General features: G+C 38.5%; 3 protein-coding genes and 4 long non-coding RNA genes across 21 annotated transcripts; 3 read left to right on the top strand and 4 right to left on the bottom strand.

Moving 5' to 3' along the window:
• Window positions 1-42,500: 42,500 nt before the first annotated feature.
• LOC104141564 (uncharacterized) lies at window positions 42,501-51,387 on the bottom strand. Its single transcript, XR_693567.2, has 3 exons — window positions 51,187-51,387; window positions 48,874-48,963; window positions 42,501-42,596 (listed from the first exon to the last, which is right to left on the bottom strand). It is a non-coding gene; the product is annotated as an uncharacterized lncRNA (long non-coding RNA).
• Window positions 51,388-72,283: 20,896 nt separating this feature from the next.
• On the bottom strand, window positions 72,284-97,169 carry BRMS1L (BRMS1 like transcriptional repressor). Of its 2 annotated transcripts, none has more exons than XM_068946471.1 (10): window positions 96,650-96,861; window positions 88,289-88,379; window positions 85,431-85,558; window positions 83,801-83,880; window positions 82,153-82,249; window positions 81,694-81,777; window positions 78,915-78,979; window positions 77,566-77,605; window positions 76,540-76,666; window positions 72,284-72,459 (listed from the first exon to the last, which is right to left on the bottom strand). In XM_068946471.1, exons 1-10 carry the CDS (start codon window positions 96,783-96,785, stop codon window positions 72,384-72,386), a joined length of 924 nt encoding a protein of 307 aa, XP_068802572.1. In that variant the 5' UTR covers window positions 96,786-96,861; the 3' UTR covers window positions 72,284-72,383. The 2 variants fall into 2 exon arrangements, with proteins under 2 accessions (XP_068802572.1, XP_068802571.1); XM_068946470.1 differs by lacking the exon at window positions 72,284-72,459 and adding an exon at window positions 72,672-74,273 and having other exon boundaries at window positions 96,650-97,169.
• LOC104141566 (uncharacterized) lies at window positions 96,990-105,587 on the top strand. The gene is made up of 4 exons (XR_011141581.1): window positions 96,990-97,042; window positions 97,437-97,504; window positions 97,590-97,729; window positions 105,146-105,587. It is a non-coding gene; the product is annotated as an uncharacterized lncRNA (long non-coding RNA).
• A 285-nt stretch (window positions 105,588-105,872) lies between these two features.
• On the top strand, window positions 105,873-239,295 carry RALGAPA1 (Ral GTPase activating protein catalytic subunit alpha 1). Of its 13 annotated transcripts, none has more exons than XM_068946460.1 (42): window positions 105,873-106,202; window positions 116,934-117,044; window positions 117,528-117,577; window positions 119,221-119,278; window positions 119,796-119,839; window positions 120,803-120,980; window positions 121,772-121,887; window positions 124,392-124,530; window positions 129,940-130,148; window positions 130,472-130,711; window positions 132,930-133,121; window positions 134,223-134,360; window positions 136,868-137,016; window positions 138,236-138,365; window positions 139,138-139,375; window positions 141,745-141,906; window positions 146,465-146,605; window positions 152,450-152,617; window positions 155,944-156,068; window positions 158,274-158,490; window positions 159,629-159,805; window positions 163,183-163,335; window positions 164,854-165,047; window positions 165,165-165,263; window positions 165,363-165,518; window positions 169,118-169,246; window positions 170,255-170,380; window positions 171,635-171,693; window positions 176,042-176,150; window positions 182,192-182,302; window positions 183,303-183,371; window positions 185,127-185,261; window positions 185,929-186,112; window positions 192,700-193,564; window positions 194,400-194,471; window positions 195,366-195,489; window positions 197,167-197,322; window positions 205,547-205,705; window positions 207,858-207,985; window positions 229,084-229,208; window positions 236,216-236,330; window positions 237,947-239,295. In XM_068946460.1, the coding sequence occupies exons 1-42, from the start codon at window positions 106,097-106,099 to the stop codon at window positions 238,041-238,043; spliced, it is 6,453 nt and encodes a 2,150-aa protein (XP_068802561.1). In that variant the 5' UTR covers window positions 105,873-106,096; the 3' UTR covers window positions 238,044-239,295. The 13 variants fall into 13 exon arrangements, with proteins under 13 accessions (XP_068802561.1, XP_068802555.1, XP_068802559.1 ...); XM_068946454.1 differs by having other exon boundaries at window positions 152,450-154,018; XM_068946458.1 differs by lacking the exon at window positions 236,216-236,330 and adding an exon at window positions 229,849-229,879 and having other exon boundaries at window positions 152,450-154,018.
• On the bottom strand, window positions 238,432-242,862 carry INSM2 (INSM transcriptional repressor 2). Its single transcript, XM_068946468.1, has one exon. The coding sequence runs from the start codon at window positions 242,860-242,862 to the stop codon at window positions 241,468-241,470; it is 1,395 nt and encodes a 464-aa protein (XP_068802569.1). The 3' UTR covers window positions 238,432-241,467.
• LOC138067501 (uncharacterized) lies at window positions 238,432-251,621 on the bottom strand. Of its 2 annotated transcripts, none has more exons than XR_011141578.1 (3): window positions 251,446-251,621; window positions 243,294-246,456; window positions 238,432-239,560 (listed from the first exon to the last, which is right to left on the bottom strand). It is a non-coding gene; the product is annotated as an uncharacterized lncRNA (long non-coding RNA). The 2 variants fall into 2 exon arrangements; XR_011141579.1 differs by lacking the exon at window positions 238,432-239,560 and having other exon boundaries at window positions 243,233-243,364; window positions 243,543-246,456.
• LOC138067502 (uncharacterized) lies at window positions 243,889-250,254 on the top strand. The gene is made up of 3 exons (XR_011141580.1): window positions 243,889-243,971; window positions 247,227-247,416; window positions 247,663-250,254. It is a non-coding gene; the product is annotated as an uncharacterized lncRNA (long non-coding RNA).
• Window positions 251,622-274,111: the final 22,490 nt, after the last annotated feature.

Below are 274,111 nucleotides of genomic sequence, written 5' to 3'. Positions count from 1 at the left end.
CTGAGTATAGAAAAGCACATTTGAGGCTACGCTTCAGACAGAACTTTGAGCAAACTGCGCCCAAAGTCAGGAGGATCTCTCACTAGTCAGCACAACGTGGGGGTCGAAGCCAATGGGTATCCTTGATCTTTAGCATACCATTTATTTCATTACATCTAATTTGGCTGATATTATCAACATTATTACACTGATAGTTGTTTCAACTCAGACTAATTTAATTGATAGAATTCTGTGTCCTTGCTATTATATGAGACAATTAGCTCTCATTAGTTCACATTTCACTCATTTTCCACTGACTGATTGCACTACATACTGATACTTGCTAATATCAATATGTAATGCAATCAGTCAGAGGAAATGTTGGTACAGTACCTCTAAAAAACTACCACACTTATCATTCTGATTGTCTTCAAAGTACCAATATTTTCCTATAAGTTAATGGTTTCATAATGTAATATTTTGTATTAATAACAATCTTTTAAGGTCACACAGTTAATCACATGGATTAAACAGCATTTAACTAATGAGGATGGCAACTTATTAATAAATTGCAGATGATACATTTCCGTTATTCAGTGTAACCTTTAAAGAGCAGAAATAAGACTGAGGGTTGACTTAAAGACTTTTTGCCTCCCTTTTCTTATTCCTTCAGTTTTTTTCCTGAATTCTAAGCTTTTTTGTATGCTATTGTCACAGTCCTTCTGTAACCATATGGAGAGCTTTAGCAAAGCAAGAACATGCAGCTGATGCTTTGATAGAAAAGGTGAAGAGGTTACTCGAATTGTACTACTGTTAATTTGTCCTTTAAGCACCTACAGCAGGGAGTCTATAATGGCAAGAACTGAAGCACACAGATTTGTCTATCAGATTATTACGTCAGAAATGCTAAAGATTCAAAGGAAAGAAAAGGGCTTTTTGTAACCAATTTAATTTATCCACTGAGCTTTCACTGAGGCCCATCTGTAAATGCACTCGCAGTTTACTCAGAAAATTGCATACCTAAATTTCTCCTCTTAAACATCGGTATATCACTACTTGCTGGATTTATAGCAGTGTTTATAAACAATATCCTTGCAATCCTTACATTTTTATGAAGTATGAAATCCCTCAACATGCCAATACAGTGCAGATCATTCTGAGGAAAATAATAGGCCAACACGCCCCAGCGTGTCATTCTTTAAATCTCAGCTATTCAATGGCAAACACATTTAATCGCCTCTACAGTTACTCTCAAACAGGCTCGTGATACTTAAAAGAAAACAATTGGTGGGGGAAATATAAAAAGGCATAAAATAAATGGTTTGGGATTTTAAAAATTCCCAACAATCATATTTTAAAGAGTAGATCCAAATTAGTCTTGCTATGCTAAATTTGATGCTGAATAATGACAGAGGACATTTAAATGCCATAGTTACTATAATAATCCCTGTTTGAATCATGGCTTCCATGAACTGGGCTAAGCCTTTAGACAGAAACTAATTGCTACAAACACTAATTTTCAAGTCCCTTTTGTTTCCTATTGCAGGCACCTCTGGATGCAGAAGGTACCCAATTAGCAGAATTCATGGTCCTGATTGTGCATTGTGGGGCTAATATAAACACTGCTGATTACTATTCCACTGTAATGGTTGATTTTTATTTATTTATTTTTTTCTGATTGCTTAATAAGGCCATCTATTCTGCATCAGCCACTGGCAAGGCTGCTGGTGAAATCAGTTAGGTCACTTTTTCTGGTCATAGTAGCAGGAGGAGCCTTGTGATGGTAACAGATGACTAAAGGCATAATTATAGGCTATTTAACCACATCTGTTTCCCCACTTAACATTGTTTGCTCAAGTTAGATGTAGTTAAATAAATCAAAAGGAAAATAATGGTGAAGACACTAAAAAATTACTATTACATGGGTAAAACTCTAGGGTTTGTTATAATTACAGAAAACAGAGTTTACAGTGATTTTTAAAAGGCACTAATTTATATTAGAGAGTTTCTATACACATACACTCTGGCTGGTTGCTGCTGATTTTATAGCCTATGTTATTTAAATACTTATTTGTACAGAAGAATTAGCTGAAATTAAAAAAAAATGAAGATGACTTATTTACTGAACTTAGCTTTATGTACTTATCCAGTGTAATAATTATACGTCAAATTTAGTAACTCTTCCTATGGTTTTGCGATTAAGAATGAATCCCATACATTTCATTATATTCCATTTAAATATCACCACCTTCTGTCAATGCCAATGGGAAGAGCAGAGATCTCCAAGTATTTCTATATGCTTCTCTAGTCATTCGGGGATACGGTTTTCTTCCTTTCATTTCCACAGCTATATGCCTTATTATCATTCCTTAATATATCACTACTTCATAATCAAATATAGCATACCAATGTACAAGCGCTATCACAGCCCACATTGCATACAGACATATAGACAAACCGTCTACATCAGCAGGTACAGACATATAGACCTGTATATTTAGTTAACGTTAGCACATGTGTTCTAAAAGTCCCCCACAATCATTTTTTCTGTGCAGGAAAATGACCAAAATGTAATCAAAATGTATACTAAAAAAATGACAGATCAAGGGAGATAGTGTTATTTTTTCTTTTGTTTCAAATTTAAGACCTGAAGAACCAGACAAAATATTGACCTGCTTTATATTGACTGCTACCGACAGTCTTTTGCTTGTTGGAGAGGCTTGTCAGAGATATTCCTGAGCAACCTATGATGTGCGTCTGTGTGAGCCCTCCCCCAGTGCAAAATCCACCAAAAAATCTGAAGTCTGTCTAACGAAGACAGGTATCTTTCCATGCTGAGGTTGTAAGTCCCAGCATCAGATGCTTTAAAAAAATCACTGCTTGACTTAGGCCAGTGGAGATACAGTCTTATGTCAGCTACATCTATGGCTCTATTTATTTTTTACAATTAATTTAAATAAACATTTCAATTTATGATGTACTGTTTCATGTGAAATGTACCCGCAGTTAAAGCTGTCGCTTTGTGAGCTAGCATACCACAGGAGCTTGAGGAAAATTAACCTGGACAGCCATTTTACGTGGCAAGCGCAAAAGCCCCTCTGTAGGCTTCTCCCATCCTGCTGTTCCCAACATATCCCTCAGCCCGTGCCAAAGCTCCAAGCAATGTGAGATTCAGCTGATCAGATGTGTTGCTACCTTGCTTACATGAACAAATAGACAACTCCAAAAACATTCAGGTGGGACACAGGGAAATGGAAGAGTGCAGGATTTACAAATACACAGGGTATGAGGAGCTGGATGCCCTTGCTTTGCTCAGCATCTCAGCCACAGTGAAAAATAACAGGTACCTCCTTTCAGCTTTTTTTTTAGCTCGAACTTGATTTCAGTGTTGGATTTAACCTATAAATTGTGCAATAATTTGGGATGTGCCTACCGTCTCCCCTCCCAGGTTGCTATGTGTGCATTTAACAGAAATGCTCTAACTGAACAAATCTTCATTTATAAGGAGAGGAAAAGAGGACCATTCACAATTTTGTCACCCTGACAGCTCTTCATCCATGTACTTCATTTTTCTCTTTAATTTGGAATGCTGAAGCTTACATCCTTTGCCCTCCAGGGCAAGAAAAAAAGGTTTTTTTTGTTTTGTTTTTGACAGACTGTTGGAAACAGCCAGGGTATGGTAAAGAGAGTAGTTTAGTTTTTCAGGTTTCCAAATGCTCAACTGTATTGGGGTTTGTTTTGGCTGAATACAGTGGACTGTCATCCACTCATGTAGCTCTGCATCCTATATTAGACACTAGCACCACACTTGTAACCATCTGAGAAAGAAAAGAGTATAGAAAAAGCTATTTTAAAAGCAAAAATGGATTTATAGAAAAGATGGGTTAAGTGATACAATCCTAATTTCAGAAGTGCAACACAAAACACTGTTTTCAACACTGAACGTTCCAGGGACAAATACAACAGAGGGTGGAAGAATCAATGAGATTCAGGTGCTCTGTTGACATGTGCTTTGATCGTATGTGTTAGTCTCAGTACAGCCAGAAGCTGCTGACTAAATCAAATCTGCAGGAGCTATTGTTGACACAGGAGGTTCCGATTGTGTGAAATGATCAGGTGACAATTTTTGCTTGGTAACAAGTAGCTATGACAATGCACACCCCCACTGTGCGCGTGCATTTGTACACACATCCTCACCTATGCATATACATCCCTTAAGGTCAGAAGTATGATTACAGAAGACTGAGAGATTCAGCATTCTACACACTGTAAAAGCATCTGTACTTCAATTACACTGGAACACTACTTGTTCCTGGGATTAGACTCCTCATTTTCATGAAAATCTCCCTCAAGGCAATACATTCAAAACTGACCTTATTCATACCTCATCCATTTTCACACTCTGCACAAACAAAATGAAACTACTGTTCATATTGTCACTACAACCCCATTGCATGATTTTGTTTTCCTCTAAACTAACACAGCATCTTCTTTCATAGCAGATCTTACTCTTAGCTCTGCCCTCTACATGCTGCCCAACTTCAAAACAGCTAAAACAACATTCCTCCTCTGCCATTCACTTCCTGCATATGACCCTTCATTCAAATTCCAACTCCTGCTCTCAATTTGAAGGTCATGTAACAACTCTTCTCCAACTTCTTCTGTAACTGTTTTGTCCTGTCTATTTTAATACAGCTCTTGCAAAAGAGCTGATTTATTCTGCAACTGTTTCTAATTAGCTGTGACTAAACAGAGTTCCATAGCACCATTTCCTGCTGATAATTGCGGCCATTAAAGTCAAGTTCCCAAGGGTCATGTCTTCCCTTCCCAGTAGAAACAAAATGTTTAAGAGAAAAAATATGAATAACTAATCTATTAATTAATCTAGAATTAAAATCATTTACAAATAACTAAAAGCAACCTAAACTATCAACAGAATTTCTTAACAACTTTCATTTCAGTCTTTGAGGTGTCTTATGTGGACATATGGTGCTCCAGCCCTCCCCACCACGTCAGTGTTATTAAGAGATAGTCAATCCATTTGCTCTGGCTCCTATGTTTCAAGCAGCTGTCATCATCACTTGCATGAGGAGTCCTCTGCAAAAAAGTTGGTACTTGCTATTCCTCATTAATAGTGGTTGTGGGGACAGTGCCGCTTGCCCCTCTGGAGTATGGCAGCTCTAAAGCAACCTTCAAGTTACGGACTCTGCCTAACACAGAGACTTGCAGCGTTGCATTCATGCATGGGTGGTGGCTCAGGGAATTCCCAGAGGAGCATATACATTCGCTGGGAAGAGGGAAAAGAGGACTAGAGCCATAAACATGAGCTGGCACAGTTTATGTTCAAACTCCATGGAAAAGTCAAAGTTAAACGGTTCTGCAGTTCCTGTCTCCCAATACCACCATATTCGGGCTGAATCCACTTGCGCTGTATTGGTAATGTGTCATAATTTAATCAGAGATAAACACTGTTGACAATCTATGGCTGTCCCTTTTTTAAAATATAATTTTGTGCACCATTTTCCCTGGCTAATTAGGCTGAGAACTGACAGGAGCACCACATACATATCTGAGACTGCACAGCTCTGCCAACTGTTTGACTTCCTGCCCATAATACTGTGGCTTATCGCCAAGCAATAGACTTATAGACGACAAGTGACAATAGATGTGATATACATAATCACTTACTTGGCTGCAGTATTTTCTAATACAGCTATTTCAGGGAAATTAGGCCTAGCACATTTCTTTTTTCAAACTTACATTAAAAAAATGTATAATCACCTTGATCCAGGGTCCAATTTTCTGTTGCCATGATCGGGATCCCTTCTGTGAGTTGACCTGTATCTTTGGCAGACAACAGCTCAACAGCTTTGTAAACGTCAGTGTTTATTCGTTGTCCATGTAAAATATTTTACATCTATTCTCTCAGACTTGCTAAACCTTCACTGATATTCACACACAACTTTCTCTTCGTTTAATTTATTTTTGGAACTATTGTGACAAGTTATCATCCTAACGCTCTTAAATAAACATTCACATAGTTTGCCAAAACGGCAGAGAGACCAGCAAAATGTGACCTCAGCTATCTTGCACTAACGAACTTGTAGACAATATCCTGCAGAAAGCAATCAGAAGTTTTTCTGGCTACCATAGGCCGAGTTTTATCTGAGACAAGACAGTCTCAGATTGGGTTTTTGGGAGGGAGAAAAGGAACTCTCAGGGTTTTTTTTTAACTACACTGACAAGTAACAAATTTTTCTCTGGCCTTTACTGCCTTCAGTTGTTAAAAAGCACACTTAGTTTGCAAATAATGTGTTCATAGCCGAGTTTAAAAAAAAAAAAAACTCTTAATTCTCTGGAGATGTGTTTGTAATATCAGTTACTGGTTTTTGGAAAAGGATTTGGCCCTTTAGAAGGTTTGGAACATTTGAGCCTGAATCACCCATTAGCCAGCAAGCAGCACAGCAAGAAACACAAGTGACCAAATCCTCACATGGATCTTTGCATCTATATCCTAAGGTAAACTAATATATTCTGGCTTAAGCCTCTACCTAACAACATCCAAGAACACCACAATTATCAGTTTCGTCTCTCATTTAAAAAATTATTTTTTCTATACTGTAGACGAACTCCACAGCACGTCTCCATTGTGACTCTTGACATTTATCTTTCTTAAGCATTTTTGACAAAAAAATAAAATAATCTCCTGTTTTGACAATACTCGTGCACCAGGGATGTGCCAAGGCCGCCTTGGGATTTCATATGTACCATATTCTGGTTCCATGGTTTCTGAATAAAGAGTCCGCATGGAATTAATCCTAAAGGTGTCAGATAGGCCAGATAGGCTGCTTAGTCACCCAGTGCCTGCAGGCGCTTAGGTAGTGCCTAAAGTTCTGCTTCAGTGCATGCCCAGGTGGGAGGCCTTCATAGCAGGACTGCACGCATTCAGAGTTACCTTATGCCAAAGTACCACTATTTCACAAATCATCCCTCCCCATTTCCAGATCCAGGCTCAGACCCTAGACTTGAGTACACCTAACACAGACCAAAAGCATAGAGCTAATCAGATCAGAGATTCCTGCTTTCATTCAAAAAGAGGGTGTTTCAATGAGAGCAGGGATCAGCTTTTCTATAAACATATACCGGAGGCTTGTGATTGCCTTTAGGTAGGAAATTTTTGCTCTCATACCAGAGATAGTAGATGTATGTGTTCATACATCAGCTAGAGCAGCTGAGGTTTAGAGCATGATTATTCTCAGCTGCAAGGGTGGCAAGCTCTGACAAAGCAGAAAGACAGACAACACGGTAAACAAATACCAGAGCCATTTGTTACAAGGGAGAAAATGTTTTACCTGCTCAGGGAGTGAAAAGCAGTCCGTCAGATTTATTGCCACTGTTATGAGCCAAGGCTGGACTTATGCAAGATGCTGTCAATGTCACATAGCCAGTTAACCAGTCTTTTGCAATTCACATAATTATTCCATTCATTTTCCTTTAACGCTATGGATAAATACACTGTGAAGCAGATATTTTTTCTTTGGGAAAGTGCTAGGTGTAACGTTCCCTGAAGACATTTCTATGTCTCAACTACATCTTGTCAATTGTGTAGTAGTTATTGGAGAAGAGTCACAGTACTCATCAATTTTGAGTATGGCTTTGTTTTGTGAATATGTTTGCTATACAGAATCATTTGAATAAAATCCTGAATTCTCCTGAGTTCTGATACTTACCTGATTATTTCAGCCTGACAATTTTCTCTAGTATTCTGAATATAACTGACATTTCTCTTGGTAATATTTGATCACTCCACTGTACAGTTTCAGTACAATTGTTTTTGCTTGCTTCTCTTCCAATGATGACATCATTGTAGTCTTGAATATTTACAGATGTGCAGTTTATCTACTGGCCTTCATTCTCCTGTTCTGCACTCCACGAACAATTTGGTTTTGTAGTTTTGCATGGAACTAATATGTGCAAAATAGCTTCTAAATCCCTACAACATTCCTCAATACAATATTTGCCCCCCCTTGCCTCTTCACAATGATTTAACTTGTCATGAAAATGCAAAGTTTTTCCATAGTATCCAAACACCTCCTGCATTATTTGGGGCCGGGGAGGGGGGGGAGGAAGGAATGGGGGTAGGGGAGATGGGAGGGAATGCCCTCTAAAGCTATTGGTTCTTTTCCCTTGTATCAGTATGCTTCCCTTATACTACTGGTGATTTGTTTTCTGCTTCTCTACTATGGTTGTACTAATAAGGCACATATCTACAACACTTGGCAGAGTTTGTGTTTGATCTTGGAGCATTCTCATTAATTTACGGCATCTTTTGTTCTCATTACAAAAGTCCACCCTTCAAAATGTGCTAATCACAAGTCAATCATTTGTGCAAACTGGTAATATACCCATCTATTTTTTTCTCCAGATTCTTGATTAAACATAAATCTTGTCACTGAACCCAGTATCCTGATGGTATATGTAGATGTTCTCAAGTCATATTGCAGCCTTAACTTGCAACTGTTAATAGCATAGTTCTTACAGAAGAACATAAAAATGGCCACACAGTATCAGTCCAAGGATTGATCTAATGCAGCTTCTTGTGGCAAAAAGCAAATGCCTATGAAAAAGCAGAAGGATTGGAAAAAATATATGATACATTTCCTTAATACTCACCTAGTCTTACTGCAGTCTCCTTCCTTCCAGCTCTATGGAAAGTCTGTCATTTTCCTATGAAGATTTAAGGACTGTGCATTTGCTAAACACATTTCCTTTCAAATCCATCTGCTCAGCAGAAGCAACATAGGATGCTACCGTTGCTGCTGTTTAATATTTTGTTTAGATTTTTGTGCTGAGTTCAGGTATCTTTAGGAGGTGAGTCACTTTTGCCATCACGCTCAGTCTTCAAGCTCAAGGCTCCATTCCTCTCCCAAACAGTCTGCTCTCATAAGCATTTTCTGGAAGTACTACTCCTATAAACACAGAATAATACAGCACCCTTATTTAGAGACGCTCAAACACTGAGTAACTAGCATTCAACCATAATGTGCAAGCAAAGGTTTTTATACAAAATTGATAAAGGCACAAAACTAACTGATGTGGTTCCTACTGATAATAAACCCTTATTTTTTCATGCATTTTAGATCTGAATACTCATAAAGTTATTTAAAATATATAAACAAAATATATCAAATAATATATAAAAATACATAAAATATAGGCCTTCATACCTTGGCTAAATTAATTTTAGGAAACATTATTAGATATACTAAAAATTACCAGATATTAGACAGAGACAAGGGTGATGATATTTTTAAAATCAAAGGGTGCAATATTATTCACCTAGATTGTAATTTCAAACTTCAGATTTTAAGAGACAAGAGTCTAAATGTTATTCTTCTTTTTTATTTAATAAGTTATTTTAATCAATTGAAATAGATACCTTATTATGCCAAGCAGTGTTACCAAGCAATCAAAATCTGGAAGCACACAAGTGTCATTGAGGACAAAACATATAGATCACGTATTCTGAAAAGTATGTTACCCTTTTGTGTCAAAAATATTATCCGGCAACTTTGTTCCAACTGGATGTCTACCAAAAAACAAGACAAGTTGAAAATCAGTAGAGTTAAACCCCTTGGAGAGATGTAATACTGTGAATATAATTGAAATGTTAATAATTATGCTCATACTGATAATTACCAAGAATAGTTTGGTACAGTAGTTACAGAGCTCACCTTTCACCCCTGGGTCTTGGATTTGATTTCTACCTGGGACTGTATGAAAAGAGTTCAATTAACTCCATCTCCCTTTTAGTGGATGGATTTTCCACCCCATTCACACTTCAGAAATAAACAAGAATAAAAATGGAGAGGGACAGAAAGACCATTTTACTGTCCCTAATTAACTAATTAATGTGAAGTTGGGGTTTTTTTTAATTAAATTTGTCAGGAAATGCAATACAGTTTAGATCATTTGGGAAAGATATGAAATGACTGAAAAAATGCAAGCTGAGAACAAAGCTCTGTTGAAGACCTTGCACTACAGTTTATTTTCATATTTTGAGTATAACATACAAAAATTACAGTGGTCTCGTAATGTAAAGATAATACACTGTTGCTGTGCAATAGCCTCGTAGCTGTGTATCCAACGTTATCAACGTGACACAAACACTTTAGCACAACGCTTATTTCTGTTCAGTCTAATGCATAATAAGAAAAGGAAATAAATTATAGCTTATGTGCACAACAGAAGTTCAAACAACTACAAACCTACTCAATGCTTCGATGCTGGATTCTGACTAGCCCAGTTGCACCCATCTACATACAGCAGAAAAAAGTAACGGTTTGTAGACTCTCCAGGCATCTATGCTTGATGCACTTGTCGTCCTCTAACCTGAAGGCCTCAAAAACGTTATAAAGTTCTGCTTGCTTTTCAATACCTCTCTCAGATAGAATTGACAACCCCATAATAATAAACAGGCCAATATCTGAAGCCTAATGCAGGGCTACGATGCAGTACACGGTCAGGAATTTAGGAAACAAAATGAAGCTTCTCCTATAATGCAAAATGAAAACTAGAAGACTTCTGCAGACTTGTAAAATATTAACCAATAAAAGCCATCTTTCACCAAACATCATTGTTCATCAGATACTGCAGTTTGTCTCCACGCTGTGGTAAATGCTGATCTAATTTGTGAATTGTACGAGCCTAAAAAAGTTTCCATTGTGGGCATAAGCTGCATTCCTTTACTGTATTAAAAACATCGAACGAAATGGGATAACACTCCATTCCTATCTAGAAGCAGCATCATCATTATCTATACCCTTCTTAAGTCCTCTGGCTACTTAAATAACACAGGAAATGAAACAAGATCCAGATGTCATGGAGAAGAGCATATTTTAGAAAGTTTAGGCTCTTCAGTACTTTAGTACCACAACAGAGGAGACTAAGCACAACCAAAGCCTGGAAATGAATGTGAATCTTCCCATGAATTTCAGCAAGCTGTTCCAAAACAGTCCCTGTGTGACTCGACAAGAGTTAAAAAAACCATATGTAAAAATAACATTCAAGAGGAATTTGAGAAGAACAGGAGGCTAGAGACAGGAATGTGAGAGGATTCAGCTTAGCTTAGAATCGGCATATATGCATCTTTGTATCATACTGGGCTTTGAATTATTCAGTGCCACAGGCTAATTGTGTTAGGTACCTACCAAAAGGCAGACAATTTGCTACAGCAATTGCTTTTCCCTATGCTGTATTTGTAAAATTCACAAACCCTGCCGTATTAGTACACAGTTTTTAGGAAAGTTGCAGCGGTCCACTTCTGGCACAAAAGCAGTTTGACAGTGGAGATGATCTTGAGCAGTCTGGAGCCTAATCTGAGGGGTGGCTTGTTCATTACCCCATTGTTCTATTTCTTATAAAATACATAAGTGGGCACTGAGAAACAGAAGAGTGAGCGAGTCATTCTCACTCACAGTGTTAAATGCTAGATCTACAGCAAGTGAAAACAGAGTGCTTTACTGAAGATAGGAGAATATCAGATTATCCTAGCTTTACTTCCTCAAGTAACAGGATTGTTCATTTATTGAGTGACTCATAAAGGGCTTTCCTGAAGAGAAAACTGTCCAATGAGACAATTTTATTTCCTTCTGTAAAGTAAGCACAGCAGTCCCTACACAAACAACTTAATAATACTCACAGTAAAATCATTGATCACATGAACATAACAACCCATTTGGTAGTAAAAACATGTAAAAATAAGGAGAAGGGGAAGAAAATACAGTGGCATGGGGGCAGGGGGAGTTATAAGATGCAAGGAATGAAGGGGTCTGGACATCAAACAGCTGAGCGCACTCCGGCTGCAGGATCACACCACAGAAAAAACACACTCTGAATCTCTCAGTTACACCCCTGCTCACATGAAAACTGAGGTCCCTTAGGGAAATTGCAATTGCCAACACTGCCTTGGCCTTGTAACACAGTCTAGGCATCACACAAGTCTCAGTAGGGATTTCAGAGTGACTGACCCGTGCAGCACCATCCAACATATGCCCCTCTGTCAGTGTGGATGACTCTACACCCAGGCCCATCCTCACTTAGACTGCCTCAAGCCATAAATACATCTAGAACAAGACCTCACAGAGTCTGCTGTGTCCTGAAGCTGCATATGGTGCACATCTTCACAGACTCTGCAAGAGCCAGCATGGTCAGTCATCTTCTCACACAGGCACCCAGACTGTCCTATCAGCAAAAAGGTCACTGTCAGTGGGGACGGCCTGAGCTCCAGGGAGGAATCCATCATTAAGTCTCACTACAAAAGGACTATGCACACCACCAGAGCAGGGGGGGGTTGAAGGGCCCTGCCACACATGCTCCAATTACCTGTGAGATAAACATCATACTGAAGGCACAAACTTTCTATATCACACAGTACATGACAATTTGCCTATGTACGGTTTATTCTCTGGCTGTATATCCACCTGTGGCATTGCCAGTCACAATAAAAATCCTGCAGCAACCGGAATCTTACAAAGTTAAATAGCAATTAAAATGCACTTTGAAATTCTGGGAGTGGTTAAAAATGCACAAATTTACAGGGAATGCAGGAGTTACTGGGAGGAACAGGGCAGGTAAGAAGCCAGCTGAACATAATCAAAGGCTGTGATATTACATGCACAGGTGCTTTATTGCACCCACAGAGTTTCAAAACACTGAATATAGGGTTCTCCCTCCCTGGGTTTTAAAACAGAAAAAATACTAAACCCCAAGTGAAACTGGGAAAATAGAGAATCCATTAAAGATATTCTCGCAGTAGGCCTTCTCTTTAGCAGCTCACTGCTAAAGGGTTTGCAGACTGTATAGTTATTAAGTAAATGATAGATGAAGGAACTTAAAATAGTAATGGAAAAATATATATTTTTTGACCTTACTCTATTGTATTTCACAGGAGAAGTTTTCCTACAAAATGGTTAGACGTCAAAGGATTCTGGCCTTGAATTTCCTCTCACACATTCATGTTTCTTGTGTGTGTGATTTCTTTAAAAATGTCAGATGTCAATATTCCACTTCTTCCTGTATAGCTTTACTTATCCATGTCCCCAAATCCTCTGATTTCTAAAGAACAGAGATATGGTGCTATCAGTCATTCTGCCTCTACTCTGTTACTTCCTCCGCTGCCCTCCTCCATCCACCAACACACACACACATTAAATGTCCTTCTTTTTGTCTCCGTTAGCATTTCAGTACTTTGTAAATGTGAGGATCTAAAGTAAACACAGTATTTCAAGTGCAGGTGCATTAATGCTGTGTGCCTTGAGAATATTGTTGCTTTCATTTTGTGCACTCGCTCACAGTACATTCCACCAAAACCAGCCTGGGCTTCACTCTCATTTCAAATTCGTTTCTGTAACCACTAAAACTCTACCCCTTTCTCAAACTCACCATCTTCTAAAGAGCTGGTCCTCAGTTTTTATCCATCCTTCTATTTCCTTTCCAGTGCCATGTAGATGACCTTGCCCTTGTTCATATTAAATATTATGTCAGATGCAATTTCTCACAGTCGCGTATCTTCTAAGCCTTAACTTTTTTAACGCATCATGAATGTGTTAACCTCTTGCTCACACCTCTATTTTCTTTGCACTTAGTTCACTGTTTTTAAACTAGCATATTAGCTTATATGTGGCACAAACTCCATTCAGAAATCTGTTGTCTTTGCACGCATGTGCAGGGCTGCAAAAGGTCTCGGACAGGTCACTTTCTGTGGGACCTAGTGTTACAAGGGGTGGTCGCCTGGGGCATAGCGATGCTTCACGCCTTTCCTCCCACTTCTCCCAGCATATTCTAACACTTTCCAGGCTCTGTCAGCTAACTTCCTTATTGGTAAATGAAACACACAAGGTGAAGAGGCAGTAGCAGGGCAAATACTTTGACGGAAGCAAAGCAGCTCTATAGTCCTCCATATATGGATATCCTTCATGCATATCACACGTCTGCAAAAACATCTGCACATATGTATATATACTATAGATGTGATTTATGCAAGTTATTGCTCTCTGTCTTCCCTCTCCTTTTTCCTTTAAACTGCAAATTATATACCGTAACTTCTATAGGCAAGCATTCATAATTAAATACCAACTAAGCGGCTGCTAGTCACCACAGCTGTCCGTGCCCCCCTTCGCCTCCCCTCAGCCAGCGTCCCAGCGCCGCAGCCCACACAGCAGGTTGCTCCGCTCCGCTCCGCTCCCAGCTCTAGGATGCCAACCTCCAGAATGCGCATTCCCAAGCACCACGCAGGCTTCGTACGCGGCGGGGAGGCACAACAGACTTATTCCGCTTAGCGCCAAACTAGCTAGATCAGTACCAGTAATTGGGTTGTTGCAGACACAGTCTTATTTGAAGTACAGATTCCCTCAGTTTTTACAATAACTTGTTTTTTTTTCTTACCACTGTTGGCATTTATGCTCTCTACGAAATGACAAACTTCCAAGAAACATCTTTTCCAATCAAATGCAAATTTCTTCCACCTTAATCAACATTTTCCTTACGTTCAGATTACAATTCACATTAAAATAGAGTATAAATATCTTACAGCACTCACAGCGTTGTGAATGTGAAAACAAAAATAGACTTTTAGCTTAGCCCACCCCTTATCATTCTTTGCAGACATACATGCGAGTCCATTAGGTGCTTTCGATTCTCTGACTGATTTCCTTTGGAAATCACTAACTGATTTTTAGACACCTGTTTTTTTCACCATTTCTTTGTAAATAAGTATGCCTTTTTTACACTAAAACATGTTAGCTTGGTTAAAGAGCTTTTTTTTTTCTATTTTTGCACAAATACAGTTCTGTGGAAAATGGAGTCCTAGGGCACTGCTTCTGTGCTTGTCTTTGTAAATTGACTACGCTTTTTGTTGTTGATGTTGTTGTACGCCCTCCCTCTTCCCTCTGTCTTCTTCATATTTCTATGGCTAGAAGACAAAACTGAGCTGGTTATTGAGACAGTATCATTTATTTGTGTTCTTCAAGCAGGCTGCAGCAGAGCCAGAAGATAATGGGCACCTCATTTATTCAGGCTTTGAATGATCATATTTAATTCCCAGTGACAGCTGTCTTCACCACATTAGCATTGCAAATCAGCGCTGTTTTGTAATGGCCTTCTATTGAACATGATTCAATTATGTGTGGTCCGTAGCGAGGCAGGATACGGTCTTAGTATCTATAGCAATATTTCTGCAAGCTGCTGCTCTTTACACTGCTCACATTTAAGCTGTCTGTTTACCACAATGCTTTCCTTGAACTACACTGAACTCTCTTCATTTTGCAGCTAAATAAGGAAGAATGAATATAATTTGTAAAAGCAGTTATCTGGTCAGACATATTACATACCCCATCTTCTTTACACATGCCTGGAATCAGGAAACACTTGTTAAAGTAATTGCTATTATACTTAAAACATTTATATTACAAAAGTCATCAAAGCGGATTTAAATGATTATACAGTGTTAAATGGTACTAAGTACTAAAGCCCAATGCTGGTTTGAAGATGGATTGTAATAACACACCAAACAAGTAAATTTTCTTTTAATGTTATAGTTTTCCTGGAAAAGGGCAACAAGAGGCTTAACATTTATAAAGAAAGCTAGAAATCACAAAATTTGGAAAATACAGTTTCAAAAGGTTTCAGATGTCCTATTTAATTTGCTGTGAAATGCCTAAATCCTGTGCACAGTATATTCTAGTCTTTCTGAATCTTGGACTGACATGCAAATTACATTTCAGACTCTGCTGCCGAAGGCCTGCAGCACATCACTGTAGCTTAATAAGTTCATATATTTGTTATAATACAAAAACCTTCCTAAATTCTGATTCCACATGTAAGGCAAGCCCTATTATGTCAGGCATCCTCCAAAAGCAAAGCTTCCTCTATACAGATAGCAAAAACGTGTTTTGCTCTATGCAAGGCAAAACACAAACCTTACTCTTTTCTCCAGGCTTTCCACCCATGCAATCTCTAAAACACCCAGCTCTTGCAGAAATCCTGTAACACACAATACAACTCTCCCCAGACTCAGGACTGTTTTAGCACCTTTTAGCCTGACAATGATGTCTACACATAGCTGAAATATAATGTTATTTGTTCCACAATCTAGAGTGACAGACTTATCATTCTAAATATTTTATCAAACAGTAAGAGGGAAGGCTTTTTAATTATACCCTAACCTTGAGTTGTTTGAAGATCCTCTCTAGAGAATGACGAGCACTTACAGTGTCTCTTCTGTGGGTCCCTGTGCTCAAGATTTGTCCTGGGCTGAAGCCAAAAGCCACCACAAACTGGCCCAGGTAGGCTGGAAGGTCACAAACACTGAGTGGTAACGCTAACCACATCACTTCCTCAAATTCTGCTGCATTGGGTATCGCTGTGCCTTTGCCACGGTAGTCCAATCTGACCTCCAGATAAAGAGGAACTCTTCTGTCGTAAGAGTACTACTTTAGCTCCTCAGTTTATACACTGCCTCTCTCAGAAAAATGATGTAAAATTGTAGGAAGAGAATCAAGTGTGATGCATTTTGACTGTTGAGAACTGAGATGGAAAAAGCTACCTATGGAGACTGCTCAGTTTTGGTGTACTCTGTGTTTTGGTTTTAATTTTTGTTCTCTTCCCTCCTTGTCCTCCCAACAGCTCATCATAAATCTCTGCTAATCTCTAAATCTGGATCTAAAAAAAAGGGCAAGCTCAGTATGAAACAAACTTTTATTGGTATTTCTAATCTTTCCTTTCCCTATTGAAAAATCTAACCAATGGTTTGGTGCCCAAATGAAACATGAACCCTTCTGAAAATCTAACTACAAATGAAGACGTTGCACTGCACCCAGTATCTGACCCATAGCGATAGCCTGCAGTGTTTTTACTAAAGAGAATGATGGATACAGAGAACCCAGTCTTGAACTGATCTCGCTGTCCTTCTTGACCTTTTTTTTTTTTAATTAGGTTTAAAATTAGGTTTTTTCTTTATAAGCCTTCATTTGCAGCTTTCCCTCTCCACTGCTTCCTGTGCCAGATTCCATTTTCATTTTCTGCTTAGGTTTTTTCCCCCTCCCAGGAAGATTTTAGACATGGTGATTTCTTGATTATGTTCTGAAGTTTATGACGTTTTATTGCATTTTTACATCCACAGAGCTTATGTGAAAATAATGGCCATTGTATCACTTAAATAGAGGATTCATTGCATTTTTCAGCTAAGCCCCATCTATATTTTCAATGGCTGGTTGTTTTACATGCATCAAGTTATACATTCACCCATCTGGGAAACAAACTGAAATTTGCAGCAATTTGATTCATGCCTATTGCATGAAAAAAGTATGTATTGTGCAAGCAAATGCTGTATCTGCACATGATCCTGAAGCTGTTTCATGAGACTGTATCTTCATCCAATAGAGAGCTGCAGAGAGTTGGTTGTCTGAGTAGAGGCTCAGGCCCAAGTCCTCAGAGGTATTTAAGGACCCAGTGCCTATCAGTTCAAGCACTAGATAAAAAAATCTGGCTACACATTTTAAAGAGAAGCTGTACCCATATTTTAAAAGTTTATATATTCACTGTATTGGAAGGGAAAGTCTGCTCTGCTCAGACACCCAGAAAAGGGAGATGTCTCAATTTTTTTCTAAGCTGCTTGAACCTTTCCACTGATTAAAAATGGTCTACAAAGAAAATGGAATACTTGATAATGGAATAAACTAGTCTCCAGAATATATTATCCAGCACTTTAGAGTCACATTCTCTAAACTCTTCACAGACAATCAGAGATTTTTTAAAAAATTTTGTTAAAAGGGAGTTGTTCAGTTCTTTTTCATATCATTTCCCTCACTTTTTGTAATAATACCTTGAAAGGTTAAAATTAAAACTGGTTTTCTTAACATCAGGAATAAAACTTTTCTTAAGGATGAATAATGGAGCTAGGAAAAGGATGAAAGAAAGCATGCACCACTAGCTCTACAGGGAAAAACAGAGCGAAAGGGTTTAGCAAACAGCTTGAAGGAGAAACAAGATGGATGTTCCAACTTTTTCTGTGTCTATCAGTCCCTTTCTTCTGTTGAAAAAAATGCAAAAGAGTCTGAACAGTATTAGAAGTCCAACAGACAATTACACTCCTACAGGTTTCAAGGAGATCCACAGCTAGGGAGAGTGAGGTAAAGACAGACACAAACTCCTGCCCAGCCAAGGGAACGGCAGACAGATAGACCTCTGCGGCTGGCCAGGCAGTGGGTGCAAATGCACTGGTAGGACAATCAGTGTATGTCTCTCCAGACGGCCCACACTACCAATGGAGGATGCCACAAGGGACACGGAGGGAGGCATTATTGTAATGGTGGGCACATGGGACTCCAGTCTATAGGAATTCAGGCTTCATTGATTTTGGGAACACCCTCTTTATTTTGATATAAACAAACTCTTCTCACACAAAAATAGCATGAGCAAGACTACTACCTACTGAGTATGAATTATTGTTATGTAAGACTGGTCATGTTTACAATCAATTACAGCAGAAAACCAGGAAATTTCTTTCCACATGGCTTTATGTAATGGATACTAATGAAAATTTCCTCCACTTGTCATGTGATTTGGTGTAATTAGAGTCATTTGTTCTGGTAATTGTAAAAAGGTCAGGACTGGAGTTCATGAAATATGAATCACTTCCACATCCCATTTCAATATTTATCATCCCATGCTATTCATAGATACTATTAATAAACAAATCAATCAATTGAGAAACAATTAAGGTTTCTACAAATAAAATAAACCTGCACAAATAAAATAAACTTGTCAAAAAAAGTAAGAAAATGGAAAGTAAATCCCATAACACCTTCTTATTCTTCCAGAGGCACACATTCTTTACCACTCTCACATCATACACCACGTCAGATCTCCTAGGGGCACCAGCCTTACCAAATCATTACTTATCACTGTATTGCTGTAGTACTCTGGAGTTCTTTATGTTACTGTCTCTGCTCCAGGTGATACATGTTCCAAGTTCAGAGGCAATTAATGCAGACAGATCAATGGAGGAAATAGAGCAAACAGTATTACTCAGCATGATCTCAGATGACTATACTGTTGTTTGTCTCATGTATCAGTCATTGTTAAGAAGAACCTTCAGGAATTTGGAGGAGAATGAAATACTTTGGGGCTGCTTATAGGGACATTCTGCTTGCCTAGCTTAAGAAGAGATTACAGGAATACTGCAGGAAAAATCAAAAGTGTTTGCCTGGAACTCTAACAGGTAGACGTGGAAGGCTGGGCTTGGGGGCTAACTGGAGATAGGTGTTAACCCTCAGTCCTGAAGATAAGGTGACAGGCAGCATGCAGTAGGTTATGAAAGACCTTCAGAGTGAATCAGCTGCTTAGATTTGGTGAGGTAGGAAAAGAGGAGTGGATTTTGCAAAGCAAGGGAACTAACGGTAAGAGGAACATGGAAAGAAAAAGATCTTTGCAGCAATATTATGAATTGTTAGAGGAACCAAATTACAACATTACAAATTACAACAGAAGACAAGAAGTATGTCATAGTAATCAAGGCACAAGATAATGGCAACTCTTGCTACACGGTGGGAAAGACAAACGACATTTGCAATATTGCACAGAAAGAATCATCAAGACAGTCTGAATGGGAGGAAGAGTTTTCAGAGGACACCCATACTATGTGCCTCACTGGCAAGCCTCGCAGTGTTCATAGTCACAAAATGAAACTGTAGGCTGGAATTAAGATCAAAGATTAGCAGTTTTCTCTGCATTGGATTTGAGTGCACAGGCCTCTTTGAGGATATACAAGAGAGTTAATCTAAGATTTTAGTTTGAACAAATTAAGCCAAGACTGGAGTAGAGAGATAGGCTTGAGAGGCATCCACCTAGAAAGGGGTGTCAAATTCATGTTTCCACAGACAGATGCTCAGAGTTACAGTTAATAAACAGGAATAGTCCACGTAGAACTACTATAAAAATTATAAGGGAGGTGAATTGGGTGATTACTCCACAGGAAACCTTCCCAAAGCAATCAGAAGTAGGAAAGAGTCAGAAAAGGACAGAATCTGAGCAAAAAAAAAAAAAGGTTCAGAGGGAACAACAAGGTCATCAGGGTCACACTTGGCCAACAGGTCAAAAAGGATAAGGATGCAATACTTATTCACTAAATTTGGCTACAGAGAAGTTGTAGAGACAGAAAGAAATGTCAGTGAAATGCAGATCCTAAAACCAGGTGGAAGGGATCAAGAGTGGAATTGGAAGACCAGAAATGGAAGCAGAGTTTTGTTAACAAGGCTTCTATGAGTTCAGATATGAAAAGGAGGGGAGAGGCAAGTAGAAAGAAAGGTCTCATCATTTTAAAATAGGAATCTAAAATATGCTCTCGCTGCAAGAGAAGAGTGTGAAGTTATAGTTAATGTTAAAGGAGGGGACAAATATGGTGGTCACCAGGTAAAGCACAGAATAGCATAGAACGCTCAAGAGCCTATGAGAACAGCAGGAAATGCAAGGAGGAGGAGGAGGACGACGACGACGACGATAAGGTCACATCATGTTTTGTCTGCTCTCTGCAGCAAGAAATAGGTGAAATCCTGTGTGAAAGGGATGGGGAAGCAGAGGGTGGGAAGAATTAGTGAGCCGAGTCCACTATGCTGAAATAGCTGAGTCTGTCAGTGGCAGATTCAAGCAGGAGTCAGGGTAGGGACTGCAGAGCTGCATAGCCACAGCTATGTCACCTGCTGAGGAAATGTATGCCCTCAACTCCTGCTTTTCTTTCCAGAGCTACCACCAGATGGAAATATTAGTGGGTACACAGTGAATCTGACATGTCAGGCATACAATTATACCTACTGCACATGTGACACACAGCCAGTATGTGCCCAGTTCAACTACAGATGTGCTACACAGTCAAATCACATTTGCTCTGTGGCCATCCATCTGGTGAGCAGCTGCCAGGCAGATGGTGAAAGTAGGGTATAACAAGGTTGTGAAAGCTATGTTCATAGTATAAATGAAGCTGGTGTCCCAAAAATAGAAGAGGATGTACTTGGGGCTAGGTGTAAAGGGAGCATGGTCTTTTTCAAACCATCCATTCCCAACTCCCTAAAATATTGCTCCATCTTTCCCCTGCCTCACCATACTGTTCTTTTGCAGCTCTATCAGGTCTACATATTAAAACTGCTATACTAAATACCTATTTCCCCCTCTAATCTGTTCACCTCTCTGTCACTATACCAGGACTTACATTAAATTAATGGGACTGATTTGCTGCTGTTTCACACACTTCTTTCCTTAACGTGGGTATGGCCTTCCCTGTTCTTCCATTTTTATATTCTCTACGCATAAAACTTTTAGTAGGGGATCATCTGGTAATGATCTTGCTGGGAATATTATCTATGCTGTAATGATCCAGTGAGGCAGGCTGCTTCTTAGTTCTCATGCATAGCTGGGACATTGCATAGGCACTTTTGAAAGGGTAAAAGGTTGTGAGCCCTAAGACATTTACCCAAAAGGTCTCTGATTTCACAGTGCTGCTTTGAAATAGGTTTAGTCTTATTAATACCAACCTCCAGAAAGTAGAGTACAGTCAGCACAGAATCAACTCAAATCTGGGAATGACTGGGGAAAGTACAGTGTATGCTGCTTTATTTCAATGCCATTAGACTCCAAATATATTTCTGTCGTAATTTTGAAAAGTTAACTCTTTCCTGCAGTCTTTTATGCAAATCATTTCCTCAGCTGACTGTTCTCTTGAAATGAGTTGATATCTATCCATATCTTGGCTCTGGAGGTTTTCAGGACTAGACTGCTTGGAGATCTAAGAAGTGATCACTTCTCAGCATTTTGTTAATATGCTCCACTGAAGTATATTACAACGAAACATCAGCACTTAAAAATACACAACTTATTTATTATCAATGCTAGCTGCTGAGAGCAATGAAGTAGCTATAGGGAATTTTATTTGAAAGCTGGAAATATATGGCTAGTTTTAAAAAAAAAAAAGTGCTTGATTTCTTAGATATACAACTCACAGAACTTGCCTTTAGTAAAAGACACTACTGTTAAGTCCTAAACTGTAATGAAGTGTATTTTATAAAAGTGTTTCTGGTGACAAAATGCCAGTAAACACTACAAGTTCATGAGTTAGAAAAACAACAATTCACAATTTCTGATGCAAGAAAAGGTAAGCTGTTAATTTTATTGTGTCCCACATTCTCCATTTATTAAATAATTAAATACCAATATTGGGAAGTGTTGGCCAATAAACCCGAAGCATATTACAGTAATCTGCCAAATGTGTCACGTTAACCTGTTACCACAGGTATTTATATGCCCTCTATATGAATAAATATGTATTTAATGGGAATTTGAATTTTCTTAATCCAAACTTTAAATATTCACTCTCTGGATAATAATGGGGAGCAAAAGCATGTAAAAGATTATAAAATTCTGTTTTAGAAAATTAAAAAGAATCCAGTTTTTCCAGGTTTCCTGTTCTGTTCTAATAACATTTTTGTGGAACGCAATGTTATTTTCTCTTACATTCCTTTCTTCAATATAGATTCTCTGCACTTGATATATGGTAATTCACAATCACCAGTTTTAAAAGGCCTTTAAGGGTACTATAGATAGAACAAAGAGAAGCTATTCTAAGAGCCAATTCCCTGAGTTCTCTGTGGACAAAGAAGTCAGATTAGCAAGCTTCCATTACAAAAGCAGCTCTCCAGCATTTTCAAACGTTTTCTCAGTTTGGTTCAAATTAACAGTTGCCAACTAAAGGAAGAAGATGGAAGCTGAGAAGTTAAACGAGACAAAACACACGAGAAATGGTTCATGAAAAGCAAATGCCAATCAAATAGCCATCTTACCAAATTCTAATACAGCTAAATAAACAAAGTATGGTACTTTTAATAAATTGAAACAATTCTCTAGCTTTCTTTGACATCCTGGGTTGTCAGCCTAATGAATACCACAGCCATTCAGAGCTTAGTAGCCATGCCAAAGATACAACTCAGAGATTAATGCTCCAAAAGCAAGAGCAAAAAGCAAAGCCTGTAGCTCCTCGGCCAAAGGAAAAGCTATCAACTCTGAGCCCTATAGAATATATGACACAAAAAGGGTTGATTATTTTGTACATTTAGAAAGATATCCTGTTTTGATTTCAAAACGTCAGGCAATATAGATTCCACCACATCTTCTTCACTGTTAAAAATGATCACTTTAAATTTGCTGGCACTGAATCAATGCCTTTTTCTGCAAAACTCAGTAACCCTCTATCAGATATCACAACTCCAAGTGAACACAATGACGACGTCTCTTAATCTGCTGTCTATAGGGAAAAATCTATTCCCAAAAACACTTGTAATAGACAACTGCATTTGTAATTGGCAACTGCACTGGTCGCATGCCCATACATGCACACAAGCAAACACAACTTAATGACTAGAGTTTATTCTTTTTTTTAATTGAGAATGAAAGATATTTTGATAATGCCATACACTAAACCACTCTGAAATAAGCATCTCAGCTTTGGATTTTTAAAGGGAGAAAATACCATAGGGTGGAGTACAACTAAGTTATTTTTAAGTTAATGACAGTCTGCAAGTGTCATGTTTGGTGCAGTTCTGTGCATAACAACAGCGCACGGCCACATGAAATCAACAGGTGACTAAGGAACGCTCATGATTTTAGTTTCAGGGAAAATTCCTCCTTCCCATATACCAGCACCTTAATATTGTGGGTGGATGGATGGGAAGGGTTGCAAAATACAGGAAATATATTGGTATTGCAGTGTCCAGGACATTCATACTTTAAATATATCGAGACATACAAGATTTGGTTTATAAACAGTGTATATTATAACTGATACAACATGTGTCACAGTACCTCGGAATTCTTAAAATCAGATATACATCCTTAAACTTCCATCCATACACCAATCTTTTTGCTTCTCTTTATTAAGAACAAGTCAATGTTATTTCTGAGCTTAAAGAACAAACAAATTAAACATCAGTGATGTCTTCATCACGAATATTTGTCCCCATCAGAATGAAGGCTCCTGGAACAATTACTATGTATCTAGGCAGCAGCGCTACAAGTGAATGTGAATTAGCATCACTACAGATTATTCCAATAGTTCCTATTCACCAAAAACACAACAGCTTCAGGAAAACATAAAGCTACCACATGCGACCAGACAGGAGATATATCTGAAAACACATTTTCAAATCAAGAGACAAATCTAAAACACTAATATAGAAGGAAACCCACAAGACCTGCATTCAAAATCAGAATGTTTAACTGAACCTTTAAATAATTTCTAAGAACTACATCAGAAAAGCTCTTATTCGTGAAATACAAAAGATTATAAGCAGACAACCCATTCAGACAGTGACCTTGCCAGTACTAGGGGGGATGATAATAATAGTAATAAATAAATAAAGTAAAACACTCACATTCTCCAACACCCCTATTGCTCTACTTCCCCACAGAAATGCCATGCAATTAGTAGAGGATAATGTATGTTAAAATGCAGTCCATACATGAAAAAGTTTGGGAAAATGAAATCAGTACCAACATGAAGAATGTTTTGCACTTTATCACCACGTACTTGTTCTAGCAAATGAGAGAAACGTGCTTGCTCTCCTCCATCCTCCCTCCAGTTAGCAGTTATAACTTATATAATTGCATGCAGGCAGTGCAACAGCACCAGATCCTCTATTTATACTAAATACCTAAATATTTATACTAAAAAAACCAAACCAAGTTTTATGAATAAACACAGGGAACAAATGCGCTGTGTGAAATACTAGATTTGCATGAATACCACAAAAAAGTCTATCAACTCTAGGTTTTTTCTGACAACATTAATTCTTACAGTAGAACCTATATAGCTAAGAGAAAGTGAACAAGTATTTTCAAGGATTAGAATCTGCATTCTGTTAGGAGAGTTGTTAACAACTGTCAGTATAATATATTTGGGCGAGAGAAGAAAGCATTATTCAAACCTTACTTAATATTGGACTTGCCTCACTGGGCCAGCTTTTGTGCAACTGTGCATAACCCAAAAAAGCAGCTTCATTTCTGAAGTTCAAAATAAACTTGTAGAGATAGCGGTCAGTAAGAAAATGGATTTCTTTCATAAACTGAAAAAAACACCAATCTCAAGTTTTTTGAGAAAATCTTTTTCTCCACCACACCATATTTGTATTCTGTTTTCTGATTAAAATACTTCACAATAGTATTATCAACCTTACATACAAAATTACTTACAAATACAGCCAAGCTTTACCATCTGCATTTCAGCAGCATGAAGAAGCAAAGCCTGTGGTGCTTAGGATATTTATTCAAAATTACATAACAATGGCAAGAACTGAATCCTGCTCTTTTCACCCAACAATTTATTAGCCCATATGAAGTTAGCAAATTTATCCCGGAAATCAATCCTATACTGAAATTGTGTTATCCAGACCACACTCTATGAATTTTCCATTCTGAGCATTCCTACTTTGGCATAAATGCAGATTCTATTTCTATTCTGACTTCATTGAACTGTCATTTCAGAAGTTCAAGAAATGAGTTCAGAACGTTTCTACAAATAATGGTTTGGTTCAACCAGTTGCATACATATATTAAACGTGATCAGAAAGCAACTGGCAGTCCATGATACACGAAGGGTGCCAGAGTGGCCAAGAACTTAAATGCACAAGTTCAAGAGAGTAATTTAGAAACCTGTTCTTCACTGATACTTGCAGCATTCAATCTGCATCTCAGTTTTGGACATGAATTGCTCAAAGCCCCTAAACATGGGCACTGAAGCATGTGCCTCAAAACCTGAGCCCTGCAGGGAAGCAAAGTATAAAGGCTCTTACAGCCTGTCTACGTCCCAGGGGAAGAGATGTTGATATGGTGCTCAAGACCGAGCTGTCTTAGGCCATGTTCTTACAGCCTGAAAGGACCATTCAGCCAGTTGCCACTGTGCAATATATCCCACATTGGATACACCTCTACACAGCATTTGCAGGCAGTTCGACTTGACACATCAGATATACTACTCACACAGCTGGAGCCCCCCCGGACACCTCTCGGAGCCTTCCACAGCCCATGCGTGTCACACAAAGCTACTGCTGAGTTTGAACACAGACAGACCTTTTGCGCTGGAACAAAACAGTTAACGCAAGTTCCAGTTCCAGTAGGAAACAGCATGAATAGCAGGGTGTCAATTTAAACAGGCACTTCTGTTCTTCAACTTTCAGATGTGAATATCCCAAGCAATACAATACCTGTCTACAAGTTTTAAATATATAGCAGAACACTTGATTTTCAACTGTCCATCTAAACATTGCAGTTGCCAATGACAGTATTAAATTCAGTTAATCTTCTGTCGTTATTCCCATCTCACAAATGCTAAGGGTTTGACTGTGCCTCAGATATTTAGGGGATTTCTTTGCACAATACTCTTAACTTTCAGAAAAAAATCTGAAATATAACTTGCCCAGTTTTACAGTCAGAAGAATCTAATTTTCTCTCTTCCGGAAGGGGGGAGGGAAGCCCCTCGCACATTTTGCGCACCTTCCATGCGCTGATTCCAGAGTTACATTTTTGTTCATATTGGGTATTGACAGAGAAATGATTATTGCCGCTTCAGCTTTACAGACCTGTGAAGACGACACCCGCACTCTCTGACCATGCAGCTCTCTGTTCCCACAGAAACCACATATTTAGTGGGGGCAGCCCTTGAAATGAATGGAAGTCTTAGCATTCATACAGTAATAAAGGACCACAACCGCCTGGACTACTGTTCTTCTGATACTCTTTTATAAATACAAAGATACTAAAAATACTGAACCATTCCTCCCCTTCTCTATTTTTGCTTTACTAAAGCAAGGCTGTAGAGAAATTGATTTGACATCCTTTGCCAGGTTGTGCAGATATCTCTCTCATTTATCCTTAACCCACGCTATACTTACTATTTTGAGTCTCAAGCTGTATGTTCTATTTTATCCCTTATTCTTAGCAGCACTGACAATATTTGTATACTATCAGATATATGATAAAGGTATAAGCAGAAAGATTTGATATAAGGTTTTGATTGGGTTATTTTGAAAAGATTAGCAATTCTTAAGTGCCCAGTTACACCAAATTTAATCATGCAACCCCAATGAATACTTGCTTAGCTTTTATAGTAAGAATAGGCAAGAAGGAGGGATAACAGAATCGGAGCTTACATATTTAGTATTGAATAAACCATATTTTCTATGCTGTTTTCCATAAAAACAGACATGCTAGATCAAACTAAAAGATTTGTCTCAGCCAGTGGCCAGGAGCCAGTGCTTAGAAAAAAAGAACATAAGAAAGAGAGAAAGTAGAGTGGTGCTTGCTAGCTATTCCTGTTTAAAATCATCTGTCTCATATTCAATAGCTCTTCATGGTATTCCCTTTACAAAATTTTTTAATGACTTTCAAACTTTTTTCATACTTTTGGCATCCTATGACAATGAATTTCAAATGTAATATTGTTATGCAGGAAAGGGCTTTCTTTTGTTTGTTTTAAACCTGCTGCCTAATAGTTTCCTTGGGTATCCCGTGGTGAGTAATCATTCCCTATTCAGTTTCTTCAAGTCATTCATAATCTTATATTCCTCTATCATATCCACCTTGCATTGTCTCTTTTCCAAGCTGAAGAGTACTAGAAGAGTTATATCTCTTATACAGAGGCTGTTCCTTACCTCTAACCTTCCCCACTGCTATTCTCTCTGCCCTTTCTAGGTCTATATCCTTCTGTAGCTCCAGAAACCGTTCATTATGCAGCCATTTCATCAATACATGCAGTGACATTATCAGGCTTTCTGTTTTTTTTCTTAATACTTCCTAATATTCTGTTTGTCTTTTCATGTCTGCTGAGAAATGATTTGATGGTTTTAAGGAATTAATCAGACTAGCTCCAAGCTCATCTTTGCCAATTTAGAGTCCACCACCATGAGCTTCAAAATAACAATTGTTTTTTCCTCAGGAGTGTTTTGCCTTAATTTGCTCTTTTACCACCCAGTCACTCAGCATAGGAATATCCTTCCATGATTGTTTGCTGTAAGCTTTTACTATCTTGAGTAATTTTATACTAATCAAAAAAAGGTCTCTTTATTTAGTCTTTTTTCCAGATTAGTTAAAAATATGTTGAATAGTAAAGATCTTCATGTGAATACTAAACCTTTTGAAAAATTATCACCTGTCCTATTCTTCCCCCCCGCCCGGCCTTTTTTTTTTTAAAATGGTTACTAATTCAGGAAGGAAACTTATTTCTTATCCTGTAGCAGTTAACTTCTGTTAGCCTTTGGTGAGATGCCCTTTAAATATCTGATTTTACGGGCCAAGCGTATCTTCCTTGAATGTTTCCTGAACACTCTGCCTGTTGGAACTACAGGGTCAGGCTTTCTGCTTTAGTATTTTAAATGCTGTTATTAGTTGTTTTAATGCTTTTAGCAAGTCAGTGCTCAAAATCTTTTTTGGCCTGCTTCATAACGGTTTTACATTGAACTTGCCAGGGTTTTCTATTTTCTCATTTGGATGGAAGTTCCACTGCAGAAGATGTCTCCGGTGCCTTTAATCAGTCTCCTGCAAGCATTTCACCCTTGTGACTGCCTCTTTTAATTTATTTTTTGATAAGATTCTTCATTTTTATGAACTTTCCTGTGTTTGCAATTATAGTATGGGTGGGAGGGTGTCAGGCAGAGGAGGAGTTAGTTTTTTTTGTACCTTCAGCGATACTGAATTTGAGAAGACTGTGGCCAGTGTTACAGGGTAGATCTTTATTATGATTTCACAAATGAATTTCAAGAATAAAATGAATTTTCTTTTCATTATGATTTTCTAATGATTACTGTTGGTGGATTAAAACAACTGTCTTAGGGGTTTTAACTGCTTATGGGTAAATACACAGTACAGCATGTTGGTAACATCAAAATCAAATCTAGACTACTGCCATTAAATAAGTAGAATAAGATATACGCTTTCTTGGATTACTTGTGGAATACTGTATTATTATGATTAGTTTAATTGACTACTGCAGGAATTTTGATTTTTTTTTTTAAGAGGTAATTCAGTTCATGTGCCTAACTAAGCCTTTAAATGAAACTGTAGAAAAGTTTCACTTAGGATAAACATTAGGGATTGCATTTTGTCATTCAGCATGAATATACAAAATCCAGCTATATTGTAAAGAAAAGAAATCTTTGTTATCATTTTAGCAATCTCTATTTTGATTGTTGAAAAGAAAGAAAGAGCAAAGATTATTATTTGCATCAGTAAAAATAAAAAACAAAAAAGATAACTGCAGGTTTCTAGTTAAGTAAATAGCTTAAAAGAAATTCTTATTAAAACAACAAAAATTTCTATGTTGCTACTGACATGAGTGACCTCACAGAAATTATTTCAATTTACCAGCAATTTGTTTTCTTTCTTTGTGCCTAACATGAACAATTCAGTACATTTTGTCATAAATATCTTTCTCTTACATTTTTATTTTTAAGTGTATCAGAAGACAAAATAACCCAAAATGAACTAATAAACTAATTTTTCACCTATGTGACAGTAATTGCCACACTGTGCTCGCCACAATGATATTAAATGAAAGTCTATTTTCTGCTCATCATAGCAATTTTTTATTTACATAAAACACTAAACAACGTCAGTCATCCCTGTCTGTGTTTTACCAACAATCGTGGCTGACAGCAAGTTGTTTGAAAACACCAAACCACGTACAAGCACGACAAAAGTAAATTTTAGTAGATTTGGAGCAAAACAAAGGCTACAGATGAAAACCAATTCTAAACTCGGTGTTTCATCAGGGTATGTTTCAATATAGCATTCACTTTATTTTTTAAAAGGTGAAAGAGATTCAAAGATTAATAAATCTCAGTTTTATATAAATATTGAATAGCATTTGTTGATGTTTTAAATTGAAAGTTGCAACAATAGTCAAGGTCAGCAAATAACTTTCAGCACGCACAGAAACAATCAGCTGCCTTTGGGTCACTGTGAAATCAATTCAGCAATACAAATATAGTTCTTCATAATTCCTGCTTTATCTCTTTTGTTACCCACAACTTCTTTTCCCCAACTCAGTGAGCTTCCCACAGAATAAGAACAGAATGAAGACAAGGCTTGTTCCTTTTACCCAGAGATAAAGTCACCAAGGCCACCCCTACACACAGAGGAACAGTTAGTGGGTTCATATTGGTAAGAATATGCTGAGTGTTTGAAAAAACTGCAGTGAGGCAAATTTTGAACACAATTCAAGGATGAATAAAGGTGACTAAAGACTACGTTAGGGGCTCTTACTTTCTTAAGTGGGCGTGAATCTAGCAACAATTTTCAGGATCGCCCAAAATCTAAACGATAGGAACTAGATAATAGCAGCACCATTGCCAAGAGGAATTTTCCATCCTATAATTACTAGGATTGCAAACAAACACCCTGTTCCATGCACTTTAAACAGGAAAAGCAATATTTTTCTTTCAAATATGCTCACAACATAATAAAATTTTGCACACGCCTACCTCATTGCAAGAACTCTAAAGAAATCAAGTTTAGACAATCTAAGGTAGAAGAAAGCATACACAAATCTACGTACATACAGCATTCAAAATCATTTATCTTTAAACACAATCTGGCACCAGACTTTCAATACAAGGAAGTAAAATCTTTTCTCTTTCTTTCTCCTTGTTCTTTTCAAAATTTATATATTTTCTCTCCTTTCCTCTATACCTTGCCTTGCTTCTTTTTCCTGTCAATTTTAGATTTTGTCCTCTCTTCCTCCATTTCCATGTCTATTATTTTAAACATCTATTTCACTTCCCTCTGCCTTTAATCGCCTCTTGATTTATTTCTTTGCATCCAAATAGCTGTGCTGCCTGGGACACAGCCGCTGTCCAAGCCAACCACAGGTAGTTTACACCCACTGCTTATAGGAGGTACTCAGGGTATAAACGACTTTTTCCCTGTTACCTCTGCGTCCATTATATCCAAGCACAGTTTTCTCTTTTTGCATTTGTTTAGTTCAATAGCATGGCTTAATAAATAAAAATAAGCATCTTTTTTCTCTAGTTGATGCTTCCTGTCACATCTCATCTCTCCTACACATAACGTAGCTACTTGTCAAAGCATAGCAACCAAAGTAAGAGAAGTGGGGCCATGAAGGATGAGTGGAAATCTTGCATACCCTATTTTACAATTTAACCACTGAACTTTGTGGTATCAGGAAATTCAAGGACTGATTTATAAAAAGATGTGTTCTGATAAATATTAAGCCTTATTAATACCAGGGAAATGCTTGAAAACACAGTCCTCAGAGTACTTGGTATAAATATTTATTCATGTTCCAGTTGAGATGGAATAAGTTAAGATAAGTTCTCCAAGTTTCAGACAATCGTTATTGGCATGTCTTCTCTTGCCAACATCATGACATTTTTGAGAACAACATTCTGCCCCTCATTCTCACATGTAAATAATTCTCAGTGGAAACAATGGGATGTGAATCTGAGGAGTTCCAGAGACATTTTGCCTGGCTAGAGAACACTAGAATAAATGGTTTTGTTGCTCAGTATACAACTATTCACAGAAGCTAACAGCTATTTGCAACATTTCTGTCAACTTAAATATCTTTCATTTTCAATTTTATTAAAGTCTATTGATGAGGAGAGGAGGTTCTTTTAACAGAGCACGGGCAAGGCACCCATAAAGCCTTCTCAGTCATACTCTGCCAATTCTTTCAGCAAGAGATTCTGCATAAAGTTGCTCTGTTAGCTTGTGAGAAATCATGTATCCCAGAAGTATATCTTCAGATACTCTGGATTCTTTGTATTTATTAACATTTAAACAAAAACGTTTCCCTTAACCAAGGAGGAGAAATAAATCTGTGGACAAATAAATTCATTAATATATTGCTTTTTTTTTTTGCTAAAATTAATATAGTACAGTTGTCCACATACATAATTCCAAATAAGAGGAAAAAAAGAATGAACGAAATTTCTTTAAGCAAGAGATTTCCTCCTCAGAAATATTTTAATGAATAATAAGAATAACAATCAATTCTGCTGGGAATCACTTCATTACTAAGTTGTCATTTATTGTTAAATTAAGCCACCCAGGACATCCAGAAGAACAGAATAAATAGCTCATGAATTTGCTCATAGAATTGCAACCTTCATAACTCTCAAAGCTGTAACTGATCTTAGATAGCAAATGCCTTAACAACACTGGTTGTTAGACCCTTGAGAGGTAAGTGTGGCTATCCTCCTTGAACAGATTTCCTCCTCTTTTAGGCCTATTTGCTTAGTTAAAATATTAGATTGCCACTGACTCCCTTTTCTATGGCTCATGGGTTTTTGTGACTGGGAAACTTACAACCTCTTCATTCCTCTCTGCACATCTGTACAGTCTGTTTAGATTGCAATCTTTTTGTCATTAGGAGTTACAGCACTGCAAAGCACTAAATGGCCCTTATTCGCTGCTCTGATACAAACAAAATGTTTTACTAGTTGGACACATAATCAAAGTTAAGTTTCTTTTTAGAACTCTTGTTCTGTTGTTGAAACAGATTTTACTTTTATTTTTAACATGTTGATATAATAGCTTATTTGCAGTAATACTGCAGTGGTTTTGCTAAAGAATCATTTTCCTGACACTTTAGGATACAAAAGTCAATGACATTTCAGAAAAGATGCCTGTTCTAGAAAAGAAGGTTATTTAAAGACTGTTGACTAATGTATTTACCACTCATTGCTCTGATGACAGTATTGCTAATGTAACAGGTTCTTTCAGTCAGTAAGCAGAATACTGCTTTTGAAAACCTCACCCAAAAACTTAAGGCCATCGCTCATCACCATGAAGTTATGAGTCTTCAACAATAAGTTCAGTGCTCCTGTGTCCAGGGCTAGGTAAGAGCCATGAGTCTTTCCAAGAGAAAGTCTTTCTGTTTTGATGTGTGTGGCAAATATTGTAAAACTATCAGACAGTATAAAGATCAGAGGTTTTTGAGCAATGACAGTGACCAGCAGTTATGCAGCAGAACAGACACAACAGTGGACTTACGCGGCCATAATGAGTGCCCCAAATAGGCCTTATTTTGACAAGCGCAAGGACAGTTCACAACATATTTAAAGACTAAAGCAGCAAGCTACAAAATTGATCAAAGTATTTCTCAGGATTCGCTGGGATGAATCATCTGATGATTCATCTGCTTCATACACCTCAAAATGCAGGACACAGATTGGATTGGATTGGAATGGGGAAAGAAAGAAAAAAAGAAATAACAACAATTAGCTTGGGTTTTTTTAACGCTGAAGAGCAATCTTTTACATTTTCTTTATGACACTTGTGCAGTTCAATGGAGACAAACAGAACAAGGATGTAATTGTAGGAAAAGCATATCCCTAAGGGAAATAAAATTTATGAACTGAAGGAAGTGAGGATTCCTTTTCTGAATGTTGGAGTTTCACAGTTTTCAAGCCAAGTTATAGGACTGACGGAGGAACTTTTTTTTTTTTTTTTTAAACACCACTGTTGAATCACTTTGCTTCCTGCATAACATTTACTATCACTGAGTGACAATTTGTCAGCTCACACAGGGAGAGAGGGAGAGAGGGAGAGAGGGAGAAAAAAAGTTTATGATTCCAAATAAAATAAATCCACATGGAGATATAAACACTAAATTACTCCAAACAGTAAATGAAAGAAGATTATCATTGATATATTCCTCCAATTTTCATTTATAGTGCTTTATGAGGAATATACTTTTTTTTTTAAAGCAATAGGATTTTTAAAACAATTTTTAAAAAAATAAACAGGATCACAGACAGGAGATGGTCTTGTAGCCTTCTTTGGCTTTTAATCTGAATTCAAATGCAATAACAAAACATTCACTTTTAAAAGCACCCTTTCAAACTATATTGCTATTCTGATGCCTCACAGTTAATTAATTAATTGAAATACTTTTATTAAAAGTATTAAGGGCCAGAAAGGGGAGTAGGGTACAGGAAAATGGAGACTGATCTTCACCTTTGTTATAATCTCTACAAAGCTAAAGGAAAATACAAATTTATTGAAGGTGAAAAATCTTTCCTTCTTTGAAGGAAAATTTACATTTCAATTTTTTGAAACTCAAGTATAAACCAGAAAAAGGTGGTGTTTTTTCAACATTATATTTTCATTATGCAAATTCAGATAGCATACCTCCCCTACTTTTCAAACCAGACAGATATTTAAGCTAATTATTTCTTTTTTATATATATATATACACACACACTTTAAGAAATTGAATGCTGTCTGCTTCTGCTATGGATTTTTATTCCCCTTTTCTAAGCTGATAAACGCAAAAAGTGTGTATTTGCTTGGTGACATTCCCAGTATATAAATGCATACTTTCAGCAAAGGCATGCCCTTTCCCAACATTTTTTTTAGTTTGCATTTAACAAAATAACTGAAAATGTCAGGTATTAGAAGGGTTGAAACAACCTTTTCTATTTTGTTGTCTTTAGAACCCCATCTTTTATTCATGACTTCTCTGGTGGTGCTGGAAGGGAGGCTGTGTTGCTATAGCAATGCCCTGCATATCCTTGCGGATAGCTTACAGTTTCACTTTTTTTAAACAACAAAGAGCCATTGATACTACATGTTGCCAAAGGTTACAAAAGTTGAATTCTAAAATGGAAATATTTCTTCTATAAGGCTGCATAGTATATATGCCATGCAAATTCAAAGATTCAAGTAAACATACAGCCGTTTTGTGAATACTAATGAAGTTAATATAATACTGTTTGGCTTCAATACATTATTCGGACGAAAAGTATTTAACATATACTCATTATCTACCATTTTCAAGATATAAATGTTCAGATATGTACAACACACTCTTACATCTCTCTGACCTACGGTAGGAATGAAACCTTTTCTCCATTTTAACAATTCTGGATAATAAAATGCAATCTCGTATTCCAATTATGATTTAATGGTAAATACGTTCCCAATGTCAGGGAGCAGTCACCTTAGAGAAGCTTCCCTGCCCACAATGGATATTAAATATAGTTGAGTGTCCTTCAAGACTTCTCAAGTATGGTTTTTGTTCCTACCCTAATTGATTTCTCTTCTGTCAGATTTGAGTCCCACAGATAGATACATACATACAAATTCAATAACAGTTCAACAAGTTAAATCAAATAAAGAGTTAGATGTAAAAATTCAGGGTTATAGTCATAAAAAAGAAAATTACACTAGTGATTCAGCAGGCAGCATCAAGTGACTCAGAAGGGATCAAAAAGGTAATATGGCAAAACATCTCCTGTCACTATTACAGATAGTAAATTAGAGAGGAGATCCAGACTGTTCCACCCTTAAAGTGCAACACAGACGGAACAAACACCTCCCTTACTGAGCCGCTTGAAGATATCCACTCCCTCTTTTTCTACTATACTTGCAGGTGAACCAAAGCAATTTCAGAAGCTGCTTCAATGTAATTATTCGGTTTCCTGTGCAATCCTGTCACTGCTGACTGGCAGCAACAAGGGCCAGGTTCAACCCCTAAGCCACTGCAACGCTTAAACAAGCCTGTCTCACCCTGCCTTCCCGCAGCAACCCGGCACACGAAGGCCCGCTCAACAGGCGGCGGCCGTGCCCGGTCGAGCTCCTCCTGTGCCTTGCGCGCTCGCTCCAGCCCACACCTCCCTCACGGCTGCGCTAGCGCAACAGTCGATGGCACCATGCAGGAGATTAACTCAAGAAAATAACTACCACTTCCCTCTAAAACAGAAGTCGTCTTTAGTCTAGCTTAGTTTCTGAATCTCACTACTTTTAGAAACCCACAAACAGTCGCCAACACAATCGAGGGCAGAGCGCAACTGAGGAAAAGCGGAAATATTCAAATATCACCCTGATCTAAGCTGTCTGCATTTTTGACAAATAACACTTTTCCACAAGCAAGCAAAGAGTGGAACAGGTGGGTTTAAATATTGCTTTACTGGAAGAGAAGGGAAAAAAATATAATCATATACCAACAATTCCCAGTAAGCAAAACCACCACCCTGCACAGTACATCAGCAACTGTCCCGACGTCTCCTCCAGCTGCAGTCGCTGCTGAGGCTACCAAGTGTCACCCTCCTCTCACTGTCTCCCACTCGTACCCTGAAAGGGGTCCAGCTTCAGCAGTTTTTCCAATGAAGGTGCTGACCAGACTTTCCTGCCAGCCAGTCCAGATAACTATTCTCCTTAAGTCCCTGCTGCTGCTCCTCTGATTTTGCCACCATTACTTTCTATTAGCCAGGCTCACCAGGAGCCACTCTCCCGGCGGCCACTTCCACGACTTGCAGAGGGCTCAGTGCTGTCCTGCTGGTCTGCCGTCGCTGCTCTGTCCTGCCACCCCACCTTTCATGGCAGCCCTGCACGGTGCAGGTGGGCAGTGACATACTGAACCCACCCAGAGTCCCTGCCCCAAAGGGAATGCTTCAGAAGAGGACTGTTGGCCTTGCAAAAAGCTCCCTATAGCTTTTGCATCTAACCTTTTTTTTTTTTTAACCCCAAAACTTCAAATGGAAGAATTTGGTAAGGGTGGCTCCCTTATCCCAGGGGAACCACTAAGCTGCTTGAGCTTTCCACAGCTTCATTATAACCAGCCTATTCTCCCCAGCCTTACAACTTCATTTCACAACTTGGAAACATCCTTTGGAAATTTAAGAAACTACGCAGAGAGGTGCAGCTTGCTTTGGCCTGGACTATCAGCCCATTTCAGTCCACATCATCACTTTCCAGGAGAGACTTTCAAAGGGACAGGAAAGTTTTGAAATTTTGCAGAGAAGCACTAATCTTTGTCCTCCTTTACACCTTAATAACCCAGTCATCAGCAAGAGGAAACACCATCATGAATGCAAGAACAGAGTGAAGATAGCGTGCCGCAACATCCACTGACATTCTCTAAGCTACCACAAAACATTTAAAAAAAAAATATATATATATATAAAAACATAGAAATATAAAAAATATATATTTATACACAAACACACACCTTAGCTTTCTTTTCTTAGGTGATGACAGTGCCACAAAGATTGCTACAAATTCCTCACTAGACACCTACAAGGCTGCTGTGTTTCAAGCATGTCCTGCCACCTCAAAACGGTCCACATAAAGAATCTTTAGGCTATGTCTTCATTGCCTTTAAGAACCCAGGAGAGACAACAGGCTAAACCCTGTTGCACTTCCCAAGCTAACTCCATGCCGCTGCACTCACACCAGTGAAGTGCCTATGAGTTAAGTATGGATTGCCAGCATGCCCCTTGTATTGGCAGAGTTCAGGACATCTTTAAATCCCACTTGCCTTTATGGCATTTGATATCACGGCCATTGTCTAAATGATTTTATTTTGCTGCAGCGGGAAATGAAATGTGTGACACTGCCATGTCAGGCATGCTGTGCTCAGCTTATCCATCCTGCACATAGGCAGGTCCTGCTGAACTAGGACCAAAGGACACTGAATAAAATTTTTCTTATATTGCCCCTTGGAAGCCTATCTCAAGCTCATGTATGAACCCAGATTTTCACCTGTATATTGTGACTGGCAACTTTGAATTCAGGCATGGTCTTGGGTTCATATCTGATGCAGAAGAAAGACGTACCCTTAACCTGATGCCAAATAGAATGCATTTCATTTTGTTACTTGGTCTGTCCAGCTCACTTGGTGCAAACTGATCGCTGTCTCTTACCTCTGCACTGAAACGTGAAGCACCAGTTCCCTCTAGGCCCCTCTAAATGGTTAGAGGCACCTTTCCCAGAGTTCAAACTTGTGGACATGGGCACCCTGGGCTTATGTTTTACCTGTGAGGGGCATCTGATAAAGGAAGCTGTAGAAGTCTTGTCAGACAATGAGCCTTCCATCAGGCAGTCTGCTGCTTTGGGTTCTAATTAGGAGAAAAATTTCTTCTGCCATGCTGTATCAATACAGTACGGAAGGCAACCAATCCCCCTGTTTAAAATAAAGTTTTTAGTCTGACACAGTGCATGCAATATTAAACAGGACTAATAAATTCTACAGAGCTGCCCCTGACTGTTATACTCATCTCTTAATGACTAGCACTTCCAAACGTGGACCTAGAAGCCAAGCTTTCATTCTAAGCTGAAATCAAACTAGCTAGGGGTTAACCAAGTTGTTTTTTGGTTTTCTGGAATTTTTACTTGCTTGCTCTGTTTTCAGCACTGTGGTCATTGGCCACTCCCACAACTGACCCTCACATGACACACTTTTTTCCAAGATACCTCCCTCCCTCTGAATTACCTGCAATACTGACTACAATCTGTTGATCTATTGCTCCCCAAGTAGTCAGCCACCTGTCTCTCCTCCTTAACCCTCTCTAGACATAGTGTGTCCCCACACAGCAGTAGTGTAGCTTTTCCACCTTATTCATCCTTCTTCCCTCGCCTATACTCTACAAATATCTTCTTTCCCATATGTCTCCTCTCTCAATACTAAGTCCTCTCTCACCATGCCTTCAAAGATGAAGTCTTGGTTTATAACCATATACCAGATGTGTAAAAATTACTCCTGGATAAAAACAGTTTTATACTCAAAAAGACCTGTGCAGAACAACATACAGATGTCATGTTCTATATTTTTAAAAGTCTCGTTTCTACTGTGTTAGTCCTCACTTGCTTGTTATGTTTAAATGTAGGACTTAACATTGAAAATTCTCTAATAAGTAAATCTACATGCATTAGATCTTCCTCTGAAACCCAACAACAAAGTCCAGCTTTTCTTGCCAGATAAAAATTACATGAAGACGGAGTTGAAGTTAACAGTATGCAGTAATGACTTGTGGTAAAACCGTTAAAGGGCTGTTGCAATCATTTCAGAAAAAAGAAAAAAAATCAGGCTTTATAAACCCTTGGAAAGATAGAATATAAGTCACACTTCACATAAATCCAAATATATGAAGATATTTAAGATATCTTTGAATGCTTTCTTCCCCATATTTAAGGGCCTTACATACTGGCCTGGAGTTACACCAGGTCATAATAACCATGTAGGGAAACATGGTTGTCAAGGCCAAGTTAAGAGGCCTGCAGCTGTTCCATGGAGCTATACTGAAGCTTATATTTTTAGTGTAGCCTTCAGAGAATTTATTCTTAAAAGTCTGACAGTAGACATTAGAGTAAACAATGAGAAACTGAAAACTGACACAACTAGAAATGTTTTAATGATTCTAAGGTTAGAAATTTTAGTGTTTGTGCTCCTATATAAAAATCCACTTTTAAAAGCACATTTCATTTTCCTATGCTTTCTTGCCCTCATAACAGGAGGGCTGTTCCTACAGTCATTCAAAGCAAAGATGCAAAACTCTTTAGAAGACCCAGTTTTTTATTTTTAGAAAATAATACTTCTCTGGATCCGTCCTATTTTCTCTGCAGTTTCCATATATCAAAGAGGGACTTTTCTTCTTGAACAAAACGGAAGTCAATGTAGCATATTAAATGGTTATGCTGCAGACATTTTCTACACAACTTCTTCTGTATTTCATACACAAATGGCAGGATATGCATAATTCTAGCCAACAGCTGAGTCGTATTTTCACATAAATTATTACATTAGTGTATCAGGCGCTTCCAAGCGTCCAAGACACGATAAACCCTGTAAAGAACTCAGAGGGCATAGTGACATATTAAACTGATGCAAAGATGACTTCAGAGAACTTTGTATAGACTACAGGGACACAGTTATGTATCCAGGAAGCGAGGGAGGAGGAGGATGCAGTTGTTTAAAGAGAAAGAGGTCTCTATTGAAAATGACAGATTTGAAGATACTGAAGAAAAACTATCAGGATTTGGACATCTGTGAGACATGCGCTGTATTAGTACTAGGGCTGAGTATTGTACAGAGGAATATATCTTAGCTAGTGGCACTAACAGTCTCTCTATCTTAGCTGTTAGTTAAGAAGATTCACTGTCTGTTTTCCTGGATTATGCATTATAAATTAACCCTTTTAATGTGATTTCAGCTTGCAGAACTTAAAGTTACTGATGGACATAAAATTAAGGTCTTACTCAACCATGTCATACTGTTTGCCTAAATTACATGCTATTCTACTGATTTCCAAAGCTTTAATAAAATGCTATGCAAATAACTGTTCTTTTGCATGTTCAAAATGAGTGTCTTCTGCCTCTTTCTCATCTTTCCCACATTCTGATAATGAGCAGTGTCCTTCACAAACTTATGCAAGTAATCTAACATTCCAAGGAAGCATCCCTCTGGGTCTAGAAATGTTGAATCAAGTGTCAGCATTTTCTCATCCATTTCCTTTTGTTTTCAATAGTTTAGACAACATCATAGTTGCCAGTAAGACTAATAGCTCATTCAGCATCAATTTGAAAAATTAAGCATGTATTTGTATATCTATCACCCTGTACTCAAATACACTTTTTAATTTGTATGCATGTTTTGGATTACAGCCAATGTTTTTAAGTGTTCCAGAACCCTGAAAAGAGGATCATGGTAGTGCTTCTTGTTTTATCAGTGATTAGGATAGTCACACTAAAGCTCAGGATTCAGCTTCTCTACATGATTCAATGCACAGCTTTAAAACTAAGGTTTATCCATCTCAAAAAAGGAGCCCCTTAAAGAAGTCCCCAAACAACCTATTGGGTGCTCTGGTCATTCCAGCTGGAGCCACTTTGCTTCAGATTAAAAAACTTACATATCCAGGAATAGGGACTGAAAGACAGGTCTCCCAGAACTGTGATTTAACTGCCAATCTTTCTTTTATGCTCAATATGTATTTGAAATACTTTATAACATGCATAAAAATCAAGCTTAAGCAAGACATGGATTTGTATTCTAAAAAGCACATTTTCAACCTGCTTGTATTCTACTAGGAGGCAGGAGACTTGGGCTCCAACCGCCTTCCCAACAAACAGCAAGGAGATCTGAATGTAGATTTATACATTCTTGGCAGCAGTCTTGGTTACCAATCACAAATAGATTAGGATGTTTCCTCCTTGCTGTTTTTGTGAATGGTACCTATCACCTTGAAATTTGCATTCAGCCAAAACCAATTCATCAAATTCCACTGGAAATTTTTACAGCTTTTCCTTGGATCCAATCCAAGGAAGGATCCAATCCTTCGATTGGATATATAAACTATCAATCCATTTAAAGAGGGCACACACATATGCTAATTATCACCTTTGAGAACCAAAATTAACATTTGAGAAATGTACAAACACTTTCTAGCTAGGAAGAAAGTGCTGTTTGCTACTTTTTAGCAGGCATTTTTACCTTAGAATTTACTGAAGGTTAAAAAGGAATTATGTTCTTTACTCTCCTGTTCTCATTTTCAGCTATAGCACACATTTTTAAAGCCTGTTGATGACATAAGAAAATTATGACTTAAATTAACCTCTGGATTATCCCTTATTCGTTGCGCAATATTTGATTACTGATATCACCACTGAATCAAATATGCTGGGAACTCCATAGATCCATTTGATTCTAATTGGTTTTGTGGGTGATTATCATCTTGGGATGTCAAGCAGATAAGCTGCCTCTCTGAGATTCTAATAATGGGTGCACAAAAGATCCCATAACATCCAATACAGAAGCCACTTGGCAAGTAGAAGAGGGAAAGAAAGAAAGAAAGGAGGAAAAAAAAAAAGCATCCTTTCTAAAGGACTGCTTTTCCACATGTCAGGACCCTTTACAGTATTGGAAACAATCTGGAAGGAAGTAGAGGAAAAATGACCAGAACCATTTTTGATCAAGGTAATTTTATCAAATTTTATACTAGAGGGTAACCACAGGAGGCAAGAGTATTTGAACAAGCATAAAAGAAAAATTAGACTGATATTGCTGAACATGCATAGAACTGGTAACGGTTGCAGAGTCGTGTCATTTTAAGTAACATAGTCCTATAATCAGTGTATAAAAATAAATACAAGGTATTTATTGAAGGAAAACGGTGAAATCAAAAGCAAGTTATCTGAAGACTTAGCTGTACAAGCAATTATTCTTCTAAGGTGATGTGCAAAGTTACAGTGGCCGCTGTATTCAGACACGGGAGGTGGTAGCGTGCTGCCCCCCAGAGACTGGATTGATTGTTTCTGTTAACAATGTTCTCATTTTTAATATTAGCAGCAAAATCGTGCAACCTTGCTTTGCCCTAGGCCCAGATAGCTCTGATCTGGTTAGTTCTGATCTATCATAGGCTTCAACAGCCACATTAGGGAAACTGATCATTTTCTTTACTGCTACAGCTGAAATTTATATCTGCATGCAATAGCTAGGTGCAGTGTTTTATGCTTTCTGCTATTGTATATCTGAAGTTTCCAATATATTTACAGTCATAAAAATAAATTTGGATATTTATTATATGCTCATACAGAATCACATATCTTTATGTACTGGTTTTTGTCCTTACTTTAAAGTAAATAACACGAGAGAACTAATTGTATGTAGTAGCTTGGTGGCTGCCAAAAACGTACCAAGGTAAATAAGTCTTCCAACTCATTCTTCCAAATCCTCTCTAGCTGCCTCAGCTCTTGCTTAGTTTTGAAGATGCTGCAGATTGTCACAACTGCAATGAAACCAAGAGATATACAAAGTCACAGAAGATTGTGTAACAGTGAAAATAGTGTTATCACTAAAAAAAAAAAAACAAAAAGAAAAGGAAAAAAAGGGCCTAAGAAGCAGTAACTCTGGGTTCAAACACTCACAGCCGACTCCCTGGATCCATCTTGCCTGCCACTGTAAATCTATTTGGTTTTTTAAACCCTTCTAACCTTATTTGACTAAGCAAACCAATCTCAAGCATCCCCCTCCTTTCCGGGGCACCGTCTTACCTAGCTCCCCCCCTTTCTTTATTCTGGTCCCCTTTTCTCCTCCTCATCTTTTTAACCCAACTGACCATTCCCCAGGACTTTTTCCTGCTGCTTCCTTCATGTTCTTTCTTTGTGAAATGCACTCCACATGTCTCTTTCAACTGGATGTCTTACAGTCTTGAAGCCTCAGTCTGTATTTAAAAGTGTGGAATTAAAATGCAAACGTTATTTTTCAAATAACTGATGCTGCTTTGTTTAGTCTCCCCATCTCTACATCCACATGCTACCTGTTTCCACTCTGAGAAATAGGCTAGATAGAGGCTAGATCCACTTTGTTTTAATTTTGGTAAAACACACAAAAAAACCTGATACAGAATAATACAGAATATTTCCTGTACTGTATCATAATATCAAGGAAAAAATGACTCATTTCTATTCTGTCCTTCATTTCGGTCACAACAGAAATTTATTTATAACAAGCTGAAAGCTTGTGAGGTTTCAGCAACAGAAGGAAATACACATGCAGTTTGAAGACAGGCAAAGCGATCTAGAAGAAGCATGGTTAGACCTATGGGAGACTGATTACAGAGCAAGTATACATCTTCTAGGTACCAGATAACTCGGTCCTCAGGGTTCTTCCTGAAGCAAGTGGAGAATGAAGTGCAGGGAATATAAGGTAAAGTCTCACATGCATGGCTGCAGGGATATTAATACTACTACAATTTTTGGAGTGATATTTTCACAAGGTTGAAAGCAAGGACCCATGCAGATAAAAAAAATAGAGGCATAACCCCATCAGTTCATCAAATGAGCTACGAGTTATCAATTTGATAACTGAGCTCACAGCAGGTACTTGGGGTTAAGAATGTTTCTGACAGCTCTACTGTTAATCTTCAAGGAAAAACCTAATCTCTTGGCTAAAGAACTCCAGGGAGAGCACACAAAGATGCAGGGAGAGGGGTAGTCTTGCATAGTGTCCCTATTCAAAGTCAACCAAGGGCTTTTAAGCCACTGCTCCAAATCAGCCCGCCTTAGCTGTAGCCTAGTAAAGAGCTCATGTAGAGCCAGCAGAATGTTCTTCCTCCCACCCCGCCTCCCTTTTTCCTTAACTTTGAGAACAAAAGTTCTTGCTACCTGGTGACCGCCTCCGACTTTGAACAGAGCAGTTTTAATGATTGTAAACAAGGTTAGTTCCAGCAGGAACTAACCAAACACAAAGCAAAATCAAACACAGGAGAGAGATTTTGCAACCACTGGTAAAATACAATCAAAATCCTCCTTCAACCAAATGTGATTTTACTGCAGAATGTATTTGTTATTTCAGATAGTGATGCAACATAGAATGTCTGCCACTTCTACCTTAAATTCACCAGTTTTTTTCAATGCTTGAAAAAGATTGTTACCTGTATCAAAAATAGGCATAACAGTCAGATGACAGTTTAATTCTGCACTTAATTCAAGAGTAGCTGCCACTTATTTTTCATGTATATGTCTACATATATACCTTATTCACTTAGATATAGATGATATAGATATAGATATATGCCTATAATAGGATTCTATTGACGTTTTCAAGATTGTTATATCAATTGTAAGCTTAAACAGAATGTAAATCCAGTCATTGTTAGAACAAAGGATCAGCAAAGTCTTCAGGGCTACACAGTAGATGTACTTCAGAACATACAGGTAAATGCCACAGCATGCACATTTCAGTACAGAACTAGGCAGGAACAGCATTCCCATTGTAATAGGTATCCCCCTTTTCAGTTCAGTAATCAAATAGGTTTGCCTGGTCAATGTCTGCCTTTGTCTGGGTCTGACCTACATGTTCCGATGAGGGACATCTTTGTCTCACTTTTCTTTGGTCACTGAGTTCATGGACCTCAATAGGCGGCGACTTGCAGTCCATTAACAAGAGTTCTCAGCTCAGCCCCAGGCCACCCAGAAGCCCTGGTGCATGTTCTCACTGAATGGCTTCACTGGTGGCCCATTCAAATGTGCTAATGTCAGAAAAAAGAGTTGAATGGAAGAGCCAATGTACACCATTGCTCAGGCAAAGTGACTGCAGCCTCCAACAAAGCCTCCCCTGTGGTGATGTTAAGCAGAGTTATCAATAGTGCTAAGGCAGAGCAAGAACTAATGCTCCAATCATGTCATCAACAGGTGGCACAGATGCAGCCACTTCAATACAGAAATCACAGGGCAACATTTCCTGGTAATTCTATCCTCTTTCCAGTGCTAACGTACAGAAAAATGTGCAGATGTCATGTGGCTCTCTTGTAGTGTGTCAGACCCCCTTGAACTGAGCTCCAAAGGCCTTTTTTGTTTTCCATTTCTTTTACTATTCACAGCAACTGTAGACAGTGTTAAAGTCTCATTTTTTGTAAAGCAGAAATCTTAGTTTTTAAAGTACACATAAATAGTTTTCTTTAGTTTTTTCCTGAGCTGTGTGAATGGACTTTTCAACCAAGAAAGGGAACAGTTTCGGTATTCAGAACAATACTGGACACATTATTATACCCTTTCATTAATTCTTAGAGTACCTATTAAGTTATTTTGACTTATTTTAAATGAAAATATACTTGATCTCACTACACAACATCTTTTCTTCTCACTCGACTACAACGTTCACTTCTAATGCTTTGGGAAAAAATACGGCATCAAAAAAACAGGGCTCATAATTTTGAATGCAATGCCTATATAAAGTAAACTTGCAAAGCACATCTCAGGCAAAAAAGTGCCACAGGTTCTTGCTCTAATCATAATTTTTGCAATAGGTTTCCACTGCTGTTCCACTGCAATAGAGTTACTGCTGTAGGTGGTAAATGTGTGGCACAAGGGAAGTCATCTCCACAAAATGTTACTGCTGATCAAGATGGAGACCTTCCTCTCTGTCAGGCCTGAAAATCTGAATTCCTTTTCAAATCATTCATGTGAGACAGAAGGGGAGAAAATAGAAAACAATAAAAAAAATCCATTGTCAGGAGAAATCCCAACACTTAAACAGGCTAAGATAGGACTCTTCCTACAAGTGGTTACAACAGTCACAGGCAATCAATCATTCAGGGCTGTCCACAGACCACGGCCACAGACCTCTCATCAGAATGCTTTCCTGCACTCTGTAACTAACCTGAAACCAAAAACCACAGCTATAACAAGTCACGGAAAGAGGCAGAAGAAACAACACCAGTATTCTAGGCCTTTATGCCGCAGGGAACTGGATGAATACAATTCCCAGATGATTTCAGGAAGATAGTTGAGCCTCATGTTATAAAGGCAAGAGGAAAAAATGCCAGTAGTCCCTGGCAGTCCAGCCAGGGGGAAAAAAGCCCTCTTATCCTGACTTTGTCAATTAGCTGAATCCACTGCTTCCCAGCAGGGGACACCTTTACTTTGAATATAGACGGAGCAAAATCACGTGCCAGAAACATGAAGTAGGCAACTGTCAGTCCTGCACAAACAACAGACTTAACATTCCTTCTCTTCAATGCAAAGAAAATCCACTTTAATGACAAATATAATTGATGGAGAGAGCTAAGATTTATGAGTTACAGTTTTTTTTTTCTAGTGGTATCATGGGGTCTGGCACATAGATTTACTGTCAGAGGATTCCTCCCCACCAAGCTGCTCTTCTTTCTTATCCATTACCATATATACACGATGTCAATATAAACATTGACTTAAGAATTTAATAATAACTCTATGGATATGATTTGCATTATTTACTATTTCTCTAATCTACCTCTGCATAATTCAGATATTCCAAATTCAGCCTGGTAGTATATTTAAAAAAAGCAAAAAAACTTTGTAATGTACAGTGATAATGTATCATTAAATCAGCCTAGATCAGGGATCTAGGACTATTCATTTAAAACAATAGGACAGCTCCACCGAAAAAAGATCTTTTTCCTTAGATTCTGCAAAAATACAGAAGAACAACCCTAAGACACAAATGAGCTCTACATAGACATCTACCCATTCAATTCATTATTGCATCAGGTACACATAAGGGTTTCCATGACCCTTTTCACAAAGCTTTATGGAGTAGTGTATCTTTATGCATATTGACTATCTTTCTCTGAGCTTTCGAAAAAGGAAGACAAAGCAAAAGAATCTTCTGATAAAATAAACGTTTTCACTGGTACCTAATTGTGTACTAATTGTTACTAAGTGTATGCCACTGAGTATAGCATACAAAACTTTGTCTAAGCAAAGTTCTAATGTGCAGACTTCAGGAACCCTTGAAAGCGTGTTTATCTTCATTTTGCATTTTGTAAAAAAAACTTTCATTGCAATTAGAACTGCTTAGAGATTTGCATTTCAGGAGAACAAAACTTTTTTCATATTTTCATTTTAAATGTTGCTGCACAATTTCAGAAGGATATTCCAAAAGATTCTACTAGAATAACACAGGGGGAAAAATAATTTCTCCATTAAAACCTTTTTCAAACTAATTTGCCTCAAGCAAAAGCTGTTTTCAGTTAGCACAGAATCATCTGCTTTTCATTATTTTCCTCTTCTTTTATTTGGTATGCATATGACCTTAAAGGTTCAGCAGATCTCTGTGGAACTTTAAATTGTGAAATTTGGGAAAGAAACTCCTGCGGGTTTGCATGACTAAATCTTTGCTGCCTTTATAAACATACACAAAAATGAAGGCCCAAAACCCAAGCCACAATAATTTCACAGCTAGCTTTCTCCCTCCACATCTCAAGTTCTCTACATCTGAAAGTAACACCTCCACTTTGCTGCCTGCACTGCAGACAGGAATTTGGTGCCTCCTCCCAGAGGACTGATAGGTAGGCTATGGTACCCAGGTGGCACAGTAACTCTTATTACAAAACTCCTGTTCTCAAAGAAAATGCCAAACTATCATAGAATAAAGATAATATCTTAGAATAAAAAAAACCAAACCTTCCTAAAAATCACAATTAATAACTGGCCTTTTTTTTTCTTCCTTTTTAATAATGTCAGGACTTAAAATGCTGATCATTCCTTCTAATTTACCCAGGAGTTCTCACTGTTTTCTGGTACCAGAACATATAATAAGGACTGCAAGTTTGTACATTTAAGGTCTCATGCCTACAAACACACTTACATACCTGCCTATATATACTCAGAGGAATAATCCCTTTGATTAAAGCAAAGTCTTTAACTAAAAAAAAAAAAAAATTCCTTTCAATGCTTTTTCATGCTATATGTGTATGTACAGATCCAAATACAGAACAGGAACATCTTCTAAAATACAAGTTGGTACCATGAAAAGAAGGGAGGAAAAGATCAATATTTATTTCTCTAATCCAATGAAAAAGCAAACAATATCTAGATGTCTAATATTAAGGTTGGCTTAACACATGGCTCCATTTTAAATGGGAAGTAGCAGCTTCAGTTCTTCACGGTGTGATATTTATCACTGTCTAATAAAAATTCTGTGCCTTACAAATTCTATAATCAGTACGTCAACCACCTAGTATCATGGTGATAATCATACACAATATTTCAGCTTTATATAGATCTCAGACATTGTCGCTTCAAAGAAGAGAACAAGAGTAGAGAAGAAAGAGTTCTCCTTCTTTAATGAGAAAACAGCATAAGGGTTTCTTTTCAAAGATGTTTTTAAGGCCTTCACAGCATGCTAAGAAAATTGCATTACAGCTATCTGAATTAAGTGTCTTTACAATTGTCTCGTAATTTAAAACTTAAAATCAAATAGGTTGCTCCTATGTTCAAAATGACAACTGCTATCCCCACTAAAGCAGTGTAAATTACAACATTTGTGACGACACGCATTTCCATTGGCTGTGTTTGCAGGCAATAGGCATTCCATAAGAATCCACAATTAGCTTGTCTACATTGTGTGCTAAATGAGGCAATAATCACTATCCTAATATTTGATTGCTCAAGAATCCTATTTTACTACAATGTGTGTATCTGATGCAAAATATATAAATATAAGGCAAATGCCCAAACTCTGCTTAAGCTTTGCAGTGTTCGCAGCACACAACATTTTAGCGTTACGGGACAGACACTTACTGCAGATTGTAAGATAGATACAGTTGTCCCATCAGCACAGGCCAGTGCAGCTTTCCAGTCTGATCAGGGCTGTGCACATTCTTGACTATTCTGTAATGCAAATAAATGAACAAAAATTGTTACAAGAGAGTGCCTACAGGTAACTTATAGAAAAAAAATGTATCTGGATTTATATCATAGATGAAAAATAGTTAAGAAAATGTGTGTACTCTTAAACAATCACAAATCTCTGTGGGGAAGATGTGATGACAAGAGGGGGTCATCCACATTTTTAGGTAACTATGAGAACTGTTAGTACTTTCAGCATACAGAACTAGTGTGAACTGTTACAGATGGAAGTATTTGACTCCAGTTATTCAGTGCCGCAAGAGTTAAAATTGGGAGTGAATATTAGTTCTTCCACTGGTGCTAGGAGAAAGCAAGCACTGCCTCTTTTCCTTAATTTAGTAAACCTTCTACCCAATTCTCAGCCAGGCGAAGACAGACAGCCCTTTACTTCTGCTATAATCTACCAGATGTTCACATAAAACCAAAGAGTGGGACGACTCTACAGGGGTCATAATTCAGAACAGCATCTGATAGTGGAGATCCTTGCCTAAAGCTGTAGAGAAGCCTGCCCCCACCTCCCTTCTCCCGCCTCCATAGAGGTGACTATAAAAATACTCTTCACCAGGCTGGCAGGCACAGAACCATTAAAAAGAAAGAAATGCTATCATACAGCTATCATATGCTATTCACAGGTCATGATGTCAGTATGACTCTCTCTTTCTTCTTATTCCCCTTAATCCTAATCTTTTCTGGAGCTTCTCTGCTATCTTTCACCCCAGTGTGTAAACTTGCTTTAGCCATTCCCTCCTGTGGTTCTTGGAGGGGAGTAGGCTTACCTTTTTTCCTCCTGCTCTGTGAGGATTTCCTTTTCTGCCATCTCACACTCCATCTACCTCATACTGAAACACAAACATGCTCCCAACCTTTTCCCTTCTTACAGGATGCAGTAGTAGCCTGAGCTTTTAAGAGCAAGGAACCTGAATCAAACCTCTTTCTTGTCCTAGCCACTTGAGAAAACAGGGCAGAGAAAGGAGAGAGAACAGAACCTTGAATACTAGCCAAAACAGTGAGCTATTGCCATGAAATCATAAAAATGTAAGGCTGAAATAGATTTCAAGAGATCATCTAGTACAGCAGGGTGCATTAAGGAAGAAATCTCTCTGCTGACAGCACTAATGAGGGGCTATAAATACTACCATTGCACCTCAGCAACTTTTTGCCAGAGTATTTGGCTGTAGGTTTTTTTTTTTTTAATCACACAATTTCTGTCACTCAGCGCAAAAAAACCAAAAAACACACCAACTCACATCTCAGTATGTGGTACTAACTTTATATAACACTTCTTTCTATAATGTAGTCTAAAATTCTTTTGCTCAAAGAACTGGTGCACAAAGAATTTCTTCCTCTTGTAAGCCATTTTCAGAAAAGAAGGGTTAAATAAAAAGTAGTTATTATTGCTAAACTCATTGAAATTGTATTTGTGGCAACAAAATGGATTTTTTTTTTAGTAGTGCACTGGATTGACAGGAAAGCAGCTGCTCTGCAACAAATAACAGTGAAAATTTATAAGAAACCAGGGCAAAAGAAAGACTGTTGGTTTTGCTCATCCACATCGAAAAGAGCATGCTTTGATCTTTCCCAGACTAATTACTGCTCTGTGTTTGACTATTTTGTACATTAGTTGCTTCATAGAAAATCGTAACTATTGTAATACACCGCTATAACAAAAATGTAAATGAAAATATGGCATCCAATAAATGAATCTTGGCAAAAGTCATAGAACAGAATACCTGTATAACACAAATGTTTTCTAAGTGTTTTGTAGCTGAGCAACATCATGTGCACTGGATGTAAACGTGAAACAGATATAAAAGAACAGGTATGTGTTTAAGAAAGAGAAGAGAGATCAACACACAGCACTTCATGATGCATATTTCTTAAATATTACCAGAGTTCTAAGATTAGATGATTTATATAGGTATCTTAAATGCTACTATCCTACAGTAAGCATAGCATAGTACAAGAGCTCCTCTTATATAAGAATTGTATTATTTTTAAGTTCCTATGAGCTTGTGAAATTAAGTTGAAAGAAATGTTAACTGTGAACAAGTAGGTGATATAACCATCAAAGATCATTTTTTGTAAATAAATAATCCTCCTCAAAGCTTTAGTGCACATAGTCACAAAGAGAAAAACAAAATGTCTTTTCATAAAGGGAAGGAAATTGAAAACTTTCCCCAAAAGCAATGGGCTGCAAAACCATACCTTCAAGGAAAAGGTCTCACTTCCAGCTCTGGCAGTTTTATGGTTTCCTATGTTTCCTCTGAGTGCCTGATCAGGCGTTCAGTCTCCACACCCTTCTTGTTCCTCAACCCTGAGCAGACAGGCAATGGCTAAACCCAGAGTTCATTCCTCGCTTTTTGGAAAGCAAGCAGAATTTCCAGACACTGTTACCCTCAGAGTCCATCTTCCTGCAAATGCAACAGATAAATAGCTTCCAAATGTGATGTTACAGAGGATCACACAGATGGGACATTTTGTTGCTAAGTCTAGCTTTATACAGTTTTTAAAAGAGATATACATAGGCACATTTGCAACATTTGACTCCTTTTAGTAAGAATAACTCTTATATAACAAAAAGGAAATATTGCTACTACTTATTAGCTCCTTAAATTTGTCCTTATCCTGTCTCTTGGCAGGTCTTATATGCTGAAAGCATGCTCTTTTCTAAAAAAGCACAGCAGTATCTGGTAATATTACCACAGTGTCTACAAATCTAATGGATTTCTAAGAATGTGCATTGCAACTACTATTACATAAGGATAATGTGGCATTTTCTTTTCCTATGAATATTTAAAATTGCCAGCAACTACTATTCTAAGCCATGAACAAAAAAAGATAAGTCTTACTTATGTGGATTTGTTCCATGATAGGTTTGTCTACCATGGCCAGGATTCAGATAGAAAGTTCACAGAACACATGGCCTTTGCTGCAAATGTGAACAAATTTTAGATATGGCATAATAAGTTAAAGCAGCACAGAGAAAAAAAGAAAAGAGATGAGAATAGCAACAATAAGGGATAAAGCTGTGAATTCAGGCAGTTAAATTAACCTGAAAGGATGATCTCGTTCTCAAAGACTGCATGGACTCCATTTCTAATTCACTCTGACTCTCCTTAGAGTCTCCAATTAAAATACTTCCATGCAGCTGCTTCTATGTAAAGTTGGGGGAGCTGGGGGAAGAGGAACATGCATCTTAACTTTCTTCCCCTGCAATCTCAGGCTCTAACCTGTCTAAAACTGAACCTTTAATATTTCTGTGCTTCATCTCCCTAGGATATAGGGATACTAATACTTCTTTTTCACCATCTTTCCTTCCTTTCATCTGAGAAAATATTTGCAATTTCAGCTTCCAGTAAAAAGTAATTCACATGGATTGCACAGTGATTGTATACTGAATTCTTACTGCCTCATACTCTGGTAGCCCAACAGAATATCATCATTTGTTGGGAAAAGGTGGCCTGCAACCCAGTCACCCACAGCACATTGTGGTATGACATTCCTCCTGGAATGTGACAGAGTGCTGAAGATTGGTGAGAGGGTTAAAATAAAATTTCCATCAGTCTCCTTTACCATTCCACAGTCTCATTTCTTTCTGAAGTCAAATACTGTCACTCAGCATGGATAAACAGTGATCTCTGCATCAAAGAATAAAATAGATTGGTAATAAGCCATTTGAAATTGTGCACTGACTTCACCATCAAGACAATAAGCACCCTGAGATGGGAGAGGAGAACAAAATTAAGCAGAAGCCTTTCCTGTACCTTTCTTTGGGTAGACCTTCACACTGTGGAACGCTGCTTTGCACAATAGCCTGGAGTAGTAGAAAGGACTGTGCTGTAAGGCTCTGATTGCAACAGGACATCAGGGTATCCTCAGCCTCCGTGCAAAACTCACCTCATTTTTAACACTGCTCCTCTTAGCATGGAGAAGTGCATCAACATCCACTGTTTAGAAGCTCATCATCCTTCATCACTGTCAGCCAATAGCTGAGCAATTTGATATTCATAAATCAGCTCTTGGGTTGTAGGAATAGGCATGTGCTCTTACTGAGAAAGTCCCTTCTTGCTTGTGTCATAGGGTTGGAAATGTGCAGGAATTCATTCACGGCTTTCTAATGTTGAGGTTCCCCAGTTATACAATGGCCAACAACTGCCTATTCTTTGCTCCACCTTTTAAACCTTGGTGTGCACTGACATAACAACAAGTTCAAGTTATTATTTTAAACAATAAAAATGCACAAAGAGAAATTAAAATAGCAATTAAAAAAATGTATTGTTCAATCTTAAATACTGTGCAGGAATTTTGCATCTCCCAAAGTGATTTCTTTCCTCTCTTTGTCTCCATTCTGCGAATACACAAAAACAACCCCAGTTTATTATTTGCAGAATACATTTTTTTCTTTAATACAAGCTCTTTTTTTTTTTTTTTTAATTAAGATGGATTCATGTTTTTGTGGAGGAAGAGACCAATGAGAGAGAAAAAGAAAGCCAAGCAAACAAAGTTGAATATTATACAGCTAGCATTCTTGCATTTTTATAGCCCTATAAAAAGGAATACCAATTTTTTACAGCATAGGCTACACATTGAACTTGTATAGGCAAAGCAAAGAAGGGAGTAAGGGCTATTTTAATACAGCCTTGAGGTAGAAAAAAAGGCAAGTTCAATATGACATGCGCTCATTAAGTTGAATTGCAAGGTATCTTTTAATATGCCTTGAAAATGTAGCCTGAATTTTTGCCTGTGATTCTGCAGCTAGTGAAGGACCACTATATCTGTATTTGGCTTCGGGTTACTTGTTTCACCCAGATCTGTGACTTACGACCAGTGTATTTACCATATCACAAGCAACCTGGTACAACGGTGGCACAATTAGCAGAGGTTTAACTGAGAACGTTATGCGAGCAGCAGACTCCTACGCTTTCCCATCATTCGCGCTTATCAGGACAGAACTCCACTGCCTCATTGAAACTGAGCACCATATTATTCCACATCTGTCATGACATCCACTAGGATACCTGTGCCAAATTCAGATGATAAAGTAAAGCTCACCTTTCCAATTGGGCCTGTATTTCAACGTGGGTCATGTTTCAGAGCAAAGGCCTGTCTGGAAAGTGATAAGCAGACCAGTGTACATGTGAGATAGACTTGCAGAGGTGAACAGAAACAGCCAGTTGCCAGGATGAGATATACTCAGGATACACACAGATACTCAGCCACGTGGCAATGCAACCAGTAAGGCAGTATGAAATACCAGTGGGCAGACATGTCAGCTTTTACTATGGGGTCACTAAGAAGCATTTAGGCTTCCCGTGCTGCATATAAGCAGGGATACTTGGAGCAGAATGTGTTTATAAAATTGTTTTGATACTAATATATTAAAGTATCAGGCAATTTGTGACAAAATACTTGTCTTCTTGACATAAGGCACTATACACTCCTGAGCTGTGATAAATCTCAGCCATCAGCAAGTAGTTTAGGGGATTGCCTATCCCTTATTAGTTACATGCAGAGCATCTAGCACAGCAGGTTTGCAGTCTCCCTTTGGAGAGACTTGTATATTTATATACAAATATACATTTACATAAATGCTTCCATACATATGAATAACCAAATGTGTGTGTGTTCTAATCTTAATGTAAATTATGCTGGAATGTTAGACTGATGTTTCCCTTAATATAGTTTTGCTATCATATTTTTGGCCAATCTTCAGCTAGGAAGCCCTGACCAGAGTTTATGAAGTACTTTGAAGCAGAAAATGCATATTTGCCTTGAGATTTTTATTTCTATGTTAGCTGTATGTGCCTATCTCACAGGCTATACATGGTCCACATTAGGTCGACAGCTTTCCTAACAAATACAAAGTATCCTCTCTGTCCTGCAAAGATTAGTATTTCGGCAATTTTTCTTTTCATCAGCATGGAGCAAACCTCAAACTTTCTGCACTGAAGTCTTGGGAAGGGGTGTGGGTGTGTGCAAGTCCTTAGAAACAGAAACTGAATTTTCATTTAATGATTGAAACTGTTTCTCATAAAGCTATCTTAACCCTATAAAATAATGAAAAATTCTTTCATGTGGTATATAATCAGTAATGTAGGCTAGAAGATTTTGGTTAATACCTGTGTTTTAACTTTTTAGTCTTTACTATATCAGTGAGACCTATTTTACGTTACATATCTAATTAGAGGGAAGCCATTTATAAATAACAATGTATATAATGGGATAATAAGAATGCTCAACATTTGTGCACCTTTTTGCCTACAAGGTATCTGAAATCCTTTCTCAGAATTACAGAAAATTTTCCATTTAATAGTTAACATATACAATTAGCATATATTCATTTTCTGTGCAAAGTGGATGAGAAAATTAGAGCCTGACCTGACCCTGAAAACTTTATTAATGAACTTAAGCAATAACGATGTTTCATTTTACTTTACTTGTAAGCAGCTTTACTGCTAAATCCAACTTATCAAAGTTTTTTGTTTTTTGTTTTGTTAACCTTCTGGTAAGATACCATGTTCCATTCTCAGAAGAAAAAGATAGACAGAAAGAGAATGAAAACCACTGTAGGATGAAGATTTAGGTCTTTCAGGAGATCTCAAAAATGTAATACAGATCTAACTTTAAAAATACTGCATTTTTTATCCTGTGAAGGCTTGGTTTTTAAAAATATTTTTAATTGGTTTAACACTACAAGCCCATTGCATGACTATTAATGGCACACACAAAAAAAGATCATTGGATGAGCTATTTGCACACGTGGATAATTAATCCCATCTGACTATCATCACAAACTTGTAAGTAGCCCATTCGTTTTCATACTTTGGTATGCTTAGAAGATTTCAACAGAGAATAAGAGATGACATGTTACTAAACGTACAAAGGAATACCGACAGAAAATAGAACAAGATGCACGTTTCAAATGGAAGCGTTTGCAACATTCTCCCCAAGAAGTTAATGAATCACAGAGCAAGCATGTTAGCATGAGTAGGACCAATATTTTAATGAAAACAAGAGAATCTCTTTTCTGCTGTCCTGTGAGGTAAACAGTGCATTAAGCAATTTAGTTCTTTACCAGCCAACCCTTACTGTCTTCATTACAAAGAAAGCTGCTGAAAGTGCAGTGGTAATTAAAAAACAAAATAAGGCAAAAATCCCACTGCCACACAGCGAACAATCCAGTCATTCTACCCTTGGGACTTCTGGCATCACTGTGCTGAAAGTCAGAAAACGGCAAAGCTGTTAACTGTTAGTTGCAACCACAGTAGATCCGAGTTCTGATCTCACAGTTAAGAGGTACAGGAATAACTGAATTCAGCATGCACAACTCTGAAAAACAGGTAGAATATTATATCCAAACCACTCTCAGATTACAGGCAAGGTACTCCGTATTTCTACCAAAGTACACTCGAAACAGACTTAAATTTACATTCCTGAGATGGATTTAAGTTGTGTACACTTGTGTACTCTACAAATCAAGTAAGAATTTTGCTGCATTGAACTGCACATTCAATTCAGTTAATACAGTTTTAACCTCCCAGTAACTGTGCTTACATTTCCACTCTTTGATTGTTTAAGACCTACTCATATGAAGGGTGCAAAACAGATCACTCTTGGAAGCAACAAGTTTATGTTATTTAGCAACTACCACCCATTAAAAACCCTACATTTCACAAGGTGACTTCAGTGGTAGTGTTAAAATGATATTTCATTCAATACATCAACCACTGAATTTTACAAATTGATTCAGAAGGAAGCTGGGCAGGGTGTGTTTTTTATTTTTATTTTTTTTTAATCTTTTAACTAAGCAAATATAAACTCAGAAGTATTATACCAGAAAAAAAATTACTATCTCAATAAATATATATAATAAGCATGTGACTTTAACTTTTTCATACCTTAGTGTTTCCAACCAGAATTTCAAGCCCCACAGTAACATTGAAACAACAGCTAAATTCTTAAAATGTCTGTGCTTTGCTTATGACTACTAAAATATTTTCAGACTACTCTTCTAAGGAATGCAAAACACTGTCCACTTCAGTGCAAAGTTAATTTCTCACTCACAAAGGAATGAAAAAAAAGGTATATTCTATTTCTTCATGCACGTCTCCTGAGAAGCTTCACCAAATCTCTCTCTCACTCACTCTTCAGTTTTCTTTTAAATCATTATTTTTAAGCTAATTCTTACCAATCTCCCTGGGAATGCCATTCTTGTTTTTCAATTCTGAACATGTTTTCTTGGGTACTCATCTGAAATAATGCATTCATTTACAAAATTTAAAATATTTATATATATATACGCGCACACACACATACATTTTATTAAAGAATTGCACATACATATATATATATATTTACACACACATACTACTATTACTTTTATTAATAACTGATAAAAGGTCTGAGCCACCCGGCCAAGAAGAAAAACAAAAAAGAAAGAGATTAATAATTATATATAGGATAATGCAAGCTGGCATATGACTACAAACATTTTTAGTTTATTGAAAATTTTTTCCTCATAAGTATCCACTAATCAGGGCATAAGACTTTCAATGAGAACTTGGTGCCCAGGTCATTTTTCCAAACTTAAGGCACTTAGGGCTAAATCTCACGAAAAACCTACTTATTACAATTTCAGCTACAAGCAAGGTGCCAGGTTCCCATGCAATAAATGCAAAGAAGCAAGAAGACCAAATGAAAAGGCCCTCAGAAATCAGCTTGCAAGGAAGCCAAAAAACAAGGGAAAGCAATAATGGGCCAGGTTTGTTGCATATGCCCACATATATATTTGTCTCAGGTTGTGCAGACGCCTCTCGGGATCTCCAGCTGTGGACTCAACCTGGATTTAGTTGCCCAGCTATGTCACTTTCTTGACTACTCAAGAAACTATTGTTAGTTAACAAACTAACTATTTTTAGTTTCCCATCCAAAAAGAAAAGGGGTCCAGAATAGTTAATTATAGCTGGTAAGGCACTCAGCTGCTTCATAAAACTGAAGTTCAGAATGTTCTACTCAATTCAAAGTGGAGACCTTAAGTGCCTAGCTTCTGCCCCCTCTAACCCTAGCACCATGGGAAACAGATAAGACCCTTAACCACTGTGCTGTTGAAATAGTTTATTTCTCTTTCTGGTCTGCTGAGGGAGTAGAATCTGTACTTAGCTATAGTATAAGCTCTTTCCTCAAGGAACAGTACATGCTCCTGTACCCAATTCTCCTTCTTGCGGTTGGCAGTGGTAAATTTATTTCACAAGAAATTGTCTAGGTTTTAGCAGTGGATAACTGCTGCATGTTAAACAGAAGTACAGTCTGCAAGGCACAAGAACTTTCTTGCTCTACTCAGTTCTGGTAAGGCTACAGTCTGGTGTCTTGGTTTAAGAAAGATATGGATCACTACTAAGAGTTCAGAGGAAGGTGATGAGAATGACCAGATACCTAGGAAAGAATCAAGATTAAACAAATTGGATTTCTTAGCCTAAAGAGAGGATGGGAGGACAATATGGTTAACTATCTTTCATTACATGAAAAGCTGCTTTGGAAAGGGAACAGTCTTTTCTCCATGTTCACACTGTAATGGGATTAAATTCCAGCAAAAACTATTAAATTCAGATTTTAGGATCATTTTCTAGTAGCAAGGACAGTGAAATGTGGAATAGACTTCCCAGAGGGCTTGTCGCGTCTCCATCACTGGAGATTCCTCAGGCCAGATCAAGAAAGCATCCATGAGGAATGGATAATGATAAATGATAAATTACTCCTAGAATAAGGCCAGCTGAGGAACAGACAAGACGACCACTTGAAATCCTTTCTATAGCTCTGAGTTCCTACTACTACCCTAACAAAAGTTACAAAACACCATTTGAACTGGCTTTAACTAGCTACATCAAGATCTTTTGTTAAGACATACATAATTCAAGGCAGAGAAGTAGCAGAGAGAGATGGAGATATATATCAAAGAACACTACCTTTACCTATTTCTCTGCTTTACCTTTGTGGACCACACTAATATACATATTCTTTAAGTGCACTTGAGGTGACACATACAACCACACAGGATATCAGATCCCAGGTAGTTAGCCTGAAACTGGCAACTGGCAATCATGTGGGGCCAAGGCTGAAAGATAAAAAAGCTTGAAAATCACTCTGAAAGGGGTGGCTTTTTTTTATTTATTACTGAAAAACATTTTTTGAGAATAGACAAGTACATTTATCCATTGTTAAAAAAATGCTATGTAACAAAACAATCTGCATAGACAAGAATCATTACACATCAAAAGTAATCTCTTCAGTATTTACTAAAACCCAAAGACGACTTTTTTTTGTTTGTTTTTTTTAAGCTTTTGTTCTGGAAATACATTGTGCTTTTTATACCAGAGAGAAATACAGAGAGAAATACTTTCACTGATTAAGCATTTTATGTATGTTGTGCAGATGCAGGGAAATTGCACAGAGTACTACACTTCCTTGTACTAACCAATTAACAAAGTACCTGCACACCCTCAACGTACCACAAGTTCACACACATATTTATTCCAAAAATCATAAATTTGTGCTCCTGGATTACAGGAACATTAATGTCAACGTTAATGGTAGATAAAAGCTGCTAGAGGTGAGCATTCATTGCACACAAATTAAGACTGTGAGATAAACTAAGCTCATTTAAAAGGAAAACATGTAAATTTTAGTGTACCAATGCATTAATATTTTCACTTTTAAATTAACAAATAGTTATTGAATTAAGAGAAGGTGCTGTGAAATTCCCAACATTCTACAAAAATCAAGAACCTTGCAGTGGAAATCAACTCAGTTTACTGCATGACTCTTAAAAGTAAACACTCCTTACTACCTTTGAAATCCTTATCCAACAAGCGCAAAACTCAGATGTCTCAGCCTATCCTTTGAGGTACAGTTAAGCAGGCACTAAACACTGAAAAATTTATTTCCCATTTCTCCCAGCTGTACTGCACCAACCCAAACGTTCATAAGACCCAGTGCCAAACTGTGAAGAGGATTTGATTTAAGTGAAAAATAAATCAGAGAAGGAAATATGGTACTTCAGCCCCTGCAGTCAGAAGGACTCCACATTCCTCTAGGTCTACAATGCATAACCCTGAATTCATAAGTAAGTTAAACCTGCACATACTTAACTACTAGTCACTTGACTCCACATTTTCTGTGTACAGGTTAGCATATGGAAGAGTGGCAAATATTTTTGCTTTGTTTTAAATCACAGACAATCCAAAGAAAAAAAAAATTCCATAGCCTTCTAAAAGCTTTCTAGGTATTCCAGAATATTATTTAAAAATAATAGTGATCTTATGCAAATCTTTTTAAAAGCCAAAATACATATTATGCAGAGATAACAGCAATTTGAAGTGATGCTATAATTCACATTTGTACCTACCAACTTGGAGCAAGTATTATTAATGGCAGAAAAAGAGGCAAAGTAGCTTTAACACTAAAGCATTACAAAAACTTCAAATATAAAGTCTGAGAGATAGTAATTCCTTAATCTCTTCTCTAAAAGCCAAAAGCCTGATCTTCTCTTCTATTACAACCTCTTCTGCATGACGGTTGCATTAAGACCTTCCAGGAATGCAAAAGTTTGTCTACAGATTTCTCAGGTACAGGACCAAGCCTCCTATTTTGATAGTGTTTGAAATGTACAGAGCTAAAACGACATCAATAGGTTTATCTACAGCATATAAAACAAAAGTTAAACGTCTGGAATCTAGTGACAGGCATCTAGAGCAATTACAGTATTACTACTCTTTTCTCCTTATATCCACCCTCCAAAGCAGTACCAGCAACACAGACCAGTATCATTTGGTTTTACCTTCCTCCCTCAAAATTAGTGTGCCAGGGGAATTTTTGATGCATCTGGCAATCCCCTGTTGGTTGGCCAAGTCACAAATCCCTAAATCTTGCTTATTCTTCTGCTTTCCTGAAGAATTCTACACTGTATCAAAAGCAGTTTAAAAAATTCCTGAAGAAAATTAATGCCTATTACATATATTTAAAATTGTTGCATGAATTATAAAAGTTAAGTTCATAAATGTACTGATGCAGACACGATTCTAAAATATGTCCACAATGCTCTTTATGCTATTATATTGGATTGCTTCCACACATCTTAGAAAATAAATTATTTATTCTGAGATAACTTTCAGCCTACAGAATATCAAGAAAATAAATAAGGATACTAAGTAGCAGTTTTAGTATTGGAGATTAAATTTACAACAAACACATGAATCATATGCTTTACATAGTATATGCTTATAACATAGATATGAACAAAGATGCAAAAGAAACAAAACCTAATAATATCTAACATTTCTGCAAGTCTTCTAAACACAACGATAAAAGAGAATCCCATATACAGGCTAGGGTCCTGAACTACAAAAGTGCTCCTCAAAAACGTAGCTTAAAATATTGGCTTTGTCTCATTACAAGCAATATAGTAAACCTTACAAAATGTGACACAGTCAGTGCTAGCAGAACTGTCCAGGGCAACAATTTTAATAAATCTGTCCGCTTGGGATGAAAGAATCCTTATGCGTGTTACAACTCTTCTAAAGCAACAGCTGAACAGGCTAACTTTACATCCACATGAGAAGCATGGCATGCTCACTGAACTGAAAACAAAACAAGCTGCTGGTAATTGTGGACATCGCTTTTATCACACAAACTCATCACCAATGATTTAAAAAAAAAATCTTTTTTTTTTTCTCTTTCAGTTTACAAATACAACTTTTAATGAGAAGCTCCGAGCCATTATACTTGCAGAGCAGACTTCATATCTTAGGCACTGGACCCAGTTTAGAGCTAAAGTGTCTGTCAACATGAGTTAACGTCCTCAGGTTTCTGAAGGCCATCCATATGAAGTTTACATACAGCACTACAAACACACAGATACTGCTGTAAATTTATGGGGAATACAAAACTATTCTTCCCAAGTGAGGGAGGCCAAATTCACAAAAGCTGGCAATGCTGAAAATTTTTCCAAAAGAAGTTGACCAATTGCAGTTGCTACCTACAGTGTGATTAGGTACCTTTCCAAAGTTAAATTCAGAGATAATGAAATTAGCTTGGTATCAGGTATCAGGAGATAACCCCTGCTTGGATGGTTTCCTTCACAAAATAAAATATGAGCGCAACCTGGTTAGTAGTCTGTAACAGAATCTTTCTTGTATTATAAAATACAACAATAAAGCAACCCATATCCTGAATCTAACATGACTAGGGAAACGTTTTTATTCTAAGCCATTCCAAGCAACACTGGGCTATTTATACCCTGTGAAGGCAAAAATACAAAACAAAACAAACACAAAGAAGATTATGTAAAATGAGAAACAGCTTTCTCTGAGCTGCATCTGAGATTTTTATGATACAGCCCAATTCTGATGGAACCTGATTAAAAATGGTTCATTTGTAGGCATGTTGGATTTGGCTGATTACTGTCTAATCATTAGGAATATTTATATGCGTTTCAAATTATTTAAAAGAGAAATACTGGATGAAATAATTAAAAAAAAACAATAAAAATATATTTCAGTCCAGAAAGCTTTCCCTTGCTTTCTATTTAGAGATTTTGATGAATACACCAGTCGTACGAGTAGCAAGACCACGCAATAAGAAAATGAAAGAAAGTGGGTAACTATGAGAATTTAGTAACAGTTTTGCAATTAATAGTACCTCTTATTACAATATCTCCTAACTTGTGCACAGGTGCTGAATTTTAGGCTGCATGGGATAATTGAGCAAAAATGAATTTTTGAAACAGAGATAATACATTTACAAACTGATTCGTGTTTTGACTCCTGCTATTAAAATGGTTAAAAATAATACAGTCAGCTACGAGTTACATACCATGCAGAGGTTTCTCAGGTTACTCGTGTACTTCACCTTCATACTCTTTCCAACGAAAAGTGCTTGTATGATAAAAATTAGATCCTGTTCCTCTAATTCATATCTTAAATGCAGAACAATGTTTGTTGTATTGGGCTCATAATATATTCCATGTAACTTAACAAGCTATACTTATCCCAGCTACTTCTAGGGTTCCCACAACCAAGTCATCCAAGTAAATCGCATATTAAAAATATCAACATATTACACCTCACAACTTCCCACTGAGGAAGTGCTATTTTACAAACGGGTAGAGCCAAATTCCCAGTAACATTTGGAAACTGAGAGGCTGAGCCTCAAAGAACCTTTTAGCTAGAGCAAGCACGCGCATGGAAGAGTCATCCGCAGGTAGTCAGAACATCCTTGGTTCAGACGCGAAGGAGCATCTTGCCAGACTCTGAAGAAATTAAGTAACATATCCCACATCTTGGAGAGTGCTGCAAGCACCAAATTTCAGGTACTGTGGCCTGGGGCATTCACAACTTTTTGGAAATGTTGCATAATAAACAGAGAAACTTAAGTTATTATTAATACTTTGTAGATATGTATTAGTATGCAATTACTGCTACCAAACAGGTCTTTTGCATGCTAAACAATTGCTCTCACAACTAGACAACATCCTATGTTTTCAATGGGCTGCCTCCAGCTTACAGAACTGGGCCCTGCTAGCAATATAGTTAGAGATAAAATTAGTAAGGTGGGTGCGGGGGGGAAGGTGGTGAAACTGTTTCAGAGGTATGACTCTCGCTAAATTTCTTATTTCTATGGCAGCATCAGCATTCAGGCAACTATGTGAGGCAGCAGCTGACCTGCTGTTCTGTAATTATCAGGAGTGCTTAAGAACAGATTCAGCCGCATAACCGCTTTTCTGGGTCTTGCCCACAATAGGCTCATAATAATCTGTGACAGAACAGGACGCTGCACTCCGATCCCCAGAGGTTGTGGGCATGTGTCCCAGGCACTTTGCTATCTCTCCTATCTACCATAAGCTCACTTCAATTAATACTTTACATCATATTTCCTGATATAAAGCCCTCTTTGTCTCATGACTGAGTCAGTGTGAGCTTCCCAGCTGATTTCAGTTAGAGAAATATGATATCCTATAACAATGGTCTTCCTTGATACTTAAGAAAATATATTTAAAAATGTGTATTTCCTTCTAAAATCTTAAATTGGTTTGATACTCTTATAATTTTTGTCATGTCTTTTAACCTTTGACGAAATCTGAAAATACATACTTTTTCAGCCCCTACTCCTCTTAAAGACTGCTCCTTACTTTTTCCCCAAATACTGACTATGAAAAGATTTTCTTCTCTTGAATATACTTGAAGGTGGTAGACTTCACATTTAGAATTAAAATATTCACTAGGCATCTAAACTTCTCTGGAGGCTCAGTAAGGTAAGAAATAAATGCATGTTGACATGTTATCTCGTTATTTACTCTAATTAACCTTGGGAAAGAGGAACACGAGCAAAGTTAGGTCATGCATATTCTCCATGCTTCATCTTACAGGAAGGTAGGTTCAAATAACAAAGCACAAGTAGTTTACTGTAACTTTAGCTGTCACTGTCCAGAGTCTAACAGAAAAGGAAAGGTTCTGTAGATATATCTGCACATTTTATTATCTGAAATACAGACTAATACTGTATTTTAACAGTGTTAATTAAGGTTTAGCTATTTTTGAGAAAGCATATCAGATAATTATTACATATTAGAAGGAAATCTGTAATTTACTAGCAAAAGGTAAACTATTCTCATCTTTTATACTTTTATAATTTTCTCCACAATATATTCATCTCTCTTGTCACAAAGATGTGATAGTTTGCATTTTTGCCATTTGTGAGTTGCAAAGGCTGAAACAACAGCCCTGAAGATTGTTGTTTACTAAGTTGTTTACTAATTACATCACACTCAAGGCATCCGCCTCAGGAGATATGCATCCGTCCAGGCCTGGCATACTCATCTTTTTCTCCACAAGACATACACAGCTGAAGCCAGACAGTGAAAGGGAAGGAGAGCTTCTGCGGAGCTCTGTGCAGTACTACTGCTCCACTGCAGGGCAGAGCAAGGCTGGCCGGAGCACGCAGCTGGATCCTGAACTTACATGGCTACGCGGGGCAGCCTTTCCCAGCTCCCTTTTCCCCCCTCTCAGTCAAAATGGCACGGTTCTACTGCTCGCCACACAGCTTTATTCCTGACACAGCAGGTATGCTAACTGCTTTGGACTCAGATGTTGGCCACCCTTCTTCTATCACATCTGCCCCTTTCTGGGCATTCCCCAGATACAGATTCTTAAACTTCTGTAAAATTTTTGGTTTTCTGTTACATTACAGGTTGCCGTTAAGGGGAAATTTGGGGCCCTGTTTTTAATTTTTAATTTATTATCTGAAATCTCTGAAAATTTTATTTTAAAAAAGCGGTTTATTTCTCTCCACAACCCTTCAGTATCTGCAATAGTCTGTCTTTGTAGCTAAATAAAGTCCAGGCAGCTTGGCAAGTTTTTGTTTCAGAATCTTATCAGTAGCAGACAACAAATTATGGAGGACTTGAATGGGTTTAAATGTACAAAAAAAGTGGAAATCAGTGTATTTTTCAAGTTAATTTTTGTTTAAAGATATTTGTACTGATAGGCCTGGGCACTTTCACTAACGCATAAGATTCTTCAGAAATCATAATCAAACACAACAGGACACACACCTGAGAATGAAGCAACTGGTTGACGGAGGGACGACTTGTAGGCAAGGCAGGTCTGAAATTACTTCCTATCCCAGGTAGTTCCAAGAATTCAAGATTTTTCTCTCTCCTTTTTTCCTTTATTTCTTTTTTAGGCTTGAGCAGGCAGGAGGGGACTTGTAAAACTTTGTGCCACAGAGTTTGCTCTCTGTGACCCTCCTGAGGCTTCCTACTGTTTGTTTTTAACTGGAGGTGCAGAGCACTGGGAACACTAGCTCTAAAATAAAGGAAGGCAATGAGCTCATCAGGATGATACGATGGGATAAAACAGATTTATTTCACAGAGAAGCCTGGCAAACAGGTGAAGGCATACTACATAAAGTGCTTGCCTTTTCATTCCAAGGAAAACACTGGATGGAGTAGATTCCTTTATTTTAGCCATGTTTCAGAATCAAAAGTACCTGAACATGAAACCATACATTGAACCAGATATAGGATTTATTTCTTTTTCCTTCTATTCCCTCACTCCGACCAATGAAGAAGAAGGATCACATGCCATCATTCTATATAGGTTTTTTTCCACAAAATAAAAAGCCAGCAAATCTCAGCCTGCCCCATGGCCATACATTGAGACACATGGTGAATAAAAGATCCTTCCATGGAAACGTGCCTCATAGATTTATAAATCACAGATGTGGTCACCTTCAGAATTAAGCTAACAGAGACCAGTAAGAACTGCTACTACCCTTCTAAACTTTAAACAATGGAATTTTATGATACAAGAAAAGAAAAAGAAAATTTTGAGAACACAAGTTAAACCTTGAAAGTAAACAGCATTTCATAAGAAACCTCAAAGCGCCCTCTTCTGCCAGCTGATACTAAATGATGGCTCATTTGAAATGCGTACTATTCCTACAGTACTTTCCAATTTGATGGTATTCTCCTGACACAGCTTTTTATATGAAATTGTCTCATACTACTTTGACTTGCTGATGCACTAATCCACCAGAAAAATTGATTTACAATTCAAAAGCATTAAATGAATTTGTTATGTGTCTTCATTCTATTAGTTCTATAAAAATCACCTTTTGAATGAGATATACATAAAATTATGCTTTAAATAGCAGGTGTAAGCCCTATAGCAAGGATTTGAAACTCTAAATATGCTTCTATAGAGTTAGATAAATTGACATAATCTGTTTACGCTATTTAAAAGCGCATCTAATTAAACAGCTCCCGTTCACAGAGTAAAATGTTTGGGTTTTTCCCTCCAAAACTTTTGCTTGAGATTTGTATTCATCTCAGGGTAAGAGTAGCATATTAAATATGTTACTAATTTGCAACAGTACTGAAGTGAGTCTTCATGGCATTACTTACTCCTCCTGCTTATTACTGATGCTCCTTTTTATAGATCCACCTTAGGAAACAAAACATTTTGGTTTTAGCCATTGGAGCTCAAAAAACTTCAGTAGGTAAACATCATATTAGAAAAATGTTTAAATTCAATCCTGTTTCTTGGTTGTAATATAAAATGTCCATTCATTCATTATGTAAGTACTTAGAATTCTAAGTACTTTCATCAGTGTAACAGTTGTAATATATTTCATTTTGTTTAATTAAATATTTTGTTTCTATAGCAACTAGAAAGCATATAATCCATTTCTCTTCCCTCCTAAGCCTTTGCATAGTGATTTTCTTTCAGGATACAGTAGTAAGAGATAATCTTTCTTTTGAACTCCAGGCACTCGTCGTTCTTTCCAAACATCCATGAATTAGTGTGAGATAGGATTAAAACCAGTTGTAGTACTGCTACAACTACAAGAAACTGAGAAATAAAACTAATAGTACCTTGAAATGGAAAAGTTTAAAGTAACTTTGGTATAAATTGACTGCCACCTGCAGGCTTCCATCAAAACACATCTCCAGAATAAGATAAGAACAAGGGTTGGGTTTTAGTACCCCCTACTTCCTGTCATCTATATGGGAGGGCAGCTTTAATATTCCCATTTATTTCAACTGTTTCAGACTGAGTTTGCTTATAGGAATCAAGAGGTCCGCTAGTTTTCCCCTAGTCAAGGAAATAATGCAGCTAATTTTCATTTACAGAGGAAAAAAATCTTGCCTTTTTCCAGCTTGCTGCTGCTCACAGAAGCAGTGATGTCTGAAGATTTTCCTGTTGAACTGGCATGCTAAAGGAGGATTCAACTTCCACTCATGCTAGTCAGCTGTTAAATATGGGGTGCTTTCTGTATTTTTTTTTACTTAAATAAATTACTTCTTTCAAAAACATAGCCCAGACTTACAGTCTAGCAAGTCAGATTTCATAACGCAAGTAATGTCTGTAGTTTAAAAATCTGAAAGCACTGTTTTAGCAGAATTTGCACATTACTGTCTTACTAAACAGCCTGAGTCCATCACATTTATATTCTTTCATACATGCAAGCCATACTGAAAGAATAATGTTGACACTTCTAAAGCTTGGAAATTACCAGCACAGGTTGCCTAAAGTCTGCCTGCAAAGTCTTTTTAGAATCCATATGAAACAATCCTTAACTACAAAATCGGATAGTATTTTTAATCAGACAGTGCCCAAAGAAACCAGGCCAAGTTCCTTTTTTTTTTTTTTCCCTCCAAACAAACAAACAAAAAAGGTGTTTGACACACAATTTATTCCCTTTACCCCGTCAATCTTTATCCTGAAGTTGGAATTTCTTCCTTTCAACATGTTCAACATGTCATTCAGCACCACAACACCTAACTTTGGGCCCTCTGTCAGCTAGTGAATCTCTCAGGCTTTAGTTTCACACCTCAAATTCTTCACATAATGTCTGGGAAAGTTAGATGTCTAAAAACAAGGTCTACCAGGAGCCAGTAGACTGAAACAGGAGTCAGCCCAGCACATCACTTTCTGGACTACCTTATCAGAAAGTCAAGCCCAGGAAGAATCTGAAAATGTCAAAAATCACCTCGGTTTCATCAGTACAGGATTTTCCATACAGAGAAATAAGAGTATATACAATGAAATGCAAGTATAGTTATGCTGCCATTTCCAGGAAATATCTGGCTTACTGAATACATGCTGTGCTTTTGATTAAATCATAGGCAGCAAATCTCATGCTGATTTACTGCAGATGTATCACACAGTTGACCTGCAGATTTGCTGCAGAAACACTGAAATATTTCCAGAGTTGCTCTGCTAGGACTATCTGAAGGTACACATGCCCTTGAGCATCCCGACTGTACGGCCCTTGAGATACCTTAGGTATCCGAAGTAAAACATTGGCTACTTAGTCTTAATTCCAATGGTAACTGTGCCCCTAACCTAGAAGGGCCTTATAAAAAACTTCCTTAAGAACTAATCAAGTGCTTTTAAAAACAGAGCTTACTTGGCCAATGTGTGAAAGTGCGTTTGGATGCAGCTGTCATATGCATAGGCTGTGCAGAAAGTATGTTCCATCTAGTTAACGCTAGGAACAGTGAAAGGCTCAGGCAAACTTGATGAGGACAAAAACACTGATGAATTTAGTCTACTTAAATGCAAAGCCTATTGAACATGTGTCTTCTCCCCACCACTCTTCCCACAGCAATACTTGAAAATTTTCTCCAGGAGATTGGGAAAAGTATTAGTACATCTATCCCTTGTTTACCAAAACCAAAATCTATTTTTTCCTGCTCCTCATTCTAAAAAAGAAAAAATAGTAACACCCCCCCACACAAACTGAACACAGATACAGAGCTGATGTGTTTGTTCTGACTTACATATTACGTCAACCCAAACCACATGACTGTCCTGACAACTCCTAGTCAAGTAACACTTCCCATAGTGAAGAACAACGAAAAAGGGAAATACAAGCTGTGTTATACTCAAAACATTAATGTATGTTTCTAGTATATGTCCTGTCACTTAATAAAACAGCCTAACATAGATTTAGGAAACTAGCAAGTACATTGCTAATCAAAATCAGACTCCATCAATAAATGAACAATGACATATAAACAGCAACAGGAGGTTCCATTGAATAAATTTCACAGGACAGCACTATCATCACCTGCTTCATCTCATCCTCTTTATACTGGGGTGATTGAAAATAGGATTAAAATTATTTTAAAAGTAGAAGACTTTATAGCAAGCAGTAACACTGTCAACAATGAAAATCAAAATAATAGCTTACCGACTACAGCCCTTTTGTTTCCTGAAGAAAACAAAATCCCTGACACACATTTCTGTTTACACCTGAACTTACCTCCATGCAGACCCATCTTCAGTTTGCTCTGACACCAGAGTCTGCATGAAAACTTCTTCTTAAATCCTGTCAAAACGTTCTTAAGTATTTTTACGAATAGCAATGAAATATTAAATGTGATGTAAAAAGTTTTAAACACTCTTTGTGCTAATACCATGAAAACTATAGTTATTTGAATCAGTGTCTTGGTATCTAATAATTTTCAAAGTGTACACTTCAATCATTTGATGGAAACATTTTATACACTTAGTTTTCCCCACAGCATAAAGATTTTCTCCTTTCTAAAATTATGTTACCTCAAATTGAATCAAGTAAAATCTGTTAAATATTGAAGTCTGATGAATAAACAGTCATAATAGAAAGATATGAAAAATTGATCAGACTACTTAAAAATACTTTCAGAGCACGTCTGTTCTGTGGCTAGCACTGAATTCTGCGCAAAGCTTCTACATTTCAACTGTTCTTCAAAGTACCTTTTCCATATAGAGAGGAGTTATGTAAATAGATAAAAACCTGTTGGCAAAAGACAGCATTGATTTTGACATTGAATGAAAATTTTAGCACTTAATCATCACTTGCCACTTGATGGGGGTGGTGAGCTAGTTATGCAGGCCTTGCTTTACAAATTTAAAACAAAATATTCCATGGACTATAAACAGGTTATTTTTATAGTTTTTTAAAACAAATCAGTGACACAAAGTGCCAACATCCAAACATTTTAGACGTTTAAGGGCTTGTTGTTACAAGATACATAAGCTAAATTTCACATTATACTTATTCATTAAGTGCTGTCAGGTTAAATCAATTGCATTTCAACTACAAATACTACATATTTCCATTATGGAAAAGATGGACAGACCAGCTTGCTCTGTGCTGCTGGTAAGAACAAACTACATTTCCTCTGGAACATAAACATACAAGCCTTTTCTATACTTGTATAGAAAGTTTTGTTTTGTTTTGTTTTTAAACTCAATGCCTCTTATTCTTTATTTCCTTTTTCATACACTGTATCTCAAGGTATAAACCATATGCCTGACATCTTTTTCCTTTCATTGCTTTATACATCTTAACACTATTTGTAAGTTAAAGCAACACTTCTGAGGCTTAAAAAGCATTACTGTAGCAGTGCAAAAGATAAAGCAGATGGATAACAGGCTAACATAATGTCTTTACTTCAGAGGACCAAACTCTACCCAAGACACCTCTGGAATTTTATGACAGAGGGAACAAGCCAATAAAGTGTTTAAGTATTATAAAGATATATATAGTATAAACTAAACATATGGTTTGTACATGAATACAGAATTAACCAATTATCATATAAGAAAATAACCTTTCATATCTTTCCAATCGCATATAAAGAAGTGATTATGTGTACATAATGAAAAGCCATAGCTCAGTTTATTTGAAATCTCGTTATGGGACAGGTAAATCCCAGCTGTCTGATCACTAACACATACTGCTGCGCTTGTTACTGGCCCTGCTAATAGGAATAACGTGTATTCAGAATAAAGACACCACACTCCAATCCTGTGTTCAATCAAATTGCACAGCTGCATAAAGCAGGAGTTCTGTGCTCAAAGAGATTATTCCTAAGGCTATTTCTAGTCTAATCAGCTGCAGCCAGTAGGGTACAGAATACAGGTGAGGAAACAGCTAAAAAACTGAACAGGTTAGCGTCCCCAGCATGCCCAAAATATAGGCAATGAAAATGCTGCAAGAAACATTATTCCTCTATTAAAAACTCAGCTATGCATGTAGGCAAGGCTTAACAGATAAGTTTTTTTTTTATCCCTGAGCTGGGCAAAGCTAGCTTCTAAATTTAAAACACTAATAAGTACTTAAACCTTCTTCTTCTCTACCTACGTATCTAGCACTGCTGAACACTAAATCTCACCTATAATCACAGTGGCCATTCACCTATCATATTTTCACATGTTCTCCCCACTTACACAGCATGACCAACCCAAATCAACTGGTCTTGAATGCTACTGATTTAGATATAAGTCAAATAAATAAATAAATAAAAGCAGCATAGGCATTTTTTGTACTAGAAACAAGTTTGGAATTTGAGTCACTCATTTAAAATAAAGAAATAGGAAAATTAAAATTACTTTCAGCCAATACTTGAACTATTTCCTTAAAATTTTTGTCTAAGATCAGGTACTTAAGAAGTTGACTTAATTTCCACTGCAGATTTTTTCCCCTCCTGTCAGCAAATTCAATTCTATTCCAACAAAAACAACTACAGAAAAAAGTATTAGCTTCTGGGATAAAACAGGACTAGTTCTACCCTACAAAAATATGAAGCAGAATAATCAGCCTAGCTAAAACAAATGTAAGTAGTTAAGTTTTTCAGTATTTGGAGTTCACATTTGCCTATACTAACCCTTCAGCATCTTCAGAATTACCGCACCCTTACTATGCATTTACATGTTCGAAGCGATACGCTCTCATTATACCAATAGATGGGAGTACAAGGAGGAGAAAAGAAACAAACAGTGAGACCTTGAATACCAAGACTAATGAAGAGATTACACCTTATCTTGTTTAATATAAACTTTTTTGCACTCTCTCTTCTAGAGCACAGGCATTCTTGACAGCATTAAGCTTGCTTTATGAACATCAGTGCAGATTAGTGCTTCCATAAAGTTCCTGAAAGAAAAAAAAATTTGAAAAGCCAAAAAATACAATATACACACACACACAGACTCAAAATGTGAAAAATAAAAAAAAAAGTATAAGTCAAAAGTCATTTAAAAAGGTTTACGCTTTCTGAAAACTTAAATATTCTCCTCTTTAGGATAAGGTACAATAGCAACTCCAAGAAGACTAGCAAACCAAACAGCAAAGCAATAAACAAGATGTCCACTACAACATACCATTTATTTATATACTAAGTTAAAAAATACGAATATTTTATTACAAAAAGTTTATCAAACAACTGTATACATACAGTTAATATTGTTAAAAGCCAACATGTAAATTGATACTTTATGTACATTTGATTAATAATGTCATGTTGTAGAAAAGCATCACTCAGCAGAAACTGAAGTCTCATTTCTGACATTTGGCATTTGGAAAGTAGTTACCACCCTGCACTAGAAGAGACAAATAACATAGGAATAAAACATTTATACGTTACAATAAAAATACTTATTTGCTGTGATCATTTAAAGCAAATGGATGCTTTCTTTCTCCAAGAAGAGTCATCATAAGTGGAGATTAAAGTGCACATAACAGGTTAATAATTCTTCAGCAATCCCACCTATCATTCTAGATGCTCCAAGCACGTCACAGTAACATTAAGGATTTAGGACTTTTCTCCGTGGCTTAAACAGGAAGGAATTTCAACTTTTGAATGTTTATGAAATAATTATCATGTACAATAAGATGAAGTAAGTTACAGAAATCTGGAAAATAACGTTTGGTGAACAAGTCAGTGTAAATTTGCCCAGATACACAATTTCTGGGGAAATACTTTCCTTCTGAGAAGATTCATATTTTATAAAACTGTGGACGAAACCAGGAGAGCATGCAACAATATTTATTTACATAACCACCCCAGCAGTCATCCTTTGTGGGCCACATATAGTACAGGCTGGAGCTACACTGACTACTTTACGCATGAGATTTTGCTGGTAATCTACGAGGGGGTGGGGGAAGCGGGGGGAAGAAAAATCACCAATGGTTTATTTACTGTAGGCTAGGGTCCTGAACTACAAAAGTGCTCCTCAAAAACGTAGCTTAAAATATTGGCTTTGTCTCATTACAAGCAATATAGTAAACCTTACAAAATGTGACACAGTCAGTGCTAGCAGAACTGTCCAGGGCAACAATTTTAATAAATCTGTCCGCTTGGGATGAAAGAATCCTTATGCGTGTTACAACTCTTCTAAAGCAACAGCTGAACAGGCTAACTTTTCATCCACATGAGAAGCATGGCATGCTCACTGAACTGAAAACAAAACAAGCTGCTGGTAATTGTGGACATCGCTTTTATCACACAAACTCATCACCAATGATTAAAAAAAAAAATCTTTTTTTTTTCTCTTTCAGTTTACAAATACAACTTTTAATGAGAAGCTCCGAGCCATTATACTTGCAGAGCAGACTTCATATCTTAGGCACTGGACCCAGTTTAGAGGTAAAGTGTCTGTCAACATGATTTAACGTCCTCAGGTTTCTGAAGGCCATCCATATGAAGTTTACATACAGCACTACAAACACACATCAGATACTGCTGTAAATTTATGAGGAATAAAAAACACTATGAAATACAACTTTCACCCCATGGCACATCAAGCATGGCAATACCACTTGTTTCATATCTGGTTAGAAATGGTCAGTTGTGATTATGCTTTATTGAATATTTTCCTTTCTGTAGTTGAGAAATATATAGCTTGGACTTGCTTCCATCCGATCTTTTAAACCAAACTTCATCATGGTTAATTGTTGTTATTATGGCACTACAGGAAGTGAGGGAAGAAGGAGGAGAAAGTGGGGAAGGGAGAAAAAAAAAGAAGAATTTAGAAACAAAATCATGGTCCTTATAAACTAAAATATAACCTCAAAACTGCAGCTGCACTTCTGAACAGTAACTGAAAACATGCATTAGCTGTAAATGCTAGGCTCAAGAGATACTGGCTCTGTTTTAAGGACAGTTTTAACAGAGTTCTTTAGTAACTGTGTATCTTCACTTATCTTCAGGGAAGGTAGTTAACAAATTTTCATCCAACCTTTTTCTCTCCTCCTACAAGGAGGCATCTACATTACAACCACCACAAATACTTTAACTGGTTAGAACATTCATCCTTCTTTTTTTAAAGGCTACCCATATTAAAAAGTAGACCTGCTCAAAAACATACCACAGGAAGTTACTTAAATTGGAAGTATCTGGAAAAGAGTTAAACAGATTGAAATCTAAGATTTATAGCAAAAACAAAGCCGTAAAATATACGTACTCAACTGTCAGCCACTATACTAAGATCAAGAAAACAAACACACACACAAAGGCAAAACTTGAATAACTGGACTAATCTGAATCATTCCTGCAAGGAACACTTCTTTGAGTAGAGTTTACAACGAAAAAGGCTCTAGGCACACCAATTTTCTTTGTGGACTCAGTTTTAAGGATCAAAACTGTAATTGAAAACTGAAAAACAGATTGAACTTGGATAGTGCTAATCATATAAACAAGGAAAAGCACTGTATTTTCAGTACAATTTACCCAGATTGAAAATAGCTACATTTCAGAGTCATCTGGTATTTGCATACTCTGTTCATAACAGTTATCCAGTGCAGAGCTGCAAAGACAATGGATAATTTCACAGTACAAACTTGTTATTTACACAGCCTATATCATAAACACAACTGTAACTTCAGATTATTTTAGGAGCTGTATGTTCAACATAACCATAGGCATTCCTGCTGATACTCCTGTGTGGAGAGTATTTTCTGATATTCACAAAAAGCATCAGGCCTTAGGAATGTTATAGTTACAACTAGTTATGAACCTGTAAAAAATTAAAATACATTTCCAAAAAAACTCAAAAACCAGTAAAACAAGGAAGAGAATGCTGCAAGTACTAGACGGATATTAGGTTTATCAAGAAGGTGGTAGATTTAAAAAAAGAGAGAGAGAGAAAGAAGGAAAGAAAAAAAAAGAAAGTGTTTTTCCACAAAAATGTGCCTATAACCGGTGAAGCTGAAGATGCTGGGGATGCTAAAAGCTTACATATTTTCAAGCAGAGATTAAAGCAATTAATGGAAAAAAGATCTATCACAAATCGACCGTGACAACACTGTGTCCAGGAAATCCCTGAACATCAAAAGCTGCTGAAATCCTGAAAGGCTGGGAAGCTCCACTATATGCTTACACTGCTAAGCATCAGCTTTTGGCCAATGTCAGACACAGGATATTGGGCTAGGAAGGGGATTTTTTTGGGGGGGGGGGAGGGGGGGGCTTGGGCACAGTACCACTGCTATGTTCTGCAAAACTACTTCAGATTTTTATTTTCAAAAATATATATGTATTATATATAGTTTACTAAAATGCCTTTCTGTTTCAGCCCTGAACAAACACTGAAGTTACTCAAACAGAATCTGATCCCCCATACCATACACAGGGAAGAAAAAAAAAAGTCACCTTTATAGTAAACTACTGCTAGATGAAGTTAATGCTCTCTAATTTACGTTAATTTTCATTAAGGAACAGCTCAGCCATACCTGGATAGCGGTTCATATTTACTCAACACTCTGCTCTTTGACTGATTTGCCCCATTCAACAGAAGACAATACATACATTTCCCTGATATACAAATACATTTACTTTAAACTACTGATTTAAATATAAAATTTGCCAAATTTAGAAGTTGGATAAGCAATACAATACAGAGAAAATACATTGAGATACCTTAAACATTCAATCAACTTTGCACCGTTATATTTATACCTCTCTTTACAAAGTTTCTCTCCAGGAAAGGTAAATGCTGTAAAAAAAGTTTCCAATTGCTTTATTTCTGAGTATCAATCAACTGAAAACAAAGTTTCTCTTTAACAGTAGAAAGTATTTTTCCACAATTAAATATTTTCAAGATGGTTAACAGCTCAAATTCTCAGGGCAACAAAATCCCAAAAAGCCAGAAAATTTAACCAAAGGCTATTCAGAAACTAGTAAGAGATTTAGAAACTTAGCAGCACTGTACAGAGATGTATGAACTGAATAATCTTTACCTTGTAGGACATTCATCTTTCTTATCAATGCATATCGTCTGTCCACGTCCATACCACTCTCCATCATAATAGAGTCTTCCTTCTTCAGACCTAGCACTGTGTAGATGCTTTTCTAATTTGACAGGTGCTAAAACAATCAATAAAAGTCACTTAACTTGGTGACTTGGTCAGTTAGGTTTATAAAAACACTTTCAGTTAGTTATTTACATACAGCATAAACAGCCTTTCATTGTCAAAAGTAGCCTTTAAAAATTAAATCAATACACCAGGAAATTAGAAGATACGTTCTTATTCCCCATCAGCTATATAAGTTATATATCCACTCTCAGAAATTATCTTCTCTCCAACCTTCTAAGATCTGTGATGCGAATTTTCACAAGCAGTGATATAGACAAGTCTTCAGATAGCAGAACCTGAAAACTTTTCATCCGTGCACTGAGCCATTTACCATAACACGCAAGTGGTAATATATGACTAAAAGAAATACACCATCTACTTCTCTCCCTTTTCCTTGTTACTCACTACCTCCAGGTAATTATTTTACCTGGCATTAAAGTGCTTCTTACCTCAGTGCCAAATATCAGTTACCACTCTTTCCCTTAACTCTGCTTGTTCAGGGCCGTAGCTTGCACTGAATGTAAGCAGCTCTTAAAATGTTCCTCTAAGGTCTAGATGCTCTCAGTTTTCTGCCCTACACTGTGTAAACTTATGTTTGCACCTAGTAAGCATATCTTACGAAAATAACTGGTGTAACCCACTTTTAATGTCTTTTTTTTTTTTTTTTGGTAATTTTCCACAATTCAGGTGGAATACATAACCTGTCATCTACTGATATATAAACAAATCACCAGCAACCCAGCTACAAGTCTGAGCACCTGAGAAAGAGCAAAGAAGAAAGCCAGATGCTCTGGTTGCCTCACCCCATCTTCCAACAGCATACCAGGCTAAAATAAACATTATCTGCCTAGATGCAGTTTGCACTGCTGCACAGGCAAGTTCTGTTTTGTGAAACCAATGTCCACTTACGTTCTGGTTTTACTCTGTGTGGCCCCAGTGTAGCCATTGCCTTGAAACACAAAAGAAGAAAATAAAGTTAGTCTGCATGCCTAGTCTTTTTTTCCCTTTAACTGCCAAGTTCAATTATGAAGTTCTGTTGCAGCATAGCTCAAGATACCTCCTTTTACATTCCAAAATATCATCAGAACAAAACTTGCCATAATTCTGATTCTGAAACAAGAAATGCTGTATGAACAACCTACTGTGTGGATTCATAAATTATACTTTTAAGCTCACACACTTTTTCCTCATGTGAGGTGTGGATCACAGTATTAAGTAGGAAAAAAAAAAACCCTTCCAAGATCGGATATCTTTATTGCTTTTAAACAAATTCATAAAAAGGTAGAATCCCAACAGATTTTGCGTTTCTTGCTGTTGTTTTAAACCATGTCAAACAACAGCTAAGAAACCTAAAGGAAAAGATATTTTGTGTCTGCTCCTCTGATGCTATCAGAAGAGAAGAAAGTCAGACAAGTTTTCATGCAGGCATCATATTTTACTTTGTTTAGGAAATATTTACAAATATAAAATAGGACTGAAAGAGACTCAAAGCATTCCCCAGCAAGTTTCATAATTCACATGAAATAGCTTGCTGTTCCAGAAGTTGAGAGACACTGATTTTTGCTAGAGTACTAGGGGAAATTTTCTGGTCAAGCAAGGCAAGAATAGCATTTAATTACACAAGATTAACTAACAATGTGATAAAGAACTGATGAAGGGACTGTGCACTCAAAAGTTGGTTTATTTTTTCAAATGTATCAGTTGGTCAAGCAAACTTCTCTTCCTGTAAACCCCAATTTTCTTATAACCTGGGAAAGCTACAGCTAAAACTTTAGCATACCAAGAAAATCGCATGAGAGGTCAAAGCACAGAAATCTTGATAAAATAAACAATTTACTAAGAGAAAGTACACCATACTAAATTCAAAAACCTTAATTTAAAACAAAGTCCTACGAAACTGCTGAAGAGTTTCTACCCAGGCATTTCAGACTATATAGAGTCATGACAGTCTTGAAGTTCTTTAGGATCAGTTTATGACAGAAAATTACAGGCTACCTGTTTTAGGCATAACTTCTCCCATCCCCTCATCAGTTTCTTCTGTGTGATTTGGGTTGAATTGGAAAAAGTAACAATAACATAGCTTGAACTGGAATCATTAGCTGACCATTGCAAAAATAAAAATCTGCTTAGAGTGCTGATTTTATTAGTAGCACATTTACATATTTGTAAGAGGCAAAAGGACTGAACAAAACCCCAAACAAACAAAAAAACAAACAAAACAAAACCCAAAGCTACTGGCATTCATCCTTTCACCTTACCTTCCTTATTGTTGTCCAGTCTTCAAGTATATCAAGGTCTTGTAACATATAAACTATATAGGGGCGTTGAAAAGTTAAGGGATTCTCTTTTAAACAGCGGTAATAAACTATCCTAAAGATTGTAGAAAGATGTTAATAGCTCTATTCTGCCAGTCGTTCATGCAAGGAATACCTACGTGAAGCAAAAGCTTGGGGCGGTGGCGTGGAGGGGAGGTGCCTCGGAGTCATGCGACTCAGTATACTTTAAAAGTTAGGAGGGCTAAATAACACATGCATATATGCTTATACTACCGGAACTCAACTTAGGGATAACAAAATTAAAAACTGGAATACAGCCATTCCATCCCTGACAGTACCAAAAGCATTCTATTTACAATACTACAAGTTAGAATTCAAATTCATTGCAATTTCAATATGCCACTGCAAATCAGCATCTATGCTAGTATCAGTTGCATTAAAATTACCATTTTTACAGCATTCTGCATCATATTTCTTAGGGATAAGAGTGTAAACAGTGCCACATCTGAATATCACATATTCAAAAATCAATAAAGTTAGTTCAAGGAAGGGGCTTTGGCTTATCAACTCTACAGTACAAATTGTCTATCAGAGCAATACATGCATTTCAGAACAGAACTACATATAGCATAGCTATTCCACTACACCACTCCTCAATTTTTGTTTCTCCTCACTTCATCGCAGAAAAACAATTAAAAAAAGTTGGGGTCATGAGAGCGTCAAGAACGGAAAGTTAAAATTAAGAATATTTAGCCATTTTAAAATATGCTTACCTCTAAGTAGCAAAGAATTACAAATCAAAAGCCATGTAAGATTTCTAGCTCTTTCTTGTGCACATTTCTGAATAAACCGACTAGTCCAAAACTATTTTTAAGTCATAAGCAACAGCAATTAATTTGTTCACGGCAAAGGATTTTTCATTCATATGAGTTGCCTGAATTTCTGGGTTTTCGGGTCTAACACTGTATTAATATATTATTTCCTGTTTGAAAGTTTATTCTAAAACAGGAAAGTAGTTCATAATTCACAGAATCTGATACTATTTATCTTGACATCCTAACAACAAGGACGACTGAGGCCTAAAGGTACACTTTCGTGCAACTTGAAAGTGAAGTTACCAAGAGCTGAGAAACTAAGCAGACACTTACAACACTTAACTTTGAGTACTAGCTAAAAAAGTATCTCCACTAAACTGAATTTATGATATATCCTAATTAAAAACAATCATTATTAATTATTATTTTGATAAAGCATCTGTCTGGGACGCATTCCAATAAATCAGCCATCCTGATTTAGAGGGTCCCGGTCAGAATACACATCAGGACACATATGAGAACAGATACCAAAAAGCGTAAGAGTGAGTGAGTGACTGTGTTATAACAAAAGATGACAATTTTTTCTGAAACTTCTTCCTTCCCACCTTCACCTCTCCATTAGTTAGATGATCTTGCCAAAATAGTAGGATATTTTGGAGCAGCTTAGCAATAAAAGTGGCCTTTATGCCCCATTATGGCAATATTTTAGAACTGGTCATTTTTAGGTAGTGTCCAGGATTCAGGAATCTTCTGAACCATCATATCTCCATGCAACAGAAAAAGAGGGATGTGGAGGAAGGGAGAGGGAAGAATGCTCAGGTTGCAAAGGCAACTCCTTCTTTCTCTGGAGAAAGACAACACCGTCTCCTAGGTGTTATATTTTATTTTCAGGGTGACACCTTAAAAAGTTTCAACCGCACTGCATGCTCCTTACCAGCTATGAAAAAGTTATCAGTGCAATATTCTTAAATACTATACTCATCCTACCTCAAAACACTAACAGTCCTAGTTCTTGGAATTTAGAACTTGCTATCAAAGCCAATTTAAAGGCTACAGAATTATTCTGAAGTAATAAATCCAGTAAAGATCTCCTGGCAGGAAAAGCTAGGCCACACAGGAGAAGTTACACAAGTCAAGGGTTTTTTTGCAAACATAATGCCTAGTTTTTTCTGCTTTCTCCTTGTACCTGATTGTCAAACCCAATCTTCATTACACCAAGAGTACATCTTCCACCAAATTTAGTCTTTTAATAAAATCAGACTCCAGTAATCAGAAGTTACTAATTACTAATTCATCTCCAGAAGACCTTTTAGTCTGAGGGTTACCACCCTTTTGTGTCTTCACAAAGGGAAAAATTACATATATATATATATATATTTTTTTTTTTTCCTCCTATCTTTAAACAACAACCTAAACCTTTCTGTTCTGAACTACTTCTCCCAGATTGCTTGCTTTTCAGGAAGACAGCTGGACTGCGCATGCTTCAAGATATATCCTTTATGAAGCCTTCCTTAGTACATGCAGTGTAATTCAGAGCTCTGAAGTTCTTCCTTTCCAACTCACCATATTGGAAAAATGACAGCAAATACTTATCCAAAAACATGAGCCAAATCACCTCTATTTCTTGAAAAGCTGGAGAAAAACATTTTTATAAATATTCTCTATAGTGAAACCAGTACTTAAAAAGGAGAATCTAAATTTCAATATTCAGAACAGGATGTGTTAACTAGGTTTCTTTCATCTGAAGTAAGCTAACATCTGACTTCCAAAAAAACACACAGCAACAAAAAGAACCCCCAACACATAGTTTTGGGAATTCATTATCACCTACTATCATATGTCATTAGTGACACACGTAGTAAGACTAGCTGTTCAAAAAAAAAAAGAAAAAAGAAAAAAGAAAAAAAACACTACTAGAAAGAACAGTGACTGTAGTAAAAGGATATCTGACACAACAACAGGTTTCTTTTTGTCTGGACTGAATGGATCCTTCCTTTTCTTCCTGGACTGCAGTTCATCATTCCATAACTCTGAAAAAGACAATAATAAGAATGTGCTATGAATCAGAAACATCTGGACATCTAGCTCTTTTTACAGCAAAAAGATTGTCCAAAAATTGAAGGCATCAGATCTTCTGGTGAGATGCTGTTTCTTCACAGGAAGAACGCATTGCATGATTCTGCAGTCACAGATTAACACTCTCAAAACACACAAGGGATGCTGACAATTACTGGACCAAAGTTCGTTTTAAGGTTAAATTCAGTCCCACAAAGTCTATGGAGCAGTTCTGAACAACATCCTACTGGATAACCACTGAAGCTCTCCAGACATACTAACTGCACATTCAAGTAATCAGCAGCTACCAGAAGATTAAACAAAACAGAAATCTTTCAATTTTCATGCACCTGAGGTAATGTCAATGCTATGCCTGTCTTCTTCAAGTCTTCTAATCTTCTCCTCCAGTTCACTTTGTACAGTATCATACAGTAGAAGCTTTTCACTCTTAAAAAAAAAAAAAAAGGTAAGAAGGCATTTTTATGCGACTAAGTTCTATCATCCAAATATATATAACATGGTATGATACATCAGAAGACAGACTAGATTTAGGTAGAAGTTTTCAGAAGCAATAAAATATATGACATATCTTTCTAGTCAGTTTCTTAGCTTGAGATCCTAGATCCTTAAAGACAGTGCATTAACTTGGCAAAAACATATTTATTTTTAATCAGCTATCAATAGCAATAATAGGTAAATATACAAAGCATGCAGCTAGATCTCTAAAATAACTTGATATTTTGACAAAAATTCAAAGTAGTTTCCTTATGGGTAGCAAACATTTATTCACAACTGTAAAGTAGTAAGTCCTTTGATGTCAAGTGCATCATTAGCATCTTGTATCTACAAAGACAAACGGAAATGTACTCACATATGAGCTTTCTACAGCATTTAACATATTCTAAGGTCTCTGCCGTCCCTAACTGTTTCAGAACAAGAAAATCAGCTTTGTGTTACAAGTGCTCTCATTTACGGACCACCATATAAAACTGGCAACAAAATTGCACACTACCTGCACAGACCAGTCACCTTTTTAAAAGCAGAAGCTAAAACCTCCAACCTCTGTAAACCAGTGTCTTGGCCTTAAGCTGAGTTACGAGCCTCAAGGAAATAGAGCTACCTAATCTTTCATAAGCTTACATATTTACTAAAACTTAAGTAGGAAATGCATTTGACAGTTACATTGTAAAGTTCATTTAAACTCCAAAGACCTCTTTTTGAATATTTTTCAAGCCCTAGGTATAGGAAGGAAGTAATGAGTGGTCCTTCATTAGACCTCATGCTTTCCCAAGGTATCAAGAATATGGAAATTATTTTACAGAATATGTGTATATCCTTGCTTCATTGGCATATTAGGAGCCCTGGACTTTGTTTTCTTCTGGGTGGATGATTGTATGCCCACATTTAAGCAACTGTAATGGGGGGCTGAGGAGGACTGTGTTGCATATTTCAAGATCTAAGTAGCTATGTTATAGGATCACAGACAGATACATATATTTGTACTAGGGTATCCAGTATCCAGATGCTTAAATAGAACGGTTTATGTTCATGAAGAGAAACATATTTTTCCAGTAACTGCTTTTGAAATGACAGTTATATCACTAGCTGTTCAAGATATCATAAAAAGACTTAATAAGACTTTTCTTTTTCCTCTCCAAAAATGCAAGGTGTTTTTTGCTAAAATTATGGTAGACATTTTAGTTACTGTTCTGGGTAATTACTATATAATGACAGATTGTGATAATATTTTTAACCTTTAATAAGATCCTATTAATGAAAACTAAGAACCCTCAGCTATACTTACATGCAAAGTCAAACTAATATGAAGCTACTTTTGACATGCTTTCAACAATTGCTGTAATGAACTTAAATATCAGAAGACAATTGCATGAAAATAGCAAACAATAGCAATACTAAAACACTTACACTGAACTTTGAAAGTTTGACACAGTAGAAGATAGATGAGACCAGCTATCAATTTAAAGTACCTGGCATTACCTCACAGTGCTGTCGAGACGCTTGAATTTCACATTCGTACTTGTTCTTCACAGATTCCAGACAAAGCTCTCTATAGATACCTATAATCAGACCAATATCTGATTCAGAATTCTCTTTCAAGACTGCCTGCACGTCTCAAAATATGCATATACTAGAAAACACAAATATATTATATTAGGCACGTACAGGGGCTGGCTACTGTAAAGAGTAAATAGCTATATAGAAAACCACAAGTAATCTCCTAAGTCTGAAGATCTGAAGGAAAATAAACGCTATTTATGCTTCCCCCCCGCCCCATCAGTCTACAGATTGTATCAGCTGTCATATTAAGCTTGCAAAATAGGTCGATTTCATATTTCTGCCCAGATTATCCTGGGTTTTCAAATACAAGAAGTACTCAACAGCCTGAACACAGACCTTAGTGCTGTCAAAGTTTTGAATCAGGAGAACCTCAAATATTCTGGCTCTCCATACCTACCTACATGAAAGTACTGACAGACAGTCACATTTAAAACTGAAAATCAAAAGCCTGGATTAGGCTTGTTTTCATGTCAAACCGTCTGGGAATTCTCTGTGAAGTCTGAGAAGGCTAACAAGGATTGAAAGAGTGTCAAGTAAATTTGGGGTAGAGATCTTAACACCCAGAAATTCTGGGTCCCCAGCCGAAGCAGGGAAAGCTATATGAGGAAGACAAGGGGTAGGAGAGGGGGGAAAAAATGCAATAGACCAAAAGACTTCTAATTCCCTTCACAATCTGAAGGCAAAAGCACCAAGGAAGAGATACTGAGCAGCACTGAAGTAGCAACAGTATTATGAAAAGCATAAGCAGGCTTATCATTTTCCAGTTTAGTGGCACTGTGCTTCTGCAGGATCTCTTAGAAAGGGCATTGGCATAGCTTTTCTGGCCAGACAAATCATGACTGTCTGCCTTTGGCTCTTTGATAGCCTGTGTTAGGTAACCCCTAGACAGCTGAATTACTACAAAAGGAGTCAAACTATGGCATTTACAATAGGGCAGTACAGAATTTGTCTTCCTAGAATACTGCCATTCCATATGACTATATGGTTGTGTTCCAGAAGAATAAGTAAGTTCTTGTCTGCTTCTTCTACCAGCATAAGAACGTCAATAATTAAAACCCAGCTTAGATAAAACCTGCTACCGACAGTTTTCTTCCTTCTCCAGACCGGGGCCGGGAGATGGGAACAGAGGAGTAGAGAAGAGAGAGACTAGAAAAGCAGGAAAAAGCATCTAAGATGATAAGAATGAACTGTCAAGCGCTCCATGAGATGACAGATACACATCTTCTCATTTCATCTGTGACAAAGAGGAGCAGATCTAATCCCAAATTTTCTGACTAATTACAGTGATCACTGGTTTTAATGCAGCAATTTTGTGCTCACTGTGCAAAGAGAGCCAGCCATTAAATGAAACACAAGTACACTATATTTTTGGTGTGACGTTATCAGGTAACTCACGCAAAGAGGCAAGCAACTAAGCATTCTGACTTGGAAAATATCTTTAGTTTTAAAAAACATTCCTTTAACAATTTGGGGCGGGGCGGAAACAAACCTTACAAATGCATAGCAAATTTAGGTCATTAAAACAGAAACACTCATTTAATATGCCTACCTGCCACCTTTGTTCGGATTTGCATATTTTCTTGTAAAGCTGCCAATGGTTCTAAGTACTCGGGTGCTTTTCCAGCTATGACCTCTTGTAGTTTTGCATCCACTTGGCTTAATCTTTCTTTGTAAAGTCTTAAAACAATAATAAAAAAAAAAAAATCCAACTTTACTTAAGAGTAAACACAAATTAGAAGAAATACTTTTTAACAGAACTATTCTGCATATGTTTATTAATGCTACAGCACACCTAAAGAAGCAAAGAAATTTAAGGTTTGTTACCATTTGAATTTTCCAAACCATATTTTCCTCCTTTAAACAATATTCCTCATGTCTATTAAGCCCTTCTGGAAAATATGTGCAACCAAATCAGAAGTGTAGAAAATAAAGATAAAATGAAATGCATCTCCAGCTCTAAGGAGGAAGAAAAATGTATACAGCTAATAAGTGTATCATGGAGCAGCAAGTAAATTAACATGGAAGAGGATAGGAGAGGATGTTACAATACATAAGAACAATGGGGCTTATGTCATGGTAGGGAGAGGTAGATGTTTTGTGGGTAGAAATTCCTGCTCACTTCTGCACTCATGTATTTGCTTCCACCCTACCATGAACCAAGGGAAAAAACAGGCTGGTTCTTACTAAAGCAACCCTCATTGCAGTGAAAAATCCACATATCACATACTATCACAACTGTCATGCGATAACTTGTGATTGACATCTATTCTTACCAAATGGACAGAGAGATGTTATAAATATTTATATTTTACCTGATAGTCATTCTTCCTATGAAAACTGGTATTTACTGGCAGATAACATGAATAAATTTGCTTGAATTTTGAAGAATTTAATTCAGTATCTATTACAAGCATTCCAACCACAATAAAGCTCCATTCTTTACAACGAATAACTTAAAATGTTATATAGCAGAATTATCAATGTGGTAAAAATGAATATAGGAGGATCTGACTATGTGCCTTACTATCAAAAGTTGTAGCATTAAGGTAACACATAACATAGTTGGTATATGTTCAAGAACACAGCAGATCTTACCCATTTACACAGTTCACACTTTTTGGGCGAGGGATGCCGTCTTTTTACTTGTTTAACGTGCAAAGGTAAGTTATGAACTATATTGGAAAAAGTTCATGTACATTGATGCATGCAGACCTACTTGAAAAATACTGCTGTTCACCTGCCACCAGCCTGATCATTGTTTTACTTTGATGACAACTCAATACATACCTAACCCAGCAACAATCAAATAACAATCACCTCCCTCCTCAACCTGCAGGCTGTTCAAGCATGATATACACTTTATAAGACTCGCAGTCAACTGACATAACTTGCAATTGATTAAAAAACAATTTGCTGGCCTCATAATCCTATGAGGGCATCCTACGCACACTGCAGTTGACTTAGAGCAACAGCAGAATTATCTGCAGCTAGAACTGCATTGTGCACAAGCACTTGAACTCTGTTTTGCTGAAACGGAAGAGACAGGCAACTGTTTTTCTCTCTGCTGTCAGTCATGACTAAACACTTCACTGATTATGCATCTTTTTCTTCCTTCCCAATATAATTACCTCCACCCTCATGCCTGCTCCTTCCTCTCATCTTTCTTCCCCCATTTTAATGCTCTTCCTTTTCCAATATTCCCATCATCACAGTTCTTCCCGCCCCTACAAACACCCCAATCTCTCCTGAACAAAAAAGTTGACAGTTTTTCAAATGGCAAACCAGTCCGTATTGACTGGCTCCAACACTCATCAGTTGGCTCCGCAGTTATGGTCTCATTTCCCAGGTTGCTCCATGCTCAGCCAGATCAGAGAAGGACGGCAGGCCCATTTTCTCCATGCACTGGAGCAAGCCAAAGAAATAGCCTGCTGGACAATTCTTTCCAGATCATATTATACAGACTTTGCAGTGCCCTACTATGCCAAGCAAGCTGTACACCCTAGTTCTCTTGTAGAGAAAACTATCTCACAGTACAAATACTCATTTGAACGTAGTGACATCAGACTAAATTGTCTATTTAAAAAACAAACAAACCAAACACCCACCCCCTACCTCAAAAAACAAACAAAAAAACCCACAGCCCAAGATTAGACAAGGTTTCCTGAAAGTTTCACTTGTCAGATATCTGATTCAGTTAGTTGCCAAATTCCTATCAATTTAATTTGGAACAGATGCATCTCACTGGCTTAGGCATATCTGAAAAAAAAAAAAAGCTTAAATACATACAAAGGTCTCACTCTAATTCAAATGAGATTCATTTTCAAGTAACTATGGGCATTCATTTCTTCTCTACTGACTAGATGTTAACTCTGAATGATGGAGAAATGATGACAAACTATAGACAGAGAGCCAGTAGAGTCATCATTTTCAATATTGGTATACAGTTTGTGGTAACCACAAGGACCTTCCACTAGTACAAGCTATAAAAACTGCTGATACATTGCAAAAAACCCTGATTTTTTACTTATCAAAGGTAGTGCGTGGGTCTGCTTAGATAAGTCCTACACATATGGAAGGATAAGAAGGATCTTGATAGACTTCCCCTGAAAGCACAATTTCTTTTTGCTAAGTATTTTGAGGCAACAGGCCCATACCAGCCCTTCACAGCATGGCTTCAGAACCCTTCTTACAGCAAAATAACAAAAATTATATTCATTCCTGTCAGAGCCCCACAGCAGAAAAAGCATTCTGGAGCAGCTGCCAGCAAATCATTTCAGGACTCCCAATGCTTATTCTTCTCTGATAGTAGCATCAACAAATATGAAAGAAGAAACCCTTACTCCTTGCACACAATATTCTGACACAGTGAATCCTCAAATGAGACATTTAAGACATGAAAATACTTACTGATCTTTAAGGTCTGTAAATTGCTTTTCAAGATTGGACATTTCATCTAAACACTCCATTCTTCTTCTTTCACAGTCCTCATCATCCATTTCTGGAGGGGAGAGGGAGAGGGAGAGGGAGAGGGAGAGGGAGAGGGAGAGGGAGAGGGAGAGGGAGAGGGAGAGGGAGAGGGAGAGGGAGAGGGAGAGGGAGAGGGAGAGGGAGAGGGAGAGGGAGAGGGAGAGGGAGAGGGAGAGGGAGAGGGAGAGGGAGAGGGAGAGGGAGAGGGAGAGGGAGAGGGAGAGGGAGAGGGAGAGGGAGAGGGAGAGGGAGAGGGAAAAGTTTAATTGATTTGGAACAGTACAACCAAATAAACTGGATATTTTGCTTCTAGTGAATTTGAATCAACTCTGAATTAGCCATAAATAAATTATCCAAAAGAAGAAAAGAAAATCAAGCTAGCTAATGAAATTTTAGCTTTTGAAATGCCAGAAAGAGATTAGCTTACAGCAAATTATTAGATTTGTCTGTCAAATGCAAAGAAAGAAATTTAGGTCTAATTCTAGAAGAAACCCCATAAGCAGCAATTTTTCATCCTCAAAACAGAAAACAAGGTCATTGCAAGGCTTAATTTAAATTGCATGACTAATAATGCAAAGTGTACCTGAAGAGCATGTGAAACAAAAATTAAACATTGACGAGCACATCAGAAAAAAGGCAGCATTAAGCATCAGAAGTTATTAGATGCCATTGAAGAGTTAAGGGTACCCTGACTTAGTAGGAGCAAAACCAATCCCTGGAAAGTACGCACAGTTCAAATGTTATATTTGTCACACATAATTCACAGTTTTGCTTTATTAATATCCATTTAAAAGAAAAATGTAACACTTTGGTTTCATCCTATTCAACTTTGACAGTTCTTTGAACCTGAAACATTCATGTTGAAAAATCCAAAGTTCATCTTAATGACCATTTAAAATGCTTGCGTTTTTAATAATACAGTTCTTAACAGCAAAATCTGTAAAGTCTAGAATTCTGCAAAAATTTGATTTTATATGCCATTGTGCAGCAAGAGTAACTAACATCAGATTCTTCTAGAGTTTGTTTTAATTTTACAATCCTGAAGTTTTTTTTAGGTTTAACTAACGAACAGAAGTGCAAAGTATATGTTTTAAAACCAATAAACATCCGCTTTTTGGCCAAGATTTTTGCCACTTCCCATATAGACATTTGATGTTACTAAACATCAGTTATTTCCTCCACAGCTTTTCCTTAGGTTAGGAAACAGGAAAATCATAACTGTAGTAAAAAGTGACAGTACCCATTCACTTTCAGGCAAGTGCTTCAGAAAGTTGAGCTAAAACTTTAAGTTTAGTTTTCTTTTTTCAAAGGAAGCATTATTTGCCCTTTTTCTTCCTTTTATGATGAATTAGGTAAGTTAAAAGTTGGGTGGGAGTTCCTCAAAACCAAGAATTTCTTGTTTCTTTGCTCTTCACAGAGAATCTCACTGCTGCTCTTTCTTAGATTTACCAAAGCATAAAAGGAAAGATATCTCAAGAGATGTATATAACAAGCAGCCACCATATAGTGGAAGCGAAAACTGCTGAATGTGAGAGACATGCATTTTTCTGCTGCATCACAGTAAGCATGGGAAAAAAAAAAGTTTAATACTAAAATTCTGTTCCCATCAAGAGCTGCCAGTTTATGTGATATCAGCGTACTCTATGCTCCATTAACCACAGTTCTTCACAATAAAGATTAAAACTAAGCTACAAAATTCTTCCGTGTCCCCACCCATCCTCCACCAATCTTGCCCCTTTGATGTTGTGTTAAAAAAAGTTGTTTAAGCCATATTCAGAACACAGAGACACCCCCAAATTGCTTTATAGCTGCAAGATCTCAATGAAAAACTAAATACGTAGCTCTCTATGGTCGTAGTGCAACTAATTATCTATTAGCAAGAGAAGCTATGCGGAAGAAAGAACTATAAGAACCACACATAGGAAAAGCCCTAAACTCCTGAATCTCATAACAGCAGTCCACAAAGGCAGCAGTGAAACATTTTGTTTTCATACCGCTAGATCCGCTATCAGTCATTGCACAGTATGAACGTCACTCTAATGGCTGCAGTGGTGCTGATGGCAGCAGGCCACATACTCAAGCCAGAACTTCTTCCTAGGCAACCTTGTATCTCTCAGGAGGAGTCTCAAGTATTCTTGGCCAACTGCAATGAGCCAGTAAGTTACACTGCATAGCCACGCAAGCAGGAGCTGGGCCTGACCTGGTGCAAACAGGCCACGTTTGAGAGGAGAGGCTGTCCTCAGGAGGCCACATCCAACTAAGCCAAGAAAAATTGCAGCTCCTGACAGAAAGGGAAAGAGGGATCCGGAACGAAGTAGAGACAGCCTGGCATTTCAATGGCATCTAGATTCACTCTTCTAGACCATCAAAATTCTGAGCTCCTCCAGGGCTCCCCTGCTCCCTCAGTTTAACAGCTTTAAGCTGCTCTTATACTAATTACAAAAAGCAGCATTCAAGTCTTCATTCTTATTGTTTTGCAAAAGAGTATGGCAATTTGTAAAGGCGATTAGAAAGGAATAGCTTCAGGGCCTGCATATCAACTCCCTGACTTGGAGGATCTGATAAACTCAGATTTTCCACTCAAACTTCTTAATGCATGACGTTTTCTACAAACGCCTTTTTATTGAAATTATCACAAGCTTTTAAGAGGAAAAGAAACACATTAGACCTCTCTGCCCAGATATAAAACCTAACAGGCAGTGGAGAAGTATTTATTTGTATTGCTGTAGCACCTAAGAGTCCAAGTCAGAGACCTCTTGCAGTTCATCACATTACAGTCAAAAGAAACAAAAGATAAAGACAGCCTTCACAAAGTTTTAAAATATGGTATAGCCTGAAGCATTTGAAACCAGAAAGAGCAAATTTAAAGACAAAACTTCAAAAAAAAAAAAAAAGTTTAATGCTTGGTGCACTGGGAGTGGCAGGGGAAGGAAAATATCAGGCCGTTGAAAGACCATATTTCAAATATAGTTTTCAAAAATATGGTAGATTCAGAAACCCCAGAATAAGACTGAAAATCAGATTAAAGAGCAAAATTCCATGTGGTGTCCAAAGTAATACTCAAGCCAAAATTGATTAGTTAACTTTTAACTTGGCCAGATTTACAGAATGTGGCAACCATGCAACTTAAAGTTGCCTAAATCAATTTACATGCTATAAAAATAAAGTTTCTCTAAAATTTGAAGGAACCTCCTCATGAGGCTAGACAGGAATGAGCGCTGTGACCTTGATAGTTCTCCCACTTTACTCTCAAGCTCTAATACATCCCATATGTTTCCAGCTACACTTAAGGATCTGAATATGTTTCAGTAAGTAACTCATTCAGAAGTTTTGCCTTAAATGAACATGGATTTTGTTGTTTGTGTATTTTTAGGGACTACAAATCAAAGAAAACAGATTAGAAATTTTACCCTGCAGTAAGAAAAAGATAATGTAATTGTATCTGAGAGCACAGCCTGCTCTTGCAGATACTGAAATAAAACATAGCTCTCATCTCCTCTCAGCTCTGCATACACTGAAAAAACATTTGACTCTCTATCTGGAAGGCTACATTCTGCCTGTAATGGAAACTGAATGGCAATTCATATGCTAAAAAAAACCAAAAAACCAAAAAAACCCAACCTTTAATTGTTTCACCTCTGTTCTGCCTATTAGCTATTTCCCATAAAGATTCATAAAATTATGAAGATTTTCAGAGATCTGAAATATCTTTAATAGACCATTCCCCAGTACTTCTTCCACAAAGCTTTAAACAACATACAAATTGGAAAACATGCAGTCCTGAAAGTGAGAGGTTTTAAGATCAAATCTCATGGCTTTTCAGTTGAAAAATATCTATCACTACAGATGAGTCCTCATTTTACATTAAAACGCTAGCTATTAGGCCCAGACTGTCTCAACATTTCAGAGCTCCCATAAAGTTTCACACTGCGCGAAGTATTTGGGGCAATTTTTACTAACTTCCAAAAATCACAGTAATGCTTTTCCTACTATATCCAAGTAGTCCAACTCAGAGTAACTAGGGCAGCCTAGTTTAAAGGCAAGAAAGAAAGAAATGGTACTTAAAACGTAACAGTGCCTAAAATAGCTTTTCTATAAGCTGTGGCCTACATAAAAGCGTTCCACAAAATGTCCAAATTCTCATCTGGGATGGTCAGCATAACTTGTGGTTTTATTCATCCCTAAAAGGTTATTCTATACCCTGGTCAACAAAACCCATATATTAAATATATATTATCAAAAGGAATAGGACAGAAATAGCACCAGTTCTCAAGGGCAAGATATATTGATTTTCTAACTGCATATTTTATTCTCAGGCACCTACTGAAAAAAAGATAGTCAAATGTAAATAAAGCAAAGACAGATTTAACAAAAAAAATCCTTTCCTTCAAAATCTTTTCTTCTTTTTCTTATTGATTTTAATTAAGATATATTTCTTACTGTGCTTATCATTTTACATCTGTAGAAGCAACATGCTTCCATGGGACATGGTCATATTTGTCAAGACATTGAGACAAGCATGTAGTTTTCTGTAATCATTGCTATTTAAGTTTTTCCTTAGAAGCAGTTCTCCATGGAATGCAGCAGAAATTATATGCAGCGTTTCTTGTTTTGTTTTAAAGAACTATCCACAGATTATATTGTCTTAAAACAAAGTTTTCCTCCCTCTTCCTCCCTCTAATCTCAGAAGACATCAAGACAATGGCAAGACAATAGAATTATTTGCCTTCAATTAAAAAAAAAAAAAAAGAAATCAACTGAAGTGTCATTGTGGACATGCAAACTTCAAAATTTGCCTTTAAGAATATTACTTTGCAAAGCTACAAACAGGAGCAAAGGCAAGTTTTGAAAAGGAACCAACCTCAAAGTCAGTGGCTGGAACTATCAGAAACCAGTTCTCTTTTCATTAGAGCCAGGGAGTTGGAGGAGAGAGTTAAGTTTACTTCTCTCATACCAAGCTCCCTTTCTTACACAGCAAAAGACATTCTTTGTCTCCAGCTAATCTAAAAATGGGCACTCCCAGACAACATCTAACTACAACACAAACTGGAAGTCTAAGATGGGTTGACTAGCAGGGATTATCATTGCAGTGCAGCTCTTGGACCTCCTTGAGGAGTCCTTCATCACCTTGTGTCTCACCCACTTACTGTCTAATTAATATGTTAAGCTTGTATTCCCCCTTTACACTCTACATGTTTTCCCCTGAAAGACTTAAACTTCACTCTACTATGTATGGTGGTACTTCTTGAAAAATAGTTGCCTCCAGGAGGGAAGAGCTGTTTCCATGAAGTTCTTATCCAGAATGCTGTATTGCCATTTTATCTCATGAATGCTTCTAATAATAAAAAATTGATACTTACTTTCATAAATCATATCTGAAAGGAAGAGAGCAGGCTGTTATGCAAACAAGGATATGCTTTTCCAGTTCAAGATATGATTACCTCACCTCCAGCTGCTTGTCCCTATACCCTCACTCAAGCTTGCCTTTCTTCCAGCATAACCACCAGCACACACAGACGCTGCATGGGTTTCATCAAAGCAACCCAAGACAGTTGAAGCACTTTTTTTAGTTTTATTTTTAAACTGCATCATTTTGACAGAAAGGGAGTAAGGGGCAATTAATTGGGCCCACCTGTTTACAAAAACTGTGCCCACACTCATGTTTCAGTGCAGAGCCACGGCAGAGTTTTGAAGACTGCCCCATAACTAGCCCAGCTTTCCATGCACTGGGTCATTTTGGAGTACTTTTGGTAATTACAAATCAAATTCTTTTCCTATCAAATTGACTCCAAAGCTTTGCTGCAGGTACCTGACAAACGTGCTCAAACATCTGTGGAGAACAAAAGGACTTGAAATAATGACTTTTCCTTGAGGCAGCTTCCAGTGAAATACGTTTCTAGCATCAGGCTAGAAAATCTGAAATTAAACCCTAGCTACTTTAGAGATGTAGGGGCCTCAGCACTATCCGCTTATATATTCTGATTTTGCCAGACAATTTAAAGTAGTTCACTTATGTAGACACCAATAAAACTACGTTTATAATAATTTTGCAAGCCCACACCTGGATGTGGTCCACCATTCGCTAACTGAAGAGATTTCCTGCACGCTATCACACTATACAAGAGAAGCAAGATGTTCCCTCAGAAAAGGAAACAGCCCAGAATTTAAGAACTCCCTGCTCCAGGAGACCTCTTGTCTAAACCCATGCAAGTCATTAGTCCCAAATTCACAAAAACGAGTAGGTGTCAGACTAAATCATTTAAGTTGGAGGTATTTACATATCTTTACACAATGGCAATTTAAAACTGCAGCTCCACAGCAGCAGAAGCCAATCTAACTGCTGGTTTACATAGTCCCTCGTGCCTCCCACTGTCACACACCAGTCTCTTCACTAAGTCATTTTCACATAGTACATTGGAAGAAAATTATTCCTTTTTTATGGGTTATTTTTCTGACAGCTTAGCATGCAAAGGCTCAGTAAGCCCTGGAGACCATGCAGGAAAGGGGACAAGAGAGTATGGTATACTAGGAAGGGCGCGTAGAGAAGACAGGCAGGACCATAGCAGCCTGCAATTTGATTCATGTGGACAGACATGGACCAGGAGCCTAAACTGTAAAATGGGGCTCAACTAGCAATATTTTCCAGCTCAAAGGAACTGGGGGGGGGGGGGGGGGGGGACGATGAGGAATGGGGTAGAGGAAGAAGAAAAACAAAACCAAAAATATAAAGCTCCATATCAACTGTGGGCAGATTACCTAGATTAGTAGATTAACCAAGGCCTCTACTGGAGGACCACCTCTTGTCCAAACTGAGCATCAACCTAGAGTAAGGCCTAAGGGCACGGCTATACTCCTCCCCAGTACAGCAGCCACACTTCCCCAGCAAGGACAAAGTCCTCACTCTACTTTTGCAGAGCTAACTTGGCTGTCCCTGTACCACACTTGCAGTGCTCCAGCACCTTGTTAGCTAACACACTGCTCCAGACATGGTCACGCTGTGTGAGTCCACAAGGAGCCAGAGCTGGGCTTTCCAAGAAACTGAAGTCAGTGTGAATATAAGAGCCACAGAACTTTTCATCCAAGACATCCCAGATCTTATAACATCAAATGACGAAGGAATTAACTGTACACTGGGAATTTTAACACACTCAGGTACAACAATCACTGGTCCACATAAATAGCTAAAAATGTAATTTCACAGCTAACTAGTCGAATTTATATTTTGCCACTCCTTGCACAGTGCCAAGCCTGGCACTCATAACACTGGTCAGTGTGCAGGTGCAAGCGTGGGATAGGATCATGGCAGACGAAACTACCAGAAACACACCTCAGGATCAGAGTTTCTCAGTGTTTTTCAGCTAGCACTTCTAGTGACAAAGATACTACCCGAATCAGCAGATATCTATAGAGCCCTGGTGATTTCAGGCTAGTAGTGTGCATGTTTGATGATCAGTACTTTTCCCAACAAAAGGCCATCTTATAATTCAGCCCTTTGAATTATAAGGGACCTTGGAATAGACAACTTTCTTCTAACACAGAGAAAATTGGAGAAAAGGTAGTCCTTTTAAAGCCTGGATTTCACATACTAACATCAATCTCTGCCTACAATCCAGATGAAGTTACGGGAAAGAGAAGACGGGATTTTCAATAGGGTAGAGGCATAAAAGCTTTGCAGAAGTGGCAGGCAGTGCTGGCATGACTTCACAGACAGGCCTCAAGAGGTGAGCAGAAGAAAATTTAAACCTCATTGAGGCTGATGATTTTGCGTAAAGGAAAATACACATACGCATTTTATACACAAACAGAAAAAGAGATCGTGCGTGTTTGTGTGTGTGCGCGTGTCTACATAAACACACACACACACACAGAGCTCTTGAAGCGAGGACCTCAGGCGAGCACCTCCCCCCGCAGCGGCCCTGCACTCAAGCCCAGTCGGGCACAGCCGACAGCACTCCCCCAGCGCGGCGCGGCCCGGCCCGGCCCGCCAAGCGCGGGCGGCGGCCGGCTGCGGACCAGGAGACTCGGCTCGGCTCAGCTCAGCTCAGCTCAGCCCGCCGCGGGGCTGCGGCTCCCGCCTCCCCGCCACGGCCACCGCCGGGCCGGCGGCCCGGGGAGCGGCGGCGGGGCCGGGGCGGCGGGAGGGGCGGGGTCACGGCACGCGGGGGGCGGCGGGGGGGGCCGCCCCCGGAGCGGGGGGCAGGGCGAGGCCGGTGTCCCCTCAGGGGAGGGCGCCGGCGGCTGCGGGAACCGCCGCGGCACCCGCCCGGGCCGAGGGGCTTCCCCCGCGGGCGGCCGCGGTACCTGAGCTGTCCCCCTCCTCGGATACGGACGAGCTCTCGGTCTCCTCCTCCTCCGAGCTGCTGCCCTCGTTCTCCCCGTAGTCCACCTCCATCTCATCGTGGTTGGTCTCCTTCTTCTCCCGGGAATGGACCGGCATCGTCCCCGCCGCCGAGCCCTGGGACAACCCTTCCCGCCGCCGCAGCTGCTGCCGGCCCCTCCCCCCCTCACCCGGCGGGCACAACCTACGCCGCCCGGCGCCCTCCTCTCGCTCCCATTGGGCGAGCTCCACGCAGGAGGGGCGGGCTCTGCAGCAGGGCCGGCAGGCTAGGTTAGCGCGTGCGCGAGGCACCTTGGGAATTGTAGTCCGCCAGGAGCTGCACGGAGGGAGGGAGGAGGAAGCCGCCGCTCATGGCTGTGGGGGCCCGGAGTAGGGGGGGGAGGGGGGCGGCGGGGCCGCGGCTTCTTCCTGCCCATTCCCGGGCCACCCTCGGGACTGCTCCTCACTGAAAGGCTCCATGGTGGTCGCACACCTGGCCGCGTCTCCGGCTGGTAGCGGGGGCGGGCCTGGGCCCTGCGGGCCGCGCCCGGCACCGCCGCCGCCCGGAGCAGCGACGCGGGCGGCGGGAGCCCGGCTCCGCCGCGGCCTGCCCCCCGCCTCCCCCCCGCCCGTCCCCCCGGAGCCACGCCGTAACCCGGCGCTTCGCCTCCCGGCAAGGCGTCCCGGTCCCCGCTCGCCCCCTCTTCCTAACTTTCACATCGCGGGACGCATTTCAAGTTAAGCTAGACTGAATTTAATCCCCTAAAACAGGCAGCGACCAGTAGGAGTGGACGTGAGAAAGGGCTCTGAGGGTGTGCTGCAATTTGTGCAGGGTTCGGGTAGGTTTCATGGCTTTGAGTATCAGTGTTTTTCCACTCGTTTGCTAATTGCCACTAATTGTGCTATGTATGACGTACTGAACAGGAACGGCACTTGTCGGAGCAAGCCGTCGGAGCTGTCACCCTGCTACCAGCAATGGGTTAGCTCCACTTCAGGACACACACAGGCAGGGAAGTCCTGCAGGGATTGTCAGGAGCCATGAAATATGTGCTCATGGCCTACAGGTAAGCACGGGCAATATCTCTGAGAAAAGTGTTAAGGCTAAGGTGAGGTAGTTTGTATAGCACAGGCTGAGTTTATAAGTTTGGGCCAGGTTTAAGTAGTACTGTGTGTCCCAGTGATGTGCTGTGACATTGCTCCAATGAGAAGTAAAGGTTATATTGCCAGGCAGTAGCATTTCTTCATGTCAAGAGATCCAGATTTAGTCACTCTATGCAATTTGGAAGGATGTATTATACAGGTGATATTTTGGGGCAATAAATAACTGCCAAGCTTCCCTATGGACTTCAGCCTCTGTGGAAATACTTACCTTACCATAACCACTGCTGTTTTTTAGTCATTGCTTTTTTTTCCTGAAGCATCCCACATCTCCGCATATATAGAACAACTCATTTCCCCTCTCCACCCAAGAGAGTACACTGATGTGCCACCTCTTCTCCAAGAACACAAATGCCAAGACTAACATAACGATAGTTGTTGAAGGGGAGAAATATTGGACAAAATTAACCACCTCCTATCTTTCACTATTCAAACTCAATCCCTTCCTTTTCAACGTTCTGGTCAATGTTCAAACCAGCATTGTTCTGGTTTTCTCGGGCCTCTTAGCTAACTGGGGGCCACGGAGAATCTGGTATGCTTTACCCACACTTTGATTTAATCCATAATGAGTTTTATAATTATAGGTCTATGGTATGAAACACCTGTAACTTTTAAAAGCAGCCAGTGTACACAGAAATTAATATTTTCTTAGATCTGCAATACTAGGCACCTTTCGCTGCTGAAGATGCGCACCTCCATCTCCTGCCTCTGCTTCCCAGAAGCGCTTTTCCCGCTCCAAGGGCTCCATCAGGCCTTTCCCTCACACCTCCCCCTGGGGCCCAGTCCTGCTCTGGTAATGGCACAGCCACGGTGGGCTGGGCCTCAGCAGGACAGTCACGCGTGCTGTGCGCCACCCGGCAGCCACGGGGCACAGGGCCAGGCGTGCTGCTGCCGGGGGCCCAGCTCGACCTGGGAGCACAGCTGCTGCCACCTGCCCTGCACAGGCCGAGATGTTAGCTACGGGCTAGCAGAAAGGAGCCAGAGCGATGTTTAAGGAGTTGCCACTTAACGACTTTTGATCTGTAAGGAAACTGGATTTTTTTTTCCCCCCTAGTGGTTGGGTTATTTAGAAAAGCAATAACAACCAACTGCGTCCACAGGTTTTCCTTGTCTAGAAACAACTTCTGGGACCCCGACATCTGACCAAGTGCTGGTTCATACCGTTTTAAAAATTAGAGGCAGTTACCAAGGAAATGCATAGTAAGCTGCTGTTCCTTTGAACTACCTTTGAAAGTGTTAACGGTGGTGTCAGAAATTAAAACGGCTAAAAGGAATGAAGAGAAGGCCTGAAACATGAGCTGGAGATCTCCCCAGAGGAAACTGGTGAATTTCACAAGCTGGATCTGAAGTTTCACTTAAGGGATCCATAGAGAACTGAGGAACTGACAAAAAGAAACCAGAATAAAATATGTCTGAAATTGAAAATTCCCGTTTGGGGCTGGCAAGATAAAAAGGCTAGAAATCAAATGTTCTGGACAGATCAGAAGAACTGACTGGAAACAGTGGCAGGGGAAGGAATGGCAGGAAATCAGGAAACCTTTGGCCTATTTGTAACTTCCTAACTGAAGAGGGAAGCTAATAATAAGCCCCAGAAGGAAATTAAAGTTCCCGTGCCACGGTGGAAATAAGCAACCGTGATGGGGAATTGAGCCAGAAAAAGCATTTTAGTAAGATAAGATTTTTATGTGTTTCTTTTATTCTGTTTGTGTCCATGGGGCAGGAATGAAATTACCCAGCTATAGCAATACAAACGTTTACTGTCTTGGGGGACAGGGTGGGTGGAAGGAAAAACTGTACTGGTTGAAGTTGACCTCACTGTCCAAATGGATTACTGAAAAAAAAAAAAAAAGAATGGGCTATCTCCAGCAGCTATAGACAGTGTTGATGGCACAGTACCACTTGTTCCCAGAATTAAAGTGACTTACCCAGATCACCTACAAGCCCGTAACATACCAGGTAGCAGCAGCTATCTTGCTAGAGCCCAGCTGTGTGCTAGAAGGAAAGGGGAAAGGAAGAAACTAGCTGGCTTGTTAGAAGACTTGCAAAGACTTGTATTCTTGCTGTGAGAAGATACTAGCAAGGGCGTAATAGTCAGCTGCCAGAGGACCAATCTATAGGTTTAAAACCATGTCAAGATCAGTGAAAGGAAGCACAGGAGGTCTGCAAAGCAATATAATTTGTATATCATGAGTTTTCCCCTTCACCAGAGTAAAATAGCCATTAAGAAGTAAATCTTCATGATCCTTGTCAGCTCATGTTTTAAAGCGTGTGATGAAATGGAATCCGCATCTAGTATGCGATATTTGTGAACAATTAGAAAGAGAGATAGTCCATCAGCAGGGACAGTTGGCAATAATGCAAAATTAGAGAGTAGTAATTATGTTAAAAGCTGATACTGGAAAAAATTTGGACACAAAAAGCGTGGTTATAAATAACATGCTGGCCAGCACAGACCATGACAGATGGTGAAATCTCCTTTCCCAGTTTGGGAGAGAGGAGGATGATTGAAGATGGGAGCTCACACATGAAGAGGAGGAGCTTGGAAATGCAAGCATCAGCTTCACAACACTTAATCTGGACATTTAAACCAATAACAGGAATCTGGCTATTGAACAACATCTGTGGAAAACACAGAAAAGTGGAACCTGGCACAACATGGTAGCTATTAGACCAGACATGTTCAAAAACAACTAGGAAGCAGAGACTCTGTAATTTTACACCTAATTTGCTGAATGGAGACAGTGACTGCAAATACATATCACTCCAGAATCTGGAAAGCTGTTATTATCTTTCGATTATCAAACTGATTACCAGCTTTCATTGTAGCAAGTAACTGCATAATGAATAATCCTACACATTTCTAAGTGCTTTACAAATCCTTATTAGAGAAGTGGCCTGGTGCAAAAAAAAGAAAAAGATACATGTATCAGTTTTGAAATGTTTCTGCCTCTCAGGGACTGAAGCCATGATAACTATACTTCAAAAGAAAGGTGGGAGTGGTTGAAACCTGTTTGAGAGCAGGTTTCAAGAAAGTCCTAGGTTTTCTGCATGTGAAAATGGAAAAGATCCCTGTTAATTTGCTGGATGTTTCTGACAAGGAAAAGATTCTACAGAGAGAAGCCAAAGATGCAGAATGTGAGTCAGTAAGACACAGGAATAGATGAAACCCTCAAGGAGAACCAGGGACAAAAGAGTTTCTGTTGGATTTGGTCCAATATAGTGCAGTACATTTTGATGGGTTTGAAGTATCTTCTGGTTAGGAGTTGTTCTCCCAGTTCAGAGACATAGTTTATCTTGCACTGGGCATCACAAGATTGATTGTTGGGGGGCAAGGCAAAGGGGGCAGGACGCAGTATATATCATTAATGATAAAAAAAAGAAGCCTCACAGAGAAATTTATCTGGAAGTTACACAAGAGGTTTTAGTCAGTCGCAGGGCCTCATCTATAGTTAGGTTTAAGAAAGAAGTGGAAGCACAGGGTTGTTTGTGAACTCTTGAAAACTGAATTCGGTCACTTTGAATAATTTTTATGCATTATCACAAAGAAATGATACACTGGGATGCTCTAGCAAATTAAATCTGATTCTTCACACTCAATTTCAAAGTGCAATATTAGGAGATGGGTCACAAGAAGAAGGAAAAGACTATTCTCCCAGCAGGACAAGGTCAGCAGCAAGTTAAAGTCTTCGCTGTATGCCAGCAACTAGCTGTGTTGGAAGGCTATTGGATCATGTTCTTCCCTCACCTCGTGTATTTTCTAGGCAAGATATTCTGCCATGTGTTGCAAATGGTCTCAAGTAAGCTTAGAACTACAATCAAAATAAATCCATAATTCTAAAGCCCCCTTTTATTCCTGCCAGTAAGGTAGCGGGAGAGAGGGAGGCAAAATATTCCCACTGATAGAAGGGAAATAATCTGTACATAACTGGTCCTCTCCCAAGGGCTGGCAGACATGCAGAGTTTCTGCAGGGCTCTTCTGGAAGTTCATTTGCGAGTTTGTCAGTATTGCAAAATTATTTCATAGGTTGGGAAAGAAAAAGAAAACATCTCAGTGGCTGAGAGACCATGACTGAGCATTTTCGGTTGGAAAAAAAAAAAGCGGTTTTAACTGCCACTGTATCAGTATATTCATGTTTCAAAACCTCTTTCCTATCTGATATGGATACTTGCGCTTACATAAGAGCACAAACATTATGAGGTGAAGGTGACTTAGCATAGCTAAAGTCTAAGTTCTCTGGCACCACTGGACAGGAATTAGTAATTGGTTACATCTCTTAAAAATAGCTTTCACATATATGACAGTTTCTGGTGATGAGAGACCATACATTCCTTGTGTTTCAGCATGGCTGACATCATCTTAGCATACTAAGAAAGCAAAGCTTAGGTAATGACTTTCCTTTCAGGTGGTTTCTTCCCCTGCTACTTGTGAAGCCATTAGCTAATTTAGGCCAAATTTGACATGGGAGCAGAAGCGTCAAAGATACCAAGTTTCTGAGTGTTTTGTGAAACAATATTTGGGGTGAGAGCCCCTGTTAATATTCCACAGAGGGAAACACGGCTAGAACTTAGCTTTTACCCTTCCAAGAGGCAGCAGTCAGCTGGCCACTCTTGGCCAATCTGTATACCTGTAGCTAAGACACAGCTGCAGTCAGGACTCTTGCCCATCTCAAATAGCTAGGGGAGGACTATGCAAAGAAGGTTTATGGATATGGAAAATAGTGACTTATAGCGTTCAGTGGCTAGAACACAAATTCAGAGGAAATCTGGCTTCATTAACACTGCAGCTCTTGGAAAAATTCATTCAAGCTTGGGATTTTTGGTGGCTGGAAAGACTGCAGTGTTCTGACTTCTTACCCAACTCTGACACAAAAGTGTTAATGCTGATACATTGGTTAACAAACAAAGCAATAAAGCAAGAATGGTTGCTCAGGGGAACATAAGCTCATGAAGAGCTCTTTCCTTCCCTCAGTTACAGAGGCCTACAATGTCAGGTTCATCTACGAGATACAGGATTTTGCAAATGGAAATGGGAATTTGTGCTTTTTTGCAAGTGAACAGGACTCTGTAGAAGGAATAGTTAGCTATTTCCAGTATTATTCTCATACTGGAAACCTCTTAACAGGATTCTGATTTTTGACTGACTGCTTAGGTCAAAGTGGCCAGCATCCCCAGTATCAATATGCTACATTAGAGTACTGAAATCTACACAGTCATGGTTTTGACTATTCAAACCTTAATTATATAGGTTTGGGGTCTTTATCTCTAACTAAACAATTGCCAATTAAGTTAGCTGAACATATGTTACTCCGGCTGGTTCATAAACCATCAGCAACACAGGCAAAGCTGTATACTCATAGCTTACATGAACCTGAAGCACAGGGTGCTACTTAGAGAGACCTCCCCCTCAAAAGCAAATCAACTCCCATAGGAGGGAAGCTGTGGAAGGTAGTGTAAAAAGTAGGAGAAGGAATATTTTGACGGAAACCTCAAAGGGATCAAAGGGGTGTAAGCGAAATAAAAAGAGATGAGAAAGTAGTGGAATGCTCTGTTTTTCTTCCTGTAATTTTTTGTTTTTTTTTCATAATGGACCCTGCGGGCAAAGAGCTCTTCAGTGTAATATACGTATGAACCTCTGAAGGGTCATGTTTAAGAGCTTATGCCAGCTACCTCCAAAAAAGGGAAATAGTTGGTGAAATTCTGAATAATCTTCATTCACTTTTGATCATGTGGCATATATATTAGTAAAGCAGGGTTTCCGGAAACTTGAATTGCTGGGATGGATTGAAGAATCCAAAATGCCTTCTTTCTTTTCAGAAATATAGACTGTTGGACCAAGTTAGAACTTAAGTGTTTTTGCTTTCTTTATCCAAAAATACTTCTTATTTTTTGAAATACTTGGCTATAGCTGACCTTTCTTTGGAAATCATAATTTTTGGATTAATTGTGAAAAGGTAATTGCTGGTATGAATGTGACCCAGTTGCCCTTGCTACCTTGACTGCCCAATAGGGCTCTGTACAGAAAGTTAAGGGGAATACAGTTCTGCAATACTTGCTTTTCTACACTACTTCTTAAAAACTTCAGTTAAACTTAGCTATGGAGGCCTCCTCATGGCTGGACAACTGCATTTGTAAAGTCTTTTCTTTAAAATGGAAACACAAAGATTTGGGTACAGTAATAAGTGCCTAGAATGTTGCAGAACCTAGCCCTTCCCTAACTAATCCTGGTATTTTCTAACCTTGTCCTCCATGCATAATCAAAGTCATTGAAGTCACATGCTTCAAAGTCAAACCTTTGCAAGATTATGGCCTTTTAACTGTGTACGGAACATGCCCTTCCTGCCAGGTATGCTTTGAACAAGGAGGTGCTCTCTGGAAGTCATTATTAACTTGGTTAACACCACTCCCTCCTTTCATTTAATGTTTTGGTGACATCTGATTCTATTTATTTAGCATTATTAAGCTCTGTGTTGAGTTAAAGACCTAAAAATCATTTTAAAGGCAACCAAAATCCCAAAATACATTTTTAAAAGGTTGTTAAAATACAAAAAATATTCTTAGAATTCATAAAATTTAGAAAACAAAGCACTTAAAATCAATGTAAGAATAGTTATAGGTGTCAAATCTTACAGATACAAAATGTGTAGTGCTATAGTAAAATGAATTATTGTAATGCTAGCTATAACATAACATGACTTATCTTTAGCTCTTACTTACAATGACAGAACTGTGAAATGATTCGTGGCAGACCACACAGGTAGCCAGATGACACTGACTCCCTCACTGATGCACTACTGATTAAACCTCGTTGTCCTAATGCTTATAATACTAACTATTGTTTGTCATGTATTTACATACTCAGATTTTTCTATTTATGTAGCAGCTAGGTCATTCAAATTGCTGACAACTCTTATGATTTTATAACAAGTCTCAAATAATTAAATATATATTAAAAACTATACTAAAAACTGCAGCCTTTGGAATCAGACAGAAGCAACTCGATTTCCTTGATACAAAAACAAGCACCTTGGACTGACTATTAAAAGAAATCGAGGCGAAGAGACGCTGGAAATCATGAGCCTTAAATGATCCAAAGCAGAAGTCAATTGAAAAATTCAGGCATTCTGTATTTCATAAATTTTAGCCAGTGTCAGGATTTTAGGAGAAAATTCATGCTTTTCAGTATATGAGTTCGACCCTTAGCAACAGAGTTCATATGGCACATTGTAGAGTTTCCTGACCATTGGTGCAAGCCTCTCTGGTGAGGCTGTGCATGGAGCTCGCACAAATTTGTTCTCTTGAGCCTGTTTCGCCCGTCACTCTAGAGCTTGGCCACGACTGCGCCGAGGAGCACGGCGACAACGCAGCGATGACACCGTGGATCCAGCCACGCTTGTCGGCTGGGCCTCTGCGTCAGCACGGCTGCCAAAGCGAGGAGCAACCGGCAGGAGAAGCGGCTCCAGACGGGCGGTCGGGGTGAGGGGTTGCAGCCTTGTGAGGCCTGGTGTGGAAGGAGGAGCTGTGAGACCCTGATCGTTTCCAGGTGCCCAACTGAAGCTTGGTTAGAAGAGGGTTTGGAGCCACAGCCTTGGTGAACATGGTACTGGACTTGCATTTTATTTCATTATTTCCTGCTGGCTTGGGGGATTCACCTTTACCTCACTACATCTCAGTTGCTCTGTATAATCAATCGGTAGTACCTGCTCTTAGTAATATGGATGACTTTAAATTTTACTTTTAAATAGACGAAATACAGTTTCCTGCGGCAGTTACTGTTGCTGAATTCAGCAGAAGAAGATGGTGCAGTGAGTCCCCTGTTTTCCTGCTGTTTCCTCCCGTGCGTTTTCCTCCTACACGTCCCAGCCCGTCAAAGCAGCGGCGAGAGGCGGCGCTGCAGCTCCGCGCGGCCGGGCCGGGCCGGGGCCGGGGCCGCGCTCCGCCCCCCGCGCCTGCGGGCCGCGCTCGGAAGCGCGGGCTGTGACGTCGCAGCGCGGTTGCCATAGGGACGCCTGGGGTCGCACCTGACGGCTGTCGTGAAGCAGCGGGAGGAGAGCAGCGAGCGGGGGAAGGAGGAAGGGGGAGTGGGAGCGCAGGCCCGGCCCGGCCCGGCCCGGCCTGCGGGGAGTTGGCTCCGCGCCGCGCCCCTCCGCCCCCGCCGTATCGGAGTCGGAGGCAGGCGGAGGCGGCGCCGCCGCCGCGAGCTATGTAGGGGCCCCGGTGCGGGCGGATCCGGAGGCCGCTGCCCGCCTCTGGAGCGCGGCGCCGGGGCCGGCGGGATGTTCTCCAAGAAGCCGCACGGGGACGTGCGGAAATCCACGCAGAAGGTGCTGGACACCCGCAAGGACCCGCTCACCCGCCTCAAGCACCTGCGCGTCCTCATCGGTGAGGCGGGCGGCGCTGGGGGCGGGGAGCGCCTCGGCGGGGGGCTGCGGCCCGCGGGGCTGCGCCGCCGGGCCCGGGCCGCGCCGAGCGGCCGCCGGCCTCGAAAACGCCCGGGGCCCGGCGGGCGGCGGGGCGGCGCGGCAGAGGGGCGCTCCTCCGCCGGCGGGAGGCCCGGCTCGCCGCGGCGTCGCCGGGCGCGGAGGGAGCGGCCGCGGAGCTGCGGCCGGGCGCCCTGGGCAGCGGCGGGCGGAGCCGGCAGACGCTCCGCCGCCCGCTGAAGCGCCGCTGTGCCGAGGCGCGTAACGCGCGGCTTGAAGGTGCAGTTCGACAGGGGGGAAAAGCTGGTGCGCGTCTTTCCCCTGTGAAATACTCTCTAGAGCAGCATAAATGCTGCCACGGTGGTGTGTTTGGATAGAAATGGCCGCTGAGCACCTACGGTGTTTGTGACTCCCGAGTCCGTTTTCTGTTAATGCCTATATTGATAACTTATGTTTTCAAGGTAAGAGCTACTGTGGTAAAGGCTCACCGATGTAGATAAAGATGAGCATTCGTGAGTGGGTAGTCTGAGTGCACTTTTTGGAATTGGTCAAAGAGGGGGCACAGGCACTTCAAGCACTGACATGTTATTTTGTGGACATCTCCTTAGCCTGACCAGTGAATTTTCAGTTGTGATTATATGCAATAAATACCTAATGAGAAAACAGAGTTAACGAGTTGGAAATACTTGTTACCTGGACATATCTGTGAAAATCAAAGTGCTTGTCATCAGCTGTCCTTGGGAAAAAAAGGGGTTTACTTTGGAGTGTGTTTTTTGGCCCTTAAATTCTGCAAGTGCATACGTTGTTTCTGACAGTTTGTCAGCACATGAGCAGAGCTGGGTCAAGGGCAACCACATTCCATATGTAAAATGGGGTATGTATGAACACAATCTAGTGTATGTATGAGTGTGTAAATAGGGGAAGTTCCTGAGGTGCAACACCGTTCTTCTGTATGTCCATCTTGGAGCCATCTACAGGATTTTGTTATTGTGCAGGTATATCTTAGGGTGCAGAACCAAGGACTTTGTTTGTTTTTCTGTATACTTCTGTAGTTACTCCTGCTTTAATTCAAAAGAAATATATTGTAGATTATTTGAAGCCCATCTTCTGCTATGCTCACCTCTCTGCCTTACTCCTTAAGTCTTTCTTCTCCATAAACTGGCTTTCAAAGCATCAACTGTATGCCCTTTCTTCTCCAGCTGTTTATTTGACCAGTCTGCAGGACGAAATTAAAGAAATAATGTGCCTGCAATGGATAGCTTGCTGCCTTTTCCTGTTTATATATTTTTTTCCTTCTCCCCAGTTACAGCTCCCCCACAGCAAAATAATTGTCATATTTCCATTTGCTCCAGGGGAGCCAAGCTAGCTATTGCCAGGAGCTTGTCTAGGGAGGGAAAAAATCTGTTCAGCTGTGTTCTATGTCTTTGTGAATGAAGACTGACTTATCTTGCTTATGCAGTTAGCATCTGCATGTTGGAGACCAGAAGACCATCAAGAAAAGAATTCTCTGCTGTTTCACATCCAAGAAGTAGAAAGAGATTTCTTCTGATCATAAGCTTAGGAATATTTCAGTAGACTTGCAGGTTAAATTGAACAGGAGTCGATTTTTTTTTTTTCCTATTCTCTTTAGTCTTTGATAAAGTGATGGTAAACCAAAGCATGGCCATGGATTCATGGTTATTACTTTTAATTAAGACTGGGGGAAGGAGGAGAAGCACTGGTTCATCCTCCCATTATTGAGGCATCCAAGACACTAGTTCTCCAGGAAGACATTACTAAAATAATGAAGTAGCCTTGAGAAGAGGCAGTGTGCTCATGATTTAAAAGACTGCTTGTTGTCTATTAGCCAATGAGGAGAATTTTTAAAATTTCATTATGATGAAAGATTGACAGTTGGATCTAACAAGGCACTGTTTCGAGATAGACATCATCTAAAAATATTTAAGTCAGGGAATAATGAGAAAGCATAATATTGTTGTTAGTCAGGACCAGAAGAAACTGAACAGTTTCAGAGAACTTAATGAAGCGAAGTGAATGGATAGTAGAGAGGCAGGTGACATTTATTTTTAACAAGTGAAAAGTAGCGCTCATTAGATGGAATTACTTAAATATCTTTTACAAGATAATATAGAATGCAGTGAGCTTTATCATTTCAAGAAAAAATGTCTTGTCATTGATGACAACTCAGGTTAAATTTATGCTTAATAAGCAGCATGAGTCAAAATGCAAATTTGTCTGGATGCATAAGGAATATAGAAAATACTGTGTCTTCATAAATCAGTGGTGCACCATTATCAGAAAAGTCATTGCAGCTTTAGTAGTCCTACTGTTACGTTCAGCACTGGATTCAGAGACTTAAGATGGGAAGGACTGTGGTAGGAATAAAACTTTAACGTGAAAAGAAATTTAAAGCTTTAGAACCCCTTTCTGCAGGGGTACATAGTGAAAAATATGAATGTACATATGAAAAAGATTAGGAAGTAAAGCCTGTTAAGCGCTACTGAATTCAAAGCTGCAGAAACAGATTTTTGTTTGGGAAGCTTGTGAGCCACAGTCTAGACTCTCAGTTATTGGCATACTGGGGGCAATGTCTTTCTATTCTTTTTTGAAACTCTTTGTACATACCTGCTGCTTGCTGCTTTAGTCCAGTATCCTGTCTCTGGATGCTTCTTTGGACTGATTCAGTGTGGTTGTTCTTGCGATATCTGTTTGGCCTTTTTTGTCATTCAGAAACCAAGGAAAATTGAGTGAAATTAACAAATCTAAATTATAAATTAGTCATCTGAAAGTAATATGTGACTGATTTATACATGTCGCTGGCATAATTTTTTATAGCAGTCAAAAGCCTTTAGGAGAAGACCTCCAAGCATTATTACTGTTAAAGTTATAACAAATACCAAGAAGAATTGGAAAGAGATTGAAGTCTCATATCTTGGGCCATACCAGTCTGTGAATGAGGGTAATCTGCTTTTTGATGTTTTCATACTGTAGTATTTTTCTTGAAACAGCTGGTACTATCAAGAAACTTGAAACTAATGATACACCTTAATAGAGTCTTCCTGTATAGAAGTGTTCATCTTTTTGGTTGGTTGGTTTCTGTGATTCCCCCCTCCCCCCCCTCAGTTATAGGAGCAGCTTCAGGTTTCATACAGCTTCCTAATGCTATCCTTGTCAGCATGTGATTTTTTGTCAGACTGTTCTGTCTTGCTTATATATGCTGTAAAACTTGTAACTGACAGTAAACAAAACTGTTACTTTGGTTGTTAGAGCACATCATCCTTGAGCAGGAATGTGGTGTGGGGTTCTCTTGTGCTCTGTATGGAAGTGGCTCAGTCTTGGTGGAAGGGAAACCCTGCTATTAAGGAAGGCTGACAGCTGCAGGTAAGGCAGGTGTGATCACTGAGATGCCCTAGGAGAGGGAAGTGGAGGCACATAGTGCACCTTATGGAATTAAGTGTTGCTTCAGAATGAAGTCTTTAGTTTTCCAGGAAATGTACTTATTAACAATCCCTAGAGTATTAGCAGCTAACTGTGTTTTTTTTTTTGTTAGGATTGTTTAGCAGAAAGAGCGTGGAAAAACATAATGTTGTTTTTATAATCAGTGTTGCAGTGTTTAATCAGGCTTCTGGATGAAAAAGGTCCTTTTACTATGTGTATGTGCAGGTGAACGATAGCAACAATCTAATAGAGTTACAGGATTCTAAAATTATAGTTTTTTAAAGTTCATTCTAGTAGTCCTTTGGTCATCAAATGATGCTTGATTTGTCCTTTTAATAAAACAATGGTTTGAAAACTTTTCAGATAATTAAGACAGCTGGATATCAGACCATTTTCATAAGATTATATGTTAACAATATTGACTTGTTCTGTTTTATGTCTGATATCAGATGTGTTGCTGCTACTTGCTGAATTTGTATTTTCAGTCAGAATTTGTATGTATTAAAAAAAAGGCTAAAAATCCTAAATCTTTAAGGGTTTCTGCATAGTCTTACTACGTACAAGCAAAGTTGAATGCATATATTTAGTCTTAAGACTTAGTTTTAAGACTAATTTTTAATACTATGTGTTTTTGGTTTTGTTTTTTGGTAGGGTAGGAGTTACAGGCCTCTCAATCCACAGTAAAGAAAAAAAGAATATTTTGTTTTTAATCACTTATTTTATTTGACTCTGATATCTCAAAACTACACTGCTTGTATTCTGGGAACCATGGCGAATGCCTGTAAAGCGTAGCGCAGAGAGAACAGAATGTCTGAAGTGCAGTTTGTTTGTTTTGTTTTTATTCTCAGTGGTTGATTAGCGCTTGGGATCATATGTAGGTAATCTCTGGAAGGGAAAAGTCAAGTTATATTGTGCAGGATGAACCATTCTACTTTGGACACCCGCTCTGATACAGTGTTTAATATTAATTGGATGCTTAAACACAGACTGCATTTGTCTAAAAAGGATTTTAATTTAGGAAATTTGACTGGCAGTCAGCCCTAATGCTTCAGCTGGATGGCATTCATTAGTGTTGCTCTTGTACATAGTTCATTATAATATCACTGGTACTATAATAAATGAAAAAATATGATAGTGGTGAGGGTGAGAGGTGGGTGATGGCTAGCTGTCTGGAATTCTTTCTAAAGATAACTCTTCCAGAAGTTTCTGTTGATATGCAAAGCTGTATTATTTTTGGCAGGAGTTGTGTGGTTGGTTTTTTGTTTTGTGTCTCCCCTCCAACTTTTCCTGGTAATGCTGACTGCTCTGGACATGTTGCTGGTGTAATTCCTGCATTTGGCCACAGGTCGAGTCCAGTTAAGAGACTGAACTTGGTGTAGTATCAGTCTTGATTTAACTCTTTGACTAAGTTACCCTTGACTTAAGAACACCAGCAATGGCCAGTACTGCTGGCCTGCAAGGAGAAGGGCTGGAGTTAGATCAAGAGGGGGCTTTCACTACTTAGGTGCAAAGGAAAGGTCTCTGTGGGTTGAGTCTGTGGCAGTTAAGAATGTGAAGAACTACATTACTATGGAAGTGTTTGAATTTGCTTAAATAAAAGATTGAGTTCTGGAACATGCATGAGCTTTTTTTTGCAAGTGTTTAGTGTTTACTAGTTTGGTAACTCTTCTGGAGTCTGTATGCAACCTGAAACAATTAGCTTGGAGAGCTGTCAGCTGCTTTTGCTCATTTCTGTGTGGCGTTGGTGTTGAAATTTGGTAACAGTTTGTGTGCAGATGATGATCATTAGTGCTGTTAAAGTGCTTACTTGTTCATAATTTTTCTCATATGTTTGTCTCTTAAACATGCTGATGATCAGGAGTTGAGACTTGTCCAATCCAAAATTTAAGTCTATTAAAAGGTTTATTGAAGTATGTTGCCTTTTCGGTACCCAAAGCCTCAGGGTACGGTATTTCTTGGACAAAATTGCCTTTTTTCCCCCCCAAAAGTTGAATTATCTGGGTTAAATAGCTGTTAGTGGTCTGAAACAAGAAGGAAGAGTAAGGCTTGCTTAATGAATTTTCATTTGCAGCACAGTATTTTAAGCAGTGCAGCGTATTATCAGGTCTTTTTCACAATGACAGTCTATTAACTGTGCCAGAGCCTCCGGTAGATTCTGAACGCTTTCTGCTTAACCTTTCTAAATAATATGTCTTTATATTTGAGAGACTGTCCATATATAACTGATTTTCTGTACTGTTTTGCTAAAATGCAGCAGTTGCATTTTCTACCTTGTGGAGTTAAGAATAAGTTACCGTTTTACTTGTATGTTAACGGAAATTTAGGATGCTTAGAAGCCCTTTGCTTACTATTAGCGTGTATTATTATGAGACTTGATACTAAAAACTTAGTGCCTAGCGCCATTTCTGTAAAGCAGAGTCCCACTAGAAATATGACCTTCTTCCAGTTCACTGTTAGCTGCAGTTGCCATTGGTGTTTTATTTTTGGTTGAGGACGAGGCCTAAAACCTCACTAAATCTCTTAGATTAGGACAAGATAACACTTTTATTGTACTGGCTGATGTAACAGTTTCTGGGTTAACAGTTTGTTTATACATAAAACACTTAAAATTGAATATATAATTAACCACAATTTGTTCTGTAATGGTGTAGTATCTTAGACTATTTCTGTTAAAATACTATGATAAATTTCTGTGATGCTATGTGTAAACCGGGTTTAGGTGAATGTTAATTTTCTCTTCAAAAAGTTTGTGTCTATGGAGGTTTTTAGTTTATAATATTTTGATTGTTTACCATTAAGGTTCTGTGCTATGCAGCAAATACTAGTTAATCTGATTTATAATATTTTAATCTCATGCAGCAGGTAATCATCTAAATAGTATAGATGCATTTCCCTTACTAAATCAGCCCATTCATATATATGGAATTGATACTGAGAAATTGTCTTATAATCATTTATAGTGTAATGTGTAGAAAATGGAATAAGCGGGGAAGGAGAATTGTATATGTTGTGAGTTGAAGCTCACTGAGCTCTTCCTCCTACAGAGGATCAGGGTGTTGTTATATGTGCGAACTTGTAAGTGTTGCAGAAGCTCGCTCAGATGATCACTTGCAAGCTTAAATATAAAGTAAAAATCTGCATTGCTGCTCCTGTTCCATGTTTTACATCCAACTTAAGGTCACTGTTTTAAGCTCTCTGAGGTGGTGCTCTTCTAATGTGTAGTATTAAAGGGTATTCTTATTAAAATACTGAATGACTTTTGTAGATGCAAATTATTCCTAGTTAAAAAAGGATGGGCTGATAATTGAACTATAATAAAATGTTTGGAATATATGGATTTACTCTTTGTTCTGCCACAGAATTCTGCCACGGTCTTTGGCAAGAGCCTGGAATCCCCTTTTGCTAAAATGACCAACCCCTGTGGACACTTAAGTTTTGAATGTTTTTTGAGGCACTTGAAAAGGTTGTAAGCTTTCAGAGAGTTTTGAGCAACTAACCTTTAAAAGAATTGGAAACTTGAACAAATAGGAAGGTAAGTTCCTAAAAGCATAATCACCTGAAAACATAGGAACTGGTAGGACAGAGTACTTCTTTTTTTAAGTCCTTCAGTGCTACAGCTTAGTCTGTAAGATGGGGAATAACAGAACTTCCAAGTTGCAGTGGGTTTAGAATAAAATGATTTCCAGTTTATCTGGTACTTGAATGTTGTTGTAATGACAGCATGTCAATACAAATAGCTTAGATAACTTAAAATGGAAGTAAAACTAATTTAATTGTCTGTTTCACTCATCAAAATAGAAATGAAATCCATAAGCTGAATACAACTTCTAAAATTAAAAAAAAAGCAACTTACCTCCTTAATGCTGGATGTAGAAAAAAGAAAAGGTATTTTAGAGAAGTTTTATGGGAGAAGGACAGAGAAGCTGTATTTATGTGCAACTTTCTCCTTTAAAAAAAGTTAAGCAGAGATTGGATTCTTACCATTTTTTCACTTGCAGAAAATTTGTAAGCAAAGCTCGGTAATCAAACATGCATGTTTGAAGCTATTATCAGACATGAAGAGAACTGCATTTTCTTGACAAACACAATTTTTGTATATGATACTGGAAACCTGAATTTTAGTGGATGGGAGCTATTTTTATACTGTGGAAGCTTTGGTTTTACATTGTTTAGATATAGTAATACATGTTGCATACCAGATCTTTTTTCTCCTCCTCTGTTCTGGGAAACTTTTCTAACTGGTTTAAATTATGCCAGATCTATTTCTGAGCCTTCCCTTCACCCCCTTCGTTTGAGCGTAGGTTACCAAAGGCACAAGGAGCACATTAGCCTGTGTTAGTTGCATGAAGAGAATAAGGGTTTTTTTGTTTTGTTTTTTAGTGTAAGTTAAGGAGGAAAGCCTGTTTCTATGTAATCCCACTGCATCTAAAAACAAGACTGAATCTCTGCCCTTAAAGAGGCAGTAACATTTTTAAGTAGCTAAAGCAGACAAGTAACTTCCTGCAAATTCCCATTCAAGGTGAGATGAAAAGGACACATGTATATGATCCTTGTAGGGGAATTGTTTTTTTTACCTCTGTGTACAGCGTTCATGATACTTGCTGGGGTCTGATTTTTAAAAAAGGATTTTGAAAAATTGGGAGAGCCTAAGAAGAGAGAAAGAAATGACTGAGCCTTGAAGAAGATGCTTTAAGTTGAGAGAACTCAAGAGCTGTATCTTTGTAGTTAATCAACAAAATTGAGGTGACCTGACATGTTTTAGAAATGCTTTCATTAGGAAAAAAGTACCAGCTCCTTAGTTAATGAAAGACCTAACAGCAGCGTACAGGGGGAAGTTAGTAGAAGAAATTCAAGTGACAGGTCAGCGATACATTTTAACAGTCAAGCTCATGAATCAAGGAGAGCAATAGTCTCTTCATGGATGCCTTCAATCATATAGGTTGTGTTCTGTGTAGGTGTAGCTGTGAAACTGGATGATCTGTACAGATGGTCAGACTAGATGATATACAGGTCAAAAATCTTTTAAGGTCTGCATTACTATTCTGCCATACTACATCTGCTTCCCCCCACTCCCCCCACGCACCTTACTCCTCCTTTCTGTGGCTATTGGTCTGGTATGAATAATGAGATCCAGAGTTCCTTGACCAACGCAAGGGTCCGAATGTGCAGACCAGCAACTTAGTGGATGACTGGAGGTGTCCTTAGTGATGAGCAGAAAGTATCCTGTGCGTGGCAGAGAGCTTTACTGGGTTTTCCCTTTCTTAGAAGGAAAGCCGTCTTTCAACATTAACAGAAATAGTATTTTTTTTTTCCCAAAGCTTATTTTCATGTAGTAAGAGGACAGAATTCCCATTAAATAAAATGGTATATTTTAGGTCACTTCCTCTGAAGTGACAGAACTCTGCAAGATTTCAGTGGTTGTTAGCTGTTTGCTTTGAATTCCAAAAACTTGCCATCTTTCATGCTATGAGTTATGATTCTGGGTAGAAATCAGGGGTAAGTGCATTTGCTAGATAAGTTATAAACTTAAGTTCCTGGGGTTTTTTGTTTGTTTGAGTTTTTTTGACTTGCAACCTATTCTAATAAGGCATAGCTGTATTCTGAAGGTATGATTCTTATGTTAATCGGAAGTTAATGGTAACAATGCAGTTGTACCCATGCTACTCTGAGACTAACTGTCTTTTCTGAGGTGGTTGACACCACATTGTACTGAAACCCACTACAGGCCTCCAAAAGGATTTTCTTCTTGAAAGTCCTTTGAATTTCCTTCCAGAATAGGATTCCAGAAAGGCAGAGGGCCATGAGGCTAGCTTACTATAGTGCCAATCATACATATGCAAATGTCACTATGATAATTCTGTGGTGCAAATGAGAATTAGCTACTGAGTAGGTTATTTAGGCAAGTGTTTAGTTTCTTTCCTGAAGAATCTAGGAACAATATGTCCAAAAATTAAAAAGTGTTATGTTAAGATTATGAATCGTTAAAGAAAAAGACTTTCTTTGCCTGCCTCAGAGTTAAGTTTCTCCATCCCAGGCCAAAGAATAAGTGCTTATTTTGGAACTGAAATGAAACATTTTGTGGGCACAGAAAATGCATCCTTCCTGTGTGTTGATTTGCAAAGATGTTGTTTAACTGCTTCTGATTGTCTTAGTGTTTGGAACTAGATTGTTCCACTCCTTTACTTGATGAAATAGTTAACACTTCCACTGTGTGTTTTGGTGCAATTCCCATACAGCAATTATATATCTGGAGTAAAAGACTATCTTCTGCCATCTTCCTGTCTCCTGAAGCTCTCAATGATTGCTTTCTTTCTTCCTTCATTCCTATTCCAAAATCTGTCAGTTTGCTTCCTGCTGTATTCTACTGTTCCCAGTCTAGCACTCATGTAGAGTTCTACCCCATGAATGGAGGTGACTATAAAGGTTGTGCCTATGCTTGTGTACCTGCCTTGACCTCCTGCAAATCATAGTCTGGTCTGTTGAAAGTGGAATTGGTTTTTCTTACTTTGATGTGTCAGACTCTAAACTACACCAGTTCCTGATCTGTTAGCAGTGTAGCCATCTCTGAAAAATGGGAGGTTTGGTAGATTGTCAGGCACACGCTTGTGTATCTGACCCACTGAGTTTATCGCTAGGTAAGCTGCCTTGCTTTAAGAGTTGCCTTAGTGGCTGATGCAGCACTACCTTCTCTAAGAGCAGTCTGGCTCCACCACGCTGTTGATAATAAAAGACACAACTGGAATTCTGTGATATTGTAGAAACTGAATGTGTATTAGAAACTGTTTTATGGCAAGATTTGTGAAAAAATTCAATTGGCAATACTGTAGAACTACATAATAAAAATAGAATTGGAAGGTTGCCATGCTTTTTTGGCCATTCTTTCAACTGATTGATTGTTGCTTGTTGCTGTCCTTTATATTTTACTACTTGTACATTTTGTCAGGTGAGATAATAAAGATCTATGAAGTCATTTCAAAAAAGTTTAAAAAATTATGAGAGAATTAATCGCTTATAGACCACGAGCGTAAAAGGAGGATGCTCTTTTCGGTCTTAAGTATTCATAAGGCTTGCTATATTCAATTTCATTAGCTTTACTTTTTTTTTTTAAAAAAACAGAAACCTTCATGAAGTTCTTTACCAATAAAAATTAATTTTTATTGGTAATTTCCATTTTTACTACTGGATAATGGTATATAAACTGTGGATGATTGAATATTTCAAAGAAATAAAAATAACATTCTGCTCTATTTTTCAGAGAATGCAGAATCAATTGATCTCAAACAGTTTTTCGACCTACATTTCTCACATATATATTATGTGTTCTTTGAAAATTTTGTGACTATTGAAGTAGGCCTTAAACAAAAAGGTAAGTGTTTTAAATATAACACTTTTTTTTCTCCTGTCCTTGTGCTTATGTGTCTGTGATGGGAAATGACATTTTTAGCTGTGGAATATGCATGATACCAACAGTGCAGACAAGGGCAAAGCAATTAGAAGTGTGTGCCGAAGGGATGAGTAAGGAGAGTCTGTTCTCTGCTGACTGTTTTTGCCCTTTTGCAAAATGAGGATCCTTAAGCTGTTAGGCTTTTTGTGTTCTGCAGAATCATTGCAAGTTTTGCTTTGCCTGTATAAGTTGATATTTACCAGCTGTTGCTTCTATAATAGAAAGTTATGGTTTATAACATTTACAGTTTGTGTAACTACAAAATATATCTGTTTTGCTGCAAAATTAATATAAAATCACTTTTATGGTTGTAGAATCACTTTTATGGTTCAAGGACCTTGTTGGTGATCTTACACTTTCATTATCAAAACAGAAGTTAATCTTTTTATTTTTACTTACATCTAGGTCACAAGTCTCAGAGGGAAGAATTAGATTCTATTCTTTTTATTTTTGAGGTAAGATAACTTGAAAATTTCTGTATGAGTTTTTAACCTTGAATTTAAGTCCTGTTAAGTAATAACAGTGTAGCTATCCTAAAGTTGCCTAGAAATATGTTTTACATCTAAATGCATTCATTTCTTTTGCTTAGAGTTGAATATATGCACTTTACATGAGAAGAAGAAAAAGAACTTAACTTACACTTTTGAGGGAAGATGTCTTAACTGGAAAAACATATTTTCTGCCCCTGTAGATAGATCATAAGGGGTTTTTTGTTGTTTTCCCCCTGAATTGTGCACTCTGAAATTCTTATAAAAGTGATCTCTGATTATTCTTTTTGATTGCATGTTATCCCTGATTTTCTCATAATGCTGCTGCGGAATTAGTTTCGGTATCTTGTTTCTATTTTTAAAAAGAGCCATTATTTGAAAATAGTATTACCCTTACCAAAAGTGTACCTTGACTTAATTAAGATGACTTAGAAACTAATTGAATTAATTCGGACCATTCCTGAGCAGAGGCAGTAGTTTAGTTATAGCTTAGAATGTCAAGTTTTGTCTTTCCTGTGTGATGGAGGTTTTTAGTTACAGAACCAGGATTGTATTTTGGAAGTTATGACACCCCCCCCCCCCATTGAAATGGGTACAGAGTTCTGTATCTGTGTGAGAGCTTTTTTTGAACCTGTACAGTTGTTAAATTTGAATGTTAAAGTATGCAGGTGCATCCTTTTACACTTCTTAAAGAATTTTTAAAATTGAAAGCTGCTGAATGCTTATCACATGGTTGAATACAAATGAGGGATTTTTTGAGTAAGGCACACTGCAAAAAACTATAGGGTTAGCTGTTACAAGGGGAGAGAATCTGAAGACAGCTAGTTGATTTGTTCACTGTTTTTCACTGTAAAGTGATACTAGGTGACTTGTACTTCAGAAGCAATTGCACAGGCTTCTAGAGGGACAGGGTAAGTAGTTAATTTGGCAAATTAGGCTGTTTACCTTTTGTTACTGACCCTAGCATGTAATGTGAGTGAAATAGCTAGATACCTAAATGTTGAAGTGCTGCATAATTTTAACTGCTCTCTTCACCAGCTGTGCTCTGTTCCTTATGAGCCGAAAAAAGATTTTTGGCAAATCTTACTACAGAGGTTTTAGACCATTATTGCCCCAGCTCTTTTCTTTATTGCTTTGCTGTAGCTCATTACCCCTGCTTTGAGAAGGCTGAAGTAAATGTTTGCCTGTACCACAGAGGCAAGATCATAGCTGAGTATCATAGCTTAAGCCACTATGAAAACGGAATTGACCTAATACAATCTGCTGTGCAATACAGTCTCAGAGCAACTGAGAGACAGAGATTCATCCCATTCCACCCCCTGTGTAGTAAGCAGTAGCATCCAGCAGAGAGGCAGTGGAGCCAGATAAACTGCAGTAATGTCTTAAATCTCTGATGCAGGACTCTCCAGACAGTCTGTAAGAGCCTTTGGGCTTCTTAGCTTTAGGAGTGGGATTATCTTGAAAAGACAGTAATGTTTCCAAGGAAACCAATATGGAAGCTTTTTTTAATCAACTCCTCCATTTCCAGTCTGTGGGCTTCGTGAGAGTGCTATTTAGCTTTCTGAATGTGATATCTGCAGCATAGATCCCTGGGTTGTTTTTTTTTGTAGAAAATTTTGCAACTTCTTCCAGAAAGGATTCATCAGAGATGGCAATTTCATAGTATTGGTAAGTTGATTTTCCTCCTTTTTTTTTTAATTTTTTTTTTTTTTTAATTAGGAGCAATAGGTTTGTACTGCTCATTTCCTTAACCTTTAAGTGGCGTAACAACAATAAAAGGCTTGCAAGTTAACAAAATAACCAGTTGTATTTTATGGGACACTTTTCTAGGTAGATTTCAAGCTGGGAATATGGAAATAGAGCATTGGGAGGTCTGTATTTTTTAAAGTGGAACATTGATAATAAAGGCATTGGTCATTTACTTTATACATACACATGCGTACTCACACACCCCTTCCAAAAAGTCCTTGGGAAAATATGTTATTGGTTACAAGGAAGCTGTGAAAGGTGACCTTTTTTTTTTTTCTTCTTCTGGCATTGAGAGTTGCCTGAGGATATCAAGTTCACCAAGAGTAAACTGGAGAGTGCCAAGGACTTGTTTAAAAGATACTATCAAGTCTGACCGAGAACTCTGACATTTTACCTAATAAAAAACAAAAACCAGTTACTTTTGTTTTCTTTTCAGGGTTGATTTTAAAGAAGCTTCTTCACACTGGAAATTCATTAAAGGTATAGGGAAAAGTTGCATGCTACTTAATTTTGTCTACAATATGTAAAAATATCAAAAGAAAAGGGAACATCAAGGAGTGTTTTTATTGTAAAAGTACAGGAGTCAGAACCAGATCGTGACTTCTAGTTGTTAGCTTTATCTCAGTAGAATTACTTGCAGTAGTAATATGATTATACAGAGTACCCAAGTTAAGAATGTGCACAAGTGATTGAAGAATTTTGTTGTAAAGTAGAAATGAGCCTTGCCTGTTCATTGTTGGGGCAAGGAAACTGTCTGGTCTGGGGGCTTGGGCTGTCTTGGAAGTGGGAAAATTATCTAGGACAAAGAGACCACCACCTGTTGGTGGGTAGTATGAGAACAGTTGACCATGGGGCAAAAGGTGCTGCCTAAGTGTAGTCTTGGTTATGCTGCAAATAGCTGCTCCACTCCTTTATACAACACCTGCAGGCTTCACTAGTGTTGAAGCTGTCCAGTGTGAGAGCCAGGAGAGGACTGCACTAGGGCTCTTTACTCTTCCTTGAGGAGGGAGGTGAAGAAAGTAGAAAAGGGGAGAAGGAGTCCTGCTGCTGCAGAAATCTGTCTGTTACCATGATTGACGGACTCATCTGGTAATCTGGACTAATCTGGATTTTGTGAAAGATACAAATGTCATCTTGCATTGCTATAGGTAAGCAAGTGACTACACACATGCTGATTTCCTTCCTCCCCTATTAGGGAAGGACCTGTAAAAGAGATTCTGTAGGGCGAACGTGACAATGTGAAGATGTCAGAGTTGTCCTTGCATTTCAGCAGCAATAGCCAATGCAGTAGCTTGGCTCTTCTGATTCCTGGTGGTCGTACTGTCCATCTGTTCTTCTCTCTTCTACCTCTTGCCGCCTTTTCCTCCTCCGTCCAAAGCAAATGGATATATTTTTGTATGTTCTGAGCCAAGTTAACTTGTTCTGCTGTCTTTTTTTTTAAAGATACGTCGAGAAGGTGTGCGTCTCTTTCTCTTGTGGCTGCAAGCACTTCAAAATAACTGCAGTAAAGAACAATTATGGATGTTTTCTTGCTTGATTCCTGGATTTTCATCACCACAATCTGAATATGGCCCCCGAACTCTGGATAATCTCATTAACCCTCCACTTAACATTCAAGAAAGTAAGTAATTTGGTAACATTACTAAATTCTTTACTTGTTTCAATTCTTGGGACAGGAAAAGCAAGTTGAAATAGCAAAGGTAGCATAAATTTGTACCCAGGGAGGTTATGGAGTTTTTGGTGAATTACTTGGCGTTTCAGCTGATCCTTTTCCGTAAGATGTGGCAGTAAGTATAAGATACTGTTCGGCATTACCTCATGAATCTCTCTACAGCAGGAAAGGAGTAACAAATCTAGAAGGGGATTTAGACAGCACAGAATTACAAAGTGCAGAGAGTGAAATGCAAACCTCTAACTGCAGAAATGAGAGGGAGGGAAAAAAAGAAAACACTAACTAGCTTCAGTACAAGCAAAGTATAGAGCTAAAACTTCATGCCAGTGTAATTGGTCAACTGCTAAATGAAGACAAGGGTGAAAGACGCAAGCAAAGTGTGGCATTTGTAAAACATAAACGTGACGCTGCCTAAATTTCAAAAGAAATGGGTAACATCCTTCAGAAATATTGGATCTTGGCAGGTAGACTCCCAAAATCCATAGGGAGAGCTTGGTTATTATCCTTTGTGTTCTTTCATATGTAAGAAATATATTCTATGGTATCTTATTAGCTAAACACTTCCTAATTTTCATTAATCTGTGGGTAGTTTGTTTTGTCTGTAATTGTCTCTGCTTACCTAAGTAAATGTTGCTATAACTTGGTAGACGCTCATATACTGAAAGGAACAGTATAAATGTAGAAATGGTATAAATGTAGTCACACTTTTGTTTTTTTGTTTTTTTTTTTAAAACTACTAGCCCAAGTGACTATAGAGGAAATCACTCCACTTGTTCCTCCACAGTCAGGAGACAAAGGACAAGAAGATTTAACAAGCTACTTTTTAGAAGCACTTTTGAAATACATAGTAATTCAGGTATGTTCTATAGGTTGCAGGCAAACAAATGTAAAACAACTAACATCTGTTTGTCTGTTACAGAAGAATAACTTACTAGTAACTCTGGAAGCATTAATAAAAATATTTTTCATGTCCTCCCCCTCAAGTCCTTCATAAAAAGCAAATTATCTTTAGAAAATATTTGTTTATTATTTTGAGTGAAGATCCACAGATCTGTTACCAGAGTCTTCCATCAGATTGTAGCATGGAGAGAAAACCTGTCAGTCACTGCCAGACGTGCTGGTGCTCTCTCCCCGTTTCACCTAGCACCATGTCCTTAACCTGTGGAAGGATCAGCTAGTCTCTTCTTTTTTGTGGGGATTTTTTTGGTCGTCAGGGACGTTGCTTTCCAAACTAAGATAAAACTTCTAATTGAAAGCACTGAGTCTGTATGATACAGACTTTTAACGAGTCCAAGGAAACATTTACTGCCCTTTTCCCTTAATCAACAAGATGTTTACTGCCCAGATCTTGCAGGGCTGATGCCATGACTTCTGTAGGTCTCTTACCAGTAATTCCAGGGATTTTGATTCTGAGAGGCTTTTAAATTCAGGCATGGTATAGTACACTGCCCAGAGACAGCTTGAGATTACTCTTACACCTGAGCAAGTCAGCCCTTTCAAACCGGAAGCAATGGGAAGCACAGTACGTACTTGGAATACTTCAGATCTGACAAGGTTTATGACTTAGGCATTGCTTGAAAGTAGCTGCACTGCTGGGATTACACTGGTTTAGTTGCGCTGCTACAAGAACACCAGGTAATAAATTCTGCAGAGCCTAAAATACAGATTATGGAGTTAAACAGTCCACAGAAAATGAATACTTGCGTTTCGAGGCCATAGAGTGCAAAGTAGATGTCACTTATCCCGTACTATGGCCTTCCCCTTGCATTTTTTACGTTTCCCTGATAACCATCTATACTTCAAATGCCCTAGGCACTCTTGTCATTTCCTCTCCTATCAAAAGCCATGTGACTAAGCTGTTACGTTTTGTATAGTTCATTTACTGTGCAGTTAGCACATGCTTCCTGTAAGCCTGCTCTGCTGTCATGTGCTCAGCAAAATATTTAGCTGCATGACATACTGTAGGTGTTCCATGGCACTGCCTTCTGGGTCAGACTTGTCCAGCAGAACCCAGTTGGGCGTCTCTCCGTAAGTTCTTATGCATGCTTTTGCAGATTGAGATAAAGTGGCTGGACAGTGGCACAAATATGGCCTCCATAAACCAAATTTTTTCATGGCCTCCCTATATCTGCGTTATTCCAAGGTCACAGAGTATGACTGCAACCTCATTTTGTTACTTCCAGCACCTCCTGGTTTGAGCAGAGGTATCATACTTGTCATCTACAGTGAAAGCTTAATGATGACTGTTGGCTTCAAAAATGTAAGGTGTTTGTTTTGAAGTCAACAGCCTTATCCAAATTTAAGTGTAATAGTATTTATTAGAGAAGTCATTTAGACAAGTGTCATAGAATTTGTTTTCTAGGTTAATGGAAGATCTCTATTTTGTTAAACTCTCTTCAGAAGCACTGATAACTTCAAACGAAATAGTCACTACTTTGGTATTAAGTTCTGCTAAAGGACTGCAGATCACTAAATACTATATGTTAGACATCCATTCTATTCACTTCTTTTGATAGAATCTCTCTTCACATTTTAAATGCCTAAAAATAAATGAATTATATATATAAATAAATTTTCTGACGTTAAGGTTGATGCTGCTTTTCATTGTAAGGGCCCATTTCTCTGAAAATATCACAGCAGAACTGTGGACTTGGGCATAAAGAACAGAAAAATGCTTTCCTGAAAAATTTCCATTATCTCGAGTGATAGATTTCACAGGTTAGCCCATTCTGCAGAACAGGGGTGGAAACTGGATGTTGGGCTTATTATTAAGGAGAACTTAACCATGCTTTTCAGTAGGAAAATATTCCCTAACAAGGAAGGGTTAGCAACCCCTGTGATCTATAAAGTAGATTTGTGTAACTCAACTTTAAAGTTGTATCTTCTGCTGCTCATGGTTGACAACAGATTTTTCTTTCTTATTGCCCACCATGCAGATGAATGCAATTATGTAGTGTAATGAGTATATGGATACTTGTTACTTGAAACAAATTTTCAGGGAAGCAAGGGTAACTGTTCTTATAAAGCATTTTGAGAACAGTTTTATTACATCCAGTCCATCATTTCAGGTTTACTCCTGACAAGGAGTCAAGATGGCCATAAAAGCGTATTTAGTTCTGTTGACTTCAGTATTTGGTGTGCTCAAGTTTATTTTGAAGCAAGGCTTTGAGGGAGAAAAGTCTTTGCATTTCAATTAATGTTTCCCAGCTAGTTTCTGTTCCACCTTTCCAAAAGTGTTTATTAAAATGCGTATGATCTAGTTCTAAAGCAGGAACATATAATGAAGCAATTTCATCAATTACTCCCTCTTCCACTTCTGGATGTTATAGTAAAACTACTTTACACAATTTTTTTTTGTAGGTTAAGAGTTTAGAATGGAAGAACAAGGAAAACCAAGAAAAGGGATTTTCATTTTTGTTCTCAAACTTCAAGAAATATTACTTGCCTTCTATTTTCCCAAACATCTGTAAGGAGACCAGCTTGTATAACCCTGTACTTGGTAAGTGTTAACTCAGTTGATAAAATTACCACATTAACTCTAATACTGAACGTAGCAAAGCAGTTCTTCTTTTGAGTGATGTTGCCCATGAAGAATGTGCTTCAGAAAAGAGCTTGTTATGGTTCCTATTCGTGATTTTCAGTTCTCTATTCATGGAGGCACCTGACAGCATCACTAATTTGAGTTGAGCTGCTGTATTAACCACATTCAATTAAATTAAGTATTCTTATAAAACAGTTTTTCAGTGTAACTTCTATGTTGATGAAAGTCATGCTCAGAAGATGAACTGATTTAAGGGTAAAAGGTGTTAGTGTGCTGTTCTTTAGGGGATATTAGCATTATCTGCATAGAGTCATAGTTTTTGGATCATACGATGCATGCTTAATTTTCAGTCAGGCAAAAGTAGTTATGTTTTTGTCAACTCTATTTTGTCAAGAGGTTGTGATAGAGAGGTTTTAACAGTCTGTCTCTAAGGTTGATCCTGCTAAAATGTATCTTTTCAGTACAGAGATGAGAATTTTATAAAGTGTTTGCTAAGCAAGCATGACTTGAGCTTTGTCTAGAGGTTTTAAGCCCGTTCTAAACTAGGAAGCTGTTTGCATATCTTGATTTCTGCTAACTCAGGTTTACGTGCATTAATGCATAAATGGGCTATAAGTCAGAGTTACTCTTGTGTGCAAATTGTTACCCTCTACCCAGGCTTTAAGCTGCTATTTCATTACTTGCGTAACATGGGCACTGCACAGCTCCTCTTGCCTGTTGATGCAGCATCTCACAAGGGTTAGCTGTGATCTCCAGCCTCAATTTCAAATTCTAAAATTAAGCTAACAGGAAAGTATGTTGGAAAAAGTCTCTTGTTTCCTGCCCGTCCAATGTTCGTGAGTAGTTGGATTATGGCTTTCTTCAGAGGCGGATGTTTCAAAACCATGTTCTTTTGGGAAAGACAGTGAACCTTCTCGTCTGGGAAAGAAGAAACAGTATAAGCCCATCCATAGGCAGCTGTACAATGAGAGTTGTGTGAGGAGATTGGACAGGTTCAGTGATAAAATAGCTACAAGTGAGATGGTAAACAATGTTGGGAAAAGCGAAGCTGCTGCCACTTGAGGTTCTGCAACAATAAATATGGAAAAAGAATGATTTCCCTTTCTATGAAGATCTTGATTCAGTCTATCTTAGAAGTAGTACCACAGTCCTCTCTGCAACGTCTTCTGTCAGCCATAAACAAGAAAATTCCAAGGCCCAGTAAAGAAGAGAGCAAGGGGGAAGAAGAAATAGGCACAGATCTCCAAGACTTCTCTGGTCAGCCAATCAGTGTCTTAAACTGCGTAAAATCAGAACCAGTCCTGAGAAGTTTGGGAAAAGTACAGTAATGAAAACAACAGAAATGCTGGTAAGTAGAACAGTCTTTTCTCCTCAAAGAAGTCCTTCTCTGGCATGCCTCTCCCCGCCCTATTGTAAAACAATCCTATTCCTGCCTCTTATGAACAAAAGAATTGGCTGAGATAATTTAGGCAGAAAACACTGCAAACTTGTACACTGAGCCTGTTGCTTTAAAAAAAAAAAAAAAAAAAAGTTCTTATGCCACTGGTCTAATGTTTGATTTGGAAAAAGTCATGAGGTACAAATCAGTGCAGTAGTTTTCTTAGGCATTCATCGGTACGTGGGTTTTGCTGGAGATAATATATTGGATTGAGATTTTTCTGTTAAGGCAGACTGGCAGATAGGTAAACCAGTTATGGTAATGTGCAATACTAGTTGCTTGTAACTAGGATGCTGATTCTATCTTGAGTCAAACAAGCTGATAAGGGCGCTACAGTCAGTCCATATGTGTGGTGGTGAGGGTTTTCTTGTTTGTTCATTGTTTTTTGTTTTATGTTTTTAGCCTCTTTAACATCTATCAGATCCTGTAGGACAGTATTTGGAAACTCTTCTGTAGGAACCTTGCTGTCCTATCTCTAGTTCTAAGGACATTGTTTTTTCCATCATAGTGAAGTTCCTTTCTATGTCACTTCCAAGCTTTTTAGGTAGGCCTCTTCATTTACAGGCAAATAGCAAACAAGATGGGCTGTCCTCTGCTTCTGGGCAGCTCTTCATTCCTTCTGAGCCCTTTATTGCTCTCAGAAGTTAGGAGCTATCTCAGCTGCACCTATCCATGACGATATCTGTTTAATTTTGCTAGCCTTTTCATTTTCTCTTCTGTGTGTCTTCCATCGCCTACAGTTTCTTGCCCTTTTTGGCTTAATCACATCTTATAAAAACAGACAGCTTACCTTTCTGATTTACACCAGTATGCTATAGAACAACCTCATTCTTTGTGAATTTAAACAACAACAAGAAGTCAATCTTAACAGGCTTACTATTTTGCTTTGGTTCTAGGTCAGTGTCCTCACCTGGAGCCTTGACACCTTCCAAGACTGACAGAAGTGTGAAAATACAGGAGAAGATTGAAAATGGAAGATATATTTGAGGAGTGGCTGCAGAATATAATGCTATTGAGAAGGGACAGACTGGCAGGATGTTCTTGGAGGATATTGTAAAACCACAGGAGACAATGCTGCAGAGGCGTGTTTACTGCATGTCTGCTGGATGTTTCATCCTTTTGAAAATACTATGAGTCCTGTTACTGTATAGTCAGTATTGCAGTTGGTAGATACCAAAGAGAACTATGATTTTGTGTTTTTAAATATTGTGCTATCAGGCACTTATTTTTTTTTGGGGGGGGGGGGGGGGACTAACTAAAAACTGTTTCTTCTGTTATAAATGCTTTCCAACAGTATTTTAACAGATGGTGCTGTTTCAGATATATTAATATCTTCCTGAGCTACTGATTTACACAGAATGAAAACAATGTACTGTTTTTTGTTTCTAGTAAATAAAATCTTCCTAAGTTTGAAAAAAAAAAAAAAGTATTCTGTGTATTCATAACTAAGTCTGAAGTAGATAATGTACAAGAGTTAAATCATCTTTTTCCTCTAAAAATAATGGTTCCATTAAAAATAGTGGATGCAATTCTACAGTGTTTTCTGGAAACGTTCCTCAGTTTAACAGCATCATGATGAGTTTGTCACTGCTTTTGTATCTGACTGTTGAAAGGACACTGAGGTATACCACATTGGATATCCTCAACAGTGGTGCTGCATGTTTTGTTATGTATCGCTAGTGTTAACAGGAAAGCCTTAGCAGCAGGGTGACAGGTAGGCTGTGTCTTGACTTCAGTGTCAAAAAATGAATATATGATTGTTGAAGTCAACTGTCTAGCAGTTGTTTATTTCCTTGCTGCTGTCCGGATTTGTTCCTCTAGATTATGGCACCGTAGCCTGGCAGAAGGTTTGCTGGGTCCCTTAAAATAGTTGTTGACCCAGCATTAGGAGCATATAGTTAGGGAGAATTGTTCTCATTCGTAGCTTTTTTGGAATAGCTATATTCTTCAACGTGACTACTTTGCATCCTCCCTGACACCCAGAATTAACATCTTTGAGCTGCTTTCTGACCTACCAAAGCCTATAAAAGCATGGAAAGCATCTCTTATAACACATTCCAAGCTCTAGAAGGCTTGAGACAGTGCTGAAATACTGTGATCCCCCTATCACTCTCATTTTCCATGCCTTTAGGTTTTTTCTTTTTTTGCATGCTGTTAGCAGATAAAGTCATAGTAGTAAAACCCCAATGGCGTGACCTGCTCTTGACAGACGAGTCATCTGTTCTCGTGTAAACTTTCATCCTCTTCTTATGTCAAATTGCTCTTCTGCACTGAAGAACAAGAAATGAGGTTGGCACGCCACTCCCAGAGAAATGTTACTTGCAGCAGACATTCTGTAACCTCTTCAGGTTGTTGATAACTTGTATTGCAGCACTGTTCTACACCTTACTTTGGGTTGTGAAACACAGAAATAACATTTTGCAGGGTTGAGGTGCCTGATACAATACCTGGAGTTCAACTGGCTGATGCATATGCTTGCAGAAGTGTGTGTTATGCTCCACCTGTTTTTCTTTCTGCATCTTTGTAACCCTTTCACTGCACATATGGCTACTATTCCAAAGTTGTATTACTGAAAATGGTCTAGTTTTGCTGAAGCAGATTCAGAAGTACCTATGTCAGTGACAGGGATGCTGACAGCGTCAAAGTAGAGAATCAGAAGAGCTATGCCATTCTGAACCATTGTGTAGGCCATGCAATGGAGAAAATGTAGGCTATAAACCCCCAAAACAATCACAGTTCCTTCAGAAAAAGATTGGCTTCCCGCTGGTCATCACTCATTGCGTTCCCCTGGACACTAGTGTGGGAGCTAGTGCCACAGAACCATCTTTCAGCTGAGTCATATGAAGATGCAAGTGCACTTGCTCTGGCAGTACAGTACTGTAAAGATTTTATGCCAGGGAAATTTTCTAGTGCAGATGTGGCATTAGATGAAGCTGTGAGACCAGATGGCTTCTGGAGGAGAGTTTCTCACTCTTCTATTTCTCTTCATCTATCTTAGGGCCAGAAAAGGCTGTATTTATTGCAACTGTTATTATACAGTTTGGAGTAAAAGCATATTTAGATGGTAGGATCTGTATCAATGAAGAACTGATAGCCCTCATAACTGAATAGGTTGTTCCACCATGAATGGCTGCAGACCAACATGGAGACATTTCTAGGAATGCGCTAGGAAGTGTGGTGGTCCGCTGTTTCTGAGCTGCAACTGTTCTCCCAGTAGGTTTGGTAGTAGAAGATAAGTTGTCTGTAGGGCTTTTAAATGACTCTGTAAAATTGATACATTTCACGTATAAATTGTTGCTTAATAACATAACTATAAACACATCTTAACAGTCAATAGATATGGCAATATCTTCATTCTATATGAAAATAGCTTCTTGCGTAGGCCACGTTCTAGTCTAGGTAACAGTTGTTTTTCTACTTAAAACTTCTTTGTAGTTTCCATGAAAGCATGAAGTAGTGAGTTAGTTTTGCTATTGGATGAGAGAGCTGAGATTTTTCTTTAATTGAAATTGTGGCAATTAAATACTAAATACAGCATGTAGCTTAAAAAAAGTTTCATCTTGACAGAAGAGAACGCAAAGATTTTTCACTTGTGCAGGAAAAAAATGAAAACAAGACTGTAAGTCCATACAAATTGCTTTCAGATAAAAAATGGAGAGTTTTGCATAGCAAAAAAACCAGCCACTGTTTCTTGGACCGTAAATGTAGTTTCTCCAGGAAAAACACGTAGCCTTTTGAAGTTGTGTGTCTAGCCTTGGGATTACCTATCTCATGTTTATTTCAGCCCATTTTGAGATGAATTGTGCAACAGCGAACATCAAAACACAGTGCCTCTGAAAGTTCACTTGTACTGGTTATGGTTTTAAGCTTGCTTATGTATATGGAGCTTACTCTCTGCATATATTTTAAAATGTTGCATTTCCCTACAGAGATACCACAGATGAGACCAAAGCCACACTATGTAATGGTTAAGAAGGATGCTGAAACCAATGAAGCAATATATTGCACAAAGGAACCCTTCATTAAGGCTCGTGTTATTGTTATTCGATGGTTGGTGTCTTTCTGGCTTGAGCCAAAACCTCATACAGGACCTCATATTCCTGGGATAGAAGGTGAAAATGTGCCAAAGAATATTCAGGTAAAACTAAGTACAAAGCAAAGTTTATTTGTTTCTATATTTTTGTCTTAATTGTATCATTGGTAGTATGTGCTCCTCCAATAGTTATACCTAATGAAGAATAAAAAAGATTTCTAAATAAACTCTCTACTTATTATTTCAGTTTAGAAGGACTCGCTAGACTTTTAATTTTTTTAAATTTCTTCTAAATTATTTTGTTTTTACCAAGTAGGAATGAAATGTAGTGAGTCTTATCTTTTTTTCTGAATTCTTTATGTTTTAAGGAATATTCAAATTGTATTACTAAAAATGAACTATGAAATACTCTTTAATTCTTGTTTCAGAGAGCAGCTGCTAGCATGGCTTCAAGGGAAGACAGCAAAAATGACAATGCGGATAAACAGGATAGAAATGCAGAGCCAGAACAATCTCATTCTAATACAAGTACTCTAACAGAGAGAGAGCCAAGTTCTTCCAGCCTCTGCAGTATTGATGAAGAGCATTTAACTGACATTGAAATAGTCCGCAAAGTTTTTTCTTCCAAAAGAAGTAACGTTAACTTTCTAACTGAGATTTTTCGGCAGGTAAAGAACTCTATATATAGAGTGCAAAAATATTTATTGTTTTTCTGTAAACTATCATTATGTCACAGGTTTGTTTCGAGTATATGTACTAAACCGAACATTTATATAAATGTGCATTTTTTTCTGTCTTCATGCCTTTAAGACGTTAAGAATTGAAAGGGGAAAAATTCTGTAATACTTGCCACATAAAATATCTCCAGTTCCTGATTTTTTTTTTAATTGTATTTCTTTAATAACTAGTTCTACAACATTAAGCTTGGACTTCACAGTTCCCCATAGACAGGAGTGTTTGATCATTTCATGCATCAGCCCCTAGGCTGTCAGAGTTTGTAGCTAAGCATATTAAAATAAGTCTCCTGTGGAAGCCTGGAGCAATTCGAGAGCTATTTTTGGACCATCTGAATATCCTTACCTTGATAGTGTTCACCAGAAGAGTGGGACAGGTGGCTAGAGAAGGCAACAACTTCTGCTCTCTGACTTTACCACAAGGAAAATTCTGTCAAAGCCCAGAAACGTTGAGCATATTCAAAACAGCATTTCTCAGCTAGCAACTTTATTAAACAAATAAGTTTAAACTAAGAATATATACCAGAATGTAAAGCATTTATTTATGACGTGAAGGTCTATTGCTTTCAGTTCAAAGCAGGAGAATGGAACAAGATAGACCTCCTTTGTGCTCCTCACTATAAATAAAGAGGTGAGGAGATTTTTCTGGACATTTTTAGAGAAAAGATACACTAACTTTCTGTTGAAATGCAAGTTACTAAAATTAGTTTAAACAGTGGAAATCTAAACATTTAAAAGCTCCAGTATTTCTGGATGAAATAGATATTATTGGATGAGGCAAATGTCAAAACTAAACCACCTACAGAGAAAGTCAGTGAGCTTGGACACATTGCTGAAGGAGGTAATGGAGTTAATCCAAATTTAAACTGGTGCCCGAGGATTGACAGAGCCTGAGACATTGAATGTGGCTTCTAATTTATTGATGCATCTGTTTAGAAACTAAAAAAAAAGTTGAAAGCATACCCCAGGTAATATTCTTGATGGGTCTTTTTTCAGTCTCTATTTCAGTTTCGTGTGTGGTTATGAGATCTTGTTTAAGTGGCAGTTTATCATGAATTTTTCAGTGAAAATTCATTTCCAGTATGCCAGATGTTTTTAATGTTTCTAAAACATTAGGCCTAAGTTGTTCTGTCAGGATGAGGTTTCATTTGTGCTGAGTAGTAGGAAGATTGCCTTTAGAGGAAAAGCGTTATGCGTTTTGGACTCCTGGGACAAAAAATTTACTTAGGGTTCCAGAAGACTGTTAGATTGATTGATTATTTGTGTGTGATTGATCAGCTTGTCAGGTTGAATTCTATGAGCTGCAGAATTTTTCTTAGAGGTAGTAATATGCTATTTGTATGAAACGTCCAGAGAGAGAACGAACCATGTGTTTCAAGTGGTCACTCCTTGAATGCATGGGCATTGCGCTTTCAGGATTCACATCATGGATTCCATAAAACCGTGTGTTAGGGTAGCTTATCTATTGGTTTAGGACAATTGGGGCGTTGTGGTCTTTGTTAAATATATTTATTAGTTAATACCTGACTAACGTTAAAAGCATCTGGTCTCTACTTTTTACTAACACAACAGAGACATGAAACTTCCTGAAGAGGGCAGCAATTGGCCATCAGACTGGCTTCTCAAATGCATAGATTTTTCCAAACAGTACCTCTGACCAAGTTTTTCAGAGAGTCATTTGTTTTATGGCTACTGTTTTGTAAAATCTCATTTAGATGAAAGTAAGATATGCAGCTATTAATAATGTATGTCGTTTGAATTTGTATCAGACACTCTTTGTGTGCTCTTCATGAGTGTTTGGGCATTGATTTCAGCAGTCTAGATATCAAGTAGGTCCACCTGTATTGACTCTCATAACTGTCTCTGGCAGTGAAATTTTCAGACAAGATACCTTCTTGACAAGTTTTCTGGTTAAAACATATTTTTGTTCACCTGTCCACACACCTTTGGATTAATACAGGTGAAGGAAGCAATCAAACATTTAGGTTCAGGATAATTTACTTTTTTTTTTAGGCTTCTCAGCTTTATGCATTCACTTTATACTTGCAACTGTTCAATTCTAGCTATAGTTTGAGGCAATATAGTTTAGTTCCACCTTGATTTCAAGTACTTGAACTGAGCTTTTGTTTTATTTTGTTTTTTCTACTGCCAGGCATTTTTGTTGCCAATTTGTGAAGCGGCTGCCATGAGGAAAGTGGTAAAGGTGTATCAGGAATGGATTCAGCAAGAAGACAAGCCTTTATTTATGAAAGAACCTGAAGAAATAATGCAGTGTACAACTATAGATTGTGATGAAAATGCTGTAGAGCACAATTCTTCAGAGAAAGCAAAAGAAAGAGAAGAGGTAAAAGGAAAAAAAAAGTCATAGCATCTTATTGTTAAAAATAGCATCGTAATAAGGTTGTTTTAATTCTAGAGCGCTGTAATACATGACCTGAAATTCCGTATAGCATTTTGATTAATATAAAGCTTGAAGGAGGTGTTTGAAAGAAACATTTAGATAAAATGCAGCTGTGATCTTCTCATAATTTCCAGGTGTGACTAAATAAGAGAGTAGGATGATGGAAGTACTTTTCAGCCAGCGCCAGCTTCTTGCTGCACCACAAACTAACATTCTCTTTACGTTGTATCCAGAATAACAAAAAATGAAGAAGAGGAGTCACATATTGTTGAGTTTCAGTGACATTTGGGCACCTAACTGTCCTCTTTGTTCTTTGAAAATCTATCTCTACACCTCCACTGCTACAGATAATATCTGGTGTGTTAATGAGCTTTTACTGTACAGGTGCTCATCTGTGTTCACATTAGCAGTGAACTCTCTTATTTGGGCTAAACAGAAAACTCTTTAAGTTTTCCAAATAATCATGTACAACAGGGAAGGACACTGAAATTTGAAGTATATTTTTAAATTCCATTCAATATAGCTACACTGTGTAGTTTCATTTTTATTGGGAAATATTGGTGCATCTTTTGGAATCGCTAGTAGATGCTGCCTGAGGCCAAGTGGCCTTCTCAAAAGATTGCATGTGGTGTAATTTGATGTCAGAGCATCTGCTGGGAGGAATCAACAATGGTGATTCAACAGTGTACCCATGGGCTGCCAGTTTGCTCCATTATGTATGGAGTCTTTTATGTGGTTACTTCAATTTAAAAATTCACATAGTTTGATAAACTAGTTTCAAGATGCGGTTTATACAGCATGCCAACTCTCAGCTGTGTAAAAATTATGTGCAAAAAGGGTAAGAAAAATCATAATTATTTTGCCCATATACTGTAAAATAATTGCTACTAACTTCTTAAAACATGATGATGTTATCTTTAAGATGCCTTTTAAACATCTGTCTAAGAATATTTATTTTCTGCTCTCACATTTTCCTTTATGTGTAATATAAAAACAAAATATCTGTCAAAATAGCTATTTTTTTCAAGAAAAAATATTTTTCAGGAAAAAGGGATGAACTCCAGTCATGTTCGAAATTCAAACTGGGCAAGAAATGGCTGTTACCAAGATACTTCACATAAAATGTTCGAAATTGATACTGAAGAGCAAAATGTACGAGCTGGAGTGCAGTCAGTATTGCAGGTATGAAATAGATTTGATGTCTAATTTTCATAGTATAGCTTTTTGTATCAAAACGTAGTGAGTGGAATAAAATACAGTATTGTTGTAAGGGAAGCCCCTGCTCCTGCTCCAAAGCATCACTAGATTTTACAGTTTTTTTTAGATTTAGTAAATGTGATGATAGATAACGTTAGAATAATGACAGTGGTTTACTGTATCTTTACTGATCGTAAATAGGAGAATGCATACGTGACTGTCAGGTAACGCAGTAAAAGAATGTGTCGTTATTGCGTCACGACATGCATTGTGCTGTGCATCACATTACGGAAAAATAATTATCTAAACGATCCAGATTACAGAATTGCTTATATGTGTTTAGAAGTGCTGTCTTGCTATGATTTGTTTATTTTAATTGAACGAAGTATGTATATAGTATGCGGAAAAGTTAAACTGCCATAAACACGATAAGATTTGATTTTCCTATTTATATAATTGAATTTAATAGCGCTGTCTTTACATTTTGTTAAGATTGTATCAAATACGGAGAATTTTGGCCACATATCAAATGGAACAGTTTGGTCAATGTTAACCTGTTGTTGGAGGTTGCAAAGGTGTAATAAAGGTTTACTATAATTCTGGCCTTTTAGTTTTCATTTATTTAACTCATTGACAATTATATTACTGACAGACTCGGATCCAACTTGTTTTAAACGTTTTTAGGGAAAAAAGCTTTAAAATAATGCTTACTGTTTCCTCCAGTAACTAATAATTGTTTCAGAACATACTCACTGTGGCATACCAGCTGTTCCTTAGCCTTCCTGAAACTCTGCGCTCCAGAGTGAGTCTTGCACATACAAAAATGAATAAAGGCTATAGTCATAGTACTTAGTGATTCTTCTTTGTTTTTGTATTGAGCTAACAAAGTTAGACTTGTGCTTGACTATATGCTCACGTGTATGTGGACTGCAAGTCAAATCTTGTAGAAAAAGATTTCAAGCTGCTGAAATGAGTCACTTTTGTGACATGTGGCTTTGAGTACCTAGGAAAATGTCCCCCTTATATTGAATACCATATTGACTATGGGATCAAAAAATTAATATTTGATAAAGCATAGCATGTGAAAAAAGCATTCTATTTTTTTGGCAGCCTAGTATTCTTATATGTATCCTCCATTCATTATCTTTTGAGGACAACTGAAAAGAGAATGTTGGAAGAATTTGGAGTATAATTTTATTGCAAAGGTAACAGAGGACAGGTAGTATTACTAAGAATTGCCTTGACTGCATTTTTCATACATTTCTTCTGCGTATATTAAGACAGCAGTATCCTTTTGGATACAGGCTTATAGGTTTGAATTGCCTTAACTCCATCATGCGCTTTGGCAGGCCTGCTAATGTAAATACCTAGGAAGTAGATTTGTGACCAGTCAAACCTGACAGCGCAGTTTGTCCTAGTAGCTTTTCTAGTGTATGGTGGTTGGTGGTGCATTCTTTCCTAGGAGGATGGATAAGTGACATTCGTCGGAAGTTTTACTGCAGCTTACAGAAACTTTTGATAACCGTAAGAAAATCACTTGCTTACCTTCTCTGTAGAAGAATCACTTGTATGAATGTAAGAATCACATGTGTAAGAATCACATAAAATACCTATGAGAGAGTTAATGTCATGGCTATGTTGTGGCTTGCAAGCTACAATTAGCTTACAGGAACTCTTGTTCAGCTGTTGTGATAGGAGTGTATCACAGGGCGATGGTAGATTTGTAGTAGTGGTGGGTATGGGCTACCTGGCATTCCAAATCCTTGGCTGTGAAAGGAATCAGAAAGGCAAGAGTTCCTGAGGCCAGTATTGCCTCCTCCTCTCATCAGCTTGCTGAGGTATTTGACATGTTTTTTAGTTCATATTATTAAGATTTTGGTATATGGTTCATAGAATCAAGAGGATAGGCCATGCCTGATTTGAAGCACTACCTGCAGCTATTATAAAATCCATGCTTATTGTAAGCATGCTGCTAGGTAAGAGGGCAACTGCTTTGGAGAAGGTATCCTCTATTCCCTACTTTTTTTAAACCTTGCTGATCACAATGGGATGAATGCTTCAGACTCCCAGAACATAATACAGTCGCTGTCATGACCAGACATACTGTGTACCGTGATTATTTCAAATAGCATAACCATATATTGTGCTGAACTGGTTACTGGCTCACAGGCAGAACTTTCATGCAGTAGACTTCTTCGTTGGAACATTTTCGTCCTTCGTATTAAATAACTATCTTGAGTAATTTGCTGTACCGTTTATCTAGGAGGGGAATGTATACAAATTTGTTTTATAGAAAAGCTGAAGAAATTAACCAATATTGTTGGTGCTTTATCATCAAAGCAAGCTAACTTATATTTAAATGTATGCTAATGAGTGTATAAGCAGCCTTTTCTGTTAATCACAGATTTTCTCTTTCCTGGTTACTATCAACTGAATTGCTGAGAACATCAGTGTGCTTCAAGCTCATAACATTCATTCTTTGTGACCTACAGGTTTTTATAATAAACTCTTCAAACATTTTCTTCCTTGAACCTGCAAATGAAATTAAAACTCTTCTGGATGAGCACACTGATATGTGTAAACGCATTCTTAATATCTACCGTCACATGGTAGTGCAAGTGACTATGGACAAGAAGACTTGGTAAAAATGCTAATGCTTTTATCTTAGATTATTAGTTCACAGAGACAAATGAGAAAATTTAGTTTGTTGTAAACCCAATAGGATGTCATTGGCTATGTGAATTAGTTTCTGTAAAGTAATAAATATATGGATTTTAACATCACAATTTACCACAGGGAAAGCAACTAGCCGCTCTGCTAAAACCAGTAGCAAACACTAGCTAATTTGAGGTAGCTTAGCCCTCAGTGAAAATGGAAGCTAGAGTATGCAGACTACTATCAAGGAGCAACGGATTACTTTTTTCCAGGGCATTTTGCTCATGTGTCAAAGCACTAAATAGATGAAGCGTATATGAAACTTCTTAGCCTTATTTAAAAAAAGACAAAAAATCCTCAGATAAGCCTGGATAAAAATTATAATGAGATGCAGGTTGTTCTTGATCTGATTTACTCTGGCTTTAGACATTTTTGTACAAGAGTCAGTGTACTGTTTAACTGGTTTGTTCCTTTCCGGTGTTTAAGATGCATAGCAGAGCCAAGGAACTCACACTCAAAGATGTGCGTATATTTCTCCCTCTCCTTTGAATAGCTGCATCTCTGATGAGATAATATATTGTCACCATAATCCATTGCAAGGAAGCAGTAGCAAGGGGATTTCAGATGGCTCATTTATTCCATTTTAACTTGACTAGAATTTAGTCTCTCACTAATATCTCCTGAACTCTGGTGAAGTAGATCTTGCATTACATGTCATGGGAAATTTGGGAGTAATAATAGGAAGCAGATTCCACTAGATTAGCAATTTCCTCCCCAGTTTCCTATCACTTTAAAGTATCTCCAGATTGTGATGACAGAGTTTCTATGCTATATAAAAAAAACCTGATGAAGTGTGTTTACAATAATGTAACATTGGCAAAAACTCTCATTCATACAGAAAAGAAGTATAAGCTCAGATCACAAATATAACTGTGAGCAAAGCTTTGCCTGAAATTTCAGGCCATTGAAAGTGATGGGCACTTGAGTGACATGCTACAGGGCAACAGGTATTCCTCATTCAAGTGTGAAAAGAAGGGATGGGGTAACTGTTTTTACAACAACCACCAAGTTAGGCTGCTGGTAATCACTATGTCCTGTTTGAAATGTGTTTGGGTGAATCAAGCTTAGTTATTATCTTTAAAAGTATCTTGCGATATACAGATGTATAACAAAATGGTAACTGAGAATCTGATATTATTTTGCAGGGAACAGATGCTACTTGTGTTGCTCAGGGTTACAGAATCTGTGCTGAAAATACCACCCCAAACTTTCTTGCAGTATCAAGGAAGGAAAAACTCCACCTTAGCAGGAAGACTTGCAGGACCTCTTTTCCAGGCAATTAAGCATGAATTCACTTTAATTAATTCAATTTAATTTTGACCATGAGACTAGATGCAGCAAAAGCTGTTGACTAGCTTATCATTTCAAATTATTGATCATGTTACTCAGATAATATGAATGCTGTGGATTAAAGAGGTGGTTACATTTGATAATTTCTGAGCTATTTTTAGTGACACTCTGGCAACTGTTTTCAGGATACTATGAAATCTAAAAACTGCTGCCCATTAGCTGAGCTGGGATAATTGACAATGTATGCAGTTTTAGCTAACATCCCTTGCAAAATAAAATTTGTTAGCTCAAATCAGCGCCAAATCTTCTATGTCATCCTGGCTTAACCAGCTGATACATTACTCCTTGCAATGAGCAATAGCAGATCTTTTCAAAGTTAATAGTTGCAGAGTGCTGTTGTGATGCCTTGTCTGTAAATGGGACCTGTAAAGTCTCCAGATTCTTTAATAGGGGGAAAATAAGATATAAAGGCAATCACAACTAATTGAGAACACTGTTACAAAACAGTTTGGCAATCCTTTTAAGATATGATAAGATTTCTTATGAATCAAACCAGTTTGTTCTGGTATCCAGGTCAGAATCCCATGTTTGCATAACACTTCATAATTCATGAAAGGTCAATGTATACTGGTGAGGAAAGGATTGTTAGGACTACAACAAAATTTCTGTGGCAGTTAGAAGCTTCTTTTTAAGCAGTAACATATGAATGTTGTGATCTTAAGATAAGAAGCCAACTTTTATCACTTTATTCTTTTAGACTCTTATAGTAGCTTGGATCAAAGCGAATCTAAATGTGTACATCTCTCGAGAACTTTGGGATGACTTGCTGTCTGTAATGTCATCACTGACATATTGGGAAGAGCTGGCCACTGAGTGGTCACTGACAATGGAGACACTAACTAAAGTATTAGCTAGAAACTTGTATAGCCTGGACCTCAGTGACCTGCCGTTGGATAAATTAAGTGAGCAGAAGCAGAAAAAACACAAAGGCAAAGGTAAGACAATACTGTATATGCATCATTTGAATTTGAGATGGGGAAATGAGATGCTTGTCATGGCAGAAGTGGGTCCAGCCTTTTTAAGTGTACCTAAATTAGGCGTCTCTGTTGCCTGAAATAACCTAGCTTCTTTAGGATAAGGCTGCTTGTTAGAACCTCCAAAAACCCCTAGCGTGGGAATTTAGTCCTGCAGATAGTTAGGCACATACAGAATTTAATCCTTAAAGATTTGTAGAATTAAGCCTAAAATTGTACACTATAGTAGATTATGCCTTTCTCCTTTTATCAAAGCAATTAAATAGTTGAGTCCCAATCCTACCTTCCTGAAAGTAACAAAGTTACATATCTGGTAAAAATTAGATAGATAACAAGTAGGTATTGTGAACATAATTGAAATATTAATCCTGAAATTCCATGAATGTTGATGAAAGATCAGGTGTGCACAGTTTTGTTTGAGCGCTAATTCATTGTTAAGCCTTGCCAAAGACTGTTTTTTTCAAAGTGACCTTGTCTGACTGTTTAAGAGAAAGGATATTTTTCATAATGCATATGAATGGTACCAATTTTTAAACAAATTCCTATACAATGCAGGAAATATTATAAAAGACATAATGTGGGGGCAGAGAAGGGGGCTGTTTGCTTGTACTGTTACAATCCTGGAAGTGTTAAGGGACAGGAAGTCTGTCCTCCTGTGTAGAGTGCTGGACTGAGTTTTGCAAAACTTGGATTCTATTCTGAGGTCAGACTGATTTTCTGCATGCGACAATGACCAATCACTTCTCTGTTTCCCCATCTGTAAATCATGGTTAATGATACTGTTCTCCTTTAAAAAGTGCTTTGAGATCTAACACTAGGAAGCAGGATTATATATCAGATAAGTAGTAAAGATGGAAAAAAATACAGTATTTAGTCTACTTTTTAGTCTCTGTATTCTGCTTGATGTGATTCTCCATTCAAACCTAAGCAAAGGCACTTCCTACTAGTACCTTAGGGTTTGTCAGTGAGAAATAATCAATGTAGATGTTTATTTCCCTCTCTTAAGGACATTCCTGTATGCTCTTTTTGCTAAACACGTTTCACATGCTTCCAAGTTCCTCTTCTTGGGCAGAGGACTTCACACTTTCATTTTGTTCTTCTGCTGTGTGATGACTGAACAAACATACCTTTCTCTTTAATTGGCCCAGAGGGGTTGTTCCAGATCATGCATTTTTCTTTTTTTTCCTACTATAGAGCTTTCTTATTTTTCTTGCAAAAGACTGAGAGTAAAAAAAAAACAAAAAAAGTCAAAGCTAGGATAAGAATGTGTATACCTATTTGAATATAGGCTTTAAGAAAACATTCTGTTAAATTTAAGTGTACTCATGAAAGCAAAATCACCAATACAGAGCCATATGACAGGAGTTTATGTAAGTAACTAGCATTCAGAGAGTTTCAGTAAAGTCTTCTATGATTAAATATGAGTTGCATAGTTAACTAATATGGATTTTGGAAGTAATAAATCACATGCAGATTATGCCCAACTTCCTTAGCCCTGCACATTTGCTAATAATAATGAACGTGTTGTTTTAGGGCTCACTTTCCAAGAAGACGCCCTTTTAATCATTGTGATTCTTTACCAAGTGTAAATGTGGATTATATTAGTCAGTTTAGTGTGAGTAAGGAAATATATTGCAAATATTCTTTAGTTCACTGGAGTTTTTTTTTACATACGGTTGTTTTTTGATAGCTTCTCATGTGAACTTTATTTACTTTGCTATAAATGTCAATTTTGAATTTTTTGTTTTCTTAATCTTAGTGTAGTGGTATTTTTGTGAATTTCCAAAAAGCCTTATTCTCTGGGCTCATCATCCCATTTTTTTCTTTTGCATTTCATGTTGAAATGTTTCATCATCTTTATTTTATGTTCCTGAAATGCCACAACATTTTTGTCAAAAAAAAGAAAACCCTCCAGTATTAATGACGTATGATTTTGTGCGTCTTGTCTAATAGGAACAACAAAGATTGAGATAGAGGAAAAATTTCAATAGTTACATATTTTTATCAGTCTACATCCTCTGTAAACCCAGTTTTCTTGGTCTTTTACACTTGATTGGTCAGAAAAGAAAATCACGGTTGGTTAAGCACCAAAGTTCAGAAACACCAATGCCTCTGAACAAGTTTGAGTATCCCTCAGTTAATGCTGTTTAAGTGGGTTTTATAGAGATTATTTAAATAATGTATTGCTTAGCTTTTAAAATCATGCTTGTTTTTATAACATAATAGATTTAAAGTTGGATAGAAGATATTTGAAAGAGTATAACTGCAAATATCTGGTGATATCTATTCACTTAATCCTCTGAAATAGCATTGCAATTCTATTTTTTCAGGGGTTGGGCATGAATTCCAAAAATCGTCTGTTGATAAGTCCTTTTCTAGAGGCTGGAGCCGTGATCAGCCTGGGCAGGCACCAATGAGACAGCGCAGCGCTACAACCACTGGTTCTCCAGGAACAGAAAAGGCAAGGAGCATAGTACGGCAGAAAACAGTTGGTATGTATCCGTAAAAGATGATACAAGTGACATTTGAAAAAGGGAGGGAATTCCTAACTGTTTTGGAGCTGCATGGATAACTACTTTCCACAAAAGTTTACTCTCTGTAATACTTAGTAAGATATGTGGGTGTACCTTGTGCAGTCTTATGTGCTTTGAGGATAGCTGAATAGCCTACGGTTACTAAACTGAGACTTTGTACAAATAGAAGTAATGCAACCAGTGTATTAATTCTTTATGAGTTTGATCACATGCTCATGCTTCAGCTGAATTAGAAAAATAGTGCAGCTGTATGTGTATGACTGAGAAAAAAGCTGGAATAGTTTGTCTGAGTAGTGGTATGGATAGATAGCTAATAGGTGGCTTTTTACATGCATATTTTCATACATTTTGCACAAAATTTATAGTATATTCTCCCGTTACGCAAAGAAAAGTGAGAGAAATATCTGCATAGTTCATAAAATGTGCTGTCTTTGACTATATCCTGGAACTTGCTTAAATGAAAGATGGGCACAGATGTGCACAGATCTCCATTTCTGAAGTGATGTATTTTTCAGCTTCCTTACTTGCAGATACTCTTTCCTATGTTAGAAATTAGTGATGCAAGACTGTTCTAGGTGGATTGCTCAAAAGAAGACTCATTAACATTCATCTAATTTGCTCAGGCTATTTTAACATGAACTGGACTGCAAATTTCCTTACTCTGTTGTCTCTTCAGATGATCTCAGTGCTATCCAGTCAGCAGAGGAAAATTACAGTGATTTTACTTTTCTGTGTAAAAAAATCAAATTTCTAAGGAACGTCTCTTGCTTTTTCATTATCTCTGTAATAGTGTTGGCTTCACTCATTGTGTGTTGCTGCTTCACTGATACTTCCTGGAAGCAGGTACATTCTGACACAGTTTTAGAAACCAGGAATGCATATTTGCTGTTCAACGTGTTAATTATGTTAGCTTTTCAGAAATTAACATTTTCTTTCCCTTTCCAAAAATCTTTGCAATTAATTTAGATTTTTTTCAGTCACAGAGGTTATTTAGTCAAGATTTATATTTGATTATACTTTGAAATGCTGTTGTTCCATTTTTTAAATTTGTTTACTAGTATCATCTAAAGACTTTTGTGGAGGTGGGAGACTTGATTGTGCTAGAAGCAATACAGACACAGGAGAAAATGAAACTACTACTCCCAAAACGTCTGGCTTTTTCATGCACGCAAGTGCTACGCTGCTTTTGCTGTATCTCATGCTGACAGCTTGTAGTTTGACTGAACAGTTTTTCTTATGGATCACAAGATACTTTAAATGTAGATTTTGCTTCTCTGTTCGTAGTCTGTAGCTAACTGTTGCAAAGTTTTTGTTTTAAATCTTCATTGTGTTAATAAGGTAAAGCTCCTGTTAAAATTTCTTCTTCTCAAAGTATATTCAGATATTCTGTCAGAAGGTACTGCTCTTTGGTCAATTTATAAATGGCTTTGTTTTGCTACTATTGCTATTTATATGACTTTAGCCCTAAATCACTGAAATTTTTCTTTGTCAAGCTGTATGTTGACCTGGTTAGCAGCAAACCAATCTGATTTTAGTTTTGTTGTACTTTTCCTTGTTTTTGTTCCTTTCTTCCAATTATGTTACGTATTTGATATTAACAAGCAAAGTTTGTATTACTGTAACCAGTTAAAATTTCAGCTCAATTCGTATGATAGAATACCATCTGCGGACAAGCATCTCAGCATTACTAGAGTGGTTTTAAAAGGTGAAAAGCCCAAAAGAAGTTGCCAGAGGCAGAATCCTAAACTCTTCTGTTTTTAAGATGTTAATGAAGCGTATGTACACGTGTCTTAACTGTCTGCAAACAGTTGCTTGCTATTGTCTCTCAGGTTTGCTACGAGAACTGTTCAGGTGCTTCCTAATCTGTGCCAGTTAAAACAGGGTCATATAACAAAAACTGACTTATAGTCACAATAAGTAAAATCTTCTGTATATTTTGCTAGTCCGATCCTCCCCTTCGGTTTAACGTTAACTCCACAAGCTCAGTTTGGAATTGAGTCAGACCTCAGATGTGTTGCATGATATTTGATATGCAATATATTTTGTTTGATTGTGAGTAATATACTCCTTATGTCTGACTATGGAGTGTATGCATGTTGAATATTTTATTGTAAGAAAGAGCTGGAGTTTCTTTTTCATCTATGTTTTGTTGTACACATTTTGTGTACATCTGTGCACCTCTCTTTTTGAGCCATCCTCATGCCTGCACACATTTACTGCGCACCAAGTTTGTGTGTGTTTTACTCAAATAAAAATCACAGCTTTTGTGATGCGCAACGTGTACATTTTTAGCCTAAACTTATGTAAAGTAATTTTTGGAAAAGGGCCTTTAAATATGGTATGCATATGGGTTGAAAAATCTTATATTGGACTAGATGTGGAATTTGTAGCTTAGGCAGCAGATTCTCGCCCTATAAAGGTATTATATCAGACCGAATTTACTGATCCGTAGTTCTGCTTTTGTCTATAGACAAGAACAGTGAAAGGTGATTTATTGTAAGACAGTTGAGGCCCAAACAATACATCAGGGTGAAAGAGGCCAAACTAAAAACCAACATCAAGTATGGTAGTCTGTCTATATTGCCTCTATTTCCTCTTTCCAATTTCACACATTCCCTATGCAAGGCAAATTATGGGTTTTATTTTTATTTTTCTATACTGAATGTACTGGCAGAGCAGAGGGAAGCAACAAAGGTTTTGAACCGTCAAAATATCTATTCCACGTTCTGGCAGTAAGTCTACCTCTACTTGACTGCTTATTTCAATGTGACATCATTTTCCTTTCACAGCACTCAAAATTAATTTTCCTTTCGATAATAATAAGCTACAATTTTTCCTTAAAAGCTGCTTTAAAATTTCCTCCTTCCTATTTCTAAATAGGTTGTTCTACCTCTCCTGGTAGGATCAATGTAATAAGGTGGGAAGGATTTCAAATTGCCAGGGACACTTAATTTTAAGACTTGTTATCAACCTAGCGTCCAATCTTAAAAGCTTGGTTTACTTAGTATGTAGCCTGATGTTTTTTTTCTTGCCTGCATTTTTAAGATACACAATGGTGCCTGTAATGCATCTATCTATTATTTTATCCTGTATTTTTAATATTGTATCTCTTAAAGAAAGAGAAGTTAAAGCCTTGCACATACTTGCCATTTTGGCAGCAAAATTAAGTTGATTTCGTTCATATGAACTAAGTTGAATAGAGAATGGCTTCAGTCTTAAAATACCTGTCTTTCCCAACTGTTTTTTTCTAACTGATGTTAAGACTCTGCTTAAGTTGTGCTGCATTTGTCAAATGTGTTTTCTGCTCTACGTACATTGGCTCCCCAAGTTTTCTGCATGTTGGTGTGCTAGAGACAGTTCTTAGACTGAATTTACAAGTGTGACTGTGCTTAACTTTTATTCTGTTTGTGTACTTCTGATTCCCATCAGGTCAGCCACACTTAGATTCTAAGTATATATTCCATGTCGTATGGAAAATATGCATACAACAAAATTCAAAGACCGATTGAATACAGTGCTGACAATGTTTACGTAATGTGCTGACATTTCCATTAAAAAAGTTTGTCAGTGACTATTTTAAAATAATTATCAAATTCACAACAATTTAGAAAGGAAGCTGCTTGAAACTATGGCTTTTATTTTTTGAAGAGCTTTAGCTGTTCTTTGAGATGGAATGCAGTACCTATGCTTGTTGATACTCTAAGAGAGGAAAACACATAATATACAAGGATTCACTTTAACCTACTGGAAAAGCTGCAAATATAACCTTGATGCTGATGCCAAAATTCTTATGTAAGGTTTTCCTTCCGTAGGAAGGACTGTTGGCAAGAGGTATGAAAAGGTGAATTAACTTAGCAAGATTTATCCAATATCCATTAAAATCCAGAACGTGAGGGTAATAAACAGTCAGTTTGACACTTTTTGTTGACAAACTATTTCACTTCAGTCACTTCATTTTTGTGTGAAAGTATACTGAGTTGTATTGCGAATTTCTACAGGCAGAATTCATTATTTTTGCAGTGCTTTTGAATCTCTTTTGGAAAATCTTGATTTCAAGGTTATGGGCATGTGTAAAGTTCAGAGGTACTTGTTCAGGAGTATCAAAGAAAACTAGAAAAATATAAATATAGTGTATGTTGTGTTTTCAGTTACAAAATTTCAAGTTCTGAGCACTTGTGGAGTGGTTTTTAACTGTGATTTTTCAACCCCTGATGCAATGGAAAAAAGAGTGTTGATTAGTTTATTGATCTTTAATGCAAAATCTTTGTAATAGTCGTAATAAAGGCATTGCTGCTGCTTTACATAAAAGTTAAAAACTCAAAATGTCTTATGTGTACACTGATTTTTTTCTTTCTTACAGCTCTGCCAAAATCTGCCGTGCTGAAATGTTTTAATTTTTAAATTTTCTTCCTTTTTATCTTTGTTTTCTCTGTTGCTGCTTTTTCTGTGACACAAGCCTTTCATTATAGTCACTCTTCTTTTTTCCTTCCCCACTTCTTTCTTTTCCTTTTTAAAGCCATGAGAAGCCGATCCATTGGTGAATGTGCTCTGCCATCGGCCTATATACGCAGTGCTAAAAGTGCTCCTGTTCTGATCCATACTTCCAAACCCTTCTTGCCTGATATTGTTCTCACTCCCCTTTCTGATGAGCTTTCAGGTAGTGCCACCTCTGCTAATTTCTGCACCCCCTTTATCACTTTTTTAAACCTTCTGCTTTCAAATTCTGCTAAATCAGTACATTCTTCAAAGTAAAAATACTTGTGGGTGGGGGGGAGAGGGGAAGAGATTAAGAGTGAACATTTTGAGTTACGTAAAACGTCATGCTATATTTGCAATTCATTCTGGAACTGTTAGAAGTTAGTGCTGTGCCAATGTTTGCTATCATAAAAGCAAAATTTAGAGCAATCTCTTGCTTTTTCAATGTATTAGTAAGTGATTACGTAGCATCTGTCTACCATATTATACAACTAATCTAAAGCTTTTATTTATGATGAGTGAGAAAGGAAAAAGACAAAAATAATTTTAGTTTGACTTGCCATAAAAAAATCTTTCTACATAAATTTTTAAATTCATTGTCATAGATGCTGGGTCATGATAATGATATAATTTAGCTATCATTAAAAAAAATGTTTGAAGAAGCAATGTAGTATTGTATAGTATGTTTTACAGTATGCCTGTTTTGCGTTAATATATATATAGATGTAAAAAACAATATACAGTTTTGAATCCTGAAGAACTGTAATTTGGTTTGGTTTTCCAAATAATAGATTTTGCACAAGGTTGTAATTCACTATAAAATTATATTTGGCCCTGCAGGATGGTTGGCCGGAAGTTTGACAGTAGCTTTCTTTGGACACATAGACAGCCTATTAGGAACTAAATCTTACCTGGGCTTACCACTGTTTTAAAAACACAGTGAAGATCTTGGAGCACCTGCAGAAAGGAATTAGCTTTCACAATGAGCTGTTATCATATAGTCACAAATAGTTAATTATCCTATCAAATAGTTAATTATCCTATCTTAGATAAGGCAAATGGTTATAAACAAGTTGTGTTTTTGCAGTCAAACTTATTATCCATGCTTCTGAAAAGTCCTGGCTTGCTTCTTTCTTCTGATGTGTCCCAAATCATGATGATATGAAGTGGACTTTTTTGCTATTATCCTTTCCATTGCTATTAATCTGATGTAGCATTAGCACAACCAATGATATTTTGAAAAATGAAATAAGTTTACAGATTTTTGCAATTCTATCATAGAAGAAGTCTTAGTTAGAGCCCTGCTGTTCTAGGTCTGTTCTCAAACAGATAGTCTCTTCTCAAAACAGCTTCATGATGCACCCAAGAATCTTGAACATTACCAGAAGACTTAAAAAGCTCTAGTGAAGAATAGAAAGTGTTATAATGTTTATGGGGGGCTGACAGTTGGAGTGAAGGAAAAGCTATCCACTGGATCAGAGTGCGCTTTGCTCTTTTGATTTTCTGCATTTTTACTGTCTCTCTCTCTCTCACTCTCACTTTCCCTTTTTTTTGTTTTTACACATGGAGCTTTGTCATTTTCCCTACCTTTTGTCCTTACAGTGATTATATTCTTTCTTGGAAAGCCTTCTGTGCCCAGATGTACAGCTTATAATTTGAGAAGTAATCAAACTTTTTATCATCAACGTGCTTTAGGTAGTGGATGATGATTAGCTAGCTGTGACAGCCCTTCCTCTTATTTCTCCATTATATGAATACCCCTGTTATCCAAAATGGCTTTCAGGACCAACACAACTCAAAGGATAGGATATTTCAAATGATCCTAAAAGAACAGGGTGCCCAAATTTCATTCAAGTTCTTTGAAGTAGTTTTCAGCTCCTTTTTAGCTTTTTACAAAACTCCTTATTGAAACAGTGACAAACAATGAATTGAACGCCAGCCAACCTTGCCAGGTTGCCCAAAAGAAAGCATTTGTGCCAAAACTTCTTACCAGGTGTACAGTACAGCATATTAACTATCAGGATGAAGGCTGAATACCTTGCAAGAGTTTGTTATTTATAGAGTCACAAGGTTTCTGTTTGAAGGTCAGTCAGTATATTAACCAAAGTGCAAAAACTCAAAGATGAAATCTAGTTGGCTGTATTCTATGTACAGGATGCTTTTCTTAAGATTGTAGCTCTCTCTTGTCGTGTCTAAGGTATGCTGTATTTCCATGCACAGCATATTTGCAACTTTCCAGATGGGATCCAGAAAGTGAAAGTGGAGATTTGTGGTTTAAGGACTTTTTTTAACCTATTAGAATCTTGTAAATGTATAAGACTGAATTTTATAGGCTAACCAGTAAAATACACTTAATTCTTGGTAGTGTTGGGGGCTTTCTGTTGTTATAAGAGCATACAGCTAGAGGACTCCTTCTGGACAGGAGTGTTGTTGGTGAGATGTAGGCAAGGTTCCCTAAAGCAATGGGCAACAGACTTAAAGGTGGAGGAGAAGGAAGAGAAAGGGTGGACAGAGACAGAGCACAACTGCAGACTAACGAATTGCAAGTGGGAGGTGTTTTCGATACATTGGGACTAAAAGAATTGGAGGAAAAACTAACATGAGGGGAAGATATGTATTATGCCTTTACAACTTTACTCCCTCATAAGTATAAAACTTCAGTGAACTAATCATTAAGTCGAAATACAAGTAAATCAGAATTGTAATGTCAATGTGGCTGTAATTATTCATTAACCCTGGAAACTCTCAGAATGAGTATTTTCATGTAAATGAATCAAAAAGAAAGTTGAGAAGAAAAAGTTATTTTTTCTGCACTTGCTGAACTAACTTTCCATGATGAAATATAATTCTGTCCTGAGGTTATATGGGAAATTTCTACTTGCCCTCATGCTGTCTTGCCAGAATGTGCCTCTGCATGAGTTCCTATTTTAGCATATCTGTCTCCCATCTGACCCTGAGAAACTATTCTTTGTGCCTTCTAGCAGAAGGGGAGGTAAAGTTGGATTAAGGAGAGTCATGATCAGATGAAATTGGCTAGAAATTACTAATTTTAATCTCTTCCTCTCTGTAATACTACCTCTCTGTAACATACTAGGAATGAGGCCAGTGGTACGTATAATATCATATACAAAGTCTTCTGGGGCACAACTGCAGTATAGATAGTGAAAACTCTTTAGCAGTTGATGGCATCCCGATTTGATATATGCAGCTGTCCAGGAATGAGCCCTGGTTGCCAAGGAGATTGTTCCTTTGGATTTTTAAACATTATCTGTATTTTCAGTGCTGATATTTCAGTAACGTAATATATTTTTCATTTCCTTAATTTCTTCATCTGTTCTACAAAAAAAGAAATCTCTGATCGTGCAAGAGCAATATGTTTGTTGGAAAATGTTTGCACAGTTGTATGTGCTAGTCATGCACACGTGTCATTGAGTACCTAAAAGTAATACTGGATCAACACTGAAATAAATCTAGCTGAATTTGTTTCAGTGTGTGGAGGTGCTTGGTGTGCATATATTTGGAGTTCTCCATCCAGTCATTTTTTGCGTCCTGGAAAATCATAATCACTGCATGAATGCACAGTGTGCAGTCTTTGGGCTGGTGCTTTAGTTGTCTATAAGCGTGACTATATAAAGCATTTAAAAGATTCATATTGAGGGCTCAGGATGAGTTCAGTGTATCATATGTATATATATTTATCTCATATGTAACACATTATCATTCCTATATATTTTAGCTGAGTCCTAAGGTCCACAGTCACTGCTTTCGCATAGAGACCGATTTCTTATGGCTGCAAAGAGAGCCTTGAGAGTGTGACATAAGCATAACTGTTGTGTTAATATCTACGTAAATCAACAGAGTCGGAAACAGCCTTCTAACTGGACAGAGACACCGTGCGTATCAGTGCGTGTTAATTCATATACTTATTAAATTGAACAAGAACATTGTTGAGAAATCGGCTGCTGATCAAAGCTGAATAGAAAGGAAAGGGAGAATAAATTACGCTGTATATGACAATTGTCAGTTCATATTTATTTTCTGAAAAGAGCGTGGATGTGTACTTTCTTTTCCAGGGCAGACCTGTGTTTCCTCTCTAATAGCTTCATTACAATTCAGTAAATTTTAGATCAGGTCTCAAACTTTAATTTTTTAATTACAACTCCCCTGAAAAATTGAGCATGGAAATACCACTTTTCATCTTCATCTGACATGCACATTTAGTTATGCACAAATGTATGTGATTCCTCCAGAGTATATGCTTTGCTCAAAAAGAAAATGAGAAAATTTAGCTCTAGCTCTAACTTTCTCAGAAAGGTATGAATACTTGGAAACAGGTTTTTATGACAACTTCAGATTATCGTAACTATATGTTATTGTGATAGGTATAGAGATCCATGAAATAATTCATTTAAAATACTTTAAATGAATTCAACATAGTTTCTTTCCTTTGACAGTAACAAATCAGATTTAGGTGAGGGGAAGGGGCTTTGAATAAATTTTGGGGTGTGCCAGTTAAAAGTAAATTCACCATTGCAACCTTGTAGATAAATCCTTCTAGGTAAACCAACAAGGTAAGTTTGTTTATTGTGGCAAGTCAATCTCGATAGTGTTCCGTTAAGCTCTTTATTGTTACTTCTGACATTAAAAGCGTATCTACAACTTTTTAAGTTTTAGGCAGTGAAAAGAAAATCTGGGGAATAGTGGATTCTGTCAAAAACAAACCAACATAAAATTGAGGAAGATGTTTTTACCTTAGTGCTCAAGTGTCTGTCCCATGAAAGACTGCTTGGGGTAGTTTGAATTCTTGTAATTAGGTGAATTGTCTATAAGAGACACTTAGGCTTGCCTACACCAGTGATTTGAGGGTATGTAGTGTTCCCGCTAGCATATCAGGAAATCGAGAGAGGAATGTAATGGTTCCGCATTCTGGTGGATGATATGAAGTGGGCTGAAAATACTTTTGTGCATTTCCTAGGTGATCCACATCGGAACTGCAGCTTTCATTACTGTTAACTATGACGTCTGCTGATGCTACCGTGTTAGCAGTCTCGACAGAGACGAGGAATCACTGATTTAAATGGTCGTAACAAATGTTCTTGTCTTTTCATGAATAAAAGTGGTTTTACTCTAATGTTAGCTGTTGTGCGGCTGCAGGATTTTTTCAGTAGCGGGTCCTTAATTTGGTAATTCTTATGACTGCTGTATTTACTTGAGTAATACTGGAGGAAGAGGGGGATGTAAGCGTCCTTGTAGTGTTCAGTTTTGTATTTTGAAGACTAGAGACATATCACAAGTCATCCTTTTAAGAAAAGAAGGTATATCATTAAATTATCCTTCATAATGACTATTTTATAATCCTGACTATATATCCTGGCTATTTGTCCTTATAGTTATCCTTTCACTATAGGCCCAACTCTTCCCTGTCATTTCTTTTTTAATTATTAAGTCTTCAGGTATATGCTATGTACATATACCATAATCTACATAATTGTATGATATTAAACTTCCTGATATTTCTGTGATTTATATACATTCACACAAGTTATGAAAAAGTGATCGTTTTCCATTTCTATAGACAACTCTAATTTTCCAGAAAGCCTATATGTTCTCTTTTGAGTTGTGTATTTCTGAAGACGTAAATTCCCTGAAGGGTACTACTGTTATGCTAATTTGTATTCCAGGTAACCATTTCTTGAACAAGTTGAATTATTGAACTTATTGGCACAGCCCTAGCTTTAACTGTATTTCCAAATATTCCATGATCTCACTGTCTGTTTTCATGCATGTTAACATTTAAAACTGTGTTCTGATGGTCTAACTCATTTATATTACATTCCGTACTGGATATTATGTGTATATGTTTTTAACACTCTAGTACTGGAAAAAGTATTTTTTGTTGTACTTAAGAAAACAAGGCTCTGGACTTTTCTGGCTTTTTAAATGACATAATTAGGATGTAGCGGTAAAGCAATATTTTCTCTGTATGTGTATTTTAGCGCATATGACATATACTTTTTTCCTACAGACATTGATGATGCTCAAATTCTTCCACGTCCATCTCGAGTCAGACATTTTTCACAGAGTGAGGATACTCCAAGTGAAGTTTTTGGTGCATTGAATGAGGAACAGCCGCTGCCACGAAGTAGCAGCACCTCAGACATCCTGGAACCATTTGCAGTTGAACGAGCCAAAGGTGCAGTTCCTGTCATTGACAGTTCATCCCACCATGCTCCAAGCTTACAGAGTTCCACTGAGACCTCTTCAATGCATAGATCCACTGAAAGCCATATTACTGATACAAATAGCAGAGAGTCCTCCTTGGAAGTTGGGGATAGTATTTATGACCATCTCTGTCATTTAATAGGGCCAGTAGAATTTGCAAATACAGCCTTTGAACAAAGCCAATATGTTGACCTTGAAGGTGAAGATGATCTTCTTTCCTCTCTGAGAGAATATCTTAAAGAAAAAGAAGAACTTTGCGGTAACTTTGAGATAGATAAATATGAGGCTTCTGCTCACGAAGTTGATACATCTGTAAATAGGAATGATAGATTACCGATGGATGGATTAGAAAATAGAGATCATACCGATCAATGCGTGAATAGCGTCACTGTTGCAGAAAGAGCTGATAACACAGAGCTGCACCTAGAGCAAAACCAAAGTGGCTTTATAAGTAACATTGCACCTACTCAAGTAGACAATTTTGCAAGAAATCAAGCACTCGATAAAGCCAAACAATTAAATATCGATAAACACTCTGAAAGCCTGTTTGATCACGGGTCAAGTAGTCCTAATAGCAAAGAAGGGAAGAGATATCTGTACAGGCAAGCAGCCACTGAAGCTGATGTAGATTTAGCTGTGGAAGCAGCGTTAGCCGAAAAGCATAAAAGTGCCCAGTTTAACGAAAAAATAACCAACTCACGTGTTATGCATGCAAAGAAAGTTCTTCCTAAAGCACAAGTTAACCCTCAAATGCCTCACACTACAGGCACAAGCAAACTCTCACCAACTAAAAGGAGTATTTCTGAAACAGTAACTCATAGGGCTAAGATCATGAAAATAACAACTAAGAAAAGAAATAGTGTTCACGTTACTTTTAGACCATCTACAGAATCAGTTCAATTTTACAATCCTCTTGACAACAAAGAGGCCCCTTGGAAAGCAAGACTTCGTAAACTCAGTGGCTTCAGTAGCAGTGGTAGTGGTAGCAACAACAGCAGTACCAGCACAAGCACCAGCTCATCAGCTGTCATGGAGCTGGTTAGACCTGGAATTTATAGACCTCTAGATGTGATCAATGCTGCTTCAGTTGGTAGCAAACAAACTAAGGAATCTACAGAAACTCAAGCAGCCATGTTACAAAAAGAAGGTATTGCAGTTAATCAGTTACATAGTCGTAGTGCATTTAGGTCGTCAGGTCAGGAGACAGCACAACAGCAGGGCTCCCTGGGTGGTGTTTATAAAACTGTTGTACATGCTCTTTCGAAGCCGAAGGCAAATGTTTCCCCACAGAGGCAGAACAGAATGCCAGCAGAGGCTCCACTGAGGGATCTGTACAGTCATGTAATGGGCTATTTTGGAAGGAAAGCTGCAGGTGAGCACTAACAGTGTGCAGAGCGCAAAAGGAGAAAGGCAGCACCAGTTTGGCTTAATGCAACTGAAGCAAGCTCTGATAAGCAATCAAAAGGCTTTGGGATGATCACTGCTTTCCCTGTTTGGTTATGCATGCGCCTATAGCCAGCTGATTTTTCTCCCAGCATAAGTTCCTTTTACATACTTTAAATTACTAATTTCCCTTTTAAAGATATTTAGTTGAACCTCTTTGCTGCTGAAGACCATTAGGTTAGGGAAGAGGAAGAGACAGTAAATGACCTAATAAGGGATTAAGCCTTAACAGTTCTCAATTTTCATCTACTATGCAGAGCCTTAAAATGCAGCCTACTGAATGATTGGCATATGCATATTATATCAGAATGTACTGTTCTGCTATAAGTGTAGTTTGTTTGTCAGAAAGACCTGGCTATCAACCAGCTAGGTTGAACTAATTATATTTCTGGTTCATTTAGTGTGTTTTCTTCCTCCTCCTCCTCCTACTTCTCCTTTTCCTCCTCCAAAACAAAAAAAGTTTCTCAAATTTAAATTTGAAAGTCAGTTTAGATACTTTTTAAAAAATAACTTTAAACAGAAATCTCCTTACATGGATGATTTCATTATAATAGCTCTCTGTGATTCTAATCGTAATTTTTCATTTGAATCATTTTCAAAACATGCTTTAGGCCTTTCTGTATGCATTTATCAAAATGGATGCAGTTACATCTTGGCAACATCTTTCATCGCTTTCTTTTTTCTTGGAATCATGGATGTTCATGAAGGTCTCATGATAGTCCTTTTCCTGCTAACTATGAGACTTCTGTGGACTGATCAAAAAGAATAAGGCTGTCGCTCTAATATCCATTGTCTTAGTTCACATCTTAAATAACCTGAAATGAACAATAAATTAACTTTCAGCAGTAATGTAGGTTTTCTTTTTTCACGTTGTTATGCTAGCATGATTAACTGAAGATTCTGTAACGCAACCTGCATTGAGATGTTAATGCCACCTGAGGGCAGTCTTTGTAAGCATAGCACCATGCCAACTGGGCAGTAGTGTGATTGTCATGTTTCTAAAACAGAGATTTGTTCAAAGCAGTCTGCGGAATCTAGACTTCTAAAAGAGATTCTAGAAATGAATAATTTAGAATTTAATTTTATTTAAAATCTGTAACGTTTAATCGAGCCTCAATATTAGAGTAAGCTATGCTGTGATCTCATGAGAGATGACACTGAGGGAAAAATTCTTACAGAGAAAAATAAATTGGAATAAACTGTCATGAAGTCAGGTGTAACAGTCACAGCTAACAATGAACAGTATAATCATGCCAAAATCAAAACTGACATATGAGAGAACTTAATTAATTGTTCATAACCGTTGCCCATATAGAGTTTGAATTTTCATCCCATGTAGTAGCATGTTATTTTGTTACATGAGATTTTATTTGCACTATTTATACTAACTGTATACAGTGCCACATGGATGTTTGTCATTATTATATATTACAATCTAGTATACTTTTTCTACTATATTTTTCTTCATTAGGAATGCAATGAAGAAGGAGTGTCTGTAGGAATCATATAAAATTTTTAGGATTTTCTACTTATTTTTTGTGATATGGAGGAAGAATATATGCTGTATCCTTAAAGCAAGCATTAACAACTTTAAGTAGTGCTTACCTATAAGCTTTCTTGCTCTTTAAGGTTATACTGGAAATTAACTAACACCTGCTTTAGTGGGAAGAAGAAGTTTTACTAATTTCTTAAAGAAGAATCTGTTTAAAAAGAAGGAAATTCTTAAAATGCATGTTTGGCAATTTATTAATTTTTTATTTATATTAATTAGTAAAGATTTTAAATTCGTTATCTTTTGTTTTGAAAACGTGATGGTGTGTTCTTTACTATATACAGTCATTCATTTGCTTTTAGCTAATAGAGAGGACATGAGTCAAAAGCTGCACCCTATTGATAGCGATATTGGCAGTAGCAATACAAATGTTCCTGACCTCATGGATGAATTTATAGCTGAGAGACTCCGCAGTGGTAGTGCACTGGTAAGCCTTTAAACTTTCTTGTGTTTTAATACGTAAGTTTGCGTGCATGTGTGTGTACTGATCAATGACATCATAGATCAGTTCACGAAAGCATCTTACTCTGCATTTTATGAATCAGAAAGGATTAACAATATCACTTAATTAGTTCTCGAGTTTAAGTCATTTTGACATAGACTCATGCCATTTTATGCTATTTGTATTTTCATTTTTATTAAATCTGCATTCTGCGAGCAATATGTAAGTAACCATGTGATGAATAGTTTCATTGAATTAAATGGTTTTACTTGCACCTGTAAAGATTTTTCCACACAGGTATTTTTAGGATCATAGTTTATATGTTAAATTGCAGTCCTCTGTGTAGTATTATGTTCTGTTCTCTGCTGGTTTAATCAGTGCAACCGACTGCAAAGCTACACTATCACATGATTTTCCTTCATTTCTTTTTATTTCATTTACAAAAGTCGAATAATTTAGCGTAAACAGTTTTCCGCTCACAGAACCAACTTTTCTTAGGCTCTCTTCCTACACTTTTCCAGGAAGGTCTGGTTGTTTGGGGTATTCCTCATGATGAGAAATAGTAATCAATTTCAAGCTAAGAATTTCAGGGTACAGTTGAATCTTTACAGAACAAGACAGCTCATTGAAAAAGATTATTTTTTTTTATTAACTAGCAATGAAGGGGGAAGTATTAAAAAAAAAATCTTTGAATGAAGAACAGAATAGGTAGCAATTTCAGTGTATTGTTTCAAAGTTGTCCGATTCTCTTTTTCTGCTTAGAATCTTTTTTTTCACATAGTGTTGATTTTTTTAGGAAAAAAAATGTCATTTTAGGACATGCAGATATAGAAAGTTGAGAACAAGTAGTTTACTTCTTGTTAATAAGGAGCAAAAAAAGATTCTTCAGAGTGATTAGAAAAATTTGTTTGTTTATTGTTCAGAAAAGTGTATTTGTTCATTAATAAGTGGTCAGAGAAGAACTATGGAGTATGTCCATTTATATGCTTTTCTCTCCTTTGTATGGAACTACATTTATACAGTTTTAACTGTTGGTGCATAATATACTTGTTAGCAAGCCCTGAGTTACCAGAGGAAAGACTAGCTGGAAATATTAAAAAAAAAAATTGACTTAGTTTGCAGATTAATAAAACAGAAATCAACACAGCTGGTCACAGAAAAAGAGAGAGAGAAAGGGAATTCATTGGGTGAGAATATTGATTGATTTTTACTAGTTCAGACAAAAGAATTGATTCTTCCCGTAGGTATCAAAAAACAGCCAAGGTAAGTTTGAAAAAAGAATTTGAAACTTTGCCTGCCACTGATGATGTAATCTACCACACAGAAGCAGATGTTCTATCTTCAAACAAAGGCCCAAATTATTCAGATTAGTTTTAGATTGTTCGAACTAAGGAATGCTAAGACTGTGTCATGAAAAGGTTGAAGGTCAGGCTGAGTAAATCTCTAACTAGGAGAAGATGGTAGTAGGAAAAGAACAGAGAATTGACTGGACCTCGTGCAAAAAGAAGTTACTTTCACTCTCTTAATCTCTAATACATAGAGAATTCAAGCTGTTTCACAAAATTACTTTTCTACATTTATCTCTGCTCCTCCTCAAGCTAACAGTCGTATTTGTGAGTAGAGTGGCTTAAAGAAAGACTCTAAGTAAACAACAGCTTTTGGAGGAGCAAATCTATATGCCTCATTTCTGCTATATGCTCTCTGTTGTCTGAGTCAATAGTAAGGTTTTGGCTTAATTGTGAGAAAATTAGGACTTATATATTAATTTCCTTGTGTTTTACATTAAATTTTTGCTTGTAGAATAGTAGTCTACAGGCCAGAACTTACTAGATTCCTTGAAGTTTTTTTGCTACTTGTGTCTGGAGCCAAGGTTAATATGTTGTTTAGTAATATGGACATAGTCTGGAGATAATATACTTTTTTATTATTTTCTCTCTCTCCCGCCTTACCAAATATGTGTGTGGTGCATGCTAGTCTGAATCCTAGTCCCTTATGATATATGCCTAAAAATGTGTTGTGCAAATAAAAAATTTGTATTCGTGACATTGTAACTATATGGGTTCTTCATTTACTGCTGCCTCTTTGGGGTTTTGGAAAATCTTGGCTCTGTATGTAGTTGATTACTTTTTCCCTTATTTTTAAGGAAGCCATCAGAGATTTTAAAATACTTCGTATGTCTTCAATTTTTAGAACGTGACAAGGAGAGGAAGTAGTCCTGGCAGCCTGGAAGTCCCAAAAGATCTCCCTGACATATTGAACAAGCAGAACCAAATGCGTCCCATAGATGACCCAGGCGTTCCTTCCGAGTGGACCTCGCCTGCCAGTGCAGGCAGCAGTGACCTCATCAGTTCAGATAGCCACTCTGACTCATTCAGCGCTTTCCAGTATGACGGCCGCAAATTTGAAAGCAAGTATATTTTCCAAAAGTAGTAACTTTTTAAATTGACCCCATGTTAATTTACTGGGGTGTTTTTGTGTTTGTTTTTTAAGTTACATAGCCACAGTCTTTTAGGAAGAAAGCTCATTTTGATTCCCCGTCAAAATCACTAGTAATGGAGCAAGCAGAGTTCTTGAGGTCATGTTTATACTATGCCAAATAATAAGACAGGACGGGGACACAATTGCTGAGCAGCAGTAAACAGAAGTTAGAAAGCAATGCTGTCTTTGCCGTGGGGTTTATCTGTTTGTTACCCACAGAATATAAAAAGGAAAGATTATTTATTTTGGAAGTTATTTTAGTTCTTTTGAAAATGTTTAAGATAAAATATGAAGAAGGGCTTCTAGTATTTTTACAGTGATCTTTATGTAGCTATAGATTAATCAAGATACTAAGTGCAGTATCTTCATAAATTTAGTATGATTTTTCTAAAGACTTAATGCTTTTCATTCATTTCATTCATCCATTTCTATTCTTGTTCATATGAAGGGGTCATTATAAGACCAAATATAGCAGTTGATAAGAATTATGACTTCATGTATTATGTAGGAGAGAAACAGTTTTATACAGTGGAAGTATTTTTTGAAGTAATTACAAGTTTTAGGAGGGTTAGGTGTTACATAACTAAGTGAGTCTATTTAAACTGCATTTCAACCTGACATTTTGTCCTTAGTGTTAAAACAGCTATTTGTCAGAAACAGTTATTTGTGACAGTATTTTTAGTTAGAAGTGTTTTAAACAAGTAAGTTTGGTGTTTCTTTTGGCTTATAAATTTTGCCAAGAAATTCCTTACTATATGTTTCCATTATTTTACTTTATTCTCATCATTTAGGTACATCTTTGGCAGCTAAAACAGAATAGAGAACATGTAATATAAGTTTCTTCTGGAAAAGTTCAGTTACAGTTTTGTGAGGGAAATAAGAATATTCATAATAGTAAATTACTTTCTACTTCAACATTTTATTTAATTTTTGCAGCAGTGTAATGGTAACATAAAAGATATACATATGCAGGTTTTGCATGGAGGGTTTTGAAGGTGCTGGGCTTCTATACTTTATACTGGTGCTATTTTTAAGTTGTCAGTTAATACAACGCTTTCATCCTACAGGTTTCAGCTTTGGCGCTGAGGCTGGGACACCAGCTTCCACTGAGGTTGATGCAATTTCAGGACAGCAACAGAGTGCTGAGGAGCAAGAAGTGGCCAGTTTAACTACACTTCATATAGATTCTGAAACAAGTAGTCTCAATCAGCAACCATTGTCTGCTGAAGCTGCAACTATTACTGGTAAAGTAGTTAAAAAAGAAAAATGTATTTATTACAGAAATTTTCCACCCAGCCTGGAGAATGCAGGTTTCAGCTTTTGCAATGAATCTGTGTTCTATATAAGATGATACTTGGATTGCAGTTATTTTTTGATTGCAATTGGAAACTAATGTGTGAAATAACCCAAATGGAAAACTTTTGTCTGATTTTAGTCACCCACTTGGTGCTTGGCGTGGTGCTAAATGTATTTTAACCTGCCCTGAGAAAATCCATACATTTATCAGGGAGAAAACTCTTACCACATAGTATGTGCTAGACCTTTACCAGTGTGTTTACCCGATCTTTTATTACTGTTAGCCAAATAGCTAATTTGCAGTTGGTGTTTTTTAACTTGAAAGACTGATATACAATGCTCTTTCAAACCAGTGCACCTCATGGGAGTCTTTGGTATACATCCATCTTAAGCTCTGTATTGTCTGTTGTGAAACTGGGAGCTTTTAATATGGAAAACGTTAATTACTGTGCCATGCAAGATCAGTTTCTATTGGTGTAACATAGGAATATCTTTTTCTTACAGTACTTGCCTTGTTTTTGGCATGAAAAAAGTAAACTTGTTAAGAAGTAAACCATTATTTAACAACCTGAGCTCATGAGTTTGAGGCTCCATGATTTCACTTTGCAACACTTTCTTAAGAGTTAAGATAACAACGATTAGCTTAGCATATATAATAACGATTAGCTTAGCAGTCACCAAGTGAGGCAATTAACCCAAACTTAGTGGGCTCCTTCCTGGAAGAGAGGATCTTCTTCCATATAATCTTCAGAGAGGAAGGATCTGTGAACCAGAAGTGAAGACATCCATAGTTGTTTTCATACTCATTGTTCCATAATTGTTATGTAGTACCAGACCTTTTGCAGCCACAAGAACAAACACCTGTTTATCAGTGAAAGCTTACATCTACATGCGGTGTCCTATTGTCTGTGACAAATCAAACTCTGCATTTTCAGAGATGTCGAAAGACATCTCAACTCTCCCTGCAACTATTTTCCCTTTCTGAAATTTCCTTTCTGCTCAGAGAAGCATAATATTAGCTTTCTTTGGACATTGTTGTTCAGCTTGTTCAACAATGTTCAGCTTGACTTTTGTTCTCTTCATTTTTCTATTTGCTGTGTGCTTGTTAAAAGTCCTAGCAAAAACAAAGGCTCTTTTTGTTTGTTTGTTCCTACATGTCAATAATTTCATTACTGCATTACTGTCCAAATTTGCACTTTAATTGGTAAGATTGCAATTAATGACCGCGTTGTCCGTTGAGAGAGTTCTGTAGCTGTCTCTTCTTGTTGTTTGGACCACTGTTTTAGAGCGATAGCTTTTGTGTGTCATACGCATTTGACCTTAGCCAGGTTTCCTGAGGAAACAAAGCTTCTGCAATTACACTGTCTCTGTCTGACTTTTCCACCTCTCCAACAACATTTGAGCCCATTGTCTAATTCCTGCTAAATTGACATAAGGAAGAAATCAGAAGAACATTAATTTATTGGAAATTTTATGAAAGATAGGCCGCAGTATAGTGAAAATTACAGGTATGAAGAGTTCCATGATGGGAGGCTGCAATGCGAATTCACTGTATTAAGTGTTAGCAAATCCATGGAGGAACTTAACCTCTAAATGCACTCATAAGAAATCAGATTTCAGGATTCCTGCTGCGCAGAAAGCTACTTGATTCTAACTGTTTGGCTTTGGTCTGAAGGATTTTTTTTTTTAGTGGCTTACAGGCATTGTTGCATATTCTTAGCAAATGAAAGATTCTACTGTTCTTTCTCTGTCCCTGTTTCTCCCTCTCTCTCTTTCTCCCTCGCTTTCTCTTCCTCTCTCATTCTCTCTCTCTTTCTCTCTCTCACGCTCTCTTTCTCCCGCACTCTTCCTGTCTCTCATTCTCTTTCTCATTCTCTCTCGCTCTTTCTCTCTTTCTCTCTCGTTCCCTCACTGCCTCCTACCCTCCAGGGGAACAGAAAGGAGGAGAAGTAGGAACAGATTTCTTTGAAGGGCTTTATAGTTTCTGTTAGCTTTGTGAGAAGGTAGAGTACAAGTGATCAGTAGCTAATGGGGAGTACTTTATCATGTAACTGTTAGAGTGAAACTTTTAGAGTCTAGGGTTTGAGGCAATATTGGACTAGGAAAGGCTTTTCCGCATAGTTTGTCATTTTTCATATTTTAGTGACATCTATGTGTATGTCCCCCTCTCTGGTATAGAGGCGTTGATTGAAATTAGTAGTGAAATCTATGTTGACTTTTTCATTTAAAGCAGATAGAAACCTGTGCAGCTTAACAATGAAATTAAGTTTGTTTACCACAATTTCTGTTCTGACAACACTCAATTTTTCTTTGAAGTTCTTTAAACAGTTTAACTCTCTTTACAAGAAAGAACGTTTGGCAGCGAGTAATTTGGGAAAATAGTATTGCAAGAGCCTCCCTTTTTTTTTTTTGCTCTCACTAAACTTATCTTTATCTCTAATACCAAAGTTCACACATCATTATAATATTTTTTGATCCTAATTTAATTTGTCTAGGAGTTAAAATTCCATTCTTCCCTTTTAACATGCGCTAATGTATAGGGAAGCGTATGTACGATATATGTTCTCTTTTTGCTAACATTTCACTGTTCTGACTAAGCTCAGCTATTTATAAGGGTCTTTGCTTAGCAGAAGATCATGCAGAGGAAAAGTGCATAAATAAGTACCTACCTTCCCTCCATAGATCTCTCAGTAGAGGAGACCAAATAGTTGCCTGGAAAGACAACTGGAAAGATATCTTTGCTGTACTGCCGTTCAATAAAAACTAGTATTTTCTGTTCTCCGAGGAAATCATGTTCCTCTAGCTATATAGAAATTCTCCCCATATAAATTTTCTCTGCCTGATTAGCAGATAAACATTGAGGAATTTCAGTTACTAATTTGAGCTTCTGTTCAGAAATTAACTTGCACACATCCATAAGTCTAGCAAAGCAGGTGCTCAAGTAAAATTTCTACTTAAACGCTTTGCTGGAGTGAAATTTAGGTAAGGGAAGGTAGAAAGAACCTCATCTGGTTCAGAGCATTGAAAGTGCTGCGGAAGAAAATAAGCACATTTAAAATGATTTGGACTGTAAAATAGAGATCTGTTAATACATTTACCTCTGTTGGCTTTGATGTTCATCTTTCAGCTTTCCTGTATGTAGTTTGTTTTCTTTCACCGTGCTATTCACAGAGAGATCTGCTTGCAGTTTTTATACTTCTTCTTGGCCAGATTTCATATATAAAAGTAGTTCAGTTTTCTTTTAATGTGATGTTTAGACAACATTTCAGTAGCTCAAGAAAATAGAAAAGGCTTTTAAGGTAACTGTTAAAAATTGCATTTGCAGGCTCTGAAAGTGCTTCTCCAATCCAATCTGCTCTTGGATCCCGATCACAGACACCCTCTCCTGCCACTCTGCATGCAGATCATATTGAGCAGAAGGATCTGCAGCTGGATGAGAAGCTCCACCACTCTGTTTTACAGACGCCTGATGACCTAGGCAATATCTGGAATAGAAAATATAAACATGTTCTTTCTTTCTTTCCAATGCAATATAGTAAAGTAGCTAGTATCCCATCAGTTATAGACAATCCTGTAGAAGGCTATTACATCTGCACTTTTAAAAAACGTTAATTACACTGGATTCCTTTAAAAACAAACAGTGTCTTGCATTGTATCTTGCGTTTCATGGCAACTCTTAGCTGTGGATTAATAATCCACAAATTTATAATTATTCTTTTTGATGATTAAAATTCTGGCAGTTTAGTGTGTGGGTTGCTGCCATGGACTTTTGCACCATTAACGTACAATTAATAAGAAGCAATTTAAAAATAATGCTGTAATTTCCTCTTGGAATATCTGTGGTTTTCCATGTCAGATATATACAAATTAGTAATTACTTTAACTTTACCTATTGAATTTTAGGGTACATTCAGTTTGTAAATATAAAGTTCCCATTTCTCTTATATTCGATTTCTTGGAAGTGTATCCGATGCAAATTTCAGTTCCTTTACTTTTCCTTTAAGTAGTCTACTGATGGACAGAAATGTCATCATTTTGCTTTGCACTTTGAAATCTCTAGCCGAGGAACACACAGTGTCTCTACCACAGTGGTCCAGATCTTCAAAAGAAGAGGCTATGTGATTGGGCTGAATTCAGATTTCATCTCCATTTTTTATGCTTCTGGGAGTAGCCAGATTTTCAGAAGATCCCAGTATGTTCTGGTGCTGAGGTGTTTTGAAAATCCATCTGAGAGGGTCAGAAGGGAGATTCAGGATGCCTGCTGCTTTTAAAACAAAACTTTGGCTTCTGTTTAGCTAGTCAAGTGGGAGATGAGTAGACTTTAGCCATTATAATCTGTCAGAGTTTTCCTTCTATGAGCAAACTAGATTAAACAGATCTGTCCATCTAAAAAAGGATGTTCATTGGTATAATGCGGATGTGTAGAGAGTGCCACATAAGAGTTATACTGTGAGGCTAGATTACCGAATGTTGCCTCTCCACTCTTACCAACTTATTGCTTAAAGAAGGGTAGCCAGAGGTAGTAGACTGTTTACTGCCGTCTTTCTCTTCAATTAGCGAGTAAAATACATTCGTAGTAGATTATACGGAAAATGATCTTTCTGCTTTATTGAGAAAAAAGGAAAGTTGAAGCGTGATTTCACCTGGAAGCAAGCAAGTGGAGTTCTGGAGGTTCATTGAACCAAAAGAACGTAAGAAACTCAGTACAAATGCATGCCCATCAGACCAATGTTAGGACTACAGTAGTGACCTTGAATGGATACTTAGGGAAAAGATACAAGAGACCAGACAATTCTGGTATTACAGAGTTTAAAAGTAGACATGTAGTTCAAGTTAGACATTTTCAGTGCTGAGGTGGCTACCTGGGTAAGAAATACCTTACTCTAAAAGCCTTTTTTCCCCTTTGTTTTTAAGGAATTCTGTATGTAATAGTTGTGTCAGACCTGTTCTTTCTTTAGAGGGGTGGTTCTCACTGTACTTTTTTCGTACGTTACAGAAACTAGTGAATTCCCCTCAGAATGTTGCAGTGTGATGGCTGGGGGAACGCTTACAGGATGGCACGCAGATGTTGCTACTGTAATGTGGAGGCGAATGCTAGGAATTCTGGGAGATGTCAATAGCATCATGGATCCAGAGATTCATGCCCAGGTTTTTGATTACCTGTGTGAACTGTGGCAGAATCTGGCCAAGGTAAAAGAACTGAACCTCTTCCCCAACATGACCTGATAGGGTAGGATTTTCAGAAGAAAAATCTTATGTATTTCCCTTAAATGTTTATCCTTTGGGTTTTGTTTTTAATAATTGCAGATAAGAGACAATCTTGGTATTTCAACAGATAACCTAACTTCACCATCTCCACCAGTTTTAATTCCACCACTGCGAATTCTAACACCGTGGCTGTTCAAGGTAAATATAAGTGGGAAGTAATAAAACAGAAGTAAAAGTTCTTGTAGTTGCAGAAGTTTTTTTCATTTATGAATAATAAATATTTTTCTGAAACTGTAGGCAACAATGCTGACTGATAAATACAAACAAGGAAAGTTACATGCTTATAAACTCATTTGTAAGACAATGAAGCGAAGACAAGATGTTTCTCCAAATAGGGATTTTTTAACTCATTTCTACAATATAATGCACTGTGGACTTCTTCATGTTGATCAGGTAAGTTTAATTACAAAATTCAGGCTAATATGAATAGTATAACTGAAAATATAATAGATTTGTCAAAAATACTGAATAGATTTTCAGCTGAGTAATTTAACTTTGTGTGTAAAATTAGTTATGTGACTGATACATTTTTACCAAGGTTTGGTAACCTGCCCTCATGTTCTTGGATGTAATCAGAAATGCTTTTTTGTAGTCCATTTCCAGCAAATAAAAGGGCAGAAAATGTGTTCTCTCATCTTTTACTGATTGTCTATTATGGATTGAAATGTGGAAGAAAGACACAGAAGCAGATCTCTTTAAGGTCTACTTAAAGGTTCTCTTCTCTAGAGAGAACTCTTTACTTGCTCCATGATGCAGCAGTTGAGCTAGTGGGAAAGTTACCATGCTCACTGTGTATTTAATGTCACTTATTTCTAAGCAGTGTAGGAACCAGCAAACTCAGATACCTAAATAGAGAGAGTTGGGGATATCCAGCAGCACATCCTTATTGTGTCCCATCTGAATAGTGGGATGACATCTGGGTGTACAGAATCCCATGCCATGGGCAAGGGTTTCCTTTAGAAGAACACCCAGACAGATGGACAGAGAGGGAAGCATATTGTCAGTATTGCTGCTTATCTGGGAGTCAGGATGATAGGATGCACTGCAAAGCACGTGCACTCAGCAGTTTGCAGTTTACACAGCCACTTTGGTTCTGATCAGTTATTTAGCCTCATTACATGCTTCTGCACAGTCACTTCTTGTTATTGAACCAAAATCTAGCTCTGTTTGCAAGGTAATATAAATCTTTGCAGAACTTATCTCCACAGTACCTCTTTTTGACAACTGTTGCTACTAGTGGAAAAAAACGTGTAGGAAAGATTGAATGACCGTGGGGTCGTGTACAGATCGATTTGTGAGAGCCAGGTTCAGCTTTATGTCTTCTGTGTAGACCAAGCTCTGATCCAAAACACAGAATTGTTGTCTGATAAAAAGCTTTATCATGGGAGAGAAGAGCTCCTTTCCTACCTTTTATGAAAGGAGAATGTTAGCAAGATTTGCATCATTTATCTGTACTTCTCAGATGCATACAGAAAAACCTTGTCTCTGTTACTAAAATCACTGAGAACTGTTTCTCAACATACTTTTTTAAAACAAATGGAAATGTTTAACTGCAGAATATTTTAACCCGTCTGTTTATTTGTCTAAACCAATTATACTTGCTTCAAAGATATTTCTGAAAATAGTCTCCAAGTGTTGCTGACCGTAATACTGTTATTCTAGTATTATGTATATTAAGCAAATGTGAAAGGTTTAACTTTAGTTAGAATTTAGTTTGCAACTCTGAAGTGAAGTGACAGGTATTTCTTTTTTTTCTAATCAGGATCTCTCAGAATAGTTTTCCTTAAATCTCTGACATAGACAGTTAAAAACTAATGCCTGTCTTTGATTTTTGGCAACAAAGGCCTCTGAGCTAATAATCTAGGAGACGAAATTCTTCACAGAAAGTTGGTAGAAAAAGAGGAATCCATCTCAAATAAGTAGATCGTTTCTGAAGTCTTTAAACCAAAAACTGAAGAGCCAAAATATGCTTTTAAGAATCATCCATATCTTTTGCAGCTTCTTTGTTGATCATTTTCAGGAATTTCCATATCTATATTGCATAAGCGTATACAAGGATCAGTGAAGAAAAAGAGCAAGGAACTTTATGATTCCAGTTGTTTAGGTTATTACACAATTTTCCCATTACTCACAGAGCAATCTTAAAGGCAATTTAGAAGCATTTGTTAAGGAGTGCCTTAGGAACATAATATCAAAATCTAGCTGTACCACTTAATTCACCTAAGATTTTGTCCCAGGAATAATGTATTTAAATGCAATGGTAAGGAAGATGCTCGTTCTAAACTTAGTGATTTATCTTAAAGCACAATTTTAATGGGACAAACTTTGCTCATGTGCTGTGCTACATTTGACTGCCTTTATTTTCCTTTAATTTCTGTTTCTCTTTTTCTTGATGCTGCGTTGGCAGATTATCACCTTCAGAAAACAACAAATTTCAGTTCTACTCTTTGAAAATGAACAAATTAGTCTTTTTTCCCAGGTCATCCATGAAATGAGCAACTTCAGAATTTTCAGCATGAAATAAATATATTTTTAATATGAAAATAACTGCCTTCTGCATCGTTACTCTTATGAAAAATTGCCATTCCTTTGTGTTCAAAAAGCACAGATTTTTTTTTTAATTTGGAGTCTTTTTTTCTTCGTTTTTTTGAGGCTGTAGGGAATAATCAGGTTGCAAGCTTGTTTCCAGAGCTGCAGAGACTCAACTTCTCTTTAAAGAAAGCTTATGAATCGAGGAACTAGAGCTATAAAACAAGAGCTATTGGGCAAATTTGCAGCCGTGTGACTTTTTTCCATGCTTAATAAGAATGGTATCGTTTGATTAGCTTGGAAGTTGAAATCCTTTTTATCATGGTGCAGAATTAAGTTAACCTTTTCCTTCATATCCTCATGCTTTCATTTCATGAAAAGTAAAACAAAATATTTCTTTTACGTAGGTTTTAATATGAAGAAATCTGAAAATATTGTATTACTTAAACATTCTTTTTAAAGGCTCGGATCAAAATTGTGAAAACATTAATTTTGTGAACTGTTCCGATGAGCAGTTAGAAGCACAGGGGGAGCAAAGGTTCAAACAACCCTGTTGTGATTAGCAGGGCAGAGTAGGACTAGTCAAAAATTATTCTACAGACAGCTAGGAATAGGACTTATCTCCAGTTTCTCTCCTCTGACAACTAGATTCCCCAAATTTTCTTGCTGAGTTGCAGATATTCATATAACATATTGCCATTCTGTTGGAGAATTTTTCAAAGATAGAGAAGGATTACTTTTTTTCAACCTGTGACATTCTTTTTAATGCTGACTATATTTTATACTCTTTCCAGTACTTGTGAAGAAATTGCATCATGTACATTAATTTTGAAAACTGCCTCACTAAGTCTACATACATTTAATACTCTATATGTTGAATAACTGCATGCCAGAAATGTTGTGAAACACTTATATTATACTATACTATACTATACTATATTATATTATATTATATTATATTATATTATATTACCTTATATTATGGTTCCATAAAGGGTATGTGCAAGAGGTTAATACCTTTTTTTAATGTTATAGTCAGGTGGTACCTGTTAAAGAGCATTAAGCATGTTAAGACGGTGTAACAGCTGGTTATCTCAGTGTATCTGTTCTGTAGATATTTAAATGAGTGAGTAATCATTTATAAAGGTCTTAAAAGCAAAATGTACGTGGATATAACGTGTGACCTGTATAGCTTGGAACTATAGTATCCAAGGATAAATTGATCTGTAAAATGTACCACAGGTTACTTACATTAGGTACCTTACTTAAGGCATTTGTCTGTCTTTATGCTAGTTCTTGCTCAATCATGAGAATTTAACACATCTTGTTTGCCACAGTGAATTTGCTTTCTTGCTTTTTTATTTTACTTCTGAGCTTTAGTAACTATCTACCAGTTTTCTTTCCATTGGTGGTTCATCATGTTGATATTTCTCTTTTCCTTTTTTCCTTCTTCCTTCTGCAAGGATATTGTCAACACAATCATCAAGCACTGTTCTCCTCAGTTCTTTTCACTTGGCTTGCCTGGTGCCACCATGCTTATTATGGATTTCATTGTAGCAGCAGGAAGAGTGGCTGCTTCCTCGTTTCTCAATGTAAGTATGCATCAGTTCATTTTCATTTGTGTGTAAGTGGGAAGAATTTTGAGAGAAAGCTAAGCAACATTTTGCTTCAGTTGGAGTGTTAATTTGTCCCCAGAAGTCGATTTAATGGCAAATACAAATATTGCTAGTAGTTTATTCTTGAACACTAAACTTGCAAGTCCTCGCATGCAAGTTCTCTGCAGAAAATACAATGTGAAGAATATAAAAATTACTGCTGATGCAGAGTATCTTTTTTTTTATTTTTCACTTGAGATTACCAGCAATTCTGACTGCCACTGATCTGTGCTTTAAATGTTTTAAAATATCTGTCCATTTTGACTGTGCCTTCATTTTAAAAGTGTATTTATTCCTCCATATCTCTGCCATGCAGTAACTTTCATGGTCAGGCTTGAGAACTCTTAAAACTGCTCAGGTTTGCACTATTCAGATGTATTTCTGATATTACTACCTAGGCAACTTCAGCCTTATATGATATTACTGATATAGCAGCCTAGATGCAGTTGGCGTTGCATGACTCTACTCCCCAAAAGGTCCCCAGTACCACCCTCCAGTTGTCTGTAAGTTTTGGCTGCTTCTAACCTCATCCCCCCCAATCACTTGTGAAATCCAGCCGTCCCTCCAAGCACTGTCGCTAGCTTTTGTGAGCTCCTTACATTGTTACCTGTGGTGTCCAGGAATGTCTCAAGTTGTGTTCAGTAGTTTTCCACATCCTGTTTAATTAGCTGAACCTGAAGTCTGAGCCTAGTCAGTGGTGCAGTCATTTTTCTGTAGTCCTGAAAATTCCTTCGTTTCCTCTGGCTGGTTTGGAAAAATGGGAACGTGGACTATGCATGAGTAGCAGTCCACTGAGCCATGATCTCTGATGAGTGGTACAGAATTTGGAGAAGGAAAAGGAATGTAATTGTGTAGAATTTCAGCCATTCTCCTTTAAGGTCTAAAAATGTCACCTTCCTGGTTGTGGTAAAAATATGTATTTCCCCCCACCTTTGTTTCTTCCAGGCACCAAGAGTTGAAGCACAAGTTCTTTTAGGATCTCTTGTCTGTTTTCCCAATTTGTATCATGAACTACCAGCTCTTCACCCAAACATTCCTGATATTGCTGTGTCTCAGTTTACAGATGTTAAGGTAGGAGTTTTAAGAATATTTGGATGGTATTGCAGCTACCAATTACATGCTTAATATGATATTGTTCTAGAAAATATTAACTAGTATTTAAGATTCTAAAATTTGTCATAAATCCTCTGAAATAGATTATAAGGCTCAAGGTTCCATAAAAGCTTGTCAGATTTTATACTGCTAAACATACTTTGTAATTACTTTTAACTAATAAGAACAATAAAGTGCTTATGTATGTTTATAAAAGGAAACCATGTGTTGCTCTGCTGTTTCAAGATCACTCTTATTATGGCTATTTGAAGTCTGACAGATTTAATCAGCTGAGAAGGAGAAGACTGTGAGGTTCAAGATACGTTATTTAATTTATTGGGGATACACAACTGCTAAAATCTTCCTGTTTTCTTAGGGGCTTTAGAAAACCTCTATACATCCAAAAAAAAAAAAAAAAAAAAGATGAACAGTGGTCTTGCCCTCACTGTCGCAACACAGAGTTGGGTAGTGTGCCATTATACTGGAACTGGCCATAGCTCAGGTCGCATGTTAACTGCTCTGTGTATGTCATGTATTATTACTATGTCTAAGTAAGGTTCCCCATAAGTTTCCAACATACTTCAATTTAAAGAGGGATAGTGGTTTGGAAGCTGCTTTACACTTCACTTCTGTTTTGGAACTGAATTTGAATTCCTGCTTTCTCATTGTTATTATATAAATTGCATTTATTGCAGCTGCATGTACTACTATTGACCTGAGCTTTATGAGAAGCAAACTACAGCTTTAGGGACATTTAATCTTAGTTTACTCTGAATTGCTCTCAATATCGTTCTTAAGGCACTGGATCCACTTGTTCTGCAGTTACGTCTAAAGACGTTTTAATCAATATAATTTTGATGGGAAAAAATGCTTGTTTAATACCTAGCTCAAAGTAACCAATAGATACTTTCTGTAATACCCTTCAGGGCTGTTTGCAGAAACTAGCTTTAGGGAGGCCAGATTTTTTTTAACCTTGATAATTTATGGAAATGTATTGGAAAGAATCAGACAAACAGTTAATCAGCAGAAATTAGGACTTGGGTAGCACAACAATTAACATATGGGGCAGACTGGAAACTGGGAGTAGTGGTAAGCAAACAGTTCATCTGACCCCAAAACTAGAGACTAAGCTAAGCAATCTGCCTGAGTCTACTATAGTACAACCGTAATGTTCTGATGCCTCATGTGATGGAGTTGTTGGCAAATCAGTGAGCATTTTCCTCTTTGTTTTAGGAACTCATAATTAAAACCGTGTTAAGTTCTGCAAAAGAGGAGCCATCTGGTCCTGCACGGTAGGTCATACAAAAAGGGCTTCTAAATTAAAAAATTCTTTTCTATATTATACTGTGTTCAAGTGGATGCATTAGAGATCTTAAAGTAAAAGCTGGCATATATTTTATTCATGGGCTTCTACACCAGCATCAAAACTGTGATTCACCATGTGAATTTGAAATTGTTTGTAAGTTAAGATAAAAGAACAGACGTTTTTGTTCGACCAAATGTTGGTCTAGCCCAGTATCATGTCTCTGATAGTGGCTGATAGAAAAGGATTGAAGTATGGGTAAGAATATAATGGTATTTCTCCTGTATGTTCTCCCAGCCTCCACTGGTATGCAGTTCAGGGATTTTCTGTACTGGAGAGGAAATTTTTTGAGTTAGATTAAGGATAAGATTATTTATATGGGGAGTATGATTATCTTTTATTAGACCAGTTAATTTAATGGAATAACAGAAAAAATCCAAGGTACATGAGCCTTTCTTTAGGATATGGAAAAGAAGAAGTAAATATTGATCTAAATATAAATGGGAATGATTGCTCTGATGAATTAAACCTGAGTATGTTCATCAAATAGAGAACTTAGAAGAGTTACCTGTTGTCTTTTCTGTTTCTTACTTTGCTTAGGATTTTGTTTCTACCTCCCTGGAGCCCTTCTGTTATAGAGTATTTTGAATTGGAGTGGAGTAGGAGCCTGTAATGCCTATCAAAGGCATTTGTGTGCCTTGTGTATTTGGGTAGAGTGTCTATATATGCTCAATTAATAAACTGTTACTGAGAAAAAAACGCAAAATACTAGGACCACATGCCTGAAAATGTTACTGGAAAGATAAGTACTTTGCTGCTTAGAACCTTTCATTGGAAAACCAAGAGCAATCTCCCTCAAGTGTTGCACGCATCAACCCACTTAGCTGTTCTTCACCTTGAGGTGGTAATACCTCTCAGCACAGGGGAAGGAAGGAACGTTCTGAGATCATTTTCTTTTCATTTTTCATGTCGTTTTGCAAAACTGAGTTCTAAAAAATACAACAGTCCCCATTTTACCTTTGAAAAAGGTGATTTAATTCTGTTTGATTCAGAACATTGTAACTGGTCCTATGGGACTGAAGCACATAGTATTAGCACCTTCATTTTGACAGTGTGGCCAGGAAGTGGAAAAGAACATGCTGCACATCCTGATATCCTGTCTGACTGTGAGGATGTGTATATTGGAGCAGGATACACATCTGGATGTCCAGCTTCTCAGAATGCTGAGGTATCCTGCCCTACAATGCAAAGATTGGGACCACTTTATGTAGTAAAGAAGACTAGAGGAGGATTAAAAGGGAGTAGATTCCCAGAGTTTCTTCGGGTTGTCTGTGCCCCCTCCTTCTGGGAGAGAGAGAGGTATGTTTTCATTGTGGAGATAATGATTTTCTATGCCTGCCTTTCTTAGTGGCAATTGATCCACCATCTCTTCTGGGAATAACCTACCTGATACCTCGCTTCACAGTGGTACAGAATTCACCTGTGTTACTATCAGAGGTCACATTCAGGGTGTGCATTACAACTGTGCCACATCGGCTCAGCCACTAGTAGAAGTGTAATTCTCCTAGGCAGTTTCCTGGAAGAGAGCTTAGGCTTCTTGGAACTTAGATACATAGCTTCATATATCTCTAACAAGTCTGAGTGGTGTTATTGTTACCCTCGCTATAAATTTTTATTCCTCGTCTCTTCCACAGAGGCTCGATGTTTTCTGTTTTTCACTGCATACTTGACTCCACTGAGCTTCAGGGAGGTCAGCTATCTCAAATATGTTCTAATCTTAGATCTCCATCTGTAAAGATTAATAACTATATTAATCCAATTCCTCTCTTACTGCTGACAGTCTGAAAAATGTCTGAAAAAGAAGTAACAGGTTGATGAACTCAATGTTCATATTTTCTTGTACTGTTGAGGCTATGATTCTTCAATAACAACATTGTAGCCCCACAACTACAGAGTTTTTCAGGAGCTGCTCAGAATGACAGCTATGCTGATGTTCCTAGTAGAAACCTCACAGGCTTCTGAATATCTTGCAAAACAGTACATCACCAGATGTGGCGTGGTTGTCAATAGTAAGAAGAAAACTCTAAAAACAGTAAGAGGGACTCAGAACTGTCTACCTTCTGTATACTAAAGGTTTATTTTCTGAGACAGCTTACACAAACCATCTGTGCTTATCTGTTATGTTCATGCTGAGCTCTTATTTTCTTTGGTCAAGATGTATTGAAATACCTATTGTGGAAATGGCAAAAGTGTTAGATTAGGAAGGGACCATGAGCAGTTTTGTAAGCTTCTCTTTTGACACAGAAATGCATCTAAACCATTCCTGGGGGTAGTTTCCCTAAATTGTTCTGAAATTTTTCTCAAAGAGAAAAATTACAGCAACTTTAGATAGATTGTTCTAATATTTAGCTAACTTTTACAACTAGGTAGTTTTTATGACTAGTATCTAGCAGAAGTCTTTTCTGTGGCAAGTTAAACTCCTTGATGACTTACTCTGTATCAGAAGATTTGTTATCATTTCCCTTCTTAACTGTAATCTAGAGTCAATAAGCCCTTCAGTTTTCTTCTCATATGTTGTATTTCCCAAAGCTCTTTATTATTTTTGTCACTTTTTTTCTGGACTCCTTGAAAATTATCTGTATTCCTCTTAAATTTTATTATCCAAAATGTAATGGAGGTACAGCAATTGAGACTTCAGCAATGCTGTGCAGAGCAGTGTTCGGCATCTTATCCACACTATTACTGTTAGGCAGAACTCATTCAAAGATGTGGTTTTGCAACATATTACTGATTTCAAATAATTTATGGTTCTGTCTAGTCTTAAAATCCTTTTCCATGACCCTGCTTCACAGATCCTTCTATTTCTGTTTCTATGTTATCATATAATTTTTCCTTTCCATATGTAGTGCTTTGCAGTTCTCAGGACCAACTTTTACCTTGTTTTTGCGCCATTTTTCCAACTTTATCCAGCTCATTTTGAATTCTGATGTTATTTCCAAAATGTTTGCAGCCTCTTCCAACTTGTTGTTATTTAGTTATTTATGTAGTCTTTCTATAGTCCTTATATAGTCTTAGTTGTTTATATAGTCCTTATAGTTGTTATTTATATAGTCCTTATTGTATTACCCAAGTCATTACTAAAAGTACTGATTAGACTTGGTCGCATAACAAATTCCTTTGTGGCATCCCTTTTGAGAAGCCCCACCAATTTGTTTGTATACTGTTGATAATTAGTCTGACTGCGCTTGCACACCTATCCTGTGGTGGTTTCCACTAGGCTGACTTCTCTTTATTTTGCTTACGGAAAAAGTCACATGGGACTTCTTACATCTGCTGCTTACTCTTCTTTTCAGTAACACAAGTATCCTGTCAAAGGAAGACACTAGTTTGGTTTGACATGTTTTATTCCTAAGAAATCAACTTTGACTGGTTTTTATCATCTTATTTTCTTTTTCTTCTTTACTTATAACTTTTTTTTCTGATCTCTTTCTTGATATCAAAATTGCTTAGATTATAATTGCCATAATTAACCATTCACTCTTGGTATAGGTAAAGTGTTTGCCTCTCTCCAGTTCCCTGGAACATTTTTTTGTCCTTTAGTTTTTGAAAATAATGACCAATGCTTCAGCGGTTGCTTCAGCTAGCTCCTTAAACATTTCTGAGAAAATTTCATCTCTCTCTACTGATTTGAACGCATCTGTCTAAATATCCTTTGCCTTCCCGTTTTTCATCTATTTCCTGATTTTAAAAGAAGGAAACAACAACAAAAAAGTTGTTTTAAATGTCTAGTCACAATAAGTGCACTATGTCTAGCCTTCATTTACCCCTCTTCATTCATCCTTGTTTATTGCCAACCTAAAAAAAAAAATTAAATATCTGTGAATGAATAACATCGCCTCTCCTGCCTCTGTGTCTGAAAGCCGTAAACAAATATGAGCAAACGCTCTGTTTGGGGAGGAGGCTCCCCCTCCCCCCCAGATTTTTAGTTTTTCTTAAGAAAATGTATATGAATTTTCCAGGTGTTGATTTCCGGTAGAATTTTTAATCTGGAAAGTGTAAAAGAGCTGCAGGAGTTCTTAATTTCTTTTGGTTCCTTTTAGCTGCTCAGAAGAATGTTCCCCTTGTTCTTTCCCTGTTTCTTGGTCTGAGTAGTTGCGATATCTTACTCATTTTTTAAATAAGTTACAGCATTATACAGGTTTTTCATAATTCCTTTAGAAATTTTAAAAACATATTTGTTAGATTTCACCGGAGCGTATCATGAATCATAGAAATGAAGACATTCAGGATGCCATAGCTTGTTTCTCAGCTATTTGTTTTCCAACATTGTTTTGCAGATGTGTTGCACTTTGCAGTCTTGGCATTTGGATCTGTGAGGAGCTAGTTCATGAATCACATCATCCTCAGATCAAGGAAGCACTGAATGTGATTTGTGTTTCCTTAAAGGTGAGAAATTAACTCTTTTGCAATATATATTATCTTTATAGGTAAAAATACTTTGCATCTTCAGAATCATGATCACATTTTAGCATCCTTACTTCACATTCTTAGTCCTTACAAAGGAATGAGTTCAGTTTAATTGGTGCGTCTCTGAACTCTTTTACAAAAGAAATCTGTATTATGATTTACCCTTCTTTAAATTTGGAAGAAACGATGTTCTGGGACATGAGACAGTGGATCTTTAAGTACAATTAAACTACTAGAGTCCTAATGCAATATGCCGCCCCCTTACATCAGCCATTGTCTTTTTTTTGTTTGGTTTTCCCCCGTTCCCTTTTTCTTTTGCCTACCTTAATATATGTCATTACTCACCTCGCTCTAACCTCTAGCCTTTGGAGCATAACAGTTTATGTTTGTCTCCTAATTTCTGATAAATAATCCCTGCAATTCAAGTTTCAGCAAAACCAGTACTGGCTCTGTCTGACTTTGTCCAGCTATACCCTTTCCCATCATCGCCTATCACATCCAGTACCCAAGGTTCCAGCAGGACTTTCCGCACCTCTTTGTAACTCGCTGACTCCTAGCAGGTCATCTAGGACCCCTGTAAAGTTACAGGAGCACAAAAGTGCCAAGGTCTTCCCTTATCCAATAGTTGTATCTCCTGTGTAGACTAGACGTGGATGCCCAGGGAAATCACATTCCTCACTACTTGGCAGCCTGGGTTCCCCAGCTCTGATTGATAGTACTGTTGAAGCCTCCATGGTACATCCTCCTGACACATTGCAAAAGGGAAAGGCCAAGGTAGAGAGGAAATTGGAAGGGATCCCAGGTTTGTAAACCATCTGCCATCGTATGCAAAAAGCCTGTCCCAAGCCAAGTTGCTGTCTTTGTGTGACTGCCGGACTGAACAGAGCGTCCACTGTAAGAGGGGGACAGGGAAGAAAGTGGGAAGGTGACAAATACAAAGGGCAAGCAGAATTTTCCTGAAGCCTCTCATGCTGCTTTTTCACCTGCCCTCTCTTTGCCCCTTCCTACCACTCCCACTTTCCCCATATCCTGACTGGGTTCTGTGCCTCTTCACTTCTAAGTTTGCGAGCATTGCATTATGCAGTATTGCTTCTCAGACCTGGCCGGATATTTAGAGGTAGGTAGGGTGCTTCTACTAGATGCATGGAAGCGCTGGCATATGTTCAGTTTTCTGTGGTAAAGTGCTTCTTGGCATTTGTTCCCGGATGGTGTCACTCGAAACAGGCCAGTACCTGTTAGAAAGAATCTGAATCCAAAGACAGATCAAGAGTTTGTATCATAGAATAATAGTATTTTTTTAATTGGCATGAAAATAATTTGTAAGATAAAACTTTCGAGTGTCTGGTAGTCACCATACTCTTCTCCAGGTTAAATTCTTGAACTCTAGGATGATTTACTGTTTTGGTATTTGGTCTTCTGTTTGACTCTGTTAAACCTAGCTCATATGCACAGTGATTCTCATTCTCAAGCCCAGCTTTGAGATTTCCTAGTGGTGGTATGTCAACAGCTTCCTTTTATCATCTCTCAGTTACAAAGCATTTTTTTGTCAATCTGTCTTTTCTCCCTGATATGTAACTATATTTTTTCCCTACTTCTTACAAGTCTGTTCCCTATTGGTCCATATTTTATGGAATAATTAGAATATTTTATTTAAAGCATTTTATTTTCTACCGTTTTGCAGACTTGTTTTGTTTATTATCAGCAATATCTTCAAATTTCTTAATGTTTCCCCATTTATTTTCAGCTTTCTACATGCTCTTTATTTACAGCCAAGGTCAATGAATAGTCTTTTTGGATATACGTGATGATACAAATGGGGGTATACACCTGTACTATATGGCTTGTGCAGATGTTGCTAGCTAACTATTGTTCTCTTTTCAGCAAAGTGAAGCTCAAAGGTATCATAAAAAAACATCTGATTCCATCCTGTGGAGCAGGATTTGAGTCTACTTCTAAAATGGATAGCTTCAGGGCTTTTAGTCTTAGACCGTATATTGCAATTTCCTGTTACGCAGAAAGACATTAATTTTTTGCAGCTTCACTGTCATTCTTTTCCAGGGTCTTCTCCTTGCATTTTAGTCTCCCTTAACTGGTGTGTTTTAGTAAGTTCCTGTGCAAGCTTGATATTAGGCAAATGATACTATTTTTATCTTATTTCTCCAGTTTATCAAAAATTTTGAACTATTTTTAATCCCAGCAAGCCCACTGTGCTTTCTCCAATTTTTCTTTGACGTATTTCTTAAACCAATTATTTGTAACTCATTTATATTTAACATAAATTACTTCTTGAATGAGAAGACAAAGATGTTTATATTTCTACTTTGCGTTGCTTTGTGTTGGCAAAAATGTCCAGAGCATGCTGGTTTTTCTCCTGTTCTGAGTACTGGTATAAATTTACAAGAGAACTTAATCATGGAATGAAGAGTTCATAAATATATCATAGGAAAACAAATTAGCTCTAATTTGTTACCTAAGCAGTATCTTGGTTTCCAAGTAGTCAGAGCTCTGAACTCCGAGAATGGATTATTTTCTTGTTTTCAGGAGAAATCAATGGATAGAGAGCTATAGTCCTAGTCCAACTTTTTGATGAGTACAGTTGGGTAAATAGTATTGAATAGAAATGCTAGCAAAATTATATGCTTATTGCTGACATAAAGAAGCACTGTCAGACCTCCAGTCCAGCAGCTCGCTCTGCATATAGCCAGCACTTCGCTAAACAGAGTGGTCATACCGCTGTGTCTGTGTTAACCTGTGCAGAAAGTCTGAGCAAAGAGGATCCTAACCAGACCCCTGCATCTCAGGGTTATATAACGTTCTTCTCAGAAATGCTGCAGATAAATCACGAAATTGTATGTTGTACATTCCTAGTGGAATTAGTGCTAAACATAGGTTACCTGCAAGCGCGGACAAGGGTAAACTACTAACGTAAGATCCGGAAAGCAGTGGGTCCTTGAGAAGATGAAAAATGTGGTACACTGAGAGTTAGGCACCAATCAAAGTGCCAGTTCATTGAATGCTTTTTTATACCCATCATTAAGTAACTTTTAAAAAAAATGTTCACAATTACACTACTAAATGTGAATGCATATGAAAGTGGTGAATTCTTGTGCTTTATAACATAACGCGTTCTGCTGAGATAAAGGGTGGCTGGTGGAACGTTTGTAGCATTGCAGAGCCTGCTTTGTACCACAGCTGAACGCTCTCGGGAAAGATAAATCAGCACGAAGCAGGCTTCAAAGGAGAGAGTTGTTCTGCTTTCCAGCATAAACCAGGAGTTGCTGCTCAAGTTAAGGAAAATGTGCTTCCAAGACATGTAGCTCTGTAAGTGACTGCTCTAAAGTTTCTGTTCTGCAACATGGTATTGACCATGCTGGGACAAGATTTGTGAAGCAGATGAAGGGTTTGGTCTGTTATTTCACCAAGCCCTGTATTCTTAATCAAACTTTATACCCAATGCTCTTTCCACGAATAAAACTTGAAAATTTATATGCACAAGATTTGAACTCTACTTTTATTCATTACTTTATGCCCTTCAGCCTTTCTGAGAAATTTATGGCTCCACTGACTTATTCCCTTTCTTAAATTAAAAAAACAAAACAAAGCAAAACAAAACTCTCCAGCTAGAGCACAGAGAGAAGCTAAATAATTTGCATAAGCCAACACTAGAAATCACTCACTCATCTTCACTTTATAGCCTGATGTTCCTTTTTTTTTTTCCCTTTTAACAAAAGATAAAAGAAAATGCTCACTGTTTTTAAGTAGTGAACAGCTGATTGTTCAAAGACTATGAAAAGTCTCCGGGTCTTTTTCTCAGGTAATTTCTTTTTCAAGTCAATAATCCAGATATTCCGTATTAGGCTGTTCTGGTTTGTCCACACCTTTGGTCCTCCCTGGTGTCAGTGACTTTGGTGTTATTCCTGCAAGTTTGTAAGGATCTTTCCAGCAATCTGGATTTGATGTCAAGTTTGTAATCATATTGTTAAGCTTTCAATTTTGTGTAATTTTTTACTTGTCACTCAGGCTTAAACGTTCAAATTGGTACTCTGCTTACTGTGCTTTTACGGTATTCTTTCACAGAATGGAGAGAGGCTGTGTTGTCAGGAAAAAAAAATGGTATTCTAGTTTTAAACCCTGGGAGGACTTGCAGGTGTAAGATGCCTGCCATGTTTTTGTTAAAAGCCAACAATAGCATGAAACTACGTACAGCGAGAAAAAAGAAGAGACAGAGAAAAAATTAACTACCCTGTGTACGCTGGTTTCCGTCTCTTTGGCTGGCTTACAAGAGCTGTTCATAGTCTTTCTTTATGCTTATATCAATACTGCAAATAAAAAAAAATGTTAATTAAAGCTTTGTGCTCCATGCTTCTGCTTAGGCTCCTGCTTGTTATTGCCTTTTCAATACCTTAAATGTAAAAAATGATGGTTTGGCTGCAGTAAGAAGCGGGCCAAGGCAGAATTTCTTCCAGTCTGTTTTCCACCCTTAATATTTTACCATCCAAAAATTTTATTCAGAAATCCTTAATTTTGTCTTCAAGCTTCATTGCCCAAGCTTTTCAACTTTCTTAAAATATTTTTAGGTTTTTGGGTTATGCCCTTCTGTGAAAGATTAGTGGAACTGGACTGATGGAGGGGACAGTCTAAGAAAACAAGAAAATACGTCCCAAGTATTTTTACAACATAACAAACCCTCTTTGAGTTCAGAAGTAGGCACCTGGCCACCTCGCAGCGTGCTCTTGCAATAGGTCCACTGCTGAATAAAGTGAGATTAACAGATGTAAACTACTTTGTTATTCTTCTAAAAAAGCAGGAATTCTAATGTCACTCACTTCTGTCCTGTGGTGAAATAGTGACAGTGCTCTTTTAGGATCCTTCCTGATAAAAGCATGAATTACCTATTTTCTGAGTGACTTGAGATTCATCAGTAGTATGGTTTGGAATACTTCCTTTCAGTAAAGAGAGAGTATTTTCTTGAGTAAGAATATATTCAAAACCCTTTCCTTGGGGATATTGCATGTAATTTTTTCTTTTGTGAAGTTTGTTCCATCTTCTGAAGTCTGTAGTTTTGCTGTGCTAATAACCGTTTTGAGTGCATATTCATCTCAGATTTGTAGGGTTTTCACGTCCTAGAAGAATAAAATTCACTTCTAAAATTCACTTTGTGTTTGTTATTTGAAGCACAGCTGAGGGTTTTAAGGCTAGTACAATGAAGGAAAAACCTCAGTTATGTTCCATGTGCGTTAAACGTTTAGGGAAGTATATCCCTGTCCCTTCATTTCTTTGTCTTCCCTGTTAGCAGTGCAGGGCAGTATGTACGTCCACTCCCAAGACCGCCGAGTAATTGGACAAATTCTTTCCAGTCTGCCTTGACCAACACTGTAACTTAAACATTTCAGTAACTGTTTAAACCAGGCTCCAGTGCAGCAACATTCTCCCACCTTGAAAAGATTACACAGAAAAAAGGAGTCAAGGGCAGGAGCCACAGTGCATTCTTTTCCACTGAAACCAATGCTGTATATAGCAGTAATTAACAAATAACAGAAAAGTTAATCTCACCGTTAGTACTGTATGTTGCGTTTTGGATACTCAGCTGTACACTTGCCTCAGTTCTCAACAAAGACCTCTGATTTCAGAATAAGATTCTTGTCTTTTTTTTCCACTGCTGTGTTAACATTAATAATTATAAGGATAACAAGAAATCAGTTCTTTCTTTTTGGCTGTTTATGATATTATACTAACCAGTCTGAGGTGTTAAAGTTAAGAGATTCCTCCCTCCCTTTCACTCGTTGTGTGCCATCCACTGATTGTCAGTCCCAAGCCTGTGATGTTAGGTGAGCCCATTAGTGTTTATGACTACAAAATAATTCCTTTTAAATTCAGTAAAACTTAATTCCATTACTCCTGTAACAGTTACATAAGGAACTCTACGCATACAACTGCTACTGAAATTCCTGACCACCTTACCTAACATACATACATGAAATCACATGTTCGTTGTTACTGTGCTGTTTTGTCTTTTCTAGTTTCCAAATAAAACAGTAGCCCAAGTTGCCTGCAGTATGTTGAACATGCTGATTCATTATGTGCATAGACTTCAAGTGTACCAGGCTGATTCACCTTTGAGAATTATTCAAGTAAGTACTTTTTTAAAAAATTGAAAATTGTGATTGTTTTAAATTTCGTAGTCAAATTTATTTTACTGAAATTAAAATGCTAGACAGAATATTGAGAAGTATGTTTCACAATGTGTTAGTGCGTTATAAAGATTACCTGATAGAACGTTAACGGCCTAGGGTCACATCACACTTGTTCGTTAACTCCAATATTAACATACAAAGTGACTATATCATGTATATTTTTTCCTCCAACAGGATTTTGTCATTATTTACATGAGAATATTATCAATAAAGTCCAAACAAAAATTTATATTAAATATCTGAAAGCAGCTATTTAATTTTAGTGAGAAGGTGCTTACTGAAAATATGAATCTGCAGTTGTATTTTGCTTATCCATGTAAGTGTTTCAGTATAAAGAAATGCATTTATTTTAAATACACCTTTATTTAGTAGGGAAGTAGACTATATCCTTTGTGAGTCTGAGCAACAGAGAAGGGGTATTAGTGTCTCCCAGGTGACTGGAAAGGGAATTGATTGGAAACTTCTTACGAGGAATAGCAAGCATTTCTCTGCTCCTGTACAATCATGTTGTTGATTAAGAGGAGGCAGGGTGTTTACAGAGTCTAGCAGTTCAAAGGAGCAATGGGGTTCAAGCAGCCCCCGTACACAGCCCTCACTAGGCTCTTTCCTGCACCCTACCTTGTCTTGAAATAAGTTTGCTTCCTGCCTGAATATTTGGAGTAGCTGTGTAGTTTTGCTGACCCTAACGCGCCTACATCAGTCAAGCGTAACATATCCTTTCAGTGTCTTCAGGGAAATTCTAAGTAAGTTTAATAGTAAAAAAAAAAAAAAAAAAAAAAAAAAAAAAGTGGCAAGGAATAGTATAATGTGGCTCAAAATAATTTATTAGAATTTAACCATAAATCTAGTATTGTGTCACGTTTACCTTCTTAACAATTATTTTTAACTTAAATATTTAAACTATATTTTTAAAGAAACCATGCTATATTTTCCACAGATTCTAATAGCAACTATTACGCATCTGCTACCCAGTACGGAAGCTTCCTCTTATGAACAGGATAAGAGGGTAACTGTTTTTCATTGCTTTTTATTGTGGCAATCTAATTCTGAAGGATTTATGACATAGCTTTATTATGAAGTTTGTTAAGATTTGCCTTAAAGTAGGGATTCAGTTCTTCAAGCGTAATACAGTATAGTCTTCACAAAATTACAGCAGATACTCTTGTATGCAAGTGAATTTCTGAAGGATTTATAGGAAAATATGCATTTAAAATTAATTGAAATGTATTGGTTTTAATAATTGGAAAGTTTTCCATCTTTTTTCTGTATCCTAAATGAACTGAAAAGTGGAATAATGCAGATTTTTCAAATGTCTCATATAGTACAAATATATTATGACTTGTAGAGAGTGCATTTATAAGCTTTTTATAAGCTTATGATTTTTTTGTGCTCCCCAAGAAGAGCCAATGATAGTCATCATCCTTCAAAATGATTGCTGTCTTTTCATATTCTCAATGGGGCTGAGACCCTTAGCTGAGATGGGCTCTCTCTTCATCTATCTGATGTTCACAGTAGTACTTTCTGCCTCCTGAAAGCTACACCTCTTCTCAGTCATTTGGCTTTGCTGTCGGCGAGAACTGTGGGAAGCAGTGACTGTTTAAACTTGGGCACTTAGTGCAGTTTGCCACTGACAGCTTTGTCATTCAGGGCCACCCAACCCAGTGGAAGCTAAAATTCATCTGTTGCTCATTTTGGCCATCAGAGATAAATTGGTGGCTAGTGTGGAACACAGCAGTATGCCAAGCTCACCACCCTTCCACTTGTGGATGGTTCCTGCAAGTGAAGTTTCCTCATGATACTGATCGTTTTATGTCAAATACCATAAAAAATTGGCTTAGCTAGTTTGGCAAACTTAGGCCTGACGGGTTTCTTAAAAATTGACTTGATATAAAAATACTCAGAGCCCTTCATTGTGTGGCTTATTAGGCAGTGCCTCTGCGATACAAAGTTGCAGTGTATTATATGAAATGAGTGTGATGTTTATATGTCTTATGATAGTAAATTTTTAGGTGGGTTTTCTTTGAAATACTTTCATTTAACTTGTAAAATATTTTGAAGAATCTTGCAACTCTTTATCTGAGCTGTTTTCTCTTCCACAGCTAAGTTTTTAAAATTATAAATAATTATTTGAAGCCAGACAGTTATTAATTATTTGGTGTTTGTAAGTCTTAATCTGATTCTGTTCTAGATTCTTTAAAATATCCCCTAGAGGGAGTTGATTCTTTCACTGAGTAGCCTACAAGAGAGAAAGCAGTTAGATTTCTTTCTTATGTTACCTGATGCTGCAGAGTGATATCGACAGATTGTGAAGGAAAAGCTGAATTACTTATAAAGCACTAAATGTAGATTAAATAGTTGAGTCTTGTGTAATCCTTGCATCACTTTACAGTGACGTTTATGCGCAGAATGGTATGTCAGCCTTACTTTGTACGTGTGTAATCTGTCATTTTAAAAACAACGTCCTACAGATTAATTTTGCAAAATTGTAGTTATCAACTTGAGCACAATATCTACTCACAGACTCTTTGTGATGAGAAGCGGTTATATGAATGATCTTTGTTAAACGTCTCAATAGATGGAGTTTTTACTCATTATATGGGATTTGAACATACAGTGGCTTTTAAACATTATTGCGTTAGATTGACTTTCTACTGAAGTTAATTTAAGAAATGAAAGTAAAGCAGAAAAGTGGAATAAAGTAATAAATGTGAAGTAGCAGGTGCTCCTTTAATTGATTTGGAATTAAAAATGTTTCTTACAGTTGGTGGTCTCTCTACTTCTGTGTTTATTGGATTGGATAATGGCCTTACCATTAAAGACCTTGCTGCAGCCTCTTCACTCTACAGGAGCAGAAAACGATAAGACTGAAAGATCTGTTCTTAATTGTATATATAAGGTATGTGTTTCTTTACTTACTGAATGAGAATTACTAGGACTAGGAATTTGGACTTCTGCCTTAGTTTTTGTACATTTTACAGTTAACTGCTTAATCTTTGGTATATGTGGAATTGTTAATTTTACCTCACATTTTGTGATGTTATTTTTTGTGTGTCGTACCAATAGCAGACACTACTGCTGTAGTAGACCAGTTATACATTTAAAACAGATGAGGCTATAGCCGTTATGTACCAGTCTGTTTTATTTAGCAATAAATATTGTCTTCAGGGATCTTTAAGGACTCAGAAGAAACATATATACTTTTTTTTGCAAGGGAGAAGGATTAAGCCTTAGACCTAGCCTATGTACTTAAAGAAGACAGGAGATCTAAAAATAAAGGTAGCTTAGTGATTTGTTGTAAGTTTTGTTTCTTGTGTTAACTTTATTGTTAAATTGCACTTCAGTGCAGACCCTTTTTTAGGAATTTTCTCTGCAGGCCTGGATTTGGTTCTGTAAACGTTAAGCATTTGAAATTATCCAGTATTTTATCCTGCCTACCTGCTTTTAACAACTTAATTAGAAAATGCAATTAGAAAATCAGAAAATAAAGCTAAACTTCATTTCTTATAAAAGTCCCGAGCAGGAATTTCAGTAGTTATTACCATGAAATCTTGTTTTTGTTCTAGGTTCTGCATGGATGTGTCTATGGATCTCAATGTTTCAGCAATCCCAAATATTTCCCTCTAAGTCTTTCTGATTTGGCATCTGTCGATTATGATCCTTTTATGCATTTGGAAAGCTTGAAAGAACCAGAACCACTACATTCCCCAGACTCAGAGCGGTCTTCTAAACTTCAGCCAGTCACTGAAGGTTTGTCAAATTGCCTGAATACGTTTTCTTTTAAAAAGGTTTTATCTTGGTTTCCAGTATTGAAGTGTTTGTCTAAAGCATAAGTTTTAAATTATGCTTAGACACTAGGTAAGGACCATTAGCGTAGAATGAGCTAACATAATTTTCAGCAATTACTGTTCGATTAACTGAAATAAGTATCTTCTGAACAACATGAAAATCAATTTGATATAGATTCTTCTGTTCTTTGTCTCAGTGAAAGTGTTAAGTTCAGCAACATGGATAAATGTTGTTTTTCAATTTGCTTTGGGCAAATTAATTTTTTTATCTTAATTTTGTTCCTTTTTGAAGAATTTTTTTCATATCTGAGTTTGCAATATTGAAAACTTCCTGTGACTTTTTTTTTTTTAACCTATCATAATTCATTGTGGATGTGTTTGTACTTTGGAAAACCCTGGAGTTATCTGGAAAGAGAGACATTTTCTGTCATCCACTTGGAACCGTAGCAGACTTGGGAATTAACATTTTCTTCAGAACACTAAAATAAAAATAGGAAATTCAAGACACTAAGATACAGAGAAGTGGCGTACATTGTACAGTGTATCCAGTAAATATCAAATGGCTTCATTGGGAATAAAATTGAAAAAGATGAGATTAAGACTGATAGCGGAAGCTCTGTGTAGTGCTATTCTCCCTCCATATTAAGTTGTTCCATTTAGGCTTCCTTATAGGTATTAAGAACCAGATAAATGCAGAAGCTCTTTGTAGCAGCTGTGTGCTAACAGCAGGTGATTTTGTGGTCTGTAGTGACTACGTGCTGTTTTTTATGTAGAGAAAATGGCTAATCATTGTGCCCTTGTCTAAGGCATGCTTCATCATCCTCAAGTACTTTTTTGGCCAAAGAATTCTAAACATAGAGCTGTCCCCTAATAAGCTCAGTATTGGATTGAACAAGTCGGATTTGAGAACTATTGGCAGGAGGAGCTGTAATTATTAAATTTACTGAAGAATGAAGCAAGGTACTGTAGTTGGCTTTTTGTCAAATGGCTGTGGTCTTATTAGTAAAAAGTAATCATCCGCTGGGTCAGAATGAAAGAGGCTTCGAAGGATTCATTCTGTCCTAATTACAGTCTCACCTATACATATTATGTAAAGCTAATATTTAAAGCATTTGCCAAAATTAACTTCCACTGCATGCTCTATTACAGTGTAGTGAATTGTAGTAGCTTTTTATGCCTGGCATCTTTTGTATTCTGTAATAATCTGTAATTATGGGTTTGCAGCAAATGCTGTGTGGCTTGTTTAATCTGACAATCTGAAAAGACAACCCTGAATAGATTTCTTTTTAAATGAATGCTAGTTGCATAAAGCCTTAGCATCGATATCTTCATTTTGCATTTCCATATATGATTGGTTCTTTTAGGATTTCTTGTTAAATTTCTAACTAAAAGCGATTTCAGAAGTTCCTTTTATCTCCCCAGGTAAGTTAAGGAAGCCCCATATGTTTTTAAAGTTCCAGGGCTCTGGAATTGTAAGTCAGACTGTGAAATTTAATTGGCAAAGTACAACATTGTAATGCAACCCCGGCCTTGCAACCTTGGCACTTCTAGCCCACGTTGCCAGGCAGAGAATAAAATTGGCAGTGTTTAACCCGTCACACAGCATCTGTTCTCTCTGGTATTGCTGGAAGAGTGATAGGAGTAAAGTTGGTAGGTAACAACCAGTCTGGGGCTTAATCAATCAATAAAGGGGTCAATTAGTGCAAGACAGCAGCACAGCAGTATGCCAATGGGTCAACCTCTTATTCAGCAGAGGAAAAGTGTTATCATGAAATCTTCTTGAAGGAATGGAAATGGGTAGGACACCAGTTGTAGAGAAATAGGGGAAATTATACAAAAGACAGGATGGAGAGTGCTAAACTCTTTCCCTAGGTCGCAAACAAAGCTGGAAGCACTGAAACAGCATTACCCTAAAGGCTGAGTTCCACACACAGTGCTCTAAGGACAGGATGCTGTTTATTAGCTTGATAGATGTGATTGATATACCCTGTTATGCCTCCCATTGCACAAGGTCGGATCCGTCACAAGTTTTACGGAGGTTTACCCACAGTGGGATGTGCTATGAGACAGCGGGGATATAGGACTTAACAGTGATACCATGTGATGGAGACAGAATCTTTTCAGAGGTTGGAGCAAGCCTTCCAATAAGTGCCAGGGTGAAGATCTGTTAAATTCTCTGAGAACAGTCACTGCAGGGAGAGGAGAGGACTGCTCCCATCTCTGCTGTAGGAAGTTTCCACGTGCTGTATCCTGCAAGGAGTCTGTTATACCTAGGGTTATCTATGAAACTGCGTCCTTGTCCTCTGGTAATGTGATAGATTGCGTTATAAGATGCTTAAAGAATAATTTTGAAATGAAGTGTTAAATATGTTAAAGGTTTATATTTAAACCTGAATGAAATTTTAGCAGTTAACAATAAAGACTGCAATAGGAAGTTTTTCCTTTCTCATCTGAGCTTGCAGACAGCAAGAAGTATGGGGTGCTGTCATACAACTGAGGAATCGCAGCGCATGTCTACGTGAAGGCTGATGAGCAGTTCCTCTAGGTAGTATCAATAATTGTTTCCTCTAGCTACAGAACAGGCATATCAGTGTTGTCTGTGCTAATTAATTGCACTTAATTAGCCTGGATTCAGTGTCACACTGATAGAGCTGTACTTTCTGCAGGACTAAAAGGAGTTTAGTGTTATAACCATTCACTGTGCAGTTTAGATGTATACAAGCTAATTTGGGCTACCTTGTGCCCTTGCAATGTGCCTGTAGTAGCACAGTTGTTAAAGATGGAAAATCTACTGGGTTACCTCCTTCTGATCTTTTACCTGTAATTGCAGGATTGTGAACGGATATAGAATGGAACTTCTCTTTGTATTAAATGACACCCAAGTTTAGGAAAAAACATAGTTGAGATTTTTATGACCTGTTTATCAGCAAGGGAGGTGGTTACATAAAAATATGTAGAGTGAAACAAAAAGTGCTCCATATCTTCTAATATTGATCGCTATCAAAATGGGACTATTGAATAGAGTCTAGTTGGATGGAAATAATATTTTAAGGGAATTTTTTCACAGTTGTAGGAAAAACATTTAATTTTCTGAAATTTCTTCTGTGGGAATACTGTTCTTCAGATCACAAATCTGTTAAAAGGAGTTGTGATTCTAAAGGATTGCGTAGATACAATTATTGCATCAATTATTAATTTCATAACTTTTCCTCTTTTTCGTATTTCTCTAAACAAACGTATTTTTAAAGTATTTTGCATAGATTGATCTTCTTCCGTAATACCTTTCAATTTCTGGTGTAAAGGTTTTCCCCATCTGATGTTCAGTCTTTGCTTTTATTTAGAAAATAGAGCTATGAAGTACTGTTAGTTTACTTTTAAAGCTTTGCTGCTGTTTGCCTTTTTATATAAAGGAGACAAAAGATACAACTTTTTAAAAACACTTTATACATGGTCCATCCAGATTAGCACCATATGTGTTTGGTGAGGACTTAAAAGAGAGGGTGTATTTTGGATCTCTCTGTACCTGAAGTCTAAAATTAGTAAGGAGTGAGACTTCCATAAGCTAATTGAAAATATAGGTGTCTAAGGTAAGCTAAGCTCTGTTAAGCTCTGTTCTCCTAAACTAAAAGAGAAGGAGAAAAACTTCCAGCGAATGATTCATCCTATCTCTGTAGTTTGTGTCTAACCAAGATGAATCACTCTGTGAAGGTGCATGATTCTTTTAGACAGCTGAAGTTAGGAGAGTTACATCTCACTCTCGGTCATTACTTTTTCTCATTACTGCCTAACTGTGGTAGTTTAGAAGACATGCAGTCGAAGTTTGAATAAAGAGTTAACAAAGCAAAGGAAATTCGGGAATCCTCCATTCATGCAGTGATATGCATTAGCGGTGACAGACTTTAGCCAGGGACTGAGGAAAAATAGCCAAAAATAGCATACTTACAGCAGATTGCCAAGTGAATCACACACACACATAAATCACGCTGCCCAAGTGAAGGATTCTGTACCATTGCAGGTAGAGTGGAGATAGGTTCACCTAGGATAACGTGTTGGTAAAGCAACGTTCTAGACTGCTTTAATATGTGATGGTACAGCCTAGTCAGCAGAATTTATGGTAAAGCTGTAATCGCTTGCATTATTGCATATTTTGGTCTGCCCTCCCGAGTATGATTTAGATATTCATTTTTAGAGTTCTAGTGTATGAAATGTCCAGTTACTCCTGGTTGAGTGCTTTGGAGAAGATGTGAGTAGAGAGCTCACTCACAACATACAAAAACTCTCAAGTATGGAGATGTGCTTAGAGGAGCAATTAATTTGCTAATATGTATCCTTTACATGGTGAGATCTTTAGGCTTTTACCACAAAACAGTAATAGTAATAACTCATATGCTACCAGTTCCCTCTCATTTCTTCAGGTTTTTCAGTAGGACTTCACTGAAGGCACTTAAACCTACTCAGTGTGAGAGTTCAAGAAGCTGAGAAATTCACATGTCCTTGCTCCTGTAAATCTCAGAAAAGTATTCTCTTATTCACCTGTGCAGTACCAGATGCTAAGGGTTTGGTCTAAATATCCTGACAGAGATGAGCCAGTAGCTGGACTGTCCAGGTACTGATTAATACGGCACTGATAAATTATACTGCAAGCATCTTACTTATTTTCTCTTTCTGTGTTGTATAAACTTGCTTACAGTTCCTTCTCACATTTCAGCAGATGGCACTGTAACTTAATTTCCTTGTGTGCTATCAATATCTGGACATTTAATTCAACCTCACTGTATGTTTTTAAATGTTTCTTAATTTTTAAACTTCAAGAAGGTTATAGATAGTCAAAATACATTTTCAGTGTTTGTCAGCTCACCCTAGTATCTAATTTGTTTGTGCCAATTTTTAATGAATTTGTCGTTAAAATATTTGAGTTTACCTGATTTTTGGAATAGTATAGAAATTAAGTTAATTTTGCCAGTCAGTAAAAGGATGTTTGCAGGCCAGATCCAGTACTCACTCTCTAAAGGCATAAAAAGGCAGACCTTCCCAAATGTCTCTTATGTGCTTTACCTAAACCATGCAAAAAATAAGCAAATGTATACTAAGTGTTGACTTTTGACCATATTACAGAACAGAATGCATTCAATGCTTCATAAGCTAAAGACCTGTCATGACAGTCAGCAGGCAATGCAAGTTTGCCTTTATTTTGCGAGTTAAAACCAATTAAGGCACATTTATACCGTAAACTGCAGAAAAGAAATCTGTTCATTAAGCATTAGCTTTTATTTTGTACAAATACGCAATATAAAGGGAAATGATTTAATTATACCATAGTTAAGTGTCTAAGAGGTTACGTTCAGTAAATACATGAAGGAAAAAGCCAGGTTATTCAGAACCTATTAGTTTGATAGCTCTTTGGTGAGAAAAAAGATGATGAGACGTGCTTCTACTGTTTTGCAATGTTTAAAATATTTTAAAGTACATGATGTAGTCCTGAAGAATGCAATCTTGATTTATGTTCCCCCTGTAATTCACAAATTCAGGGCTTCCAGGTCCTGTTGCGAGAGGTGCGGAAATATCTGCTCTGCCACATTGATCCTGTTTTCTCTTCTACCTATGATCTTCTGCAGTGTAATACTTCTGTGTATGGCTGTTATCAGCAGGCACTGTGAGCAGCTGAGGATTGTGTGCCTGATATCTTGAGTTGCTTTGAGGCCACTCTCTACTTCCTGAGTAACGTAGAATAGATTTGATAGAAGGATCCAATAACACTGGGCTAGCAGGGCTTGGTGTGAAGGTCAAGAAATTCTGATTGCAAATTCAGATAGTGTTGTATACAAGTAGGAAATATGCAAAAAAGAAGGAGGTGGCAAAGCCGTATTTACATGGATTTCACAAGGTGAATTTTACATAACTTTGGTACAATTAACTCCTGTTTCTCCCTCTGAGTTTTTCCAGCCTGAAACTTTTTCGAGTGCAGTTACAGCATGAGATTTTTCTTTTATTTTTATTTTGCTACTATTAGAGTGTGTTTGGTATACATAGCCTGGATTTTGATATGGTACTTTAAACTGATCCGGTGTCATTCCCACCTTAACCTGCAGCTTTATGCTCCCTTGGGAAATTAAGATGGACTGGAGGTTTTGTGCATGTCTGTTCCTTTGTTTTCCACAAAGTAATGGTGTGTATAAGAAAATGGACTTCTTAACAACACAGTTATGGTTTCTACTTCATCAATAATTTAAGATTTATTTTCACTAGATTAAGAAACGATGTTGAATATTTTAGAAGAACCATACTGATCACAAAAGTATGGTAATAAAATTTGTTAGGTTGTAAAACAATTAGTCCTTAGCATCTTTATATTATGATATATCTTGCTATTCTTGTATAAGACCAATATTCTTCAAAACGTACATTTTTCCATTATTGAGTTGACTCCATTGTAACCCTGCAGCGCTTATCCTTTGTTTAAAACTCCCAAGGAAGAAGGACCAAAAGAAATATGTAAACCTGTGTTGTTTTCCCAACTCTATTTTAAACCCTGTATTCTTTCTCTCACAGTGAAAACTCACATACAACAAGGACTAATTTCTGTTGCTGCTCGTACTGTGATAACACATCTAGTCAACCACTTAGGCCACTATCCTATGAGCGGAGGTCCTGCTATGCTAACTAGTCAAGTGTGTGAAAACAATGATAATCCATACAGTGAAAGTCCTGAACTTTCTCCGGAACTTTTTGAGAACCCAAACCTGCAGTTCTTTGTGTTAAACAATACTTCCCTGGTGTCTTGTATACAAATCCAAGCAGAAGAAGACATGCCTGGAGGAGGACTGTCAGCTGGACTTGCATCTGCTAATTCAAATGTCAGAATTATAGTGCGTGATCTATCTGGCAAATACTCATGGGATTCTGCCATTTTGTATGGACCAACATCTTTATGTGGATCATCACAACAAACATCTTTTGCACTTTCTTTATCTCAGCAAGAAAAAACAGAAGATGCTCTTTCATCGTACGAGCATATGGAAGATGTATCCGCAAGGGATGGAATTACACTCCAAGTTAAAAGGAAATTTAGAGACACAGTACCAACATGGGATACAATTAGGGATGAAGAAGATGCCCTTGATGAGCTCTTGCAGTATTTAGGTGTTACAAGCCCTGAATGCTTACAGAGAACTGGTGTCTCACTCAACATTCCTGCTCCTCAGCCAGTCTGCATCTCAGAAAAGCAGGAGAATGATGTCATCAATGCAATTCTGAAACAGCACACAGAAGAGAGGGAGTTTGTTGAAAAACACTTCAATGATTTAAATATGAGGGCTGTGGAGCAGGATGAGCCAACCTCACAAAAGCCCCAGTCAGCATTTTACTACTGCAGATTGCTTCTCAGTATACTGGGAATGAATTCTTGGGATAAAAGGTAAAAAGGAAAGACAAGACCCAGCGTTAAAGAAATCTTTTTTTTTTTCTTTTTAAAGTTGTGCAACTCTTGCTGTGTCCTAGCAGTTGACCATAGAGTGAGTTAATCAAAAATACCCCTGGCCAGCCAACAAATGTATTTAAGATGGGAGGGACTGTGCAGCCCAGGGGGAAAATGGCAGGTTCTTCTGCATTTCAATCTGTCGTTTAGATAGAAGGGAGGAGCCTGTTGCCTTTATTGCCATTTATGTCTTTTTCTAATAACAGTGTTGGAAGGAGATTGGAAGAAGTGCTAGCCTTTCTAATAATCCTTTCACCAGCTGTACTAAGGGGTGTTTTTCTTTAAATTATTATAGCTTCTGGGTGATCGTTGCGCTATGTTCTGTTCTCTTCTGCAATTCAGAAGAGCAAAAGCTCAGTGTTTAATGCTATCACTCACTAGAGCAGTCGATTGCGTGAGTGTCTTTTGTCACTAAGCATGTATATTTTGGCATAGGGAAGTGCAGATTATATATGCATCACAGGGAGTTCTGTCCATTCTTCTGTACAGAGGAGATTGATCACAGCTGGATCCAATAAGTTGACAGAAGAAAGTGGAAAGACGTAAAGGTTGTTCTCAGGGCTACAATGGATATAGAAGATGTCCTAGAGTAAAAAATTGCTTGTATGTTTTTGAAAGATATTTCAATCATTTTATTAAAAAGGGCAGTTGAAAAGGCAAACACATTTGTTGACTGTTTGTTGAATGGAAGTGGAAATGTTCTTGTGCATTTCTTGTGCTGTTCTGTATCCATCACTGAACAGGTCATAAAAGTGTTACAAATGTCTCTGTTTAGACGGAGCTTTCATCTCTTGAAGAAAAATGAAAAGTTACTTCGAGAACTCAGAAATTTGGACTCAAGACAATGGTAAATTCTTCTTATGACTACTTATTTAATGAGCACTTATACTTAAATGATTCTGGTTTATATAGATGGGAAACTTTAAAAAAATTGTGAATAGTCCATGTATTTTGCACTATATTTGGAGATATTATTTGTAGAATGAAATTCTACAAACAGAGTATCATGAAGAAGAATAAACTCCAAATAAGCTGTGAAAATTATGAACGTTTTGATGAATAACACATTAGAATACAGAATAGTTGGGGCAGGGAAAATTTTAGAAGTGGGAGGACAGGCAGATTATTTTGCTTTAGAGGCTGAATGCAATCAAAGTAGCCTGACCGTTTCTGCCAGAGCAGATTTATGATACTCTCGCGATCATCACACTTTTGAATAATGAGTCAGAAAAGTGTGAGAAACTGCTTTCAATTGCTCCAGTGTCTGTCTTAACAGTTAGGAGGCTGGGAACAGAAGACATTGCTATAGTACTTAAAGGTACTTAACTCATCAGCGTAAGAAGCATCTGCTACAACATTCACAAGGCATGTTGTTAAAGTGTAGTGCAATGTAAATAATGCCGGTGTTATAGGTTTTTCAAAACTCCAACTATTCCTGGTAGCAGTTGATACTGATAGCGCCATCCGACATATGTCAGTGATGAAAGGGCATTTGCAGGGGTAAATGCTTTAGCACATAGCAAAACTGCAAGCTCCAGAAAAGACCAGACCAGATTCTCAAAAGAAAATGGGAGTACGGAAATACGGAAGGTATTCAAAGAAGAAGCCATATAGTTGCGCTATACTTCCACTATCTTGTTCCGAGTTTTACAAGCCTTGCTCTGTGTGTAGTGTTTGCATATGTTGGTTTCATATTGATTTCAAAGGCCCTGTCATTCAGTGACCATCCTGTGTTTTACAGCCGAGAGACACACAAGATCGCAGTGTTTTATGTTGCTGAGGGACAAGAAGATAAACACTCCATTCTTACTAATACTGGGGGAAGTCAAGCCTATGAGGATTTTGTAGCCGGCCTTGGCTGGGAGGTATTTATTAAAAAAATGTTATCCTCAGTTTGTTTATATAGAAAATTATAAATCACTCTAGATCTTCTAATTCTTTGGATTGTTAATATTATTCACAAGTACAGTTTTGCAAGTAGGATATACAGAGAAGAATTCTGGTTTTAGTTTAATTTCCAATACTGGCTATTTATAGATGAGGTTTTTTTTGATTTCGGAAAGTCTGTGCGGTCAAAGATGATTCAGTAATGTGCACTCCTGTACGTGGCTTTCAGATGCTGACTAGGCTGTATCTTGATTGCCCTGTGGGTCTGTAAAGTGTTAAGTCCATGACAGTGTGAGCTTTTTTTTCAAGTTTGAAAATCCAAAAAGTAAGAGCATGCAGTTTCTCTTATGTTCCCTTCCCCCTGCCTTCCACTGCAGCATGTATCTGTTCACACACTCCGCTCTCATGTCTCTTCCAGCAGGCAGAAATACTGTGATATACCTCGTCATCTATGTAGAACTGCCGCTATTTAATCATTAGCTTGATAGTGTTATAAGGATTTCCTTTTCTGCATCCTCTCTTTCTGACTGCACAGGATTAATTTCCACTGTAATGAATTGTGAGTAAAGTTCAGCTCAGATGTGTCCCACAAAAGCACAGGAATCACTCCTGCTTTTGGCTGTCCATATCAGTAATTCTTCACTTTTTGTGTTCCTGTTGCAACTTGTCCGAGTGTCCCTAATCTTTGTTCCTTTTCTTACACCTTAAGAATGTAAGAGGGCTACTAGATTAACTGTGGGGCTAATGAGTCTGACTTTTCCATAGGAACAGAAGAAAACTACTAAAGCTCTGCCCACTCCATCACATACAATGTTTTCCTACATTCTCAATTCTTCAGGAGAAAAAAAATCACATTAGTTTCTTCAAGTATCTTCTGTCAGTGGATTAATTTTAGTAGCTAGATTAATTTAGGTTATTTAGGTTAATATTTCATGAGGACATATCAGATATTTTAACTTCTTAACATTAAATTCTGGATCTTATTATTAACATAAAAGCAAATATATCCCCTGTGAGCTGAGATTAATGTATTCTCATTTGTGATATAACTTTCTTTAGGCACTGCTGCAAAAGTGAAATAGCACATTAAACATGGTCAGTTATTTCAGCATCGAACTATTTCCCATAGAGTTAACACTTACAAACTTTTCTATGAATTTTTGGTTAGCTTCCATTGTTTTTTTTTTTTTTTCATTTTCACAGAATGAATATTTGTTGGAAAAGATATGGAAGGTAGCAAGGCAATTTGAAATTGTCTGGCTCTCATGCAGGATTTCTTCAGGGGTCAGTTCAGGGCTGATGTAGTATCAGAGAATTTTTAAAAATTCAAAAAGCGCACACAAGTGACTCCGGTCAACTAACGAGGAACTAATCCTGTAAGCGTTTCCCTCGCTTTCTGCTCTCTAACCTTGTCTTCCTCTCAGCATCTGTGATGGTCATGGAATATAGAATGACACTGCACTGCAGTTGATTTCCAGTCTAATTAGTTAATCTGAGCTCTTTCAGATAAACATAATAGTACCATTGAATCTATTGTGAAAAAGGCCTTCAATTTTTTGAATTTATTTGAAAATGCATTTTAAAAAACTTTATCTACATAATTTTGTTATCATCTAATTTTTTTTCTTCTTATGTTTCCTGGGCTTTGCTTATAGGTAAATCTCACAAATCATTGTGGTTTTATGGGAGGACTGCAAAAAAACAAAAGCACTGGATTGACCACTCCATATTTTGCTACCTCAACAGTAGAGGTAATGTTTCATGTATCAACAAGAATGCCCTCTGATTCAGACGACTCTTTAACAAAAAAGGTAGGTATCTAAATAACAAGCTTTCCTTTAATAATAAAGCAGGAAAAACTTGAGAAGTCATTCTAAAAAGAAAATTCAGTAATTTTTTCTAAAAAATCATTAAATGTCATAATACCTTTACCTCCTAATAGTCTGTATTTTGTTGCATTAGGTTGAGCCATATACATTATTCTCTACCAAACTTTAATTTTGCCATAGGGCCGATTTTTGCCATCATTGGAAATGTTGCTGACAGCACCTAAATAGCGGTGAAAAATGAAGGGAGGTAAAAGTTTGGGTAGAAGAAAAAGCAGAACATTTCATTGATAATCTAGTACTTTGAGACTTCAAATGCAGACTAATGAATTCTTAGAATATTTGAATATTCTAATATTCTGTTATTAGAATATTCTTAGAATATACTTTCGAAGATGACTTGTTCACTTAAGAGTCATGCTATTTATTTACATAATTTTTCATTTTTAAAAATAAAACTTAAAAATTAAGAATTTAACACTGTTTGTTGTATATAGTGAATATTGTTTTGGAGCAGGCACAAATGCTCAATAGCGATGTGGTCTCCCATAGCCACACTAAGAAAAAATGGTTTTCTGTATTGGTATTTTTTTCCTTAGAATTTAATAAATTCCACATTAGTGATAATAAGTTAAGGTCAAGAACATGTGTCCTATTATAAATGAACAATTGGCTATCATTAGACTGTCGCCTGTCCTCCGTACATATATCTTCGGATGTGCTAATCCATTCAGTAGACACATTAATGAGCACTGGTTGAAGTGTAATATTGGAAGAACTGAAGCTGGTTGACCTCAGCATGGAGTTTAATACTTGTAATTAAATTAGATAGTAGACAGTTAGTATAGAGAGAAATAGCCATGCCTCTGGCAAACTTCAATTATTAATGACTTTTTTGTTCTTTGTGTTCAACTTGAAGAAAAAATATTATTATTATTATTATTGTTATTGTTATTATTATAAACTGACTATGAGTTCTAACTTCTCGCAGTGCCATCTTAGCTTTTTTTTTTATTATTATTAAAAATATTTTTTCTTGTGTGCCCACAGTGCTGGGTCCCTTCCGTTCTTTATTTCATGAGGTATAGGCAGCATAATGCTTAGGTTGTTAAATGATTTATAAATATATTTTAGTAGAAAAATAGCTAACTTCAAAATAAGATTGTTGCTCTTGTTGTAGTCCTGTAAGTTGACTGGCTTCTATATTTTTAAATGGAAACGTGGTTTTATAAAACACAGCTTATCACTTTCCTTGCAATGTTTGTTTATAATCTGTTTAAATTAGAGCATTAGAAAGTGTTGACAAGGGAAAAGATGGGTCGTAGTGAAAACTGACTCACTTTTCTTAGATAATTTTGCAAATGCTGTAGGCTGCAGCAGAACACAGAGGCAAGCTCTCGTGCCTGTTTCCGGGAGCGTTCTGCATCTGCGTGCAGCTGCTCCTGCCGGCCGGGCTGCAGTGCTGGGCCAGGCCTCCCGTGTTCTAGCTTGTGCAAATGGTGTCGGCTGGACTTTTTAACAACTCCAGTTTGCCTCGGGCCTCTTTCTCTCCTCTGTCACCCACAGTTGCACTCTTCACTAGTTTAGAATACTTGAACTCTGGATAGATATGACAGCAGGATATATATCAGGACTTTGGGATTATATTCTTAGTTCAGCTGCTGATGGGGCATTTAACTTTATTCAGGCTACTTCATTTCTGTGTGACTTCCTTTTCCTCCTCTTCCTGTGTGTGTTTTTTATTGTTCTTTTAAAGCCCAGTTTCCCAGTGAATGAAGGTCTGTGTGCCTGTCTTGATGTCTGGCCTCCCTTCCCTAATAACTTTTGGCCCATTTCAACTGAATCTAATAGAGATTTCAAAGGTGTTAATTTCACATGTGTTTAATGAAGATAGGCTAGGTAAAGGAGAGAAAGTGAGGGAGACTCTTAGTGTTCCTACTCAGCATGTGTGGGAAGAAGTATTAGGCATCAGTGAAACAGCATCAGAGAGAAATGTGATGAATGTTTTCCCAAACTTGAGGAAAAACATCGAATGAAGTTGCATCTTGGGAGAAACCAAACAAATAAAGCAGGAGACACGAGTAGGGAAACAGGCTTAATTCTTTCTCTTGGTTCTGCAACTACTTGTACTGCTTGGGCTGTGATCGCCTCAAGAAAAGGGATGTCTTTTATCAGGTGCTGTCCAGCACCAGCGCACCCTGTAGTGGACCTCTAATATCATCTGAGAGCTCTGTGTGTGCTAACAGTCGTAATTATTCTGAGTGCATGTACTGTTCATGACCTCCAGACAAACAGAGTTTTGAGGTTCTCTACAGATCTTCCATGCATTGTCTTTGTCTATTTCATTCAAAGAACGAAAACTAAGCAAACTTGCAGCAGTTGGCTTAGAACTGCTGCTATTTTTTATATTGTAGATGTGCCTAGAGGTACATGATAGGTTCATCTTATAAATGGAAATTAAATTACATTAAAACAAAACTTCTTCCTGCCAGTCCAGCCACTGCAAAATCAAGATTCTGCTGCTTGAGAGGTCAAGCCAATTTTAAACTTATTTTCCGTCAATCTTACTGAGTAGTAAATAAAACTTTTAAGTATCTTGGATACCTCTGAAGCATTGGGCTCTGAAGACATGAACAAAGCAAAAAAATAGCATGAATTCAGGAAGAACGGATGAAAACCTTCTGATCGTATAAGGAACCTAACAGTCAAATACATATATTTTAATGGGCAAATTATAAATGAAAGGTTTAATGCCTATAATTCAACCTTTTTTTGTCCTTCAAATTAAAAGTTAGAGTAGAAGGCATTTACACTACTTGCAAGAGTAAACTTGCAGAGAAAGCAACAGAATTAAATGAAACCGTGAAGACTCTGAGTTCACAAAGCGAAAAAGCTCACGTATGTGCTCCTGCAGCCTACCACCTGGCCTCCTCCTCCCTCCTTAGCCTCATAAATAAGTGAAAATGAAGATCTTTTATATAAAAGATATTTAAATTAAAAGTAGTAATGTTGTTAACTGCTAGAACACTAATTCATCATGGGCTTCAGGTGTATTGCGTGATTCAAGGTTATGAGAGACGTTATCCCCACCACATAAAAGAATTATAACTCCCAGTATTTTTAGGTTTTTTTTTTAATTCTGGAATTAATATGTACTGAGAAGTTTAAGGTTTATAAATGTAAATCATCAGTACAATTTTTTTTGGAGTTACAATTGCATACACACATTGCTTTACTGAAAAAAAAAAGAAAAGAAAAATTGTAATTCTTGGAACGAGATTTCATGAAAAATTCAACCGTAGGGTAAATATGCTTTAGACAGCAGGGCTGCCTACTGCAGGTAATGGGCAAAACTAGCTACAGTAAGCCATTACTTCACAAATGTTTTTGCTTTTGCTTCTGTTCTTTTTATAATGAACACTTTCATTTCTGAAGAAGAAACAGAGTTGAGGGCTAGCTGTTGTGTTATAAGAAAATATAATAGCCTTTTTTCTCCCTCCTTTAGGTAAGTGGGTATTAGAAATTACAGTAATTTTGGCAAGAGTTCAAGGGTTAATGCAACTGATAAATAAAAGGAATTTTCTGTAAATTGAGCCCTGCATTATTTCACTTGTCTTGCCTTTCCAAACCTAACTCATTTAATTTTAAAAAGTAAATACTTAAATTCTTCCTGACAGTGTGCTTTGCTTTTACTATCGTTTATTACTTCAATTATACTTGGTATCACTTAGAACAATCTGCCATTTGGAAATTTCAGTATAGCCTGCAGCTTAGTATTAAGTCTGGCTGCTATTGTAACATGTACAGCATATGACACTAATGCATCAAAATTAGATTTGATCATCCCTCCTGGTTATATTTATTTCACGTTTCTTTTGTATTCAGTTAACATAAACGTATTAGGAAAGCTGACACATGATGATGGCTATAGAGTAAGAATATTTTAAAGTATTTTGAGTTAAATTTGAAATTTCAGGTGACCTGAATGTTGTTCATTTTTATATATTTATTTTAATGGAGTAGAGTTTCAAAGCAAACTTAAAAAATCAGTTTGTCTCTGACATCTCCTCAGGGCTGTCTTCCCGTCAGCTCAGGTTTAAAATGGCTAAAAGAGAACTCTTAATCTCTTTCTCATTGCCACCTCTCTGGATCACCATGGATAACATGACCATTGTGCCTGTCACTTGTGCCCACAGCCAGAAATCATCTTTAATTTGGTCCACTCTCTGGATTCTTACATTCACTGTGTTCTTAAGACTCAGTCCTTTTTATGTAACATTTCTTGCAATATAGCCTTTTCTTGTCCGTATGCACAAATGACATTTATCTATATCCTAAGAAAGTCATTTTCCTAATCTTTCATGCCTTTTTACAGTATTTTTTTGCATTTGTCCATCTCCATTTTGTCTCTTAGATTATAAACTCTCCGAAACAGTTTGATCTGCATTTGTACAGTATTTAGCGTATTAGAATATTGATATGTAACTGCAATTCTGGATGTTTCAGCTCTGGTATATTAACAGTTACTTGAAGTATTGACATTATTTTAGTGATTTGTGTTGTTTGGATTATTGTTTGAAATCCCTAACAAGAATTTGCACTCTCTTTTGCTTATTGTCATTTATGCACATAGGAAGCTGTAAGTTTTAGAGTTTATTATCTTAGGAAGATGAGATCAGGAACTGAGTTTAAGGGTATAATGGTTTGCACAACTAGTAATTAGTTTTGTGTAACTGTTTACCAAAATTTCAGTCTTGGTACCTGCATATCCCGTGTGCACCAAATCTGATACTGTTAAATAACATTGGGATGACACCTTCTTCTGGGATACCATGTTGCTCTCTGTCCTTAGGATTCAATGGACAGAGGTGGCTATAGCTCAGTATCTTTGTACCCTTCATGTCCAGGAGGTTGAATTCTGGGATGCCTCCAGTCCAATACCGCGACATAAAGAACCCAGATTAAAGCTGAAAGGTCAGGCTCTGGCCCTTCTCTGGTGTAATAATTCCAGTGAATGATGGTTTCTTCTAATGTTTGCTGTGCTTGTAGGAGAGCTTTGTTGTGGAGCACTGCTCAATTTCAAGGTCCTTCAATAGGAAACTGAAAAATGAAGACGAAAAACTGAAATTCTTCTTTCTAAAAAGTTCATGCAAAACCTCACAGTCCTTGGAAAACTTTTCAAGACAATTTCCAGGTATTGGACCTCTTCCATGAATGGAAGGGTATTGAGTAACGTTACCACCATTCAAGCTTTCTCATCAGCTTTACTTGCTGACCGTGGTGAGGACTTCTGAAAGAGGCAATAAGGAGCACTATGTTAGGATCAGAGCTTATTCTGAACTACTCTTGAAGAAAGAACAGAATGACTTACCCAACACTTAATTCTTCTCCAAACATAAAATCAGCAATACCCAACCTTGTATACCAGTCTATTCTTTTGTCATTTTTCTGCCTCCTATAATGGAAGCAAAGCATTGATCACAGTTTTGGTCTTGAGTACTCTACGTCTGTTTGTAAACCAGGATACACATCTTATATCATCATCCACCTACTTGCACCATCTGATTTTGACTCTCAGTGCATTGTATGTCACAGAGATGCCTTTCTACACTTTCTTTAACTTGAGTCTTTGTCCAGTCGTTCTTAGTAGTGATCATGAGACAAAACACATCTTGCAGGACTTGGAACTCAGTGGAATAATGTAATTCCTTTTCCTCTGAAGTTAGTTGGCGCTTTCACCCTGGAATGTATCCTCACACCTCTATGAGGGCATAAAACAAACTTTCAGAATGGAGAGAAAAATCCCTAATGACTTCAGTTCACTTAGCATCCAGAAATATGTGCCCCTTGTCCTCCCTGTGAAATAATTATATGTACACTGTTATCACTCTACAGAATCAATTTCAGTCTGATTTGACAGCATACATCAGTAGTGATGCTCAGTCTTGTTATCCATCCCAAATGTGCAGCAAGAATTGATGTCCTGCCTTGTTAGGTGGGTAGTGTTCAATACTCTCATGTAATGGCCAGTTCTGCATCTGCAGGTTTCAGTAACTGGTATGTGGACCTATGCACAGGGGCAACCTTTGGCTAATGGAATTCAGAGATGATGATGCCCTCAAGAAACTGTGCTAGCTAAACTGTCTTAAAGTTGGATGTATCAGTCCTAGTTCTGCTTTGTGGCTATCAGTTCAATAAGGGTGTGCCAGATAGCCACCCATCAGCCTAGGACCATGCAGTTTTTTCGTGCTTCATAAGACTTCATTTCTAAACAGACTTGCCTCTTGCTTTCTCCTTTGTTAGGTGGTCTCATCCTTCCTGAGTCTTTAGGTTGCTTCTAAGGGAGGGCCCATCAGTCCCTCTTGCCCTTCTGTCATTATCATATTTCAACAGATAGTTTGACTGTCACTTCACTTAGGAAGGCAGAAGAGGTTCAGGCCCTCAGAAAAATTCCACAGTTAGTTGTCTTTGGCAATGCTAGTCATCCCTAAGTGTCATCCAAAGTTTCTGCAACTGATGTATGCAGTTCTTCACATCAGCCATTCAGGTTGCTGCCTGATTTTGTTCTAATCTAGACAAATAAAATTCAACATCCTGAATGTTGTTATAACCAGTTCTTTTGTTGACTTGGGCTTATAAGTGGCACAGAACATCTCTAAGTAACAACGATGTTCAAAATAATTCAGCCATCTACAAAAGAGGCAAGCAAAACTCACTTCAAAGGAACTGTGATCATTGTAGATTACATATATGTGTGATCTGGTCCAGACAAAACAAGTGACTTGTTTGACATCACACAGGATCTCTGTATTGATACTGTCTATCTTTACCTAGTCTAATACTGAAGAAAATCCTTTTCTTGTAGGAATACAGCACTGGTTTTCAGCCTGATACAGTTCAAAGCTGGGAAATAAGAGCAGAGTTTTTCTTTTTCTTTTTTTTTTAAGGCTGCTACTGACAGCCGGTATAAGCCGTTAGTTAAGACCAAAATAGCATTCCAGAAGGTTTTATAATATAAACAAGCGAATATTTGCAATTAAATTTCTCTAGCAACTCTATATACATTTTGCTTTTTTTAAAAGTGCAGTCATATTCTGCAAATGAATACCTAAAATTGTTGCCTCTTTTTATAAAAGATGTCCTGCTATGCGCTCAGATTAGTATCTATGTGTTACCTGTTAACAGCAGTTCACAGTGCTGTCCTTTGAATAATATCAAGACAATTGTTTGACAAACTCCAGTTAGCTAAAGCCGTCCAAACAAACTGAAAACTGTGGGTGAAGAAAATTGTCAGGTATAACTGATGATGCACAACAAGAAAAAAAATGAGTTTCTGCCTTGAATTTTCAGAAATGACCCATATTGGAAGGAAACTTCTTTTTTAATAATATGAATGTATTTTGATCGGTATACATAAAGCCTCTTTTTCCACGATGTTAGTGGTTGTTTTTTGGATAGTATTGTTTACCATCCAGAAAGGACATTTTGGACTCTCAGAGCAGAAATTTCAAAAGTGTTCATGATACTCCTTGGTGTGGTTATATGATTAGAACTGAAGGTACCTCACTGATTTGATGAATCAATTTGAGCAAGAAATTTTTCAAGAATTTTTTTTTTTTTTACTTTTATAAAGTTTTACAGATTTCATCAGAAAATTAACATTTAGTTAGTCTGAGGCCATAGAAAATAAACTCACTATCCTTCTTTAAAAAGCTTTTTGTCTGTGGTAGCCAATCTGGAATTTGACTAGAGTGATGTGGTTAAAGATGGTTCAGATGCTTATCTTTTAAACAGATGTTCGTCCATATACTTTTAAAATTCCTGTAGAAAACTCTGAATTTAGTAACTTGCTGCCTATTAAAAAGTGATGGCACACTTGAAAGCATTTTAGTAAATCAGATTGAATCACTGAGTATTCTAAGATAATTTCAACAAAATTTTACCTTTCAGTATTCTATATTGTCATGTCTCTTCATTTAACTAAGTCATTGACATCAGTATATAAAAAGTTACAGCACAAACTAAAACTATAAACCACTGCTGTGACTGAAAACTTAAGTGCACTATAGTGTAATTTATCTTATTCATTTTTCTTATATTCCTTTTTAGTATATTTGTCCTTTTGGAACATGAATCTGAAGTGTAGCTGTAGGGCTGTAGATATATTTAAACTATTTAAACTGATGTGGTTTTATCCCTGCTTTTCCAGCTAAGACATTTAGGAAATGATGAAGTACACATTGTCTGGTCTGAACATACTCGAGATTATAGAAGAGGAATAATTCCAACAGAATTTGGTGATGTTCTTATAGTTATCTATCCCATGAAAAACCACATGTTCAGTATCCAGATCATGAAAAAACCTGAGGTAAGGGGTTTGTTTGTGTGCGTGTGTGTGTGTGCGTGTGTGTGTGTTTCCTTTATATGCTTAGGATGAACTGAGTTTTGTTTTGATTGTGGTTTTTTTGATTGACCCAATGAGGTAGTCTGTCTTTTACATTGACAGTTGCAATGGTTGGTAGGAGGAGGAAGAACTCAGTGAGTGCAATGCATATGTAAAAGAAAGAACTTGAAATTACAGAGCCCCGATCCTATCAAGCATATCTGCCAATATCATAAACTACAAACAAAGCCGCAATATTTTGCATAATAATTTAAATACTAAGCTAAACTTTGCAATCTGTTTTTTATCAAATTTGATACATGACTTTGGTAGCTGAATCACGTCCTGCTCCAGCTTTCTCCATCTGTGTCATATTCCCCTTTCTTCTTCCTCTCAAAGCCAGTTTTCATCTCCTCCTTGACTCTGCACAGGAGTTTGGACGCTAATTCAATGAAGCAGAGACTATTCAGCTCTTAGGCGTATGAACACACGTTTTTTGTAATGACTGCTCGAATGTCTCTGCAGCCTCTGTTCTTAAAACAGGGGTTTAGGGTACCGAGCACTGACGGAGTAAAAGTAGTTGTGAGTATCTCTACTGAATAATTTCTGTGCATGATGTCACTTGCCATGCATTTTTATATTTTAAGTGTTTCATTGTTCTTGCTAGAAGCACTAAGATTAATAAATTAGGTATGACATAAATAGGAATCCCTCCATATGATATTGCCTCTCTCTGATGATACGTGTGGAATGATATCCGTATGTGGTCCTGTTATTACTGGGCTACTTATATTTTTAATTAATAGCTAATTCTTTTTCTTAATAGTTTAAGTATAAAGAGGTGCATTATTGGCAGAGGGATTAAGAGAGAAAAAGAAAACTGCTGAGAGAAAGGAATGTTATTATTCCAACATGAAGTCCTCATCTTTGAAAAATGAGTGCCTTCTATCAGATTTCAGTATTTTCAAAACTACATTAAATGACTGATGGCAGAAATAATACAGAGATCTAAAAATCTTTTGCAGTGTGAGTATCGTCTTAGCAGGGAGAGTATTATTTAGTGTATTCTGCTCCCATTCCAGACCATATACACAACCTTTGCTATTTAGAAGCTTTATGCTAGCAGCCTCAGAACCTTATTAGCACACACAGAAAAGTGTGCAAAGTGATGACTGATCATAAAAAAAACGTAAGGCCAAAGCATAGGAACCAACTGTTCTATGAACCTTTTGGGTGTCATCTTTACAGAGCATCCAAGTTTTCTACTGATCTCAGTGTAACTTTTGAACAAGTAAAGCTTTCCACATAAAGTCTGAATTTGCAGATATGTCTGATGATTAGCTGTCTGTCCGTGCATAGATGTGCACAATTTGTCATTTTCGAGGCTTTCCCATAGCTATTATGATGAGAATTTTATTTTGGTTTTAAAATATTAAGAAAAAAGCATGTAGATGTTCGTTGGTCATATAGTTACCTCTCAAAGTGAGTTTAATTATATTGTTCATGCATATACACATACAAGCACCCTCCCCACCCTCTTTTTCTCTCAATATAGAATCAAATTATGTTCCTATTGAAATCAGTTTCAGAACTCATGCCAAAGAGGCTGAAATTTCACCAGAGATTTCTTCTGTTAAGGTCTTACAATCCTTTTGTATAGCTAACACAGCCAGTAAGAACATACTGAAGGGGAAAAAAAGAGTGGAGGGTGAGGGTCCACCAGTAAATGTCTGACTGTGGCACATTGAGTTCATCCTTACGGACATGTAATTATTCCCTTGCTGACTACCACCTACAGTATTGTCGTCTAACCTTTGAACCTCATAAACATCATATGCATGACTCGTCTTAGGATTTTGGCAGAAAATGTTAAAAATAAGCTTTGATGAGGCGTAGCTTTCAAATGGTTGCTAATTTTCTTCAAATAGTGTGTTATCTGTTACCAAGGATATCAGGCAGTTATATGGCTGTGTATTTCCACAAGAGAAAAGGTCTGGCATGGAGCACAATAACTGTTCTGATTATCTAGTGATAAGGAGAAAAAATGATATGTTTGAGTGCTCTATTGTTAATGTTGATTGCTAATTGTTATAGCGAAGATCCTGCTTTATGTTGAATTTCTTAATTTTTTATTCAGGTTCCATTTTTTGGTCCACTCTTTGATGGTGCTATTGTGAACGGAAAAATTCTTCCTATTATGGTTCGTGCAACAGCTATAAATGCAAGCCGTGCATTGAAATCATTAATCCCATTATACCAAAACTTGTATCCTTTCACTTGTACCGTTTCCAAGGTATATGCATTCCCTTGCAGTTCTGCAGGTGGTATGATCTTCATATTATCTGTCATCCTATATTTCGGTCAGACTTATTTAGGGAAAATATTTTTGACTTCTTAGGGCGGTGTTTTCTTTCAGAGACTTTAACACATAGGAAAGTATTTAGAGGAAGACCAGGTTGTTTTATTAAGTGGAGAATAGATTTAGTGCTAAAAACGGCCTATTTCTAGCATTTTATAACATACAATAAATTCTCATCACTTCTCCTTAAAACAAATTATTTTAATAACCATTTTGTCGGTAGACTTTTTTCCAAAATAGCAATGTCATGGTGTTACTAATCATTCTTTTCTTAAGGATAGTAAGTATTTCTGCAGGACTAACATGACTTAGTTATTTTTTTAATTCCATGAAGGATAACATTTTGCATCAGAATGAGAAATTTGATTATTGAGCTCAGAGTATGGCGGTGTTGTCAAAGTGATGTCAGAGTCTTTGTAAGGATGTCAGAAAAAGCTTTCTCGTTTTTTCTGTTGGAACTAATCGTAATATTTTGAAAGGGATGCTCTCAGGAGAATAGATTTACAAACCAGAAAATAAAAAAACACAAGGTAAGTCACTCTGCTTATACCGCGCTTTTCTTAAGATTGAGTTTTGTTATAAACCTTCTAGTTAAATCAACAAGAAATGCTATTTTTGATTTCAGAAATTGAAAGGTAAGTTTAAATTTTTATCCAAAAAAAATTTCTGTGCTTAATTTTCAGCCAGATTGTAGATATTTGGGTTTGTCTTGTGGTAAACTGTTCCTAAAATACTGTATTTTTTTCAAATGGACTTTTAATACTCATAGCGTTTTTTTTTTTTTTCACGTTAGATATGATGAAGTGAAATTAAAGATGAATGATGGATGTTGTTTAATGTGATCGCATTAGATGACGTTTGTACCATTTCTGTAGATGACAGATATTGATTCATTGTATTTGCATGTTTGGAAAGGTCCAATCTTTTTGTCATTACTCAAGTGGCTTAATCAAGGAATTTAAAATGTGTTGTCATCATTATACCATGAAAAGTGATAGCTTATAGCATTATATTGATCTACAGTGGTGAGCAATGGAAAAACAATTTACTTTGAAATAACAAACTTTCAGTACTAAACAGAAAATTATATGTTGCAGCTTCTTTGCAGAATATGAAAGTTGTAATAAATTCCTCAGATGTAGCTTGCCAGCTCAATGTCTAAGGAATTGGCCAGTTCTTGAGAGCTGCACATTGCTTACTGTCGTTTAATATGATTCTCCGAACTATATTTTTTATATGCATCAAATAGCTGCATGTCATTTATGACATTGGAGATTGTCTGTAGGGTCTCTGGCTCTTTTCCTCCAGCACATTTTAGCTATGGCTGTAGTCTTCCACTACTAGCTTTTATGTTTGTTGTGGGCTGATGCAGGGGGAAGTGGGAAGCATTTTATGGTCTGTGGTAAAATAGCTTTTCTGGAGACCCCTCCAGACTTAATATCTCTTGTGGAACACAGACTCATTGTTCAAGGTAGTCTCTCCTAGCCTATGTATTTGGAAGAACGAAAAAGAAGACTCAGAGTGGTGGAAACAATGTAATACGTTTTCAAGAAGGGAAAAAGAAAAAATGGAACAGAACAGCTATTTTTCAGAAGGTAGACCAAAAGCAGAGACCAGCTGGAAGATGGGAGCTGACAATAAAGGCTTCCCATGTGTCTAGGAGCATAATGGTGTCAGTGAAGAAGACTTTTGAACTGATCTGATTTAAATTATTATTTTTTTATTTATTTTTGAGTATTTAATATGTTTAGAGCATTGTTGATTTATTAGGAACTTTGAGGATGGTACAGTAGAAATTCAGTTTAATGCGGATCTTGAGCAGACAAGAATAGTCGAGACTTCTGTCAAATAGGTTAAGATCAAATTCAAGCCTGATGCTCTTTTACTAACGTAGCAGACCAACAGAAATAGTTGTTTTCAAAGTGAATATCAGCATATGGAAGTCTATGTGCCTGCAGGTTTGTGGTTCATTTCGCTGGGCTATGTAATACTTGAGCATTTTTCGATTCAGGATAGAGCTGATGATACGTAGGTCTGTGCTTATCTATTTTTGAGGAATATTTAGTGTCATGTTGCAGATCTTCATGGTGAGAGTGGATGATGATAAACTCTAGATTAAACTGAGACTTTGTTAATTTGTTTACATACGGAACGTGAAGTAAGTGGAACTGACGTTGGTCCTCCTACTTCCAAGGAGGGTTTATCTGTCCTCTGAGTTAGTGCATTTTCAAGGGCAGGCCTGACTGAAAAAATCAGCTGTCATTTGTAATCAGCAGGGATATTCAGTTCTCTTCATGTAACCTGATTGCAACTTTTTCCTTATTGCCTTAGTCTGTTGATCATGATGTGACCGTGGGTAGTACATGTGAATAGTATAATAATGGTTGCATGGATACAGGAAGTTCTGCTCATCTCCCTTTTATAGTCTGCTCTGACTTTGAGAATATATTGTAAGGTCTGAAGTGTCTTTCTGGGATTCAAATATTCTGTCATTCACCTTCCTCTTTCTGAGATTGTTTTGACACTTTGGATAGCAAACTCTGAGAGCAAACCATTTAGAAGTTTTGATTTTATGAAGAATTTTAAAAGATTTCGTCTGCTCTGTTTTTATCATACTTTACTCAGAGTGCTGGAAGAATATGATTTGGTATTGTACTATTTTAAGATAAAAAATTTACTTTTAAAAACTTTTTTTTTAAAGTTTATCAGCAAACATCAGTCAGGCAGGGCAGGTATTCTGCTGTAACTTAATGCTTGACATTTTCAGAGAGAAAATTGCCGTTTGGATGGGGTTTCTGCACTGATTTCTGAAGTTTGCTTTAGTTTCCCCTTCATGGATTCTGCAGTCGCTCACTGTCTTTTGGTGACCTTGCCTTCTTGTAACCCTGCCCCCTCACCAGGAGGATCCACACGCGCATGCAGTAGTATATGGCACACAAAATATTTCTATTGTCTTCCTAATGAAGCAGCAGTACCTCTTTCCCCTACCTCACAGATAATGTATTCCTTCTTTCTAGTTCGTTGTGTAGCATTTCTCATTATCTCTAAAAATACATTAGGAAAACACTCTAGCTGTGTCTCTGCGAGGGAAGCATGACGCTCATAACCGCAGGTGTAATAATGGTACTGGCTGTTAAGAACAATTGTTGGCACTGCGATGTAGAATAAGGAGGCCAATATTTGGAGGATTCGTAACTGTAGTGTAGTAGACACCTCCAATGATCCGACTTGTTAAAATCATTTAAATCATACAGCAAAATGGGAAAAATACTAGAAACCATGTGAGAGTGAATTTTCGAATGTGAAACAACAACTGCGCTGCTTTTTATGCGCTGTACACAAATTTTGGAGTATTAGTAGTTATTCCAGTCAAACTATCTGCACTTTAAATAATGCAGTTCAGAAACTGTAGTGCTTTCTCTCTTATGTATTATTCCCCTCTCCAAAAGATGCAACACAACATACAGCTGCACCCACAGTAAGAAATCCCAGTTAGCTTTTAAATCTGAAATTTCTTGAAATTTTAGAACATCTTGAATATAGATGACTTTTATCCATATCTACCATAGCATAATTTTCACTTCTTTATAATGATCTACAAAATCTTTGACTAAATGACAAGAAATTCTTCAATCAGTTTAATTTGAATTTTTCTATTGTCATATAAAACAAATGAATTTAAATAGCAAAAAAGTAGTGATGTTTTAATTATTCAATCTACAAAATATTACAGAATAAATCTTAATTGATCTAATTGATTTAATGAAGCAGTCTTCGTTATTAAAGCTAGAAAATTTGCATCAATTGCTTGGTGTAAATTTGAAATACTTACATTGTAGAAGTATGTGAGAAAATAAATAATCATCAAAGAAATGGAATATGTTATACAAAAAGCTTGCCATAAAATGTCTCATTCATCTGTTTATTTCAATTAATATTTATTAAAAGAAGGAAAAATGGGCCCTCCTCCATAAAAAGTAGAGGAGAAAACCCACAAAAAGCAGTGTTTGAAGATGTTCAATGCTATATTTCGTTAATGAGTATTTGTTCTGATCTGCATGATCTTGCTCTTGCAGTAATTTGCTAAGACTGATCAACAATCAAGAAAAACATGAAGTGCTTAAAATTAAAAAAAAATGGAGAACAGGATCAGCAGGTCAAACTTTTAAGGCTGTTTTGTAAATACTTAGGGAAACTCCATCTCTTGTTTTGTATTTTGATTAGTAAACAACTCCCCCCATCTTTTCTTGACATTGTATTCCTGAGCAGTTGGTAGTTGATGTATTGTAGCTAATCTTTTTAGGCAGTTGTCTTCTGGAAAGAGGGAAAACACTGACCCCGTATGGCTTCTACAAAGACAATGACATGTTTGTGAATAAAGTAATGTGTCCGAGGGATTTGTTAAAGTTTCTTCTATATTAAAAACTCCTAGCACAGAAGAAGGTTTCTTGCTTGATTTGATATGCTTTATACCCAACTGCCCCAGCAGAGGGTTTTGTTGGAAACAGTAGCTTCTCTATTTGTTGTGCCTGCTTGACCAACATCTGCCTCAAGATAGAATTTCAGGCATTGGAAAGATTATCTTTAAAATGATACCAAAAAAAGTATCTCGTTACTAACGATGCATAGCAAGCAAAGAGTGCACTTCAAGTTCTCTGGCTACATTTGTCTCATTTAATTACTAATAGTTGTTTGATTTACATTTTCAAAATGAAATTCATGAAGATTTTGGAGATTTCTGTCATTTAACCTTGAACAGCTAACTGAACCCATGGGTTGATTTGCCTTCCTGTGTTTGTAAGGATGGTTTCTTTGCATCTGAGGTGCAGCAGTCAATCCCATTGTAGCACAGGAAACTCCTCTACACAGGAAAGGCCTTGGATAAGGAGGAGTGCATGTCTCAAGTTGCTGAAAATGTACTCTCTGAATATTTTTAGAATAGCAAAATATGCAAAAAAACCAGTATTACAAATTAAAAGAACCTCATTTACAAAGTTGCGGTACCCTTTATCCTACAGGACTGTATTTGGATTTTATTGCATTCTCACTACAGATCTCTTCTTAATATTTTGATCATTAATACGGAAACTTTTAAGTTGAAACTGGAATGCACAGATTTCCGCAGTGCCAGTTTTCCTTCCTTTAAATCAAATATTTTCTGTCTTAAAGATGCATAAGCATCTGTAGGAAAAAAAATATGAGTGTGATTACACCGCATCAGCAATAACTGCATATCAAATGGAAAAAGCATAAGGGTGCCTAAGGAGTATTCTGTCTCTCACTTTGGCTCAACTATGTATCATGGATTCTCATTTTATGGTACCACTAATAAATCTGGTATCCTTGAAAGAAAATAATACATGCCATTATAATTGCTTTTCTTCTGTGTTTTCTTTTATGCTCTTTTTGAACTGCCATACGCCAAGATTCCCACTAAGCTTCACTGTATTTCTAACAATACATTTTTGATATGGGGCATTAATAAGATTTTAAAATACCTGTTGCTGATTCTTCTGTCATCACAGGTGAGACGTAGACAGTGTAGCTAAATGCTTCATACACTTTGTAAATATTTCTCTATATGCGTTACAACAAATAAGTGAAAGCTTTGTAATTTTGGTGAATGTTTATCCCGTCTACAAATCATCCTATTGTAGCCTTATCTGATATGAATTCAGGTAAGAGGTACGGATGAGTTCATCATATGACCCCTACTGTTTCATCTGGAAGAAAACTGAGTATTTCTAAAATCTGTTTCACAGTTTACTAATGGTATTTGTTTTCCGAGTTTGAGGAACAACCATAATGTAGAGAATACTATGTTTGGTCTTTCCTGTACATTGATATTCAGTTTTGCAATTCTTCCCAAATTGGAACTATCCTGACAACTCTCCTCATCCTCTAGTAACTCAGAGTGTGATTACTTACATGCCTGTGTATCAAACCTGAAAAATTTTACAAACTTCCAAAGATTTCCAAGGCATTTGTAATACTAGATTGTTTTAATAGACTGTTCAGGTATTCGGTTTAAAGGAATCATGCATAACAGTTTTTCTTCACGTTTTAGAAGGCCTAAATATAAGAATAAAATTATATATCACTATATAGAGTCATATATGTACACATATGTGTGTGTGTGTAGGGCTATAAAGACACTAATAGCATTTCAGATTCGTCATAGAATTTTCTCCCTGAACTAATACATCTAACTAATGTACTTCTCACTGATGTCCCAAGTATAATTGGACAGTAAGGAACCGTTATAAGAAAAATTCCGGAGGAATACCAGGAAGATGTGGTTTCTTGTAAACCATGGATAGCTAAAGTACTCAGAATGGCAAACCACTAATGAAAAAAAGGAAAATGAAAAAGTATTTAAATAATTGCTACATTGAAGAGTGTTCACGTTCAGGATCAGTATTTTGCAGTGTTATGCTAAAAATTGGTACAATTTGAAATATCTCACAGATTGTAAAACATTTGTGTAAGTAATGGCAATGCAACATAGCAGAACCATGTAAAATTAACTTTGGTATGGATGGCAGCATCACTCTTAAGTTTGTCCAATTAAAAAATAAGTCATATGAAACCAGCTAAGATTCCAAAGCATAAATTGTGCTATTTATGCTTGTTAAGTATATTTTGAATCCTATCTTGGGGGCATCTTACCTAACTATATATCTAATGCTGCTCAGTAAATGAGGAGAGTATTGATTGGCATATGCTGCTTAAATCGATCATCTTGACAGCCAGAATTACAGTAATCTGTCAGTATTAATGACTGTCTTTCAAGCTTTGATACCTCTCCTTTGCTTGTCTCATCTTGCCTCACTTCTGTTTGAAGTGCATTTTCTTGCAACCTCTGGTTTTGTCAGGGCAGGTACTTTTATAGTGTTTTTTTGTCCCTTGAGTCCAATTTATTGGCTTGATCATGCAATTAGAGTTAAAATGCAACACCGGGGAGCAGGAGTAGGCAGTGTTCTGAGTAACAATTGGACCTCAGGGGTAGTGCAAGCCTGTTCTCAGCCATTATTTATTAGTTACCTGTTGAAAGAATAGGATTGTTTTGCAATGAATAATTCCAAAGCATCACTTTAAATGCCTTTGATTTTAGCCACTAGAGACAACTGATTGAACCAACATTTGTGATAGATTTTTAAACTCTTGTCTTAGTATTTGTCACACAGACGCTTCAAATAACTGCTTGAGCAATACTTGCAGATGTGTTGTACCAAACTGCTATATTTCCTGCATTTTCATGTTAGGGCTGTGCACCTTATTTCTGTTAGTGTTCTTCGTTGCTGCTCTTTTTCCTCTGAAAAATACATTTTTTTAATACTAAGAGTAAATTGAAATTCAAAAAATGGAAGCACTGCTTCTGTAGTTTTAATGAATTATATTTTCATATATATTTTCCTGTATGTGGTCAGTGAGGGTTTTTTTGCAAAACGCACACACACGCTCATTCTTGTTTAAAAGAAGTTCTGGTTTTGTACATGTATAGGTAAGCATATTTTCTTCCATAATTTCCCTGCCTCTAATCCCACAGAACTTGCCTTCTCTACCTCGGTAGCTCTTCTTTCTCTGCCTCTGACTATTTATGGGCTGCCTGCAGATCTGAACTAGCTGAGGATGCGAGGAATACCTATTAAAGAGGTGCAGTGTAAGCACGTGGATTTGAGGGTAATAATGTTGTTGTCATCACAGAATGTCTATAATTTGGTTCTGAATTAGTAGTACAGCTTTATTTATTAATTATTCTTTCCTAACAACATGCATGAGACTTCTTTGAAAGCGGTGAAAGAGCACAGTATCAAAGGAGACAAATCTGATTGACTCTAGTAATACAATTTGCTATAATAATTATATACTTATAACAAATACTGAGTGCTCTGTTGACATTTTATCCAAGTTTGGGGGGGACTCAAATCTTTTCATATAGTTCAGAAAAATATACTCTAGCTTCTTTTACCTCTGCATTGTTTCATGAATTGAATTTACCCATCTGAAAGGGGGGGATTGGTTCAGCTGATTTCTGTATAAAATATAGCTAGGCCTTTCAGTTTGTTTATTAGCTTATGTTGTGGGGGTTCTGATTTAAGTAAAAGGATATCAGTGGGCTACCCTGAAAAGCAGTGAAGTGCTTTATGCGCCTCCCAGAACTTCTGAATTTGGATCTTTCAGTAGAGATCACTTGAGAGGTGGGGGTTCTTCTTTTTAAAGTAGAAAATGTATGTATGTTGGAAGTTAATAGAGCAGTCACTCTTTCATTATAAAATGTTGTTAAATGTCTGTAGATCCCTCCTTTAAACAAAAATGTACAAGGATAAAAAGACTGAGAGTTTATTAAACTAGAAGGACAAAGATAAACTAATTCAGTCTTATGCAGAGTGATCGCATTGTACCTAACACAAAATGACAGGTTTTTGGTTAATACCTGCTTAACCTTGTTAATTAATTAAACATTTTCAATAACAAAAGCCTTTTGTTAAAATGTTAAGACTCTTACCCCTTAAGGTGTTAAAATTCAAACAGATTTCTCTGATAGCTCCCAGCATTCTGTGAATAAAACCTAGAAAGATAAAGCAATTTTTCCTGTCATTTGTAAGATTAAACTCAGAATCTTTTTAAAAAATATTTAAGCCATGTTTTTATGTTGCAAAACAGAGCATTATTTGTTGATTTAATCCTTTTCTGGCCATAAATTCACCACAAATAATAGATAAGGGGCTTGCAAACAACTCGAAAGTTTTGTATGTTAAAACCCTAGAAGCTGTGTATATAAAAAGAATTAAGTATTTACTGTTTTGTGTGGCTTATTCTGTTATTTAAACTGGGGGGAAACGTGGAGGATTATTTATAACAGGCAAAATTGACAAAGAGTAATTTTTGGGAGATAAAATGATGTTTTCAGCAGAGTTGAGTAAGCTATTGGCAGACTGTTTCTGCATCATTCTGCATGTGGTGTAGTCAAGACAGTTGGGGCGTACTTTTCAGTGCCAGTGGAGGGATTAAAAGATGGTATGTGCATCCAAAAAATTGTGAATGAAGTAGAAACAAGCCCACTGATTGTCTGTGTTCTCCTGCAGGACTGTATTTCAGTTATTGAAAAAAGAAACCTGTGACTATATGAAAATATCTAGCTGGAAATAGAATATTCTTCTAGACTATCTAGCTGGAAATAGAATATTCTTCATATAGCAGTATTCACTAATTAAACGGGTCAAAATGATAACAAAGGTGTATGAATATAGTTTATTCTGCATGTGCCGTATATTTAACAGAAAGAAACTGATGACACTAACATACAGCAAGGATTAAAAGTTAGTATTGTAGTAATTGGAATTACCATATGGTAGTCCAAAGAACATGAGTCCTAATCATAGCCTGGCCAATCAAATTAGTCACAATATACTACTAACACGTTCAAGAAAATAGTTTAATTGCTGATTAACTGCACCTGAGTAGATCTGAGGGTCACAAATATATCTATTTCCTTCTAAATGCTTCTTCTCCCAAACACGTAAGAATGCAGGCTATTAGAAAATCTTTTAATTTCTGCTTGCTAAGCCATAGTTACCATCCATCTGTTCTTGCCAATTGTGGAAAAAGGTCAATTTTCAGCAAAGCCATGCATTTCACAGAAGGTATGTGAAGTGAAATTTCACAGGGGACATGATGGATCCTGATTCTCAGTGATAAACCTTGGGGGCCAGCAGGGTTGGCATATGGTTCAGCATGATAGGAAGGCTTGGGTTCCCTGGCTTCACTTCTTTGGCGTGGAACTGATAAAAAACCTGGCTCTTAAGTATTGTTTCACTGGACACCAATCATGGGCAGCAGGAACTGCCCATTTAACTCTCTGTGGGAAGGAAGGCCAGACTGTATTCACAATAGTGCCATTGTAGTGTTGCAAACTGCTCTCAGCAGCTTGACAGCACTAGCCAGGAGGGTGAAAGGCTGCTTTACTAATTGCTGTTCAAAATAAAGAAAGAGGAAAACAACTGAGAATTAATATTTGTTTTCTTCCTTTGTTTTCTTCCTTTAAATAAAGATGCCTGTCATCTAATTTTAAAAATTGAAGAAGACTTTACTGCTCTCTGAAGAAACTTAGGAATAGATTATCTCATAGCTGTACTGCAGCAACGCAGAGTAAAGAGAAAATATTCAGCTTTGAAAGAAAAAAAGAAAGGTAGTTATAAAATTTATTAAAATACAAGTTAGCATTAGTAACAAAATTTCCCTTGTGAGAAGTTTTCTTTGTTACTGTGTAGTTTGAAATTGCAGAAGAATTAGTGTCTATATAGGTAGTCTTTGTACTGGACTGTACTACTATAATTTTAAACTTGTGTAATTTTGCAGTTTGTAGTGATGTTTTCATGAAAGGCATTTTCTTAGTTGTTTCTCTCATCAATGAATATGTCTATTTATGCAGAGAAAGATTTAAGATAGAAATTTACCCTTCTGAGTATATGAAAATAGTGGGCTTCTGTGCCCCTGCTAAAACCAGAGAGCAAAGAGTCAACTTTGCTTCCTTGTTTTTGCATACATCAATCTTAATTATTTGAGTTTTAATCAATATAATGCCAAAGTGTCAGAGCACAGGTAAATCCATGGCCCCAAACCTGGCAGTAGTATGTGGGGCTGCCATAGCCAGCCTATGGTATCTGCATTATTTGTGGGATGGAGTGATGATTGCATGGCTTAGCATCTCTCATTGTTACATTTTTGCAACATCCTTAATAAAGTTCAGTCCTCTGGCTTGCTGTATCTTTGCCTCTCCTGCAGCCTCCTGTCTTCTGCAGACATGCTACATTACAGGCTCTTTGTAAGCCATTCTGAAGGCCTGAAACAGTGCTAGTTATAACTGGCTTCAAAATAAATAACAAACCTTGTAGTCCATTGATTCCTATCTTGGAAACATTAAAAATACAAATCCTCCCCAGAAGTTGGAGTAGAAATTCTGCCTACATAAGGACTTCAGTACTATTTCCTTCACTGTTTTGTTTTCACCTCTGTAGCCTGTTACTAGGACAAGTGGGATATTTGTAAATACTGTCATTAGTCTCTTAACCACACAACCAGTAAATTGAATCAGTAATCTGTTACAGTCTTGAGGTATTGGTCTTTCTGATATTGTGAGCCATTTGATCTTAGTATCTTTTTTATTTCATGCTAAAATGTAGTTCAAGGTTTGTAAAATGAGAAATACACAGTAAACGGTAGCGAAACGGAGACTTCATACTATATGTTTGTGTTAATATGCTCCTGCTATATTTCAAACAGATAATTCATTGAATGCCCATTCTTCCTCTTACTGCAGAGTAGATTATATTTAAGTCAAGATTAATGGATAGATTCTGATGTTAAAACCCAGTCTCTGAGCCTGTCATTCCCTAGAGGCATATAGTGCATTAGTTTAAGCCAATATGCTGCTTATCGTAGATACTATGACACTGTCTTAAATGACAGTTTACTGTACTTTGTTACTGCTTACTCTGGTAATAAAATCACTATTTTGTGTTCTTGATAATTACAATATTAAATAGAAACTTAATTTGATTACTGCGCATTTAGATACAGATAGTTCTTAAGTAATTGCCCACTGTAAAATTTCTGATACTCATTTTTCTCTCATGAGGTGTGTTCTGTCAGTGTCTAAGCTTAATACTTAGCTTAATTTCTCAGTACTGAAAAGAGATCTACAATGGGGTGTTTCCGTACGAAGAAATATCTTTTGTCTTTTAATTTTTCACTTGAACCTTGTTATTTTTAAAATCTTTTCATAAGATGCTTTCATTTGCCAAAGTCCTTGAAATAAAAGAAAATAACTTGTGAGTTCTGCACGGTAGAAGTATTCCATAAATACTGTTAATTCAGTAATTATTCCCTTAACTTTGAAATTACTAGGACTCTGAGCATCAGTTTTGGCATTTTTATTGCATAAGCAGACAATCAGAGTTAGAATGTATTTAATTTAATGAGCATAAACTCATTGTGATACTTTTATACAGTTATCTTAAGGGAGTTTTTTTTTATATAGCTTAATTCTGGAGAATATTTATACTAAACTTTGGATTTGTGTTAAGTGCAGTAGACTTGCAGTTTAATTCTACATATCTTTAAAAGTGCCTTTGAGTGAACTTTAGAAAAGGAGCATCATGCAGAGTGGTTACATTTTTCATTTCATAATTGAGTGTTGCAAGTGGTTAAGCATAGTCCAAATTTTATCCAGTTCTAGCCTGTGCTAATGGTGCTACGCTCACACTGCCTTAGCACCTGTTATGGATTTTGAGTCATCTGGCAGCCCGTGGGACTTAGATAAAGAAGTACCAGGTGTCCGGCCTGTCTCTTAATTGAGACGCAATGTAAACAATATAGACTTGGCAATATGGTTACAGGGATGGATTAAAGCCCAGCTTTGTCTCCTCTGACAAATCACAGCTTTTTCCTCATAGAAGATGTTGTAAACCGCTGAAGAATTTAGTTAGCTATAAGACCTGATGGAACAACGTAAAAATAATATATCAAGGATATTCCTGGAAGGACTGTACCGCAGTATGTTAAATTTACTGGGTTTTTCAGGGAGGATTTAAGCACCAATTGCAATTTCTTGCAATAATTTAGCAATTTTGAAAGTGCTTACTCTGTAAAAATGAAAATTCTCATATATTTTTAGATAAAGTCAGTGCCTTTCAGTACATAATATGTTAGTAACCTAGGCAGAAAGCAGTGTCAGTGACTTGGAAGCATTGAGTGGCTGTAACTTTATCTAGCCTGTGTTTACCTGGCAGACATTTAACCATTTACACCATAGGGTGGATGTACTGGAATTAATCTCCTTTAGCTGTAAGATTAGTACTCTTAAAGTAAATAGCGTCCTAAATGGCAAAAGTATGCACTGCTATAATTTGCCCAATAACTTGTAATTTATTAAAAGATGTGTTGAACTTTTTTAGTTTTACAAAAAATAAAAAGGCATTTTCATGATATTCCTTTTAGGAAAGATGCAATTAAATGAGCTGGAAGCAAATTCAAGATTTGGAATGTTAGGATTAACTGTTACAGGTTATTAAATGTTCCCTTATTTTCCTCAATAACAAATACACATCTTGGAAATTGCCTCAGAAAGCCCTTTTGTAGTTATAGCTTGTGATAAATAGATTTTTATTAAAGATGTTAGATTTTTGCTTGAATTATACATTCTTAGTCTGCATTACTTTGTTTTTCATAATTTTTGATTTCTTTAATGAGATATCTGTGTCAATTAGTAGATTGTCATATGCATGTGCTTCTGTTTAAAACTTGTGGTTTTGGGTAGCTGAGTCGCTTAAACAGTTCTGAAAAATCTTCACGAAATATGACTTAGAAGTTTACTGTTGAAATGCAACTGCTGAGACCTCTTGTTTTATGCTCTGTTTTTATGAGTGAGAAAATAGACTGCTACATTTTATTGCAAAATTGCTTTCATATCGAAAATATGGTTTATGTAGAAAAAACAATCCCAGGAAAATATAAAATTTTTAATTCTTTGATCTGCACCTATTCAGCGATGTCAAGCATAGTAACTTTTTTCTTCTATTTGACCTAAAGAACTGGCATCAAACAGGAGACTGAACAGGATTCTGTTTTATGAATCATCAGTGTTGCAGATAAATTCCAATTGCAGATGCAGAATCAGCTTTTATTTACAGTGTATCTATATAAACAGATTCACAGAGCAAAATATTAATACACAATTGTCAATATGGATAGTATTTAAGAAATGAAAAAGAACCCAGGCTGACTTTCAGCTACAAAGTTGACTCGAGCTGGTAGAAGTTGCAGCTGAAAGAAAAAAATTCTTTATTTGTATACTGTGCAAACTAGATGTGGAAATCACTGAGATGCAATAAATAGGGAACACCATGATGCCATTTCTGCAGAGTCACTTTTCAGAGTAAAACAGGGCTTTAACTACTCCTCTCAGTGTGGCCAGTTGATACTGATCACCCACCTACATACAAAACGCTGCTTGTTGCAGGGCTTCCAACACTGGATCAATAGCAGCCCAACTTACTTCCTTAATTCTAAGAGCCAACAAAGAGTACAAATTGCAGTGACTCAGTGTGTGTTCAGCTGGTTTGACGAGCACTGCACAATCTCCTTCAGAGTGAGATTTCCCAGAAAAAACTTCCATTACTATGATGTGCGATTTTTGTCCTGTCTTCCTTTAGAAGTCAACTTCTGCTATGGCAAAGTTTTTCTTTCATCTTCTGTAAAGCCATGGTCCTAACCTTTGCTACTTACCTTTTTACCGTAGGCAATCCTCCTCTCACGTCTTGACCTCAAGAATTACAATGTGCTAGGAAGAACCTGTCGAATGAAGTTGATACTTCCTTCCTTCTAAATAACTCAAATTGTAGCAATTGGTTCTGTGCTTTTTTCATGCCTTTTCAGGCCAGGGATCAAGGTGCTTAAAATCTCTTTCCAGCATAAGCCGCTCATTGTGCCTTGCTGGGTTTTTGGTTTGTTTCTTCTTTAATGTCTAGGAATATCGTGGGAAAACTTTTTGAATGTTGACAAGAATCTTTACTACAGATTTGTTTTGCTAGCAAAGAAGAAGTGCGCTTCTAAATTTGATCAGCGGGCAGCTGTAGTCAGCAAGAGGGTGCCATTTGACGTGGCTTTTCTTAAAATATTGTAAACTGCTTCCATACATTTAGTGTACATCCAATCAGAAATAATCTTCCACGTGTCCATTGATGCTACAAGCAAGTATCTCTGGGTGCAGGATTTTCGTTTTCCAGTTAAGTGCTTTGGTTTCTGCTCTTCTACGTTATTTTCCAAAGGCCTGGCTGACAAAGTTGTGCTCCTCACAGTCATATCAATATATATAGACTTCTTAGATGATTCTACTAACTGTTGGAACTGCCAAGGATGTAGCTATACGTGTGTTCCTGACAGTAGTTCATAAATTAACCTGAAAAAAGTGCAGCTTGCTAATTCGAAGTGCGTTCTCTGGCTTTTTTTCAAACAGATATTTCTAGGACTATGAGCAAAATATCCTCTTTTTCCTAACACTGGAATCAGAGACTCTCAGGTTCTACATGCCTTCAGTATTGTGATCCCACATTCCGATCTACAGTAATATTATATGTGATACATAATGCACATATGTGCGTATAAATATATAATTATATAAGCGTTATGACAGAGGACTGATGAATAAAACTTTCATGGAGATGCCTCATATTTCAATTTCTGTTAAGTTTTTCTAAATGAGAGGCACAGTGGTAGAAAAAAAATGAGAGAAGAGCCCACATATTTCTTCCCTTTCACAAACCTTGAGAAATTGTAGCCCTTTTGTTATAATTGTTTGGATTTTTTTTAAATAAAAGGTTGTATTATCAGTCTGTTGGACTTAGCCCATCAGTAAGTTTCTAGAAATGTCTACAGTATTGTTTGACTTGCAACTCAGAACGTCACAGTTTTAGGGTATTTCCTGAAACTATAGTGATCTTGTTATACTTGAGATCATCTTGAAATCATCTACTGAAATGGAAGCTGAGCCATAACATTTTACTGTTGTGTCTGAAAGAATAGATACTTTCTTTTGACTGTTGGAAAAATATTAAGGTTTTCTGCTATTGGTGACTTGAGGTACTTCACAAATGCATTTCTTCTAAATTCTTTTGAACAAATGAAATAGTGACCTTGTAGAGTTTTCAAACATTACAAATCTTTCCATCGCCATTCTAGTGTGTTAATGAACTGCACATCTCTTCAGCCCATTTTTTAAGTTTCTGTTGAGGAATAGGCTCTCCAGCATTAGCTTTTCCTCCTAGGAAATCTGTCTTGGTAAATCCTTTTCTGTATTTTTTTCCAAAATCTTTAGGCAACTAACTCCTTTGTTGATCTGACCCAAGTTCATCCTTACTGGTCTAATGTGGCCTGTGTATAAAATATAGATAATAACAGCCTGCACACAGCAGCTGCCTAGTCTTGGATGCCTCTGAAGTTCACAACTACCTAAAGCTTTCACTGCTAGCTTTCCCTGGAAGTCTGCTGCCTCCAGCACATGCTAGAACTGCCTGCGTCCTTCCGATAACCTAAACAGCCAGATACCTAGAAGAGGCTGGACAGAGGTGAGTACGTGATTTTTTGGAGACTGGAGAAAGGAAAATTTAAGACTAAATCACTGAGAGATATGAGAAACGATAGTGAACAGATTTTGCCCATCAAATTGAAGGATGGCAAAGCCACAGCTTAAAAAAAAAGTTGGCAGTGTGAAGGAGTTACTTTGGATGTGAAGGAAAAGGATGAAGATAGTGGATGAAGATGCATAGAATTAATAAAAGGAGAGAGAGATTTTACTTGTATTATTGCAGTCCATATGTATCCTTATCGTAGAACACAATCACATTATACTGAGATGATGTACAGCACAAAGCAGATGTTGTTTGTCCCCCAGAAGTTATAAAACAAAAGACAGCACATGAAGGCAGATGTGAAATACATGGAAGTATGAAATGTAGACAGTGGATAGCATGAATAGTTATGTGATCTACACAGCAGCAGACTAAAATCTTCCAAGAAGTTTTCTTTGTTCATTTATTTTTAAATAAGCACGATAGCAAAGGGGAGTGTTTGAAGGGAGATTTTCGTGGACCCTTGCAGAGAACTTGTGCTAAGCATAAAAAGCCACGTGAAAGAAAATACAAAAGTGCTTGGCTAAAAATGTCATGTGAATGAGAGTGACTGTCAACTGACTGAAGGCAGGAGTAGTTTTGGTAAAACTGAAGGTGATGGTATTGACTATTAAGTTAAAATAAGTAGCCTGTGTCTGTGCTAGGGAATGGCAAATCAGTGGAGGTGTCTGAAGAGAATGCCTCATCTTAGCGGTTTGTTCAGAAAGTGGGCTTACAGTGTTCTGAGTGGATATTAGGAGGGATAAAAATTCATTTGTTGAGGCTAGAGAAAAGGATATGGCAGTAACTGAGATACAAAGTAAGAGCCTGGACAATTTGTTCATGTAGATGGCTAGAAAAAGTTTTAGCTTAGGTTATGCAATAAGAATCTGTGAGATGTAGATGATGTCTGCCATAGGGATCTAAACAGAACTTGAGTTAAAATAATGGAATCAACAGTGATGAAGAGCAATGAGGTGAAGACATGAGATGTTGTTTTTCAGACAGACTAAGCATAAGTAGAAGATCTGACCACTAGGACTTCAGTGCTTGTTCACAAGTGCAAATCAGCAGGCCTAAAAGTGATTGCATGTTTCCGTTAATAGAAATAACTGAAGATTAAGAAAATACGTAAAATAGATGTAATGCAAATGAGATTTTATTTGCAGTGCCTGAAACCTGAGTGACCTCTAAAGGTGCAATTTCTGTTTTTTTCCTATATTGCTTCTATTTTTCAGAACAAAAACTTCTGAAAAAATATAATGGAGTCATTTCAGGAAATCCTTTAGATTTTTTTGTTATGCTTTTGGTGGATTAAATATCTCTAAGTATTTAGCTGACAGACTAGGGAGAGTACCTGTCTAATTAATGTAGGTATCTTACCTTTTTATCCTTTTTCTTTTGTTCCATTTAGCACCTTCTTCAGCAGCAGAAAGCTCCCGGTATTGTTAACTTATGTGTTTAGTCACTCTCTGTGCCAGGTTCTCCACTGGTTTGTCTGTGCATCCTTCCCATTCCATCTTAATTGCTGATGCCAGCGGCAACGTCCACTCACAGTAAGAGTATAGCTTGCATTGCCCTATTATTACTAGCCATTGAGTTTGTATGTGCCATTCAATTTATAGGTGCTAATAACGCTTCCCTAGAGAGCAGCATTTTAAAAGAATAAATGTCCAGCCTATTAGAAGTGCTGTAGAAATTAACTACTATGGGATTATGGTCACTCTTGCAGATAGTTGCATTCAAACGTAGTGTAAAACTAGATTGTCTCAGCCACAAAAGCATGCAAATTTGGAGTTTTTAAATATTAAAATATTCTTGAAATATAAATGAATAGAAGATATGAACATCCAAATCTCAGCTGTTCAGTTTCTAACGCAGGAAAGGGGTTCTTCTAAGGAGAATATGTCATTCCTTAGTGCAGAATATTGCAAACTTTGGACTTGGCTTTCACAACACATTTTATTTTGTTTTTAAGTGGAGTTCTGTTTTCAAAAGCTGCGGACAGTTTTGTAGATTGTTAAGAAAAGAGGCAGCTTAGCTAGCTGAATTATTTTTCTGTGACTGTACTAAGTGTACATTTGAATTAGCCTACTAGAACTGGTGAAAGCCCGTCTTCTCTGTTACTTATTACTCTGTTACTTCTTACTTCTCTATATAATAAAACAGCATTATTCTCCTCAGACAGCATCTGTGTCAAGACTTCTTTGTTTGGTTAGGAGATAGGTGTCCAGACTGGAGAACGTGAATGTCCTTGTCACATTCAAAATAGTAGCTTTCCTTCCTTTCTGCCTTATTTGTGTATAAGCTTTGGATATAATAAGATAAACTAAAAGGTTTCCTTTAGAGACCTCTGAAAGTATAGCATTTTAAAAGCGGGTAGGTGTCTCCACCCTACTTTTTCATGAAACATTTTACCCATTCAAGCAGACTTTTAAAAACAGCTTGTTTTGATAGCAGCCTGTTCTCCTGTGGGCCTTCAGCCTTTGCTTCCTGGCAGCACCTTTGGTGCGAAAAGAGAGTGATCAATTGGGAGACTATCAGTGCCAGCATGCATAGAGTGATAAGTTAACACACCACTGGGAATTTCTAGGGCCCACCAAGATACTTCACTTCTAATGTGCTAACAAGCTCATTTTTCTACCTCTTGCCTCTTCAGTTATTTTTTTTTTCTCAGAAGAGCTTAGAAGTTGAGTGCATCAGGCATAATGAAAAGCTCTGTAGGAGGGAGAAGCAATAACCCCATTTTTCCCTTTTCAGCCAAATAGAAAATTAGTTTCTGGTAATACACAAAGGCCAGTATTTTTTGTGCAAGGGGCACTGCTGTGAATCAAAGGACTCTATTAACTGCAGAAAATTCAGCAGCTGTGAATCTCCCCCAATGAAAAAAGTGCTTTTCAACAAGTTGTGAGATATGTAGTATTATTTAGACTTCAACCATCAGTTTCATCCTCTAACACTTATACATAGCCTCTTAAAAACTGTGCTATATTACTGTCCTGTGTTAAGGCTCAATACTGTGTTTATCCCGCAATGGAAGAATCTTTACAATGGAAGATTTTTATATTTTCTCTTGTCCCAGTGCTTCTCTTGTAGATTCTGCAGGTTCAGAATTCTCCTGAGGTTCAGCTATCTGAGGATCCAGAAAGAATTTGGAACACAAACTTAGGGGGAAAAAAACGTTTCGTAGTTTCACTGTGTGATCAAGTTGTGGTCTAAGGAAATACGATGAAGATGCTTTTATTCACTAGAAGATTGTTTCAGATACTTTATACATTTTTCATACTTAGACTGCAAAATCTACTGTAAATATTGTACAGCAAACAATTGCAAACATGGGTTTATAGGAACAGTTCTGTAATTGTTGAAGTGTAGTTTTAATAGCTAAGGTGATGGGTACTGTTTTCAGCTCTGGTTCAGGGATGAGAATTGCTGATCATAACTGAAAGTAGTATAGTTGTTTATTTAAAATGTTAGCCCTTCTTCTTAAGATATGTCTATCACTTGGAATGCAATTCCCATGTTTGGATTGATGAAAATATGTATACATAGAAGAATATTATCTCCACTTCACAGATGGTGAATTGAGGCAGTAGATTCTCTTCTTTACTGCTCCCACCCCCCAAAATAACAACTGCAAACCTAAAATCAGAACTCAGAAACTTCAGAGAACTATTTCTGATTGCATTCCTCTACAGCATGCCAGGGTGTTTCCGTTTGGTTGTTTGGCTTTATCGGAAAAGGAGGCAAGTATCTAAGGAGAACATGATCTCACTATCTGCAAATAAAATATGGAAAACAAAAATATGCACAAGAATAAATGCCAGGAAACATTTCTGATCATTTTACGATTACATAAGGTAGCTTAGGAAGGCCTCCCTCATTCAACATACTGAGTCCAGCTGGAGAACTTTGAAAGTTGTGAGAGAAAAGGTTAACTGATTTCTCAGTTCGGGAACTATACGGCGTGAAGTCAGCATGGTAGTTTTTCTTGATAATTGTATGTTGCTGCCTGCTGCTCTACATTTTGACAGCCATTTCCATAGTTGCTTTCATGAACAGCAGAAATATTCTCTCTTTTTCTCGCTCTCTCTGTGCTAACAGCACAATCAGGCCTGCTGGAACAAGAAGCCTGGAGAGGGTTCTTCAAAAGCAACAACACTTCAAGATACTGGTCTCTTGTCAATAATATCAGAGAGGGAGAATGCAGTGAAAAGGAAGAAGTACAGTGTTTTGCTGTCAGTGCCCTGCCGACACCCTGTTAGCCAGTACTTAAGGGTCCTGCAGATTCTTTGCAAATATTCTTGCTTGTTTTAATGGCATAATTGACGAAGTGTTTTTCCCAATACTCACATTTAGCTATGTATTTATCTTAACTGCATGTGTGTGTTCAGGGATTATGGAAGCAGTTTTTTATTGAAAAGTAAAAAATAATTTATTTTGTTAATACTAACATTATTGTTCATGCCATACCTCTTAAAAATTGTAAAATTTTTGTACTTAATTGTAACCAGTGTAGAGCCAAATGAGTTAATTAACGGAGTATTTCAGTTGCTGTTGCTTGAAAGAATTTTCGTGAAGTATTGCATCAGACTGTTGAAAACAAGATAGCTGAGCCATAATGTTCACATTAATCCTGCTTATCTTACAGTTAATATTATTTCAGTGCAACAGGTAATGTGATAGTTATGTAAAGGTTTAAAAGAAATTATATGCAATCACAGAAATAAATGATATGAGTTTAACAAAAATAAGAATTCTGAATTATTACACATTGATATTTAGCAGTTATAGTACGTGACTTTAAATTGCTCCTTAATTCTTGGCTAAATCAGTTATGAGGAAAGAGCACGATACCTGCAAACAATTGTTCAACATCATCTAGAACCTACAACTTTTGAGGATTTTGCTGCTCAGGTTTTCTGTCCAGCGCCTTACCACCACCTGCCCTCCGAGACAGGTAAGAAATACAGTGAAGAGCTGTTTTTACACAATCTCACTTAAAATGCAGTATCCTTACTTATAAAGATTACACGTTCAGACCTTCACATATCATTAAGAGTTACCATTAGTCCAAAAGACTATATTTACATATATAAGAACCCTGAGGAAAGTTGCCTGTGAATCCTTATTGTGTTATCTGGCACTGTGAACTGATGCCTAGCATTAAGATTTGGGAAAACATTTCAGTATAGCACTCAGAGCCCGGTTTTCTGCAGTGAATTTTATCATGTTTGCCTATTTAAAATCTCCATGAAAGTGCTGGTACTTCATCAAGGCTAGTTCAGGCAGATACATCCATTAACGTGTGTACATGTTCTCTATAAGTAAGTTTTAAATTTACTAAATTGCTAGAATGTATAGTTTTAAATTGGAAAGCTAAGGGCCTTGTAATCGTCAATTTTGTTTCAGGTTACGATCCACAAAATTGTTTTTAAGGTCATTTTTGGTTTCTAGTAAAATACCTGTTTTATAAGTGAATACTGCATTTTCAGTTACTAATAAAAAAATCAGAAAATGAGTAACTGAAGGCCTTCCTGTTCTGAAATTTCTTGAACTCCTTATGATTATTTCATTTATTTTATTTCCCCTCTTTTTAGATCATTAAATATCAGTTCTGTTTATCCGAAGGTAAGACAAAGTGTCCAAAAAAACCCTTTGTTCCTATTACTTTTACTAGACCACTAAGCTTGTAACCAAGTTGTATGCAAACTTTCCTTGTTGCCCTTGTTCACACTAAAAAGAATTTCACACTGATTGAGAAATGACCACTACATCTTTTTAAAGTTTTAGTCTTTTACTAACCTCAGGTCTGCATGAAGCACTAACACTGGTTCTGGGATGAAGGTAACTAATGGTAGAGACAGTCATTGAATGAGTAACACTTTATTGTGTTGACCTTTGTTTCTCAGCATGAACAAGTAGTACTGGATGGCAGTGGTGTGTTTTGTACCCTGTACTGTCTTTCATTGATGTTGTCAAACATTCTGCAGTGATAACATAGGAGAGAAGGAGAAGAAGAATGTGTAACACTTGAAATTCTTTATTAAGAAACCTTTATTTAATGCCAATTAAATCAAAATACTACTGTGGAAAAGCTATAATTCTCAGCAAAACAAATTTTGTAAGAATGAATTAGACATGGTAAGTTACCTAAAAATTTTGTTCGCTGATCGCAAAAATGTGCAGAAATGAGTTCTACAGTTTTTAGAAGAGTCCAGATTAGGACTACAGAAGGAGTGACTGACAGATGTTAAAAACATTGAGATCCCTTTGTTTGAAAGTAATGAGGGGCGATTTCAAGAGTATAATAAAGGGTATAGTTAAGCCGGTGCAAACAGTCAAGAACCAAGGGAAGCTAAATTAAAAGCCAATAACGTAAGACAAATTACACTAGTACAAAAAATAGTAATATGATTTAATTAATCTCTTTGTCAACCAGCAAACTTAACTGATACAGAATGTTAAGCTGCTTGAGAAAAAATAAGTGTAAAAACACTTGAATGGGAAAGATCTCTAACTAGAAACATAAAAGCAATAACCAGGGATATCAGTCCTTGACCTTTTTCCTCCCTAATGCACTCTGTAAGTATTCAACATCAGAGACTTTTGCATTGCTAGTAAGAATTGTATTTGCATTTGTATTGGTAAAGTGCATTTGAACTTACATTGGTTCTACCTCTTCACTTAAGAAAATCTCATTCCAGGCTAAATCATATTGCACAGTTCACCTAATTCATTCCTTCAGGGGTGAACCAAAGCTGCTTTTCTCCAATGCACCGGACTGTTACAGAACACTGCTCTACAGTAGCAATTCCTATATTACTCTAAAAATCATCCTAGTCATACTTGATACTGTATAACTTAATCTGGAAAGACCAAATGATTGAAAAACTTATTCTTCGACTTAACCTTTCTATCAAACGTACTACTTTTCTGCCACAATCTCATTAGTAGGAACTTGTGATTTATTTCACATCCTAGTGTGCACATGCATGTGTTTACCTACCACAAAACACGACGTCCCATCCTAAGGGACACAGTCTTCTGGATGTTACGCTGTTTAGTGGAACTGGCCAACACATCAACGTCAAGAGCAGCGAGGAGCTTCCTAGAACAGACACGCAGCACAGTCTGACCCAGCACCAGAGTCAAGAGACCTGTACCCAGGCCTCCCTGACTATGAGTTTTAATTGCAGTGCAGGGAAGTTGGGGATGCTCTAGGTATCCTGATTCCAGCCTAGATTCCCAGCACTGCAGGGCCCTGCCTGAGCTTCGGGGCTGACCCAGCTTTGGTCCAGGGCTTCTGGTGCTCTCATCCTCAGGTCCGGGACAGAGCACCTGGAATAGCAGCACACCGTCTGCCTGTGAGCTGATGACTCTAGAGGGCCCAAATTCCAAAGCATGAGGCAGGTTTAAATAAATACTGCAGTCATCTGCCCAACAGGTGACCCCAGCGCTTGGTTAGCCTGAAAATCACTGATTTCTCATTCTAGTGCAGACCTGCAAGAGAGGTGGCTCCAGAAGACCCAGAACTTTGAGGAAGCTTGATCCCAAGAACGAATTCAGCATATGTACTGTTAAAAAATAAGATACTCTCAAGTTTCCAGGGTCCCTACAACAGGCATATTTCTTGAAAGACAGGTCCAGAGCTCTAAGTCCTGCCACATTACAGGAGTGGCACTGGAGTCCTATCTTGAAATCTACACACATATAACCTCCCCCAGATGTCTCAAAATCTCTCAGGTTCCCTGCCTGATATTTTTACCTCATCTGAAAATTTCTGACTAGCTTCTAAAAATGAGTGTCGTAACTATTATTTAAAAAAAAAAATTATATCTGCTATTTACGAAAAATAATTGGATGGAAGAGACTGGAAAAATTTTCCGGGTTATAGTTCTTGATCTCCAAGGCTACTGTTGCTGAAGTTGTTTAATTTTTATGAAATATTATTACACTTTCTCCTTCTAAGAAAAAAAGATGTGTAGGAACTATGAAGCTACTACAGACCGTCCCCAACCGATGTAATTTTTTTTATTGCTGTGGTCCCATTGGCCAGTTTCAGCATGCTGGTTTTGCCACTGGAACTATGAAAACCAGAGCAAATGGAGCACATGCCATTCAATAATAAATAGTGTTTCCTCAGATTGACATATTTTGTCAAAGTTTCTTTCCTCAGGAAGAACTGTATCCGTGAGAGTGGCTGCTGCTGTTTTATCCAGATATTTACATTGCCCTGTCAAAATGGCATCTGAAAATTCCACCTCCCATGTTTAGGAATCTGACTAGCAGAGTAAATGTGCACATTTGAAAAAATGAGATATACCTGCACTTTGATCACAGAACATAGTGGAGTTGCCTCTGTATTTTTTTTCTTTGTGATGACTGTTGGATAAATAGAGTAACTGCAAAAATAGTATTTCCTGTTATTCAGCTATTGAGTAAACCAGATTTCTGTGATGCAGAAGAGGTTGAGAAACCTGTCAGTGGCAAGCTCAATGGTATTGAAGGGCTTATTAACCCCATGATGCTAAGATTCTGAGTTTTCAATACTACTCATGTTCTGGGTTTTGTTTTTTCTCTGTCTTCTTTTTTTCTATCTCAGGCTACTAGAAGTAGTACCTCAGTATAGTAAGCTCTATAAAGAAGGGGGTCTCTCTAAATTAGTCTCGTACCTGAGATGCTAGCAGAAGAGGTTTTGCTCCCAGCAGTCGTTCATGTATTTTCAAGTCATTGTTCAGAACAATCCAACTGCCCCAATCCCAAAGTAAGTGAGGTTGCCAACTTAGAAGTAAAGAAGCAGGGGAATGTAGAGGTAATGATACTTTAGCCTTGCACAGGAGAAATTCAAATTCAGTAGCTTGATAAAATAGCCAGCATCATAATCTCCTCTGCTCTTCATTTGCTGTGTAACTTTGAATAGATAACTTAATCTTTCTGGCCCTCTGTTACCCCTTTACAGATGAGAATGATGGTGCTTTTCTCACTGTAGGATAGTCTAAGCAAGACTCTTGGTGGTGGCGGTTGCAGTTTGTGTTCTGAAGCACAGCTGCAGTACAAAAATGTATTACGGAGGCTGTATGTCTGGCAGGGCTGGGAAGAGCTTCCCATTATCCCTTCTCCAGTCCAGACTTATGAAGAACTTCTTTCATTTCAAATCAGAACAAAATCACAAAAAGGACTGAAATTTTCCAAAAATAACACATTGGAAGAACTGAAGCTCAATCTTTACAGATTTCTGAACTATTTTCCTTGAGTCAGCCACCTGGGGCGTGGGAAGGTGGGCACTTTGAGGCAATAGTGTGGACTGCCAGAGACCCAAACGAATCAACTCTGTACATTTAATGAACTTGGTCCAATGAAAAAATAAATGTGATAATCCAATTTAAAAAACTTCCTATGCATATGCACAAAGGGATGAAATTAAGGCTCTATATGCAATTTTAATTCTGACATTTCCTAGCTTGCAAATGTTTGGCTTAACAAATTGAATGTCTGTAACAGCATTTTCCATGTGTTAATTCCTTCCATGTTTGCTTTGTTTAAGGCATTAGGGCAAAAGGAGAAATTCTGTAATACTAATCAATGGCCACATGATTCATCAGCAAAATTATAACCTGTAGATCCAACACCAACCTCCGCAAATTGAGATAGCTCACTGATTTGTAGCAGTAGTAAGCTGTCTAACCTCTGCCTGAACCTCTACTAGTGGAAAGATGGGAAGTTTTGCCAATGAGCTTCACAGATCTTTGCTTGCACAGAGGATCTGGTTGACCAAGAAGTCGTGTTTCCAGCCAGGTTCTGAGGAGCATCCTTTATGGAGCATAGGTTCTTCTGCTCACTCCCCATGAACTTGGTCCTTCTTGCTCTGTTCTTCATGTGTGGCTCTTAATTCTCACTGCCCTACCCACTTCCAGTCTCCCAGATCTTTAGGCTGCTCAGCCTCTCCTCCTCACCCGCTCCATTTGCTTTGCAGCTGCTTTTGCAGTCTTTTTCTCTGGATCCCCTTCTTGCTTCCTTTCTTCAATTTTTGGGAGATTTAATACCTTGACTCTAGCAAGGCTCTGCTGAGCATATGTTTATTGGGGCTGACAACTCGTCCAGATTTAGACCAGTATTTGTAAGAGGGGCAGAAGGTACATGCTGTACAAAATATTACCCTGAAGACCCTGAAGTTGAGGTAGGGGACTAAAGTATCTTAAAAAGTCATTGAAATTTGCTAATATGCGCAAATGGTGTTCCCCTCTTTTGTCATTCTCAGAAATGGCACTCTGGAAAACGTTGATCCAAGCAACTGGTGTGGTAGAGCTGAAAGTACTGAGAGTAGTCAGGACATGCAGTATGTCAGCACCCTTTCAGACTTTAACTCTGTGCATTTTTCACCTTTTGGAAAGTCAGATTTGACCAGCAAGATGCAAACTTTTACTCTATCAGAATTTATTACGACAAAAAAGAGCATGCTATGATATGTGTGGATTCCTCCAATTTCACTTTTAACTCAAAAGTGCAGGTGTAATCAGTATTCCATTTTACATTTAAATAGTTAATTTCTGAGTCAGATAGCCAACATAGCTTTTTAGAAGAGCCTAAAAATTTCAAATAGAATGTGAAAATATCTAATTTCAACTTTGCTGTTTAATTTCTTTCTTCATAAACAATTGAAGCAACTTTATATTATGGCCCCAAAATATCATAGCTCATCAAATTTCTTTATTCCAGTCTGGTCAATTGTCAAACCTAGGAGATGAAAAAAAAAAAAAAAAAAAAAAGGTTCACTTTATGACATTTTTCAAACTCTTCAAAATGTTAATACGTCTTTTTTTATTTAATACTTTCTGATTCTAAGTCAGTTGTCAACAAAGCGTCTTATTTAACCCTATTTTTATATTTTGGGTAACTAAACGTTTCAGTATAGAAATAGAAAGACAGAACATTTTACCCTAAAGATTTAAAGTTTAAAAACTATGAGGGGGAAGATCTCACAGAATTTGTATATACCACATTTAATATCCACGTGTGTGTGTGTGTGTGTGTGTGTGTGTGTGTATTCATATCTAAAATCCAAAGAAATTGAGTTATTAAACAGTCTGTTGATTGCTGTCAGACTAAAATATATTTTAAGTGCCATTATTCTTCACTCTTCTGGTGTGATACGTTCAGATGTGAAAATCACTTATGTCTTCTGTTCTTCAGTAAATCTGAGTCAGTTTTTTTTTGAATGGGATTACATGTAAATCTGTGCTTTCTGATATCTGTCGCAGGAATTATACACAAAATTTCAGGGGGACAAGAATAATATCTTAATCAAAATAGCAATTTTTAAAGGTGTTCTTTATCCAATGTGACACTCTTGATAAAATTTCACACTACAATTTTACCCTTTGACTCAGACTAACTAGCTTAAATACTATGTTTTTTCTCCTTTGCGTGATTTCAGGAGTCTCATGTTGAGACTGGCTGTAATTCTAGCATACTTAAAAATGTGAAACAGCTGGGGAGCAGAAGCCATATATCAAGTTGCTATTTGTTTTTCCTTCTAGATTGTGTGTATGTGTGTGAGTATTTAACTGTTTTCACAGACTTTTAATAAAGCATTTGAGACAATGTTTAGGATGTATCTCAGTTGCTATAAAAAGGTTGCTGGATCTAGATAATGTTATAGAATTCTTTTCTTTCTCTCTCTCTTCCTTTTTTTCTTGTAATGCTTAGTTGGTAAGTATGACACCTGATTTCAGAGCTGTTGCTTCATTGCACATAACTAACTCATCACTCTCTTTAACCTGTAGCATGAACAGCAATTACATAATGAAATTCTAAATTCTGTTTCCTGTGCTCATCTGTTAATACCCTTCAATCTTTGCGATTCGTGTCTCATGTCTCACACCTGTTATCTTTTATCTTTTCTCCTCCCCCTGCCTCACTTCTTTCCACTTCTCCTTCCTCATCACTTCTTCATTCTCAACAAAGAAAGAAATGCTGTGATATTTCTTCTCCTTCCAAAACCTCCACTAGAAAGCATTGGCCACATCAAGGTAAAGGGCAAAGGCTTGAAACGGAAGGTCTTTCACGCTAGCTGTGAATGGTATGCTGTGCAAAACAACAACGGTTATTTTCTATTCTCTAACTTCCACCATTTCAAATGCTTTAATTCCTTGTAAAATTAGAACAAGATAGAATTTCAGAAAATGAGAGTGCATGTTTCCCTGCTTGCCTTTTTTTTTTTTTAAATAAGGCACAGTGAGTCAGGCATTATCATGCTTTTCCAGATTGTTTGGCAATGAAGTACCTAGTTCATGAACAGAATTACTGTCACCAGCTGGGGAACAAATAGCAGCCCTTTTTCCTCCCTGTCACTTCGATGGGTCGTGTCAGTTTGAACAAGATAGAAAGTATTGTGTCGTCTCTTTGGAGCAGGCAGGTGATGGACCAGACAAGGAAGGCATTCAGGTTGCTAAATCATTTAGCTTTATGACAATATATTTTAAATGTACTGTTAGACTTCTTGCTTGATGACCTGTGATTTTCTTTTGGACGAATCTTTCAAAATAAATTATGTTCAGTTTTGAATTTTTGTTTTTGCACCCATTGTATGTAGAACGTATGCTGAGGGAGAGAGATCTTTCGTTCTGGTTGTTGCATTATTATTTTAAAGAATTACCACTAGTAGTATGATGTGAAAGAAATAGCAAATGACATTCTGGCTTACTGAAGTCAGCAGGGATTTTTTCTATAGAATTCTACAGGACTAGGCTTCCGTCCATAATTTGTACAGGTCAGAAGTGATCAGTAGGGATTGAGGTAATTGAGTTCAATCAGTCTGTCAGTCTCTGTAAACAGCTAATTAAAATACAGTTTAGTTTTGTGTATGTGAGTCCATAGTGTTAATTTTTTTTTCCTGTACACAGGAAGGAGAATGTAATTCTGATTTTAGATTTTCTCCTTTTCCTTTTGTGTCTCTTTATGGAAAAGGATTTTGAGATGGAGGATTCTGATAGTCTGCTTGTAAGGAGAAGAGCTCTGGAAAAAAGGGCTCAGGGCCCACTGTAGAGTAGCTCTGGGTGCTTGGGTAATGAACTGCATACTGTAATCTCAAATTCATCTTGTTCCTTTTACAAAGAAAATGTGATGTATAGTGCATCATTTAGCATGATCTGTTCAAGCTTCTGCCTTGCGGGCCCTGTAGGAATTTACCTTTTGAAGCTCTGACTCACGATTAGATGGGAGAAGATTATTTACTCTCCCAATTCACCCCCAATTCACTCCACCTCTTCAGCTGCATTCCCAGAACTCCCTTCATGCGCAATGAGCTGTAAACCTTCGTGTTGTCATTAAAGATTGAATTCTTCTGGGTTATGGTTTGAATAGGAACTCCCCATCCCTACTAGGGAACTTGAGGTGTTAGTTCTCCTGGTTGGCAGGATGATGTTGCCCGTTTCAGTGCTGTCTCAGTTGCAGAGAGCGAGGGTTTTCTGCAGTCTTGTAGCTGAGTGGTTTCTGGCATCATCTTTTCTCTAGAGGTGAATTTGTGGCAGTTGCTAGCTCCATGTGCAGGACAGTCTCCCACAGCTGGTAAAGGGCTAGTATATGCTGTGGGATTGACAGCAGCACTGAAATTCCCATTGCCCCTTGTGCATAGCCCCCCTTGCTGCGCGCGTGGACGACGGCACTGACAGGTCCGGTTCTTGCTGTCCTCTGCAGGCTTCTGCCCAGAGACTCAGCTGGGAGAAACTCCAGCAGCAGCAACAGCGCAGGCGGATGGAACAGACTTAGCCTCTCCAATGTCTCCTCGGACTAGCAAGAGCCGAATGTCCATGAAACTACGCCGCTCCTCTGGCTCAGCCAACAAGTCCTAAGCATTGAGTTACCTGCAGCTTTCTAATAAACAGTGAGCAGCAGCCCTTCTCACACTGACTCACAGCTTTCAGTTAAAGGATAATGTCTCTAATGTGTGTGCACCCCTTTCCCAGCATACCCCCTGTTTTGTAAGTTTATTTTAAGCAGTGACACTGGAATTTTACTTTAATATTTTATCTTTTGTTTTTTATCATACTCCAGGCTACTTTTTTTTTTTCAGTGCCATTTGTTCTCTGCACCTTTTACCTTCCTGGATGATTGTGATATCTAACAGTAGTCATTTTTAACTCTGGTTGATCTTGAGTCATATATGGGATTGGAGACTGCAGTTTGATTACACTATATTTATTATGCCCCATTGCAATTTTCTCTGTAACAAAGAAATAAATATGTACAATTTGAAAATGAATGTACAATTTTAAATTGAAGTTGCATTTGTAAAGTCCTTGTCAGATGTCACGTTGTTAATGCACAGGATGTGTACAGATTATTTATGTTAAGAGTAAAATACTTAAACAGCCTTCAAGCATTTCAGAGTCCAAATGAAGTAACTTGTTAGAAGCACCAACTCTTTCTTCACAAAGCAATGTATCGTTTCATAACTGGAGGTGATGCCATAACCTATGCCGGAAAACCAGAAAAAAAAAATCACTGTGCTGAAATTCTACTTATGCTTGGCTTCCAAATATTTTTATAATGTTTGCTTTTCAAAGTGATATCAATAGTAAATGCCATTAAGTTTCATATTTTGTAGCCTTTATCACTGGGCTGCTGGGTCTAGATGTATATTATCGTTTCAAACATTTGGGGGGGGAGGGGGGGAAAGCACTTTCCTGATGTAAATTCATTGCTCTGAGGATGTGTACTACGGAAGAAAAGGGAACATGCTCCAGGAGTCTGACCTGAAATGCTTATGATTCCAACCTTGTAAGTGCAGATTAGTACACGCATTGCAACACCCATCCAGAGGTATTTTCCTACAGAAGATGAAATGCTCACATTTTGAGTCTGGCAAACAACGAATGCTGTAACAAAATGTAGCATGGCATCGGTACTAACTGCATGTGTAAATGTATCATATCAGCAACAATAGAAATATAAATTCTGTATTGTCATTCATGTAGTATCTACAAATTTGTAATGGTTAAAGAAAAGACATGCTATTTAATAATACAATAAAAATATTCTTACCACCTTTTGTATATTATTCATTCACTTCAGTGATTGGATTCTTGCTCCAGTTTATGTAAGAGCAGCTTACTACAGGTGAAGTAGTAAGTTGATATACAGCTTAATTTTCATTCATGTTAGAAACTTGGTGCATACGCAAAGTTATTCGGGAGCTCTTTCCTTATCTTCTGTTGCATGAAAGCTGCATTGAAAACTTGTCCCCAGATTCAGCAGATGCAATACATGAAGCTCTTCAGATAATGGTACTGCAGGCCGGTTGTTCGAGTGCTAATTGTGGGAACAGGTAATAATCACTAGGTTTCTGTGTGATCTGTAGCCCTTTGACAGTGCAAGTAGAGAAGGGAGACTGATAGCTTAAAAAAAACATAGTGACCTTCTCCACAGGAGAACTTATTTAAGGAGATAAATGGGTATTTTTATCTAAGCCTCAGTTATCAAGAAATGATTGGAAAATGCACAACTTAAAATAACATGTTTTATTTCTGGTATATGAGAATGGTGAACTGTAAGTTTAGCCACCTTCCTCAGGCATAACACCTTGGCTGCTTTAGGTTATATTGTATTAAATTCATTTCTTCCGAGTCCTGGAACCAAAATGAGGAAGAAAGTCTGCAAAAGCACATTTGAAATAAAGCACTTAAAGCTTGCTTTCAGCCTTCAGGCATGATATACATGACTCTTCTGTGTAACAATATACAAAAAGTAGGGAAATAATTGCTTTAGAGGGTACTAAACAAAAGACTGAACTATTCTGCATGCTCATTTCATAGACAATGTTATAACAAAGGCTATGGCTCCGATCAGTTCGTCTCTTCAGAAATTGTCAAATGACCCACTTTTCCCTGCTGATTTGGAGAAAAGCATTAGCTTTCTTTTAAGTCGTGTATTGAATTTGCTTGTCCTTATTTTTGGCCTCATCTGCTATCACATTTGGAAACAAGCACTAGCATGTGAAAATAAACAAACAAACAAACAAACAAAGGCTGCAAAGTCAGTAGCTGGTAAATTTTACAGTATTTCAAAGCGTTTGGCCAGACCACCATTAAAGCCAGGAAATATGTGCGCTTGGTTGCTTTGCTAAAGGTAGGGCTAATTAGGGAGAAGGAAGGTAGCCTGTTGCCCGCGCTTCAGCAACATATCAAAAGACTGTTTCATGTTCTAAATTTAGCTGTTTACAGAAGGCTCGGAGGAGCTCGCCTTCATAGTGGAGGAGAGGGGTTGGAGGCCGCCTGAAAGGCTGGGTGCCGTCCAGGGCCCGTTACCTATGCATGATGCAGGGCTTGGCACGCTCTGCAGAGACCGTACTGCACTTCTTGCTATTGTTGCTGCTGCACTAATAAGCCACTAATAGAGCAGATTTTTGAAACCGGCAGTTGCCGAAGACGTGCGTTTTGCCTACCACACGGTTGCTAGAGTACAGAAACAAATAAGCAGGAGATGCATACTTAGCTATAGAAGATCAACACCTCTTATTTTAATAAGCCGACAGCACGATTAATTTTCCATACGTTTTGCTAGCTAATATATGACTTGACATTGACTTAATATGAACATTTACCTTCTTGACTATCTTAGTACAGGATACAGCAAACGAAACACTTCACAATAAATTAAATCTTGACGCTTAGGGGCTAAGGCTAGTAAAACAAGGAAACTAGATCAGGGTCCTTCATCTCACGAAAAAATAATTCCTCTCTTTAAATATGATATATACAGCTTGTACGTCTATCCGGGGAACGAGAGTAGCTATGGAAGATGTACTTTCAGTGCGGTCGATATCCGCTTGCCCAGTATCTGCCGCGGCCGGCCAGACGCTCCTGGGGCGGCTGCGTGCGCGCTGCCAGGGGCCGGTCGGGCTCGGGCCGTGCGGGCACCTCCGCTCCGTCCTCCCCGGCGGCCCTGGGAAGGCGGCGCGGGGCTCGGGCCGTCCCTCCCTTGCGGGAGCCGCGGCAGAGGCTCCGTCCGGCAGCGCCTGTCGGCTACGCCTTCAGCCGCGCTGACAAGGGCGCGAGTTTCGGTGCGCAGCGGCGGGGGGCTGGCGGGGGTGGGGGGGTGCGGGCGGCTGCTCCGCCTTTGTAGCCGTGTACGCACAAACTGCGCCTTTTCCATAGGAATTACAGCTTGGCCGGGACTCGCTCGGCGCGCCCGGGCTCTCGGAGGGATCCTGCCGGGCCCTAGCAGCCCGGCCGGACGGGCACCTGGAGCAGCAGGACCTGCCTGCCCTCGGGCGGGTGGCACTTGGTGGCGTGCCGCGCCAGGCCGGGCGCGCTGAAGAAGGTGGCGGGGCAGTGCTTGCAGGGGAAGCCCTGCGGCTCGCCGCCGGCCGCGCCGCCCTCGGGCTGCGCCGCGGGCAGCAGCAGCTCGTCGCGCACGGCGTGCCACAGCCGGTGCTTGTCCCTGATGTCCGCCGAGGGGAAGCGGGCCCCGCAGAGCGGGCAGGCGAAGGCGAGCGGCCCCCGCTCGGGCGGGCCGCAGGCCGCCGCCCGCGCCGCCTCGTGGGTGCCCAGGTGCTTGCGGAGGTAGGCCTGCCGCCGGAACCGCTTCTGGCAGCACGGGCAGGCGAAGGCCGCCGCCGGGGCCGGGCCGGGGCCGGCGCTGTCCGCGGCGCCGCGGTGCTGACGGGGCGGCGGCGCCGGGGGCGCGGCGGGGCCGCGGGGCCGCCGCTCGGGGCTGTTCTCCTTGCCCGGCGGGGCGGCGGCGCCGTCGGCGCTGGGGCCGGGCCGCGGCTTGTGCCAGCGGCGGTGCGAGGCCAGGTTGGCGGGGCAGCTGAAGATCTTGTGGCACTCGGGGCAGCGGTACTCGACGCGCACGATGCGCGAGCAGCGGTGCTGCGCCAGCGCCAGCGGGTCCGCGTACTGCTCCTTGCACAGCTGGCAGATGAACTCGCCCAGCGGCGTGCGCCCCGTCGGCGGCGGCGGCCCCGGCCCCGGCCCCGGCCCCGGCCGGCCCTCGGGCCCTTCCTCCTTGATGCGCAGCCCCAGCACGGGCGAGGTGGTCACCTCGTCGGCGAAGCTCAGCTTCCGCGTGGCCTTGGCCTTCTTGGCCGGCGCCTTGGCCCGCGACGGCCGCTTCAGCGCGGGGCCCGGCGGCGGCGGCGGCGGCAGCGGCGGCGGCAGCGGCGGGGCGGGCAGCGGCGTGCGGGGCTGCAGCAGGAGCTTCTCGGCCGGCGGGAAGGAGGCGGCCAGCGGGAAGGACTCGGCGGACGCGGGCGAGCTGAGGCACCGCTCGAAGAAAGCGGCGCGGGGCCCCGCCGCGCTGCAGGGCCCCGCCGCCCCCCAGCCGGCCGGGCCCTCCGGCGGGGCGAGCCCGGGGCTCCCGCCCCCGCCGGGCGGCCACGTCGCCGCGGCGGGCGCGGGCGGGGGTGCGGGCGCGGGGCAGGCGGCGGCGGCGGCGCCTTCCTCCTCGTCGCCCTCCTCCTCCTCCTGCGCCCCGTGCCGGGCGGCGGGGCTGCCCCCGGCGGCGGCGGGCGGCGGCGGGGCGGCGGGCGGCGGCGGGTCCCGCTCCCGAGGGCGCGCCCGGTAGGAGCCGCCGGGCCGCCGGCTCCGCTTGACGAGGAACCCGCGCGGCATGGCGGGGCCGGCGGCGGGGCCGGGGCGCGGCGGGAGCGCGGCGCGCAGAGCCCGCGCCGCCTTTATACCCCCGGCGCCCGCTGCCCGCCCGGGCGTCACCTCCCCGCGGCGCGGGCGGCCAATGAGGAGTTGGGGCCGGCGCGGGCGGGGAGGGGCGCGGAGGGGCGGCCGGGCCGCGCCGGGGCTCCCCGCGGCTCCCCGCGCCCCGCCGCCCTCCCGCCCGGCCGGGGAAGGTAGGTGGAGCGGGGCCGAGGCGCTGCCGCGACGGCGCGGCCGCAGCGGGAGCCCCAAACGGAGGGGGAACCCGCCCGCACCGCAAGTGCCCCTGTACTGTTCTTCAGCACCTCCCGCTCAAGAGTTTTCTCCACAAGCAGCCAGAAAGATGTTGGGTCAGGTTGAGCCCCCCCCCCGCAAGGACAGAATTTCCTCACCTGCTCAAAACGCTAAATCCCGGCGAGTACCGTGACTACAGCAGCCCAGCAGCTCCGCTGGTGAGCAGGCTCTGGAGCCCAGGAGGGAAGTAAGCGAGACTGAGTTGCAGCGCAACAAATTGCAGAAGAGCCGAAATCTGCCCCCACCCCCCAGCTGCACTGCACAGCCCGTTTGCGGATACCATGTGTCGAGGGACGGCTTGCACATCGATGAAGCGGACTAGTAGTGGCATTTGCTAATTCACTAACCTCTTTTGAATGCTGTTGCTCCAGTAGAGAATAGAGTACAATAGCAGCACTTTGTCGACAGCTGCTCTGACCCTACTTTGTGTTATATCAGCATCTCCCTTTGCGGTCACTCTTTTATCTCAGATCAGTTTTGAAGGCAGGACAGACCTGTCCTTAGTGGAGACCTACTGCTTCTGGCATACACAAGATGGCGTGCTGTTGAAAATGAGCACGGTGAAGCCTTATTCCGTTTTTGTTCACGGACAGACACCCCAAGCCACGTCAGAGCAGTTGGGCTGACCGCAAGGAAAACGTCTTCTAGCAGAAGAAACTGCAGAGCGTAAAGAGAAAGGGAGAATCGACACCTCAAGATCAAGCTTTTTTTCAGAAATGGCAAGAAAGATTTGAGGCCCTCATGCAAGAGCAGGATTTCCCCTGCCTGCTCAAAATGTAATTGCTATGTAATTGCTCTGATTATAGCGCCTCAAAAAATTCCTAATCATGTTTTACATTACTCTCCTCTTCCATTTTCCCCCATTGTCATTGCTGCACTGACTTTTAGATTAGATTATGAAGTCTGTGGGCCAGAGAGCAACTGGTGATAGTACAAACTATTTTAATTGGAACCGGTGAGTCGTGTTGCAGCAAAGTTAGATCACTCTATAGACTGCACAGTTTTTTCCTAATATTTGATTTAACCTTTGTAACTGGGACTTCCCAGTTACATATCTCACTGAGTAACTGTATCTCTGGTTACGTAGCCACTATCTTATACCGTTCCCCAAGCAGTGCATGAATAGTTCTTTCAGTTTCTCCCTGTAAGCTAATGCACCCGTAATCACTCATTCACTTTTGTCATGCTGCAAAAAAAGTTTGTTGCAGGGACATCCGTCTTTGCTTCTGTCCTGAGAGGTGAGGAACCTAACTATGCACTTTCCTATTCACCTAATTAGGCATTTTCCTACTTACAGAGGAGTAGCCATAGGTGAAGTAAGCGCCAGCTGGACAGCAGGTGCATTGAGTGCACTTACTGGGACTCCAAACATTTTTCCAATAAAAGCTATGTAACCTGGAGGTTGGAGCTGCCTTGGGGGTTTCTTTAGCCCCCCAGTGGTCATGGGTTGGAGGTCACAAGAAGGCTGTGGGGTAGTTTCAGCTCTCCCCTCCCGGAGTAGCAGAGGTCAAATCTACCGCCCCAGAGCAGCCTTGGGTGGCAGCGCCTTCTCCGCCAACAGATGGGGTGGGACCCAAAACTGAAGCGCCTGTTCATCTTCTCATCGGTACGTGCAACAACAGCTGCCAATTCCAGCAGATCTCCAAGAAAAATACTGGCAAATTTGTTTTGGGGTTCCTAATGTTGCGGCCACCTTGTGAACCATGCCTGAATTGATCTCAGAGAATCTGCTGTTTTTCCTCCCCTGCCCCATCTCCATTGCTGGCTTCTAGTTGCTTGGCTCCCGTTTACAGTTTCTTTATAGATTACTTCACCTCCCCATTCACAAGTGAGTTTAACCATGGTAACTGTCAGTACAGTGGGCACTGTTTCTGAGCCTTCTGAATTGTTCCATGGCTTTATGCTCTTACCTTCAGCTTTTAATCCTTTCAAAATACTTATAATTAGAAAACTTCAGATAATCTAAATATTTAAGTCTCCTCTCCCTCCCAAAAAAAGAATTCTGTGGAAATTTGCTGAATTTTTTTTTCCACTGAATTTCCATTAGCCTCATTACATAGCCATGAGCGCAGCACTTAACCCGTCTGAACATCTTAGGAGAGGGGAACTTTATTTAAAGCTGAGGGTTTTCTAAGCAAGAACTTGAGCGATGTCAGGAGAACCGACTAATTTAAAGGCTGACCATACAACAGTGTTCTCTAGGGCCTGATAAGGTTAGGTTAGACTTGATCAAACATTTTGGTAAAAGATTCCTCCTAGAGTAATGCTTGTCTGGTATCACCACTTGCATATGAGGGTTATTCTTAGACGACCTTGGATTAGCCAAGGGGTTAATCCCACAGTCGTGGAAAACCAAAGTTCCAGCTAAAAAGGACAATAACTAATGAGTCTAGCAGAAAGGGCACAGTCTCTCCCAAGGAACCCGCAGGGGTTTAAACGCAGGGAAACAGTTCCTTCTGTTCCGTCCTTTGCTTCCTCAGACCATTCCCTCCTTTCTGATTTGGTTTAAATGCTGGTATATCCAGGAACTGGAAACATGACTTGTGTGCTGCTACCCAGCTCTGCACGCACCGTCGCTCTTCCTCCCGTTCGGCACAAGCTTTGTGTCTCATGTTAACGTACTTCTACCATCATTTATAACCTTCCTGATAAACTAAGCCTGTATCAGACCATTCAAGCGCTTACCAAGATTCAGAGTTCAGATGCAATTACAGTTGAATCAAACTCCTTAGGGCCTTCTAAAGCCATCACAAACTTCAGATTCCTCTGAGTATCTCCCAGAGTCAAAAGCTGACACCAAACAGAAATGAGTCCAGAAATTAGAAGTGCAAACTTCTGGGGGGGAGTTTCCCAGCAAAGCCCCCGGCAGCTCGTGCCCGGCGTGCCTCGGGACGGGGCCGTCCTGAGTGCTCCAGCGCCCACAGCGAAATCTGGGGCTGTGAGCGCCAACGACTCAGTTGCAAGGCAGAAATGGCGTTTCTAACAGCCAGATTTGTAACTCTACAAGGCTCTGTAGGCCAGGACTAACACCTTGTGTTACACCTGGTTACGGACTGGGAGCCTGCCTAGACAATGGAAAAGAAGTGTAATATGTTCTCTGAACAAAACATTGTTAAGCAAGCAGGCAGCGGCATTTGATGTTTCTGAACGTCTTCGGGCATAAACAGAAACAGGAATGTGTGACAGCAATCCCGGCTGGCAAGGAGAAGGTCTTGGGTGAGGTCTGGTTCTCAGAGAAACGGCTGAAAACCTTTCTGGAGGCTGAAGGGGCAGAAAGAAAAAGAGAAATGCCTTTGGCCACTTAATAAAAGAGAAAATAACCACAACTTTAAAAAATAAGAGTTAAAAATAAAATAGAAAAGAACTGTAAGCAAAGGATTAAAGAGTATTTCTCTCCTTCATGTTTCCCCTCCCCACCACAAAAAAATTGCTGTGGGAATTTTTTAGCCCATCGACTTTTTTATATTTTAGGATTTCAAATGAAGTTGACTTTCAAAATCTTCCCTCAACATCTGGTTTATAATTAAAGAACCAGTAAATAGAAGGGAGACAGAAGTAGCCTGAGATGACTGTCCTTGATACAAGGCTCTATAACAATATAGCAAGATGAGCGATAGCACCCTGAGGCTCGAGCACTTACACAAACAAAATAGAGGCTGTTTTTGGTGGCAGCACAAGCCATTTAATCTTCCTCGTAGAAGTAGGCTGACAATTATCTTGCTGCAGTTGGGGATTCGATGCTGGTGACAGACATTGAAGGAAATATCTGCATTATGAGGATATGTGTTGTCTAATATAACTGACCTTGCCGGTACGTTAATTGTGTTTTACCTGAGAACAATCTGCCTCAAGGGAAATATTAAGCTACCAGCCGCTGTGTTTTCTTTACTGCTCAAATATTAACAAAAAAAGGTTTACATAATAGAAAGTATGAAGCACTTCGTTCTGTGAAGGTACTTGGACTAGAGGGATTTTTAAGGGATTTTAAAAACACTATGAAAACATTCACCTCCTTCCTTTTTGACAAACAGTTATGGTATGAACGTCGCCACACCGCCAGCACCGAGCAGATGCGGCTAGGCCAGCGACGCCGCAGCCTCGGGAGGACCGAGGGCAGCGTTGGGGCTGTATCACCGTGCCCCGTATGGCTCTTGCCCACCTACGTCTGCTGTCGCTGGTCCTGGGGGTACCAGGCCCTCTGACCCACGTTCCCAAACTCACGTGAGTCATCAAAGAGCCTGGATGGGACCATTCCGGCTTTCGTTATCTCATTACTACCTTCAGCTACTGTCCCACAGGCTGAAGCCATTTGCCATTACAATTTTACTTGTAATGGAGTTATTTATTGATCTTGCTGTATCATAATTAGGAAGCTTTGGCTTCCTTCGGCATGAGATACTCAGCAGTCTGTTTTCTACAGATATCATTATGTGTTGTAACTCACTGAAAAACATACTCCTTTTGCAGAAAAGCTACGGTTATTGTGTGAATAGCAGTAGTGGCCTTCAACGGGATCAAGTCCCAGCTGCGCTACGTGCAGACGTACATGCAGACAGGCGGATGGGTCTGGATGCGATGAGCGGAGCAACGGAGGAGACACAAGGCAAGAGCACGGGAGGGGGGGAGGAGGAAGCCTCTGGCTGGCTTTTTCTGCCAGTGCAGTTTCCTGGGGGAAGCAGGGCCAGACGGGTGCCAGCGCACGGGGAGCAGCAGCACCGCAGTCACAGGCGGGGAGAGGGCAGTCTCGGCCATGACCACAGGTGAAGTCGAGCAGACTAGCTTAAATAAATCCCTAACGTTTAAAAGTTAGAGATAAACTTAGGTGAGCTGAATCTGACCCAAGGAGCTGGGATAGGACACCGCCATGGAGCGTGCTGCTACTGTTGCAGTTTACCTCCGAATAAAACACAGGCCCTGGCTCCCAGCCTTTCTCCCTGGGGCTCTGGGTGGCCTGGCAAGTAGCTATTTTGCCTGTAGCCATGTAGCTAACAGGAGCTGTATCTCTGCCCCTTGCACCTTTGGTGCTCAACAGCAAAGGCAGCTGCCATCTTGCTAATGATTTTGGAGCTTGATACTAAAAAGCTTAAAAAAAGCTCTCTCCTGTCCTCAGAAACGTCATCTTTGTTCCTTCTTCCTGTGTTGACTAAATAAATCTGAAGCAAATTGGCTTTGCTCTTAAGATACAGCACTGAGCATATCCCAGTTGTTCCCATGGGGTTCCCAGCCTCCTAGGACTATCAAATTTGGGCACGGTTTTGATGCTTTTTTTCTCCACACAGCGCTGCCATCACCTGGCCTCCTTATCTGCTCTGTGCTCCTGTGCCCTCTGATGGGGGAAAAACTCCTGTGGAAAGTGTTACAACCTAACAGCAACTTCCTCCAGAAAATTCCTCTGCCACAGAGGAGGAACAAGCAATGCCCCACGGCTGTCGCCTCGGATGTTTCTCACACAGCTGCTCCATGGCACCCTGCCTACTTCCCCCTCACTTCTGTCAGGTTCCTTCAGATTCACAGACCCGTCTCCTGCCTGGGCTGCAGATGACTCCCACCGGAAGAGCGCCATTTCAGCTTTGCTTTCCTACGCAGAGGAATTGCAGGAATTATTGAGGAATAAGTTGCAGGGACCTCCTGGCCCTTGCAAAGCAGAGGGCAACATAGGGGCCATAACCATGAGCAGCACCAGTTACAAAGGCAGATGGTGCAAGAAGGACAGTGACAAGGATAGGGAGAAGGAGAAGAAGGAGAGAAAAACAATAGAAGAATTTGACTGGAAACAACTGGACGGAGCGATATCCTGTAGAAACAAGTGGGAAAACTACATCTCAAGGAAATAAAGCCCATCTGAGCTGGGTGCCTGCATCTCATGAGAGCAACAAAGAGGGCAACAGCTCTGGAAACGAAATAACTCTTGTCACTCATTTCAGTGCATGAAATATGAAAAACAAGGGAAAAGAATAAGGAGTGCTGATCCAGAGACCTGGCTGCTCTTTTTAAGAAGCACAGCTCCAAACTCTGCCATCAGCCACCTTGCTGATGTGGGAACCGAGGCCCGGCACCTCCTCTCCGTCGCAGAGCGAGCCAGAGACCTGCGGCAGCCTCCACTCGGAGGCTCTGCCCATCCTCGTCCCGGCGGGGACGGCCGGGAGTGACCTTCCTCCCAAAGAGTGCAGAAAAGGAAAAGTGTGACAGTATTTCAGGATGACCTACAGCTAAAGCTTGTGCTCCAAATCCGCTTTCTTTCCCGGGAACAGGGCCTTTCCAGAGGGGGGGGAGGGCAGCAGCGTGGCGACCCGAGTGTGGATGTAGCCGAACACAGGGGAACAATCAGCCCAAGTTGGAAATCATTATCTTTTTCAAACCAAACAACTGAGCATCAGTCATTGTTTTGAAAATATTTTCTCCAGCTAGGAGCTATCTATGTTTATTCCAAAGTCAGACAAAACACAGGGGCTTCAAAAAAAGCATCACACTCTTTAAGTACTGCATGCACAAATGATCACTGGCAGTTGCCATGCAAGATGCTCCAGATACATCTGCTTTGCTTCTTTTGTGACATTTGATTAAAGTCTTGCTATCCTGACTATTAATTAAAGTGTTTGGAGGCAAGGCCCAAATTTCACTTAGCCCTCCCAAGTTCACCAGCTCCATACTCCTCCTCCTCCAAATATGTTTTGCTATAAATTACTGGCGCTGTTTCTGTTGATAGTCAACATAATCAAACATTTGTAAGCATGCTGTCTCTTCAATCTGTTCAGTTGATGCACTTTACCTGATCTTTCATTAAAGTAATCAAAACACTTGCTGTGCCGCATCTAATGAATGTTGCATGTATGATTAAGTACTTTCATTCATATTGCAAGTTTGATTTAATGTAATCTGCCTTTCAGACAGCCATTAGCCTAGCTCCTGTGTGAATTCGATTAATTGGCTGAATTCTTCCAGATGTCCATTAAGTATTACAGGAATTTCTATGTAAAAACAGCAGGGACTGTCTAGCACAGAACCAAACAATGATATGTTATATTGCTACCATGACTTACAAAAAGCTGGATTCATTTTCATTAATAAAACATCTGTACTCCTGCACAGCTATGCATCAAGATGCATTTATTTTATATGTTTATTTCTCTTTTGACTATAAATAGGTAGTTAAACAGAAGCACAGTATGTTCAGTTGGAAGATACACAAACAGAAATGCATTAGAAATGGAAATAGAAATAAAGAATAGCTGAGTTAATACTTAAAATAAGGATCAGGCATTGGTAGCAAGCAAGGCAGTGACTGCTTTAGCTGCATGATAGGCATTTTTTTCAGACAGTTATGAATCTGCAAAATAGTTGGCTTCTGGGTTGAAAAGCCCTGTGCCTGGCTTTTGTTTACAAGGCACATCACACCTTTAAGTGTGAGCAAAAAAAATAGTCTAGCATTTTTAAATGGTAGGGGAAAATTGCCATTAGAATAAACAATTCTGGTAAAGTCTCTTCTTGATGCTCAAAATAGGGATTTTCTCTCTTTTTCTTTCCTAAAGCTGTGGTTTAGAAAGGAATCACTTTTTTCCTAAAACATAAAAGACCCTGGAAGCTAGTTTTGACTTCGGTGTCTGCTGCACTGAGTTTGGGCAGGGGATGGTGCTGGTTCGACGGAGGGGAATGCCTGCCTACACATGGCAGGTGAAGTTCATTTAGCTTTGCACTAAAGCACCCAGATCCAAGAGTGTCTTCCCAAAGATCGTGGGAGACCTGAGGGCCTCCCTGCCCCTTTCGTGTCCTTCCCCAAATGCCTTTATTTTCCGTGGAGCGTGAGCGTGGTGCCAGGACCCCCAAAGGGCAAACCCGGGACGCTTTGCAGGAGTTTCACTCTGGCCCTGTGAAATGCAAAACGTCTCCAATCGTGGCGCCGAGTTCAGCACAGCTTCGTTTTCAGACTGTGCTGTAAGGCACCGCAAAGTCTGCGAGCAATAAGTATGCACCTGAAACTACATGTGTACTAACGTGCTGTGCTGAGCCACAGGCTGACAAACTGCGAAGTCACAGCGCTCCAAACGCCTCATAGCTCCTTCCCGGTGATGCTCAGGAAGGCAGCGGTAGGTGCCTGCAGGCTCCACAGAAACGCTCACCCAGAAGGACCACACTAAACCGGTCTATTCCCACTCCTCTCGGGCTGTTTCTTTCCCTGCTGCTGCTCATCCTTAAAAGTATACTTGGTCCTTGAAGCATCACTCCCTCTCTGGGGAAGTTACTGCCACTTACCCCCAGTCTGGATTCGCAGACGCTGGTTGAGGTGAGTTCATCTTCTATTAGCGGGCTCATAGATGTCTCCTGATGGTCTGCTTAGACGAGACATCTAAAACAATATTCTTCAGAAAAAATCAGACTGTGCAACAAGGGGAATCTGTGGACTTGCGAAACTGCAATGCTTGTTTTCTTCTGATAGGTCACGTGGTCAGAGCCCTAGCTAATAGTTTTCTGTTTATTTAAATGTTTTCTCTTGGTTTCACTTCCTTCTCCATTTCCTGCTTTTGTTGCTGTGTTCCCTACTATTCTCCTATAGTGTAAGTACACATAAAAGCCCTGTAAGTCATGCACATCTTTAGAAGTTAAGGCTGTCGCTGTTCTGCTGTGGCTAATACTTAAATACGAATCTTCTACAACGGTTGTGCTATGATCGCTTGCTCCAGGCCCCACGTAAGCTAATAAAAGTGCGGCCCTGTGAAAGGAGTAAATTTCAGCGATCGTACCAAAATCCTTACAGGAACTCGCTGAACCAGTCCCATACAAATGACAGGGGAGAGAAGAACGTACTGTCCTGAGGTAGTTTCTCTCTCATACGAACATGCATCTGAATGACTACATCGATCTCTGTTACAAACAGGTATTAGCAGTCAAAGCCTCAGCTCAGAAAGCAGCTTACTGAATGGAGAACGAGCGAGCCTGCCGAAGTGAACGGAGAGCAGCGCCCGCACACGCTCTCGCGCTCCCCAGGCGGCTGCGCGCTGGTCAGTAGCAGCAGGAGAAACAGTTCTCGGGTTTGAAATACGTCAGAAATCTGACCCTCAACACACTGAAAAGCAATTCTTAGATTTTTGCAAATAAGAAAATTGTGTAAATATCGTATACGGATGGCTGATTCACAAAAGAAACGGAGCAAACAAAATCATTGCTAATTTACAGGACTGTATGTTTTTGAAGGCAAATGTGGACAAGTCACTACATCTTTTGAAGCCCGAGAGACTGAAATACTAAATCAGCGGGCTTTGTTATTGATGTTTTTCTAATACAAATGTTTTGAAATCCCTGCCTTTCATGTGTCTCTTACAAATAAGCAGAAATGTGTGATGAATCATCTTAGCTTTTAATTCCTTTAATAGATTCTTATCTCACCCACCAACGTCTAAACAGTTTTTGTTTCTATAACAATCCCTTCCTCAGTGGTAAATATTGCTCTCAAACAGCATCTTCTTTTTTGGAGGTTCATTATGTTCACTCTGCGGCTGAGACTCATTATACTCAGTTATTTATTTAAAAGAACAAAATGACAGCAAATGCCTGCATTTATCATGTTTCCCTTTACACATTTATAAAATCTACTTCAGCAAGAAGGCCCGGCCTCTCTCGCAGTTTTGAAAGACCAGCTGGCCTTCCTTCATAACCATCACTCCCCGACAAAGAAATAGTTAAAGGTTATGCTGCACTCTAGCTCTGCACACTAGATGAGACTCCACCGCTGATAATGAGAGATTTGGCAGAGAGGAAAATAATATATGAACTATTCAAATTTCTTCAATTACAGAATAAAAACTTTGGGAATCACTACAAAGGAAGAAGTAAATGGAAATGCCACCATAAAGCCTGGCAAAATGATACACACAGAACCAGTTCAAGAAACAATTTGGATACCTAGGGACAGGTGGGAATCTTCCCAAACTAATATAGTGCCACCCATTTACTACTAAGGTGCTTGCACCCTCTCACGCCAGAAAAAGCTCGTATTTTTTGTCACGGAAAAATCAGCAGCCTTTAAAATAACACTTCACCAGTTCAAGACGGGTAGAGCTGCTTCTGCTCATGTTATTCTTATACAGTCTCAGATCACAATCTCCTAAACCAAAAACTAAGTCCTATAGTGGCACCCATTTCTGTCCACACCAAAGTATATGTAGCCTGCAAAAGAGAGGCACTAACTGGCTCATAGTCATAGCAAAAGCTTAATGAGATAACTATATAAACTGAAATCAATGTAATTATAAAAAGGGAGAGTGGCTTGGCCTCAGTGAGCTGTAAAATACATTTTTAAATAGGCCATGGATACAACAGATGCAAGATAAAAAACAAGAGAGAGGAGAGCAAAGGTTTGGCTGTGTGACCGTTATAGGAACTGACTGAAAAACAAGAACACAGCTATTCAGAGCAGAACTGTTAAAGAAAAAAATGATCTAAACCGAGTCTGAAAGATATGAAATAGAAATATGACAAGGTAGCTTACAAAGGAGAGGTCAAAAAGACACCAGTAATTAACGATGAAAAGATAAAGCACCAAGCACTTAAATAAAAAGAAATACTAGGAGAAAAAGTAATGGTTCTGCAACTAGGAAAAAAGATTTTTGCAGAAATAAATTAAAATGAGTAAGATCTCAATAGGCGAAAAATGGATAATAGGAGAAGCAGAAGAACTGTAAATTACTGTAGAAATTCACCTGGAACAGAAATCAGATATTTAGGACAGAAGGTGAAATACATTTTATTGAATGGTTCAATTTTTTCGAAGGGATCTCTAGGCATACACCAGCAATTTCGCACTAATACTGTTTCACATCCAGTTTCTGTGCATAGAAAAGACAGGGGGAAGTGTCCACTGTGTCTGAAAGTTTAAAGACTGCTTTCTGAAATACGGACCAACGTGTTTTACTTCTATTTAATCAAGAAATTCCTAATGGGAAGAAATGGGCAGGAAGCGCAAGCCCAGAAACATGGGAAGTATCGGATGTTTAAAAACAACATACAACAAAATACAACTCCATTAGCATCTTCCCACATTTTCTGTAGAGCTTCAGTTTCAGATAAGAAAAAACAGATACTGCCGAGTGTAAAACAGCAGGGGACAGTCTACACCAGCGCAGCCTCAGTTATTGTCCCGAGTTGTAACAACAGTAGCAAAACTGAAGGAAAAGAAAAAAAGTGAAGGTATGGCTTTCCTTCCGTCTCCAGGGCCGGAGACCGCCAGCCTGCCTCCACCAGAAGAACGACGAGGAAGAGTGAACGATTTACCTTACTCTTGCTCCTTCAAATGTTGCAGTTGATTTCCCGGTTAGGCCCCTTTTACTTTTCTCCACGCACCGTGTGAGGAGATTCATTTACAACAAAGCACGCTCATGTCAAGTGGCATCTTAAACAGATCAAATTTATCAGCATAACCTAACTTCACCTGCCCGCCCCTTGGCTAAGTCCCCTGGTGCTGGCTCGGCGCCCCCGTTGTCACCGGCCACGCTGGGACGCTTGGCCCTGCCGGACGGCAGAGCCCTGCGCAGAGGCACACGAGAGGCAGGAGACAATTTATCTGCTCCCTAGAAGAAGCTGCAGCACCGGAGGCTTGATGTATTATGCAGTAATACACAAGCCCTTATACCAGACAGTGACTGCTCCGGTCTTATCAGAAGGATTAATAACCGCATCATCCCAGTATTGCAGAGCTAGCTCAGACGCTGTAATTCCCAGGGGCTGGGCCACAACACTGAACTTTTACTAGAAAATGTAATCGGAGGTGCCGCTGACTGTAAAATATAGCGAGGCAGTGGTCTGCTCTGCAAGAGGCTTCGTAGCAGGTTCGCCTGGCGGGGCTGCGGCTCGCTCTGGCGGTGAAGGAGGATGTCTGTGGTGCCTGGCCTGCGTAAAGGTGACCTGTTCTCAGCAGAAGAGACACAGTGCCTTCTTTCAAACGCTGTTTTTCAGTAATCTGTGTGTGGATCCGGGAAGGGAACCAGAGTCCACAATATTCTGCGTGTCAGTGGGACTTTACAAAATTAAGAGCGTATTCCCCATCATCTCCGAAAAGGGAGAAAAAGACGTCTTGCCAGCTAAAAGTGCTGAGGGAAGGCATAAAGACCTAAAACACCATAAGTCACACCAGGGTGCATCCCCCTCTGGGCTCTGATCCATAATCCCCAAGTGCCCTGAGCTCTCGGGGGCTTAATCTCTTTCAACAACGGGATGAGCTGGGAGTTGTATCCTTTCAGGATTTACATAACACCCCAGTGCACATGTCTTTCAGGAGGATAAGAACTACTTAGCATGTCCTGAATTCACATTTGTACAGCCATTCATTTCCTGTCCCTGTCTCTCTCACCGGTGAGGAAAGCCTGAATTACTGAAATTGCCTTCTCTCAGCCAGCGCAGCAGATGACGAACTCCACGGCCAGCTCAGCTCAACGGAAAGCACCTCTATGTGCGGGCTACAGCCCTTGCGTGACGCACGCCACCTCTTCTCGCAGTAACCTCTCCGCTGCCTGCCCCCGCCAAACACACACGCATGTTGTATCCTCTAAAGGGGCTGCAGGAGGAGCCTGCTGGAGGAGTCTTCAGTGGGAGGCCACCCCTTGGGGAAGGGCAGTGGCAAACTGGTGTCTCTTGTGGAGAGAGAGCCAAGGGATACCAACAGATGCCAGGGACGTAGCCTTATTTAACCCTGTCTCCTATTGGGAACTGATTACGATCGGTGGCCATTTAATGTGCCACATTTTTGTTGTACCCTTTACTTTAAGTATGGGCCCCACCACAGAGCTCCATGGTTGTGCTCCATTTCTGCAGAGCTATAATAAACCGTATTTTAAGTTGTGTTTTCAAGGATACTATGTCCGGTGGAATTAAGTTTTCTTTGAAATAAACCTGTTTTCTGGTTAAGTTCTTAGTTCCTTTGAAAGGGAGAAGTAAGCCTGTCATCAGCTTTCCTCGCTTTAATTACAGTAAGTGTTTTCTTCATGCCCAGCAATCTCCCATGGATGTAACAATCAATTCTTAGGACAAGGAGAGATGAACAGCTAACACATCTGAACTGAAAGGAGGAAAGAGATATGAAATTGGGGGAAAAAAAAAACAATGAAAATGAGCACAGCCTTTGCTTTTCAGTTGATAGCCTCTCATCTTCCTTTTCCCATCAACAGTGTTTTCTCGTTCTTCTCTTATGTGCCTAAGTAGCTGCCTCATCTGCAAACTGGCAGATTCACAGAGCTCCCTTGGCTCTGCTTCAGCAACACACAGCACTTGTCATTAGCTGGAAAGACCTTTCTTCTTTTTGCCAGTGAAACATTCCAGCATTATAACTGCAGGTTTTTCAGTGTAAGTTTTAACTTAGCAAGACTTTTCCAAGTCGACAGTAACAACACAGCAAAGTCCATTCATATGAGGGTCTTTCGCTGACCTCTTCTTTGGAAGAGCAGGACAGTAGCAAAAAAGTGAGGAAGAAACTTGGAAACGTAACAACACCACTAACAAATTAGATTGGACATTCTTAAAATACTTCCTGAAAGTTTAATTATTTTTCCCTCATCTGTTGGTTTTTACAGTGTACATTGTAATCTTCTTTTTGACATCACAGCATATAAAAACCTGTAAGAATGTGATGAATACCGTGAGGCACTTGCACAGATATTAAAAAATGGCTTATTTTCTTTCCGTGCTTGCTTTAGCTACTGTTTAAGCAATTAGCTCTATTTCTGTGAAGGTTCGTGAAAAACAAACTTGGCATTTGCGTGCTAAATACCTGATGCAGCAATGGTCAGGGTTCCCTAAATCTGTCTCCAGAGTCATTGCATGAAAGCAATTAAGCCAGCAGAGAAAGGATGTGAGCACATCCTTAACAGCTAGGAATGGGCACTTGCTAATTACATGCAAACCTGGTAAGTGGGGTAGTCTCAAAACCATCATTATTATAATCTGACAGGAAAACATAAAATGTCCTAATCTAATTTATCAGCTGCTTCTCCAGAAACCTTGTCCATTCTTGAGGATGCACCTCAGCTAGAAAAGGCTTTTTTTTTTTCTTTTCCATCCCATGCGCAGCTGCAGGTTTTAGGACACATCCTGCAGGTGCCCGGGGCCCGCACGCAGGGCTGGATGTGTGCATGGGGCCACTGCTGGAGAGGGCTTCAGCACAGGCAAGACCTGAGGGGGCCACCAACCCCTCCATCAACAGCCGTGGGGGCTGGCCGGGCATTGGGAGAGCAAGGGGCTCCCAGTACTGCTGTCCCGCTGGCCTCGGTGCTGGATGGCACCCAGCATCCCTGGGGACACTGCTGGCCCCCTTGCCAAACCTGCCCTCCGCCCAGTCGGCCGTGCTCCGCAGAGGGAGGCGAAACGGGAAGAACGGAAGGCAGAGCGTCCGTATTTCAGCGTCAGGGGCTGGGTGTGCTTGGAGCGCTCATCTGAAACAAACCAGCAAAGCGCTGTGTCCCGTTTACTGGCTTAACACATATTCAGAAATGCACTAGAGCACAGCCAACAGGACATACGCAGAGGTATACAGAGGTCAGGATAGAAACACACCCAACTGAAAAAAAAAAAGGATGAATATGAAATGGGTTTGTTTCTCATTTCAAAATACTGTCATAGAAAAAGAAATCCAAAATAAAATAGAAATTATTCAGAAAAGACATTGAGAAATGTTGTCTCTCAATCGGTATCTTTCAGACTTGGATTTTGGTTTATTTGGTTTTTTTCCCAGCAAACAAAAACACAAACAAATACAAATTTCCATTTAGCTGGCAATTCAGTTTTATGTCCCATAAAACTTTCCATCAACCTTAAAGTCAAAAAATTGCCAATAAAATAAGAGCTACTGGGATTGCTAGGAAGAATTTTGCGACAGGCTACTTCCTGTTAATAGCCCCTTATCCACAGTGCTGTGCAAGAGAGAGAGGTGAAAAAACACTGCTATAAGCAATGTGGCCATTTAATCCGTAACATGGGAATGTATTTCTGCTCTTTTTCCCTCCCTAGATTCATTTTATGTTCCCATCAGAAGGTTAATTGTGTTAACAGGAGTTACGGCCACAGGGGAAAGATGTGATTGAATGCTGAGTGCAGTTTTAGCTGATAACCTCAGAGTGAGTGAAAGGGCACAAAAAGGGGTTGATCTCCTCTAAAGGGGTTGTCAGTCATTCAGGAAAAATGCAGCTGTGGGAGAAACAGCCTTATCTCCCAGGACACGAAGAAGAGAAGCTATCAAAATAATCTTGAGCCTACACTCATCCCAGGTTATATGTCTGTGCCTGCGGATCTGACAGCTGAGTTAAATACAAATGACTGGCTTTTTTGGTGTGCATGAATAAGCAGGCCCTGACTTTATGCACATCCTTGAAGATTGATCAGATGGCATGAAAATGTATAACTAACAACAGTAGACCCCAAATAATTATGTCTCTAAATGGCTGGTACGAAATCCTGACCTCTTTTAACCTGACAGCACAACTCTTGTTTGTTGAACTAGGGACATCGTTGCATTCAAAGATTTTAGTTAAGACTAGCACTAAGACCTTTCCTATATATTTAATCTTAACCAAAAAATGCAAACAAGGGGTCCACATGAAAAACTAGGACTTTCCTTTCCATTGATCATTTAGACCCATGTCTGAACTTATTCTGAAAAATTACATAGGATTTATGGTAAGCAACTTGGAGAATAAGAGATTTTTTTTTTTAAGGTGAAATATTTCAGTAAGCTGCAGTTGGTGAGAATGGGTGCCTGTGGAAATGTCTGCACCCACAGAGATGGGACGAAGGACAGGAGTATGCTTCGATGTTAGAATATGGGCCAGCGAAGCCTGCAGCTGGTGTGTCTCAGAGGTGCACTGCAAACTGGAGAAACAGAAGGCCTCCTCCTCCCTTGCGCTCCAGGAGAACCACAGAAATATCTTGGGAACACTCAGGGAACGGTTTGAGATGTTGTTACCAGGTGCATAACACTCCATCTCTACCTTGAAAACGGAAGGGAAGCCAAACCTCCAAAAGTGGCAGGCCTTTCCCATTCACCCTCCTTTATGATTAAGATCTTCTTCTGACACCCAGAGCTAAAATTGCAGAAATCTTTGTCTGCTTATATCCACAATACATAAATTCTCTCCTGTAAGAGAAGTAAAGTAGACAAAACGCAAGCGTTCAGACTTTGACTTTAAAATGCCCAAATATAAACCTAGCTGTTTTTTTTTCCCATAGCTTCCAAGTGCAAAAAAGTTCTATAATGCTAACATCAACAGTATAACTTGAACAAAACAACCAAAATGCTTATTGACTTGGTAGCACGGAAAGCCAGTTTGAAATATTTGATCCTAACACCAGCCAAGCAAGTATGTGTAAAGTGTAAAGCCTGCACTTGTTGATTTCTGAGATAAAAATCAATAAAACTGTCCATAACCTATAACTCTTTGGTTTACCTCTCCATAGAGATCAAAAGAGAGTAATTAGATTTCTGCCTGACTAGCAGGGGTAGAAAACTGTTTCATTTTGGATCAAAACCTTCCCAGTGGATTACACCTTCTATCCACTGCCCATCAACACTTAACAATTGCTTCTGTATTTGACTTTGACAGAACTACCAGAATGTTACTATCTAATTTGCAGTGCAGTTGATACAAGGTTTTGAAGCTTTATTCTAGTGACAGATTTTAAAATTAATTCTTCCCATTTCATATTTTACATTTTTACTCTACTTGGTATTTTGTAACATCCAGTCTTGCTAATGCTATGAATAATTAAAAAACAAAATGACAACAGCCATCTAACCCCTAATTTACAACAAGCAAAAAACCTTAATCTATTATTGATGATCCAGCCTTTGGATTCAAATATAATTCTAAACAAGCAGTCTTCTGTCTTGGATTGTCTTTGCGTTTCATACTCAAATGAGGTTGACTCTGTTGCATATATTTTCATCTGCAGATATTCTAATATCACCTGATGCTATTGCCTGCATAGGCGATAACTGCTTCCAATATAATCTCCTCCCCCCTCTTAGCACAGTGATATTAAGGGATGGGCAGAAAGCAGGTAATATTTTAAAACAACAGTTTCATAACACTTGCTGCTATCACTGTACTCTCACATTTCAACAGTCCTGGAGTCTTTCTATAATAATGGCTCTTTAAAGCAAAATGTCACTCTGCATTTTCATCTTCCTTAACTCAGCAGCTTTTTGAACAATCTGAGAGCATGAAATATCAAATAACAAATAATGCTCGCAGCAGCTTCACATGCTAAATAGAGATTATTCCATCAGAAAACACGGGACAGTTTAACTTCAAGTTCCACGTAATGAGCCGTGTTGATGGACAGATGCAATAAATTCATGTCCTGATACAGAGAACTTTGTCAGATGAAGTTCAGATCACAGATAGACACCCCCAGCCTCCCAGCATCTCCTGTCATACTCAGAGTGAACGTTTGAGGCCATTTTGTTTCCTTACTTGCTTACAGGATTAACAAACCTTTCCACTCTCACAGCGCTGCGTATTTAAATATAAAAATTAAACTCTTTTAAAAAAATCCAATTTTTGAATCTTGTCACACTGTATATTTGTGCAAATGTCTGTATTACCTAAGATTTGAGCTTACCCTAAGTATATGCATTTAGACTCAAAACCCCTGTGAGCTGGGACATCTTTCACTGTACTTTGGAGAGGATTAACCACCCTAATCTCTTTAAAAAGTAATGTATATTACTATTGGTTATTGTTCTGACTCTCGACAGTTCTGCTGCTCTCATACAATGCATGAACACAAACAGGTGTGCAGCTGTGTTGGAGGGCTGATCTCTGTGTCACTACGTCCAGACACCAAGAAAGCCTTCCAGCAGCGGCAGAAGGGGGATCCCTGGAGGCTGGAGTTAAGGGGTTTGTGTTCTTCCCTGCTTACCCCAGTGCTCACTCCAGGGAAATCCATGAAGACTTCCCTGCAGATAGGTCATTTGAGTACAGCCCCTGTGTGCTGCAGGTCCCCTTGCTCCTCCATGAGTGAAACTGAGAAGGGAGGTGGAGGCAACAGGCTAGTCCAGGGTCTCCTGTGGTTTTCCGAGGTTGCTGGGCCCTGAACCTGGGCATGCCCAGTTCTGGGCAATCAAATCCTTCCTTGCTTGGTCACAGGGGTAGGAAGAATGCTGTTCTGAAAAGGCCAAAAGAGCAAGAATCCTGTAAGAGTTCCTCAGACCAGAGCATAAAGCAGAGCCCCCAACTTGAGACAGTAAATCTACCTTGTATCACAGCCTTTCATTGCACTGCACAAGCTCACGTTGAGAGGCAAGATGGCTATTTTCCTCCCTTTAAAGGCTCAGTAGCTAGAGTGCAAGAGGCATGCAAACATGGATTACTGGAAACTACTTCTGCACTTTGGCTCACTTGCATGGACCCAGCTCAGGCAGGGATTTTGGCATTGTTCTCCCCAGTGTGGGATTAATCTATCTAGGACAGCTCTTTGCTTAGGGGACTATTGCCCCAGGAAGAGTTTTGGGTGATGACACTGGGATAGTCTGGGTGCTGCAGAAATCTCCCTGCCACACCTGAGCTGAGGACAACCATCAGCACTCACCTCCAAAGACAAAAAAGAAATACATTCAGTGTTCGGTGATAATTGTGCTTCAGCATGCTCAGAAGAAACATCACCAAGCAGCAGTGAAATGCTCTGTTTTTGTAAATTCACATACAAGGTGGTACAGCTTGCCTCTGCTTCCCCACTTTCTTTGTCCTTGCCCAGGCTTACATGTTCTCTCTGAATCCAGAGAGCATTTTCACGGCAATGAATTTTTCTGAAAATTTTCTGAAATTTTCTGAAATTTTTTCACCGCAATTTTCACTTGCCTGGCCAGCACAGTGGCCGCTGTAAATGCAGCACTGCTCGTTCATATGCCCGAGCAGGGGATTCGGGTGGCTTTGTACAGGGATATGATTGCTTGTGAAACGTGCCCATAAATACTGTACACTTAAATACACCCTACAATAAGCTATTTTTTTTACCTTTAGGACCATCAGCTCAGCTTGTTTCCCTACACTACATTCTGTTTTGAATTAGATTCAGTTCTGTCTGCGATTTCACTCTTCCTCTAGTGAAACATCTCTTTATCCAATCTTTATGCTTTATCAGTTTCCATTAAATGATGCCCACATGTGTTAACATTAGAATAGAGACAGTAAAGATTTTCCATGTCGCACCCATAGAAGAGTTATGTGGTAGAAGCAACTTTATGTGTAGGTTCCACAGAGTAATTTCCAAGTGGCAAAGCTAGTTGAAGATTGTCTCCTTCTTTGATGAAATTTACTGGTCCCACACACTGGCTTGATAAAACTACTTGGAGAAATGTGCCCTAAATTGCACCAGTAAAAATGCCATAGGTACTTTCAAAATGATATTTTTAGAAGGTTACTACATCACCTCAGAAATTGCTGTATCGTCATGGCTGTTCAGGTGGTTAAACTGAAGCAGTGACTCTTCAGCTACGTTCACCAGTCACAAAATCGTAACGCAGAACAAAGCTGCATTTTGCTGAGGGGCAGAAGTGTCAAAGGGGTCAATTCCTGAACTGCACCCAAAAGAAATGTATTTTTGAAGAACATCAGATAGACACCAGGGAGTGGGGAAAGACATCAGAGGGTACACAGCTCAGCAAAGCACTTATCCCCATGTCTAATTTTAAGAAGCAGCTTACATGGTTCACTGAATTGGGACCAATGACCAAAGTGTAAAATTATTTGCATCTTGTCCCGTATAAGGGACAACAATTTTATTAGGTAATGTAGCACCTAAGAGGGACTGTTAAACAATAAGTGACACCATCTTAGCACAGAACTATTGTTCACCTAACGTCTCTGGCAAGGCTTTTGGACACTTCATGGTTGCTCAACTGATTCTGATTTTCCCAATGAGGAGACTATTCCGGTCTCCATCACTCCCCCCTCTGCTCCCATTCCCTGGCCTTGTTCTCTCCACTCTGTGAGGGGGAAGCTTTCTGACTCTGTTAAAGTCACACCAGATAAGAAGCGCTCCTTTGACATGTAGCAGGCTGAAACATAACAGACTTTGAAGAGTTAGCAATTGTGTATTGTTCTGTGATGTACCTTTCTCTCCATCCTCTTTTTGGACAGTGCGTGATTGTGTGAAAGATACATGCAGATCCTTTTCCATGTGCACGTGTGTGTTTATGACTGTCTGCGGGCCTCAGTTTCACAGGCATAGGAATTGCATACTAGCTATTTCCAGGCAGCCAATGTTCTTAGACCTTTCTCTATAGATGCCAATTAGAAGATTAGCGTCTTTTCTCTCCCCCTCTTTGCTATTAAATAGTCACACAAGAGCTGAGCTGACAAATTGCTCTCTCTATGGTGTTGGACAAAGACAGACAATAGATCAACATCATTTGCTATACTCAAATCCTATTAATCACAGATTAATGAGAACATGTCTAGGGGGGGAGAAATTACCAGAATGTGGGCATATTGGCTTGTTACTCATGTAACATCTGCTGTAGCTTTACCTTTAGTGTCATGTCATCTTTTATCACATTGAAATAATGTTTGCTCCAGAAACATAATTAAGATAATGGGTCCTTCCTTTAACAATTACTGAGATACTGCAGGATGATATTTCTTAGCCATTTGCTTTTTTAAAAATCTCTCTTAACTAATTTCTGAATGTTTCTCTCTATCATTATGTGATTAATGAAAACATATTTATAGGCATTAATAGAAAATTATCTTTATTATTATTAATTATAAATTTATGCATTGTCTCTTTCCTCTGACAAATTACATGCACAGAAGCAAAAATAGAGTTTAGCTTTCGATTTTTAAGCTTAAAGATCTCTTACTGTTTTGGGAGCAACTATTGCTAATTCCTCATCAATTCACATTACAACGGTATTCAAGCATGATGCTTCTTTTGATAAATATGCACTTTTATAACGTTCTTAATAAAATACTTCTATAGATAAATAGCTTATCAATTTGTTCTCCAATTTTTTTTTTCTGTTGTTGCTATTGGTAAGAAAGACTGTTCGGATCAACAGCCTAATATACATACTGACTCAGTGCATTTAACCACCTAGCCTTGCTCGAATCTTCTTTTTGAATTAATTCCTCCTTTTCCCTTTAAGACCTAAAATGTGAAGTTGTGGTTTTAAGTAATTAGTAGTCTTTGTGAGGCCTCCTAATGCTGCTATCCTCAATTTGGGGGAAGCTACTGCAAGGATAAATAGCAAAGCAATTACATCTATAATCAGCCGATAAATAAGGAGGGACTTCAGTCTACACGTGTGATCATGTATTTTAAAAATTAATTGGCCCTTGTTCTTAATGTCCCAAGCACTTACTGGTCTCTGCTGGAGGGCGGCAGTGATTAGGGCCGGGGCTGGTGCCGGATTAGCCGCCGCCGCGGCGCTGTGATCCCCGCGCTTCAGCACCGCGGGGCGGGGACAGCTCCGCCGGCGCGCCCGGCGCGGGCTCCTTAATTAAATCGCAATTAGTGCTAATGAGCACTGCTCCACCTCCCTTGCTGCGGCCGGGTTTTTACCTTCCCCGCCACTCGGAGCGGTGGGGGAGCAGGGTAGTCTCCTTCCGCGGCACCGCCGGCTGAAGCTACTGGGACCTGTGCCCCTGGGGCAGTCAACCCCGCTAGACGTCCGAGTTCTAACCTGAAGCGCCTAAACGCCTTCTAAACCTGCCCGCTAATCTCTCCACATCCAGCAAAGGCTCCAGCCACCACGATGCACACTTGCTCTTGCAGCACCTAGCCCACAGGTGCCCGTTTCCCTGAGCATGTAGCACAGCCCTCAACGGAGCGCCCGGCGTCTCCTGGCAGCCGAGGACACTTCGGAGCCAGGTTCACAGCTGCCATCACGTGGAGCAGCGAAACACATCAGGCGGCCAGCTGGCAACATTAAGACTGCCAGATCTTAACTTCCTTAGGGTTTAGGCACTCTCAGGCAGCATTGCAGTAAGTGCCTCTGCTCACTTGGGATTCACAGGCCTTCACCCTCTCGAGGTAGGTATGTTAGCTCAGTGTTTGGAAAAACAAGGAGGGGGCTATGTCTTTCTGTAGAGTGAAATCATCTTTCACACCCTTACACAAATGTTCAGAGCATACAGCCAAAACATGGGGAAACCACACTCAATGCTTCTATCTATCCAAGGCCGTTCAGTTCCACTCTTTCCCCCTTCTATGAACGTCCCCTCACCACCTGGTGACAGAGTTAGCTGAACTGGGACACTCTCTGTTCCTACAGAAATGAGGTCACTGTGCTTGAAATATTTAAATATTCATGGAGGAGGTGGGGAGAGGGAGGCCAGCTCTGTTGCTTGGTGGCTAAGACAACAACCAGAGGAAAATCTAGCCATCTGTTCCAGTCCCTGCTCCAAGAATGGATCAAACTTCTTTATCCGATAGTTGTTGTATGAAGTGTCTTATAACAGGACTACTCCAATAGCAGCAATGTCCAGATTCTGCCTATAGGAAAATTTTGCCTAGATCACAATGAGCCTAGCATGAAATCTCGTATTTATTACACATCTCTCAGGGACCAAGTTCAGTTTAGTGGCCTGGTTGTCCACGGGGAAGATAGCATGCAGAGATGGGGCTGGTGCATTGCCCCTTGTTCACTAGGCCTCAGTGAGATTACTCGGCGGATTACGGTAAATTGGAAAGTCCTGTTCTCTAGCCCTCGTTTGGGCAGTTCACTGGAGGCAGCACACACAGATCTGAATTCCTTCATATTAGAGCTCCTAATGCTCTTTCTCCTATATGCATAACTAATCTAGCCATCCATCTATGGGATATAAGACTGGTACTAAGGCTTTCAGAGCTCTTTGTATCTGGGAAAAGAAAACAAAGCAAAACAAGTGATTCCAGCAGTGGTTAGTGTGAAATCCAGCCTGAGGATTTCAGCACGCTTGGAGCACCTGGTGGTAGATCCACCTCCTGGGGAATGGGGAGAGACCTGCCTAGGCCACAGGCTCTGATAGGAGAAAGCTTAGACATGCACCTGCTGAGCCCTAATAAGGCTGAAGTTCTTCAAGGTTCGGCCAAAAAGAAATCTTCAGATATGTGGGAGTTTAATGTCCAAAACAGAGATACTTTCAAAGTTGGAAGACTTTGGGTAGCATCTGCACAGAGCAGTCCTGAGGATCAGATTTGGATTTAGGTGCCTAATTTCTGCCTAAATTCTACATTCTTTTGTGGCTTTGGCCTGTAAAATGGGGATATGCAGCCTTTCCAAGAGGTTGTGAGGATAAAAGTATTCGTGGTTTTGACGTAATGGTGCTAAAATTCTGGTAATGGAGAGCCACAGATAGATCAGGGCTGTGCTTCCTTTCTCATACCGTGCTTCCTTTCTCAATAACTAATAGCATGTCTAGGCTTTGATGTTGACGGGCAGGCAGAAGAGTGGTCTTGATTAAAAGCATTAATTTACCTCTCAGAGATAACAGATTCATATACCCTGGTCTAAATCAGAAGTAACTCCATCAAAATAAACAGCCCTCGGGTAAAACAGGTGTAAAAGAGAAGAGAACCAGGCCCTGCATCTAGCAGATATATGACAAGGTAAATGGGTGAACAGAAGGAAAGTGAATTATTGTTATTATATGTGATGTTACATTTGGTACCATTAAAATCTAATGCTACAAAGAAGATATCTTTCAAGGTTGCAAACTATACGCAAAAGTGACTGCCAAGAATTCATCAAAATCTGTGAATGTTTCATTTGTAAATGTTGCCTTGATTGCTGCATTGATGTAAATCAGGAGTACCTTCATTGGCATAAAACCAACAGGAGAAAAAAAATCAGGTCTGTTAGCACTAAGGAAATTAACTGAGACCCATTGACTCAAGAAAACCTTTACAAAATTTGCATTACATTTTAAATGAACATTTAATTTCATAATTTGTCACCTTAGATAATAATGTTAAGAGATCTATGCTGGTGCAGACCATTGTGTTAATTACAGTAAAAGCCAGCAAATTAAATTAAATTTCTGGAATCAATAGCATTTCTCCAACTACTATCCCTAATGACAGCCATACGTTTCATTTGGAGTTTTATTAATGCACGTGTTATATCTGTCACCTTCTTCAGCTGTGAGCAAACTCACTATATGTTAATTCACACCCGATAACAATCATTTTTCTTGTACTTATCTTCTAAACCTGATGATAAGGTGTGTCAACACCTATAGAGGGCTTTTCTTGTTTTGCTTTGGGATTTTGATTAAGTTTTGTTGTTTTTATTTTAAATTTGCTGCTAAATGACTCCACTTCTGGTGATTTTAATTAAAATAACTCATAATATAAATAAAGAGTAAAAAACTTTACTCTCTGCTGCAGTCTCCACTATAGCCCCTAGACATATTAGGAAGTAATAACATCTGAGCAAATTACCTCTTAGAAGTTTCTCTTCTCAAGCAAATGGAAAGTTCTCTCATGCTTCCACACAGATAAGCCATGGCATGATTCATATGGTTAGCTACACCCCCCAAAAATAATCTGCTTTCACTGAGTTTAGACCTAGCCTTCCAGAAAATTCACCATCACACCAGGCTTCCTGTTTATCTCACATTTTCACACTGTGCTTCACAGCTGAAGCATCATCTTCTTCCACAGTTGCTCTCATGACAAACTCCCAGGACACTACAGAGATTGTCCTGAGCGCATGACAAGTTAGGCTAATTTTCAGCATGTTTAATCTCTGCAGTCCTGCCTCCTTCCACCCACCACCTTGTCAATGAACTTTTCCAAAGCAACATAACCTAATTACTTTTTAACTTCATTACAAAGACAAGTGATATATTCATTTATTTATGGGAGCCAATTTTCAGGTTGAGTTGCTGGTGTCTTTTCATCGTGGCTGCTTCTTCAGAGAAGCACAACTACAGCAACATACTAGAAAAACAATTTTTTTCCTTAGCTCTCACTCTTCCTTTTTTCTTTCTTTCTTTTCAAACCTTTCGTGTCACAGAAACCAACTTGAGGAACATGAGGTCAAGATGTCCCTGCTCATCTCACTGAATTTTAGCTGCATAAAAGAGAACTGTCTAATCTAAATCGGTCTGTTAATCTCCTTGCGTGCTGAGTGAAGGGAGGTGGACGCATTCAGGGGACGTTGCACCCCAGCCTGAAACAGGAGTTCGGAGGGGCCTGTTCATTCCCCTCACCGCACAGCAGGGAGGGAGCACAGGCAACTCAGCCAAGGTGTGACGAACCCACCTGTAATCTCTATGTTTTATTTCACATCATGGGCACAAAGGAAACTCCATTTAGCTTTCTTTACTGCAGACCGAGAAGTCTGCACTGGCATGAGCCACATTTAGACTACATAATCCATAACTGAACCCCAACCCCACCCCAAAGGCAAAAAGCACAGCTGTATGAAGTAAAACTCTCTAAGCAGAAGAGAGGGGTGTGAGGAAAGCTGCCAAAAGTGACCCTGAAAGGCAACGAAGAAGTGTTGCAGTTGAGGCAGGAAGAGCAACTATTAAAGGTGAAGCGGAGGTGTTACCAGACTCAAATAAGGAACAGAAAACATTATGAAAGGTGACAGCCCAGGACATCTGCCCAACAGGCTGGGGTTAGATCTTGGCATAGGAACTACCTTCAACTGTGTTATTATACAATGCAAATAAAGCTTGTCTGTTAGAGGACAGATTGTCTTTGTGTCCGTTGCTGTCTGCTCAGCTGCCAGGTATCCAGACTTATCAGCCTGGCAAAATGACAAGCTACCTGTATAAGCACATGTGATCACACTGGAAGAATGATTATACTGAAACACACTATTGTGCAAGGAAACCCTTTACACATACCTACAGAAATATTAGACAATATTCTGGCTAACAGTACTGCCTCCACTAATACACTTGCTCTCATGTCATTTTTATACTGAAGTACATCACTGTAAAAGACTACACAGACACTGTTATAAACAAGATATAGCTTTCAAAATACTTGCCTAGTAGGAATTAACTTTTGCTTATAAAATAGAATGAACACCCAACACACCCAAGTCAGCCTATGGGACTTTGTGGGTCCACTTATTCTTTAGCTGTAATAATATTTATTTTAGGCAACTGATGAATGCCTTCAACTTGCTAGAAAAAGGAAAGAAGTGATGCAATTTCCCCATCAAAAATTCCCTATCAAAAGAAATAACAGCTTTTTTTTCAGTCCAGGAAAATTAACATAAAATGTTCTTTCCACTACAGAAGTATTGTAGATACAAGCTTTTGCATAACAGTAAAATCAAAGAGGGGAGCATTCACATCTTCATGTAGATTCTGCTCCATGTTAGCAAAGAACATGCTCCCTTGAGAGCAATTTGCCATCTGGTTTTGATCTGAAGGGCCTCAGCTTTGGTTCTGTGTCCAGTTCACACACACAAGCTGTTGTGTGAGTCAATCCGATTTCCCATGGTGAAGGAGTTTAGAACTGGGCCCTGAAGACAGTAAGTGAAGCTACAGATAAGGCCCTGGGTACCCTCAGTTAGTACCCCAAAATGAGGAGCAGTTTCTGCCCCCTTTTGAAACACGAGGTTTCAAGGGGCAGAGTCCAATGGTGCTCAGCAGCCATCCGCAGCAATCACGGGGCCTCCTCTCCCAGCCTGTGGCCTTGCGCCTCTCTCGCTGCCCCACCAGCGCATGCACGCAGCAAGGGCTCGGGCTCTGCAGCGACCGTCTGTTTCACTGTGCACCCCTTGCTCGGCTCTGGTCATGCCTGTCCTGTGATCTGAGCAGTGGAGGGGCCTTGCCAAGAAAATAGTGTTGCTACGTGCAGTGAGTCTGTCTCCTTGTACACACATGAAGGCATCGGTTAAGATGGTAAATCGTTAAAAATTCTTGAAGATTGCCATAAGACACCTTATTTTGACATTTTCTTCCCTGGGAGTCCTTGACATTGCAACCTGAATGCTGTTATTCTCATTTTTGTTATTTTATTATCAGGTTAATTTTTAATTTGCTGATATAATTAACATCACTGCTATCAGAGACTCATTTATGGAAAAATATTGGATTTAGTGACCCACTAACAACAGGGCAACACAAGAAGGCCTGCTCACTTTTGTATGTTCTGAAAACATTCAGTTCGCTCACTAAAAGTCCATCCTGTCCAGTATTTTGTCTCATAGCAGCCAAAAGCAGTCGCTTGGAGAAAATTAAAGGAACAGGAAAGCATAAAGTGATACTTTCCCTGAATATCCTTTCAACACCTGATGATCTTTAGCTTGGAGTGGCAGTTCTCATCATCATCATCACAGCTTTGAACGGAAGCGCCCAAGTTGTGCCTGAGTCCTGCGATCACATCCCTTTTAGAGCTGGAGGCACATCTGAGAAGCATTATTTGGGCACCCCTTTCACTGGTGCTTTGCTGAAGGAAAAACTAATTAAGAACTTTAAAGCTGGTCCTAAAGACTTAATACAATAATATTTAAAAGATATAACATTACTGAACGTTCATTAATCAGTATTATTTAGCTTAATTTTTAACATTATTACTTAAACATACTAAGCATTTTAAAGTACCCATAATAGCTTTTTCTTTTTAAGAGAAATAATCAGAAAAGTCACCTTCTTCCCCTACTAGATGTTGAGGAACAAAGCAATGATTCTCTTTCTCATCAGGAGACCCAATTAATCTTTTCACACGCATATCAAGGAACTATTGGACATACTTTACCCCACTCTGTGGTCTTTTTGAAGGGGAAGAGGGAAAATAGACATCGAGAAGGCTGCTATGTGCTTAGGTAGTTTTATTAGGGAGGGCTTTTGACAATCTTTGCAAAATGCCATTTTGATGATGCCACATATATATGAAAATCAAAAAGAGGGTTTGCAACTCAGCGGTCAGTATTGCATGTGGCTTAGGAAGCTAGATTTGGACCGAGACACTGGTAAGAAGATTCAAGTCATTTGATGGCTGCTAGCAGCTGACGAGGGTGGGGGCAGGTTAGTAGGAAGCAATGAGGACAAGGGTAATGCAGAAGAATATAGGTGAGATTGCCAGGATCAGGGCGCCAAGATGATCAAAAGCGGAGTGAGGATCAGCAGCAGGTGATCCTCCTTCCTCCACAAAAATCTTCCTTGTACCGTCTTGGAAGAGACTGTATAGTTAGACTGAGCAAGGGGTTTATTCTGAAACACAGTGACACGGTGGCCTAGGGCAATGTCTCATGCAACTGAACCTAGAGGCAGGTCCGCAGGCCCAGCATCATGCTCCACCAAGTCTTTGATTTGACTGATGTTACACACGACAGGCTTCGAACAGCTACACTGGGCTTTCTAGCACTCTCAGTGAATAGGCAGTGAATAGCAAGCACTGTAAGGACACTCGGCTGGTGTAACTTCAAATTCCTCGGAAAGCTGGAGTGTACTGCACTTACGAAGGCAGCCTTATTAACTTGGGTAGGACTCTGCACAGGTAGGGCTCCCCCAGGTTTTGCTTCAAGCCAGTATGCTCTATACTTCACTGATCACTAAGGATCGTTGGCATTAAGATCATAAGGCATTAAGGATCTCTGCAACACAGGCATTTGCATTTGAAGCTGAAGGCATTTACATCAGGTTTAACAGCAGCTGGAGGCTTTAGCTACCCACTTCCCTCTGGCTTGAGACATGGGACATTTCTTAAAGGGTGTGCAAATCCCCTGACCCAAAACATCTCCAGAAAGCTCAAAAGCCCTGCAAGATGCTGTAGGTAAGTAACTTACAAGAAGACTTATACAGTTGCTAGGGAACAATTTTAGTTGTTATTTGTGAAGAGATTCTTGTCTGTACAAGGTATTTTACCTCTGTTTTGGCATGTTTAATGCTTTCTTCCCTGGAGCATGTTTATTTCTACCATTTCTCCTCAGTCTCTGTCTACTGCTTGTAATACTAGCTAACAGCAAATTAGTGAGAGAAGAACACGGCCCAATGTGAACATTCCCCAAAGATGTGCAGAGCTCAGGAACAACCTTGATGCTTCAGCATCCTATCTCAACAAAGTGCAGATGCTTGGAAACAGGCTTTTCAGCTGTGCCAAAACTGCTGTGCCAAATGCCAATAGACTTTGGCTGTGCCAAGCAACGCTGTTATCTATCTGGAATGCACAAGGAATGATCACTTAACGTATACAAGGACAGATCAAGTTTACTTCACAAAGATGTGCCGCGGGAGTCTAATGAGGGAAGCACGCTTGCTGCGGTCAGAGCGTTGCTGTTCACTTGGAGACCTACCACCATCTCTTTGGACCAGTCGCTGAAGCAAGGACTAATTTTGTGACCTCTGAAACTAATCACCCGAGTTGTTCCTGCAAAGCGACGCAAGTCTATCAGTCAAGTCCTTTTGCAGGGTCACTTAGTTTTTCTGCAGGGCTCAGGCACCACTAGAGGGAAACACAGCACCACCCTACGTAGTGTTCAGTGTGCTCGCAGGAGAAGAAAGAGGCTGAGCGGCAGGAAAAAACCCGCGTTGAGAAGGGATGGTGGGCGCCTGCCCTTGCATGCAGCTGCAGGGAAGGCGTGGGAGAAAGCAGCCGGCGCTGGACCTGGGGGCCCTCCTCTGTGGGCGCCTGCGGAGCCGCCCTGCGCTCGCTGCTTCAGAAAACGGCAAAAAGAGGGGGCCCTGCACTAAACGTATGCAACACGAGTACACAAGGGTGACAGGGAAGGAACTGAGTCCTAATAAGCTAGCAAGCAGCTGCTGGAAAGGATGAAAAAGTTTCTGAGGTGACTGCTCAAGGGTGTCCTGGCAGGCGCCACGTGGATTTCCACACCGGTAAAATGAAAAGAATCAGGAGGTAGCGGTCTCTCAGCAAAATGTACATTAAAACAAAGAGCTACTCCCAGCGGTCTGAGATGGGAGCGGATGGTTTTCTCTCTTCATTACAATAACTTTGAAAGAGCCACCTGAGAGCTAATGAGCATTGAAGGTCCGGCCATCTCCAGGCCCAAGACTTTTCCCACCTCTGCTCCATAGCTGTGTGTCGAAACAACCGGTGCTGTGTTCAAGCAGCAAATAAGGGGCTGATCAACGGCTTGCCTGTGTAAGAGTAACAACCCTCTCCCTCTTAAAACGTGCGAGATTCACCACTTCCTAGCATGGAAGCAAGAATTTTGGCAATGTTCCTAAAAGTCTCATGCTCCAAATTTTCCTTTGGCTTAGCACAGAGGGAAGTGGATATATTTAGCTCATACCTTTCCAGACAATACCTTTCCAGACAGCTACTGCATTGGTTTGTAACTAACAAGACAGTTATGAAAGGACAGATCAATGACACAAAAGTTTGAGAATGATGATTATCATGATCGTTATTATAACATTTAGCTTTTATAATAGATATTTCCTCTCCCAGATTTTGCCTTTAAAAAAGCAATGCTCAATTCTCACAGTGCTCTTTACCATATCCATAAATGATCTAGAAAAGGCAATGAAGAGGAAATTAGCAAAGATTGCCGCTGATACAGAATTATTCAGAACAGGCAAAACTATAGCTGAGAAGAGATGCAGAAATGTTTCATAATATTATGTAGCAGAGCAATAAGAGGTCAGATATTGCATTAGATTCCATGTCAACAGATGCACTGTACAGTACCTGAGGGGGGAAAAAAATATCTGTTTATACATAAACACTTATGGGCTTTAAATGAACTATTTCTAATACAAAATAGATCTTGGAGACATGGTATGTGCTTGAGGCCAGGGATCCACGGAGGGCAAAATAGCAGAAAGAATTATCAGATTTCATAGGAAGAAATAGGAAAAAAAAGCAGGAAGCATTATTTTACTTCTGTATAAACCCTTCTTAAATACAGTGTGCAACCTATGTCAAAGAGATACATAGGAAAAAAAAACACAAAACCAATAAAGGCTCTGTAAAGGGTGATGAAGTATGAAATGGTTCCCATATGAGAAGAAACTAAACAGAT

The sequence above is a fragment of the Struthio camelus genome, chromosome 5 (assembly GCF_040807025.1).
Source record: "Struthio camelus isolate bStrCam1 chromosome 5, bStrCam1.hap1, whole genome shotgun sequence".
Taxonomy (NCBI): domain Eukaryota; kingdom Metazoa; phylum Chordata; class Aves; order Struthioniformes; family Struthionidae; genus Struthio; species Struthio camelus.
This window is presented reverse-complemented; position numbering and strand designations above follow the sequence as displayed.

What these genes read in the sequence shown, in the direction of transcription:
- BRMS1L (XM_068946470.1), bottom strand. Translation starts at nt 96,785, where the DNA reads ATGCCGGTCCATTCCCGGGAGAAGAAGGAGACCAACCACGATGAGATG. An exon ending in AATCCGAACAAAGGTGGCAG is followed by an intron (nt 83,881 to 85,430) that starts GTAGGCATATTA and finishes GTCTGATTATAG; the next exon opens with GTATCTATAGAGAGCTTTGT. An exon ending in CGTCTCGACAGCACTGTGAG is followed by an intron (nt 82,250 to 83,800) that starts GTAATGCCAGGT and finishes TTTTTTTTTAAG; the next exon opens with AGTGAAAAGCTTCTACTGTA.
- RALGAPA1 (XM_068946454.1), top strand. Translation starts at nt 106,097, where the DNA reads ATGTTCTCCAAGAAGCCGCACGGGGACGTGCGGAAATCCACGCAGAAG. An exon ending in AGTACGGCAGAAAACAGTTG is followed by an intron (nt 141,907 to 146,464) that starts GTATGTATCCGT and finishes TCCTTTTTAAAG; the next exon opens with CCATGAGAAGCCGATCCATT. An exon ending in ACTTCAGCCAGTCACTGAAG is followed by an intron (nt 186,113 to 192,699) that starts GTTTGTCAAATT and finishes TTTCTCTCACAG; the next exon opens with TGAAAACTCACATACAACAA.
- INSM2 (XM_068946468.1), bottom strand. Translation starts at nt 242,862, where the DNA reads ATGCCGCGCGGGTTCCTCGTCAAGCGGAGCCGGCGGCCCGGCGGCTCC.